The sequence below is a fragment of the Plectropomus leopardus genome, chromosome 9, assembly GCF_026936395.1.
Source record: "Plectropomus leopardus strain MGB_pleo_1.0 chromosome 9, ASM2693639v1, whole genome shotgun sequence".
NCBI classification, from domain to species: domain Eukaryota; kingdom Metazoa; phylum Chordata; class Actinopteri; order Perciformes; family Serranidae; genus Plectropomus; species Plectropomus leopardus.
In genome coordinates this window covers 13,411,373-13,643,959 of record NC_142184.1, presented here as the reverse complement: position 1 = coordinate 13,643,959, position 232,587 = coordinate 13,411,373, and the positions used below count along the sequence as shown (strand labels likewise).

The 232,587-nt window shown below is 40.5% G+C and overlaps 7 protein-coding genes and 1 long non-coding RNA gene across 12 annotated transcripts; 2 read left to right on the top strand and 6 right to left on the bottom strand.

Annotated features, from left to right (window-relative positions):
• Window positions 1–1,895: 1,895 nt before the first annotated feature.
• On the bottom strand, window positions 1,896–73,179 carry fgd (faciogenital dysplasia). 2 transcript variants are annotated; one of them, XM_042491545.2, is made up of 19 exons: window positions 72,847–73,179; window positions 28,221–28,391; window positions 25,983–26,184; window positions 24,876–25,482; window positions 21,418–21,507; window positions 17,452–17,588; window positions 15,758–15,914; window positions 15,014–15,152; window positions 12,275–12,333; window positions 11,590–11,736; window positions 11,393–11,485; window positions 11,207–11,286; window positions 10,629–10,659; window positions 9,699–9,803; window positions 9,170–9,223; window positions 7,853–7,954; window positions 7,559–7,687; window positions 6,475–6,615; window positions 1,896–3,457 (listed from the first exon to the last, which is right to left on the bottom strand). In XM_042491545.2, exons 1-19 carry the CDS (start codon window positions 72,866–72,868, stop codon window positions 3,212–3,214), a joined length of 2,712 nt encoding a protein of 903 aa, XP_042347479.1. In that variant the 5' UTR covers window positions 72,869–73,179; the 3' UTR covers window positions 1,896–3,211. The 2 variants fall into 2 exon arrangements, with proteins under 2 accessions (XP_042347479.1, XP_087938140.1); XM_088082014.1 differs by lacking the exon at window positions 72,847–73,179 and adding an exon at window positions 31,467–31,701.
• An 8,009-nt stretch (window positions 73,180–81,188) lies between these two features.
• On the bottom strand, window positions 81,189–130,869 carry LOC121946470 (protein bicaudal D homolog 2-like). 2 transcript variants are annotated; one of them, XM_042491035.2, is made up of 11 exons: window positions 130,317–130,869; window positions 109,690–109,902; window positions 98,771–98,923; window positions 97,642–97,856; window positions 97,307–97,553; window positions 94,900–95,157; window positions 94,569–94,772; window positions 93,930–94,478; window positions 93,292–93,443; window positions 86,626–86,857; window positions 81,189–83,441 (listed from the first exon to the last, which is right to left on the bottom strand). In XM_042491035.2, exons 1-11 carry the CDS (start codon window positions 130,554–130,556, stop codon window positions 83,439–83,441), a joined length of 2,466 nt encoding a protein of 821 aa, XP_042346969.1. In that variant the 5' UTR covers window positions 130,557–130,869; the 3' UTR covers window positions 81,189–83,438. The 2 variants fall into 2 exon arrangements, with proteins under 2 accessions (XP_042346969.1, XP_042346968.1); XM_042491034.2 differs by having other exon boundaries at window positions 81,189–86,857.
• A 3,970-nt stretch (window positions 130,870–134,839) lies between these two features.
• ptpdc1b (protein tyrosine phosphatase domain containing 1b) lies at window positions 134,840–141,292 on the top strand. Of its 2 annotated transcripts, XM_088082012.1 has the most exons (10): window positions 134,840–134,975; window positions 135,397–135,484; window positions 137,177–137,342; window positions 137,452–137,532; window positions 137,649–137,767; window positions 137,845–137,982; window positions 138,084–139,111; window positions 140,111–140,290; window positions 140,386–140,496; window positions 140,602–141,292. In XM_088082012.1, the coding sequence occupies exons 2-10, from the start codon at window positions 135,439–135,441 to the stop codon at window positions 140,740–140,742; spliced, it is 2,010 nt and encodes a 669-aa protein (XP_087938138.1). In that variant the 5' UTR covers window positions 134,840–134,975; window positions 135,397–135,438; the 3' UTR covers window positions 140,743–141,292. The 2 variants fall into 2 exon arrangements, with proteins under 2 accessions (XP_087938138.1, XP_087938139.1); XM_088082013.1 differs by lacking the exons at window positions 134,840–134,975; window positions 135,397–135,484 and having other exon boundaries at window positions 137,290–137,342; window positions 137,680–137,767.
• fbxw12 (F-box and WD repeat domain containing 12) lies at window positions 140,815–146,772 on the bottom strand. Its single transcript, XM_042492124.2, has 10 exons — window positions 146,550–146,772; window positions 146,412–146,449; window positions 144,954–145,120; window positions 144,751–144,875; window positions 143,526–143,732; window positions 143,277–143,441; window positions 142,889–143,099; window positions 141,820–141,998; window positions 141,564–141,694; window positions 140,815–141,445 (listed from the first exon to the last, which is right to left on the bottom strand). The coding sequence occupies exons 1-10, from the start codon at window positions 146,646–146,648 to the stop codon at window positions 141,346–141,348; spliced, it is 1,422 nt and encodes a 473-aa protein (XP_042348058.1). The 5' UTR covers window positions 146,649–146,772; the 3' UTR covers window positions 140,815–141,345.
• A 623-nt stretch (window positions 146,773–147,395) lies between these two features.
• On the top strand, window positions 147,396–156,408 carry wnt7ab (wingless-type MMTV integration site family, member 7Ab). The gene is made up of 4 exons (XM_042491566.2): window positions 147,396–147,775; window positions 148,432–148,658; window positions 151,295–151,566; window positions 154,752–156,408. Exons 1-4 carry the CDS (start codon window positions 147,705–147,707, stop codon window positions 155,232–155,234), a joined length of 1,053 nt encoding a protein of 350 aa, XP_042347500.1. The 5' UTR covers window positions 147,396–147,704; the 3' UTR covers window positions 155,235–156,408.
• Window positions 152,029–175,607, bottom strand: LOC148188700 (uncharacterized). The gene is made up of 3 exons (XR_015777461.1): window positions 174,747–175,607; window positions 169,444–169,554; window positions 152,029–153,457 (listed from the first exon to the last, which is right to left on the bottom strand). It is a non-coding gene; the product is annotated as an uncharacterized LOC148188700 (long non-coding RNA).
• A 4,116-nt stretch (window positions 175,608–179,723) lies between these two features.
• On the bottom strand, window positions 179,724–182,522 carry LOC148188699 (uncharacterized). Of its 2 annotated transcripts, XM_088081469.1 has the most exons (5): window positions 182,418–182,522; window positions 181,607–181,975; window positions 181,471–181,533; window positions 181,242–181,346; window positions 179,724–180,949 (listed from the first exon to the last, which is right to left on the bottom strand). In XM_088081469.1, exons 2-4 carry the CDS (start codon window positions 181,872–181,874, stop codon window positions 181,270–181,272), a joined length of 408 nt encoding a protein of 135 aa, XP_087937595.1. In that variant the 5' UTR covers window positions 181,875–181,975; window positions 182,418–182,522; the 3' UTR covers window positions 179,724–180,949; window positions 181,242–181,269. The 2 variants fall into 2 exon arrangements, with proteins under 2 accessions (XP_087937595.1, XP_087937594.1); XM_088081468.1 differs by having other exon boundaries at window positions 179,724–181,346.
• Window positions 182,523–190,837: 8,315 nt separating this feature from the next.
• On the bottom strand, window positions 190,838–223,867 carry LOC121947444 (fibulin-2-like). The gene is made up of 17 exons (XM_042492506.2): window positions 223,566–223,867; window positions 220,013–221,426; window positions 209,791–209,905; window positions 208,277–208,406; window positions 206,261–206,462; window positions 205,266–205,484; window positions 204,394–204,504; window positions 203,743–203,844; window positions 201,651–201,782; window positions 198,225–198,362; window positions 196,952–197,092; window positions 196,041–196,169; window positions 195,316–195,441; window positions 194,835–194,951; window positions 194,598–194,726; window positions 194,082–194,205; window positions 190,838–193,352 (listed from the first exon to the last, which is right to left on the bottom strand). The coding sequence occupies exons 2-17, from the start codon at window positions 221,322–221,324 to the stop codon at window positions 192,995–192,997; spliced, it is 3,585 nt and encodes a 1,194-aa protein (XP_042348440.2). The 5' UTR covers window positions 221,325–221,426; window positions 223,566–223,867; the 3' UTR covers window positions 190,838–192,994.
• Window positions 223,868–232,587: the final 8,720 nt, after the last annotated feature.

Below are 232,587 nucleotides of genomic sequence, written 5' to 3'. Positions count from 1 at the left end.
AGAGTTGAAATCAGCCTTAATTCAACTAGCCAACCCTGACAGTAAATCAGATTTTCCCATAATGCATATTTCTATTCTCTTTTTTTTGTCTTGGCTGCATAAATAAATTAATTTATACAAGTGTGAAGTATTAAAGCACTATGCACCCTGATATACAGACAAGCTTAGTTGATTCATATTGTTTTAAACAGCACATTTCTTACTATGAAACTAATCACAAGCAGCAGACATACAGCTGCACTGTAAAATCTGATAGTTTGATTTTACTTAAAAAAAACTAGGAAAACCATGACCTTGGAAATGTAAGTAAATATAGCCCACCTATTAGTCTTAATTTATATTGACTATAACTAATTGTGAGGTCTACTTAAATTCAGTTATATTTACTCAAATGTAGTCATGTTTACCTAATTTTGTGAAATCATTGCAACTTAAAAATGACAAGTTTAACTGAATCATTCTTTCTATTTTTTAGCAATTACAGTACAGCAAGTTTAGTGAGCTATTTATCTGTATTCTCATACTTTTATTTTATTATTAATTAGTATTTTTTTTAAAACATGTTAAGTAAACAAACCTTGTAGATCTCCTAACTTCATCATTGGAAAAGTCCACTTTGTGATGATCATGATAAGTCAGACTAACTTGGTTTACTGAAGTTGCAAACACTTAGATAGAACAGGGTTGTCATTTTTAAATTGCAGCAACTTCTCAAAGTAAGTAGGTCTATATGGAGCTAGATTTTAAGTAAAGCTAACAAGTAGATATAACGTAAACATCAATTAAGATGAATACTTAAACTTACTTTCTTTTTCAAGGCAATCCAAGATTCCAAGATTATTTTAAGTAAGATCAACATGTCAGATTTTACAGTGTGTTGTTCTCTGGAAACATTATCTTCTCATTCAGATTGAAACAATAATGAGATGACCATAAAGTGCTCTGCCTGCTTTGCTTTCCATGTTGAGAAGCTTGTTATGAGTCATCACAGTTCAGGGAGTTTCAGTGCAGCTCTCATGTTCTCATGGTGACAGCTCAGCTGCTGCACACAACAGGCAATGTGTTTTTAAGGGAAAAAGTTGCTGTGTTATCGACCTCATGTCTATGCAGACTTTTGTTCTCATGGTTGCTATAGATATTGTTTAGCAGTTTGAATCCATATCAAAGGACTCACAAAACACACACTCACACGCCAGCAAGAAAACTGAGCCAAAGCAACTGCAGCTGACAAGAGTTGAGCATGAAAAACAGTAAACAGGGAGGTGGAAAGGCCCAAATTTATACTGAAAAAACTATTTTTCATCCATTTTTCATTATTCATGCTCGCAGCATGGCTCTAGGGAAAGAATTGTCTGTCTGCTTGTTGGTCCACTACTTTGGTCCACACTGAAATATTTTAGGAACTATTGGATTAAGGCAATATATATCTATATTATATTGATATTGTGATCGGTGACTAGATATTGTTGTTTTTTTGGTATGGCCTTCTACTATTACAGAGCAAATTTCAAAGAGAGACTAATAGAATATACTTGATATGGAAGTGAATTGAAAAAGAGAAGTGAATGTGAACTAAAACTACAGTATGGTAACCCTAGATGACACGTACTGCTATACATGCGCACTGAAATTCATTTGCAGAAATACAGTAACGCCACATGGTCATTAATCCTCTTATATCCCATCAGCATATTTAGTCAAATATCTGCTGGCGTTATTTCATATGCTGTTTTGTGTGGGATATCAATACAAGATCAGTTGCTAGAGTGAATGAACATCAGTTCATGCCTGTCTGAGATTAATTTTCCCTCCCTGTTGAAGAAAGAACAGCTGCAGTGTGTGCGTTTCACAAAACAACAAACATATTTGAAGACAGAAACTCAACACACGCAAGATCTTGTTGGACAGCGTGGTACTGAATGAATCACAATGTCTGTTTATTGATGATATGCTCGACTGCTTTTCCACTGTGCACAATCCATGTTTAAAAACACTGCTGCTCACTTACAGTACGACAAGAATGAATTCTGGAGCATAAAAAGAGGGACAGGGGGCAAGATTTCAGAGCACGGTACATAAATATGAGTGAGTTTACATGCACAAAGAGATCCAATGACAAGTTTTTTTTTGCTACTTTTGCTTAAAGGCTGGTGGCTGATACAGGAGCAGGGTACGAGGGGCAAGGCAGAACAGTTTTACAGTACAGTACTTGGTTTCCATCACATCACCAAAGGGAGAGAAGCAGGCAGACGGTTGCTATGCAAGGAGAGAAGTATATGGAAATGATTTATTAGGTACAAGTAGAGATATTGAGGGACTGAACCTGCAGCACGACGTCAGAATCGAGGCCACTTGATCTCATTCTGGCTGTGTACTCGCATCTGCATGAGTCATAATCATGACAGAGTGGAAATGAGGTGGATAAGATTAGAGAGTCCAAAGACAATGACAGGAGGGAGCTGCTACCTTTATAGATGAGAAAAGTGTTAAAGAGAGGGTCTGTAAGATGGAAGCGGACAGTGGGAGCATCAGGTGGCCAGCCACAAGCGTACACATCTGTGTCTTAAGTTAAAATGTCTTATTTTTTTCTTTGTTTCCTTACATCGCACTATAGTATACATACTGTACAATACCCACTGAACTGCCACTGTGTCCCCACCAGGAGTGAAGAGAACAGAGAGGTGGTGCAGGTTTCTTACACTAACATTCAATACTTAAACACAGGAGGGAACTCGCACTCAAACACACACCCACACACACACACACACACACATACATACTTTCACACATATGGAAAGACAGACACATAAGATTTAATGCTTCACAACACAGCCGCGTAATGTACAAGAAACTTCATCTTTTAAAAAAACAGAAATCATACAGGAACCTTCAGCTATATTACAAATAAAACATCTCAGGCGTTTTGAAAACACTAAAATATCTGAACCACACACACATACAGTGGCGTTGGTGGCTTGATAGTATAATCCTCGTTTTTCTGTGAGACAGGAGGATACAGAGAGAAGGAGCTGTGTGGTCATGAGGAAAAGATTGAAGTGGCATAGGAAGGATTGAGTGGTCCTTTTAAAAGGGGAAAAAAACAAAACAAAAAAACAAAAAGTGCCAAGGTAAAGTGAATTCAAGTAATGTGTGCTCTATACACAGGAGAAGGAGGGAGGAGGGACTGAGTCCTGCGGCTCCGACATGACCACTACTGGCTCTTCCTGTGTTCAGTCAGGCTCGTCGATGCATCTGCGGGCATTTCTCCGCGGGCAGCTTTGGACAGGACGTCCACCCACTTGGCCTGAAGTTCTGCATCTTGGGCACTTAAGAGCAAAGTTTGCTGGTTGTGACTGAGCCGGAGCGAGTGTTTGATCTCCGACTTCTCGCCTCCTGACGGTGGTATGATGCTCACTTCAAACCCAGGGAGAGGCACCGCCCTCGCCCCCTTGGAGTCCTGCAGAAATCAGTGAAAAAATGAATAAATAAACGAATAAATGAATAAATAAATAAATAAAACAAGTCTGGTGACGTGTGTAACATTTTGGGTGGGGGTGGTAAGTTTCATTTTGGAGTGAGGATTTCAGATTGGAACTGGCTAAAACTTCTTGCAACTTGAATTCCTTCTGTGTTAATTGCTCAAAAGGTTTATCATTGGGAGCCAGATTATCTGCATAGGTCTCTTCCTCACCAAAACAAATGGACCAGGTGATTTAAACACCTAAAAACACAAAATAAAGCTGTTTAAAGTTACACATCAGTGTACATCTAACGCTGTTTGGCATGTCACTGCTGGTGGATCATCCATTAAATTGTAATATTTGTTCACCTTTTTTTCTGATTACTCAAGATCCAGATTTCCACTGGAAGCCAAAACAGCCAGAGTTCTCTTCCTCTCTATAACAAATGCACCCCGTGATTGAAACCACCAAAAACACTGAATAATGCATTTCTAGTGCTGTTTGGCATGTTGCTGCGAGCGGCCCATCCACCACATTGTGTGCTCACCCCTTTTTTCCTGATAAGTTATTGTGTGCTCACCTTTTGCTGATCCAGATGTTCAAGAGATTGTAATCAAGACCCGAATTATCCGTAGAGGTCTCTAAAATAAATTGACCCGGTGATTTAAACCGGTAAAAGCACTGAATAAAGTAGTTTCACTTTACAAATCAGTGTTTCTCAGACACTGTTTGGCATGTTGTTGTGGGCGGCTCGTCCAACACATGCTTATGTGCGGTCATTTATTTTCTCCGATAACTTAAGATCCAGGCATTGGGAAGGTTTTCATCAGAAACTGAATTATCTGCAGAGGTCTCTTCCTCTCCAAAACAAACTGACCCAGTGATTTAAACCGGTAAAGACACTCAATAAAGCAATTTCGTGTTACAAATCAGTGTAACTCTGGCGCTGCTCATTACAGATGGGCTTGTGTTTGGTTTGTCAGTGCTGGGCTACCATAGAAAGATGGCTGTGCAACATAGTGGACTCTGTGGACAAGGAACTGCTTCTTTATAGACATAAACAGCTCATTCTAAGGTAATGGAAACATGACAATTCCTCTTTTCAGGTGATTTAACACTAAAGAAAACATACATACATTACATTATATTCAATTTCTGCCAATATCTCGCCCTAAATTCTACACACTGGACCTTTAAAATTATGTTTCTGTTGAGTCAAGAGGAAAAAATACAGTAAGTCACAGCTTGTCTCTTCAGTTGCAGGAGAATATATTCCACCAGGCATATATAGTAAACCCTCTTCTTTCCCTTCCCCCTCTTTCTTTCTGTATAATCAGGAAACGCTCGTCCAACTCCCATTAATCCTAATCTTTGGAATGGCAGCTTTCTGCGGTGGGATTGGGATATTAGTCTTGGAAATGAAACCGGGGGAGGCTTTAACAGGCCGACTTCCCCTCTGGGTCATCCGCCATGAATGACAGAATGATAGTCTTTAGTGTAGTCCCAAACATGATTGCTTTGGCAATCTTTTCATTTAGAGCAGCCATGTAAACCACTTCTGAGATGCATCTCCTTGAGATGTCCAGAGAAGATTTACTGCTACGTACAGACAGAGCCAAGATTTCAAGGAACTACGTTAAATCCAAAGTGTTGCTACATCTGGTCAATGCAAACATGTCACAGTGGAGCAGCTTCACCGATAGCAGCAGCAGCTATACCTGAGGTCAGATTCAGGACAACCAAATCCTCCTGGCCCAAATCTACAGAGTACAGACAGTGTACAGACAACCTGGCACAGGCAGGATTGGATAGATCTGACTTACACATGCTCACTGATGTGCCCGAGTGCTACTCTGTACATATGTCCTGATTCACAAGGAGGAAGTAGGCAGGACGTATAGAGAGGCCAGACGGGTGCAGGAGGGTCAGAGGATATACAAGAGATGATGGAGGCACACTGTTTATGTGGCCATGTGGAGGAACCTGTATGCAGAGTTATTTTCAATAATAAAACTGTGACAAAACTGTCAACATTTCTCTGTGACTATGAGACACTGACAAGCTAAAATAGATCTTTTATTCAGAAAAAGGGCAAAATATGCATTTTGTTTTTGTTGAAGAGAGATGACTAAAAGGTTAGTAGTAGGCTATTAGACATTCAAATTGCATATAATTAACCTCCAATTATGAGTCTAGTTTGTCAAAATATAAAATTGTCATTAGTTGAATTGGTTGCGGGATGTGTGCAAATTTCCGCCATACACACGATGTCCAAACCAGACAGCAAGTTAATGACAACATTATAACCTCAAAGCAAAAAGGGTTTGATCAGAATAAAAGAAAGGAAAGGGACAAAAGAAAACACATGCACGGTAGTCACAGGAGAAACACTGTGACTACATGTTTGGTGTGAAGAGTATAACCAACCTTAAAAGATGCTTAAAGATGCACCACCTTGCTGTTTATGCCATGCTAAATTAGCTAACCGTAATGTAAACAATAATAATTTGCTAAGTCAATGTGACTGCCACCACTTGTCACCTTGATTCCAATTTCGAACAGTCTAACTGAATTAAAAAGAGAAAACATTTTGAAAATAAGTAATAACTAAAAGCTGATAAAATGTAATGAATTTCTCTTACGACTGAAATACTCTGAGTTGTCGTTGACTAAAACTGGAATAAAACCATAAATGATAAAGATGACTAAAACTAATACAAATTTTCATTTTAATACTAACCACATATCTAAAATACTTGCCCAAATTAAAACAGCTTGTGTGTAATATTTATTGTCCTTTATTTGTATAATGCTTTACCTAACAGAGGAACCACATGTAAATGATGACTATTGTGAAAAAATAAAGAAAAGGTAGGGTATAAATATTGAAAACATATAAATACTGAATCTGCTAAAAAGGTGGAATGTTTGATAACAGCTGGATCATTATCTGATCTCCAGATGTGTGTGTGTGTGTGTGTGTGTGTGTGTGTGTGTGTGTGTGAACTCGTACCTGTCCACTGCTCTGCAAGTACAGCACCAGCGGCTCAGCCTTGGTGACAGCCACCCACATTTTGGACCAGCTCTTCCCTTTCTCCTGCACCTGAAGGTGGCCACACAGTAGGCAGTTCTCCCCTGTTAAAGATGTCTGTCTCTGAAAAGATACAAAAATATATAAGAATACACAAAAAAAGACCACTCACTGTTATATAATGTATAAAATACCATGGAACCCTGTTTTGCAAGGTGCTACAGAATAAAGTTTATTATGATTATTACTGATATGAGTAAAGTTATAACTGAAATCCATCTGGATCATATTCTGGGGATTTGAGCTTGATGAGCAACTGACAGTGCAGATCTTTCGCTGTTCACCATTACATAATGACAATGTAGGGCACAGTGAGATTTGTACATGGACAGGTGTTCAAGCTCCTGCTGCCCCTTGTCTAATCCTTGTATGGCCTAGAGCTCCCCCATGTGGTGACTAATCATACTGCAAGAACTTTTTTTTGGCATTTTGTCACTGGGAAAACGGCCTCAATGACAATGTAAACAATATATGAATTGTTAGTATGCTTGTCAGCTTTTTTGTATAACCAGAGTCGACTATACCTCTGTCCACAACAACCCAGACAGACATACAGACACCCAAAGCATCCAGACTGTGGAGTCAGCGGAGACGACTGGTCCTTGTTAAGCTGAGATCTTATTATGATATTAGTCAGCAGAGAGGGATTAGTTGATCTTTCAGTGTGAATCATTCATAAATGCACATGTACTGCATGTGCACAATGTGTTTTATGTGTGTGTGTGCAGTGATTTCAGACAACACAGTGACTTCAGTGTTCAACAGAAAGTGTGCACTGGACTCAGTGAGTAAACGACTGTGCTTCTTTCTCTCTTTTTGTTGCCAGCAGTGCAGTCTGGCTGCTGAACCCTGGTTGACACTGACTGCTGGCATACTGGGAGACATGGATCTCACTGGACTGGCATGAATTGAGGCAGAAAAACAAATCATTATGCACATGCTGTTAAATGTTTCTGTGTGTGTGTGTGTGTCGTTATTTTTGTTAGTCTCCGAGTGTCTGTCTCACCTCGGGCGCAGCTTTCCTTTTCTGTTCACCAACACCTAGAGTCTCCAGGCTGAGGCTGGCTTCGAAACACTCTGGGCACACTCGGCTCGTTTTGTTGTCCAAGGTCTTTGAACACTTTGCACAGATGGCCTGCAGAAGGACAGAGAGAGAAAGAGAGATGGCGTTGAGAAGCCGCTCAGTTGTAAACAGTTAACTGTCCGAAAGAAATGTTTCACTTGTTCCCGACTTCTCTCTCTCCATCCTCTCATTTCTATCAAACAATGTCTACATTGCTCTTGTTCCATCTGTGCTCACCGCTCCACAGGACTTGCAGTGGTGTTTGCGCTTGGTGAAATTGAAGCTCTCGTTGCAGCCTTTACACGTTTGCTTCTCTTTCTCTTTTTTCCTGGAACTCTTCTGAAAAACATTAAAAAAAACAAAGGAGTCATGTGTCAAGGTCTTCGGTCTGTTCACTTTCAGCACAACTAAAGGAATGTCTGACAGCTCGTTCTGCTTCATTCTTTGTTTGTCTGCTGCATGTCTTCCATTTCTCCTTTCTATTAACAGAGACACAGACAGACTGACACCCACAGAGACACACTGTCCCTCCGTTAAAGACAATGGAGGCCAGATGGATGCAGTTTTGCCAGATTAGAAATGTTAAACTATCATACCAGGGGCTCAAAATTATTGTGTTTTGAGAAAAAATATTGTATACCAGTCACAATCACAAGAATGAATAGGTTAAATATATAACTTTGGTAAAAAAAAAAAAGTATTTAAATGACTTTTTGACACATTTACAAATCTATGCTAACCCACTGCCTTCGAGAGAAGCTATTGCTTAATCTACAAGTGGGAGAAATGGGGAGACAATAGGGGCCCATAGATAATTACTGGCCTGGAGTAACCTGCTCTGCTTAAGGGTACCAAATATTCCCAGACATAGTCCTTATAGAGATGTGTAATCTAATAACTAGTAATCTAGCGATGTAACAAAGTAATAATACATCATTACTGTACCTGAGTATTTTTTGAGAGAATCTGTACTTTCCTTTAGTTTTCATATTTCTGTCAACTTTTACTCCACTACATTTCCTTAAATGTATACTTTTACTCCACTACATTTCCCCTAAACATCTTAGTTTCTTACTACATAGTAGAGAAGGATGGAAAAAGGAAGGGATATATATAAGAATGAGGGAGTGGGAAGAAAGGAAGAACTGGATTTTGTTCTTTACACCCTGTAGGTTGTGAAAAAGACTTTTGTTTCTTCAAATGTAATGTACCCAAGGTAGTGTACATGTTACAAATAAATAAACTTCACAATTCTTAAAATTCTGACTGCTTGCTTTTATTAACAGCATTTACTTGTAGTTTTGCATTTACTTGTAATTTAATATCATGAAATTACTTTTAATATGTAAGCACAGTAAATAAGTGATATTAAGTGATATTCTCATAGGTTACTTTAGCTTCTACTGAATTCATTTAAGACCTCTTTACATTTACTCATTTACTTTACTTCATCCACTACTGGATAACCTCGCCATATCAATACTCCTTAAAGTGTCACCAGTATGCCAGGTGATGAAAATTGTTTAATATACTGTAAATATTATAGTGTCTTACCCTTTCATGCAGTCTTTCACTGTCTGAGTCAATGGATGTGTTGCACCAGGGACCCTGAGGAGAGGTAAAACACATGTTGAGCACCAGCAGCTCCTGTCTGAAGTCAGATATCTCTACCACTAGGTGTCAGTCTGATCCTTCTGGACTCCTCTGACTCGTGTCAAGTTACGTTTGGCCAGCGTCCAGCTCCAGCCGGCCCAAAGTGGGTCAAAGCAGATCCATAAGAGTTTTGTATACACTTTGACTTGGGCTTTCCCTATTAGGTCATGAGAGAGTTCTGCGAGACGAGACTCACAGACGCTACGTGTGCAACTGTCAGTGATGGAAAGAAAGAGCCTCTTTATGTATGTGTTTTGTGTGCATGATAGTAGCATGTCCATAGATGGGAGAGCTGCTCAGGCGGACAAAGACCAGACTATGACGAGCTTGTTTGGTGTACCGCAAGCCTCCCCTGATTCATTGCACAGGATGAGCCACTAATTGACTGATCAATGAGGTGATTGATTATGGGTGGGTGAGTGAGACTGACCGGTGACTCAGGAGGGTGGTCATCTTCTCGGGAGAAGGAGCTGTTGAAAGCTTTATTGAATGTTTCGCTGTTTTGTTTGTGCCGTTCAATCGTGGCCAGGATCACCTGAGAGTCAGAAGAGATTTAGGAAGAGGGAGAAAAAAAAAGAGAAGGATTACTGATGAGACACATCCCTATTTGAATGCATTTATCCTTTTTGTGCTTGTCCTGAGACAAGGGTCAAACTAAATATGCGAAACTGCACAATGACAGCATGATGAAATGGATTAGAGTGACTAAAGTGAAATAGGGAAGATGAAGGGAGACAGAAAGCCAACTTTCCTTTCCCTGCCTGATTGGGGAACAAAGACAGTGTGTGTGGCTTGCTGTCAGGCCTGACCACGCAACAAATGAATGACAACAGCATGACATCACAGCTCCAAAGCATCATGGTCCTACAGCTAAAGCCTAACAGACAGCAGAGTCCAGACAACTGCCTGGCTACCACTGCGTACATTTCTTCTCTCTCCAAAATCTTTCTAAGTGTCATTACACTACTATTTTCTGAATGCTCCGTCTGTTCATTTCACCCTCTCTTTCACACACACATACACACACACACACACACACTAAAAACACACGTTAAACCTCCCAAACCTCCTCTGTACTACGTCCGCCCCCCTCTTGTAGCCTGCAAAATGTTTTAATCAGCTTTACTCTGCTGTAATGGGCTAAATGAGCAATAATGAGCAGCTTTATTAGAGAATATAATTCCCAAACACACTGAATGAGTGCAGGGAGGATATGTTTGCTAATTCCATTCTCTAATAAAACAGAAAAGGCACGGGCCCCAAAATGTTACATGTGCTCATGAGAGACTGAGACGTGTGTGCATATGTGCGTGGGTGGTGTACGGCTGTATCTATGCGAGAGCATGTGTGTGATCCTTGCCTGAATCCAATCTTCTTTCTCCTCTGCTGTCCTGTAAAGCAAATAAAAATGATCATGAGATTATTTTTTCTCCACAAAAAATACAAATAATCACGTCGAAATGGCTTGGACTATTCAAACATTCACCCCAAACAGTGCTAGCATGACAAAGAAATAAAATAAAAATAAATAAGAGAAATAATTATAATCTGAACCAGCTGAGGTCGCTGGCTAGCAGTGTTGGGGAGTAACTAGTTACATGTAATGGAGTTAAGTAATTAAATTCTAAAATAAATGCATCTGTAATCTGTTACAGTTACTGAGAAAAAATATGTAATTAAATGAGATTTACTAATCAAAATGTCTGTGATTACAAATGGGTTACATATGAATATTATATTTTTGGTAAAAAGTTTATCTTTAGTTTAGGCTTCAGTTTTCATATTATATATGATATATGTATTTTTTATATTATTTATTTATGGAGTTGCTAAAGTGTTATTAAACACTTTAGGGGCTCCATAGGAATAAGTGCATTTTAAACAGTTAACAGCAAATCTTCTAACGTCACTTCAGTCTGTAGATTCAAGTGTCCGTACCTTGCTTGCAGCTCCAGTGAACGCTGCTTGCCGATGATGGCAAACGTGTGAGGAAGGTTCTGCTTCACATTCTCCTGCACCTGAGGCCAAGAAACAAAGGAAATTGAATTTGCAGCCACCAGAATAAATAAAAGGCCAGAGGAAGAAAAAAAATACATCTAACAGGATGAGAAGGCGGAACTGCACCTCCATGCCGGCGATATCAATCCTCTCTCTGACACTGAACTTCTGTCCCATCAGTCTGAGTTTAGGCACGCAGTATAGCACCATATTGTTAAACTAGATCAGAGACAGAGGATGTAGCTGATGAGTGAAATGAAAAATACAAAGCTCACAAAGAGTCTTCAGCAGTTTGATATTTCTCTAATTTTCAGTCCTCTCACCAAGTAGAGGTATCGGTCTTGTGCTGTTCCATTTTTGGCTGACATCTTTTTGATATGTCCTTCTTTGATGAGCTCATTGGCCGGGTTAACTATGTCCTCCTCTCCTCCAAGCCTCTCATAAACCTCCAGCAGTTTGTGCATCTTCTCCTGAAAACACAAGGCAACAGCAGGATGAGGACAGAGGGCACCTGAGAGTGGGACGACAGGTGGAGCTTTATACAAAACTCCACCAGAGGGGGTTATGTTGTTATGAGGTAAGCCTCTAATTCATTCATGTGTTTTCCAGCAAGGCAGGAAAGCAGGTATTACATTTCTTTATTGATTCACAAGTGCATTTGTCTGCTTGAGTTGTTTTAAAGGATGTGAGAAATACGAGTAAGAAGGCCAGACAGAGGAAAGAGATGTAGAGGATGAGTGTTAAAATGTCAGGCTTCCGCAAGCTGTGAAACTCAAGGCAGGAAACAGCAACTTCCTGTCTGTACCAATCCATCTTGCTCACTCCCTCAGACGAACACATGCAATGCTGCTGGCTGACAGAGCGGCATCAGCAACTCTTTGGTTGAGTAACACATAAGCTGCTTTTTATAAAGCTCAATGAGACAGTGAAAGAGTGTTGAAAAGAGTTTAGAAAGAGATGACGGCAAGAAGAAAGAGAGTGAAGAAGAGTGTCGAGGAAAAGTCTTACCATTTTCCTGATTGCTGCATTGGAATGGTTAGCTGCAGTCGAAATTAGCTCCAGTGCCTCTGTAACAAGAATTCACATATAAAATGTTAGAATTAAATCCAGAATTAACAACAATGAGATCAAAATAAGATCGAGTAAATCTGTATAAAACTCCAGATATTAATCAATATCTCTCTTTGTGTGTGCTGGTCACTGAAAAATAAGAACTGTCACAGATGTCAAACCATAGAATATAATGAATCAGGAAAAGAAGCTTAACACTGAACACACTACATGCATTAGACTGGCTTTTAGCCAGCAGAAAGCATTGTGAGCACCTGAGTCAGCCATCTTAATCATGGCCTACATAAACAGAAGAGACACACAGCCGGAGGAAATGAGGCCAAAACAACTGTGATTAACTGCTTTTCAACAGGAGTGGATGAGAGAAAAACTCCTCCACAGACTCCAAACACCACAGTGTGGTGAAGCTAATGCTAAGGTAAATGGAAACACGGATGTGGGTGGACACAAGATCACGTAAAATGGAATTTGGGGGATTTAAGATAGACGCAATAACGTAAAGTGTGTAATCTGTCTCTGTTATTCAGGAGATGAAACTACACACAGCATCACACTCTGCAGACGAGAGGTACTGGATGTTCTGGTATCATCTCCATGATAGATTAAATGATCTGGTTATCCTAATGAGGGCACTACTGAGGCTGACGTACTTCTCTCTCCACACAACACAAGATCTGTTTTAACTTAAAGAGGAATATGTTATTTTATCACAATTATTCTTGTTGGTGTGTAATGTTAAAGGAATCCCTCACTCCCCAAATGACCGTTTGTATATCAGTTACAGTTACAGTGTTATGTTTAATATCTCACAAGCCTCCAAGGTGCATGAAGAATCCCAAAACAGACAAATTCCTGATGAACTAAACTCTCAGGGGTCTGGGTTTGAGAACAGCAATACTATATCAAAACATCTGTTTACAAAGTCTCACACAACTCATGCAGGATAATCCAAGTCGGATTCATCCAGTCATATTTTCAGTACTTCCCAAACACTAAGTGTGGGAATCATCTAAGCCCCAAGATATGATATTAACGTGATACTTTGGTCACTATAAAATATTATTGTGATTTTCAACGTGTTGCGATATGCTGTATTGCGATAATATATATTGTGATATATTGCAATTCATCTTTCCGTATTTCTAACTGTATGTTATGTCCCCAAAGGAAAAAAATGTCAACATCTGTCCTATTTAATATGATAAAGTTTTAAATTCAAAGTTTCTTACTACAATCATTGTTACAGCAGCTAAATGTATCTAGTGGACTGAAAAAGTAATTGATTTTATTATTTTAGTAGGCTACCAAAATTAGAATTTGCATTTGCAATATTAATTATTCATACCAAGAAAGATACTTAGTGTTCCTGTATTGGTACAATATTGCAAATATCACGATACTATGCTGTATTGATTTTTCCCCTTACTCCTATCAAACACAATTATTTTAGTTTAAACCTTAACATTTAAAACACTTTACCATAAACAGCACAGGTACACTGCTTATCTGTGTCTGAGACTATTTAAATGTGATCCTCATGACTTCAAATTATCAAGAGTTTGTTAAGGGAGGCATGCACAAATTATTTTTTTCCTCCAAAGTCAATGTAATTAATTCTGAGAGCAAATGAATTTGAAAGGTCAGTTGAGCTGAATTTTCAGGCCCATCCAGATGAAAGAACCGTGACTCTGATGCATATTTTGTTTGTTGCAGTTCTAAGAAAGTTACTTTTAGAAATCTAATCTAATCTGTATCTCATCTAGAACATGCGATATATTAAATTTCACAGCTTAACAAAATGTGGTGATATGCATCAGTGAGAACTGAGGAAACAATGAATCATCACATAAAGTAGTCTAAATCTCATTAAATGGCTCCTTAACAAGGTTTGTGTAAAAGTGAAGCAGCAACAAGCGAAATCCACAGAGGGTTTGCATTCTCAAGCAAAATGTGATCAGATACATCAAGGTGAAGTGAAGCAAAAGTGGCTCTTGCAATGAAACAGCTCAGACAGTCTTTTAAAGCTGACTAGGAGCTTCAGTTTCACTTATTTTTCCTCGATACCTGCTACTTTCTGCTCCTCCTCTTGAGCCACGTAACTCAGGATGAACACAAATGTTCATTTGTGCATTATAAACGCGAGCGGACGTGCCTTTGCTTCACCTGCGCTTTCTGGAATGTGAATCTGCATCGGTGCGCCTCCTGTCAGGTCCTTTCATTGAGATTTTTGTGTTCATGCCACCTCTTATTACTGCATCCTTTTAAGCCGAATGGCAGTTCTCACATTTGCAATGGAAATCTAGTCCAATCAAGCCCAGAAATGTGCCCTTTATTTTAATGAGGACACTGTCATCTAGACATCTCTTATTCCTCTATTTAGTTTAAAATGGATAAAAATAATCTGCTTGTAAAGGGAGATTTACTCTTCATGTAATGATGTATGTTTATATTTACATTTTGCTTCAAAATCTTTTACAGAATCTATGCCAGAATTTATTTTCAGTCAAACTTTGTAAAAAAGAAAAAAAAAAAAGAATTGCATAAAACCATGAACTTTGTGGGCATTTGCACTGTAGGTGAAAGTTATACTTAAAAACAGGTTGACAGGAAGACTGAAACTTTAACTAAAAGATTTTTTTCTGTGTCGCAGTGAAAAAAGTGGGTCAAATGTCTCACTCTCTGCGTCTTTTCGGTCCAGAGCATCATCAGGCAGCTTCTTCAGGTAGTCTTTGAGCAACAGCTCGTAACGAGGAATCCTCTGGACCGGCTCCAGCATGTGGTGCTGCAACGTCAGGTTCCCACACACATCCTGTTTCTGTTGGTTTAAACACCAAAGACAGATTTCAACTGATTAAACATGAACAAATCTGATGCAATAAAATCCTATAAATTGAGTCATGTCATGTACAATATCATGTTGAATATCAAAGTCATAGTAATGTCATTAAATGTGGTGTAGATCATTCTGTCAGGTACAAATATCTATTAGAATAGACCATAACCTGTATAAATGTAGTTAAATTGGCAGTAGGTCATTCTGATAGGTGGTGCAGATCATTCATTCAGGGACAAATATTTATTACATTAGACCACAACCTGTATACATGTAGTTAAATGGGGAGAGTTTATTTATTATTTTTTTAAAGATTTTTTTTGGCATTTTTGCCTTCACTGGACAGGACAGAACGACAGCGCTAAAGGGGGAGAGAGAGGCGACGACACGCAGCAAAGGGCCACGAAGAGAGAAGAGAGTTTATTTTTAATAACCAATCATAAGATACGTATAACCAGATTTTTCCCATACATGCAGTTGTGCATGTAATACTGGTAAAAAAAAAAAATCTTTGGATTTGAAATATAATAAAAGTGGAGGAGATATCCAATTAAGAAACAACACATTCAGAGACACCTATAGCCCACCTGTATATTCTGGACCACACTCTTGAACTGTGAAGACCGCTGTGTCCAGGTGTTGACCAGGTCCATGGCTCGGTCAAAGTTCTTCACATATTCTCCGTACATCTTCATGAACGGAGCCAGTTTCTGGAGGATGTCTCCAATACGAGGGTTGGAGTCCCTGCAGTGAACACAACAAACAAACGGATTAATTGAAGGCTGAATTCAAAATTCGAAATCTTACAGTAGGTGCAGCTCTCTTCCACAGCTTCACAAGTTCATATTTTTCATACAGTCCTGTGGGTCTATTTGATGGACAGGGGAAAAAATGATTCTGTGGCTGGAGCTCAGTTTGTTTACTTACACTACACTTTTTGGCTTTAATCTGTGACTTCCTTAATAATCCAATATAACAACTTTTTCTTGTAAAATTACAACTTTATTCTTGTAATATCATGACTTTAGTCTCTTAACATTTAATTACATAACATTTAACACTTAATTCTTGTAATCTTCTTTTTGTTCCCCAATATAGCCTTAATCATCCTTTGTAGATCATATCATTGTGTATTTTTTTTTTGTAAAAAAAGAAAGAAAAAAATGAATAGCTGTTCCCTACTAACCCTGTGCATATGTGAAATGATTTTTGTATGGCACGGCTCGGGTTAAACCCTTTGTAAAACATGAACAAATACATAACACCATAGAACTTTCTTTTATGATCTAGTCTGACATTTTGCCAACTGCTTACATTAAACTTTTTACCGGGTATCAGTTATTTTATACCACTCTAAAACAGAAGTTGCCAGTGGCTGCACGGCGCAACTTGCTGTGTAAGCTGCTGTTTTAGAGCGATGAAGAACTGAAGCCCAGGAGAACTGCAGTTTTACCAGAGCGTGAAACTACTTCCAAATTTACCTAAAATTACATGGCATTGAATCTTTGTGTACACTAGTGTATTTGCTGATGAGATCCAGCATTTTTGGGAGTTTTGGAAGTATTTTTGAGACTGGTTTTGCTATAGAACAACTCTAATTAGGAGGAAAATCCTCAAAACCTGCTTCCAAATCAGTAAAGTTAGGTTGCTACTTGAATGTTTGTTTCAGCTGATTCAATCACATTTTTTTTCTTGACATTTCACACACAAAGTGGCCATCAAAAGTTATATTACCACAGATGCAATTCCAAGAAAATTATTGGGGAATTGCACAAATTAATCCTCCTTTATGACTTTCTTCCTAAGGTGCACTTTTCTGGCTGTGTGCATCCTTTTTAAGCCTTTCTGTCTGAGCCAATACATTTTAATGAGTTCCAGGAAATAATGTGAGGGGAATCATTATGTGACAGGTGATTTCCCTGAACACAACCCTCTGGAGGAGTCATTATCTACCAAGGGTGGCTGATGTTGGCACAATAATGCACACTGGGGGTAAATTTCCTGCTTACTGTGAAAAAAAGACAGAAAATGCATTCATTCTGCAGCTCTGACACACACAAAACGGGGGGTTTTGTGAGTGTCAGAGCTGCAGAAGTTGTAAAGGCTACAACTTAGCAACCTGACACCACTGAAAACCTGACAGTGACGCCCTCCACTGCCCAGCTGTCACAGTTTTACAGCCAACACCTACTGACCACAAACAGAGCCAAACCATCCCTAGAATGACGTCACACTGATGCAGATTGGAAATCTGTTGAACTGGCATGTTTTAATTCCTCACCATTCTCCAGTGATGCGGGTCTTGAGCTCAGGCAGCAGGAACTTATCGTGGAAGCAGTAGATGGAGGAGATGTTGGAGAAGATGCCTGTAATCACGTCCTGAGGGATTCCAGCCTCTGTGAGCTTAGTGCAAAATACCTGCAGGGTAAAAAAAAACACAACATGTGTATACAAACAGCCGTGCAACTGTTTCCAAAAACACCCAAATCTGGCTCCTACTCATGGAGCAGGCATGTAAACATTGACAGAGAAGTTTCCACGTCATTGTTGCTCATCCACATAAACATTTCCTCCAGCTTTGACTTCATGAGTGCAACCGGCAGCGAGATACTAAAACTTAACTGCCCATGTGGCATTATAGGGCGCTTATTCAAACTAGATAAACTATGCAATAAAAAAAAAAAGAAGTGAGACAGTAATTTGAAATCTTATTTTTAAATGTCATATACAGTATTTTGTTCCGAAGCTCATAAGAAAACAATAGTTTATTAAAATAAAATAAAACTGAAGTAGTAGCCTATCTTAATTTCTTTTTAGATTCTATTATTTTTTTACTTTCAGGTGGCTTTCACATGTCAACTAATTAAGTCACATAATGCTGCCTTCAGGCGCAAACCTCCAAAATTGCTATTTTTCAGGAATAAAAAAAAAGATGTGTTTTTAAAAGGATCCAATCGAGATAGGAAGTTTACACAAAAGCTTTTTAAAATACATTATTGGTTGACAAATGGTAAAACCCACTGACAGACGTAATTGGGGACAAAATAGAATAAATTTACCAAAAAAAAAAATGAAATTAGTGAAATGTGGAGATACCAGGTTTGCACCTGACAGTGACGATAAGTAATTATTTTAACAGTATTGCCACATGTACTGCCTGTTTCAGTACATTAAGGTACTTTTTTTACTTTACAAATGCAAATGCTTCAATCTCCAACTTAGGAGTAAAGGTGTCATGATACTTTTTTTTCTCTTCCCAATACCGATTTAAATTCCTAAAGTACCAAACAAACAAACAAAACACCTCAACAGCTGTATACTACTGACCTTGTGTCAATAAGTCAAAACCAAAAAAATGCTGTGCCACACTGTTTTGCAACAGTGACAGATCTTTTAATAAATGGCCTTGACGCCTACATGTTTAAACTAACTTCATCAGGACATAAAAACAAGTGGCAGCTCACAGATATACCAAAGCTGATGTCAGACAATCAGAGTCGCACTAGACAGGTGCAACCAGTTAAGTGAGTGTGCACACGCAATCCTATAGATTAAAGGCTTTTTAACTGAAGTTTGTACTGTGCTTATTTTTTTGTATTGCGTTGCTTTGCTATCATGTTTGATATACCAAATCTACCACCACAGAACTCAGAAGCGCATTGTTGTGAATGGGGACTGCAGCAAAATGTATTTTAGCCACATAATAATTTTAATATCAGTGTAAGTGTACCCAATATTTGAATATTTTCCTTTGTCTACCTCACACAACTCAGGCAGCAGTAGACTCAGTGTTCAGTGTTCTGCAAAGTAAAATTACTGTTTTTGGCAGTGGATTCTGGTCATTTTCAGTTTAAGGCTTCAGTTTCCAGTCAGAAAGGGCTGTCTGTCAGTAAGGTAAAGCGTTGAAAATTTTCTAAATATAGTGTACACTTAAACTGATATTGATTTTTTCAGGTGCCTAAAAACTAACCAACTGAGGCAATATTTGTTCAGTGCTGTTTCTTGCTGTTTTTATGTACATGACATAGGGTATTGTAAAAAAAAAAAACATTTTGATTTGGTCTATTGTGAGTTGTACAACTTTGTGGAAGTGCAATAACAACAGTGGAGAATTCATTTCAATGATTCATTGATTTGTTAATGATTATTTTTTTTGTCTTCTTGATTAATCATTTTAGCAGTATTTATAGCAGTATTTACAGCAGTTTAGTATTTAACAGCATAGAGTAAAATTAAATAAAATCTAATCTGACAGTCATATAATGTTCAGGTTCTGTTTTTGTAATCGCATAACTCCTGTTGTAAATCCCTCCAGCCTTCACTTCCATTACCCTTTTGCCTCCCTGCCAGTCAACGCAAAGGATTGACACTATAGTTTCCATGGAAACCGGTGCTGTGAGAAAGTACTGTGACAAAAACAGGAAGTTGACTGTGAGGGTTCTCTGCCCTTGGTAGCAAATAAACCATATCTGCTCTGTAATAGGGCAGCTGTGCATCTCTGTACCACATGAGCTGAACAAAGAGGAAGACGCCACAACCACGGCGAGTAAATTCTCATCACAAACACGAGGGAACACAAATAGATGCTGAAAATAGGCTGGAACAAATATACAATCACACATTTACAAAAACGAGAGATGGTCACACAACAGAGCCGAGTGCAGGAGGTCATGACTTAAAAAACATTTTGTTTAGTGTGACTACATTTAGTTTATAGAGTATTTGTAACATTTTAACAGCTTAATAGCTGATATTCAACCATTATGCTCTGTCTGTGGATGCATACAGATTATCTATTAAATATTTATGACAAATCATCAACATAACTACATATTCTCAACTGAACTTAAACAATTCACCCATTCATTCAACCAAGTTCAAATGAAATATTCAGAGAACATCTAAGTAGGTATGTTTATGAATCTTCACATATACTTGCAGAAAATCAAATAAACATTTGCGGAAATGACAAAAATTGTTGCACCTACTGAAATGTAAATAGATACTGCTTTTCTTTGTTTTCTATGAGAGTAATCTGAATACATTTGTTTTGTGCTGTTCATTGAATAAAAAAGGGAATTTGAATATTTTTTAAGCTGTGCTTTGGAAGATTATGTTCATTAATGACATATTTTTATAGACCAAATGGCAGATAGCTGATAATAGATCAACCAGGAAAGTAACCTTGTATGTCAGAGCCTTGAGAGGAGTTAAACTTGGTGCTAACAGGGCTGCAATTAATGATATTTCTCATTATTTATTAATCTGCCAATTATTTTCATGAAATCTTTTAGTCTATTAAATGTCAAAAAAATGCTCATCATAATTTCCAAGCACTGAAAGACAAAATTGCTCCTTTAGTCCATCCAGCAGTTCAAAACCCAGAGACTATCTTATATTAACTGCATTAACTGCACTAGAACCAACGAGTGTTTGACATTTTTGTTTGACTTATTGCCAGATTGACTTTTTGTTGCATCTGGATTCTGGTCATTTTGAGTTTAAGGCTCCAAAGAGTCACATCTTTTGACGGTAGCGATTGATTCAAAAGAGTCAACATGAAAAAACTAGATTAAGTGCTGCCTAAAACCTGTCCATGATGTTTGTGTATTGTTTATAGTATTATTTTTTTTAATGTATTGTGCAGGATTCTCTATCAATGACTCCATCGAAACAGCTACGTTTGGGCAGAATCACTGAGCCTTAACAGTTTTTTAAAGAGCTTTCTAATTATAAACCCAGTTAAAAGTAAGAAAACATCTTTTATCTACAGGATTATCATACAAGGAGAGAAAGAGGGGACTGTGTGGTCATGACACACACACCTATACCTACACCCACAACCACACACACACACACACACACACACACACACACACACACACACACACACACACAAAAATATGTGCTGCTTTATACAGTGGGCACACATTTTCTTGGTGTACATGCTCAGTTTTGTGATGACAAAGCGGTCTTTCTGCTGCACATGTATAAATATAAAACACACACACAACGAGTTTCTCACATGATGGTGCTTACTCTGCTCTGAGTAATCGTGTCAACAGAGGAAGGGCTTGTTGTCCAGTGGATCACAGTTGCTGGTTTTAATCCAGCTCAGCCCTGATCTCAATCACTAAGACCGCTGGCACACTTAAGAGATTGAAATTTGGACCAGAGGCATCCAAAACACACTGTCACACTCACAAACTCTCTGACGGGAAAACAGACACAGAGGAACTAACGTTACCTGGTCGAGGAGGTTGAGTCTTTTGACGTAGGCCTCTTCAGTGTGGAGAAGCTCTTTGGCGATGTTCAGGAGCTTCTGAGTCTCTGAGCACTGAGGGAAACAGACAGACACCAAGGATTACTTCTGAGGCAGGAAAACAAAAAAAATAACAACATGTGAACAGACACTCTGTCATATTACTGAGGAAACCTGCCAGTTCTTCACTAATTGAGACAAGTTCCCAGCATCCAGACTTCAAGGCAGACTTTAAAAATAGCCACAAATCATTCTTTGAAAAAAACAATAATAGCATATACACATTATAAGACACTGATAAAATAGGTTTATCTGACTAAAATTACAAAACTCTCTCTCTGACGTTTTGCCGTCTACACTGTTAAACAAGCTCCACAACAAGTATTATTCACCACAGTCAACCAACATATGCAGTACACTGCAAACTATCTAGCAAAGTCCTTTTAAAATAAAATTTATGAGCTCAATTTCAAAGTAATCACTGGCTATTTAGGGCAATTTTTCATCACTGAAAGTATTTTGTTTAGCTAGGCCTGTATACTGTTTTATTCAAAGCTGTTTGAAGGCAGTATTAAAAGCATTATATTCATTCACTTCACATTTGCTTTGTTTGCTTAACAATTACGTGGAAGGCTGCCCTCCACATTTCATTCAAAGGCTTGAGGACATAAAAAAGGGAATACAGAATACAGTGTCCTTTTTTTGAAAAGTGCAATAAAAATAAGGTTAATAATAAAGGATTAATGAGGTCATGATGAGTTTAGAGGTTGAGAAACTGAGGTCAACATTAAATGGATGACTTGAACACTGACATTTTGACCTCTGACTATTATAAACAACTTAAAAATTTATGATAAACTTTTGCTACTCTTTTTGTAGCTATTTATTTGTTTTGTGTGTTTGTCTTTAGTTATATCTGGTTCCTTGAATCCCTTTGCAGTACACTCCAACACCTACTTATCTTTTAATAGTATAATATATTATTATCATTATATATATATATATATATATATATATATATATATATATATATATATATATATATATATATATATATATATATATATATATATATATATATATATAGAATATCTTCATGTGATGTAAAAGGCCTGCTCCAATATGATGTCCTTATTTTCTCAACTTTAAGCATGGCAAGTCTGCAATTGTTTTTCTGTAACGTATATTTTCTTTTCTCTGTTCTATTAATACTGTTTTAACAGTTTAAACAAATAAATTAAGTGATTCATAGAAAGCAGTCACAATGAATGGAGAAGGTGCATAATGGAGTCAAACGACCAAACATGAGCTCACTTATTGAAATGCATAACCTCAACGTAACCTCATAAATAGCTCAGTTTCACTGTATTATTTTATTGTTTTAAGGGCTAATTTCCTGCTGGTTCCTGCTAATTTACAGCTGGGGACTGTAGCTTTTAGGAAACATCACTTAAGTCAGTTTTGTACTGTGGATTTGGTGCTATGGGATGGTATATGTAAGGGCATCTCAAACTACAGTGTTAAGGGCAAGGTATCAGTGCTCGATACCTTTAAGTTTTCTACCTTTAAGTATCAGTATCACTTTAAGGATACTGACAGCAGTACTGGAATTGCATTTCTTTTTAAACAATACCGAACCCTAACACTAGGAACATCGTGTAAGCCAGCGCAACAGTTTTCTGACAACTATATGACTGTATGGTATTGAGAAATAAGCTATTAGCAGGCTTTGATGACACTAGGATTAATTAATAAGTGGCTTTTCTTCTTTTCATTGGATATGTTGACAATAAAAAATATATATAAAATACCAGCAGACTTATCCTTCAGTGCTTTCGGCTGAGGCAACAGTCAGCAGCATCTGAAGCCAATCATTTTAAACTGACATTCACAAAGCTCTATTCGAGTCAGGGGTTTATTTCAGCCATGGTAACATCAAAGTGAATGTTATTAGCTAACGTGGTGAAAATGAAGACGTGTCTCTTTCTCTTGTTATGACTCACTGAAGATAGATGACATAGAAAAAGATGAATGATTAAACATAAGAAAAGATGTTTGCTGATACAGTTCATCTCAAGAATGACAGAACACACAGCGGGGTCACGAAAGCCTGTTGCGACAACATGGGTTTCACAACTACTGTCACCAACAAAAACACACGCACACTTGCATTATCATACACGCACATTCACACACACAGCACAGATGGGTGGGTGAAACTTTTACTACAGATCATGCACTGCATAAAATTTTAGAATTACCAGTTATTAGTATGCTAACAAAGTGAAACTCAAAATTTTCATCGTATGCAGAAAGAATTCAGTCTCTTAACCTCTTGCAATGCACATCACTGACAACCCACATCCTCTGTGACACCAGGTTGTTATTACATAGCCATCAACATGACAGCTGGAGTGCCACAAACACTCATGCAGACACACATGCACACATAACAACACACCCTTCCTGTCCCCAGCAGTGTTGGGATCAGGAAGCACTGGAGAGAAGAGATACCTTTCCCCAAAAGACCAAGGGTGTGGGCGGTCAGTGGAGGACGCGTTTGTGCATTCATGAAGCGTTAGTGTGAGCTTTGGGTGTGTTTTGCAGCATTAAAACAGCACTGAGAGAGATATCTTCTGCTAACACCCATGATAGCAAAGCTGTGTTAATCTGCATGACTGCTTCATTACTGAAAACTCTGCCCTGAGTTTCGTTGTTTTAACTATTTCTTCTCATTTGACATTGTTTCATCTTTCTGTCATCACCTCCAGAAATTAAGAAAATACAGTCCCAGAGAAAACCTACCAAATTTACCTTTTAAGACTTTGCCCTGACACTTTTATATCAGGACACATTCACAGCACATAAAGCCCACGAAGGAATAGTATGTGCACTGCTTGAGGTATCAGTGTTGTTTACAATCAATAGTCAAACTAAAGGACAAGAGAAAAGTGAAACTTTAGCTGAGCTGTGGGAAGATATCTGTCTCTGGACTCTTTTATCTAGCAGCCATCACAAGCTCTTGTTACAGCTTTTGGGCAGGTATTCATCCTTTTATGTAACGGCAGAGCTGCTTTTAGATACAAGTCAGTCACTTATGACCGGCAAACCGAGGCTGTAACAGTGTCTAATGTTTCACGCAGAAGTATTCTTTGAAACTGTTCACCCAGGCTGAGATAATAATAGGCACAAGCTACTTTTTCCACTACATGAAAGGCAGTCTGACTGTCTGAGATGAAGCTTTTCAACTTGCAGGATGTGCTTCATTTATAAATGCCGTGAAAATTCCTCAAAATCATGATGTAACATGAAATATAAATTAAAATGTGAACCGGTGGGAAGACACTAATGACCACCTCAGAGCGTTTATTCAGACTTTAAATTATGGTCGTTCAGGTTTATGGTTATGACTTTGATGATGCTTAAGCATGCGATGTACTCACTTTGTGCGCCTCTGAGTGTGCGTCTGTCAGATACCCAGTCTGTGCGTCTGTCAGAGAGTGTATTTCTCCACTGCTCCCCTCATCCAAGTCACTGTCCTCATCCTGCGTTGAGTCTCGCTTGTTGCCCAGGGTAACGCAGCAGGACACACTTTCTGTCTCAGTGACGCTGTCATAATGGTCCTCCTCATCGATGGCGTCCTCATTTGGGAACACCTCTCCTTCTGCGGTGCAGGATGGGCTGTCGATGCCACTGTCCCGGTTCGGGATCTTCCCGTTTTGCTCTGAGGAGTCCGGATTGTCCAGGAGCTCATGGGAGGAGCCCTCCTCCCGCTCCACGTCGTCAAGGCAACCAACGCTGTGTGTGATGTCACAGTCATCCAGCGGGGCATCATCTGAGCCATCGATGTGCATCGAAGCCAGACACGAAAGTTCGGAAACCTCCTGAGTCCGTTCGGAGGTGCCAAGTGCAAGTTTGTCCACGGGGGAGGAGTCTCCTGCGACCTTCGCCGTCGTGTCCTGGCCGCAGGGGGATGTGATGTCAGACGCAGTGTCCATTCTCAGACACAGGTGCAGCTGGGACCGTGGGAGCACCCCCAGGATGGGGACCCTGGGAAAACAAAAAACACTATCACGCCTGCTTTAACCCTTTAAAGTCCTCATTAAGAAAAAAAACTATGGAATTTCATGTCCTTGGGGCTATAATAACAAAAATCAATTTTATTTTTTTTTAAATATAAGCCTCTACCAAACAGTTGATATGGTTGTAATGGTACTCGGAAAACAAGAACAAAAAAATAAAAAATTACAAACCAAATGCCAATTTGTAACCAAGGACTTAGTAGTATTACTATCAATGATAGCCAAATAAGCAATTTAAATACTTTTATTACTGGGAAAATATTTGTTTTTTTTCAGGTTTTCTTAAATTTTACCCTTAAGTGAAAAAATAAAAACCACACCAAAGGAGAAGCAGGTTAAGGTAATGAAACTTCTCTTTAAACATTGACTCACAAATCAACACATTTCTGAACCACCACAGAGCAAAACATGAAAGTGACGAGCAAGACAAGCAAGATTTCTAATGAAATGTCCTGCTGACGTTCTTACCTTGAATTCTCGAACCTCTCGATGAGCAGTCCCACCTTCTGGGCCTCTTTCTGTGGCTGCGTTCCCAAGCCAGGAGGAGTTAGACTGGGCTTTGGTTTAGGCGGAGGAGGAGGAGCTGGCAGAGGCCTGGATGGCGGCGGTGGGATCCTCTTCGGTTTCTTGTCTTGCCCAAGGGCGAGCAGGTGAGAAGGTTTAGGGGGCACTACAGATGCAGAAATCCAGAATAGGCAAGAACAGCAGAGCGAGAGAGAAGCATGAGGCTGTAGACATTAACAAAAACACTCAGGTGACACGTATAAATCCAAGTGAGAAAACCTCCATGGCTGAGTCTACGTGTGAAGCCTGCTTAATTCCTCCTTTAAAAAAAACACAACCCTCAAAATAAACCTAAAGGGAACAAAATACAGTCCAAGATAGAAACAAACAGTAGCGGTGCAGAGCTAGACCAACACTGAGCTTCAGCTATCGGCCAACTTCCTTATTTCAGAACAGGATGCTGAGATGAGCGTGTGCATAAGTCATAGCGGTTCCAGTTAGGTTAAAAAAAAAGAAAAAGGCACAGAGATATGACAACGCTGTCTTTCTAATGCACACAGTGCTCATGCATGCCTGCACATTTTGAGCGCATGCTTTTACTGTCTAGCCATTTAATTTGCATAGATTTTGTTTTCAGAAAGCTAAATGTCTGAAACCCAGATATGTGATGATGTGTTACTATTGTTAATGTGAGCACTTCCTCTGTGTCTGTGTGTCAGTCATACTTTTTTTTTACAAACATGTGATGATAAGCTACGTTCAAATGATAGGACTGGTCCCATTTCTCCTGAGAATAAAAGTAAAGATCTGTTTGAACAGTTGCATGTTTTTTTCTGGAACCTCTGAGGGACTCAGGAACATGCATTACAGAACCTGCATTTTACAAGAGAAACTTTGATCCAATTTTAGTTCTCCCCCCTCCCAAAGAAAATCCTGCTCCATAGTTACTGTTCTCTCAGGATAAGCTACAAGTGAAATTAAAATGCCTTGGAGGGGAAGTTCTTATTCATGTATTAAAATGCCAGCAATTATTAGAATAGGGTCAAGTGGAAAGACACATAATGCCATTAATTTCCTTATCTCCAGGCACATCATTATCACTGGTAGTCCATTTTGATAAGAGGTATTTCCTTCTTGATATAATAGAATTAAAGTCTATATATATTACTGGTGGTTCAGTCTGACTTATTAAGAGATCTATTTTTTCAAGTGCATTTAGGCTCTTCTACTAACTTATCTTAAGAGAGCAGCTAAAATTGTACAAATATTGGCCAGGAATGATCTGGATGCAGTGCTACACTTGGCAATCACTGACTGTGGTTACATGTATATAAATAACTCGTTTATGAGGCTTATCTCGGTTATGATTATATTCGGGATACGGCGTTTACATGAGCACATAGAAATCAGGTTATTCACATTCCATGTATACACCCCAGTTTCTTTGAGAGTACTCCAGATAGCATATTGAGATTTCTCATAAACAGAATATGGTTTTTACATGCTCAAACACATAAAAAATACTCCAAAACCCCAGTCATGAACAGGTTAATCATGTCCATGTAAACATACTCATTGAAACTACACACAGGCTCAAATCAAAGGACAAGAACTTGAATCAGCAAGAGTAGAAACATAGTAAAAGCAGATGCTCCTATACGTCCCATTTTTATGGACATTTTTTCATAGCCTTTATGAAATAATTTTCTAAATCTAAATGTTCTAATGTTTTTGGGAGAAATCATACCAATTTGCTCTGGGTTCAAAGGTTTAAATACTCGTGAAAGGCATCTGAGAGCAGCATATAATCCTCCATCAAACTTTGAATTGTTGTGAGCCACTTAAATATTTGGGCCAAGTCTTTGGTGTAATGTCCTACAATAATTCTCTGTGAATCCCAAAACATAACACATGTTGTTCATATTTAGCATTCTTCAAATGACGCCCAAACATGACCACTCGGGAGCGGCTGGCCTGCTTTCCGGCAGCAGCTCTTTCAGAGGTGACCTACTGAGCTGCGTGAGTGACAGAGTGAGGTCGGACGGCTGACACGTACCGTGTTATAGAGGAGTGTTTGTCAGAGCTGAATAAATGACAGCTAAATAGCGGCGGTCTGATCTCGCTGCACCTTTCAATTACAATGACAGCCCCAATGTCAAATGTGGCCTTGAAAGGAGGCCACACTGTGTCGCCGTGTTTTACCTTGAGGTTTCTGTGCGGTTGGCGGTCTGGGTGAGGCGGAGGGCTGGGGCCGGGGTTTGATGGCAGGCCTGTCGTGACATGGTCTGGGGGTCGGACCTTTCTTTACCAGCCGTGGAGAACACAGGTAGTCCACTGATCCACACTGGTACTGCAGAGAGGAGGCAGAGAGGTCTGGAAAGAGACATGAGAAAAGACAATATCAGGTATTGATCGATATAATGAGATTCATCTAAATACAAATCCACAAGCTGGTGTAATCCTGCTACAGCGATGCAGTGGTGTGCAGTGACAGCAGCTCTGTAGGTGAACGACCTTGAGCCCAGTGTGTGTTTCAGGATGTCGCTCTCGGACAGAGAGCAGTGGGACCAGAGAGGAGAAACTCTGCAGCATCGATCCTGACACCAGGCCCGAGGCAGCAGACACTGAGCAGCATATTGGTTTCTCTCACACTCTCTGATAGGCCTGTGTCTGATTGACTACATCTAATCTGCTCTGGACACTGTCTGTAAATAGACTGTGTTCGTGAGAGAGACCGAGCGAGAAAAAGTTGCTTAATAATGTGTGTGAGCTGCAACAAAGGCAAATTTCTGTTGGAAAATTGTGTTTTCTTGACTCCTAATCTGTCCTTTTGAAACCAGATTTTGGTTTGATCATTCTGACCTTTACTGTCGTTGAATTAACCTGGGCTGTATTTCACTTCATTCATTTTTAAAGAATTTTCTTTTTTTTTAAGAGTATTTCATCTTGGGCTCTGATTGGCATTTTTCACCATAATTCTGACAGCTGATTTAATTAAAAGTAGATAAAGTAACATAATTCAATGAATTACTTTATTCAAAGTGAGGATTTTTTTTTTTTAATGTGAAATAAAAAGACATTTGGTACAGTGCTACAGTGTGGTTCAATCACTCATCTTATAGTTTTTGGACAGTGGAGTTACTGTATTAGAAAAGGTTGAATAAGCAAAATAAGCTGTAAGGTTTTAGCGACACTAGCTGTAAAAAGTCCACTTGTGCTGAGCAGAGCTCAGAAAACCCTCTTTAGAGGAAGTGATGAGAAGAAGGGTGACAAAAAAATATGAGGTGCCAATTATGCACCAAAATGCATCTACAGCAAGTAAGTTACAAGACAAGCAGCAGTCAAACCACAAATGCTCCATTCAAATAGCAGCAAGATATCTGTATTACATTTTCCATTGCAAAGGAACATCAGAAAATGTGCGAAACAGTAAACAATGCTAAATACTAAGATTTGTTTGGGGAAAAATACAAACTGAAAAAGATAAGCCCTGTAGTGTACAAAAACCAATTGATTCAATCGAAATTTTAGATCAGACAGAGAGATAAATGCAGGATAGCAGTTGTGTTATGAATGTGGCAGTAGCCTTACAGTGAGCTGTAGATACAAAAAAAATCTATATAAATCTTCAAAGTTCAGTAATGATGAAAGGAATCCAGCTTTTCCAACAATATCATGCTTTGTGTTTGTGCGTCTGTTCTTGTATTTGCTCTAGAAGCACACACTGTGACTGAGGCCCCCTGCATTTTTGGCAGTTTCAGCTGTTATCTGTTGTGTCTGTCCATTAGAACAAAGTGACGTTACTCAGTAGATTATGTTAATAACTATGCAAACTACAGCCACACATGTCTGTTCCTCCAGGCTCATGGATTCGTTCTAGTCACCTCAACTCTTTCTCAACTGGATTACACCCCCGAAATTGCATCGAGCCCCCACTGGAGCCCCGGCACATCTAATTTGGTGTTTTTCAGCTGTGCTGCAGGCTGTGGAAGGAGAGAAATCAGGCAGTAATGAGTCCTGCTACGCTGTCTGCCCCGTGTGGCACACTGCGGGCTTTCCCACCATCTCTGCACCACAGTGGAATAAGAGCAGGCAGGGGGAAAAGATGAGGCTTGCAAACGGCTCCTCAGCTCTACAGAGTAGAAAATGTTAATTTTCTCCACAGAGGATCACAAAACCTACAGTACCGAGGTTTTATATCCACTCCTTGAATTTGGTCCCTATAGCAACAGAAATATTGTGAGCCTCTTGCCGTGGACACTGACTCAACCCTCTCCGATTGAGGGATGGTATTAGCAGAGGAAACACTTGACCTATGATCAAGAGAACAGGCATGAAATGACTGACTGGTGAAGAACTCTGTGACCCAGGACTGGCTGGGGTCTCTCCTGGGAAAAACAAACAGCGGTAGAAGGAGGCATAGGGGCTGGTACCTATGGAAACCTTGGTGTAGCCATGGTTACCTGAGAGCAAAACCTGGCCCTCATATGAAATCGCCTAACACCAAATGGGAACTTGACGACACAGCAGAGAGAGGAGCTGACACAGTGTTTCTTAATTAAAATCTCACAGACCAAGGATAAAATGACACATCATCCTCCACCATAGCCGCGAAATACACAGCATTAAAAATGAACCGGTACATTAAATCTGTAACTTGTTATTTACATCATAATAATCTCTTAAAGGTATACAGGCAGATGGATGAGGTACCTTAAAGTCACACTTAGGTAGAAGTACAGATTTCTAACCAGAAAAGGATTCTGTTAGAAGTTAAAGTCACCTATTAAAATATTGCTTGTGTAAAAGTGTTCAGGCATCTGATATTTACAGTATTTAGAAATCAAAAGTAATTTTTATCATATTAAATGTTCTAAAGTATTAAAAGTAAAAGTGAATGTAAATGTTGGTACAAAAGGAAATGAACAGAATTGTGCATTTTAATTTCTTCTTAACGCCACCTTAAAAATATAATGCACATACACTTGGAGAAAAATGACGTCTCCTTTTACAACTTTAAAGAACAAAGTCCAGTTTTTCCTTCCTCCTATTTCTTCATTTGTCCTTCCATTCCTTTCCCCTTGCCCTTCCTATTTTGTAGTAATGAAGATGCTTATGGGAAATGTAGTGAAGTAAAAGTGAAAGAGAAATACGAAAAATCAAGTAAATACAGATACTCCCCCAAATACTGTATATTATGTATACATAAACCCATAGACGGAAATAAGTACCATGAAAAAGTATTATTACTTTGTGACATGACACCACTACCAAGGATAAAACAACATATTGGCATTTACCCAAGAAAAAAATGTACAGTTTCTAACTTCTAACGATTCCTAAACTGGTTCTAATGAAAGGCATCTAGGCATGAAAGCTTACAATTATTTACAAAAGAAAACAAATATAATTGTGTAGTATATTCTGAGAAAGGAGCTGGTTTATTACCTTGCCTCCAACCCTTCAGTTTTACATATCCAAAGTCCAAAGAACAAGCGAAGGGAAAAATCTCCCACACGACCCGGTCAATATGAAAACAAATCCTGTCCTCCCAGTCGGCCAAAGCGCGTGTGTGATCGAGACTAAACTCTGTGGAGAACAAAACACACACGCCCTCAAAAAGTACTTCAAAGTCCTGTATTACGCCCAAACACACGCACACACACATACACACTCACATATTCACCTATCCTTCACCAGGTGTGTTCGAGGAGCTGCGCCTGTCTGTTCACCTGTCAAACCTGAAGTACTTCCTCCTGGAGTCAAGGTGTGTGAGTCACTAGAGTTCCCAGCATACTCTTATGACTGGGCCAAATATGCCATATATGCATTTAGTTTTACCTAAAAACACAACCTGATTAGACTGCACTGCTCTTCCACTGACTATAACTAAAACAGTCATTCACCTAATTGATTTGGACTCTGAGGGATCCATGAGATGAGATTAATACTGAGAACACTGATCTGAGCTCATTAATTTCCTCTGCTCACTTCCAGTTACTGAGGGATGGATGAGGACAATTTATATTTAAATGTATTCTTTTATTCTCTCTCAATTATTTTTCTATTATTAGTACTATTATTTCTGTGTTTACTTGATAATATTCTTTGAATTGTATTTACTCTTATTGGTATGGGTTGTTGTTGTTGGTATTTTTGTTTTGTAATTGTCTTTAAATTTTGTCTGGCCCTAGCATTGCATTATTGTTTGGCTCTTATCCTTAGCATTGCATTATTGTTTGCATATTCAGACAATAATGTCAAAACACCTCTGTTTTTATTATTATTATTATTATTATTATTATCATCACCTCTGCACCCTGTAAGGCTACAGGTTACCATGACGATGTTTTCCTGCTGTAACCATTTCATCCACTATTAGCCACTTTAATCAGGTGAACCAGGGGACAGCTGACTTGTCCATCTCACCTGTTTGTGACTGGCTGTGATGTAACAGACTCATTCAGAGGAGAACAGAATGAAAAGAATGAACACAGCGAGCACGTGTAGTAAATATTTCAGGTCACAACCCGAAAGACTGCATTACAGCGTATGTCAAAAAGACATAGTGAAGGGCTGCTGTGTACCTTTCCCTCTGAAATATTCAGAGACTTTCAGGTACTTGACAGAGACATTTTGGGAATGTGAAGACACTCTCGCCTTCTCTCATTCTGTCTTAGTGAAAACCACATGACCATAACAAATCTCTGGTGACACTGTGATGCTGTCAAAAGAGAAAAACCTGAAGAATGTCCCTCTTATGTCATTAACATAACAGAAATGTGTATGAGTCTGCGTGTAAATTCAATTTAAATTCAACTAGCTGACTGGTCAAAAAGTAAGAAAACTGAAAAAGTCAAAATTGAGCACTATTTAAGGATAAATATTTAAAAACAATTTGCACATATTGTAAGAGCCATTTGAGACTGTAAATCTCATTTCCAATAACCCAGTTGTATTTTAAATGCCACTGAAATGTGTGGATCTTTGCACCATGCATTATGAACTTTGCACATTATTCTCTGAAGCATAGATTTTAGTTTATATTTATTTGAGCAGGACATCTGTTTCCACCACCTGTACAACACAACAGCACAAAGCAATATACACAAGCACAAGATGACAACTCACTAAATGAAAGCTAAAAAATAAAAACAATGCTCTTAGGGGAAATAAATCATGTAATGTGCCTAATTATTATAACAGCATTTTAACTAGGTAAACGCAATCATATAATATTTCACCGTCTTATATTTCTGGTGACTACTAACGAGAGTAGCAACATTACATCGACTAGTCAACTGATCATGCTCATCAGCATGCGAACATGCTTGTAAGAGCAAGCATGTTCGCATCTAGCCTAAAGCACCACTGGGCCTAAAGACAGCCTTACAAGATTACAAGCTCTAGACTCTCGGTTCTGCTCATTTAACCAAAGAAAGAAGACATGAATAAAGGTTATCTTTCAGTGCTTGACAGTTTGATATGAAATGACACAAATTTCTGGTTAATGTTCAAAACCCAACCATATTCAAACCAAGGTATCAGGAGGTTCCTCATTAAATGATAGCTTTTTTAACCCATAAATGAATATATGGCATTTTGTAGTTCTACATTTTTTTTAAATTAATTTTGGGGAAGACTGCTACCTAAAATAAATGAGGCAATATTTGGAGAAAAAAAATTACAAAATATAACCAATTTTCCTTCAGAAACAGTCTTTCTTGGAAATAGCTAATTTGACACACAATCTGTTATGTTTTTCTTTTTTTAAATTGGCAAATTCTTATTTTGGAAAAAACACTTCACTAGTCCTCTCTTCTTTTTTTTAATCATCCAAGAGATACAAAGATGACTCAAACACACATATTCAAAAAACTGCACAGACCTGGCTGACTGTCAGTCACCGTCAGCCCTGAGGCAGCCTCCTCAGACTCATTTATTACCCATCATCCCTTGAGTATGGTCCTCTCGCCCTGGTGATGTCTGGGAGACAGATCACTCAGACTCAGCAGAGTCTCCTCAGTCAGGCAGCCAGTCACTCAGGTCTCCCACCCGCAAACTAACCCCTGGTGAGGCTGAGCTGACAACCCTGCTCCCATCACTTCAGCCGCCCCTGATTCACCACCAAGACCTCGCTGAATCCCAATGATATTCTTCCTGACTGTGGCACCTCATTATTCCCATATCACCATCAAATCCCCCGCATTATACCTGCTCTGCTTCTCTCATTCTGTCTGTGTCCATGTTTCTCCATGTCTCTCTCAGCCATATTGATCTGGTTTCTCCAGTCTGTTACGCTGAAAGACTGAGTCAAAGAAAGGCAGTCGCTCATCTAATGGCTCTTCGATTTATAATTGCCATCGAGTCATAGAACTTAGAGGACAGTTTCACAGTCGACACTGAAACAGGTTTTTCTTGCTGTATCCATTTGCTCTGTTTACAGAACCCAAACAGTGAGGATTTTGTCTCCAATCACTCACACTGAAAGCACATTAGGAGAGGATCTTTTAATGGCCAGTATGAACAGGAGGACAACTGGAAAACACACACACACACACACACACACACACACACACAGCATGGCTCATTACTGGTTTTCTACAGGAAAAACAGGGCAGCAAAGTGTGAAGAGCAGAGAAAACAAACACAATACAACAGCAGGAGAAATGCCTCATTTCCACTGCATGGCTCTGCTCGATTCACTTTTGATACCAGGTACTTTTCTCTGTTTCGTTTTCCACTGCAGACAGTAACCTCTAAGTGTAGGCAGGTCTCTATGTGACATGTTCAACACGACACTCATTGGATCCTTTTATCGGCGGTCAATCACAAAAAAAACTCTGCACCATGGTAATTGTACATAGAGTTGTAGTCCTGCCTGCACCCGAACTACGCTCCATCACTTTGTTTTCTCCGGATGACAAAAAAAGAATAGTTGCAAAGTTGTCATATTGACATTTAAGGTGTGTTAATTAATTCATGTCATTAACTTATGCAGTGAATATCATGCTTAACATGATTCCACCAAATCATGCCACCTTATAACTTGCAAGTATCTGCCAGCCGTAGCCTTTGACAGTGATTTTTTTTTCTGTTTGAAGCTGCTAACTGTTATAGTAACTAGTAAAAATGTAAAAGCAGCAAAAAATTCCTTAATTTTATAGTTACAGTTAACTAATGTAACTAATGTATGTAAACTTGCCACCGCAGGATAAATGGCCACACAACCTTTCAAATGGGTCACAATTTAACTGTGCGCATGTTTGTCATAGGTGTGCTGCAGTATCTGATTATAAGGCATAATTCCTTAAGTGTAACATGTAGTTTTCTGGGCTGCCAGTTTTAAAAATCCGCGTTGAGTGAATTCAGAAAATTTGCAACTATTGACGGTATCTTGCCTGTCTAAAAATGGTTAGTTTGTGCAGGACGTCCTGCTTTGCGCATCGATGATTATAGTGAGACTTTTGTCTGACCAATCAGCGTACTGCAGTGTTTTAACTACACCCTCCAGTATCAGAAAATTTTGCTGGGAACCTAAATGGAAGTGGCACCAAAGAAATGCCAGGTTTTATCCACAACTTTGGCAAATTGAAAACCAAAAAGGAGTGAGTCACGTTGAGTCAAGTCTTGCCACACCGTCCAGTAGAAATGCTGCAAAAGATAATAGAGATAACAAAGAGGTTGATCATCATATTCTCCTGTTATACGTTCACTCCCTCTATTCTCTTGCCCCACCCTGTCCCTTCTCTCCCTGTGCAGCAGGAGACAGTAATGAGTGCTCTGACCTTGATCTAATTCTCAGTTATCACCCCAATGGTTAAACCACAAAAATCCACAGAGAAAAACAAATACTTGAAAAGGCATTTCTGAAGTATAATACATTTAAAAAAGTACATTAAATAGATTCCCTAATCACACAAAAGGCAACCTCTATAGAGTGCCAAAAACAAGCCATATGCCTGTACGAACACACCTTTCAAGCCCACAGGGAGTTGATACTTGATACTAAAAACGAGAGTTTGGGTGGAGCGTCGCTTTAAGAGGATCTGTCCAAATGCTCACACTGAAAGAGGAAATATTGGTGTCAATACGACAACAGCTGCTACAGGATCGACAGTGGCGCAGATCCTCAATCAGCAGATTCCCCTCACAGTAACGAGCCTCCAACTCCCACTTCATCACAGGATTTATAAACACACACACACACACACACACACACACACACACACACACACACACACACACACACACACACACACACACACAGAGAAGGCTCAACAGCTATCCGATCACGTACAGTAGCATCTGGCTCCAGATTACAGATCTATATTCATCTATTTCTTATCATGCTCTGTTATCATAACCAGTCAAACCCTCATTTAGAGCGGAGCTTTCTGTACAGACTATTTGTTGTGTTCTTTAAGAATTAGCACCGTCTTAAATTTCACTCGTATCATGGATTCCCAGGGGCTGGGGGCATGGGAGGGGGAGGTAAGTCATCTTGTTAGGTCTGTCCTCTTCCTCTAAATCAGGTCACTGGGCACAGCGGGCTCACTGACATGTCTCAACACTAAGTGGGAGGATTTCTGCAGCTCCCACAGATTAGGAGCTGTGATTTCGGGGGGATAAGACAGGGAGAGACTTCAAGCAGATGGCTAGAAAGTGTTGAAGAATGTCATAGCGTGCTCTCATGGACGCACAAAACAGATAGAGAATGCAAATGAGTTAAAAAATAGAGGGATACGAAGAAAAATGTAGTTGAGCGGTTTCATTAGAAAGTCTGTAGCCTGGTGGAGGCAGTGCAGTGATGAGTTGTGTTCGCAAACATACAGCAGTCGACACTCTAAATACAGTGGGGAGAAAATAAGCCCATCTGCTTTCAGTTCCTGTAATGATACACTGTAACTGCAGGGAAAGCTAAACATAAGCAAAGACTGACGAGTTAATATCAGAGTGGAATTGTCCTTGTGGAAACTAAATCAAGTCACTCTAAAAAGGATTCTCCCTCACTGCGCCCTGAGAAACCAAAGAAGAAGCTATTGCCATGGCAACAACGCTGATCTATATTGCTAATATAGTAGGTAGGTCATGGAGCACTATAAGGAACCACATTCACTGTCAGTAGAAACAGTTCTAACAAAAGCAAACTCAGGGCTGGGACACATGCTGCATCTTTCACCACCTGAAAAATATGAGGTCAGGCTCTGGGTGCAACCTTTGTGCCCACTGTGTGCCAACTTTCAAGAGCCTGGATGCAGGATGTGTCTGAAGTAGCTGTGTAAGAGTGCAAACTTGGGTTTATTATATTGCTGAATGCATTTGCACCATCTTCTTTACATATATTAAGTGATATTCACAATGATGTTTTGTCTGGTAGAGGTAAGTCCTCTGGTGGGCGCTGTTCAGGCAGCTGGTACTTCTTATGGTTGAAAAAGCAGAGAGGAGGAGAAAAGGAGAGTCGATCTTGCAGTGTTTGGGCAGGTTGTGTTGATTGGACTGAGCTTTAAAGTTACTCGAACTTCACTGTCATGAGGAAAACCCAGAAAGGTGTTCCTTCTCACGCACCTACATCTCTTACAAGAAGCAACCGAAACATAGCCTAACCAGGAATCCTGAGTTTGGAGCTGATGTTCTTCCAGGTGTTGCTTTTTTTAGTGTGTCGTAAAATATTATCCACAGTACAGATGTAATGCTATGGATAGCCCTACACTAAAATGATCTTTCCCATATTTATTATAGACTGATATTCACAAAAATTGGCATATATCTACTGGTTGTGATTGGTTGTGCTTCAACAAATAACATGCGGTGCACATTGCTGTGTTAAAAAAGTTGAAAGTTGTAGGGCGCAGCTGTCGTGCCCTGAAAAACAAGTGCAGGGGAACGCCTTCGTGCCATTATCACTTTTAAGTGCGCCCTCCGCACATTTACATTAAGTACAGTGAATTTGAGGGCACAAAAAAATGTGGCATGTGTACTGGCCCTTGGGGCAAGTGTCCACATAGCGAGCATCAGCGTCTCTTCATTGTTTCCGATGTTATGCTGCCAGAGTTTGTGACCGCTTAGAGAAAAAGCACCCAGCGTCATTTTTCAGAGCACTCCTGTTTTTGTATGCGGCTGTTTTGAGCGCTATGAGTTGAAAATCTCTACTTTTCATACACGCCATACAAGGTCTATAAATGTCTTCTTTTTTCAGTCCCAAACCCAAAGTTATTCAGTTAAATATAGTATAAAACAGAGAAAAGCAGAAAATCTCCATATTTATGTGTCTAAAAACAGCATTTTCTGCCATTTTTGCATTAAAAAATACTTGAATAATTCACCTTTCGAATCTTGAGTGATTTGGCTTGGTTTTTGTCAAAAACATGGAATGAAGGCATTGAGCAATGTAGAAGAAATGACCCAAAATTTGCCAAGCAAAAAGCACTAGCAAATTACCTTAAAAATACAAAAAAGGGAAAGTCAAAAACAAAAACAAACAAATACAGTTGTGGACAATTTCAACAAATTTTGGGAAAAAATCTGTTTTTTAAATCTACTAATTTCTTGCAATTTGTGTAACCCTTCTTGGAAAGTTGCTCATTTTTGTTTCCCCTGTGATTTTGAAAGTAATTGAACCAATATGCTCAGGGTCCATAGGTTTGAATACTAGTGAAAGGCATCTGAACACAGCACATAAAATATAGCAGAAAGGTGATGTCCATACAGGTCTTAAAGTGTTAATCCATTATCAAAAAAGTTGGTGATTATTTTTCTGTCAACTGAGTGTGCTCTTGTTGCAGCTCTAACACACATCCTTATAAATGTCTTGACAAATGAATAAATCAGGAAGCATCCTGGCTGTTGTCCTTTACATCTAAAATGAAACACCACCCAGCACTTAACCAGAGCCACTAAGTGTAACACACATGAATAAACTGTAGACACGCACATGACATGGGTCACAGAGCAGACTATACTCCCGGGAGAGAAGAAAAGCAGAGGGTGAGGTATGACTCAGTCACTGACCTGAGACCTTTTTCCTCGAGTATGACTCAGGGCCGTTTCATTCAGCTGTCAAACGCACAGTGTCAGTCACGGAAGAACACTCAGAAGTTACAGTCAGTAACACAATGATGTGAAAGCAGGACAAAGGGATGATTAAAATTTCATATTCATCATCATGAAACATGTGACTTATAGCACGGCTGCACAGTGGCCTCTCTAATTCACAGCCTCCCCCATGACCACAAATGCTTCGAGAAGGACTTTTATGAGGCGGAGTGCAGAGAAGTGAGCTTCTGTTTGTCTGGATGCAGTGCGGTGCAGTAGCCCAGAGCATTACTGTAAAGGAGGCAGCCACAGATTGGCAATTAGGGCAACACACACACACGGCAGAACAAGGGGGTTTACAAACCTGCCTGTGGAGATGACTGCCCAACTGTCCCAGAAACTACTGAAGCCTACTGTAGCCGCTCTCAATGGTCGCTTTCACTGTTTAAACCTAAATGGCCGTTTTGCACAACAATCAGGGCGAAGCTGAGCAGCAGCGTCCATCTTTTTCCCTCTTAGTTTACTAAACACTAACACACCTTCACTAGCAAGGGAATTTATAACTGCTGGTGCTGGAAAAAAATACTCCAGCTCTTTCCATTCCCACTGGGGGTGGGGGAGGTCTTCACAAACACAGGTCTGCTCCATGAGTCACTGGCACCCGAAGCCTGAAATAGCATTTTCAAAACAAATTTCAATCATTCCCTGTCCGAAGAAGGCCATATTGTAATGAGGATTATGCATTTTAATCTTCTGGGTCAAAGCTTGATCACTCTTCAAACTGACTAAGGCTCTCTGAAGTGTGAATGCATTGATTATTTTACCATATATTGATTTTGGGGATTAACCAATCATTGAGGTGGACAGGACCTGTTTAAAACCAGCCATGTGTTCGACTGCATGTTTGAGTAATTGCTGACTGATTGATGACTTAAACATTGAATGAGTACAGTGTCCGCAGCAGCGAACCACACACCATCCTCCACATGCATGCAGACACACCAACACATGTGCACACAAATAAACATACGCATGCATACATTGTTCTGCGGCTAAACCCGTTTGCCTAACTTTACAGAAACCCATCTGCAGTACAGACCACAAAATTACTCTGACACTTAACTTGTGTCAACGTCGTTACCATTACACTATGATCTGCTAACGTTTTACTACACGCTGCTAAGTGTTCCACTGCGAGTGCAGAAAAAACATTCAGCAGCAGCTACCAAAACACGGCCCACCAAATCACCTTTCCCAAATAAAAAGCTGCCCATACTGAGAGCACATTTTACAGCCAACCAAACCACAGCTCTCACAGCCACAGTTACAACGCTAGAAAAGCTAGAATCCCCAACAGAACAACACAAGGAAGTGGTATATGCAAAGCATGTCCACTGAATCCAGCTTTTCCAGTCTACATGTTTATGCACGTTTGCTATAAAAAGCGGAACTTTTGCTATGAGAGGAAAATCGAAACATTTGAGGGAGGAAAGGTTCCTTTTAATGTGTATATTTTTCTGTAGTTGTATGTAACTAGAGTGACAAATAATGATTATTTAATTTTTAAATAATTCATGGCTAATTTGTTTAAATAACTAATTCACTGTTTGAGGTAATTACAGTCCAACAGAAGGTACTTTTAATAATTAAAAAACAGAAAGAAAAAAATGTCCACAATGCTTTAACAAGAGCATGTTTTTCTTTTTTGCTTAATAAATGATAAAAGTTTGCATCAGTTACTTTTCTTTGCTGACACACAATGGACTCGTACCAACATACACAAGGAGAGAGGAGTATTATTTGGATACAAATATCTTTCTTTATGCCAATGATATTATTTTGCTGTAGGAAAATAAGGATTATTGCAATCAGTGTTGGCATGCGTTGGTGAGATGTGTAGAAGGTTAGCATCAATCAGAAAAAGGTTAGACAGCGGAAGAGGTACTTCAGAGATATGTGTTGGTGACAACTTGAGTTTACAGACAGCAAGGATACTGGTTTCTTTCTAGATTAAAGGGACCTTTTATGCTAATTTCCACATTCATACTTGTATTTTATGTTTCTACTATAACATGTTTACATGCTATAATGTTCAACAAAACACTTTATTTTCTTCATGTCTGTGCTGGAACAACTGTATTCACTCACTGCCTGAAACACTCCGTTGTAGCACCTGTCTCTATAAGCCCCACCCCACATCCCGAAAAAGCCGACCATCATTGCAGCCAAATGCATTACTGTAACGGAGAATGGCAGCATTTCCTATTGTAAAATATCACAGATAAAAGCTTCAAAACCAAATGTTCACAACTAGACATGTTCCAACAGGAATCTAATCCAAAATCGAGGAGAAATAATCAACATCGACAACCAAGATACGATGTTCCCTGATGTTAGCATAAAGCTACATGTAGCAGTGTACTTGCAGCTGGGGAATGACTGTAACAAGTGGCATTTTCTACCATAAAGCCTCAGAACACTACCAAACATGTTTCCACGGGGATACAATCCCAAATCAGTGAGAAATTAACAAGATCAGCAATGAAGTTTATTCGTTTTTCTCTGATTCTAGCATGTAGCTACATGTAGGCTACTGTAATGCTTTCAGCAGCAAATCTATCACAAACTGATGCCAGCTGGACTCAAAACCAGTTAGAAAAGAGTTAGAACAGTCTGAAGCCTGAGGTTATTGATCACAGGGATTACTTTTACATATGTTTATCTCCTTTTTTGAAACCACATTTAATATGAACATCCAGAATTGTATGGCAGTAAATGAGGATAAGAAAAACAGACCCCCTTTTGAATATTTTCTGAATTCCAGGTTTGATTTGAAGACAACAATCAACTCGGAGACTCATGACTATTTCAGCAGTATGTCCTTCCGCACCTTGCCACCACATGCATTCACTTTTTGCAAACTAATCCAAAATATACAACTAAAATATTTGTGTACTCTAACCCCCTACTAAGCCCCCTCTCACAGCTGGTCCTAGGTGAGGTGGAAGGATGCCCACTGCACCACCCTGCATCTGTTCCAGGCAGGATGGATATCAGCATGAGGATGGGGAGTGTCTACGAGCCTGCTGACAGTCAGTGTCCCAGAGCGGCACAGCCCAATCTAGTCCAGTTCAGTCCAGTCTGGCTGGTCTAATAACGGAGGGCTGGGCTGGTGAAATAAAAGGTTGAGGGTGAGGAACCGGGGGGAACTCAGAGCCTCCTCCCTTGTCACTGCTCCTCTGTGCTGATACACACTGGACTCCTACCAACATACACACAGAGACAAAAAGGTCACTGTGCACTCAACACCGACGCGTCTTCTTTGACGTCAGAATAATTTTCAAAATGTCACTTGGCTCCTGAATGGCAGCGTCAGCAATGGGAGCTCTCCAACAAGGAGCATCTGAGGCAAGCAGCTCCTGTCAGTCTGTCTAAACTTACGATCAAAGTGTCTGACACTCTGAACTTTCTTAGATGAGTCACTAAATTTTGAGAAATGAGAATACCTTTCAATGCCAGTGAACAACATTTTGTGTATGAAGATGAGCCTTGAATGGAAATCTAAAATCACTAAACCCTGTTCAAGATGAGCTTTGTGGAGGGCAGAATTACCAAAGACATGCAAGCAAGAAGCCAAGGCACACCAAGAGCATAAACACAAAATACTGTACAAGAAACGGCGTGTTATAGAAGCCAGGTGTACACGAGACAGACTAATAAAGGCTCCTATTTCCTCTCTAATGGCTCCAGTATTTCCCCTTACAGCACCGCACTGCAGCACTCTGAGCCATGTTAGTGTTAGTGTACCCACACAGGAGACAGCAGGACTGCCAGCCAGGACCAGTGTCTCATACACTTAGTCAAATATAGGAAGCTGGTCTCATTGCTCAAACCCAAAATAGAGATGCTGACCTGCTGCTGCAGAGAGACGGTGTCTGTACAAAAGAGGTAAAATCAAACAATTAAACATGATTATGCTATAATCCATCTGACCCTCTCAGTCTGCAGTGATTTACAGATCACAGATTTTCTGCTTTGGAAATAAAATCTGCATCATTACAATCCATTATATACTTTATAGCATGTAAGTCTTGCACATACGAGATCAGCAGATTGCCATGTTATATTTATGAATATTCAAATATAGTTTTAATTAGAAATGCAACTAACAGTAATTGTCCTTACTGATTAATGTTGTTATTATTATTAATACAGTAAAACATGCCACACTGTCAACCATTTTAGAGTACAGTGAACGTAAGGTTCAAAGAGGTAGGACATCAATAAATGATGCTATTTTGCAATTTTATTCTAAGGAACTTTTTAAGATTTAAGATAATTTTTTGGTTTTTCATGCCTTTATCATAGTGCAGTTACAGGGTGACAGGAAAAGGGTCGAGAGAACAGGGGTGACACGCAGCAAAGGGTCACAGGCCAGAATAAACCCGGGCCGCTGCAACGGACTCAGCCTACATGAGGTGGATGCTCGACTCACTGAGCTAGAGGCCACCCCAATTTCCGGGTTTTTGTCGGCACTGCTTTAGGTCTGGCACCTGATAGCTACATTTTTATAAAGTCCTGATCTCACCTGAGCGCTGTGGGGGTACACATCCATAAAAGTCCTGACCACAGCAAAAAGGGAATAAAATAAGAAAATCCAGGAAGAAGGCAGAGTCTCTGCAGATAAACACATCGCCACACACCTCTGCTGGGTCATAAGTGATGATTGAGAGGGATTACTTCCATTTAAGTCTATACATTGTTTTGTTTTTTTGATAGTATACTTTAAACACTGCTACTTTAAATGACATGGCTGTTGCTAACACAAAGTTAGCAAACTTAATGCATAAAACTTAACACAAAATCCTGACAAATTAATTCAACTAACCATTTTGTCACTGTAATAGCTAAAATAACCATCCAGACCTCAGAATTACAAATCTCAATGAGCTCCAAGTTATCTTTCCATATCGTCAAAACCGTTTCTCCATTATAACATAGGTTATATCTGATTACAGTCCTTTCAAAATAAGGGAATTCCGGATTTACAGGAAATAACAAACTGAAAGCCATCTAGCACACTATGCTTAAGAACTCAAATATTTGTCATAAAGTCAACAGGAGTCATTTGCATTTGTTCTCACATCTACCATCCTCATAACTGGCTGTCATATCATCTTTCACATGACCAATAGCTTAATTATAGCCTTTGTTGAATTTCTATAGAATGAGCTGCAGAGAACCGCCTGCAGCAGACGGCTCTGCCCACCTGTCATCTGTCACCTGTGTTACCTGCAACAGATTGTCTCTCACGGGGGTCTGAAGGTAGAGAAAAGGAATTATCGAAGAGGGCTCAATAAAAGCACTGCTGCTTCGATATGGTCGTCATCAAGGATCCACTGGGAATGAACAGAAACAGTGCAGGCAAAAGCTGGTTCTATACATCCCTGCTGTGTGAGACAATAATGCTGCATTTCCTGCACAATTTGTACATTTTTTTAGAGTACTGCTAATCCCCAATTGGCTCCAATATGTGAATGCTACACATATACTTCATATTTTTCCTTTCACCCCAACTTCCATGTTTCACCTTTTCCACATTTTTGCTGCCGAAAAAACATCAGTCAAGCTTTGTGAACTTCGAAACTGGGAGATCACTAAGAAGAGCTTACTGTCCTGAAATTTACCATTTATGGTTGTTCCCCAGTTACAGCAAGCAGCTCCATGTGTGTACAGGTACTGACTTTCCACTTTACGAGAAGACATTAAAGTTCTCCCCTGAAGTGAATATGGCAGGAAAGGATTATCCAGTCAAACATCCCAGAAGTAAAATGTATTTATAACAAAAACTGCCTGTTAGCTCACATGTACACATGAATGCAAACAAGCACGTAGACATAGAAACATGCACACGTGTACATACACTCACACAATGCCCTGCAGCCAAAATTCATTAAATATCTTGTTACTGGCCTCTGGAAACTATCCCTCATCCTCTCCACAGCAGCAGGACACAACTACAAAGACAGTTCCAGCTTTTACACTGAAACCTTGGAAGCTTTTGAAGTGAGCAGAGGTTTTGAAACAGGAGGTGACAATTAGAGCAAATGGCCTCTCCTCCAGAAGGAGGTCACATTTAAAGATGTCAGAGATATAACTCACTGATCAAATTTGCTGGGAGTGGGGTGTTGTTTGTGAACATTTTAGGGCTGACGTCTTGTTGTCGATTGATCAGTTTGTTGGTTAAAATGTTCTTGTTCATCTTTTACATTTGAACAGGTTCCCACACATTTTTCTAGACAAAATTTCAAACCTTTTTTTCATGGCTTTTTAAGGACCTACAATTCGATTCAAGTTCTGTTTTCTAAAAATGCCCTCAGCAAGCTGGCATTAATAAAGGGAGAGACAAAATGCAAGGAGAAAATGAAGAAACATATGTGATGGTAAACAAATTTCACACATCAACACATATTAGAGCTACATTACACTGAAAGCCACAGAAAACAAACTTGCTGTTATGTTAGATCACATGGGAGATTATCCACAGAAGATTAATGTAACAAGTTCATTACACACAACACAATTTCATGATTTCATTCACTGACGGGGCCTGCTGTCTCCAACGCCGATTCAACATGCTGTATTGGCCAAAAAACAAGGGCCAACAAAGGTCAACGGTATAGGACACACTGCAAAAACAGACGCTCACTGATGGTCCGACATTTACTAAAAGTCAACCATCGGCTTGGTCTGTCACGGCCCTTAACCATGAACAGTTTTCAATTTTTGTGAATTTGAAAAAAAAAAGAAAACAAATGTGCGATGCTTCATGCAGAATAGACACTTTGTGCTTCATCATATCTCTGGGATTTGTTCCAGAGATAACTTGCAGATGTTTTTTCCTCATTGACCAATCGATTGCTTGAACAGTATGTAGAATTTCAGTCAGCCAGGATTATCTTTGGATGACTGCGTCCCTACATCGTGTGTTTGCGTGTGATTTTTCTATTCCTTTCCTGTCTCTCAACAAAGACAACACGCATGCTTCACTGGAGACAAGAGAGCTCCTAACACTTTCCGACTGCCTGCCCCGAACAAATGGAGAAGAAAAAGACACACGCACACAGGCGTAAGGCACACAAAAAAACAAGGACGCACACGTTAAAACAAAACACTTGTGTCCTCCTCTTAATGTCCAACCTGAAGAATGTAAGTGAAAGTTCAGACTGAAAGTATATTTAGACGTCTGCAAGCTAAAACACTTATAACACACTCTCTCTTCAGGTTAAGGCAGATTCTTCTGATCTATTGTGACCTAATCACTTGTCATTTGTTTGTTTTTGCTGATTCCAATAAATATCATGCCAACACCACAGGAAATGCCCTCACCAGCTTTCTATGGAGGAAGACCCCAGGTGCCCGGGGTAAAGAGGAAGTTGTGGGTGTAATTACCAGTACACTAATCTGAGTGACTGGTAAACTTGGCATCTGCATGAGTGTGTGCTTTTTTGTTTGAATGTGGCTTGGTCTATTTCACCACAAATTCTCCAGCATCTTTGACCAATATGGAGCACTTCCTTCCTCTTGATTCAACTGAGGAATAAATGAAAACCACCAGTATTACTTTGAAATATTTAGGTTGACAAAATAACAGAAATACCATTAGAGAAAACACTTAACTAAAGGCTCCCACAGAATTTCTAGCCTCCCAGTTACAGACCCACCCCTGTATTAAATACTTGTGGACACTGTGGGTTAAAGACATCCTTTCCTTTGGCTTTCTCTAAAAGCAAACCTGTCCAGACGTAGGAAAAAGGGTGAAACATGACTCACTACTTTTTCCACTGCCCAGGGGTTCGAGGACTTTGCCTTTCACACGAGGTTACTATGAGAGTCTTTGTGCATTGGCCTTGAGTAAAGGCAGTTTCTACAAGGCAGCATTACCATAAATACCAGCTTATGGTGTTTATGGTTTGACTGACAGCTCATGATGAACTGTTTTTTGTTGAGACTGTGTCACAGAGCTGCTGATTCAGATCATTTTCACTTTTAATTTAGGACAACCATTATTATTTGCACATGTAGTTTTATGATTTGAGGCTACTCACCTTTAGCATATTAGAGAACTTTGCAGTTGTAGCAAAATGTTGGTAATTTGAGCACTGACAATAAGGCATTTAACAACTCGATAAAAGATTGATTGCATTATATTAGTAAAGTGAATGCACGCTGTTAAAGGTTTACTCTGCAGCTTTCTACACTGTTAAAACTGTGTATTGACTCATACAGCCCTCTTAATCATGTATGACCCACTACAAGTGTCTGCAGTGACTTTATCTGCAGAGACTCTACCCTCTGTCAGTATTTTCTTGTTTTGCAGTGTTCAGGACATTAATGGGCTGCAACCTTTGGGCAGAGGCGTGTAGCCTCCTGCATGCAACAGCGCACTGGCGAGGGTGGGACTTAATAAAAAGGTAGCAACCAGGTAGGAGCAGCACATATCCATGATGAAACTATAGAAAATCATGGACACAGCACTGAAAATGCAAGTATAGCAAAATGCCAAGTGGACAAAACCAAACCAACCGTTTCAAAAGGAGAGCGAATCTGGGTATGGCTTTCACTTTCGCTGGCAGGCGCTAAAGGAAAAGATGAAGAGCGATGCAGAGTTGGCCTGTTTTCTGTTGGACAGGTTGGTGCCCGCGGTTAGTTTAGTTAGTATTTTTTTTTCCACGTGTATAATAGCAAATTGAAAGAATTGCTCACCTGGCGCATATGCCAAAAAAGTTTCAAGCTTCTGGGTTTATTTCTGCTTATGTGGCCAACTGAATATGTGCATGAGTGTTTCTCTGGCTGGCTCCGCCTTTGAATTCCTGCTCAACTTATAAAGTGCCCAAGGGATGACATTTTTCTGTTGGCCAGTGTGGAAGTTAGCATCGCACTGATTCCCTCATCAAAAAGCCAATGAGATTTTATGAGATTTTGGATCATGGTGTAAAATAAGCTCTGTGGCAAACAAACAATTATGATACTTACACGTTTGGTTTTGCAAGATAATCTTCACAAATGAAACAAACAACAAACATCTTTTAAGATTTTTGAGACTTAAATTAAATCACAAGAAAAAAGATAATGTTGGGCTATAATTAAACTACACTACGGTCTCAGTCTTTTAGAGATCACATAAAAGCTTTAAATTTCACACCTGGGGTATCTACTTACATATTTTACATTGTAGAACAAACTAGACAGTCTCTTAAGCTTGTGTTAATCACAGACCTTATTTAAGGCTTCTAATCAAAAACCCATATAAGAAAAAAAACATTAACTTTGAGATGAGGTAACCGGAGCTGCTGAAATGCTAACTTATTTCCCGATTTTAGGGCTCATTCCTCTGTAGACTTTATAATTTCATGACATCACAGAAAGTTTTACAAATACAAACCCTTCATGGATCAAAAAATCATTATAGAAAGAGTTGTAATTACCTTGTTAGGTATAAAGACATCGCTTTTATAATGGTGGCCTAAAGGAAAAATGCATTTTGGGCTGCAGGGGATATTTTTGCAGCAATACCATGAGTGACCAATGGGACAAATTGGAGGCAAGTCTGAGCAGCTTTCTTCAGAGCTTGCTTTTCCATTACAACAAATTTGATGTTTCTACTGTACTATAAAAGCTTGCATTGAACATTCAAGCAATGGAGGGAGGAAGGGGAAAGGTTGAATGTTGTGTTTACATACAGTAACCGACAATTCCAGCATGGTACACCTTCAACAACAGATTATAATTTGACTGTGTAGCTTTGATCTTTCTTCTACTGTGGTTTTGTTCTGAATCCTTTTCACATGGTGTTTCCATGATTTTGTCCATGCTGTGTGTAAAATTACTCCACTACAAGAACAGCAAGATTAGGAATCGACTACCAGCTGAGACTTGGATATCCAGAGGTCACACTTTAATTACACTTAAAATAAATCCAATTTAATGGCCATGATTATGTTGATATCTGAGAAGCCTGTTTCTACACTAATACTCTCCAATCTAAGAGGATCAGACCGTTCTGTCGCCAGCGAAGCCTGTGACGATCCAGGAAATGTAAGCAGCTGTACAACACTGGCGTTGTACTAGTGTATATATGTCAGCCAGACCCTGTGGCTGCTTGGCTCAGCAGCACCGCATTGATCTGGGTCAAAAGGTCGTTGATTGGAGTCTCTAGGTAATGCCACAGTGTCTGCCACACACTCGGCCTCAGCTCAGCTCACACAGCTGCTGCCGGTCGTCATGGAAACACTCAGACTCCCCGCTCCTTAAGACAACTCCCTAGTCAGCTAAATTATAGTGTGCCAGAGAAAAATCCTAAGAGACTGAATACAAACACTGACATTCCTGCGCTGAATAACGGACAAAATGCAGAAGTAGTGGCAGCACAATTGGTGAGCTTTAAATCATCTTTGGAGTCATGCAGTGACATCACTGACTGTGCAATGCTGTCAATGTGTCACCTATAATCAATTTTACCTCTTTTAGTGCGCATGTTTCTACTCAAAGTTGTAAAATTGTCTGAGCAAAAGAGTCTGTTCTAAGAGTGCTGTTTTATCAGAGAGACAGCACAGGGGGCGATGAACTGAAAAAACATTGGCACTGCTCGCTGCTCACTACATTACTCACCACACATCACTTGTTCAAGGAGCCAGAGGGCTCAGCTCTCGCTCTTAATTACCCACTGTACTACAGATGAAAGACAAAACCAAACAAACTAGAACCGAAACACGCTGTCCCACTCAGAAATTCCCAGAAAAAACACTGCAGGGAATCCGAGAATCAAGGCAGCAGAAAATTGCCCCCAATGTACGTCCTCAATAAAACATGCAGCCTGACATGTATATTTCAGAGGGAAGCGAGAATTAGCCCACATTCTGCAGACAGCTGTAAGCCCACCCAAACATAACCCAGACAGAGGTTTGGTTTGGTCGAATGCATTTTGTAAAGCACCTGCTACAGACACAAAATAAATCAAAGATAAATCACATCTCTATGCAAGTGTGCACATTCATTCCCACATAATATGATTTGGAGACGATGGAGCGCCATTAGTAACTCACCAGCTGAAGTCAGTTTGCCATCTGCCTTCGATGTTTTCAATCTCAAATCTCTGTAGGTCCTTTCATCTCCTGCTGTGCGACACAAACACAAAAAGCAGATCTAGTCCAGCATGGAGCCACCAGCAGCCTGCCTGAGGAGCCTGGATGTTTTACTAGCGCTCTCAGGGAGACGGCATGAGTCTGCTACTGCTGCTACTACTCCTGCTCCCTCATCGACTCTCTCTAACCACCACGCTGCCTCTCTCTCTCGCTCTCTCTCCTCCCCTCCTCCTCCTCCTCTTCCTCCTCCCCCTCACCCTCTATAAACGCACTGTCCCTGCCCCAAAAAAAAGGGCTCCTCCTGTCCTGCGCTCTCCCCGTCCTGATCCCCGCACCATTCAGAGCAGCGCACTGAACAATGCCTCCGCCGCCGCTGCTCTGAAAGAAACCCAGGAGCAGTTCTCAGCCGGCAATAATGCTGCCCAACTGTCACCATGGAAACTAATGACGGCCGCTTGGAGGGAGGAGGGAGAGAAAAAGGGGGAGATGGAGAGGGAGGGAAGAGTTAAGTGAGAGAGAGAGGAGTGGAGGAGGGAGAGAGGAAAAGAAGTGGCTGAATGAAAGATGGGGGAAGTGTGTGGAAGTATCAGTGGGTGTGCCTGCGCAGTTGTTGCATGAGTGTGAGGATATGAGTGGACTGGAGAGGAGGGACGCTTTCAGAGGAAATTCTTTACGTATTCTGCGAAATGGTGGTGTACAATGAAGGTGAAGTGGTCTCTTCATGTCTGAAACTAATTATTTTCATTGTGTATTAAGTGTTTAGTCATAATCCAAAATTAGTAAATAATTCTTTGAATTGATTGTGTCCTCAATAAAAAAAATTGTCACAGATTTTTTTTTTTAACCAATCAATTAAACAAATAGTAGAAAAGTAGTTTTCTCATACTTTCCCGTAAATAATTTGGATTTCTCATGTGTAAATAATGATATAAAGAAGAAAAAAGCTATTCCAAACCAGCTTTTTTGCTTAGTTCAAACTAGGTCATCAGTCTCGGCTGACATAAGCTTTGAAATTAAATATCTGAATTGCCCAACATGCTGATTTCTCTAGATATCATAAACCAATATTTTTTTTATATTTTTAATTGACAGTGAACATGTCCAAAACATCAACCTTAAACTGAAGTATTTTTCTTATTTTGCGCAATAAATGAATTTTATATATACTGAAAAGCATTGCATTTTATGTCTCCATCTGCTGGTGGGCCATCGCTACAAGAGCATGCGTAATATGATGTTAATTCCACAACAGAAGACGGGAAAAAGGGGGATATATCGGAATTGGTTATCAGCCAAATTAATTGTTATATATCAGCATATCAAAAATCAGCAAAAAATACAATAACGTGCATCCTTAGTTCAAACTAGAGATGTCAATGGTTAAGCGTTAATTGGTTAATCGCAGAGAATATTTTTGACCAGTTATGCATGTCAGCCTATTGGTTGATTTTTTCACTCTTCAGTTTACTAAAATGCACCCCACTCAGGTCTGATGGGAGATTATTAGTGGTGCTGCTCATTTTGTAATTACTTCTTGTGCCGACCAATTTTGGATGCAGTTGGAATTTCTCATGACATCTTTTATCCTCAGCAGCAGTTTGAATGATTTGAGTCATGTGGTGGACAATTGATCTGTGGACCTGGTCAGACACTCTGTGAGTGAATTCAAACTTTTAAACCAAGTGTAATAAACGTTTCACTTTCACTACACGTCATTCTGCTGCTCCATCTGTGCCCAGAGTCTGCTCTGCACTGTGAGAGTGGGATACAATAAATAATTGTATAGTATGTATATATATATATATATATATATATATATATATATATATATATATATATTCCAGAGTGTGCTCCTGCAATCAGATTGAGTATTTCTGAACAATCCCCTGGAAAAAGCAAATATGCTTTCCAAACTAAAAGGAGAAAGGCCTCTTGTACTTTATGTCATTTGCATTTTTTTCATTTAAATTAACTGGTTAGTTACAGGTTAATGGGTGTTGGGCAATCGAACGCAATATAAACCAAAACTTAACATCCCTAGTTCAAACAGTTAACCGATTGTCAGAATTGTTGTAATATTTTTCTGTCAGTAGACTAATCCATTGATCATTTCACCATTAGTTCTTTCCTAAAAATAATTTGTTTTTCTGATGTGTAAATAATAAATGTTGTTACATCGCTTGGGGAGCCACTTTACCTCGAGTCTCTGGGGAGTACATCCGTATTTCTGTGCGACTTCCCCCCACAGACATGTGGATCACAAAAGCTGGATGACGCGCCCAAGCTGCTCCAGCCCTCTTCATATGCACATATAATTACAATGACCCCCCCCTCCTCTCCATATCTCGCTGTGTTTCCCCCCTTCCCACTCAATAGTTGGAGTGACATCGGTCTGAAAGACGGGGTGACATCGTCTGACACTGGCTCTGAACCCACAGACGAATGCCAGCGATAACCATGGAAACACTGCTGGAATATCCCCAGTTCCTAAACGATAACAGGGCTTTAAAGCTTGGTGTGAGGAGAGGAGCGGAAGAGAGGGAGAATGTAAAGGGAAGGGGGGATGGGTGTTCGATTTAGATTCAGGAAACGCAGGAGCTTTAAAATTGTAGGCGAGTTGAGAGTGCCTGAGAGTGGGTTAAAATGGGCCCCGATTGATCTCCTCGTCCTCATGCTGAAACTGCGACAACAAAAACATCCACCTCCAGCAGCTTATTGGAGGCCACCTCTTGCTGAACCGATTGAAATTCTCAACACAGTGAATTATGCACCGTACTGGACGGGGGGGAACAGGTGCCCCTCTCCATGGCTATAAAGCTGGCTGCTCAACCCAGAAAACCTGCAGAGGTGAAATTTTCTCACATGAGAGAGAGATGAGATAGAGAATCGGTGCTGCAGAAGCCCTGCAGGGCAATCCGAAAAAAGGGGGAAAAACCAATTTCAAATAAGAATAGGAGCCTCGCCTTTGTGGGTTATCTAATGAGGCATGGTGCTCGTGCCCCCTCTTTACACCAAAGAGAGGAATGTGAGCTGTGGGTCAGGGAGGAATGTTGAACCTCTCGCCATCTTGTTATCACGTTTTAGCTTGTGTAAGACACGGGTTGATGCTCAAAGTAGAATTCAGCTTTAAAAGGTGCAACTGGAAGACTTTGATTTCTATATTACAGCCCACGGAGATAGAGATGCATTCACTGACAGGAACTCGAGGGAACGTAGGGAGCTGGCACAGTTCTTCTGCCCTTCTGTCACCCTTTACCACTCTCACTAATTACAACAATGATCTCTTTCCATCTGTCCACAGAGAAGAAATGTGTGTGATTATTCTCGGTCTCTGTCACACACAAACACGTTGCAATATTGACGACAAACACTAGTCTAAATCTTCCTCGCTCCACTGACCTAAGGAGGGCATCTGTCACACATCTGCCCAGTGGGATCTCCAACCAACCACACACTCTCCATCCTGGCAGTTGCACAGAGATGGAAAATACCACACATTGCCCCATTTTTAACCTGGAAAAAAATATGTTTCTCTCCCCGTTTAATGCAAAAATCAAGGTCAGAAAATGAGACAGAGCTACGAAAAATGAGTGTCAGTGTTTACTCTTCAGTTTATGGATTATACTGAGTTTTAGGGGTGTGTCCGACTCAAAATTTTAAATTGAATTTGGCAGTCCAACATAAATATTTAATATACATTCCTTTTTTCCAATATTGACTATCAAGCAACACTATTAAACTGCCAGATTTCTGAACAAGGTTTGGCAAGACATTCAGGGCGTCAGCAACATTCACATACTATAACCAAGTTAGCCCTTTGAGGCTGTGTGTCAGTTATGCTAATGACTGATCAGAAATGTGCAACAGCAGTTTTCGCTGACAATAGATATCAAACAAATCTCGAGACTGCATCATATTACTTTACTGTGATCTGTAAATTTCCCACTTCTGAGCGGAAGACAAAATATATCATAATCTCAGAGCCTCTCTTCCTTTAAGGGCAGCTGCCCCTGACTCACTCAGACCCCTTTTACACTGTCTGCTCAAGGCGGGAATATCGGCGCTTTGCCAACTCACTGTTCTGTATAACAGGCACGATCACAGGATGTGTGGACAGAATTGTCTAGCCTTTAAAGTTGGCAGCATCTAGTAACATTGCCAAAATGGTGTCTGTGTAAAAGGCACAATTGGCAGTACAGGACCATGGGTGTGATGTTTTTAAAATGTGTCATGCGTGACAACCCACTGCAGGAGATTTAAAAAGCAGCTAGCAGCAGTTAAAGCAGCTAACTCAAAGAGGAAGAGCTGTGGCCGAAAATGTCCGCAAATTGGGAACTTCTTACCCTCAGAGCAGAGGACAAGATCAGCCGCAATATAACAGGAACGGAAATGATTGTTTTTACTGGGTTAATTATCATTGTTTAGAGAGCCGGTGTGTATATGTCACAGTAGAGGCCAGCGCTGTTGCGTTAAACGCATGCCCGCAACATCTCTTTTGCTTCTGTAAGACAGGTATACTATCTTATATCACACACTAGAGTTGTTCAACGAATTGGCTGCTACTTCTGGGAATCAAAATGTCCCCAGTAGTAGACTGCACGCAAATAACGACTGCACGACTAGAAGAATCTCAGTCGACTGAAGGGTCTCCGACTTCAATTCTTTGACATTTAGGGGGCAACCCTGCGGGATTTATACCCGAAATTGGAGCACACAACATCACAGTTTATCGCCCACCAAGCACCAAATACAGAAACAACAATGGCGTCAACAGTATGCAAAACTATGCATCAACGCTGTTTGAACACTTGCCAACGTTCTGTCAACCAGCTTTCAAAGGACTCTTGATCTAGTCCTGACTGACTGCAGGGACACGGAGGACTTAGCCCAGTTAGAGTCAGAGGGGACTTGGTACAGAAATCTGCATAAATAAACAAGTCTTGTTTTTTTGTGTGTGTTTTTTTTTTTAAATAACTCAGATCTATCAGTGTGGGCTGATGCCACGGCACACTTGGTTTGGCTGTCTCTGCACGCACCCCGAGGATGAAAGCCGGAAGCAGGACACTGTGCTGTTGTCATGGAGACAATTCACATTCCACAGCATGTTGACCCAACTCCAGGATTTTTCCAAAAAGGGTTCACGCAGAAAGACAACACAGGCATGCCATCGTGCATATGAATAATTCTACACACTCAGGCGCTCAGACTCACATATACACTCACACACACACACACACACACACAGGAGAGATACGCGCAGGCTTAAGCTGTGAAAATGAATAACTTTCACATTCACACGTTTCTGAATGTCCTCGAGTGCCTGCAAGACACAACATCCAGACAAACCTCGGCATAAGGCAGAGGTCGAGGAAGGACACAGCTGAAGTCTTGCACTGTTACTGACACACATTCATGTTGACTCACTAAGCTGGCGGATCGGCTTTCTCCGAGGGGAAAATTGCGCTCTCAAAGATTCAATAGAGGGATCAATTAGAGCTTTCAGGAGGAAATAAGGTTAGATTATAGTTATGAATGAAGACAGCTGATCTAATGTGTCAGATTTAATTGCCATGTCTCCGTTGTCCTTGAATAAAAGTATCTATAATGGGCATTGCAAAATATCTGCCTGTTCAAATATCGACCCCGACAGCCACCTTTACCATAACTCCTCACAAATTCAGCAGCTAAAAATCAAAGAGATGCTTCAAATTACTCTAACAAGCCATCCTGCCGTCCTCCCTCTCTTAGGAGTCAAAGCCGCACTTTAAAGAAGAAGTCATTAATATTTCACCCAGAGGAGAATCTTTTAATTCATTATTAATATTTAAACCTATCTGCTGGAGTAGAGAGGTCTTATCTGAATTACAAAGAGGCTGGAGCTTCGCATAATCCATGCATCTATGTTACCGCCCCGGCAGAGAAGTGGAGCACTAGAGCTGCCGTCCCACTCTGCAAGAGCAGCTGCTGGTGGCAGTGATATCTAGAAATTGTATTTCTACACTGGCCCCATGCTGTCTGAGGGTGCCTGACCCGGGGGCACGGTAGAGATGGTGGGTGCAGAGCAGAAATCAAAAGGAGGACAGATAAACTTTGGAGGGGGAGAAAATTAGATATTAGATAAGATGTCCCAAAAAAAAAGCTAAACAAAGTCAAGGAGCTACAGGAAGAGATCTTGAGAGGAAAATTCTACTTAAACTAAAACACAAATTGTTGCGACAAACAACCTTTCTTTTCTAAGATCAACAAACAAGAGGATATAGAAGAAGAAGAACTTTTGCACTTTCACATTGGCTTCATTTTTTCAGCCCTGAAGGTTGTTGCTTGTTTATAATTGATGATACTTCTGGGTCTATACATTGTTAAGCAAGAAAATCCTGCATAGTATGCATTAAATATCTCTATTTACAATATATTTACAATTTCAATAAGACAGAATATTGCCTTAAAAATATACACACTATAGACTATACATATAAATATGTATAAAAATAAACTTTATAATGTCATATAAAAGACTTGCATCTGATTATTTTATCTATAAACATCATCTCAATGTAATATAATCTCAATACAATATTGCAATTCAGAAATGAAATGGAAGATCCCATGAGAAAGGATTTTGCCTGACACAAACAGATACTTTGACCTTATTTAACTCTGTTACCATCCAGTCCAGCAGATCTCTCGCAAAAGCACTATGAAGATTATTAGAGTAATGTAGTCCAATGCTCCAATTAACATTACAACATTATTTATTGACAAACAGCTTTGATCCTGTGTGTGCTGCTGCTGTTGCTGTTTATTGTGCCATGAAGGTTACAACTTTGGTTTAATTCCTTGGCGCCTCGTAGGGAGTGGCTGATATGCTCCAACTGAAAACCTAAAACTCAGTGGAATAATTATAATATAATTACAAGGGTCTTTTTTGTATGATCTGTTTTTCACATTGCAGAATCTATTAAACCAGAGGGGAATATTTTAGATTTAACCAGCAGTCAGCATTTCAGTAATGATGCCCCTGAGCTGCTGTGCAGCCCCTCTGAGAAGATGAGCAGAGAATCCAGGAGACAGTAAAACAATATTAGATATTGAGAACAGCAGACAGTAAATACACCAAACATGTTACTTTAATTGGATCCCTGTCTGGGGGTCAGATTATGGTATTCTGTGCAAAGCAAAGACTGGCTGGATGATGCAAAATGATTTAGCTTTGTTGGTTTTAGGGAGTCTGTTACTATTTTTTACCCTGTAGTGCTCACTTGTGTTTAACCAGGTCACAGTGCAACATTCTGGATGTGAAACATCATTATGTGGTCTGTTTTCAATGCTTCACTGTTTATTTGCACTGTGTTACGATGTGGCTCGTTGGATGGTGTTTATGTCCTTGAGTTTGGTCTTGAAAGGTGTGATGAAAGTGAACATTCCCGCAATGGTTTGTAGCTATTAAAGGTGTGACTGTGAATACATGTATGTGTGAGTGCATGCACGTGAGTGTGTGTCCACCCACGACCGGTTTGGTCATCTGATGAGCTGCAGGCTCATCTCTCCCTACAGCGCCCAGATGGCCTGTGATTATGCACGGCTCAGTAGAGATTACTGTGCAGCACAGATAAAAAGAGAAACAGAGAGAGTAAAAAAAATTGTTCAAATGAGGAAAAGTTGGCACGAAATGATATAAAAGTATGGGGTATGTGAAGTCAGGAATACAGTGATTGTGATGATGCAGTATCAAAAGACAAAACGTGCACAAACACCTTCTTCTGCACAGAAACAAAACCTTGCAGCTACATATCAACACCTGCAACCTAAATCATGAGCTCAGGTTTCGTGTGTTGCATCATCTTTAAGAGGAAAAGGTGTGAAGAGGGCAGCAGGTGATGGATGGCAAAGACATTGCATACGTGTGTGTGTGTGTGTGTGTGTGTGTGTTTGCGTGTGTGTGTGTGTGTGTGTGTGTGTGTGGTGTGTCTGATGGGAATATGTCTTGCATGGGACACGCACACAGGGCATTTGTCACCAGCAGAGATGTGACATGATGGATCACACACTGGCAAGTAAAGCACACCCAAAAGAGCAGTGTGAAAAATGATCAACGCTTCACTGAACCAACATCATTTAACTCCTGATGTGTTTAGGGAGCTTCCTCTGGAGGGAAATCTATAGAATCTGTTTAACAATGAAATCTGTCTGAATGGTAGAGTTTAGTATGTACGCTTATCTGTGGCTGAAAGTGGTAATATTTAGCAGCGAGCATTGCAGACTGCAACCAGCTGAAACTTCTCCCAGTTAGAAATCCTTCAGTGTTCATTTTTAAGGAGGTTTTTACTGTGAGCAAATGAATCTGCAAAGGTCTCTTCTTCTCCAAGACAAACTTTCACAATGATTTAAAGTGGTAAAAACATTAAATAGAGTAGTTTCACATAACAAATCAGTGTTTCCTCTATGCTGTTCAGCATGTCGCAGATGGGCCGCCTAAATTGGTAAAATGACAGAATAATGCAGTTTTACCTGAAAAAAATCTGTGTTTTGGAGCTTGTTGCAGAGGGACCTCTAACAGTAGCTGATGCATTAACACAAAAATGCCAAAACATAAATTGCCCTGTCTGGAGCCAGTGTTTGGTTTGTCCATTCTGGGCTACTGTAGACACATGGCAGTGCAACATGGCAAACTCAGAGGATAGATATAAACAGCTCATTCTAAGGTAACAAAAACATGATGATTCCTATTTTCATGTGATTATACAGTAAAGAAAAGATTTTTTTATATTATATTCCATTGCTGCCACTTTAATGCTCTAAATCCTACATACTGTACCTTAAAGTGTAGTCTATTATTAATAACTTTTAAGCGACAGTTGCAGTGACATGCTTGTTATCTACATACTAGAAAAAACAGTGAGAGGCTCAACGGCAGAATGCAAAACATCCAAAGCTTCCAGTTGTGAAGAGTCCACCCGTTCATACTTCTGACAGCTTGGCTATCACAGACACTGAAACTGAGAGTAGCACTTTCATATTTCATCCACTAGATAAGAAACAATAATGATGCAATCCTTCGCTGAGTGTCATTTAGAGCAGCGAGCCCACAAGCTACTTATTGTAATAGGGCTGAAGCTTGTTGTGGTTATGAGCGCTTTACCTATAAGTGTATTGCTGGCACACTCTCCCAGCTGTCAAATAGATTAGAGAAAGGATGACGTGCGTCTGGATGTTTTTATTTTTCTTTATCACTTACTGAATACAAACAGACACAGCAGCGGAGTCATGCAGCAGAAAGCCAGCATGTGTGTTTGAGTGTGTGTGTCCCCTTGCTTAATGAGAGTCATCATTCAGCTTTGAACTGCTACAAAGTGATAGATGGCAGTTTAACAACCTACAATAGATGCATGCCATATTTCAAGGATGTTTTGGTCGAGCAATTTAGCTTTGGGCACGTAGAGCAGCAGACAGAAAGCATGCTTTTTGGGGAATCAGCCTATACACACGCATGCAAACACACACCCATGCATGCTCTGAAACACAGATGCCAAGCAGCCTGAGGCAGCGTGTTGTGTTATAATGTTTTGACCTGTCAGGATCGATGTAAATCTAATGAAGTTCTCATTAGTGAATTAGGACCTCGACAAGAAAAATAAAAATGCTGAAAGCCTGAAATAACTGTTTGAGGAAGATAATCCACAACGGGCCGCAGGAACAGGATCCATCTGTGTGGATGTAGCTCTCATCTCCTCATTAGGCGCAGGCTGTAATGACTGTCCTGTGATGAGAGCTGTGGCTGGTGCAAGGAATGCTGGGCAGGAGAGGGCGGCACGACATAGTGGCCAATGAAACTCACTAAGTAATCCCAGGGTGATGCTTTAAATCAAAAGGAGGATTTCGGTGTAGCACCTCAACATCAGTTGGTAGAAATTCTCAACTACAGTCAAAAACACAAGTCATAACCGCATTGTTTTTCCTGCAGCCATTAAAACGGTAAGTCTAGATCTCACTACCATGGAATGGTGCTATCTTGTTTCACAAAGTCGTTACAGAGGCAGAGCAGTACAGCATGATAAATTGCTGACGGGCAATGCAGACTATAATAGGAGAAAGGAGAGGAGACAGTGGAGAGTCAGCCTGCTGTTGCCAGGGTGACCTTCAGTGAGAAGCACCTCGATGTCACCCAGAATGAGAGCAGTTCGGCTGCTGAGCTCCGGATCCGAATGGAGCACAGAAAGGGTAATGATAACCTGAGCATAAAAAACTAAAAAATAAACATCTTTATTCTTCAGCAACAAAAGAACTTGGGTGTAAATAAAATACCAGTGGTTGCTGACATGTTTGGCTTGTGACCCCTTAAAACAAAGCACAGTCTACTTTACTCAATGAGCTTACCTGGCACAGTAACAGGGGCCCAAAGTGTCAGGGGCCACCCTGGCCTTTACATGCACAATGTCACTCAAATGAACACATACCAACCAAAGAGGAGACACAACAAGACCATTAAGAGATGAAAAGAAACTGTATAGATACAAAAAAATGACCAAAAGAAGACAAAACACAACCGCAAGAAACAAAATTACTACATAAGTGACCCAAAAAACACAAGAGGACACAAAACAACCACAAGGAGAAAACCACAACATCACTACACAGTGACACAATTACCTAAATAAGACACTAAATTATCTCAAAAAGAGATACAATATGATCACAAAGAGACACAGAATTACTGTAAGCAATACAAAATGACCAATAAAGAAAAAAATCAGCCCAAAGAAACCCAAAACAACCACTAAGAGTCACAGCATCAATAATTACCTAGACAAGACACAAACCGATCTCAATGAGACATAATATGACCTCAAACAACTACAAAAAGACAAAAAAAACATCCACAAGGAGACACAAAATCACTACAGAGTAAAAACAAAGGACCAAAAAAAGGCACAAAAAATTTCCAAAGAAACAAAAAATTACCTCAGTGAGACATAAAATTAGCCAAAGGACAAAAAAAAAGACACAAAACAGCCACAAGGAGACACAAAATTACCACAAAAAGATGCGCATTGACTAAAAAGACATGCAACACTAACACAAAGAGGTGGTGGGGCCCTCACTGTCTCTGATAAACCACCCATGCTTGCAACTTGTCATGACTGGTTGCATATCTCATTCAAATTTCGTATCTTGTATTGATCCCACAACCCCTCATGGGTATTTTGAAAACCCTTGTGACGGTCTGGACCCACAGATTAGGAACCACTGCTTTAAACTGCCCTCCAACTGTAAGAAATGTGTGATTGTTTGTTCAAATCCAAACCAAAGAGAAGACGTTAAGTCTCCTGTCTGTTATTTCAACTACTGGGTGGAATACAGAGCTTGTTAGGAATAACATAACAGTGCCATCTAGTGGTACATCAACTATTGCACACTCAGCAGAGCAGAAGTGTGGCACAAAGATGTTTTGTGAAATCATCGTCTGTGACTTCATAAAATCTTGTCTAAATAAAAAAAAAAGACTTCATAGACAGCATAGAACAAGGTGTTTCTTCCGCTTTCTATCACGAGTCAGCATTTTATGAGTGACCGTAAAAAGAGCAGAGACTTAGAAGGTTTAGTCAGGGAAGATAAATCTGCAGTTCATATAAATCATGACACAAAGCTTTTCCACTGACAGCAGCATCTCTCCTCATCAAATTACAGTATTAATACCATACGCCTACTCAGACAAAAACACAGTCAAAGCGGTGAGGGCTGTTGAAATGCATGTTCCCAGTACAGAATGGCTGCATACAACTTTCACTCTCTGGCTGTATAATGCACTAAATGAGAGCCCTGTTCAAACAGCAGTGCCATTTAAAAAGGAGCTAATCTGTGTCAGGCTAAGACTGGTGGCGAAGGAAAGAGAAGAGTACGACAGAGCAAGAAAGTTTCCTGCTGACCCCGAGTCTGCATGTGTAACCCACCATGAAGTGTGAAGCTTTACAAAAAGAATGCCAGAAATGTTAAGCAGGTCGTGTAAGTGTCGGGTTTCAGTAGCAAAATCTAGCACTCCTCTGTCCGATTCATGCTGTAACAATAATACGCAGGCTTAAAGGGAGGAAGAGGAAAGGGAGAGACAATGGTTAATGACAACAGAAGGGCAGAGCAGCGGGGTAGGAGGGCACCCGGGGGAGAGAGCGTAGAGAATTCAACACAGGCCGCCTTTGTTGGCTGCAATCAGCCAGACTACGAAGACATTTATAACATGGTTTATGGCTCCATCAGGTGAGTGAGTGTGAATGGTGGCGTGTGTGTGTGGCGATTAAGTGAGCAGGCTAAACTTAGCTGTAAGATATCCAGGATGAAAAGTCTAAAAGGGAAATACACCACACTGCAAATCAAGTGTAGTTCATATTACTGCTGACCATGTTTTATAGCACATCATATCCGTTTTGAGATTGATTTTCCACCTTCTAGGCAGCCACTGGTTTCATTTCACTGTGGTATAAAAATCAACTCCTAGATATTTGAGAACGGTCATCGATATCATTGTCAGTGTCATCAGTATGTGAAAATGCAGCTGCAAGTGGCCTGACATCGCCAGATCAAATGATCAGAACAAATGCAAATAAAACATGAGCTTGCAGATTTGGTTCCCGCAAGCTAGCAGGCAGGGAGTATTTTAATAAAATCATGCTCAAACATTTACAAAAATAGCTGACTGACAAACAGCAACCATGTAGTACAAAAAGACACCATCCTTATAACAATGTCAGTGTTGGCTTATGGTTGGTTTGTAATCAGCCGCCGTGTCTCAAATCCCAGACGAGTGTCCTTGAAGGCACTAGCAGAGCACAACAATTTGTAACAGTTCCTGCTCATAAACAGACTGACACATACAATAATGTGACCTTGACAAAAAATAATGAGCTGAGTTACTGGAAGATTTTAATACCACAGAGAAATAAAATCCAGAAAACCAATTTCTGCCTGGAAGACAATAAATAATAAGTCCAAAAACTCAATATATACTTAGGGAAATGGTCGGCACTAGAACCCGATCATTGCTGGATTTTGGTGGCTTGTAACAATATTTGACCACCCAATGAGGATCTTTTAAAGAATAAGTCTGGTGATATTCTACATTTTTTGTTAATAACAAGTCAAATAAAAAGAACCAAACCAACGATGCATCCATCTCTCAGTTATTTCTGACTCTCCCAGCCTGTCTTCAGCACTCGGCCCGAGCTAGTTTGGTCATACTGACATTTTAAATCTTTAAAGAAAAAACAAGTCATGGATATATGACCTGTAGTAGGGGTGTGCAATATGGCCAAAATCTTTCATCATGGTATACAGGGACAACACAAAAGAATCAAAACAGTGAAGGTAAAAAATGGAAGCTCAAAGTTCCTGAGAACAAAAAGTTCAAGTGTTTTAAGGTTTATTTATTTACAGCTTAACTCTTCAGTGTCCATGGGTCACTACTACTCTTGTAGTGACCCATGGACACAGATGGGTCACTACAAAACAACTGAATTTGGTGCCTAACAAGCAAATGGAAACACACTGACAAGTCACTACAAAATATGCACATTTGGGGCCTAAACAGCTGTTGGAAAACACAGATGGGTATCAACAAAAGTTTGGAGCCTAAAAAGCCAATGGAAACAAATCGATGAGTCGCTACAAAACTTCCACAATTGGAGCCTAAAAAAAGCAATTAAAACACATAGGTGGGTATCTACAAAACAACCATATCTGAAGCCTAAAAAAGCTGATGGAACATACCAAAGGGTCGAGACAAAAAAACAGACTGGTTGCTAAAACACATGCAAATTTAGAGCCTAAAACGCAGCAGGAATACAACAAAGGCTCGCCTGGTGGGTTTTTCGCCCAGGTGTCACAGAATCCATCATCCCCTCCACCCGCTGATGTCAAAGTCAGCTTACATGCTACATCCCTTTAGAAATGTTGATACATGTATGAAATGTGCAAATGTAACATATTCATGGTTTGCAGAAATGTACAACATTTTCTTTTGGCGTCAGTGTATGCAGTGTATGTGGAACTGACTCACAATAAACTGCAGTGCAAATGTTAATCATAATGAAAGAACATGTCACCCCATACAACTGTGTGTCACACTGATGCTTTTTGATAGCTTTTGGACAACAATGGAGGTCTATGGCACAGATAAAAAAGATAAATAAGGCTTTGTATACACAGACAGCACTTACAAGGATAAATTCATTGTTTTTTTTCCATGGGATTTGTTGACAAGAAGACAAAAAGAAAAAATCACCACACTTGGGATTCGGTGTCACCATTAAATCTGTCGACCAGAATAAAGATGCTTACCTCCTAACCGAGAGATGACCTCCACCTGGCTCTATTTCTCTTTCTCCCTCTCCTCCTCATTTTCCTCCCTGCCTCCCTCCCTTCCAGATCGCCCTGCCTCACCCCAGTGTGTACAGGAAGCCCTGAATCCAGAGAGCCTGCTCTTCTGATGATCAGAGAGGAAAAACACAATGCCTTCAGTGTACTAGAAAGAAGCTCAACTCATAAAATGTGCGCGCGCGCACACACACACACACACACACACACACACACACACACACACACACACAAAGGGAGAGAAATAGAATGGAACATGCTTTTACTATTAAGGCTCCGTTTTTTTTTCTTTCCATATGACTTTCCCAGGAAAATCCCCCTCATCAGGGTAGGTCCAATCCAGACAGACAGACAGCAGACTGGAGAAGAGACACAGATACAGACGAACACAGAGGGCCATGGAGAAACTGACCCTCCACGTCCTGTGACAGAGTCACAAACAAAGACTTTCAGGCTGTGAACTGGGACACTTTCTCTGGCCGCTATCAGATTTCAGACCAAAAAATGCTGATTTCAGATTTGTTTTTTTCCATTTTTAGAGTGGAGTCAGTCAATGATCCTCACTGAGCACTCCCACTTACACAAGCTTAAAAGTTCTCCAGCCTGGCATCTGGCTCACACACAACTGGCTCTATCGGGACAACCGGGATGAGATTAATTCAGTCTCTGGGGTAAATGCTCAACATCTAACATGTCGGTCCTTTATTGGGTGACAACGAGTAAATTCTGTCCATTTCTAGAAGGCCTCAACAGTTGGTACCATTTAGGAAAACTAGGTCACTTCCGCCTTCTGTGTGTGTATATGTGTGTGTATGTGTGTGTGTGTGTGTGTGTGTCAGCCAGACCCTACTATAAGCCAAGAGACCTCCAGTATAAACATATTGTGCAGGAAGGACTGCTACTCCTGAACAGAAACATCCTAATATCAAACAGTATTCAACTCCACTAGTGCTACCCTCTCGTTCACTCTTAAAGGAATACTTCACCCACAAAATGATGATTTTTATATAAATTACTCACCCTGTGTTATGTTGAATTTATGCAGTTTTCTTGCATACCTCCACAGTTCAAAAACAAAGAAAATTATGATTAACTGGAGAAGATGGACGCATTTAACAAGAACAAAAACATCAGTTTCCTAACTCTCACACAACTCATGCAGTATAATTCAAGTCATTTATCCAGCTGCATGACACATGCATTTTTCCTAAAACTTTACTATTCAAAAGACCTCAGGATAAATAGGCGCACTCCTCCATGTGTGAGACTGTTTATGTGTCAGTGTTTTAAATAGTAGGGTTTTAGCAAACATGCATGTGTTTGGGGACTACTGAGAATATGACTGGATAAATGACACCTGGATTACGCTGCACGAGTTGTGTGAGTTTGTAAATGGACGTTTTGATCTAGTTTTGATGTTGTTTAATGCGGACCCCTATGATTTTGATTCAGTAAGATTCTTCTTGGATTCTTTGTTCACCATGGAGGTAAATGATATACAAGTAATCAATTGGGGGTGAGGTATTCCTTTAAATCTGAAAAAACACTGAGCAATAGAGTGTTGGTGTGATCTTCTGATGGGGCTTCTAATACATAAATTCATAGCACTCCCTTGTTACATATTTCTGCACAGCTCAATTATTTTGTCAAAGCGCCAAGAAAGACTTCTTTTGAGAGACGAGTTGTTTAAAACAACAACTTGTTGGATCACAGGTCTGCTACAATACAGTCGAACAACTGTGACTTAAACAAATTATGTTTTTGAGAACTGTGTTCACTCATTTGTATTTTGTAGGGAAAAAAATGATTGCAGTGGCTCCAAACCTAGAGGTCAGGGAACTAAAGGCAATAAGGAGGTCCCTAAACAAATATAAGGGACCCTGAGATAATTAAAGGTAGAACAAAAAGAAGAAGATTTCTGTTACCAAAATTGCACTAATTTTTTTTAATAGGTTAACCTCCTGGGGCTTTTAAAGTTTTAAAAATTAAACAATCTCTCTTTGGTTGAGCTAAAGTTATAACCTGTGATTAGGGGTCAGAAGTAGACACAACTTCACATTTAGGGATTTAGGTTTAGGTTATAAGCCAGTGGTTCCCAACTGGTTAGGCCACAGGGTCCACATTTTTGCTTAGTCATCAGTTCAAGGTTCACACATCAGATAAATTACCAGATATTAAATTTGATCTAACAAAATGTAAATACATGTATTTTGGCTTAGAACACAAAGAAATGAAACATACTGCAAGAATTAACAGAAATGGCACTTAAAAAATCTCTGTGCTGGAAATTCACTACTTCATAATCAAGTGTGTTTGTTTTTACAAAGTTGACACGTTCACGATAAAATTAGCGTTGACAGAGTTCACGAGTCACTTGCAGTCCATTCAGAATGGGCCTGTGACCCACTTTTGGACCACAACCCACCAGTTGGAAACCACTTTTATAGGCTAATTCCAACTTGCATTATCATGATACTGGAATTTCTAACTTCAGTACAATACCTTAAAAAATATTGATATTCATTTGCATTTTTTATTACCACAGGGAAAAATTGACATTGAGGCATAACATTTAAAAGTTTTTTTAAATGATAAATATAAAAAAGGCTATAACGTGGAAATAATGACTTTGACCAGCAGAATGACAATCGCAAACATTAACTATACAAGAGAGCAGGAATACGCAGCTGGTGCTGCTGCACTGACATGTGGGAAATGAGTATCGAAACCATTTCAAATATTTAGGGTCAATACGTATCGGTAACTTCTTTGACAACACTGTTTCCAACTAAAGAGATAGGTGTGGTGAAATATGCAGTCAGTGTGACGATATTCTTTTTCTATTACTAATAGGCCTGTTGCACAATGACAATGGCTATACAGTTGCATGTTAATGTCATAACATCTCTGCAGCACAATTCAAAACACACCTCTGACAGCAGCGTGCCTTAAAATGACTCAGGAACCTGTTGAACAGGAGTGTCAATATAACACGCTGTGGTTATAGGAAGTAGGATCTACATCAAAACAAACCAGTTCCCTTGTAACGTCATTACACATGTCTTTCAGGGCCCCACCAATCTAACGTTAAACCAGCAAACCTTATGAAGTGCTATCTTATCTAGTGCAAAGATAGACTTGTAGTCATTGGACACAAACAATAACGACTTGACATTAGAACAGACATCTACAGTCAATCCTCAGCTCAGGCGAAGACTTTAAGATTAAACTCCTTTGGGACACGCAATGCAGAAAAATAAAAACTTCTGAAAATGGCCTGTCAGAAAAGGGGTCAATCACTTCAGATGCCTCTTTTCTACACATGCACACACACAAACTGCAGTGCCATCTTCGCCAAAGCCTTTGCAACAGCGGGACTCGCACATGACCACCATTAGGAAAATCAATGTGACACTCAGGCAGGCCGGGAGAGAGCCTGAAGCTTCTGAATGGGCCTGGATCTGAGTCATGCTGTCTCACACAATCACACATTAACACAATGAGACACAGAGAGATATGTAGGGGAAGTTAGGAAATTGGTGCTTAAAGGAATACACCAAGTTGTCGGGTGACTGGTCTGTTGGTCACCTTGAGAACTTAATTTAGAAACACTTATGACATTGTGAACGCCATGACTCTGCTGTCTGCAACGCTGATGGAGCAGAACAGAATGGTTCAGCATATAATGAAACACGATTTTTTGTCAAGAAAAGGTATGAAAAGATCGATGTCAATCTCATAAGTATGCATTCACTATGGAGCTGGAGTCAAGACGTGTTTAGCCTATCTCATAAAGACTGGAGGCAGGGGAAAACTCTAACCTGGCTCTGTCCAGAGTTTTAAAATTCACCTATAAATACCTCAGCTGTCTAATTAATGCATTGCATCTCATGTTAAACTCATATTACTAATATAAAAAATGATTTCAGGAGGAGGTATTTGTTGGAGCTATTTCTTGGCCAACAACAGTTTTACCATCTGCTCAGTGCGTCTGTGCAGCATCTCTGGCTGTAGTGAGCACAGGTTACTTCTCAGTACAGGTGATGGGACTTCAACATGCTGCACTGCTTCTGGCTGCTGTTTCCCAAAGAAAAAGTTCAAAAAGTTTAAAGATATACTATGCAGGATTTTCCTAAATAAAATTATAGGCTCATACAGATATAATCCCTCAAAATCATCACTTATGACCCACTGGAAGTGTATGGCTGAATATTTATCTACCTGTATTTTCTTATTTTTATCTTATTTTGCAGTGTTTGGGATGTTCTTGGGCACAGCGCTCAGATGAGGACAGGACTTATCAAAAGATAGCATTCAGATTGAAGACCATAAGCAACATGCATCAAAGGAAGCTACAAAACTTGGAAGCACAGTGCAGAAATAAAGCAAATATAGCAGGCCGAAAAGCCCAGCGGGCAAAGCCGAGGTTGGCTTTCACTTTTGCTGACAATGCTGTTTACAAAGAGTTGTCGACAATTCCCTCATAGTATACCTGTGAAGCTGAGACACAGACCCTTCGCTGAATTACTGAGATCCCTAGCTAATGTCTGAAAATAGACTAAATAGATTCAAACAGTAGAAAAGATGTGTGTTCCACCATTACCACCAAATGTATTTGTTATATGGAGAAGGAAACTACCATTAGTAGTTCAAAACATTTAATCATTACTTTCATGCTATTGTGTATTGTGTCTTAAGTTTATAGATACAACAAAAAATCCTCACTTTTCACTGCAGAGTTCTACAAACAGAACTTAGATAATTCAAACCGTTTCAATCAAAACTCCTGATTTGAGTTCAACTTTCTTCAGACAATGTACTACCTGGATGACTGAGATTGACCTCAAGACATACATCACTGATCACCTCATCATTGCCAAATGTTATAGTTCACCCTCAAATCATGCACACTTCTGTGTGGGGATTACAGTTGGCAGGTGTAATTCGGTTTAAAAAAAAAAAAAAATTTTTACATGAAATCTCCAACACTCTGCAAATCACATCAAAATAATCTAAACTGATAAATAGCACTACAGGTAAGAGGAAAAACATGCATTTTAATATGGGGCAAACTGTCCCTTCAACATAAAGCAGCATGGGCCTGCATTTCTGTCCTTTACAAGTAAACTAACCACTGGGCCGATCTTGAAAAGACTTCTAGCAGTCAAGCAAAGTTCATAAATGTGCGGGGGAGCAACACCAGAGTCATCTGAGCTAAAAAGAAGAAGTGGGAACAAGAGGAGCCGGGCAAGATAATATTCTCGCCATCCTCCTCTAACTCCTGTGCTCTGTGTTTATCTTACATGGAGGGGAGATGTTTACATTGGCTTGGTTAAACACAGACAGGCCCAATAGCTTTTGTTAATAATAAATAACCGAAACAGTCGGCCATGCCGGAGCATCTAGCTGCCACACGTGGACCACCAATTGTCCTGCATCTGCGGAGGGAAGACAGCTCGCATACAGAAGACTGAGAGTGAAGTCTGTCAGAAAATTTTCCGGAGTTGGAAAAAAGTTTAAGGACTGAGGTGAAATTCAAACAGGGTGGCATGCTATCTATCCCACCACAGTTTGTTTGTGATGGGGTTTATTTTAATAGATTCTCCGATGATTTGATGCGAGCCTACGACCCTTTTTGACCCTCCCATCATAAACACCAAAATAAGCATTAGAGAGTGCACAGGCTGGTTGAGTTCCCATGTGGAAGGAATAGAGTTGAGGGAACTTCAGAAAAGAGAAAAAAGTTGGATATATTTCATCTGACAGCGGCTGCAGTGAGGAGTCGAGCCATGTGTTTGTTGGGGAGAGGGTTTGAGGCAGGCAGAGAGATTGATTGGGGACAGTGTGGGAGAGAAAGAGGGAACTGCAAAAAAAAAAAGAGAGCAAGGCCTTGGGAATGAGTGTGTGTGTGGGAGAGAAACGATGCTGGACTGCCGGAAAAAGAAAGTCAGCCAGAAGGACGGCAGATCGATTCCTCCCCTGAGCCTCACAACAAACACACTCTGTTTTTTTCTCTCTGCACAGCTCACCTCTGCTGCAGCCTGATATCGTCCCATCAGCACTTCATCTCTATCACTACTACCCTCCCCCTTCTTTGTCTGCATGCTCGCACATTACTCCGAGGCCTCTGCTCTGTGAAAGATTTTAAAGGTCCAGTGTGTAGGATTTAAAGGGACATATTGGCAGAAATGGAGTATAATATATTAAGTATTTTATCAGCTGAAAATAAGAACCATTATGTTTTTGTAACCTTAGAATTAGCCGTTTACATCTACATAAGGAGCAGGTCCTTGGAGACTGCCATGTTGCACTGCAATATTTCTACAGTAGCACAGAATGGACAAACTAAGCTTGAAATAGGGCTAGCTGCATTTTCGCATTGGCCACCATAGTTAGAGGCCTCTCTGTGTCAACCAACTTTAGAAAAACATTGGGTTTTTTTTCAGTTTTAAACTGCTTTATTAGGGTTTCCAATGTATTCATCAGTTATGGTCATAATGGAAACATCTGCCACATGTTGATTTTACATTTTTGAGCTGGTGCAAGGAAACTTGACCATTCATTGCGCTGGATCCAAAGGTTTGCTTTCACTCACGGCAGCTGCTCCTCTCATTCATCAATCTGATCAGCTCTGACCGGACTGACATATTACAGCCGATCGTCCTGGATTCTACTAACTTAATGATTAATACAACAATAAACAGGACAGGAGACGGTGGAAGAGTTCCAACAGAACCTGATGCCCCTCTATTCTCTTGACCAAAAACTCCAACTGTGGACGTGCCCAAAAACCTTTCTCTGCCCATATAAAAACAGTCTGGTACAATATCAGTTATCCATACCACGACTGAAACTCCTCAAACAGCCACGGAGGAAAAAAGGACCTCATGAATTTAACCTGCGCTGCGTGCACAGATTTGCAAAAGCATCCGAAAAACGTCAGCTACCATCTACCATCAGTCATTCTAATTCTGTGGGAGATTCAGTGTATTGTATTGTTTGGTTTGTTTTGGTTTTCTTCAGGTCGATTTGTTTTAGAGGAGACGTTTGCAGATAATTTGGCTCAATATCTGTTCAGAGAGGCGTAAGTTATCTGAGTAAAAAGTGAGCAAATTTGGGCAGGTGCCAGTTTTAATCACCTGGTTCATTATATTTGAGAGGATGAGACTTCTGCAGATAATTTAGTTCCAGTAAAAGCTCCTGATGAATGAACACTGAAGAAATTCTTGACCAAATATGTTTCAGCTGGTTAAACTGCAATCCTTACCAACAGATGACACTAAATCCCCTCTCTATCTGTTCCTTTCAGATTTCACCAAATTTTCTACGAAGTTTGGTTCTCACACCAACTCATTGTAATTAGTTGTTAGGAATATAAAGCCAATCGCCCCAGATCTGTCATCTCAATGCCATGCAAAACACAACACGCTACACTTGAACAATGATCTGGACATGGACATAATGCACAGACAGAAAGAAAAACCAAAAGAAGCACCCCTCCTCTGTGGTTGTGGTGGTGCAGAAGTGCGACTGAAAGATGCATCTCATGATTAAAAATATCTGCAAGTAATGCGGCAAGGAAACCACACAATGACACACACTGAGTCTTCCTCAAACACAGATGGACAGACAGCGTGGCAGACACTTTCAACACATCTCTAATCTCATGAGCTCTGCATCATCAAACACACTCTCTCCTCCAGATAAGTCCCATTCCACACATGGGACAATGTAGCTGTTTATGGAACACACACACACACACACACACACACACACACACTCCACGGTAGGAAGGAGGATGAATGACTTCTTTTTTAATCGTCATTATCAAATCTAACATCCTCATTGTTTGATTTCCGGTCAAATGTTTACTACACAAATAACTCTGTGTGTGTGTGTGTGTGTGTGTGTGTGTGTGTGTGTGTGTTGGACGGGGTGGGGGGGGGCTCCGTCAGTTTGGGGCACTTGTGAGGTCCTTCTCTCAGAGTTTGGCACTAGTTTGCTCCTAATCTTTGCCATGTCAGCTCCAGCTCTCCAACAGACCATAAATACTCCTCTCAGCGTGTCTGTGAAGCAGTCTGACGAGCAAAACAACTCTTTACGTTGTTTGGGAGTTGATGCAGGCCCTGCAGCTGCCCCGTTGACAGCTGGCAAAAGCATTTTGGAATTCAAATCCTGTGCGCAATGCAAACCGTAGCCATTTGGAAACAACTGTAGAAAACCGAAAAAAAAGAAGACGCAGAGGAACAGATACCCCTTGAATTATAAGTAGAGACAGATTGACTCACCAGTAGCTGAAACCCCCTGCATCTTGCACAAAGTTCCTCTCCGGTCTTTCTCTGCTGAATCCGTCCTTTTCTCGGAGAAACTGGCAACAGCAGCGTCTCCAGCGTACGGGGAGACTAAACTCGGAGGAGCGCCTCCACTTCAGAGCCCCCTTTTCCTGTTCGCCGATTGAAAAAAACACACGCGCACACACTAAGGACACTTCATGGTTTCCTAACGGACGTGAGAGACTTTACCCGGGTCATTTTTGGTGTGCAGAATTAGAGCACTGTAGTCCTCCATGTAGTCCTTTCTCCTCCCTCTCCAGAAACAGAACTCTCTCCTCTGTGCCGCTGGAAAAAAGAAAATGCGCGCTCCCGCTGCGACGCGCGAGCACGGCAACCTCATTCATTGACTGTGCATGCTGAAACGAAAGATTGGAAAAAAACAATAAGTTAATTTCAATAATTTTACTCACTGTTTGACTTTAAAACAGCCGAAATATTTCACTTTATTTCTTTGATCCACAGTTTCCGCGTCGACTTTAACTGTCTCTATCTTTCAGTGATAGGCTGTTTAATTCTCAGTCATGAAATGCCCATCGGCGGTCACAGAGGCATGGCATGGGTTGTCACGTGAAGTCATGAAAAGGATGAGGCCTATTTCATGAGATAGCTCTGCTTTGAAAACTCCACAGCTGCCTATTAGTGTGCAGAAAAGAAAAAAAGGAGCCTGGCACACGAATCCTAACTGGGAATGAGTTTCCATGTCACTGCTCAGGCTTCTCTCCGGATCTTTTTAATCGATTATCTTGAGTTTTGCAGCCAGCTGAATGGATGCTGTCAGCTGCCCCCGTGAATCATTGTACAGAGTAATAAGAAAGGAAAAAATAAATCTTGAATTTACAGATCGTGATAGTCATAAAATGGAGTTTCTGTTGTTTGTGTAATGTCTTCTTCAAAGTCTGTTATTAGATTGTACTGTTTAAACTGTTTAAAAGCAGTGGAGTTCTCCACTTAAAAGTTACAAAAGTTCAGCTGAATGGCATTACAGCTGTTGGCTGTTTTATTTTTATTATTTTCCATTTTTGCATGGGTGGATGATGAGATAACTGGCCCCTGGGACACAGACATGCAAAAGGCCCCACAACATCTTCTACATAGGAGCAGAGCACTTGTTTGTTTTTTTGCAGTTCCTTTTAATCTTTGGTGGTCAGTACCAAAGTCAAGTGGCTGTTGGCTTACGTCTCCCTGGTCGGCACATCTTAATTTGAGTGACATGGTGTAGGTAAAGGCGAGGGGGGGCCCTGACTCTCTGGGCCCCTGGGCCTGTGCCCAGCAGGATGTTTCAGTCATCCAGCCATGCTTTTATGCTTTTTTATATTTCTTCTCCACTACATTTTAGATAACAAGTATTGTAATCTTTTTACTCCACTACATTCGTCATACAGCTATAGTTCCTTTCAGGTTAACATTTTACATTAAAAGCACAATGATAAGCTTATGAAACACAATGCACTGTAAAAGATCAAATCAGCCGTTCCCAACCTTTTTGGCTTGTGATACTCCAAAACAGTTCAATCTATTGGGGGCTTCTTGTCATGTTACAGATGTCAGAACTGTTTGCATTTCAGCCAAAAAGTGATTTCTCCAAATTTCTTAGATGATTCTATTAACATAGCATTTTAAAGCTATAAGAGATCAACTTAACTGCCACTATTTCTCCAAAAACACAAAGATTTGAGAAAGGTCTGAAACACAAATAGACATTTGTGCAGCAGTTTTTTGTTGTTCCTTCTCTCCAGCTCTCATTAATCATCTGACACTTCAGATTTATCCTGAGGCCCTTTTGGGGGCCTAATTCCTAATTTGGAAATGACTGGGCTTAACAGCTCCATCTCACTGAACAATAAAAGGCTGCTTATGCACTCATGCATTGTCAGTTGTTTTAAATAGTGATGTTTTAGCCAAAATGCATGTCTTTTGGAAGTACTGACCATACTACTGGATAAATTAGCCTTAGATTATACTACACAAGTTGTATGAGAGTCTGTAAAGTAATGTTTTGATGTACTTTTGTCGTTGGTTTTTGTGGACACCTTTTATTCAAATTCAAGTTTTCTTCGCAAATTCAACAAAACACAGGGTGAGTAATTGAGTGGGTGAAGTATTCCTTAAATTGCATGTTTTGCTGATAATACTGCTACGTAAAAAAAGGTTTGAATGCAGAACTTTTACTTGCAATGGAGTCGTATGTTGGTACTTTCAAGTAAAGTAACATTGCTTGCTTTAATGTCAGCAGATTTCCTCCATGATGTGACTATTTTAATCAATTTTTCAGGAGTACGACTGTGTGGCCACCAACTCTCCTCACCCCGCACTGTGTCTGTCTATCTGTGCAGCCCCCCATCTTTTTTGAAAACGCGTGTCGACTCAGCTATGCATCATTAACCCCTTTTGTGCATGGTGCTGTTGCTGCACGCTCTTCATCTGCCTGAGATCGACACAGACAATAGCAGGGTCCCTAATGATAATGCCTCCCCGTCTGGCTGCTTGCCCGGCTGTGGGCCACTTCATTGACCTGTACTCCTCCGTAATAAGCTGCATCCATATATCACCTCTCCCCTTCAGTTATACAGGCCCACTGACTGCACACTAATCTGCAAAACGTGACTTTCATTTTGCAGACACAGGCAAATGCAAGAATAGAAGAAAACACATTCACTCCTTTTAGCTTTAGAGAATAATTCTGAACATGTCATTGCTGAGTCTGAAAGGCCGAGTGTTTTGTGGATGACTGAACTCGTGTTTTAAATAGACCAGTGGCCCCTGTTAGTGCCTCTGAGTGCATGGAGCTGCCTGTCAGCCCGTCTGGGGCATGCTGGTCCACAGAAAGCAGAACACCAAACAGCCCCCTGGGATACATCCTCTCCTCCACTTCCCTGGGGCTCCTCTACTCACAGCCACAGAGAAACAACAGCATTGACAGAGTGGGAAGAAAGAGGAAGGGAATTAAAGAGAGAGGGAAGAAGGGTGAGAGACGGAGTGAGATATATGGGAAAAAAAGACAATTAGGGATTAACAGAGAATGGAGGTTGAGAGACAGATGCTGAATGATAGGTGTGAACGTTGACACAGATAAGTGTGAGATGAGCTATGTCGTGCTTTTACACTTATCTGAAAGCCTTTTGGTGTAAATGCCCTAATCATAATCACATTCTAGTCTGGGGTGCCAGTCTGTATTCATTCACTCCTTTTCAGGTGCAAATTAAAGCCTCATACTGATTCAATCAACACCTCATCTGTTAGATATGACACAGACGTTGCTGCAGCAACCTGCCACTCTGAAACCACACCAAAAGTTTGGTGGAGATTAAGCATGAGTCACACTCACAGTTTGGAGGACACTCACACCCTGCGTCCAGTGTCAGGACGAAGGAATGTTTCAATACATCATGAGGCCTGAGCTCACACTCCACAGGTCATAAATTTGTGAACATCCTCTGGTATTATTTCTGCTCTGGTGGAGCTCTTCAGAAATGTGTGTGCTTGAAGCAAGGCACGCGTGGTGGTGACTGGCTGCAGATCAGCTGATCATGGCTCTCTGTTGCTTTAGGCTCCACATGGATTCATCACATGACAGAGCCGGCTGATACACATAAAGAAGACTCTTTGTAAGAAACACACACTCTCAATACACTGCCTTCTCTTTATTTTAAAGATAAGGACCCCAGCTGCTCATGAGGATGTCAACATCTGTATTATGGGGACCCCAAGTGGTGAAACTTAATAGTGCACCAGCTGAGATGTGAAACAGCTGCTCTGCTCTATGAATCCCCCTCCTCCATCCACAGTATAATAACAGCACCTGCATATTAATAGAGCAGGACTGAAGCCATGGAATGAATCCCACTGACCCATATTTCCAGTCGCGCTCCGGGTGGGGAGGATATAAGAGGAGACTGGCACCAACAAAGGCTCCACTGTTGCTACGGTGATGTCATCATCAATGACTTGACCTCTTCCCTCTGGCTTTCATTAATACGCTGCCATTCAAATTCAATCAGCAAGGCATATGGTGAACGGTAACTGGTTTAACTGTGCTGAATCACAGCACTGTGTGTCATGATAATTAATGTAATTAATTTCAGGTTATATTATTTCTGAGAAGAGCTGTTAATATTGTAGCCGTATTGTATGAGAAGAGGTAGAAAGTTGAGGAGTAAAGTTTTCTCAAAACAGTAATTGTAATTCAAAGGGAACTACATATATTTGAGTTATGAAGTTCAGTTTACTCAACATGAGGATGACTAATCATTTGTTTTTTAATCCTTTGAAACCTGAGCAAAAATATTTAATTTCTTTAAAAAAAATGGGAAGAGGGCAATGAGCGACAAAAAAAGAAATTACCCAAAAATGAGCAAGAACTTCTCAAAAAGTACAAGGAAATGAAAGTTTTAAAAAAACAAGGGCAATACCTGAAAAGTACTAATCAGAAATATTTAATTATAATCATATAGTTTTCTGTCTCCTTTTTTCTTTTTTCCCCAGACATTTTACCTTGATTTTTCAAGATAATTTTCTAAATCTACTAATTTCATGCAATTTATGGAATATTTCTTACAAAGTTGTTTGTTGGCTTTTTTTATCATGTTTTTGAAAAAAATTGGACCATTTTGCTCAGGGTACAAAGGGTTAAACACTTGTACTAGGAGTCTGAAAGCAGCACAAGAAAAGGTTTCAAAGGCTTAAACATTATTTTTGTTGTTTTCGCCTTTATTTGATAGAACAGATTAAGCATTAAAGGGGGAGAAAGGGAATAACGTGCAGCAAAGGGCTGCAGGTTACAGGCAAACCTGCAGCCTTTTGTACACAGGCCACCTGCTCTACCAGGTAAGCTATTAAATATCATTTATTGACTAAGTTTAAAAGTCTTTTCTGTTATTTTCTACCCCTTGTGTGTATTTATTCCAGCGACTTTTTTTTTTTTTTTAATTGAACGTTCTGTCATTTATGTTGTAATGTCAGGGTCTGCAAAATTCTATTTATTGTTTTTTTTTCCTAATTTTGTTTTTTTCTCTGCCGTTTTATTCTAGCTCTGTGATGCATTTAGGGATGTATTATTGTATAAAAAGGTGCTATATTAAAAAAGCTGACTTGACCTCTACTGTAGTCAGCCTGTGTCTTCTGTGGCTCTGGAGGAAGCTTTGAAAACTTGAATAAAAAATTGTGTTTTGAGAAACTTGACCTACACTATAGGGACTAGAAGTTAGGATATCTCCAGCTCTGCTGCTTCAGCTTGGAACAATTAACAGGACTATCAAACAAACCAAACTACACCAACCAAAATCTACTGAAAAAAGACTGGTGGGCCAGCCAAATAACAACAACAAAAAACCCCCAAACCAAAACAAAACAAATAAAAAAAGACAAAATATAACAGCCTGGAAGCTAAATCAACTAAGTCACCATGCGCCTGCTGCTGCCAGGCTGGAGAATGAGAGGGAGTGAGCAGATGTCCCTGCCCCCCCTGTAAAGGTTTCCCTCAATCAGTGTAAGCAGCTCCACCTGAGAGGGGAAACACACACACATAAGCCAGTCATATATGCAATGCACAACATAAGGGCAGCATCTCAAAATGTCCCTCTGTCTTTATGAAGGCACGATATTAAATTGCAGGAGGAACCAATCAATAAAATGTTTTGTTGTACAACATCTGGTAAGGTCCATTTGTGCCAGAATCACTGCAGAACCTTACCACCCTGAGCACCACCACATCAAACTTCGTCCCCCCTGGTAGGCGTAACAGAACACTGTGGGCCCAAAGAACCATCACCCAAAAATTGTTTTGTTTTTTTCGTTTTGTTTTCCATAGTTACTCTGATGAAGGTTAAACCAGTCATTGATTGTCAATAATAGCATGTCAGGTTAAACAAAAAGGATCTTACTCTTTTAACAAAATGGTCTTCCACTTTACGGATCCTTTAGAACAACAGTCTGAGCCTGTCAGCAGCAAAAACAGGCACTTTCGGCATAAGTAAAGTGATGGTGTGCATATGCCCGTAGTGATTACATTGCAGCCTGTTGTGCGGCTGCAGTGTAATCGCTCTTACTCAATTCTAGACCAATTTCAAGAATTTGTGTTCTCATTAGTCACAAAAAAATGGTAACCATGCAGTCCAGGTTGAAAAATATCAAAATTACCATTTTAGATATCTACCAGTGTGATGTGATGTGCTCAAAAATGCCCAGAAATAAATAAAAATTGGATCAAGCACCCATGCTACACAGATAGGCTAAATGAGTCTAGTAGTAGGTAAAAAGCTCATCACCAGCCTGCCTGGTCTTGAATGGGAGTGATCTGTATCTGTGGCCTGAAGATAAGAGACTGTACAGGTTTTGTAGTGAATGTGTGGTATTTGTAGTCCTTTTACTTTAGTCCACCTGCCACTGCGATTCTCGGACCGCTCTAATGATGCTGTTGCTCATTCTAAGGATTTTATTGACAGGATTGAAGTGGATGATGCTTAAAGCACCAAATCAGTTTTTTTAAGTTGAAGGTGATGATGGATGCAGTGAAGCATCTCATAGCTATCAGCTAAAATGGGCCGACAACACAAGTGACAGCTCTAACTAGTCAGTCAGTCAGAACACCTGACAAGCTGCGACTGAATGTGCGAGAAAACCAGTTAGCAGAGAATTCAAAGTAGATTGCAAAAGTTAACAAATATATCAAAATATGCAACAGTACATGCACATGGAATATTTTAATATTTCCATCCTTTGAAATAGAAGGCCTTTGCTTCTCATATAGAGAGCCACAAGTTTAAACTGACCATGATAGAAAAGTCCAGACAGAATTTATCCAACATTTATAAGTTACGTTATTTATTTTAGCTCATGTATGCCACTATGAGTTACTTTTGGAATTTTAGAGCCAACACTGCTTTACATGTATGCTTCTTTTTATTCAGGTTTGGGTTGGGTTGTTTTTTTAAATGGCCCAACAGCATTACTCCTCCATTTCAAGCAACTGCACAAAAACTTACTGCAGCATTAATTGGGCAGAGCTCCAGCCTCCAGAGCCTGGACAGGAAGTGCAGGGTGCACCATAGGTCATAAGAAACTGGCTCTGATCAGTGTGTGGGTGTATATCTCCAGAGGGCAGGGAGAGGGGAGGGGGGCGAAAAAGAAATGGGAAATGGAGAAAGGCTGAGGAGGGAGGAGCGAGGTTTAAGCGAGACAGCAGAGGAAGGCGAGAGAGAAGGGTTGGAGTTGGGGGGGTTGAGAGTAGGTGGTGGAAGTGTTTTTGTGCATTGTGTGAAATGTGATCATGTCCTGGAGCCGCACAGACAGCTGGGAAGTTCCCCTGCCCCTGGCTTCCAGCTGGGATCACTCTGTGGAGACACCAGGGCTGCAGACCATATACTTTCCTGGTTAACCCTTCAACTGCTGCTACTGTGGAAGAGGAGCTACATATACATTTTCATGATCAAATGTTTACTGTGCTTTTAAGCACAACATATGCAAAATATATTAATGACCAAGCAAGCCAAAGAGAGGCAGCTGAGGTTAAAGCATTAAAGTTTACAAATAATCAAGAGCTGCTGTGATATCCATCCGTGCCCTTATTGTCCGAGGGCGCGCTCTATTCATCTTGGCTTTTGTAAATTCCAAGTTTGCTATTTTATGAAAGGCCAGAATCCAATGTGACCCCCAAGAGAGACTTTCAGTGCACCACATTTGTAAAATTGTTATTTTTTTTTTAGATCATAGCTCAGCTGTCAAATTTGATAAAGAATCATTAACAAGTTTCCAGAAAGTAGCAATAAGAGTGCTATAAATTAATATATTATATTAAAATATAAATTTTGTCATGATTAATATATGAATTTTGGAGTTACAACATGTTTTGTGAGGTCATAGTGACCTTTGACCAAATCAGTTCATCCTTGAGTTAGTTACAGGACATATCTAGATGCATTTTACACATTTATGAAGTTTTAAAAGACTGTAAGACGATCAGTGTGCTACATTTTTAGAAATGTATGATAGATTAGATCATATTGTATTTCAATCTGATCGACAAGCACAAATCATAAGCTCTCTGCTCAAGGTCTTCGTTACAGCAGCACATCAGTAGTAAATCATTATAAAATCTTGAAACCAAAGCATGAGAATTTGCAAATATATTCAAAAATTGAAATAAAGGCTGATATTTCAGGGAAGACTATTGCACACCATGTGTCCTGAGAGATAATCTTGTAAATATAGTAAATACAAGGACCCTGGAACATTAAATTTAGGTGCAATTCCTGAAACAATAACAATAATATCAGAGAAGCTATAAAAAAACAACACACAACTTGGAACTTAAGTCACATTTATTGATTTTAGCCAGTATGACTACCTTTACACAGACATCTCACCTCTCTACTGGAAAACAAACAAAATACTTTCATAGGATTAGTTCAGCAGTAATACATCAGACTCAACTTGTCTTTTCATTTTTTTTCTCCACATTTTTTTAACACCCTGACAAAAGTTTACATGTTTGTTTTCAATTCTGTGTAAAGGTCCCATGACTGAGAAACATGCATATGACATTTAGCTGTAATCAATATGCCACTAATCATAATGCACATTATTGATAAGAATACAGTACTGCATGACAATTCAAATAAATACCAACATACAGGTGAAGTCGTTATTTCATATAAAGATATCAAACTCTCATTATGGATCAATACTGAAACACAATATGACAATATAAAGTTTGCACAGCTAATTTTATTATCACAATGCTATCGCTTCCAGCAAACAGAAAACTTTTCTCTTTTGTAAATGTAAAACATAATCTGAATTGCACTTTTAATTCCTAGCTTCTCGTCCATATTGGTAACTTTAACGCCTCAACAAACAAGCATTGGCTATAATGGCACTATTCAAGCTTGTTGATGCTAATTTTGTTTTCTGTTTCCTGAAAACATAATGCTCATAAGATGATGTAAAAAAAGATTCAATAATAATAATAATAATAAAAAAAACAACAAACGAAAACTCAAATTGGACAAAAAGAAAGAGAAAATGCGCTCTCTGCACATTTTTTCAACAATACTATTGATATCACATTACCTTCACCAAACAAAGCTAGAGATGCGTAGATGTTTCCAATAGTACACCAATCTACCCAAACACATTACAGATGCTTGGAGCATTTTGTTCAATAACAGGAGGCCAAAAGGGATTTCATTTGGTTCCCAAAGTTTGATAAAAAACAACCTTTTCTTAATACCCCTGAATTTATTGAGTGGGATCACTGACCTGCAGAATTCAATACAATTTCAGTTTTATTGAGCTAATTTTAAAACTATCATCTCACTCATGCAGACGGGGGAAAATTCCCTTTGCACTTATTGCTGCTCACAGTCATTTTGAACCCAAAGTCCTCACCTATAAAAAAGTAAACATAAAATACTAGCCTAAGATTCTCCCTTGAAACAATGAAAGGCACTACTGGTCAGAAACGAAGAACTAAACAAACCAAAAACAAAACCCCGGCGCTCGGACGGAGAGCCATGGCCCCAACTACGTCTTCCTCGGTGACGGTTTGTCTTCTTTCAGAGTCTTGATTCTTTTCAAACCTAAACAGTGTACCAAGATTTGGCACGATAAACGAAGAGAGAATGAAACAATTCCAATTTGGAATTTAATCGTCGCACTTGCAGAGAATTCTGAAAGCCAGTGATCCCGTTTCAGTGGAACGCCCTCGGTAAGAAGTTAGGAAAAGCATCATACCACTCTAATTTTTCCCAAAACACAACTTACCTATTTGAGTCAGAGCGTTGTCAAGTTTCATCGTGTTATTTTGAACTATTCCTAGGAATAATAAATACATGAAAAAACCCCAGAATTTGATCACCCTGGATTTTTTTGTATAGAACATGGCAGTAGAACAAACACAAAAGAACAGCATAACATATGATGTAACAAAATGATTTTTAAAATGATTATTTGATGGATAAAATCTTGAGGATAATAGTAGGTCTGTGGTTTGTGGAGCCTTTGCTTGAGTAAATAGTTTAAGTTCAAATGATTCAGGAGGATGTATAATCCTATTGTGTTATTACTTACACTGTATAACTCACAAACCATAGTACTACCACAGTTTCCTATAGGTTAATAATAGTCTGTTATAATCCAATATAATGAAAGTGCACAGATTAAAAAAAATAGTCAATAAACTAAAACAAAACAAAAAAAAGATGAAACCAGACCAAACAGCTTGTTGATTTACATTGAGAATACAACCATCTCCCCTGGCTTCTCATTGGAGGGTTAGATCTGCCAGTCACACACAGACTCTGGTCAGTTCATTGGACCTGTCAGAAATTGGCTTCCAGCAGCAGCAGCAGCAGCACGCATTTTAAGAGCCATCACATTTTAAAAGCAATAAGGACAGTTTACTCGACTGGAAATCAGTGTTTTCATTTTCGTTTTTTTGTATGTCTTTGAGTCCAAATGGTCTATTAATGCTAACTCTTTTCGGCGAACTCAATCAGCAGTGAGAATGGACCTTGTGTTGGTACTTCGTCATCCGCGCGGAACTACTGTAATTACTGCAAAATGGAGAAACAAACAAAATGATCAGCGTTAGCATTATTTGTCAATTTAGAGCGACTGTTAACAGCAGCTGGGCCCACATGACAAAGCAGGCGGCGGCTGGAGTTAGTCAAAGCAACGGAAGCCATGTTAGGAGCCCGATGTTATGTCAGGAGGTTTTTAACATCGTCGACATGTTGGTGAGGAGCTGAACACATTCGCCACATATTCTCCTGCGGGTGCAATTAGGAAGCCAATGACTCACAAGTACCAAGAGGAAAGAGTTGAAACCATATCCCACCAACGCCAAGTCAAAGGAGATGGATTTTTCTCATATGCCATGCAAGTTAATGAAAAAATGAGTTATGTTGTTGACATGCAGGCTTACTATAAATCAGAGACTGGATGCATCATGTGGTAAAACTCAAAGGTGACATGGGAGGAGCCTGCAAGCCGAGGTAGGAGGAGCTTTTTAGGTGGCATGCTGTCATGACACCAGATAAGCCAGACATTGATTCCAAACTAGACGGAGCGAATTCACCTATATAAAGGAGCCGGGGTTCTAGTCACAATCACATCCTGGGGTCTATCTACTGCTCAGCGAGCCTATGCAAGGGGACGGGTTACAAGCTCAACTAATTTGAATCAATGTCCTCTGGTCGATTGAGCAACCAGTCTTAAGTTTCTTTATATTTCCTCCAAAATCACCAAGAGTTTCTCCCTTAGGAAACCCCTGGACTCATTTCTCCACAGTTTGAGAGTCAGCTTTCAGCCAGACATCTGGCTTTCTTCACCAGCATGTTTGGCTTTCTTATCTCCTCTCTCAGGAGCTGGTTTACAACATGAGTAGTTCTCCCTCCTCTACTCCCCCGAACCTTTTCTCTGTCAGCGCAAACTGATAGAAACAATATATATCACACTTGTAAGTTAAGAGAATCTCAAACGTAAGAGTGATTGACCTCGAAGGAGGTGTGTGTACGATAGCCTTGTCTCCATGCTGTGCGCTGTGGCTTACGGATGCAAGCAGGGTTGACCGCTTTTCCATTTTCAGAGGAATAATCAAGCTCTCTCTCTTTGTATCTGAGAGAAAGAAATACTGTAGTACCATCCTGCAAGATTATAACCTGAACATGATCATATTAAGAATATAGATTTTCTTTTATAGCATAGTGGTAGTAGAAAACGCATAATTTGATCAACCTTGCAGGGTTTCCTCACATCAACCCTGCTTTTAGCATCATAAAGCTAATGTGTCTATGATCCACAAGCAGTACATGGATTTATTAAACACAAGCCCCACTTATATTTTTTTTTCTATTTGCGTAATGCTAGCTTGCAAGGGGTTAAAGCTATTGTGGATACAAAAACAGTACGCCACTCTGTCCTCACACACCACAAAACAAAGAATGAGCAACCCTCCATTTGCAAAAAGTTAAAAACATAATACACACATGAGGGTCCTTAACGTAAATGCTGATGTACACACAGGCAAATATCGGGAACACATCGTATGTGAGGACGTTACCTGACAATAATATTCTTTCCCCACTATTCTTCATTCTAGTTAAAGGGTGAGTGGTGACGCTGGGGGAGCAAGCTGCTGACAATCTAAAAGGAGAGAAGGTCGTTATGGCGACCAAGCGACAAGACACAGATTAGAGACATGAGGAAAGGTTTTCAGCCACGTAAACCACACAGAAATTATTCGAGAGCTCTGAGCAATCAGGGAGACAGAGGGTGGGGGGAGAGGAGGAAAAGAACAGCATTTCGCTCAAGTTGAGACACGAGGACAGGGCTTTACATCAACAGATTGGGTCGACAGGCACTTTTTGCCGAGTGGTCGGTTAGTTTGCAGATTTATTGTGCACATGTGGGTGCCTTTTTTGATTTGTGCTCTTCTAGGATTTACTCCATAATTAAAAAATCATCTTTGATCAAAACTATATTGTATCTCTGTTCACAGTAATAATTATATCCGTTTTAACAGAAGCAGGAACCTGAGGCACCTATGCTGAAGTGCACTTAATTTGGGTGTGGAGATCGATTTGTCAAACGTTTCTTTCTCTCTTATAATGATATGGCTCTGAAAGAATCCATCGCAACAAAATGGGTCACATGGAATAGCCCTCCTGTATTTCACCAGACACCGAATAACTCCTCTCTTTACAATGTAGAGCCCTGTAGTACATGACGTAGTCTTGTACCACACACCTGACAACAGAAAAACAGTTAAAAAGCTCATAAGCGTTTTCAGCTGCAAAGCCATGCGATTCTACAGACCCTATTGTATTGGTGTGCTAGCATCACAGCTTTAAAAAGATCCTGAAATAAACACCTGTGGCCACAGGTGCTCCTTTTCTGCCCACACAGTTCCATCATAAAACCAGTAACCAACCCACTTGTGACTTTGTTAATATTTGTATAGGATCATAGTGTGCTCCCCTAGCATGTAAGCGGGGGGAGATTGCATATTTTAGTTGCTTTGTCTTCAAAGTTCCTTGTTATTCGAGAGTGACTTGATTAGACAGTGGGCTGCTGGACACAGGTCAGTCCTGGGGGGCCAGGACGGAGAGGCAAGGGAAGAGAAGGGGGCTTTTTTCAAAGGAGCACCAATGCCGTCAGACACAAGACCATCAGATCGACGTCTTCTTTACAAGTCCTCACCCCCACAATGTGTGACTGTTACCAGGCAATACACTCAGGGGGCCAGAACAAACAAGCACAAAAGCTGCCACCTTTTACATCATACGTACGGCACCGTGACAGCGGAAAGAATAGACACTCCATTAGACCCACAAAACCCCCAATATAACCGGGGCCCTATAATCCACATGCCATATATGTCTACTACAGTCCAAACGTCTAGTGCACACTGTACATACATCTGCATTCCCCTAAGCGTTTACACTAGCACACACGAGCAGCCAGGTTAGTAACACAGCAGTCCCTAGAGGAGCGCAGGCTGGCCAGGGAGCTAAGCGAGCGAGTGGGGCTCTTTAACACTAAGGCAGGGAGGGTTCAGCCCGCAGGCCCCCTCCCCTCTGTACACAGCAGTCCCTTGCGGACTTCTCAGCCGCCTCAGTCACAGTAGATCTTGTACTTCTCGCTGCAAAAGACCGGCGGGCCTCCCAGAATGCCATTGGGCATGGCATTGTTGAGCTCTGGTCGGCCGGAGCCAGAGCAGGTGAGACTCTGACTTACGTGTGGGTTGTTGGAGGTGCCGCTGGCGGCCTTGCTGCGGGCCTTTGCCCGGCCGGTGTTGCCTCCCCGGCGGGTCTGCTCGTGGTCGAACTCCAGGTCTTCCAGACGCTGAGTCAGGGCCAGTTTCTGCTGAATAGCCATCCGCAGCAGGGAGTTGAGGGTCTTCTTCTCATCCTCTGCTGCAGCCAGCTGCCTCTGCATCTCATCCAGCTGAGTGACGTATTCGTCACAACTGCAACACAGACACACAGAGAGACAACTGTGAGGTCAGGTATGTGTTTTATCCGCTTTTAACTGAAACTAAAAAATAGCAGCATGTTAATATCTTATCAAACCATTAATATCTTCCTGTGTCACACCATAAGGGGGCACTGGCAGTTCTTATAATATCAAACAGCTTTTGCCTCAGTGGAGCAAAGTATTAGTTTTCTTTGTGTTATGTTTGCATTACAGCTATAACAAAACTGCGCATGAAATTCAACCCTGAGCTGAATGCTGGAGGTACTGACACATGGTCATTAAGACTAAAACAACTGAAACTGAAGCACTTTGACCTTTCCCCTGGTTACAGCATTTATTGCCACCACCAGGTGGAGCCATTGCTTTACACAGTGCAGACCTGACCAGCAGAGCTGCTGCATTATTAACTGTGCTTTCATCACCCATTTCTGTCCCCTCCGCAAAACTTCTCAAACTAGAAGGTTCTCATTGCTTTTGGAGCAATTTCAGCAGATATGTTACAAGATAAACAATCTCTGCCACCTGCCATTATTTGGTGATGCATGTCATAGGTGAACACAGCAACCAGCAAGCGAACTTTATCCTGCCCTCCCTGAAAAATGACTCCGTATTTCAAGAGCAGCTTCAGCACAAGATTCACTTTATACCTTAAAACGTTCCTATAGTTCCTTCTATATTTACTATATATATATATATATATATATATATATATATGAAGAAAGGCATGCACACTGCACTTCCTCAGACTGAATAAGAGCATTAGCTCTAAATGTCATTTGTGGATGTGCTAATAAACTGCATATTAGGGAGATGAGCTACAATATACAGACCTTTCTTCATGTTTTATTGCTCTCTTTAATTATCCAGCACCTGCCTTAAATGTTTTTTGGATGCACATGACTTCAATGCTTTTTGTCCCCCCAAAGAAAAAAAAATTACACCAGATGCATTTTTTCTGGGTTGGTATGACTTCTGCTAAAGGCTATAATTAAAATTCATGAATGGGGAGACATCTGAGCGTAGCATACAGCTTCTCTGTCTAGTATGTGTGAGTGTAGGTGGAAGTTAAGAATAGATCATAAACACAAAGGATGAAAGCATTAACCCAGGGGTCACTGAGAAGATCCTTTGTACGTCACCTGAGGAACAGGCTCAGGGGAATCAGACAGAGGATGAAAAATGAAGAGAGAAATATGGTTCATTGCTCTGAGCTTGAGCTATTCACACCTGATCTCCACTTTTTCTATTGAACTGAGACCTCAATCCATCTCTTTTACCTCATATCTCTGTGCAAAATAGCACAAGAAATGGCAACTGTCCCCTTACCAACTGCTGCACTGCGACATTATCACCTGTCTCCCTGTCTGTGTGTGTGTGTGTGTGTGTGTGTGTGTGTGTGTGTGTGTGTGTGTGTGTGTGTGTGTGTGTGTAAGGCTGGGCAGGTATAGAAAGTGGGTCACCCAAAGGGCTTTCGAGTTGGGGGAATCATATCTGCACTCTCCATCTGCTGCTTTTCTCCTTCGCCAAACCTTTTCCCTCTTTTCATTACGTTGCTCTCTCATTCATCTCTCCCTCGATCACCTTCTCTCTGCTGGGTCTTATCGCGCCTCTCACGCCTTTTATTTGCTCCGTCGCTTCCTTGCTGCTGTCTCCGTCTGTCTGCCTGCGTCAATCACTTTCTCTCCCTCCCCATCATCCCTACTTTCTGTGTTGCTGACAAAGCAATCTGAGTGACATTCTTCAGTAATGACTGACACACCTCTATGAAGGGAGGGGTTGTTATGTTAGCAGCGCCTTCTCCCAAAACGATGCCACAATAAAACCGTACTGAATAATGAAACTGGTAGGTAGCCTCACCCTATTCCCCTTTCTTTCTCTGGCATTAAAGTATTTATTTGGAAACACCCAAACCTGTGGGGACACTTCACAAACAAGAACGCAGAAATAATACTTATGTAATGCTGTTCATCTTTTGTTTTCTGATGTCTGCAAGCCGTAACTGTCGCTTTCTCAGTAGGCATGTGAGATTTAATGTTATTGTTTGGTTAGTGGTTACTGACTGCTTAAACTGCTCCTCTGAAAAAATAACTCCAACTTAGGTATCATGTTATTGTTGAATCATAAATTATTTTTTGAAAACGAGCAGAAAATCCCCCAGAAGGATGAGATTCTTGACCCGTTTCCAACCAAAATAAAGTTATTTTGAATATTTTCCAGTTTCACGTGTGATTTATTTACAGTTTGTGATTTCTGAAAGCGGTACTGAGTTGAAATGTTGAAACTCTCCTAAAGATTTTTTTTTTAAGAAAAATAACTCTTTAAGTCAAAATCTGAGTGCAACCACAGATGTTTTTGCTGTGTGTGGTGCTGCACGTGGTTGTGCGCCACGTGAACTCTGGCCCTGCCAGACCAACATCCAAACATGAACCATACCCTCCCCTCTTGTGTATGCAGTTTGATTCCCAGTGGGACACACACTCAGACAATGGGGATCAGTGCTGCTTCATTAAACCCAGTATGAGATGGGGGGTACGACCCAGGAGGGAGGGTTAGAGGGTTGGGGGGCTGGTGCGCCTTCAGACGGCTCAGCCGCTCCTGCATGGGGGGTGAGAGGGCGTGCGTTTTTCCCGGGAAAAAACACAGAGGAGTCTATTCTAGTGACTGGAAGGATACAATAGGAGCCTTTTTTGCCTGCTGATAGGGTGTGGTGGCACAATGGCTGAGGGGGGTCGGGAGACGGATGAACAGTTATATTCACACCATTAAAAAAAACACTTAATCTAAGTTTTGCTGTGATTATTTACAGTAGCCAATGGCACTCATGGCTGCATAAGGAAGCAACTATTGCAACATTCATGCAGACGTGAATGACAATCAATATCAATCAATAACAAACAGAAACACACAACCTCCTCAGCTGTTGTCTGGAGCTTGATTGGTCACGGTGGGATGGATTTCACAGAGAGCAGGGAGGAGGAGGAGGCGAGAACAAAATGAAAGAAAGAACGATGGAGAGGGAATACAGCAAAACAGGGCAGCAGGATGATCGAGGGTGCACGTTTGAGGAGAAAATGGTGGCTAATGGTTTGACTGTTACTCAGTGTGAGCTGGAGCTGGGAGCATGTTGAGGCATGTCTTAGGAATGTGAGAGGCAGGAGCTTTCTGTAAACATGACACCAGAGACTGCAGCTGGAAAGGCATACAGAAACAGAGAGAGAAGCACGTACGGATACTTGAAAAATATTGAGACACTGCCTTGCTCATGAAATTCTCACAGAACAAAATACACTTTAAAAATCCCAAGTAACTCTTATCTATGAGGCACAACATGAATTTGCACAAAGGTCCCTCAAAAACCTACACATTCTTTCAATTCCACTCCACCTCTCTTCCCCTTTGTCGAAGACCACACAGATATATCTGAGAGTTTTCTCAGAAAACAACCTTTACAGACTTTGTCGGAGTGGTGATTACCATGAAAAAAAAAAAGACTGTCAAATTAAACTCCTGGAGTGGGCTTTAACTGAAGGCCTGCCTCCTTCCTCTCTTTCTTTTCCAGATGACTAGAGAACCGGGTGTTTGGCGGTGAGGAAGGACGGAAAGGAGAAAGGGGATACAAAAGGAAGGGGGAGTGTGGGAAACCTTGCTCAGGCGAGTCCCTCAGCCTCTCAATGAGTCCCCTGACCCAGCTCTGCGCCGTATAGGACAGAATTTACATACCAATACTTGAATCCCATAAACAGACAGAGTGTAATTCATGCGTAGACAGCAGAACGGTGACAGAAAATTGAGGATGGAGTCTCAAAAGCATCACCATCAGTGGAGGTGCTTTGTGTACGAGGAGGAAAACACTCAGCATGTTTACATAAAGTTAGAAAAAAGTCAAATTACTGTGTCAGTAAAATCAAAACTAGACTTTTAAAATACATGTAAACATGTTAGTCCTACTGAAACTGTACTAAGTTGAACTTCTTGAAATTGGACCAAACCATCTAGATAATGTGGTTAGGGGTTGATTCCCTGTCACGTATACACCTCAATCGGCCCTGAACTGGCCTAGGCGTTCTGTGCATGCTACATCGTCTCCATGCGGGCTTTGAAGTCAAACAGAATAAATTTGTAGAATAAGGCAGAGAAAAACAAAAGAAGAAGAGGAGGAGAAGAAGCAAAACAAGACATAGGTATCAACATTGTGAGTGCTAGAGCAAGAACCACACAATTTTGGACAGCACCACAAAGTTATCCATATCGTCACCGTTCAACATGCATCCCATTTGCCACTTGCTAACTTGTTTGGTATGTGACGTAATATTTCAACTTAGACGAAGGTCCAATAACAATTAGCCGAAATGGGGCATATTGCCATCAACCGTGGCAGAATCGGACATACTTGCGTCAATAATTTGATTCTCCCCCAGTGCTTGTATACTGGGACAAGAGCCGTAGTCCAATTAAATGGCCTAATCGAGTGCATGTAAATGTCCTGACTGATGAAGGTGGTAAACAGCTAGCTGTGATGTGTTGTCATTATCTGAAGACCCTCCAGCAGAGGAAGCTTCAAGACATGGACACTGGCTCTACTTCTTCACAGCGAATATGCTCTCACACCTTCCCCACGCTAACAATGACAAGTGATACAACTCCTTAGAGGGTAAAAGTTATGTCATTAACAGAAGCAAGATCTGGTTCCCTCTTTGCCCTGGTTGCCTTTGGTCCAAATGGTTTAGCATTACACCTACGTCCTCCAACAATCTGGCTCTGCAGTGCGCCAAAAACCCATGACAACACACACTCTCATATTTGCAGACGGAGGAGCTTTCCTCCTGTTACTAATTGATTAGGGGGCTGCAGGTGTATGGAGTTACTTCAGCAAGCACACTTCAGGGATGGGTACTGATGTGCTGTATGGGTAATATGAGGGCTGCTGAGCTGACCACACATTCCCTTTATAATGCCGTCCATCCCTCCTCCTCCACCTCTCCTCCCTCTGCACAGCTTGAGCTTTGCTGTGGATTGAGGGGGAGACTTAAATGCAGGAGGAAAGACTGTCTCAGCATCTCAGCAAAGCCATCTGGAGCTGATATTTACGGGACAAGAGGGCATCAACACCTTAAAAAGATTCACGGAGAGGAAAAGCAACTCAGAGGGGAGTTGTGCATCCACTGTGGAATCACTATAATCATATCTATAAATACATACAAGCACCCACACAAGTCCACTAGAAATTATTTCTTACCTTTCCAAATATGCATACACACAAACACACAAACAAGCAGTATATGAGCACTTAGTCTACTACGTGTTGAGTGGTGAATGTGTAATCCAGACCAAGATGAGGTGGGATTATGCGCAGAACCTTTGACCGGCTTCTCTTTGGAATCAGAAAAGATTAGTGAGTGTGTTCACCCACACACACATACACATACGCGTGCTAAGTCACTGGTCAAAAACACTGCTTAAGTGACATATTTAAATGATACCCAGGATTAGATACCTTCTGTGCTCTATATTAGTCAGTATCAATGCCAGTATTTCTTCCTGACTGTGATTCTCAAAAACAATAGAAACATGTCACTATAATACCACAGAGACAAAGCCAACATATGGTAAACAAGGGTTACATTATGATGATAATCTTTCTTTAGTTTACCTGGTTATGTTGTGAATGGTCTTAGTATGGCACATTTGTTACAGTTATAAGAATAGCATTTAGTCTGATGTGTTACTGCTACCCCTTAAAAATAATCTACAATAGCAACGGATACCCGCACAGTTTTGGATTCATGCAAAACCATGTAAGTAAACAACACTTACTGGCTATGTGACAATATCATAAGCAGACTTTAAAATAATAGACACAGCCACCATGATGTCATCAATTTGTACACCTGTTTCGAAGCCTCGAGTTTGGTGTTTTGACTGCTGCCATCTTAGACTTTTGGAGTCAGAAGTGACCCGAGCTGGAGAAGAGGAAGGAGCTTACCTGTTGGTTAGCACAGTGCAATTTAAACTATGGTGAACTGTGATAACGCCATTTTCCCCAGATACTCTCAAAGCCATCAAAATGACCAAATGGCCATCAAAAACATTTGACCTGAAGAGGGTCTTTTTATAACCAAACGCTGAACAAAACTTTTTTATGTGATCAAAACTCTATAACCTATATCATGAACTGAAAAAATAGTGAATTTCAAAAAAAAAATGACAGCTGGGGCTCAACATTAGGGTCTGTAGGGATTGACATGCTCCTGAACTCAGCCTCAAGTGGCCACTGGAGGAACTGCAGTTTTTTGGTACCTCCGCGTTGGCTTCTGAGGCTGCCGCTTGGACAATATAGAATGGTATGTCAGATGAATGCTTTTGTCTTGTACGAGTCATGGACAATGGCAAGAGTAAAACATTTTTCAGTGTTGGCACGTTTCTTACCGTGTGGCAAACATCGCTCTGAGAGATGAAAAGGTGGCAGCATCCTCCTTCAGGGCTTTGAGCTCGTTCCTCAATTTCATCATGGTCTCCGTTACCATGGCCTTTTCATTCTCATACTTGCTCTTCAGATTGGCCAGAGCGACTTCAGCCGTCTGTGGGTGGCAGAGAAAAAAGGGGTTACAGCAGCTGGACGGTTTCTGTCTCAAGAAGTTAATATGGACCATATTAGCTTCTTTTTTTCCAAGTCATTAAGGCCCAGTAGTCTGTAGTTGTTATTGTTAGCTGCTGGTTTCAAACCCATAGGTGTTTGGTTAATGAGGGCATGTCTGTGCTTTATTGACCACAGCGCAACCACACACATACTTTAAAGGGCTACCAGAGCAACTGCAAACACACCGTGTGTCTGGGTTATGGTTATCCTAACCACACAGTTACAGTGGACAGCTGACATCATTGCTGCTGTCTCCAGAGTTTGTTATAGATCTTGTCTGCAACACATTTGCTGTAACAGCTGAATAGACCTAAAATAGCTGACACCCTCTTCTTCTGCTTCTGTCTTTCAATGACAACTGACAAATGTTTGGGAGTGATACCCGCTGCGTTTAATAGACATTCACCTAAAAGAAAATACAACTGACCTGCTTGTTGGCCTTGAGGACTGTCCTCAGTGTTGCGATCTGTTCCCTCTTGGTGCTGAGCAGGGACTTGAGTTTGAGGATCTCCTCCATGCAGGCTTCCTTGTCCTTGTCAGCCACGGTGCCGAGCTCCAGAGAGGCCACCCTCTGGCGCGACAGCTCTGTGGTGCGGTCCACAGCCAGCTGCAGGTGCTTGATCTGGTCTCTGATGATGGCCACTAGATTGTAGATGTTCATGGGCTCGCGGCGGTGGTCAGACACGGGAGAAGGCAGTGAGGAGACTGGCGAAGGGGCTCCGTCGCTCAGGTCACTCTTATTGGGCTCGGGGAAGAGGCCTTTGGTGAGCAAAATGGGAGAGCGGCGACCACGGCCCTCTGGGCTGCTCCGACCGCCCTTGCCCTCCTTGTAGAAATCGAGCATGACGCGGTTGGGTGTTTCGTTGTTGCACATGCAGACGTGGTTGTAGAGGGTGGCCAGTTCTTCACTGAAGGTGACCAGCTCGTCCTGTGCCACACTAAGGCTACCCTGCGACTCTCCTGCCATGTCACTCAGCTAAAAAACAGAGAGAAAGGTGTCAGCTTATTAAGTTCCATTTAAAGTGTAGAAAAATAGCAAAAGTCAATATAAAAATCAAAATCTCACCTTGCGCAGCTCCTTCTCTAGCTTAGCCTTCTCCTCCCTCTCTGACTGGCTGGTCTTCTCCAGAGTTGCCAGCTTCCCTCCCAGCGTTGTGACATCGCTCTCCAGACGGGCGCGCTCCTCTTCGTAACGTGACTGACAGGCCTGGTACTCTGTCTTCAGGGTCTTCAGTTCCTCCTTCAGCTCTCCTGCTTCAGACACAGCAACCTACAGAATAGAGAATATATTAAAATCTGAGTATGACAAAAAAAGATGATATCTGACTTTTTCTTACTTAATTTAACAAAATGTAGCTGAATTGATTTTAAATTTAATCTGACATTTTGTCTCGTACCTTGTACTTGCACTCCAGAATCTCAGGTCCGTTGATGTCTACCTCGTAGTAGTCTCCGTCCTCATGGCTATCACGTTCCTTCTCGTTGTCCAAAGCAGACTGGCGTTCCTTGCTGGCCTGGAGCTTGCGGATGGCGTTGAGGTTCTCCGTGAGGCGGTTGACCTTCTCCTGATGCTCTGACAGAGCGCCATTAGCCTGCTCTAGCTGTTTTTGGGAGTCCTGCAGAGTGGACAGCAGGTTGACCTTCTCACGCTCCATCTGAGAAGAGAGGCAGCGGCACAGAGAGTGATAAGACGTGAGGTTATCATACTGTATTCTCAGAGTCCAGTGCTCTCTGCTTGGCTTTTCGCACACATGTAATTTCACATTTGAATTTCTCAGTAACTTGAAGATGTGAAAGATTCCTTTAAAGGTAGATCACATTAAATCAGTGGATTATCTGTCATGTGGTAACCTGACCTACTATCAGGCTTGCGGTGCCAAGGTATGTGAGGCTTATTGCCCAGTAGCCCAGCATCAGAGTCGGGGTGACCTTGACAATTTGCTGGACTGGGTTCAGCTCAGCGGTGGCAGAGACACTGGGTGGGTCGTCTTACACACATGCACACAGTTGTGCTGATGTAAGCCCTGAGCTATTTCAGAAACTGATCTGTAATTATCATGAACATGCTGATCTGCATACATTATTTATGAGTGCAGAATATATTTCAAAAAGAGATGGAAAATTTGATTAAGACAGCTTGTCATGTTGAAGAGCTCTCTACTTAACACTCCTTTATGTCACATTAAAATACATAGAAAAGCATGAAATTGTACAATGCACAATTAATTTTGCACGTCACATTTAACAGTTAAAAATGTCAATGCTGACACTGATGCTCTCACATTACTAAGAGCTTTGGGAGAAAGTTTGTGGGCAGCTAATACACATTATTTCCCTTCTTACTCCTGCAAAATCCATTTTAAATGTTGTTATGCATTGTCACATTAACAGGGTGATATCCAAGGAGCGGAAGTCTGGGATCGATCATTTGAGTGCCTAATCAATAAAATAAGATGAGGTAGTGAAGAGTTTGGCTAAATGAGTGGAGGAAGCCTTTTGTTTGCTCTGCTCTGATTCCTGCCTGGAATCTGTGGAATGACCTGGCAGGAGGCTTCAGCGGGCAGTGCGAGATGCTGCTGAGTCATATCAAACACGGGGCTTTGTCACAGCCCGCCAGATTTAACCCAGTGACCAGGTTGAGAACCAGAACGGTGCCAATAGCAGGGCAGCATTGAGGTAACTTCAAATTTACACATTAATCCAGCAACTGTGTTTATGTTTGATGAAAGGAGGCAAAATCCTTAATCCCTTAGACCTCAAAACAATCATTTTACCCACAGGTTCCCCATACTTTCTGGTAACCATGGTGCCCAATCAGGCGTGGCCTTGGACTCATGGGGTGATGATCAAGCAGATGGCAGGTCCACTGGTGCCACCACCCGCTGCCTCGCAGCCCGGCAGAGCCTGAAGTGTGTGTGTGTGTCTCCCTGGATTAACTTCGCTGGGGGGGATTTAGATCCCTGCAGCTGACTGGGTCAGGATGTAGCCAAAACACACTGACTCACTCACTTCTCAGACACACCTCTGACCTACTCAAATACACATCCTGCTGTCTTCAGCTATTTGTAGCAGCTACTGTAAATTTAGTTTGTTTTATAGTACTATTATGATAAATCATATAATCAGCGATGACATCTCCCACATCAGCAGTATCTATAGGAATAGTCAGGTGCTTTATTTCTTTCTATTCTCATTAGCTTGGTATTGATTCTCTCTTCACCAAAAAGTGAACTCAAATACTGCTGAAACCAGTCATTTACATCACAAGCTGTAAGATTAAAATAGATTTATCGATTGTTACCTGTCTGTATAGTGGATGCATATTGTTAGCTTAAAGTGGATCGAAGAGGTCAGCAATGTTTTTTTACTGTTAAAAGACAAACAATAGCCCTTTTTGCACAAAGATTCCTCATTAATCCCAAAAACGAAGACCCTTAATTACACTGCCTTTGCCTTTTTACCCAGAACCAAACAATGCCAGCATAATGTCGCCCAAATGTGTGATTTTAGATAACATGCCGCGTGTAACAGTGTGACATGTAACATATGCATCTAGCAGCACTTTACAAAAAATATCATTGTCAAAACATGGCAATAACAACCATTTATCGCCCCTATTATATGACGGTTGATCTGGCCCTCTGCTTGGAGGAAAAGAAGATCCCAGACCTCACAATTTGTGTACATTTTACACTCCTTATTGAGTTCGCTGCTAACTGCTGCTGGCTGGGTTTTTTTTTAAATCTCCTGGCAGGTCCCACACATACTCTATCGTCATATTTTCTGTGGTGGTAAAAAACAAACCTGCATCAGCTGCTGTTTGAGCTTCTGGATCTCTGAGATGTTGAGTTCGCTCAGCAGGTCGTCCACGAGGCTGGGCGCAGGATGGAACAGCTCTTCCTTCGTAGGTGTGGAGATGCGGTTGTCGTAGTTAATGGCATTGGCCAGTTTGGTGAAGCCATTCTCGTATCCGTGGAGAGCCTCGTCGTTGTTGGGCTCGGTTGCGGCATCGTCGCTGAACTTGAGACCATCCAGAGAAATGCTGAGAGGGCTGAGGGGAAAAGGTGGAAAGTGTTTCATGTAGTGTTCTTTACGGTGTATCCTGAGGCATGTCAGCACCTTGCTTGTCTGCTTTGTACCTGTGACACAGAGTGTCTCCGATGTTCATGTAGTGGGAGAGCTCTTTCCTCAGGGACGCTTTCAGCTCACGCTCTGTCTTGATGGTCTCCAGGGCCTCACCGAGCTGACGCTCAGCGATCTCTTTCAGTCGGATGGCATCCTCCAGCTGGCTGTTCAGGAACTGAGTATCCTCCTCAAGACGACGGATCTCATGTTTCAAACCCTCAAACTCCACCTGTGCAAAGGAGGAGAGGGAATGAGGTTTGGATTCACAGAGAATAAACACAACTACATGCACCTAGAATGAAAACAAGCTGCCAGGCTGGTTCATGTGTGGCAAACCAGCAGGATAAAAAAAAATGGCATCTTTCAAGATAATGTTAATGGAGAACATATCCATTTAATTTCCTTTTCTAATTAGTTTTAACTTAATTGGATTTGGGAATCCTCTTTATATTGGATGTCTAAAAAGTCGGAGCCGCTTTTGTTTGGTTTCATGCCCTCTTTGATGAATATACTGAGCATAATCCAGGATGACAAGGGCATATGGGAAGAATTAACAGCTCGAGCATAAAAGCTAACATCAAATGGAAATATCGCACTTGGAAATTCAGCTCTGTGTTATGTTTGCAGATGTGTGAAGGGGACTTTTTTATTTCCACTCATTTGACTAAACCCGGGAAGTGTGTTTGCCATCACAGAGTGTCAGAATCTCTGTCAGAAGAATGAGAGCTGTTAAAATGTCTGTTAAACACTTACACAACCAGACAGCAGCTCCGAGCATTTGAAAAAACAACGGCAGCTGTTTATCACTTCACTGTATGAATGGATATTTTTATTATGGTGATTAAATCTGAATATTAAAGCGCTCACACTTCTTTTGGCAGTCTAATCAGTACAAGTAGACAGACTGACATCTGATGAGTGGGAGGTGGACGGCTGGTGTCGCTACTAACATGGTATGAGATAGTATACAGTATATGTGTATTTAAAAGAAAAGTACTTAGACAAGATGCCTGAAACTATGAATTCAATTACACCTAACTAAAAAGACTGCATGATGATAACCTGCAGTGAGGACAATTTACTAAAAAGGGCAGGTCCTGCTGCATGATTTAAACTTTGTGCACCTCAAGTGGCAGTCCTCACCTGGCTCTGTTTGAGCACGGAGACCTGCTTCTGTAGGGAGATGTTCTCCTCCTCCAGCTCGGTGTAGTCCTGCAGCAGACGAGCCTCCCGGAACTTGTACTCCTTGATGTCGTCACGCAGCTGATTCCTCTGGAGCTCCACCATCTGGCTGTTCTGTAAAGCCAAAGAGGTGAACAGGGGGAGAAGAGGAAGAGCTGTCAGAGAACACTACTTCAATCTTACATGACTGAGTGCGGGAGAGACGGCAATTGATTGGATATTGTTGCTTTAGTGTAACTGCTTGTGTCACATTGGCTCTTTGACGCTCTAAATCTCGCTGGATAAGAAAGGGCTCCCATCTGGCCAAACCCCTCGTGGCGTGAGTTTTTTGTGTGTGTGTCTGGTGTGAGTGCCTGTTCATGTTTGAGAGGGAGGTGCCAGGTGGCTCTCCGGGCAATGGGCCACAAGTGTGCCTGCCTGCCAGCTCTGATAGCACCAAAGAGACTGAAGCCTACTTATCCTTCTCATGGTGACAGGCATTCAGTGGCCGGGAAGAACTGAAATGGTCTAATTTTCTATAGAGGAGTTAGATAAGGCTCTCTGTGCAGTAATCAGTGCAAAATGAGGAAATATGAGTTGTAAAAATGTTTTTCTGAATTTCTATTGGAATTAAAAATCTGGACATTTTTCTGACGATATGTGCTAATATCTTGAGCAGGGAAGGGATGAAAAGAAAATTTCATGTCATGTTTATCTTGCCTAAAATAAAAGTGTAACTCACAATATTATCCCATCAAAATATGCTTAAACCTCTAAAAATGACACTGAAACATAGTGGAATCATTTTACCTAACAACTTGTTCAAAAAACAAATATTTTCATTGCACAACAGATAGGATGCACATCTTATTTTTAGTGAACAGGAAAAACATGCCCTTCCCCCACTCGTAGATTTTGACACAAACCGAACCATCCGATCAGCCGTGCTGAGCCACCCGTGTCCTTACTACCTTGCCCTGTTTAACCCTCAGTCCTCTTCTTTCAAGGTTTGCGGCTGCCCTCCCACCCCTTCTGACTGTCTCATCCCAAAACATAAAAGGCCCACAGGACATCTGGGTGGAGGAAATCTTAGCCAGTGGCTGTTGGAGAAATAGCAGATAAAAGCTCTAAAGTAAGGGGATACTCGCTGAAGGAGAGTGGGCCTCACCTTTTTTGAACTGAATACATGAACATGTGTGTGTGCGTAATGCGAGAAAGGGGGCAAAGCATGTGAAATAGATCTGTGTGTTCAGCACTGTCTTTATTGACCTTGAACGTCTATAGGCGCAGGGGAGCTTGCAACTTTTAGAGTGTGTGTGCAGGTGGATGCAGTGATAAATGTCTGCATGGAGAGAGATTGTTATCTCCTGATCAGGTCCAGAATTTGTTTTCACGTGTGTGAGACAGTGAGAGAAGAACGCCAGTCTGTGTGTCCATGGCTTGGTTACGATTTGCATGTGTGTGTTTTGTGGCTGTGTATGTGTGTGATGTGTGTCTTTCTCTCAGGGGAGTTGGCAGAGATAACCTAATACCAGTGGGACAATTAGCCTCCCAATCCCTTGCCAGGTGGCCCCTTCCTGTCACGCTGTCACCATGTGGCCGCATCACAATCCCTGCTCTCGGATTATTTCAACGACCACAGGAAGTCAATCCTGAAGAGCTTTCACTTTGCGGAGTCTCATGTCACCAGTGACTTGTGACTGAATACACACCATAATTATTACTTACTGAAATAGTCTGGATAATAAGCTGGTGGTGACAGGTATCCTAATGGTTAGAAACACCCTTTAATAGGAAGGCTCATTGGTTTTCATGAACTGTGATGTTTTAAAAACCCATTAAAGACAATTGCGAGTGTATTGTTACATGGTAATGCAGCTTTATTAATAGCAAACATTCATTTCCACTCTATATCTAACTAATGTTACTCAGGAGACACTCACACAACAAAACACAATTTGTTTCTGTTACTCGCTCTGTAATTTGAATTTACTTATTTGGCTAACTGAGAGAGGAAATTCACTGACAAACATTATGTTTCCGAATCCCCACTGATGAAGAGTACACGCTGCTCGTTTGCTCTGCGTAATAATTAATCACGATGTGCAGAGCTGAGCGGCGGCTGACGTTTGAAGGTGCATTAATATTCATCGGGGTTTTGCGCATGTCTAATGAGCGTGGGTGTTTGCTGTGCGAACGCCCTGATGTTAGTGCATTACTGAATAATGCATGAGCTTACAATAAAGATCAGTCCTTCCACTAAGCCTCAGTGCAGCGGTCCTGACTTCTAAGAGAGGACTGAATTACAGCAAAAATGGAAGAAAGAGCTGGAATCAGTCAAATCATCAATGGATACAGTTACTCCAGTTGTCAGCTTTGGGGTATCAAATGAGAAAAACACTGTTATTTTCCTTATCTTCAGGATAATCACCACACTGCTGGAGTAATCTCTTGTTTTTAACTCAACAAAGCTGTGCCAGCTGGTTGCTCAGGTCTTTTCCTGGTCGGGGTTATGAGCCTCAGCTGGAGGGTCAGTGCTGTTTGGTCCCGATGAATACAGGCCACCTCTGAACCTGATTACGATCCTCCTCCAGTCTGATTACAATGCATACTGAGGCTTTGACCTTTGACCTCGCTTCCACATCCTCTGCAGCTCTGACTCCCTCAGAGACATGGGGGCGGGGTTTACACCACCCTGCTGTTAGACAGAAGTCAATTTGAGTGTCATCAGGATTGGTCATGTGCATCCCTGATATAAAATGTGAATAACATTTAATCATGAGGAGCACACGCCTCTCCTGGGAATGTTTGTACTGGGGTGTGATATTTTGGAGGCCAATTGAAGGTCCACCAATAGGGAGCTCAGTGGGAGGCCTCTCCTGAGCAGGGCTCTATGTGTGTGGTTAGTGATGATCCCCTGCCTGCTGTCACTACAGGTGACGTCTGGACAGCTGCTTGTGTACTCCCACGCACCACACACACAGACACAAATGTGTCATTTTGGTGCAAAGTGGGTGGCATAAAAAGACTAAGTTGTAAAGGCATACAATAAACTAGTAGAACAGGCAAGATATCTATTATGCTTGAAAACTAGGGTTGTTATCTTCCGGTCATTTGGTTTGCTGGTCGTAGACTCTTGTTTAGTTTAGTTTCTGTTGACCATGATTTTGAATACAGCCCTATTAAACACACTGAGGACTAGTGCGTGCATGTGTATATGCATGAAAAAGCACAGACCTTTTTTGCTCTGATGAACCCTCACTAGGTCACACAACGCTGCAAAATGTCACGAGAGCGCACGTTTCTGTGGGTCAGAGCTTCTTTACAGTGTGAACTCTCACTCTCAACTCTAAAGCTTTCTTTTCACCATTAAACTGCTTTTGACAGCACAGTGGGGCTGAGCCTGCTTAAATCTCACTAAAGCTCTGAGTAATTTCTCAATGTGTATGAGCTGCTATTACCTCTACTTCTATGGCCACGGTGGCAAAATTTTAGGCTTACCACAAGTGTAGATTAAGAATGTTTTAATGCTTTGTTAAAGGCTCTGGCCCACTCTTAATAACTGCAGAGAATTTTGTAAATATGCATTTGTGTAAATCCATTTTACCCCCTGGTTTGGTTCCCTTGAAAGTGCTGCCCAGACTCCCAGATGGCACAAGACTGTATTATTGATATAATGGCACAGACAGGCTCGATATAAATATATATTTTTCATCTTCTTTCTGACTCTCTCTCTGCACTCTCACTGTGCTGACCTCTATTTCACTCTACAGCCCACTTTGCACTTCCGTAAAATGCACATGCACTGGATTTTCCCCACTCACTATTCCCACAAAGTGCAGAGGCGTTCCCTGATGGTACGACACCAAGTGCAGGTCAATACTGCTTTTTTTAAAAACTCCCTTTCGCAGCTTCTCTTTCAAATACAACTGACCTCCATTTCAGCATTTCATCAACACTACTGCTCTCATTCTTGCAACTCCCACCTCCCCTCTCTCCTCACGTGTATCCGTGTGCTTTTAGAGGCCATGTACCTGTCACAGCCAAATTCCTTCCTCCTACTTGAGATTTAGTTCACATCTGTCTATCAGATAAAAAAAGAAGTTGACAGAGACAGCCATATTCACTTCTACTTGGAATTATCTGGTGATATTGTGCTTCAGCGAGCACTTTTGGACTTCACTGAGCTAATGAGAAAAAAACTTTATATGTCCTGTAGGCTCTGCAGCACGTCAAGGTCACGTCAGCCCGAGTTAAATCTAACTCTACCAAGCTGAGCACATCCCAGGATTACCTTCAGGAGGGACGAGAAATGAATCACAGATGCGCTACAGCTCAGCCCCTCCAGTATAGGTTTAGACAGAGCAAAGGAATAATGAAGCTCAGGGGCCTATTGCTACTGTCAGAGTTGAGAATGTGGGTGAAAGCAGATCTTCTTTTATCCTCCTCTTCGCTGCAAGCAATTGTCATTCTATTCAGCCTACCCAGACTCCATTATAGAGAAAAAAAACAGTCAAGCTCCCACTTTTCATTGAGACAATTAAAACCTTAAAAAGTGAAAGGAACCCTGTGAGTGCGTGGCTGATGGTAGATCGCCCAGTGTGTGACGGTGGAAAAGCCCACGGGGGGAAAGTGTGCCTCCATGCACTTAACAGTGAATTAGTGATTTTGAGGTCATTTGGATGAAAGTGGAGAAATGTGCACGGAAGCATGTTAACACCCATTAGCTGAAGTGAATGTGTAAGCGTGTTTGTGTGTGATTTATTCGGATGTATTGATCCAGTATTGGAAACCCTTTTTGGTGCTGTGAGCCAGCAGCTTTAATCAAGAACGAAAGCTTAAAGAGCTTCTTTAAGCCGATACCAAAAGACAAATATTATTATTGATCAATGGCAAATTCTCTAAGTGTATTTTAGAGAAGCACCCCTCTTAAGGGCTAAAAGTAGCCGTCAATCTGTGAGACGTGCCAATCATGAGGCAGCCAGCTGAAGTGGGTGTAAGATTAGGTGATGTCAGGTGCCGTTGCCAGATAACCTACATAACATCTGGAGGCTTTAGAGACAGTTGTAGGTCACTTGTGACAGCATGGCTGGTGCAAAAATGGAAACTGTAGCGGGATGTGTCTGATTTTTCACACCTCTCCTTGTTATATTCTTCTGCTGTCTCAGTCTCATAAGGCCCTGACACACCAAGCAGGCCACCGGTCATTGTTGTGCCATTGGTAAGTCTCTGTCGCCCTTCTTGCTGCTGTGAGTCTGGTACCGTTGGCCCTTGTTGGCCCTTGTTGGCCCGTGTTGGCTTTTATCGGTGAATGAAATCACTCTGATTGGCAGTTCAGCTCAATGCATGAAAAGAGAAATGGAGGTGAAGAAAGTAACCAAAGAGCTTAGGTCAAAAGGGAGTGAGACTGAAACAAACTTGTTACATGAGGTAAGACTGTTCGCCTTAGCCACTGAGCTCTTAGTCAGAAATATTTCCTGGTGTTTTTTGTTTTTGTTCCCTGGTGCACATTAAGTATGCTTTGCTTTTTCAACAATGGATTGTGTTGTTAATGTGTTAACTGGCTAACTAGCGTCAAGACGGTCTTCCAGTTTCCCTTTTTCACTGATGATTACAGAGGACCACTATCTACTGGTATGGAGAGTCATTTCCTCGCAGGCGCAGAACGTACGTGCTGGCTGGCTGTCGGTTGAAGTCGTTGCAGTCTTTTTGGCTGAGACACAAACGACACAAGTCGACACAACAGTCAGCTTCATAGCTGCTAGTTCTTTGATGTCGGTTCGGTGTCTGGGCCTTTAGAGACCAATTTTTTTTTATCCTTTTATCTGTTAGTCTTTCTGTACTACCTCCTCCCCCAACAAGCACAGAACAGGAGGTGATCTGTCTTGGCATTAATGTCAAGTTATAATAGGCAGTCAACATCAACACCCCCGAGCCCTCACTGGGTCCTATTACATTAGCCTCACGTCAGATGATAATAACAGCGAACAAAGAGCAACCTTCCTTGGCTCCCTTTACCACTCAACTCTGACCTTTCAATAATCAATGTAAAGCCTCAGGGCTGCCATGACAACTGGTATCCTGCTCTCATGTCCATCTGCTCTGCTGAAAACCTGCAGCCTTGCACTCTCATTTCTTCTGATTGCAACAACAACAATGACCTTCATCTCATTGAGCTTTACACTTCTGCCCTCTTCAGACCTTTTAAACTCGTCCCATCAATGCAGCTACCTTCATCTCTCATTCCCCCGCGTCTCTGTCAGGTGTTTAATCCAGCTAATGAAACAGCACTTAAATTAAGGGGACAGCGTGATGTCTGACAGCTCCATCGACTGCGCCAATGAGGTGGAAAAACCATGTTAAACATTAGAACAGCTTCCACCTGATGGTGATTGACAACAAGCACAACGCTGTAATTTATGTCTCTGTGAGGGAAAAATGGTCCACCCAAGTATATCATTTCAGGATGACAGCTGTTCTTAAATGGAAGGAAGGCAACAGTTAATGTGTCAGCGAGCATCCTGGCTGATGCAGATACAGAGAGGAAGCACTGCAAACAGTCACGTGGTGGTGCTGAGGTGGAAACACATTAATTTTGTGTGCCTCAAGTGTACAGATAGAACTATAAGGATAACACTTCTCAGCATTTTTATCTTCGGCTTTGCTTGATAATTTCCTGAGGATGAAGGAATTGGGGATCCTCATTTTGTGAGGATAATGGCAGCCATCACTGTAGGCACATTCCTCTCAAGACATGAGATTGAATTTAATGAAGTCATGCCTATTACAGTGCGCCTCCTTACAATGTTACTGGCTCTTTGTGGAGGTTTAATCCTGTAGACTGCAGCGTAACAGCGAAATATGTCTTATCGGTGCTCGGGGCGAACATTCGAGTCTTTGGCATGGGAGTCTGCCTGGGAGGTTTGGATGTGATGTCAGTATCCAGCTGAAATGGTGTAACTAAATGGTTGTGAATGAACTGGCCTGTGCAGAGACAAAAGCCATTTTACACAGAGGGAAGCTTCCAGATCTGTAGAATGGTGGAATAATGACATTATCTAGTGCTTGAATTGTGAACAACACACAGTCAAATCACATTTTGGAAGCCTTTTGGAAGCCTTCTTTCAGCTGCACTGATGTCACAAAAGCTCTCACCATAAATATATCTTAACCAGGGGCTACAGGTATTAGACACTTACATTTAATGTTGAGGGAATCTCTTGTGCTTCAACCTCTCCACAGGCAGAGGTCGGTACTCACAGAATGGACCAATTACAGCAAAATATTCAATGGGCCACTTCACAAGGACTGCACCGAAAGAAAATACTGGAGCACATGATTCACTTAAATGTTGAATGAAGTGCAACACATCTGCTGTTTCCATGTGCACTGCATCTTTGTCAGAGTCAAAAATCTGTGATAAAGATCCAGTACACATCAAAACGTTAGTAGTTTTGCACCTTATTAAATATTTAATGTATTTTCTTTGGTTGTAGTCCTTGTAAGGTGGCCCACTAAATTATTAAAAACAACAACAACTTTAAGACGTGTTTTTGGATAATTATCATTTTCTTATTCAAGCAAGTATAAAGATATATGTAGTGCTCTGCACAATTTTATGAAGGAATAGGATTGTTTGAGTGACATAATATACATTTTGCTAACAGGCTGTTATGTCCGGTGGGAGGTTCAAAGATTTGTATCATCAAAAATGTGGATCTTCATGCAGAAAAGCTTGACTTAATTTGACAAAAAAATTTAAAAAAGATAAATTATATTAGATGAAATATTCATGGCAATTAAGATCTCAGGAAATTCACATTTGGGACTATATAATTACTTTTAAGGCCTGATATTAATGAAAAAATATTTATATAAACTCCTTTTTAGACCATGCAGACACCACAAGCTTAATTTTACAAACCTTGTTAACAGTACATATGAAAGAGCAAAAAAAAATCATGTTGTCAGTTGCATTCCAGGATAAAATTGAATCATTCAATCCACCTCTTGACTCAATATGATTAGCAATGCTGCCCCAGAAAACAGCACAGCACACCACTGGTGCTGAATTTACTCTCATTAAGCCTTTCTCCTTCTCTTAACGGATTTCAGGCCTCCTTCTGTTTCTTTCGTACCATTCTCATCGTCTCCTAGTGCCCTCACCCCTTCTCTCCCAGCCTGAGCTTTTGGGCTAATTTGAAACCCAGGAGACAAAGGCCTCTTTCAGTCCCGTCAGTCCGGTCACAATGCCAGCGTCAGTGCCCAGGCTCCCTCCATTTGCCTGCCACACACACTCCTCCCAGCACCCACAGAAGTACTATTAGAAGGGTGTCATTATCTCCCATACATGCACCAATTTACACTCCAGCCCCTTTTATCCAGCCAATTATCGCTGGCCGGGGCCCATGGTGCTGCATCGGGGTGTTTATAATGGGAATGGCACCTGCAGAAAGGCCATCATGCAGACCACCAGTGCAACACCAGTTTAGAGCCATAGATCACAAATGCACCAATCACTACATTGCCTTTTTCTCTCAAATGTTACATTGAAGACAGACCAAGTAAATGACCTCAGGTGGAAGATTTACGAGGTATAATGTTTATAGAAAAAAAATAATGTACAAGTTGACTCTTGAATGACTGCAAGCAGTAAAGTTTTATGAAGGGGAAGTCACGTTTTGTTTCAAAAACATGTCTTGTGAGGCACATCTGGCTTCTATTATGCCCAACTTATACCAACTTAGAAGCAAAGCTGAGCAGCAGCTGACCTAATTATAGTGGAATTTAGAGCTTTCTGGAACATAAGTCGTTTTGAGCGACATGCCGTTTTTAAGTCTTTTCCCACTAATCTAGTAAGAAATGCTGCTGACATCTTTCTCAAGCAGTGACTCAGAAACAGCAGTGATTCCTGCAGCTGCCTGCCAAAGACTTTAGACTCACTCTGGAGGGGAGCCCATTTTAACTCACCCCCCTCCCCTCCCAATTACACTGGAATTACTGACCTGACCTGCAAAACAGAGGACTCGGCTAAAATCTGCTGTGCACAAACACAGGAAGATTTGGAATACTGGTGGGTTTAACTACCACACAACAGCATTATACAGAGAGAAGGGGAAAAAGGAGTGCCAAATGTCAAATGTGAAGCCCAGAAACACATTTTTGATTCTTTAAACAAAACAATAAATGGGTGGTGAGTTATGCATGGAATTGGGAAGCAACCACTGATGATTTAGCACCTAAACACAGTTGGTAAAATGTTGTTGGGACCAAAGAATCCCTGCGCAAAATACTGATATGATGCAAAAACTGAGAAGATACAGAAAACACAGCTTCTTGATGGTGCAGTTTGTGATGTATGATGCACCTACCTGGAGCTGTGATTTAAATGTAGCATTTGCAGTCTGCCCCTTCTCTTCTTATGTAGCCAAACTCCACAAACAGGCTGCTACTTCAAACACCTTTATTTATTATGCTGTACTTTTACTTAGCTGTCAAGGGAGCATGGACCAAAGGAACTGTTCTAAAGGTGAGAGGCTCCCTCTGCCCTCCTGTCAGACTCTGTTTATCTCTTTTCGTCCTTTTATGTCTCCCTATCTTTGTGTCAAACAGGCTTCCTAAAAGCCCCTCTTATTCAGTAATCAGTGTAGTTTCAGCCTGTACTGCTCTCCTGTTTATTTAATCTCCTCATCACCAGCTCCAGCACACAAAATCACACGTCTGGCCACTGGCAAACAACCCACGCTCTGCACTGCACCACACTCATGTCTTTCTAATGAGGTCAATTAGCAGTGAGTATATGTAAATGGCAGAAATGAAGAGGTCAGACATTGTCCAAAGTGGGGCGCAGACAATAAAGGTTAGCATTTTGATAGTCAGGGAAGCTTAGGAGAGTGGAATATGAAAATGCCTGCAGGAATGTGAAAAGGCTATGCTCTGATTTAGAGACATAGCTTTAGCAAAACAGTTTTCGGTTAACAGCAGGCTGATGAAGGGCTTGTCTGAGGTGGAGTTTTCATAATGAGGCATGTCACTGATATCACAGTTGGGTTGACAAGTTCCGCACTATTGTCATGGAACAGTTCACACAAATGTAAGATATTGTTTGATTAATTATGCATGTACAATCATGCCATCTCTTGCAATAGTGCATGTTTCCCATGGCCTCAGCATTTTCCTAATTATCTGTAATTACAACTCCACCCTGCATCACAATAATTGAAGACATCACATTCTGCTTGAAGGCAAGGTGTTGCTTCAGTCAGCCTGTTCTAGAGTCATAACGGTGTGATTAGTCTTGTCTTAACATGTCAGAAATACACCACATCGTACCCTGAATAACAGCAACTTAAACAGCAATATTGACTCATCAGAGGTGAAAGAGTGCAGGTGCAGTGATTATGCAGCACTCAATCTTGTGCTACAGACAACTCTTTTGCCCCTTTACTTTACTAGTTTTTTCACCCAATGAAAGCTAGAAGCCGTATGCCCCGGTTTCCTCCTGGGCGTAACTACACAGGGCTTGAGATGGATCTGTGGTCTGTTATGTTTCTACATCTTCTCACAGAAAAAAAAATATATCATGAACAAACACACTTGTTCTCAATAGCTGCAGGAAAGCAGAAGCAGACACGATACTCCGCTTGAACTCATAGGTGAGTTTATTTCAAGTATTGACCTAGGAAAAAGATAACCACGATACCCTGTCTTCCAATGAACACTAATTCTATGAAGTGACTTTACAAAGTCCTCTTGTGTTGACGTTTCATCATATGAACAATGTGCATTAGTAGCGTCCTGTGATCCATATCCAGCTGACTGGACAGATTAAACTGTTACCCCCTTTTTTAAAATCCTGAATAATTCTGTTTTAATTCTGGTTGTGCCTTCCCGACTCTTACCTCTCTCATCTCCTGGGAGATGGTCATCAGGCGTTCGTTCTCAGACTGAGTATTGGTGAGGATGTTGCGTGCCTGGCGGAGCTCGGTCTGCAGCTCCAGGACCCTCTGCTCGTAGTACGCCTCCTTACAGGCTGACTCCTGGATGAGTGACTCCTCACGGCTCTCCCCATCTGCTGCCACCTTCCTGTGGTTGGAGTAGGCTTGTCCAAAGGCCTGGAGACACAGTAAAGAAGAAAAAGAACTGTTGTTTAGAAGCTGTAGTGTTAAAAAATATATGGGAGGAATTTGTTGTTAATACTATTTAGTGGCCAAACTACAGATGTATGTAAATCAGGGGATAAAGTATTAACTGTTATTAAAATTTTGAATAAAAGGATTGTCAATGACAAAAGTTTGCCATTTTAAAGTGACACTAATCTCTACTTCTGCAGTTCAACCAGGGACTGGGGCTCAAAAACCTCCCAAAATACTGCTGTCGCCCCGTAGAGATAATCAGTTAGGCTCCATCTGGGCCTCATCATCCCGTCTTCCCCCGGCTCCCCCGTCTCTCCCTCCCCTACCCGCAGGACGCTGGCCTCCCCTGCACGTGCTCTGAAGTGACTCCACAGATGGGAAAACCAAACAGGCAAAGTAGAGCAAATGGACGAGTGTCTGGGCGATCATGAGAGGTCTATTTTCTAATGCTCTTAATACCTTAAGAGATCATAGCAGAGTACAGGAACGTCAGCAGATATGATTTGATTTTTACGGATTGTCTGAAGAGGATGAAATTCATGAAGATTAAATAACTATGAAAGACATATAGGCTGAGGATTTTGCCTTCTGTAGGGGATATCCTCAGCTGAAAGGAGCTCAGTCAGTAGTTTTACTGCAATATAAAAGAGTTTCACTACAAATAGCTCCCTTAATTTTGACCTTAATTTGTTAATGGCCTGCAAGGCAGCAACATATGAACACAGAGACAAACCGAGACAGACAGAGAGGGAGAGACGGAGCGAGACCTTAACTGCAGCAGAATCTAGGTTAGGCTACTCTCCGCCTTCTCAAAATAATCATCCCCCTGATTACAGATTTCATTTCCAATCCCGTTGCCACCAGTGATCCGATGGAAATTCTGATTCTCATCTCGCCTCACAGCTCGAGTGCTGGCAGTAATCTGAAATCACCTGAGGCACCGAATCTGACCTTGTTAGCAGCTGCAGCGCACTCTCGCTTCTCTGTGACCTGCTACCCTCAGACTGCTGCACGTGACTGGCTGCTGCGGGATTTTCTCTGTTTGACTGCGTATCACATTAATCCCAGTAATTCCTTTAGAGGAAGGAAAATCTGGAAATTTGCATTAGTCGAACTGGCCTACTTGTGGGACTTAGACGAATATGTGTAAAACTATTTCAGTAGGTTACAGAAGTGCGTGACATCATGTCTCGTGCAGGATGGCTGCAGTATCGCTCACATTCCAGGAAAGATGACAACCCACAGGCAGATAGCGAGGATGAACAGATAAACCCTCATACTGAGACGCAGTTTGCTTTATTTAGACGTAATAGCAGTCTGAAATGCTGCTAAATGTGTCAGTCGCATGAGGAACCTCATCTGTGGCAAACTACATTTTAGCACATACCTGATGGTGCTAATTTATTAAAGAATGTCACAAGACAATTTATAATTTTTGATATAAACTGATGACCCACATTTTCAAACAGTTGCAGCTGATCAAATACTGAGTGGGCCGACACACAAGAGCTGAAACATGTTAATGTTAATCGATTAGTTGAGTGACAGAAACAAAAAATCACATGACTGATTAAAATTTGATGTTATTTTTCAAGCTGAAATGACGATAACTGCAAAGTTTCAGCTTCTCAGCTGTGAAGGCGCGCTGCCATTCTTTGCCTTAGGTGATTTTAAACTTAACATCTTTGGGTTTTGTAATCTTGAAATTAAGCAATTCAAAGACATCATGTTGGGTTTAAGGAAACTGAAATAGATATTTTTCACAATTTTGTGTTTTTTGGGTTTTCAGACCGAAGGATCTTTTTCATGCTTTTTGTTCTGAGAACTAGAAACAGTCTTACAAGTGTACAATGACTGGTTGAACACATGAGCCAGCGCAGCACCGGCAATCACTAAATACAGCAATGTAATGAAGAAAATGAAAGAAAAGTAAGGCAAATGGATAAGACTATGAAATCAAAATTTTAGTGAGTACATATATGACAGGGAAAATAACGTTTCATAAGTATATTGATAGCAAAAGTGTCTGTCAATAAACAACTAATGTCAGTAACTCTAGATAAGAGTATCTGTTAAATAACTCTCCTAATACCTTTCACTACACCTCCCCCATCTCCAAAAATCACACCATCAATCAGTAGGAGATGGCATTTGATTAGAAAGTCACTATAGGAGACAGGATTAACCCAATGAGAGAGGGGGAATCCCATCATTATAATCTTGGTATATGGTAAATATCAAAAGGACTCCAATCACTCAAATCTAAGAAGCATGTCCTTCACACAGAAAGTAGAGCCCCTAGCCAAAAACCCTCTGACCCAATGCCTTTAATCTCAACCCCCCAAGCATGGGTTTATGCTACTTTTAGGGGAGGGTGAATTGGGGACGCACGCGACCAAGCCTGTAATCCTGCAGTGAGCTGTCCACCCAATTTATAATTCATCTTTAGCTTGCCATATGTTGTGGTTTTATACACTGAACATGTGAGTGTGGATTATTAATCTCTTGGAAAGCTAATCAAAGGCAGGTATTTAGTCATTAGCACACTGTCTGGACTGGATTTCCATGCGGAGGGCTATAGCTCACATTATGATGCAACATAAGGAAAAGTCAATAATTCAAGGGATTTATCCGTTGACAGAGCAGGAAGTCTGATTTCAGATGAGTACATACATGATGGACTGAGGTTACACACCCTGCTGGGCACCTCTCATGTGGAGATCAAAGTACATAATCACTGATCAAACGCATCATGTGATTGAGGATGACTGATAAAATGAGACATATCATCTCTCATCTTAGTTCTTTTTCTCTCAGCCGTCAGAACTATTTTTGTTACTTCCCCCATGTAATGCTCACACCAGAATGGAGGATCTGACGGTCATAAGATTAACACACGTCCAAAGGTTTAAATAAAGACTCGGGCATGGGTGAATGAATGCAGACTGCAATAAGGAGGGATGTTGTTGCTATGCCTGCATTTGAAGTTTTAGGTATATCAGAACACTGGTTTCTCTGGTAATGAGTTTTATTTTAGACCCAGGGTGTTAAATTCAATCTGCTATCAGTACGTTTATCTTTAAGCAAAACAAATGTTGCTACAACAGTGTGACTTCTCATATGTTAATGTTCAAAGCATGTTGGAACAAGCTGTAATCCTTGCATTGTCCTCTAATCTGACCAAAGACACGGCCTGCAGAGGCAAAGTCCACTGATAACAAGGTGAGACAAATCAGGACTCAACGGTCAATCACACGTTATTGCTATGTGATCCCTGTCCAGTAATAAGGGGGAAGAGTTAAGCACTGGGTTCTGAGGGCTACAGCCCTGCTGCTAAGGTTCAATACCTTACAGTGTAGGAAGCCGAATCAGGGAGAATAAAGGTGACAGAGTTCACCGTTGTTGCCCCTGCTCAAAACCCTCTTGCGCATGTTTCTCTGATCCTTTCAGTCGAGCACACGAGGGAGATGGGCTTTAGGTCTCTGACAAGTAAGATCGATACTGCAGGTCTCAGAGCCCCTGTGGAGCTCAAGCAACCAAATATAAAATTCTTGTTTCAGTTTCTGTACTGCTGGCAGAAAACATTGTTCTCTATCATGAAGTGGGAATAGGAAGTGAGTAGGGATGTATCCATAGATACGGTTAGACCCTGGAGAATAAAACCACTGAGTGCATTCAGCACACATACACATGATCTGTACACAGGCCTGGACTTCAGCAAGAGGGCAGGATGATTTCAATCAATACCAGTGAGGTATCTTGAAAACCCTTGCCTTAAGACCAAAACCCAATTAGGAAACTCTGGATTTGGATCTGATTCATCTTTCTCTGGTCCAGCGATAATCATCTCATTGTTAAAGTTTCCATTTAACCCCCCGTGGTCTCACAGCCTGGATTTAAAAAGAAAGTAAAGCTTGCTGCAGGAGGACAGGCAGACGAAAATTGAGAAATGGAGACAGGATAAGACACAGAGAAAAGCCAGATAGCTTCTTTGTTGCTGAGCCAGATTGAACGAAGCTAACCTTAACTATAGAAGTTAACCATACCCTTTGCTTAGCTGTACATCAGTGGCTATGGTATTTTCTACTGGTTGATACATCTTCAAAATAAGATAGACATGAAATAAAAGACATGCACAAACAGAAACCTGGGGACAAACACTGACAAGACCTAGGGGAGAGTAAAAGCAGAAGACATGTAGACATGTCAGTAAAAAGCAAAAGAAAATAAGAATAGGGGAAAAAAATGAAACAAAAAAAGTCTCATATAATGAGAATATCTTTTGGTGTAGCCACAGAAAAGTAAACCATGTTTCAAAAATATGTGGGGGAAAGCCCTCACTGGACCAATTAAAAAAGACAGTGAGATCCTCTGATTGAGGCATAATGCTGACATGATCATCTCCCTTGATAATGACAGATAGGTCGCAGCAGGGCACGCCTACTCTTCAGCACCAGACGACACAACCCCGATATGCTGAAATGTGATCTGCGAATGCATTTGGCAAAAACTGCAGTCTGGAGTGGGCTGATGTTGAGCTGAGATTTTCCATCTCTTCAGCAGCATTCTTGTGCAATGACAAAGACGTCCTGTGACGAACGTTGAACAATACGCTATGTCATTTAGTTGAATTTAGTTAGTCATACAGACGGTCCAAGTACTGGGGTTGACCCTGATGCCAACCAGCAACAGTGAAGGCTGGTCAGTGTTTGAGCTGTCATCGTAGGCGATTGCGGAGGAGGAGAAGAGGAGCAGGAAGAGGAAAAAACAACACTAAATGGATACTGGTGCCTCGTGAGTCACAGCTCACGTGGAGTTGCAGTTAGTAATGATAAACAGAGACGTGCCCTTTTTTGCCCTCTTTCTGTTTGTCTGTTTCTCTTTATTTACAGGCCACTGTGCAGCCAGCGACTTTGAAGGGGCACATTGCTTCGAGGTGTGTGTTGATTCTATATTTAGCCGTCCATTATCAACTGCTCATAATAAAGTTCTCTTGGGGAATGTGGTTAAAAGGCTTCTGGCAAACCACTGATGTCCTACAACACATATGTATGACCTAGACGGCAATTTGACCCACTACTGTACATAACCGGCATCACTGCACTTAATTTATTTCTTTAAGACATAATAGCTCAGTGTTCTGTATAACATGGTTCTCTTGGGAATTCAAACCATGTCACGTGTACGCTCGTTGTAGTTAACTCAATTTACCGACAGCTCTGTTGCTGAATAGTGCATGCTATTCCAAAGCCAACGACACTTGCTATAATGAGTAACAGAGAAGCTAATTATTTACTTCAGACTTTACTCCTCAGTGGGATGGAAATTGAAAAGACAGACATTCTCTTTCATCCCTAAACAAATCCGTGGAGGTTATGATTAACTCTCCGCTGGTTTGAATTCTCCCCTTCTGGCTTTCCTGACAGTTTCTCACCATATCAGCAGCGTGAAAATTTGGACCTTTCAAGCAAGGATTTATTATGGCAAAATTACAAGAGGAGTAGTTTTGGAAGAAACTGTCATATTTAACAGTTCGATATGTGCGAGGCCTTATTTGTGCCAAGCAGAAGTAGAAAGGCGAAAGGAGAGGCTGAGAGAAATGCGAACGAGGGAAGCAGAGATATTAGTTGTTGCCTGGCGCAGAGCCACATTGATTCACTGCATAGCACAGAGCTGTTGGGCTATTATTCTCTCTCTCTCTCTCCAACACACACACACACACACACACACACACACACACACACACACACACACACACACAGACACAAACAGGCCTGGGCAATTTCACATGCACACACACACAGAGCCCATTTCCAATTTTCCCAGCGTGCCCTGCGGTCAGCCGAACTGCAGCACCTGGTGTTGCTGTGTTGAGGCTTGCTCTCCCCTCTGGAGATAAAGGAAGAAGAGGCGAGTGTTTTCATGCCTCACAGGGGTTCCACCATCACTGTATGCAACTAACATTGTCATCTCGTACACAGACGCACAGAATGCCGACGGGAAGGAAAACACTACAGAGAATATACAAAAGCAGAGGTTAGAGAAATATATTTACTTCTTAAAAAAAAGAAATGATTTAGCCTCAAGTGGATTGGCTGAATGTTATATTCTTATTTTGAGACTGTAACGGTGTGAACCTCCTAAAAAAAACACAAAGCTTTGCAAGATTTTTGGATCTTCTGAGTTGCAGGGGAAGGACAGAGAAGGAGAAAACGCCAGAGGGGATGGAGCCATTGGGAGAAGGTACATGCAATTAAAGCAAACACACGTACACTCACTCACTCACAGGTCTCTGCGTACCAGCAATGTACTAATCAGACTCATGAGGCCCTTTACACGCCTCACTGAAGAAGTCGTCCTCAACCACCAGAAATATCAGAATTCCCTAATTGGGCTGCAGAAGCTCAGTGATACAAATTCTCTACATACATTTTCCCAGCTTACATCAGGCTGCAATGATTAAGCGCTCGTTACTACTTTCATCAGACCTGGCTGGGGAAAACTACACCTCATATTTTATTCCGACTTCTCACAGGCCACTAATCTGAAGTCCGCATTAGAGACTCTGTGTGAAGTCAATCCCTTGGTCAGATCAGACCTTGAGATCAAAACAGCTGCATCTAAATTCATCATACGTCTACAAAGACTGGAGCTTTGAGAAAATACATCTTCTTTAGACGCTGAAACACCTGCAAAGAGATCAATCAAGCCTCCTACTGCCATTACGGTGTCTGTGTCAGCCTGGAGGTGTGTTCATGGACTGGCTCCTGGGTTATTACAGCGTAAAAACAGTCATTATGCCTCTGGCAGTGAGCTTAAGAACCCACATCGGAGCACAGTTTATTTAGCCTTCCATGTATATGGTATATAAGACTAGAGCTCTTCCCATACCAGTGTCAGAAAACCCTCCCATAACTAAAATGTTGAATTTCCTATCGGCGACTACGCAAGTCTATGTACCAATTTGATACCCAATAACTTATTTATGAACTATGAAGTCGTTTTTTTACCCGAATAAAACAGCAGTTTTACCCCACAGGAGTGGGGTAAAAAAAATCAATACATGAAAATATTGCGATATTTTGAATGGCAATATGTATCGATACATGGACACCAAGTGTCAGTTGTTTTTTTTCATTATATAAATTACTGGAAATACAAACTAAATTTTTGGTGGCCTACTAGTATAACAAAATCAACTGCTTTTTCAGTCCACAAGATACAATTTGCTATGAAAATTATTTAAGTGAGATAAACAGATTTAATTTTTTTTTTTTAAATTATAGATAAAACAGATGCTGGCAGGAGAAAATGGTAACAACTCTATATAAGACGAAGGCAGCTTCTACATGCTACAGAATAGGTAGTATAATGAGGAAAAAGTTGTTTTCATATCACTAATGAGTGAAATATAACCTCGGCCTAAAAACAAACTATGTTCCACTGTCAACGTTTACAGAGGAAACAGCTTTTGGTGGGGCTAAGTGTTTCCTGAGAAGGTTTTTCTTGACTTGAATTACTGTTTTTGTTTCTTTTACGACACCATGAAAAATCATGTTCTGTCTTGTGCAACCGGGTAGATGAACCACAAGGTTTTAAATTCTACTTCTGTCTTCAGTATTTAATCGTGGCAGTCAATTAACCATGAGGAAGCATCTGTTTATCCCGGGCTGTTTATTGGGTCGATTGTTCAACAGCTAAATCTTGCAGAATGGAGGAAAAAGCCAGTGTCTCAAGGGAGAGCAGGGATTCAATAGGTCTGGTATATTGCACCACCATATCGGCGTCTGAGCTGGAGTTCTTTATCATCGTTCACATCGAGCCAATGTTCCATACCAGCTCCGGCTCTGGGCTTTCACAACCTCAATCATTTGCAATGCAAAGACAGCCTTATCTGCGCCTGGCTATAGTCAGCCTGTCGGTTCCCCTTTCTGCCTGACGCTCTGTGGCTGGATGAAATCTCCCAGGTCCACGCGCCCGCACCCCAGGGGAACAGCCGTCGTTATGGTTACTATGCCAATTACAGTGACAGAGCGAGAGGCGTTCAGTAGAGGCAGGGCACTGACACAGATGGCAGTTTCAGAGCTCAGCCTTGCACAGCTTGCTCTCCTCCCTCTTTCTCTGGCAACACTCCTCACCCGTGCGTCTCCAATTTGAGTTGTGTTTCCACAAAGCGCTTGCTGGTCTTCATGCTTTTGAACTATTTGTGTTTTTGCTCTTTGCTCTGGCCAAGCCTACATCATAGTAAACAAGGAGCGATACAGACTGAGTCTCTATTTAGTGTGTATTTCAGCATTTTTCCCACAAGAAACTGCTCCCTGTGGAGGCTTTACGTATGACTCCCACAGCCCCTCGCTGTTACTGACATAAATGACAGAGGAGGGGAGCAGCTGGGGCCACAGCTGGGGCCACATATAAACACACACATACATTTGTAACTGAGACACACCCTCCCACACATGACATGTGATTAAATTCTCCTCCGAAGTCCAAGGTCAGGTTGCAGGAAGGAGGTCGAAAGTGAAGTAGATTGAATCTATTTGTTTGTATATGTGATCGCTACAGTATTTTTAATCAAACCCGTGCTTGCTGCCATTTCACCTTAACAATAATCATTTATGAGATGAATGCTGCATATGAGACCCTAATGCATTTCTCCCTTAACCTCCTAGGCACATCCATTATTACCAAGACATGTCTAGTCAATCAGGCTGAAGCACTGACAGGACGGGGGAGAGACTGCAGAAAATCAATTCGCTTTCTTCCTGAGGTTTTCCATCTAAGGTGCTTCATATGTTGCCACATAGATGCATCTATTCATCACTTCTGATGTGCTCTGTCAAATTTTCCACCACTCCGCTCATAAAAAAAAAGTTCCAATCTCATCCCTGTGCTGCTACTCAACACCGTCCTACTTCTTCATTCACCCTCCGAAACCCAGAAGATGGTCTCTTGGGCAGGACCTGCCGTTGTTCCCAGTCAGACAGAGACTAATGACCTCCCCTCCCCATTTGCAGTAATTAAATCCTGAATGTGACTGCGTGTGCACGCTCTCTCTACCAGTGGGGTAAAAGCTTGAGGCCACGACAGTTTGTAAAGAATGAGGTGGAGGCTCAGTCGCCTCACAACCGTTGTGCACATAATAGATCATATTAGTGTGCTGGGCTGCTTGATAATGACAAAAATAATAATTGCAATTATTTGTGTCAAGTTCAAGATTAGGATTATTTAACAAAATGACTTAATGACTTTGGAAACATCGTGCATTTTTTTCAACTTAGAAAAAAAAGTATTTTTCACAGTAGATTTTCTTGAACTTTAAAATAATTCAGCTGCAAAAAAGTGAAAAACTAGATTATTTAAAGATATATAAAAGATAAAAACGGTGCAGGAGGAGGAATCCCAAGCTGCTGGTAAAAGAGCTGTGGACTGTGATTACTTCGAGCAGCATTTATGTGAATGAATCCCGACATGTATTCTTCTTGATCGTCTAAATAAGTTGCTAAATGCGTCACTGGTCCCTTTTAGAAATAAAGTCACTGAGAGGGTCTGAAAAGATGCTACATCTACAGAGAAAGCCACCAACACAGACCACCATGATAAAACGAGAGAAACATTGCTCAATGAAATGCAGCACAATAATTGTTTTATCTCCATTATCTTGTTTTCATAAGCGCTGTAAGCCAAAACCATAACTGAAAACATTAAATTAATCATTCAGCCCTATTAGTTTGCAAAAAGTATTAAAGGTTAAATAGAAAATAGTATATGCAAACAGCAGAAACATTATGGCTTGTATTACCTAACAAGTTCTTTCACTCCCTGTTCAAAAAATACTTTGTAAACTCCATAATACCTTTCTCCACCATCTAACAACAGAGCATTCAAGTGAAAATAATAAAACAAGATGAAAGATAAGCCTAACCCCAACACAACGCCCTGAAGTCTTGAACAAACACTGGGAAACATCCTACTGCTAAGCTGTTGTACAGAAAAAACAAGAGATTGCTGGTTATTCTCCATTTAAAGTCCCAGCACTTTAAACCCATCAAGCCAGCTGATGGAGGAACCCCTATTCTTCTCCCATTTAAAAAGGGAGTGAACTGGTTCCCACAGGAAACTCTGGCATTGCCCAGTGCCCCTCCCATCCAAACCTCTCTCCCTTTCTGTCTGCTCTCCACATTTCTCAAGGACCCCTGAGAGACTGGCACACATCCAATTAAAACCCCTCCTCTTCTCGCTCTCTGTGAGCCCAAACTCTAATGTTGTTATTGCTGTACAGGCAGCCCCCTGCCTCACTATACAACTCCGTCTTCTTATCTCTCCTCCTTCTCACCCCTCCTCTATTCCCAATTCCTCCCTCTCTTTCTCCCCTGTTCAATCATGCCTGAGGGTTTCAAAGCGTGGGCTCCCTCCATGAGACTCGGGTGCGACACACTGCGACAGGGGGACCCAGACCCACTAGCCTATTTATAATAGGAGCCCGGGAAGGAGGAGGAAGGTGGCGGGGAGTGGTTATGGAGTGTGGAGAGATTGCAGACATACTGCTGTTCTGATTTAACTGTGGTGTTGTAGTTGAAAGGACCCCCAGGGCGAAGGGACAACCCTTTGAAATTGGGTTTGCTAATGTTTGAATAGGCTATTAAAATGAGGAGATGATTCCAGAATCTGCCCTCTGGTTGAATTAATTTAGGTGAGATGGAAGGTACGACTCTGCCAGTCAGGAGATAACTGAGATGAGTGGACTGTGTAGAATTTCACAGGAACTAAAGAGGGGTGTGCCCCTGAGTAAACTCACGTAAACAAAGAAACTATCTGTCTACATCTCATCCGCAATCGCTTCATCCACTGAACCAAACCACTGAACGCCACGAGACAAATTGAGGAGGAAACAGCGATAAAACTCCTCTTTAGATGATGGGTGGGGCAAGTCATACACAATAGATGTGTGTGCATGTGCGTGTATATCTATGGGTGTGAGCGGTGCATATACCATCTGTCCACTTATAGCTACCACAAGTGTGTTCCTGCTTTTAGCATATGCTAATCAGCACATCATCTAAAATCTTTTGATTCTCTTGGGACATAACATCAATAGGATAAAAACATTCCCATGTGAAAACCACAATAATTTGTGTCTCAAGTAAACATCCCACAATATGGGAAATGTGGACTTCTAATTTCACGAGGACATTAAAAGGACATCAACATCTGTATGTCTCTGATTACTTCCAGCTTTGTATCACAACCATGTGGGTAGTATGTTTAAATATACTGTGGTAAACTTCCCTCCATTTAATCAGCATCCAGATGTCCCAGCTTATTTATTAGCTGAAATGGGCTGTTGCTGGGGCTACAAATTGTACATCTGCATTTTCATATGCCCACAAAAAATATAGAAGCAGATCAAGAGAGAGACCCATGTCTCTCTCTCTTCACACTCAGACAAAACTCAAATATAAATACCTGATTCTGTTACTTACTGCCTATATTTTGCCTAAAATGTCTTCAGTCAGAAACATATTTAAGTGCCCTGTTTGACTGTAATATGAGAATTTGTGACCAAGAAGTAACTACCATATTGTTTCTTATATCCTAAAAATAGAGGCTGAAATGGTACAATTAAGCAGTGCTTTACTGGTAAAAAATACTCCCAATATAACAAACACCCAAAATGAATGATCTTTTTTTTATGTGGGCATTTCCTTGCTTAGTGCTCTGTTTTCTCTGATCATGTAGCACCAATTTAAAAGTATGCATGTCTTTCTACTGCATAGACAGTCATAGTTTTATGTAACTACCATATTTCCACAAGTGAAGTACTTTAAGATTTAGATTGTAGGTGGAAACTTACAAAACCACCTAACCAATGTATGACTAAGCAAGCTGCATTTGATTCAGCACATACTTTGAACACCCACTGTCATAAAAAACTACTGACAAAAGCTTTTGAAGCACAAAACATTTAGTGCAGTCTAAAGCTGGGCGACTCTACGTGGCTATTGAATGTCGGTTCCTGTCTCTGTTGCCGTGGAAATGGCCAGAACATTGAACGGAAATGCAGCATAATGAGTGTTTATGTTAACACAGATGGGAAGGCAAGCACATTCCTCTCATTAACAAAACTGTATTGTAGAAACGTATTCCCTGCAAATCAGAGGTGACACAAGTAACTTGCCTGATGAACCTCATGTGGTCATGTCCTCTGATCCACTAAAAAGATATCCGGACTGATACAGAGCCATAATTCATGCACTTCCCATCTGCTATAATAAGCCAGACTCCTCAGGAGTAAACAGGATGCAGAGCAGGGGGGCTGGGGATGCCAGTTCTGAATTCATCTCAATAGAAGGAAGAAGATTTGATGGAGCAGAGATTTGCACAGACTCAATAAGAGTCTTTATGCTTGCAGGAAACCCATAGAAAAACATAGTCATTTACAAGTTTTATGTGAGTGTGTCGTTGCGTGTTAATCATGTTGCTGATTCTGTGGCTCAAGCGATAAGGAAGGTATATGGGCAATCTAATGAAGCCCACAGACTTCAGCTAAAGGTATGATGCAGGCGGGGTTCAAAACAAACACTCACAAAATACACGTTACATACCGTTACTGTGATATGAGACCACATACCGTCTGAGATTTCGGATATCGTCATATCATGATATGAAACAAGTGTTGTCTTTTCCTGATTTTAAAGGCTGCAGTACAGTAACGTGATGTAATTTTCTTAACTTACCAGACTGTTCTACTTGTTCTAATACTTCACCCACTTAGGTCATTAAATCCACACGACTGCTGATAATCAAAAATCTCATTGTGTTAAGATTTTGTCCAAGTACAAATACTCATCCCTAAAATATTGTCACAGTATCAATATCTACGTATTTCGTAATATCGTGACATCTGATTTTGTTGCCCAGTCCAGCATTTATGAAGCTTTCGAGGAGATTTATTGAAATATTGTGATATATACCATGTACCGTGATATAGCTGAAAAATATTGTGATATTATTTCACGGTCATACTGCCCAGCCCTATAACAAATACAACCATACATTGAACTGATAAACTAGACTTAATAGCAGCTTGCAGGCCTAGAACTAACTGGACCACAGCTTTCAATGAGAAAATAGAGTATCTATCTCACATTATGTAACATGGTAGCTTGAGTTACCAAAAGCGTATACAGCAAGGTAGTATTACTGTGGGGTAAACTTACCTAACACACAGGCTTGTGTCTTTTTACAACACAGACAGTGGCCATTATATAAGCCCACAAATAATAATTTTAATCAATACAAAAATAAAATATCCAAAATAAGCTCATCGTAAATAAAAAGTCATAAAAGTAAGTCAAACGATTGGTTTAGATTTACCCAGTTGGTGATACTTAAAACGGGAAGCAAGAGACAATGAAACTACACAATACAGACAGCTGGACATGTAGGAGAGAAGGCATAAGTAGCCATTGTATTTCTTACACACACACACATACACACACACACACACATCTAGCTTAGTCACGTGCATGCACACTGGCTTCTTTGTTGACAGATTTATAACAGTTTAAAGTTGATATGCAGAGAAGGAGAAGGGAAACTGGAGACCGACCTATTGCCAGATTGAACCATGTTGTATTGTCAGAAGCACGCAGCTATTACTATGACCTCATCCTCTGCTTTTAGCCTGGACTACTGCCTGATCTGGCCCTGGTCTTCAGTAATTGGATTACACTCGTAGATTCATGACCCTGCTAGGCTGCCATAACGCTGGTCTACGTGCACTTTTGACTTCTGTGAATGTTTTAAAGAAATCTTTTTACTAGGGTGTTCCAAACTTTGTAAATGTAAATATTTTTTAATTTTAAGGCTTTGCAATATGGGGGAAAGGGAGGGTCAAGCACAGTAAATGCTTAACATAAAGCTACTTAATTGCTGCTTGTCAGGGTTAAATTTAATAATCATACTTTAGATTACCTAATAACTGAATCCATATTTACTGCAGCCAGGAGACAGTGTCTGAGTGTGACCTGATGACGCACACAAACATTTTGCACTCTCCCCTTGGGCAGTCACAATGCTCTGCTCTTCTATCAGGAAACAACAACTTCTTGCAAGTTTCATTAAAGACCATCGGTCATGTAAGAGGCCAACACATTGCTAAATACCAAGAGTACTGTGTTCCTTCCACACCGCACATTGGTAAGCAGGACGTCACAAATGCACGATTCTTTTCATTTAAACACATTGCACAAACACCCTCTTTATACACGAAACCAGAAACATTCCAAGCAAACAATTCACCCTGTGAGACCTGCACTACTCAAACAGCTCTACACTAACGCTCCAGAATAAATGTGGCCTCTACTTGAACTGTGGACGGGTGCTGATGGTATTTTTGTTTATCGGTGTTAAGGACAAAAGCGCTTAAAATCATTACGGATTAACAGCGGGCCATTTTACCTAAAACTGGCCTGAATGATTCCTTCATTACTTTGCAATACCATATGGTCGCCCTTCTGTGACACAGAAGGCAACATGAGCCTATGTGAGTGGATCTTGTGGATGTCTATGCGGCCTGTCTGGACACTTAGTTAAACATTTTGAAGTAGAAATGTCTTCACAAAGTTGTGTGGTTAGTCTTTGCAATAATTTGTTCACCTTTACTGAGGCTAAGATTCATATATATGCTACGCCTGACAGCACTCAGAACAGACTGTTGGGCTTGGCAGCCTGTGGAGTAGGCTACTGGGCCAGGAGAGGGAGAACAGGGCAGTTTCCCAAGAGCGTCTGTCCAGCTTTACCCCAAAATGGGCCTACCTGTCCCTGGCTATGGAGGCTGCTGAATGTGCCTGGGCCTGGCAGACTCCCAGGCCGCCGTAAGCCCTGCGCATAGCGGCTGGGATTCATCCTCTTAGGCCCAGAGGGAAGGGGATTTAGGACTTTATTTAGTGCCATTTAGAAACGATTACCCCTTAACTGCAGACTTGCCATCCAGTAAAAGACATTATAGATAAAAGAATACCCCAAACAATGCTATAAGATCAAAAACAGAGGTAAAAACATAAATGAACAAAGCTGAAAGCGGGCAGAAATAAGGCAATTTTTGGGTAATGAATAAGCTGTTAGGATGAGCTGGAAGTTTGTGATAAAATACAAGAATGGCAGAAGTTAGAAAGAAAATAGAAAAAAAACATTAAAAGAAGTAAGAGATGAGCAGCTGTTGATGAAATATAGCTCGGTGTGGCAATCCTATAACATGAGACTGACTTTATTTATGACTCTTCATATAAGAGACCAGATGGGTTTTGTGTCCTCGTATTTTCTGACATCCAATCAGCATCCAACCCATTTAACACCACAGAGTGGGCTTAGAGTCACACCAGATATCTTTGTTTAAGGACATTGGGATATATCCTTTAGTGATCTGCCATTTCAAAAGAGACAAAAGTGCCCAATCCTTTCAAATGTAACCACAATGGGACGCCTCTCTCACTCTCCTTTGTCATTCACTGTGTTCTGCTGGCATTTAACCCTCTCTTCATCTGTGACACCCAAGACCCGTTAACCCCAGTTGGCTTGAAAACACAAAGGGCCAGCGAGCCGAGCACAGGCAACCCAGGTTTTACTGAGCTTAACAATATTTAGGGTTCTGATTGTCTGGTTGAATTCCACAACGTGCTACACAGCTGCTGTTATGGCGATAGGAGGGTTTTAGGGGAGGAACAGGGTCTGTGTGTGACTGAACGACTTCTGTGCAGACACTCCCCGCAGTGCAATTAGGGCCCAGAGGAGCTCCAGGCCTTTGTTTAAAGTGCCTCAGTCTATAAAGAAACACTACCACAAAAAATAAATAAAAACTGAAGCCTGTGGGGAGCTCTATGGATCTGCTGTCTTTGGATAGAAGATGACGTATTTGTGGCCACTGTGTTCTATCTCATTACATTCACACAGACCTCAGACAGGCCAAAAGGCTAAACATCGAGCTCTCTGTCGCTTCTGAAGCCTCTCCGGTTCTTCATACAGGCAGGAGCTGAACTGCATTAACTGCTGGAGGTGTGGCACATGATGTCACCTGTGAGTGGCTTAACTTAAGAATATCAACAACAGCTGAGGGAACACCACCTTCCGCTCGTCCACTGAGTATACTATAATGTCATTAGCTCCTACACCTTGGCTGTACTCTGCAATCTGCATAATAACTGGGGAAAAGTCCACACAGCTTTCTCATATCTTCACTAGCAGCCTATTAGCATGCAAGGGTGCCTTTATCACTGTATCGTGTACAAATCAGCTGTTGACTTAAGATACTGTGTGTCCAATAAGAGCTGCATAATCACAAAGAAATGCATGGTCAGGCAAGTGGACATATAAAGTCTTAGCAGTAGAGTGCACAGGGGATGACTTTTTTCTGTAGGCCGACGCAGACGTTAGCATCATCCTGGTTCTCTCGTCAAATAACCAATAGGTCTTTTTCTATTGGTTTTTGGACTACTATATGAATGAATATTTTTATTTTGAACATGTAAACATAACACAACAAAAAAAAAAGATATACACTTACAAGCAGACAAAAAAACTACAGAAAATAAGATCTGTGGCAAACAAATGTTTATGCACACGTTTAACAGCAAGATAATCTTAATAAAAGAACACCACTAATGATTTTTTTTAAGCCTAAACACAAACGAGAATACCCCCGTAGTGAGCCCTAAAGCACTGAAATGACTTAGCATGTAGTATCTCAGGTTCCCTTGTCTCATAGTCTTTTTTGAATGGGCTTTTGGTTAGATGCTTGAAATAAGGTCTTTGGTTAACAAGAGCGTAAGAGAACTTTCACTTTTTGATTTTTAGAAAATGTCTGATTCTGTTTTTACAGTGTCCAATTTATTTATATGTGTAGCTGCAACAGAGAGAGTCATTTCTTGTTTTATTTTAGTGGTGACATTGTCATTTCCTGTGGTGTTTAACAGTCTAAGTGCTCAAGGCAAAGTGCTGCACAAAGAAGACAAAGACTTTGTTGATTTTGTAGTTTTTTTTTTTAAGAAAGATATTAAAAAGTGCAAGAAGATGGTTACTATCACAATCAACTTAGTGCGTACCTCCACTTTTCAGTGGAGTGAGAGAGGAAGAGCACGGTTAAGGATAGGAAGACATCAACATATAGAAAGCAGTCAGTTCCTAGTGACAAACACCAGTGCACAAGTAAATGGGTGGAGAATCATTTTGTGGTTGGAGGGCTTTGAAATGAATAAGAATGAGTAAATGCAAGGAGGCCAACACTGTCCCAGCTGCAGATGTAAGCCAATGACTGTAAGATATATTTTGCATACAAATATAAAAGAACAAAGAGAACAGGCTATGAATATCATTAACCAATACATGGTTACTGCCAGTCAATTACAATGTGTGTATACTACTCTAGCTAGCTGGGAGATGATCCTTAAGCAGTCACCGACCAACACACTCTGGAAGCAGCACCTGCTGAGGATGAGGCACAGCTGCTAAAATTAAGGCGCAGAGCTGTGCCGTTACTAAGCAACGGTACTGCAGAGAATTCCTCCATCTTCCTGCCTCGAGAGTAGCGTGTGTGTGGGGGTGTTTCAGCGTGAATATAACTGCCCTGCCGAAGGGTAGGTGAGAGGGTGAGGGTTGAAGTTTGCTTAATGTCATCATGATTTCGTATTGGCTGTTTGCATGAGACAAAAGAGTGGTATCTTGGCATTTAAGTTGCTATGAATATACATAAATCTGCGCTTTTTTCTTATATATTGTGTTTGTGCATACCAGTAAGTGAGAGGAGAGGTTTGGAGTCACACCGAGTCTGCTCCGTTTCATCTGTATCTACAAGCTTTCAGGAAACATGCACAAATACAGACAAAATGAATTCAGAGTATTGTCAGAAGGCTCTCTCTGTCTGCGTATGTAACGTTTAGCATAAATTATGTGCGTGGCTTCAAAAATCCTGAAAGTGGTGTTTCTTTTTAAAGAATATTTGGCTGAACAAAACATTCAAGCATCATAAACATTTGTTTACCTGAGAGCATATTTTCTGCAATAATCCAAAATCAAATGGAAAAACCCCTTAGGCTTTTTGATGCTGCAACCAGGGTTAACTTTTGAGTTTGCCTACAGAAAAATGTCATCCTTGAGCCACTCTATTGCCAGAGGTAAAATGCTAAAATTAGGCTATGATGAACTATGGTTACATGACTTTCAGAAAACGTGCACAAATACAGACAAAATGAATTCAGAGTATTGACAGAAGGCAAAGTCTGTCTGCGTATGTAACGTTTAGCATAAATTATGTGTTTCTCTACCAGCTGCACACAAAGCCACAGTGGTCAGTTTGACCTTCCTACTTCAAAATGTCCCACAAATCAGAGCAACAAAAGACTGTGAGGGTGCTGAATATGACATTTGTCTTTTTAAAACAACAACCATATCTCAAATTACAAGTTTGGATTTTGAGAGGAAACAGAGCACTGGGATAAGCTTTAATTTTAGCCCCTGTTGACAGTGACAGTCGCTTATCTCGTGTTTGCTCCGAGCTATCTACTGTTTTTCTGCAGACAATACAGAGGAAGTGGAGACGGATGTCAGAAGAATGTGTTTGTATTACTCTTGTGATAGCATCACTCCTGCCCTTCATACAGAGGCAGGGTTTGGGGGGGTTGGGTAGGGTGATAAAGGAACATAGCTATGGTCCTTCAAAGGTGAACATCTGATCAGTGATCTACAGCCGGTATAACTCAACTCTGAGGCAGAAGAAAGAAGCCCTGCCATAGCTCGGAGCAAACAATTGGGTTTGTTGCCCACACTGATGGATGTTTGTGTTCCATTATGAGGCGGAAAGAAAGATCCAGCAGAGTCTAGGAGTCCGACCAGACTCACAATGAGGACTTCTATTTAAACAAGACTTCAACTGGTTTATTTTGAAAAACAAATCTTCTAAAATGTCCCTGATTCTTTTTATTTGCTTTAGTTTGCTGCCATGGTTACTCTTTTAGACCCTTTCCAGTCTGTTTCTTCTATTCAGATCTTGTTGCTGTCATTCCTCTGTGGCAGAGGGAGGCCTTCCTGCCAAAGACAAAAACAACGACTACAGAGAGGGGTCACTGGAAGACACACAGAGAGGAGGGAGAGGCAGAGAGCTGAAAACCTTTCTGTATGGGTCCCTCTTCTGAAACACACAAAAACCCAAGGGGGTGATGACCAGATTTCTGGCAAGGCAATAAGGGGTTTACCATGAACTCAGCTTCCTCAGCTATTGCTTGTCTGGCCTTGTGGGAGGACACAAGAAGAAACCAGATCTCAAAAGGAGGATGTGAGCAACCATGAACGAAGCGGGAATCTGACTTTTTTTCCATGACTACTTGTGGGCACAGACAGAGGCTGTAGCCGTTTGCCTAACGTCACTCTAAAGCCAACTTCTCTCCCTCTAAATCACATGACAGTGACAAACTGCTGCTCCAGTGAAGAAAAGTGGACTCAACAGCAGGGGAATAAGTCCGGCCACTGTCCAGAAAAACAGACACAACCTTTATCCGCCTGCTTGAACCGTCTCTCCACATTCTTTCCAATCCCACAGGGTCATAACTCGTCTGACTTCCTCTGCACGTTACTCATCCCCCTCTCTCTCTTCTGAGCGGGAAGGTTTAAAATTCAAACCTACTCCCGCCCCTCTCAACTAAACTAGAAATTCTCGTTCCCATCTGAGCTGAGAAACACTTTGACAAGATATCTAATGCCAATCAAAAGTGTTTCCTTTTCTTTCATGTGGTCTCACTCACAAAAATGTAGAAAATGCATGCAGAACCAAACACATTTTATGTCCTACATCAAGCATGCACAACGAAGCATAACTCAAGTATTGATCCAGCAATAATTGTCATATCTGCACAATCTGTATATCAACTCATTGATTAAAGGCACTGCAGGAGTGGGGGTGGAAACACACCAGGCCTGGACTAGTTGTGAGTGAGACAGGAATGTCTTCAAGAAGGAGCAAGAGCTGTATAAATAAATAAAGGTGTCAGTGCACTGGGGGACACCCTGAGTAAAGAGGGGGTGGGGTGTGGAGCAGCCTACAGAGGGAGCATCCCCTCCTCATCTTGCAGTTTTGACCTTGTAGGATGGAAGACAGATGGCTATTTTATGGCTGATGCCTGTGTAAATGTCAAAGCAAACCAAGTCCCTATATGGGATATTAAAGCGATGTGGTCATACACATTAAAATAAAAATTAAAAGGTCGCTTGCTGTTTTTTGGTAAAAGAAATGGGTATACGTCCAGAAATATAGGCTGTAGTAGGTTCAGGGTTTTAGGGTTGACACATAGGGCCTATAAATGCAAGATTTTATCATTTCTCTGTGATTTTCAAATGCAGCCTACCTCCTTCAGCTGGTCAACCTCCTGCCTGACGGCCTCGTACTCGATCTCCAGGTCGTCGTACTGCTGTTTGAGCTGCTGCTTCTCCTCCAGCACCGCCAGCCCGTACTCCGCCGCCTGGATCTTCTCGTTCGTGGTCTCACTCAGCTCCCGGGAGAGACGCTCGATCTCGGCCCGCATCCACTCCGGCGCGGCCTCAAGCAACAGCATCGCGTCGGGGTAGCCCTGCTCTTCCACGGACATGGTCGGTACCGGTAACGACCAACCAACGTACGCCAGCTGATCTGCGACAAGAGGGGGGGATGCTGGGGCGTCTTCAAGCGGTGTAACCTTGAAGAAGCGGTTGCTTAAATTCGTCTGTATTTAAATTGCATGATTGTTACGCTTGCGTTTCTCGTTGCCGGTCTTGTTTCTTTGGTCATGTAGATGACTCGGTTCAATTATCTCCGACGGGGGAGCTCGTTGTTACGTCCTAAAAATGCTCCATCGCTGAGATACTGCAATTCCTTCACCTCTCCCCCGGCTTGTTGGAGCATTTGCGCCGGAGCCAGGAGCACCACCAACTGACAACACCAGAAAAGAGGATGTGCAACTTCTGGTTCTTACTTTCAAAATAAAACTCTTGTCAGTCAAAATATGCTTCAGACCAGTGGTGGAACAGTAGCAATAATAATAACAATAATAATAACAACAACAACAACAACAACAACAACAACAATAATAATAATAATAATAATAATAATAATAATAATAATAATAATAATAGGCTCCAAGTATGCTATAAAATGTAATGATAATAAGTTTAAAATGTAACACCATCAACTAATAATGTTAAGGGTAGGCTTTCCTACAAAATTGAGTTTTTAGGAGCCCCTTATAAGCTTCAGTGGAGTACTCAAAGTACTCAGTCAATTACTAGGGTCAAAGTATAAATACTCCTGGCCAAATATTACTCCAATACAAGTGAAAGTTGCTGAGTCAAAATATTATTTGTGTTAAAGTACTGGAATACTTGCTTTTTAAAATCCTCAAGTACTCAAAGTAGCTTTTTTCCCCCTTTTTACAATAAAATACTTATTGAATATGCTGCAGACCTATAGAAATGACGATAAAAACACTATTTGATTAAAGGAACACCTTTTTTTAAACTGCAGTTCTTGTTTGTCTCTGTTTAAAATAACTGCTCACTCAAAACAAAAGTCTTGTCATCCTTTGGCCAGTGCCTTGTTTGGTAAACAGTGGAATTGCTGTAGATGCAGCTTCTTTGAAAAATAATATATAAAAATAACATAATAAGATAAACAAACTACCTCAACATTTAAGTGGGAACGTAACGTGTAAAATTACAGCAAAAATAAGTGTCAGAGGACTTCTATTTTATTTTGAAGGCACAACCCATCAACATCCGGTAACTTCAGTGTCTTGTTGAAATGAGACGCACCTACGCAACCAGCTGGGACAGCGCTTACACGGCGGCAGTGCTTGTCGGGAAGTGTAGTTTTTACAGGAAGTAAAGCCAACGAAAGGGGTCTGCCCACGCCAGGAACTGAACTCATTTCCCAATAGGCTTTGCTAACTTGCTTATGTGGAGCACGGAAATCTCAACCCGAGCCGTTTGTGGTTTGTTGTCATAGAAATGGAGTGAGCTGAGAGGCTAATAGCCACTCTGTTGACGGTGGCCAAATGTATATCTGCTGCCATCTGTCGGAAAAAATAATGCATTAATATTGTATTCACACGTTTTGTCCCCAGGGCCACACACGAAAGGGCCTTATTTACATTAAAACTCGCTTGTTGCACCAGTCGTTTCCCATTATATTTCTATTGCTTCACTGTAAATTAGTTAACCCAAGATTGTTCACAGTCATGTATACATTTATGCTTTTAGGAATTGTATTATATATGTGGAAACTCGCTGAGGCTACCTGGTTGTCCATGATCTTTTTTTCATGGCAGGACAAGCTTGACTTAGGTGTGATTAATACAATAATAATGGCTCATGTTTGCTCACTGGGACACCTCATGGCACAGAGAAATCATTAATGTTGTCAGTCACACCTGTGCTTTTCCTGCTATGACCACTGAAAACACCTGCTGTAAAAGGGGTCTTTGTGGAGTTCTGAGAGTAACTTGCACAGCTCACTAATTGCAGTCTACTTCACTTTAAACTTTTTTTTGACATTGGAAATACTACTATTTAGAAGCTGCTTTATATTTTAACTTAATTATATCTTAGATGACAGTATTGTAGCCAACTTTTTACTTCATTGCATTTCATTCACAACTACAATCAAATTCCTAAACAAACCTATAAATGAACTTATAAAATATGCAGTGTAGCCTACTGTTAAAGATTAAACTACCTTACAGTAGGCCATATAGTAGCATGCATTAATGTACGTATCAACAGTCCAGTAGGATATAAATACCTTTGATATTTCAAGTACATTTTGCCAATAATTCCTCTTCACTTTCAGTCGAGTAATATTTTGAATGCAAAATATTTACTTGTAAGGGAGTATTTTATAGTATAACATTGCTGTTTTAACTTAAATTGCAGACTTGAGTATTTCATACATGAAAGCTTTTATGCTGTGACAAGTTGTTTTGCAGCAGTATTGCTGTAAACGGAAGCAAAGTAATGAATCTTGCCTGTCAGGCTACATCTGTGAGGCAGAGCGGGTTTATAATAGATGTCTGGCTGAAGCAGACTCCAGTGAGTGAGTTTTAGGAATATGGACATACACCTTAAAGATTTTGTCTATAGTTACAGATAAGAGTTTACTCACCCTACAGATTAAATCTAAAGCACGACCTGAAGCAGCTGTCTGTTTACAGCACATAATCTTTTCCATATGATGTCACCCCGGTGAAAACACAGCATTTCAGAAAACAAAATGAGACAACAGAAAACACAACAACATTTCACTGAATGGAAAAGAGGGGGAAAAGTATTTTTCATATTTTTAATCGTAACACCAAAACCTCATTAGAATTGAGCTGGATGCCAACATGTTGTGAATGTTTGTTCTGTTTTCTTCATTTGTTCAATGAAATGATAGTGTGTTTTCCATTGTCTTTATTTATTTTTCTGGTTTACCTTTACTGTTGTTCAGAATCATATGGCTATGCTATGGTTGGTTCTTAACTGAACTCTGCTGTATTTGTCACAGTAAGACTGGTATGCCTGAAAATCACAGTCATGCCTTTGATTAACTCTGGGCCTTATATCATTCTATAGCCAACATGTACTGTAGTACATGTCATGTGTTTAGCTAGTAGTAGTTTAGTTTAGTAGTTTTGTGTTGACAGAAAGTTTCGATTGTGTTTCTCTCTGTTACTGTTGGTGCTTTCGGATAACAAACTTTAAGCAAAAGTAATGGACAAATTGTTGAAATATATTTGAAAATTTTTCTGAAACCATGCAGACCAACTGAAAAACCTTTGGAGATGTGAGTATTTATCTATATTACTCAGAAATTGTAAACTGTAAAAATCAAGATGTTGTAATTTTATTTTAATAATTTTATTCACTCATATAAGATAATATAATTTAAGATATATGATTTAGTGGAAATACACAGTACATACGGTATATGGAGACTGCTCATACTATGTTGGTCAGTTATGAATTATTAAAACCAGTATTGGTAAGGATAAAAATAAAAAATCCAAAAATTTAGGTGGCATTGTACAACATGAAAAAAGCTGAAATCTCTCCAACAAATACATGTACTGAAACAGGAATTCAGGTTTGGATATTAAAAAGTCAGTTTTTACTACAGGGCAGCACATGATAGCACTGGGATTATTGACTTTAAAGTCTCTCCAAATGCTGTACATCATAGACTGGTCTCTCCCTGCTGACCTGAACCTAACCAGCTTTAGCATGGTGTAAGGTAAGCCAATCTACTTGTTATGTCTCTTAAAACTGACTATTTGTCGCAGTGGGGTATGAGAGTTAAGCTGTTATGAAGTATGTGGATATCAGAAATCCTCTGAACTCTCTTTTGAGAAAAATCCCCAATGTATTTGTACTCATTCACAAAAACAGACATGCAATTCATCAATCAAGTATTGTGGGCATATTGAGAATCTGATCATGTCTTTACTAATGATAATTTATGCATTAACAGACAGAATATATGGATTACTGTAACTCATAACAGTCCAGCAAGGAGCAATAGGGATGGGACTACAGCATGAGTTTCTGTTGAGGAGTGGGTGCTCTATTTTATACTTGTGCAGTAATAAGATTAGTCTAATCCAACAGGAGTCAGGAATAGCCTGACACTCCCTCCGCCCCCCACCAGAGTCCGGACAGGAGGAACCTGTTTATTACAAGGGACACAATCTCAGTTACTTTTCAACACATTCTTGAGGTTAATTCATCTACATGCTTGATCTGTCATCCTGATGAGAAAGATGACTTTCTGCAAAGGAGTACACAGGATCCTGTGGGTTTCTTGTGTCACCCCACCCTGCTACACAGGGATAATCTGAGACGAATCAAATCAACCGAGGCCAAAGGATTGACTTCCTACAGAGCTAGAGACAACGTCAGAGTGGTGGAGTTTGATGCAAGACGGGTTGGTGGCTGCAGCTGTGAACTATTTGTGTCCGTAGATGGTGGTTACAAGCATCTCGACTCAGTAACTACAGGTAAATCTTTTTTTTTTTTTAATGTTATGTTTTATACTGTATTTTATCATTGGATAATTGGTATTTCCTTGTTAGCTCATTCAAATTTGATTCTTTTCCCCTTGGTCTTGAAGAACAATAATTGTAAGGAATTGGATTAGGTCTACTTTACATATGATTTATGATGTTGATATTTGAGCAAAATGTGTATTTGTAATTGGTTTGCCCTAACTTGTCTTGTCATGTATAAAAACATATAGATCACTGAGACATTTACACTTCAAAAGTAATAAAATCCAGATTTGATGACTTCTCAAAACTTTTGATAGCACTGTATTTGTATTTTTTATTTATGTTAAGACTCTATAGCACAATTTGTTCACAGAATGCACATGACAAAGTGTATAATATAGTGTAACCAAGCAGATATATGTGTGTCCAGGCTCTGCTATGACTGTGGATGTGAGCCTAAGTGACTGTTCATATGGCACTCCATGCAAAGACAAGTGGTGGAGCTCTGATGGAATTCAGTAAGTAAGGATGGTAGTTTGTTAACAATAAAATGTATCTGTTGGTGACTACAGAAAGACTACATAAACGTGCATTTCAAATGTGCCAGTGGCTATTTTTATTCTAATGCCCTGAAGACACAGTTTCAATGCCAGACAAGGATTAGACACCTGGGTGAGCAGTCACCACTGATGATCTTAACCATGTAGATGTCACAGAATAACCTACATTTGGTGGAGTCTCTGTGCTGCACTACAGTATATAAGGATATGGAAACTTCTCATAGGATTTTCATAGTATTTTGAATGTTTACTGTGCGTAGAAACCACTAACCCAATAGCTTCTTGTTACATGTTCAGATTGAGAGCAAATTCAATACAATACAGGTCACTTACATTGAACAAAAATTTAAATGCAACACTTTTGTTTTTGCTTTTGAAACAAAAGACCTAATACCTTTTATATGCACAATAAAGACTCTCAATTTTGTTCACAAATTTTTAAAAATCCATGTTTGTGAGCTTTTTGCCAACTGCCATGGAAAACAATTCAATATTAAAGTATTTGAATGTCATGTATAACAGTAACTGCATTAATGTATGAGTCATCCATGGTGATGGTTTAGGTAGTTTTGGAGAACTCGTCCTTAACTGTTTGCATGTAGGCATGTAAGGAGGTGCCAAGCTTTATAAAGGTTAAGATACTGCAAGATCAAGACTTGTAGATGTTGTTGACTTGTAGATGTAGATGTGAGACCAAAACCTTTAAGATGTTTAGATTCCAGTCTTAGATACAGCTGTATGATGTGTGAATTATGCTTTATAAGAGTGAATCGCTGTCCTGTGTCTTTAAGTTGATGGTGTGGCTTTGTCCATGTTCAGCTTCTTGGATCCATATGGCTATGGTTCATCGAGCTTATTTATTATTCATCAAAATTAAGATTTTCCAAGATTTTTTCCACATCATCAACATGATACATCTACCTGACGAGTGTGGTATATCAAGATGATGATTTAACACCATGGTGTTAAATCATCATCAGTTGTTGCCTGTAAAATGAATGTTCATTTTATTTCCATAAACCAACTCCAATGTCTTTTTTGAGAATTTTGTAGAACACCCAACCGGCCTCACAACTGCTGACCATGTGTAAGCACACTAGCACAAGACTTCCACATCTGGCATCTTGACCTGCAAGATCATCTGAGGTCAGCCACCCAGACAGCTGATGCAGTTGTTTGTGTGGCTGTGTGTTAATATAAAGGTCCCTAGCTTTCTCACAATACTGGTTGGATGTACCACCAAATTCTTGGAGAGGACACTGGAAACAGCTTGAGGTAGTAAAATGAACATTCAGTTCACAGGCCACAGCTCTGCTGTGGCCTGTGAACTGTCAAAACTTCTGACATCTGTAGCATTGTTTTGTGATAAATCAAGGCACACGTGCAATAATCATGCTGTTTAATCTGCATCTTGATACACCACCCCTGTCTGGCATATGGGTTCTGGATTATGATAGCAAAGTGCTCACTAACACAGGTTTAAGCAAAAAAAAAGTACTGGAGTCTTCATTTCAACACATGAAAAATTGGAGCAAAAACAAAGGTGTTACGTTTATATTTTTATTCAGTGCATATTACTTACAATTTTAAAGTAAAATTTTGAGTAATATCAGATTTGTCTTCTTTTCTTTCCCCCTATAATAACTCCAGTCAGAGCTCCCAGGGCCAGATACACAATATTAGGAGAAGCTATTCGTTACATCGTCCCTGGACATATGCAATGCTCAATCGGCTGTGGAGGTCAATCCTGCAAGTATGACAACCCAAGTTACTGGAGCGATAACCAACAGGCCATAAAAGGCCTCTACTCATCCTGGTACACATGCTTGTTCTACTTGGGTAGTTATGGTACAAAATAACAGCAGTTTTCCAAATGATTCATTTCAGCACCTATATACACCACTAACTTCTTTCTATTGCTTTAGGGTTACTGATCATCTTCTTGCCATGTCCCGACCCTCAACTGAAATCATTGAGAAGTATAACATCATCGATCAGTTCAGAAGGTACACACAACTTTGTTTCAGGGTCTGTCAGCAGCTTCCTGGCTAAAGAACACCCAGCACCTGAGGAGATGACAATAATGAATTGTTCATGTCTCTGTCTGTGTGTCTGTGTCAAGGAATGGTATTAAAACAGTGATCAACCTACAGATACCTGGTGAACATGCCAGTTGCGGAAACCCTCTGGAGCCAGAGAGCGGCTTCTCATACCATCCAGAGGTCTTCATGGAAAACAACAGTAAATGCTGTACACAGTAATCATTGATATATCTGTATTGCTGCTTGGGATTAACTGAAAATGTCTTACCATTTCAGTTTATTTTTACAACTTTGGCTGGAGCGACTATGGGGTGGCCAACCTCACTGCTGTGCTGGACATGGTAAAGGTCATGGCCTTTGCACTGCAGGAAGGGAAAATAGCAGTCCACTGCCATGCTGGCCTGGGCAGAACAGGTAGATTTGTAAGAAATGATGCATGACATGTTTTGACATTTCAGAACAGTCTAATATTAAATCTGACGTACAATGAAGGGTCTCTTCTTTCTTCCCTGCAGGTGTGCTGTTGGCATGTTTCTTGGCCTATGCTACCAGGATGACTGCTAACCAGGCTATTTTATTTGTACGTGCTAAACGGCCAAATTCCATCCAGACCCGAGGTCAGCTGAACTGTGTCAGGCAGTTTGTCCAGTTCCTTGCCCCTCTAAGGAGTGTGTTTTCCTGTGCCGAGCCTCGATTCAACCCAGTGACCCTGTCCCAGTACCTGAACCGCCAGAGACACATACTGCATGGCTCTGAGAGGAAGGAGCTGAGGCACCTCCCAAAGATTGTCCAGCTAGTGTCTCGGCTGCTGATAGACATAGCAGAGAACCGACAAGTGATTGAGGAAGACATTTTGGAGGCTCCTGATATTCATGACTTAGAGATGACTCTCAGCATAATTGAGGAGATGGGCCCTGAGATGTTTTCAAAGCAGCCCCGCTTACCAGGCACGCCCACTTTACCCAGACATTTCAACGAGCCACCCATCTTCTACCATCGCAAAAGTCTGAGCTACAGTGAGTCCGACTTGAGACGACTGGGCTCACAGCTCAACCTCCTCACACAACCTCTCAGCACCGTGACACAGAGTAATGCAGAATTGTCCATTACCCCAACTAAGGCTGCTGTCACTGGAACCCAGAGTCAAAGCTTTCATAGCAATGTGTCTGACGTTTCTCAAGGTTCATTAGGCTCACTCTGGCAAGTCAAGAATGTAGAAATCCAAAAAGATGTATCCATTCTGCTAAAGAAAGTGAAGCAGAAAACCATCAAACGGAGTGAGTCCGTTGGAAACCGTGAACCTACCAAACAAGGTAGCATGCTGTCCAGATGGAAGGCAGAGCAGAGGGAAGAGTTAGTCATGAATGGGATGAAGCCTCAAGTTAGAGAGGAAGAGCAATCAGAGAAGTCAGAGGTGCCCTTTATTACGCTGCAGTCAGAGTTGTCTCTGGAGGCCAGGAGGTTGCTGGTGGCACAGTCCCTAGCGGTGGACCTTTTTCTTGATGGGGAAGAGGAGCACAAGAGCAAAGTCTTGTCCTGGCAGGTAACTGACCAGTAATGTGGTAGTATTTCAGGCATATTGTCAAAATAAATTGTTGGCATATATTTCTGCACACCAACGTGGGTGTTTTGTCACAGTTTGCGACATTTCCTACCATGTTTTCAGTGATTAAACTGGTATTTTATGCCAAAACATGATGTTTTTCCTACCTTAAGCAAGTGCTTTTTGTGCGTAAACCTGAATATATGTTTACCACAACATTGTCACAGCATAAATTGAAACAACAATTGAAACAGACAGACTCCAGTTCACAGCCATAAAAAGGTATTATTTCATGCACACTAGTCCAAAAGTTGCAATCCTTCCCCTGACATGAATGTTATTTTGATTTGGCAATTCCTTTTTTTCCCACACAATACATGACATACAAATATTAGTTATGATATTAGTTTTATGCTCTAATTTTAGTGACTCCTGTACACAGAGTAAAAAAAGACCCCCTATGTCTAAAATAATTTCACTGCAGGAGATTTAAAAAACAGCTAACAGCAGTTAGTGGCTAAATCAAAGAAGAAGAATAGCAGCAGAAAATGTCTGCAAGTTGGGGAGTTAATGAAGTCAGGGAGCTCCTTATCCTCAAGCAAGATCAGCCAATAAATGATTATAAATGCAATGTTACAATATTGTTTGTAAAGCGCTGACTATGCCAACATTATCTGTCACATATGAGGCCCTTGTCGCTGTATTAAAGGTCAGGACCATCACACCTCTTTTGCTTCTGGGATGTTGGCATACTGTCTAAATAACACACTAGAGCGACATAATTCTGGCATTGTGTGGTTCTGTGTAAAAATACAAAGGAAGTATAAAAAAAGGACTTTGTAGTGGCCTATAGCACAATTTCTATGTAAATAGGGCTAAAGATGCTATTAATTACATAAAAACTCTTCACACCGCTGCTATGACAGAAGATGTCTAAATAAGTTGCTTCAGTAGTGCACAGGCAGACAGAGTCTAACATGACTCCCCGAATGTGTGCAGGCAGAACTGAACCTAGGCGGTGGCTGGGAGCGGCTGTGTATGGAGCGGGATCCCTTCATCCTCACTGGGCTCATGTGGGCATGGCTGGAGCAGCTCAAAGAGCCGGTCATCTCCATCCAGGAAGCCAAAGCTCTGAACCCCAACACTGATGCTCAAACTGTCCTCAACACGCTTGACCAGGTCAGTTTATACTCTGGCTTAAAACAGCAATACTACTAAACCATGAAGTTCTCAAATTAAAATATACATATTTTTTTGTTTTCATCTCTTTCCAGGCCTCCAAACAAACATTGACGTGTATACTAGATTGTATGGCTCATATGCTGATGATACCACAAGAGGTTGAAAATGCTTTCCTTAATCGCACTATCAAAGCTTTCACCTGGGTAAGAAGATAATTACACTTCATTCTTTAGGATTCATTTCAACAATTTAATTACCTCATCACTGATGTTGTGTCAACAACTTGAGTCCTGTTTGCCTTTGAACAGATGAAAAATGACTCTGAGGATGGCAGCAAAGTGTACGAGTCGATGACTGCAGTCCTACAAGGTGTTCTTGAGGATATGAGAAATGAGGTCCTCATAAAAGACGAGACACCAACGTCTCCGTCTTCCTTCACTTTAACATAGGGACTATCATTCATCTATATGTGGTGCACTGACTGTATCTTCCATGTGGAGGTGTGAGAGAGGAAAGGATGGTTTTGTGCCTTGTGACAAACTTATTTAATATGTATAGACTTTTTCAAGATTTTGTCCATTTGTTTGAACATTAAATATGTGTATTAACATTCATGGTATGTAGATTGTCACTAATACATAACTAATACGCCTCAGTATTTTCTTACCTCGGTAGTGAGTGGTGGTAACATATTGAAGAACAGGTGACCAAAATAAGTATTTTTTAAAAGTTATGCCTTAAAACTGGTCATATTCAACAGCAAATACCTCAAATGTAGCCCAAGAACAATATCCAATTATATCCAAACAACATTATAGACATCTCATTCTTCACAAATATGTTGATCACACAGTGTATCAATGCCTTTCTTTTCCATAACCTAGCATTTCTCATCTGTAATAATTGTTACGTTGTTTTCTGTAACCATAGACTTTTCAAAGAACATTCTGATGTCAGTATATATGATGAACAATTAAGATAAAAGCAAAAGTTCCTCCTTTCAGTGTGTTGTGCAAACTGTTTGTAGGCACCTTTTTGTGGAGCACCAGTGCTCAGGAGGTGAAAGAATACGCTTTTAAGACATCCTTGCCATCTTTCCCTTCTGTTGAGGCCACGATGCCCGAGTAGTCACAGGCAACATGAGTGAACCCTCTAGAAAACAGGACACAAAACATAAAGAAACACAATTAGGAAATTACACCAAATACAGAGAAAATACCTGCATTTAGACTGTTGCCGACACTTCAGACCAATACAAAGTACACAATACCTGGACATTGTGTGAGAGCCACCCAGTAAATGATATCGACTCTCCAGGGTCAATCCACGGTCTCTGTCATTTCTCCAAGTCAGCACTCGTAACGAGAGGTCCTGGGACGCTGTGACCACACGGAAGCTATCCTGTAAATGTGAAGACACCTTTATTTGTCTCTTTTCACACAGAGGCTACATTTTACTGTATAAAATAAATAATTTCAATGGGGGAAGGGATATTTCTTTGAATACCAAATGAGAAAACAGCCTACCACACATATAGAAGAGATGGGCATAATATGCTCTTTAAAGCTTGCAAGCAGGGCTCCTTTCAGAGAGTAGACCCACAGCTCCTGGCCAGATGCCAACACTAAGCAGTTACTGTCCTTGGCCTCTAGGAGGATGTTTGAGGACCAATTCAGTGTCAGTGGGAAGGACTCCACCTGCTGGACTAAAATGGGACTCAAAATCAAAACAGCACAAGCCAATAATAATTAGAAAAAAAAACAACTTTTAAACCTCTGAACTTCAGGATTAATTATGAGATGTAGTGTTGTACTGAAAATTTTGGGGTACATACTTTCACACAACCTGTAGTAATTGCATCTATTATGATTAGTATTTACCTGCATTCCCATAAAGACATTTTTATAACATTAAAGGGACACTGTCATTGTGTATTTTGCTTATTTCCATTAATGACTGGCAACACTTCAAGACATTTCTAATACAGCCACAGTGGAATTCAAAGGGAAAGTTCACCCCTAAATCAAAAGTACTTTTATTTTTCATGCATGCCTCCTTCTGCGTGACGATACAACTGTGGGTTGTAGTTTGCTAGACAGAAAATAGTTCCCACATTAAACTGCTCACAACAAGGTCTGTGGATTATCTTGAGTGACCAGGTCATGATTTCTGGAAAGAGACATTGCTGTTGAGTTTTTAAAATGTATTTTTTTTTGGCGCTTTGAGCACCAAAATATGAATTCCATTATCTTGGAGAGAAGACAGACATCTCTATAACCAATATCTTCAGCATTCACCAACTCACACCAAAAAATATGTAGACAGATAAATAGAACTGTCCCTTTAAATTCCAATGTGGCTATATTAGAAATGTCTTAAAGCTTTACCAGTCATCCATGGGGAACAAGCAAAATACACAATGAAAGGTGTATCTTATTTAGCAGTATCCATACTGCCAGACAGAAAACGCCTGAGGTTTATAGTGGATGTTCCCAGAATGATTCAAAAACTGACTGCAGTTTTCTGATGTAATATAATAACCTTTACCACATGTATAGCATATCAAAGTCAGTCTGCACATATCTCAGTCCTCACCCTGGATCTCTGTCTTGTACTTCGTCTTTTTAATGCTGACATCGAAGACAGTGAGGGCTTTGTTGTTTGGGTGCTCGTTGTGGTGGATGATGGCCAGTCTGGCAGGCTGGGTGGGTATGAAGACAGCAGCCTGGCACCCAGTGACTGGCACAGACTGGCACAGAGGATCTTCGTCCTCAGATGGCGAGGTCAAACTTTCAGTGTAAATCACCTGCCAACAAACCAACCAACAGATATCTAGAAAAATGTGTATGTAATGTTTCACTGTTCTCATTTGCAAACACCTATTTTCCCCCAATGTGTCGTTCACACTGAGGTAATGTGGAAACACAGACCAGAGCAGGAAACACAAATAAAAAGTCAGGCTGTCAAAGACAACAAGAAATACCTTTGGACTTAAATCATCATTGTCCTTGGTTCCAGCAGTGATCCATTTCTTGTCAGGTGAAACTAGGAGTGTGTTGACTTTAAAAGAGTCACACACCATTACACTGGACTTTTTAGTCAAAGCTGAATCTGCGAGTGTGCACACAGATCCCTGACTGGTTCCAACCTGGGAGAGAAAGAATAATGCTTACTTTGCCAAAAATAAAAATCTACAATATTTTCAGATTTACAAACCCAGAAGGTTACTTACAGTCAGAAACCAATTCTTGTCTATATTGTACTGTAGTAATGTGCAGTGTGGAGATCCAGCAGAGAAAGAGGCCACCTCCTGCCCAGTCTGACCCTGCCAGGTCTTGATGAGGCCTGTGGAGTCCGCTGTGACCACAATTTCATGCTGTTCATCACAAACAATCCCCGTTAAAGGACTCTGTGCAGGACTGCACCACAGGAGTTCACCCTGAGAGAAAAAAAAGGCACAACATCAGGTGGATGTCTGGACGAGGGTATTTATTCCAGAAGCTCAGGGCTTTCAACCAAGCCCAGAGAACTATTGCTGAAAATCAGTTTTAGTAGTGTTTAGCTGGAATGAAACCAGTATACACACGGCCTGCAGTGGCACATGGCTGCAGTACATATCTCTTATAGCTTAGTGTAGATTAAAACAATAAATAAATAATAAAAGCAGTATAATGCCAGCATTCAACAAATGTTACTTTCACCTCTGGGGTTACTTTGTTTTTGTTTTTTTTATCAGTTACTTATCTTAAGTTACAATGAATTTGTAAAGGAAACGTTTTTCTTGCATGCCTCCACAGTGAACGAAGAATCCAAAAAAACAGAAAGTTCTTGATGAACTGAAGTGAAAGGTTAAGCAACATTGAGCTACAGCCAAACTATATCAAGGTATACAAACTCTCACACAACTCATGCAGTAATCCAATTATCATTTATCCATTTGTATGCTCAATACTTTTCAAACTCACACACGATTACCCAGGCACATTACCTGTCCGTGCACGAAATTGTTTCATCTGATGTGTTTTAAATAGTAACATTTTAGTGTAGATATATGTGTTCAGAAACTGGATAAAGGAGACTTTGATTATATTGCACGAGTTTGCAAACAGATTTTTCTCTTGCTATAGTTTTTGCTGTTGTTAAACATCGTCCTCTTTACTTCAATTCATAAAGGATTTTCTCTGTTTTTAGATTCTTTGTTTACTGTGGAAACAAATCCACGGGTTCTCCACAAATTCCAGGTAACACGTGATGTGTAACTGATATACAAATGATTATTTTGTGGGTGTATTCTTTTAATAGTGAGTTTTACATGTTTCTAATGTCTGTAAATACTGTATGAAGGTAAGACAATAAATTCATGACTGACTGAAATTCTGTGCCTCCAAACAAGCCAACATTTTGCATGATATGATATACTAAAATGCAGAATGACATGCTGAGGGTGTTGCACTGACATTTTGGACATCCCATGCTCGGACTGTACCATCAGTCGAGGCGCTGCACACTGTGGCACTGCATCTCCAGATGTTAGGAAGTTGAGCTGAATTCCTCTGCAGGTACACCAACCCCACCACCCTGCCTGGTGTGAGACACAACAATGAGACATGAGAGACATTATGAAGTCCTGCAAAGGAGATTCCAGAGAGAGACAGCATACCTGTGTGTCCTCTGAGGCTTTTGCAGGTGTAACCTCCTGACCTGCCTTCAGTCATCTTCGCCTCTAAGTGGCAACGACGCAGGAAGTATCTCTTCCATGAGTGATTGACATATTCACTCCCCAAGACAGCGAGGTTACAGAAACTCCAGCGCTGCAGACACATTCTCCTGACAAGAACACAGAATCTGATGTTCACAACTTTTTTTAAAACAAGTAAACAAATGCACACAATTGACATTAAGCACTAAATACCATAACATAAAATACATTTCAAGAAATACAAAACAAAAGGCAGGGGACCGATATTTAGAACTTCAGTCCAAAACTGTCAGTGAACAGCAATAAACAAGAGACTGCCCCTCATGGGTCAAGGGTGAAAAAAAACAACAACAAACATACAAAACAAAAAAACAAAGGAAAAGGAAAACACTTATGGGTGGCAGACTGCCAGAATATCTATCAGTATACACAGGATGTCTACAGGTATGAGACACTTACATTTAATGCTTTTGAGATCCTTTCAGAATGATTTCAAACAAAAAGACTTATTTTTGGACAAATCATCTTTTTCTTATTCAAGCATTACAGTTTAGTATTAAGGTAAGCCGTGTGCATGTAGTCCAAGACTGACTGTAAGAATATTTTTTATTAGAGTGAGTTAGGTTAATATACAATTCGCCAACAATTCGTGCATGCACCTATAAAGTGAAAAAGCAGTATCAGGTGCAAAGTTTTGTAACTTAGAAATGTGGACCTTCACACAGAAGAGCTACACTCATTTTGAGGAAAAAATAATTAACAAGATGAAGAAATTAAATGAGATCAAGTGTTTGTGGCAATGAAGACCTCACAATTCCTAATTTAAGGCTAGTTACTTTTTAAATTGTGTGGAATTTTTGTGTTTGGCCTAAATTCAACAGTCTTACTGCAACAAAGAGCCACATCTATTATTGATAAGACTGATGACTATGATCACACTGACGCACTGTTTTTCAAATCCCAAACTGATAACATCAAACAAATAAAATTTAATGATTTAGTAAGTTATAAAATAATGCAAATAATGCTAAAAAGGGATTTAAAGGAGATGTATTTCTACTGCAAATGTTGAACAATGTTAACATAAATTTTAAAATGTGCAATTCATTTTTTTTTTAATTTTTTTTTTAAAGGTTAACAGCACTTTTTATTAGGTTTAAAGGATAAACTGTTGATTTTGTTTATTGGTCTGCAGTTTGTTTTGGTTATACATATTGTATAGTGAGTGATGGCTGAATGAAAACAATACTAAATAACTTTAATACCCTTACCCTAATAATAACCTTTTTAAGGACCTACAAACACCCTGATACAATGTTTAGAAATTATTTGATTTGAAATGTTTTTCACAGGTGCATCACTTTACATCGTGACGTTGTAAAACAAACAAAACAAAATGAAAATACAGACAATGCTCACCTCCATAGCCAAGGAGTCTCTGCAGCTTCATTCCAATCCTAAAAACATAATATTGTTGTCAGACACTGACAAACTTTTGGGATGTACAATAATAATTTCGCTATTATTCGTTACTTCCGCAAATTGGACACTCCTTACCTTACACACACTGGAGACGCTGATTAAATCCTCCTCGGTCAGGAAAGTAAAAATATGAATGAGACAGTCACTGATCAAGTGCGGCTGATGAAGATCCATACTGACATCAATAACTTTGCACCCTCTTACTAACTACGTTTCTACTGTAGCCAAAAGCCACAGCAGTGAAATGTTTGGGCAAGCTACGGAAGGAATACAGGGACAAGGAGGTGTGGTTTGTTTAGCTTTTAGCCTGCAATATCCTGACTGCGCCACCAGATGTCGCCATTATAAAAGGTAGTTGGTCCGGGACAGAGGCGCACGACAGGTAGCGCGCACCGGATGGTTTATAAAACCAAGAAATTTATGAAAATTACTTTAAAAATAAACAAAAAAATCCAACTTGAAATGATACTAATGCGTGTATTTAGATAAGATAAATGTGTGATTTTACTACCTGCTCTTAGATGGAGAAAATATTAATTCTATTACTGGGATAATACTAATAATTTTTTAAAAAGTCAGTGCTTCTTACTTCTCTCTGTCTTTCTTTAAAAAAATATTGTTTATCTGCAGCTTTTTATGTTTTGTTGTTTTTTTTTGTCAAGTGTGTAAAAACCATATAAAATTAAATGAGGCAAAACTGCCTTAAAATAAGGTTTTGGTGAGCCCTGACCCCTTAATAACCAAATAAAAAGCCACTCCAATCAGTCAAGGTGAATTCACAGCAGAGCGGTGTGTGTCTGAGTGTGTATGACAGTGTGTGTGTGTGTATGTGTGTTGAGATTCAGCCCTGGCGGGATTCTTAAGCAGGGCCCCATGTCTCCTGTGAACACGCCCCAGATAGATGAGCCAGATATATAGCCAAGACCTGCGGGTAGCAGAGGAACTGTGAGAAACAGATAATCGCACTTGCTCACCCCAAGGGTTACCTGTGACACCCTCGCAATGACAAGAGGGCCTAGCGCAAAGGGGGCTACGTAAAAGGAGTTTGGATGATATCCTAACCGGCAATTTGTAGAGAAAAAGTTTCCCGAGCGTGTGATTTTCATTTTTTTGTGTGCTTTTGGAGTTCCTGTGGAGTTACCTGGGCTGTGATCGATCGGAGAATAAGCGACGCGAGTTACTCATCAGCTCCACAGATCGTTGCATGAAACTGAGAGCAGCGGGGCCGCAATGAGTCGGAGAACAAGACGCTGGATTTTAAGAGTTTTACTTTGTCTGGGGATTGTTTATTTGAAAATTGGGTGAGCTGCGCTTATTTGACTTCACACATATTATTGTAGGTTATTCTTAAAGACTAAATACTTTAATAATTGACGAATGAAAAGGAGACTTTTACCTGTTGTTGGTCCTTTGTGACTTTTATAAAGGATATATTTGCTTAAAATAGGCATGGTGATTTTATAAACGATATGTAAACAAAGGAAAGATGATAAACTTTTTTTTGACTCGTGGCATTTCCCGGTTTATGATTATCACCATTAATGACATTTCCTTAATTTTACGTTTAAAGGCTGTTGAAATTCATACTAGCATAATGATTAAAAGTATCTTAAACTTTAATGTAGCCTTTAATTTACAGAATGCACCTTAGCCCAGGCATGTTGTAGAATCTCTGTAAAATGGAACATGTTTTCTGTGTTAATTTTTACTGTTAAAATGCATGAATCCCAGTAAAACTTTATTTTCCATGTTGATATACTAAATATTTGAGTTAGAACCATCAGCTGCTATTTAATAAACCAAATAGCAGAAATTCATTTGATTTTAAAGGTTATGATTTAAAATGTATTTAAAAAAAAAAAAGAAAAAAAGAAACCACCAAAAACAGCCTGTTTAAAATGAAAAGAGATAAATGGTTGATGGCGCTTTCTCAGTCATATCCATCTTCCATTCACAGTGGCTTCTCGTCGGTGGTGGCCCTAGGTGCGAGCATAATCTGTAACAAGATCCCCGGTTTGGCCCCTAGACAACGGATTATCTGCCAGAGTCGCCCCGATGCCATTATCGTCATCGGAGAGGGAGCCCAAATGGGCATCAACGAGTGTCAGTTTCAGTTCAAAAACGGGCGCTGGAACTGCTCTGCGCTTGGAGAGAGGACAGTCTTCGGAAAAGAGTTGAAAGTGGGTATGTTGCTGTCTGTTAACGTTTGTTCACAATATGACATTTTGTATTTGTTTCAGCAGTAAACACAATTTAGAAATCGCATTTCCACGCGTATTTATGCGTAAAATGCGCACAGTCCTTACCTCTGGCTTTTTAAAAATTTTCCTCAAAATGGTTAATATTTACAAAAAACAACAACAACAACGCGTAACTGAATTCCAAAACTAAGGCCCATCAGGAGATTACATTATGATCTGATGCATTGGAAAAAAGAGGGAAAAAAGACATTAAGGTGCATCCTTTTCCATATCTCATATACAGCCCAATCTAATAGCTGGCGCTCTTGATCTCAAGTCAAAACCTGCACAGACAAACTTATTCATGCATATTAAAGAGCATCTGCCCAGCATCATCTATAGCATCCCATAAGGAGCCAGTGTCATTTACATCAGGCCTAGTTTTTTCTCCAGACTTTTCATTGAACTAGGCTTTTTTCTACAAAAGGCATCTGAAGCCAGCACTGTAACAAAGCTCTTGTGAATGTTGGCAGCCTTTCTTTTCAGCCCGGCAGAGTCTCTGGAGACACATTTTCACTGGTCTTTATCCTGACTAGTGATGGGTGCTGTGGCTCTCACTGTAAGGACGTCGATCTTACCACGGGTATAAGTTACAGCGGGGCAAAGCCAAGAGGGAAGCAAGAGCTGAAAGTACTAAATTAGAGAAACAAATTAGTTAAAATCTGAGACAAAAGTCTGTTCTAAAGAGGGGATGGACTGCAGGGGATGCTGAAATGATGGCTGGAGTTTTGTGGCTTGTTTGTTGGCTACTGTGAGCTGATAAGGTGGATTAAAGACTGCTAGATGTTGAGGATACCAGGAAGACTGAACAAGGTTCAATGAAGTAAAATGATATTTTATATAATGATGCCTTTATGGTGAAGGAGTTTGATAACCACAGAGGATGCGTTGTAAAACCATTTTGATAAAAACCATAAAACCATTTTATACATTTTCATTCTGGCAGAAGAATTGATGAAAAACAAAGAATAAAATTCCCTTTTACACAATGGTCAGTAGCTTGGACCAGCTGTTTGAGGCCATCTCGCCTGCTGCTGTTGGAAAGAAAGGATTATCTCTTCATGCTGTTGAAATGAAAACAGTGGTGTTTGACAATCTGTTCCTTTATGAATGAGTGGTTTTAGCCCATCAAGAGTCTTGGTTTGTGTTTCCAAGACAGGAGTTTAAGTCTATGGCTTGGACAGCCATACCAAATAGATTGGTTTCACTGATCAGATTAGCGTAGAAGGCCAATGGTTGCAAATGAATGCCATTGTTGATGCACAGGCAGAGTGGAGCTGCGGCACTCGCAATTGTTCTTAAAGCGAAGGAGGAATGACCCGTGAACTGACATAATCCTTACGGCGTAATGCAAGGTGCATCAGATTTGAGCCATTTTCGGCCCCAACTGTGTTTGCACTTGAACTGTGTAGCAACACTAAGCTGTGTGAGATGAGGTCCATATAAAGAGGTGCGTGAGATGAAAGAGAAACACACATGGCAGAAGAACAGTGATCTGGCACCTCCAGTTCAGCTTTTGATTTTTTGGTCCACTCTCTCTTTAATATCTTCCACCTCTCATTACAAGGTTAGAAAGAATTCATGCCATCTCTCGCTGTGAACTCATGCACTCAGAACTGCAGGGGAAAAATTAACAACGGTGCAGTCAGAACTGACTGACACACCTTCTTTTTTGGCTCGGAGCCCATCGAGTCTATAAAAACGTCCACATAATTGATGCCTCAATATGAGTTTTTGTTATTTTTTTCAATGGCAAAGGCACACATCCAAGATGTTTATGAAAAACATGGTGGCTTTACATCATGAAGCGGGTGGCAGGAGGAAGGATGGAGAAGGTATGATGTTTGTTTTGAACAAACAGAGACAAGAGGAGTTTGTTTACACACAGATATGATGAATGTTATAATCAGGAGGTTCCTGTTTGTGTGATAATGAATCATTGATCTGAAAGTGAGAACATGCTACTTGTTGATCGTGGATATAAATGCAACATTATGGGCAGTTTTCACATTGTATTAGCAGGGGAAAGTATTGTTTTATTTGCATTACAAAAGGCTCTGAATAAGAGAAATCAGACTTTCCCTTATTGTTTCTTCCTCTACTGGAGAGCTTTGCTTCAGGATGCGTCTGTATGAGTCCTGTCAGATTAACCTTCAGTTATTTGTCGATATTTCCGTGTGTGTGTAAATGATTTGTTAGCTGGACTTTGGCGAGATAACGACAGGATGAAGATTCTGATGTCAGTGCCTTATAAGTTTACACAGAATGTGACAGTTTCTGAGCGAATCAATAGCCCTTCCTTGACGACAACCCTCTTATTCATACTGCTTTGTTGACTATACGACCAGTGGCCATTTTGGTTCACGGGCAGGACAGTTTCCAGGTCAGGTTTCAAAACACTGCAGCCCTTTAGTGACATGTCAGCAGGCTGTGATGTAAGCACACATATGGCTAATAATTTATCTAAAACCTATGTATTTGATTTCCCATCAACTGGAGGAGAAACACCATGACATACTTTATTAAAAAAATCTCAACCTGCAACATTTTATTCATTCCCTTTTTTCTGCACCACTACAGGGAGTAAAGAGGCTGCGTTCACCTACGCCATCATCGCAGCAGGGGTGGCCCATGCCATCACAGCCGCCTGTACGCAGGGTAACCTGAGTGACTGTAGCTGTGACAAGGAGAAGCAGGGTTTCTACAGTAAAGACCAGGGCTGGAAGTGGGGAGGCTGCTCAGCAGACATCAGCTACGGCCTGGGCTTCTCCAAAGTATTTATCGACGCTCGGGAAGTCAAACAGAACGCAAGGACACTCATGAACCTCCATAATAACGAGGTGGGACGCAAGGTAAGTAATTAGCAATAGGATTATGTCTCTTTAATCAGCACATTGGCTTTAAAGATCATTTGCTTTGCCCAGGGGCCACTTTAGCAAAATGACAGGCGGTCCGGTTAGTATTTATCAGTATATATAATAAATGAACCTTCAGCCTTTTTGACATTTGGGGTTTAGCCTTGACCTCTGTCAGGCGTTCTGGGGGATCCTCCCTCTTGTTTTACAAACAGACTTAAAAACGTACTTTATTTAAATGGTCGGTGGGACACCGACCATGTAAATAAAGTACGTTTATGACCATAAATAGAACATCATTGTTGCTGCGTTCACACTACATTCAATGATGCATGTGACCAGCTACATTATCACAGACACGCCGATAAAGTGCTGCTCAAGCACTTTATCGGTGTTATCATTGGTTTGTGTGTGTCTGCTAACAAGCAAATTGACTCATCAAAAAACTTATAGACAGACTCAGACAGATGGATAGACGTTTATTGTCATTTCAGAAACATAATGACATTGGGTGACTATACTTGCTGGTGCAAAGACCAAAAAAGACCATGATTATAAAATAAGATAAACTATGAAAATAAGTCAGGACTTATGAAATAAAAGATTGCACATTTTCCCACATTTATTAGAAAAAAAAAATCTCATTTTAACATCACATTTCGCCACCCCATTGTATCCCTGTATGCACCACAATGCACATAAAGCTAGTCAGCTAACTGCGCAAAATAACAGCACCACAGCTAGAAACAAAAATGTGACTTGGAGCGCTGAAACAAGTTAAGGTCAGGTCAGTTTTTATTTGTCGCGCATAAGTGACAATTGTCGGGCATCAGTTTGTAGCTTCATGTCACTGGCTTCCATTGAAAATGCCTGTTTGCTGTGTCACTCGTAGTGTGAACACAGCATTATAATCTCCAAACTTAAATTCTTTCGAGTCATAAAGAGTATAAGTGACTAAATTTGATGGTGAGCCTGTGGTTAACTTGTCTACTGCTGGCCTCAGTAACAGTCAACAGTCTGTGCCATGATGTTGTGTGGGTGAGCTGTGCCAAAGATCTGGGCAGCAGGGCCAAGACTGAACAAGCAGTGGAATAAAAGGCTGCTTTTAAGGGAAGAGCTGTCTAAGTGGCAGGGTTTGATTACAACCCAGATCTCTGCGCTGAAAACAGATTGACACTGTACAAAAAGGCATTAGCCCACTCCCCCCCATGCTTTGCACCATTGGGACAGTGTACAGTTACCTTTATGACAATCTCCACCTACAATTTCTCTCATATGATGAACCCACATCAGGTGCAATGTGCTTGTACATGCACCAAAGGGGTGTTTACTGTTTGGTTACTATCGTCATTGAGTAGTATGTGTCTCTGTTGCTGTATAGAAGAGTGTTGATATACACGCCACCTGCATACTAATCCAAATACACAGTTTGATTCAATCATTAGATAAAAGGTACAAATTGGATCTTCATAAATTAAAAGTCAATTTTAACCCTTTGAAACCTGAACAAATTGGCTTAATTTCTCCTTCATCTTAAAAGAAAATGATCAAAATAACTAGAAATAAGTAAAAAGTTACAGGAAAATAACCTGAAAATTGGTATTAAAAAAGAAAATAAATAAGAAAAATGAAGTAAGTTAAAGAAATCAAACCAATTCACTCAAGTTTCCAAGGTTTCAGTGCTTGTTAAAGGTGCAAGAAATCTGATGTTGATCATGTTCCAGTTGTTAAGATGCATTCAGCCATGCTTACTGTCAGACCCTAACGCAAAAGTTACAAACATCATCAAATCGTGATTGACGACAATAAAACAATGAGGAAAGGATGGTTTTCATGATGTGTTGAGCTGCTCATTTGATGGCTTCTCTGCATGCATGGCTGCAGAACCCTGCAGAGTGACAAAGAGACTCCAGTAAGTCTCGAGGTTAGAGATTGAGTGGAACAATGTGCCAAACAGCTAAAGTGAGGCCGGAGTTAGTGAAGAATAAAATAAAGCAGCTTTGCCCAAGTTAACTCATATCCTCTCTCTCTTTCTGTCTCTCTGTGCCAAATCGCCTGATTCACACAACCGACACGTCCATCCCCTCACTGCCTGAAAAGCCTCCCCACACACAATCGTGCCCAGTAGATCATTTTGTACGTGCGTTTCAGGATTCAAATTGGCTTATCTGGACAGCTAAATTGCCTCCCAGGAAAAAAGACTGTACTTGTGGATTCAAACTTTGCTACTTTCTCTTCTTTCTGCTAATAAATGGCCTCTCTGTTTTGATAGTCACTCCCCCTCCTCCTTTATTTATGCTAATCAAAAGCGGTGACACTGAGTAGGAGTGCCGTTCACAGCTCGAAGACGTCCACACAAAGGCTGTCACAAGTGTTGGTCACAGAACAACTGATGGATTAAGGGAGTTGAAGCCAAGGGTTTTATGAAGTGGTTCGCTCAGGGAAAAGTTGTTTTTTTTTTTTTGGTTCTTGTTCACATGTCTGTGTTTGGGTTTTATTGTTAGCGTTTACTTGCCAAGAACTCTGAGGCATAAATATCTCGTCAATGGCTTTAGGAGACCAGCTCACATGCCAAGCTCGTAGCATTTTAGCAAAAAGGAAATTGCAATTGACCTTGGTGCTAAAGAAAATTCCAGTTTCAGTCAATGGCACTTCTCATTGTCATCAGTTAGGGGTTTAGCAGTAATCCTAGTCACTCGGCGCCTTGTACAGTCACTCTTGACATTTGTGTGTTGTGTGTGGTAACTACACACACAGAGCCTGAAATCTGATACATTATTTTGGCTCCTGTGTATATGGTATCACACAGCTATGTGGTGGGGTTGTATTTAATCCCCAACCATGGTGTATTTGTCAGTCACATTGTTATTAAGTTGCACGTTTGTCATTTGCCTTGAAGTGCAAGAGCTGAAATGTGAATTGAGACAGTTTAAAGCACACCAGGGATTTAGAATATGTAGACATTACATGAAAATTAAAAAAAAAACCCAAAAAAACATAACGCAGTCTTATTTCTTATGCAGATGAAAATCATTATTAGAGCAAACTGCATTGTAATTAGTTTTAATAATCTAGCATCGCTATTATTAACCTATCAACAGAGTGTATTTATCACTCATCACTGGTGTGTTTTTACAGTTGCTGGTTGTTACTATGTTACTAAGTTGTTTTTGTGTGTCTAGGTCCTGGAGAAGAACATGCGACTGGAATGCAAGTGTCATGGCGTCTCGGGCTCCTGCACCACCAAAACCTGCTGGACTACACTTCCCAAGTTCCGCGAGCTCGGCTACATTCTCAAGGAGAAGTATGCCCACGCGGTGCACGTTGAGCCAATCAAAGCCAGCCGCCACAAGCGTCCTAAATTCCTCAAGATCAAGAAGCCTTACTCGTACCGGAAGCCCATGGATACAGACCTGGTGTACATAGACAAGTCACCAAACTATTGCGAGGCGGACCTCGTGACTGGGAGCTTGGGGACGCAGGGCAGGGTGTGTAACAAGACTATGATGCAGCATATCAGCGGCTGTGACTTGATGTGCTGCGGCCGGGGATACAACACACACCAGTACTCACGCGTCTGGCAGTGCAACTGCAAGTTCCTGTGGTGCTGCTATGTTAAATGCAACACGTGCAGTGAGAGGACAGAGGTGTACACATGCAAATGAGAATATTTATTGGATGGTGTGTGTGTGTGTGTGAGTGAGTGAGTGAGTGTGTGTTAATGAGCATGCTGGTTCTTGTCTTTGTATTTTCATGGACAAACTGGAACTTTACAAGAAGGCTGTTGTTGCAGTCATTTCATACATTATGAGGAACTACTGTGTATACAGTAAGCTGAAGATGGGGCGTCATGATTCTTTTGCACACACAGCTCTTTACCCCTCTTCTTGGACTGTTTGTCGGGGTGCAATGTTAAAAAAGTGTGACTAAACACTGTTAAGGGAAAACTGAGCCCTGGCATGTGGGACCGGGTGCCCACAGTGTGAGCCAGTGAGGCAAAAATGTCAAGACTTTTAAGCTATATGGACATTTAGGCAACAGACTTTGCCAATGCAAATGAATTATGGTGGATGTGATTGCTGGGCAGGACACACTGCTGTAGTTCTCACTCTGTGCGCGGATGAAATGACACAGCCATTTGGAATATTTAACATACTGTATTTAGAGAATGAAAATAATTAATATTAATTTATTCTATAAGTAAAAAAAACTACTGATTTTGTCCATTATGGATCAAAAATAACTAAATGTTGGGTTTTAGTTTATTAAAGCAAATCTTGTCCACACTTGTTAACACACTGGATTTAAATCTGCCTGGAATAATGTGTTTTGGAATAATCCAGATGAAACTGCTGTAGGCTACTTACACTGACCTTCTGACCCTCTCATGAGTTTGTCTTCCCTCTGTTTGCTGCTAGTCTAGAGAATCCGACTTGTTGAGGTCGAAGGCTGTACGCTCTACTGACTGTCTTCAATGGCATTGCTTACTTCAAGCTGGTTGAGCTTAACAGGACTTATTCACTGATCAAAAACACGGGCACATTCTCCACTTTTGGTAAATATTGGTTCATAGAGTATATTTTGTAAAAGCCTATTTTTATATGAATGTCTTATTTATATCTTTTTGCATATTCAATGTCAAGTTTGGACTCTGGCACCTGTTTTTAAATCCCTGTGGAAAACAAAGCTGATATATGTAAGTTGGCCCCTGCTGTCACTGCCATAGTTGTATATTGTAAGTGATAGAAACTGTTGATATGTGTCTGTGTTCAAACGTCTTTGTTTACTGCGTTTCATGACTACTACTGATGGAATACAGGAACAGAATAACACTAACAAGACATCATTTCCATTATTGCTTCCTCTTTTCTCATCATGACAAAAAAATTCCCAAAATCAAATGGGAATGATATGCTATAAAGAAACAAATCTAAGGAGAGTGCTTAGTTTTGCAAAGACAAAACATACTTTGGCTGGGTAACAGTAAAAGGTAGTGTATAAGCTAAATGACTGAAAACTGACAAAAAGAAATTTTAAACTTAAAGGTACAGTTCTCCCCAAAATTAAAATGACATATTCTTCCTCTTACCTGTAGTGCTGTTTATCAGTCTTGATTTGGTGTGAGTTCTCGAGTGTTGGAGATATCAACCATAGAGATTTCTGGCTTCTCTCCAATATAATGGAACTAGCTGGCACTCGGCTTGTGGTGTCAAACAATTTCCTAGGGCTGCTCGATTAAGGCAAAAATCATAATTACAATTGTTTTGCACAATATTGAAGTCATGATTATTTACCATGATTACTCATTGACTTTGTGAACATGTTGCATTTACTGAAAACTTCTATAAAACAGTTGAACTTTAATTTCCCTCAATACTTTTCCCATTGAGCTCCTTTTAATACCTTAATTTATTACTATTACTATTGAGTTGCTTTTGTGTCCTTAAATATGTCCTTAAATGATGACTGTGTTGCGGTGGACGTCAATGGGGTTCTCCTTTTGTTTTTTTTATTATTTGGTCATAGGCCACTTTGTGATCAAACTTAAGATGATTAAAAAGATTTGAATCATTGCCATGTGGTGCAGACACCACCATTTAGCAAATCTTGCATTTTATTCTTTTTTTTGCTCCAGATGCCTGTCAGATGCCTCGTATCCAAAGCGTTCCCACACAACGGAATTTGTTCTGGCTAATTTGCTCACCAAATGCTGTTGCTCTTCTTCCATCATCTGGTAGTATCCACTGCAAGTGCTGAGCTTGAGGATGAGGGAAGGAGGGACCAAAATGTGCATGCACGTGGCATTCAGAGCACAAGACAAAATAAGGGTACACTTGCAAAACGGAATGTGGAAAAGTAATTGTTTTTTCTCAATTACATTGTTTTTGTAATTATTGGGAACCGAAATTGAAATTGAAATTTTTATTAATTGCAAAGCCCTACAATTTCCCTTTCACCAAACTACACCCGCCAATGCCATTAAAATTTACATTTTGCACTGTCATGAGCACGAGCCTCTTGTCCATGAGTAGATACTTGCTTTTTTTCTTATTTGCACTTTAAGTACCACAAGGCTCACGTAGCTCCACTGAGCTAGCTAAGGTTACAGCTCAGCCGAGGAGGACGCTTCTAATGTACACGAGCCTCTCATCCATGAGTAAATGTAGGCTACACTTGCTTCTGCCAATGATAAGGTTTGCAGGTGTAGTTCAAAAAAAAGAAAACAGGTCCTCCATGAAACTACTCACTACAAGGTCTGTGGATGATCTTGAGTAACCAGGTTCTAATTTCTGGAAATAGACATGCTGTTGAGTTTTTCAAATGTACGTTTTTTTTGGCACTTTGAGAACCACAACCCGAGTGCCATCTAGTTCCATTATATTAGAGAGAAGGCAGACATCTCTACTGCCGATATCGCAACACTTGGCAACCCACACTAAAACAAAGGTTGAGGTGAACTGCCTCTTTAACATTTTCTTGCCATTAATCAGCAGTGGAGTTGTTGAACTTTAACGATATAAATTACCTTAACTGCTTGTTAATAGGAATCATTTAACCATTAGAGTCAGTACTTATATTTTCAATTGAGCATAAATGTAAATCTTTATTAATGGAAGCAAATCAATGGTTTGCATCACCATCGAGTAATTGTAAAAAGCATAAAATAGTGATAAATATTCTCAGATATCATGTTACCATGGAGATAAATCAGTTCTCAAAGTGCTTATCTTACAAGTACAATGTGTGCGATACTGGTCCGCAGAAAGAGAGACGTCCTTTGAGAGGCGAAAGTTATTCAGTCTTAATTGAGGGCCCATCTTGCAGACTGGGAAGCAGTTGAATGTGTCAGAGGAGAAAAGTGTTTGCACTCTAATGGTAGGGTACCAGAGTAATTGATGAGACTGGTTGGGCAGACTGTCACGGAGATGACTTGCTCAGTCGGGGGAGTGGGAGCTGTCAGGTGATAGATGACTCGCACATCTGCTTCATTCACTCCTGGGCCACTAGTTGCTACAACAACTCCAGCGCAGCAGAGAAAATGCAGGGCAGTCTCCAAGAGAGGCCGGCCGACGTGTCAGGGAAATGTTAACGATGCTAAAGCCCACAGTCGTTACAGATTCCACTCTCATCGGCCTGGAAGTGGAGTGGTGAGACGGGCCCGAGGTGCTGACGGAAAACCTGCTCCCAATAATCTCCTGGGATTGACAAATGTGGCCTGTAAAGTTTCCACCTGTGCTGTCTTTTAGGACATTCCCACATGGGCATTTTCCTCTAAAAACTTTTTTTTTCTCTTTCCATAGAGAAAGCGAAGACGCATGAGATTTCAGGTTTAATTTACAATAGATTAGCTGTATCATGTGTCAGTGGCAGTGATAATCTGCCCAGAATAAAGGGAAAAGGGCGTGAAGGGGATAATAACAGAGGCTTGTCTCTGTCTGACAAAAGCTTTCAGCTTTCATAATATTGATACAAAAGACTCTCGCATAAGAAAAAGCAGCTGCTAAAAAAACTCTGGTTAAACCTCAACTAGGGTTTTGTTTGTAAGACGTTCATCACATTATGTCATGAACAAAACACTTAACATCTCTGAGTCCTTTAAATGTGTCACTTATTTACTTTCACTTGCAGTAATCTAACATTTAGTGTTCGAGATGCTACTTTTGCAACATTTATTTTACATTGGAAAAAAGTTGAAATACAATAAAGCTACTCCAGGGAAAAATACAGTTTGGTTAACAAAAGCTGCTTTAAAAAAAATAGTTCAAACTTCTATTTAAAAAATGTTTTTTTTAAAAAAGAAAAAATTGATAATCTACATGGGATTTTATGACAAAAAAAGTCAAATGCTAGCTTTGTTTTTGTACACAATGTCCATTAGCCAGACGCCTTCCTTCCAGAGACAGAAAAAAGTCCAGATGGTGGCACATAGCAGGATTACTCAGTAAGACAGGTAACTTCTGAAGTAGCATCCAACAACTTCTCAGAACATTTGGTAATAAATAGTGATAATCAATACTTATGACATATTGTGTTGGCAAAGGGGGTTCAATTACAATTAAGAAGAAATAGTAAAATAAAAATACTTGAAATACTTCTTTAACTACTCCCAAACACTGCTAACACTTGAATGACAATGGCAAAACCTCAGGTTGGTGTGGATTCTTTGAATGTGGTACTCTACGGTTACAATTTGCCGTCAGGTTACACTAATGCTGATTAATCATGTGGATTTACATCATCAAACCTTTGATGCTCTTATTTACAGCACGTCTTTAAAAAAAAACACAAACAAAAAATGTAATTTAGCTACTGTTTCAGGTAATCCACCTGCAGTGTTTCCCAGTCAGGTGCAGAAATACCACCACACAGAGGCCACAGTCACCTCATCTCCATTGAGTCACAAGCACAAAACACCACCTTCTTTGATACTGCAGCCTAAGTCAGACACCCTGCAGGATCACTCAGATGCTAATTATACTCTTAGCTGTGTTTCTCCATAAACAGGACCGGGCCCATGCCAAGATGTTCAGGGGTGTAATATCCATGTCGCTCTGAAGTGGGGTTGCGATACCCTTTGGAGTTTTGTTTATAAGAACACACACACACACACAGACACACGAAAACACGCATGCTCACCCGTCACCTGCAGTAGTTGGAAATTGGTGGTAGCAGCAGATTTATGGTTGGTAGTCTGGCTCACTCCCTGTGTTATTACTGGAGGCCTGCCACGGCTTCCCTATCTGCTCCCATGACCCGTTACATCAGGGCGGCCCGGCAGTGCGCTCCAGCCAGCAATTAGCGTCAAAGCCAACAATGAGTCTTTTAACACATATTTAAGCAAGATCCATCCTGCTTTCCGTTTTATCATTAGATCGGCCTCGACTGCACCAGTGATCAGATTTACGGCTTGTTGAAACCAATGATAGAATTCAGGATTTTTTTTTTTTTTCCATTTGTATCGTGAAACTAAACATAATCACAGTGGAAAAGCAATTGGATTTCATTGTGCACCATCTTAGCAGATCTGTTGCTTTTTTGTGTCTGCATGACATCTACTCACACAATAAAAGTTACACTCGACTCACAGAAAGAATCCTGTGTTTACTTTTCCAAAGACGACTGAAAATATGCCACCAATGAAGAAGGAAATGACTCATAATTTCACAGTAAAAGAGTTGTTAAATCATACATTTTAAAGGGCCTTCATTAACACAAGGTGCTGTCTGTGTGTGAACTTTTCTGTTTCAACCGCTTCCAACGTTTCACTCAAACAAGTGGACAGCACTAAAGACAATAATTTGAAGGAGGAGGAGGAGGAGCGAGAAAATGTGCTCTCCAGTTTTTTCTCTCCCCTTCGCTCTCTCTGACCATAAATCTTCTGACACATGATTATGTCAGTCATACTTTTGTTTTTCCTCTGGTTGAGACATGCACAAGCACCTGAGCGCTGCACAGTAAATTGCAGAGCACAAGGTTGTCTTTATGTGATTCCAGAGATACTGCACGGGGCGCAGAGCTCATTCATGCACTCTCTTAACGGCGTGCTGTTTGAGACTCTGCGATGGAAGCCAGAGATAGCAAGACAATATCCACTCCCCACAAGAGAGATCCACAACTGTTTGGCCCTCACAGGGGGGGCTGTCTATCTGACTTCCCATGGTCTATCTGATTTTACAGGTAAACACAGTAGGTCAAATAGCTTTAAGGTATTGTTAGCTGCATTAAGGTAAGGCTGGATCAGCTCTTTGGGGAGATTTTGAAGGAGCCATTCGAGTGAACATAACAACCCGCTTACCCTGCCTTTGAATGCTTTCTGAAATATGTAATCATGGAACAGTAATGCTTTTGAGAAATGGGCTAATGAGAACTTTCAGTAAGTGTGTTAAAAGCTTTGCCTTTGATGGTGTGTAGAGTTGTATCTTCAAATGATCTGAGCACCCCATATGATACTTTTCCTTGTTTTTGGAGTGGTTTGGAACAGGGCTATGGAGGGCCCTCATACCTGCTCCCTCCTCCCCCTCCTACTGAAGACGTCACCTGAGCTAAGCTTACAGTAATCCTCCGACGTCTCGGGCGTCCTGACACGGGATGTTTTGAACAAAAACACCAAACTCACTACAACCCCATAAGACTCAGAGACGCTTAGGAAATATCACTGATCTTCATCCAGTGTCATGACAGTCAGCCAGCCAGATTCTAAGCTCAACAGCCGTTACCTGCCCTTACAGAGCTTGCATCTTCTCTTCTTGATTTGATTGTTTCTTGTTGGTTTAACAAGACAGCATGTTAATTAAAAACTACGATCTCGTGCTCACTCATGAGCAGCAACGTCCAGTAAAAGTTGGACTGATTACCCAACATCAGCATCAAGTGCGACATATAACATACATGTCTGCAGAATTTTTTAAACAATAGTAATGGCATAACATTGCAATAACAATCTATTACCATCTCTGTTATATTGCCGCTGATCTCGTCCTCTGCTCAGAGGGTAAGGAGCTCCTCGACGTCATTGTTTTCCTAATTTACAGACATTTATGGCTCATGTGTTGTTCATCACTGTTCATCTTCGAGTTAGCTGCGAACTGCTATCGGCTGCTTTTTAAATCTCCAACACTGGGTTGTATGCACTACATGCCGTCAAACGTCACACCTGTCCCACCATTAATCCTGTTCTGCTTGCTGTTCCTTTTACATAGACACCCCTGTTACTACCATTTACTGGCTCAAAGTTGAGACAGCTATTTTTCCCATCCTGTAATTGTACCCGTTATCCTGACTGCCTCGGCAGCTTTACAGCATGATATACCCGCCTTGAACAGGGAGTGTAAAAGTAGTTAGACACTGCTAATGCTGCTGGAGCACGAGCGTACATATCTTTCCCCAAAGGAGAAGGAAAATCAGATTTTCAAAAAGAAGAAGGGAAAGAAAGCAAACTGACAAAAAATAAATAAAAAATTAAAGGGTGAGAGAGACATGGATCAAGAGAGGAAGAGCCAGGGGCCCACAGTGACTACTTATGCACATGACCCAATATTTAGTGTTACGCCTCTGCTCGTGAAGCTTCCTTCTTCAACTTACAGAGACGCAACCTTTAAACAAGAATCAAGGCAATACTAAAATGAAACTGGAAACATAGCCAAGTATATTAGCCAATAAATTAATAAAGAAAAGGTGCACAAACAAGTAAACATTCTCCGTGCATTTCCCTGATGGTGTCATAGCCTCCAAGGCTCCCGTCTCTTGGCTGAACAGTTCAGAGGCAATGAATTCTCTCCTCTAGCATCTTGTAACCTGTCCGGACACGCTCCTAAATGTATCATTGCAGAAAGCTATGAAACAATTTGAGCTGATGCTGCCAGTTTAAATAACTAAACCATGTGGTCAGAGCTATTATATCATTAATCTTCTCCCTTTCTCCACTCATGCTTTGCCAAGAGATGGAAACACCCTCACCTTCAACCCTGAAAGAGGTAAAGAGATACCTGAAAGTACTTCTTTTGATATGTATCCCACCATGCTGGTGACAAAAGTGTTTTTGAAGTGAGTGCCACAGAGCTTCTCGATCATGTTATTTTTATTCCCCATAGATAAGACTTTGCACACATTTTGCTGTAAAAACACAAAAAATATGATCTGCACAGTTACAGTTTATGTGCATGGGTCACAAAGTGGTTAATTGTGTACACAGATGCCTTGAACTCTAATAACCACTTGTATGAAGTTTGGCTCCCTGTAAATAATAGCCAGTGTTGGCTGTAAACAAGGTAAAGGCCTCTGTGGATATGTCTGACAGGTGGTATCTCAGGTCATTCTGTTCGTTCCTCTAAACATACTTTTCCATTCGTCACTTACACCCTTACAATACATGCACAATGATACCTTAGGAAAAAAAATGAATTGAAACGAGTAGGTAATGTGCACCGAATGACCTCGGAGTCATGGAGGTCATTCGGTGACAGTGCTAGATGAGGCTGTGACAGTGCTAGATGATCCTACAGTTCAGCACGGGGTCACTGGTTTGTCTGTAGGGCAGGGGAACACAGCTGGATACTCTGCTCTGAGGTCAGCTTCAGTGATGGTAATGAGACAAAGAATGGGACAAAAGGGAAATGGGATAAAGAGAGCGATGGAGGGGAGAGAATCCCACTTTCACTCGCCTTTTAATGATTTTACACAGGCTTTATACCTACAGTATGTTGATTTATGGTTATTGTGACGTTCTATTGCTGTTGTTGTCTTTACAATTCTGAGCACAGGCAACAATTTTTTTTTCCTTTGGCTGGCAATCCATTAGTGAGTGTCTCCTCTTGGCCTAGTTAAATCCAGAATGAAAGCCTGATGGGTTGTGACTCCTGATACTGTGCCAGACAGTGACAAACACCCTAAAGGCTTTCTGGCAGGAAGTCTTTAGATTCTTTGCTCTTTTGCAGCCAGAGAAATGACCCTGCCTGCCATGCACTGACAGAGAAACAGAAGTGTACTTGCCTACTGTTGCCACAATGAGAATTGAAGTATAAATATGATCCGAACAATGAGCTGATGTCACCTTCGACTCCTAAAGAAGGAACAAAAGCAGTCCAAGCATTGTCATTTGGCACCGATACTGGAGCGATCACTTCCATCATAAATCACCAGTGTTCAAAAGGATAGGTGTACGGTGACAGGACAAGTTGGACGAACAAAGTCGTGTCTACTGTGACAGAAACTCATATGAAGTGGAAGCGGTTCCTCGTAATACGGAGCTGATGGTTTCTGCTGAGAGGACGCCCGCAGAGCAGAGTGAGAGAATGAGGATGCATTACAATTAAAGGGCCTTCTTTGAAAACTGTGTCAAATGAGTTTTTCTCATCTCAAGGCAGAAAAGGAAATGTACACAATGGTAACTATTGGAAATTATTATTTTCACTTTTTTTGTAATCTTAAAGGGACAGCTCAAAATGAAACAAACATGTTTTTCTACTTACCTGTAAAGCGACTTGTCAATCTAGGTTGCTTTGTTGTAAGTTGCTGAGTGCTGGAGGTATTGGCTGTAGAGATGTCTGCCTTCTCTCAATATAATGGAACTAAAAGGCAGTCGGCTTGTGGTGCTGAAAGTGCCAATAAAAAAATACATTCTGTGCAGCGATGCTTTGAGCAACACACAAACTGAGTGCCATCTATTATATCAGAGAGAAGGCAGACATTTCTACGGCTGATACCTCCAATGCTCTACACCAAAACAATTTTGATTTTTAAATAGCACAGCAAGTAAGAGGAAAATATGTGTTTTTGTTTTTTGGGATGAACTGTCCCTTTAAGATAAGTCTCTCATATATGTATTATGTTGCTTATCAGCAATAAATTATTAATGTGTGATGATCATTTAGACCACCAGTTTTATTATTTTAGGATGTAGGCCTATAATGATACATGACTGTTGATCCTAATTGCAGGATTGCCAAATGCATCTAACAAAGGGACTTATTATATTGTAAGAGGATTTTCATTTTTCCCAAATAATTAATTTTATCTTAAACTTGACTAGAAACTTGACTAGAAAGTTTTATTGGCAACCTGGGGCACACATATGGTCACCTTATATGTTTATAAATGGCAAACTGGAAGCAAACAACTTAATTTTTAAACTTCCAGCAGATATGGAGCAACATTTATTTGGAGTCCTGTTTCTGGCCACCGTGTGAATGTAATTCTAATGTTTCACTCCTTTTAGCTTTGTTTTGTATCCACCAACACCTGATGGAAATATCTAGCTATTTAGCTATTTATTTCCTGACTTTGTCTGCTGTTTGGTGCCGAGCAGGTAGTGTACTGTGGATTTTTACTGAGGCTGTAAAAACAAAACACTAAGCTGAAAGATGCTTAAAGCTCTGCAGAGTTGAGCCAAGGGTAACTGCAGAATTGGCGACAATCTTCTGTGAGTTTATCATTTATGAGCTTATCATCTATGAGCAATGCCTTTAACATACAATTAGTCATGTGTTCCATTGATAATTGGCTGTAAAAAATATTGATTATAGACTAAACAAAGGACTACTGATGTCCATGCTGACAACAACCTAATTGGCAATTCATATGAGATGAAGCTTAAAATGAGATAGTGGGAACGTCCTGTAACAGGTGGAAGCTTGCTGCAGGTGGCAGGCCTTCAAAGGCAGCACTGAGAGACATGTTAAGACATCAAACAACTGTGCTGCAGCATAAAGAGAAAGCTACATTCAGTCATTGTAAAATCATGAGCACCTACAGGGTCAGTGAGGTGTGGGAGATGAGCAGTATCATCATTATCGTGTCTCAGTTTTAAATAGAAAAAAAGTAACATCAAGGAGAATTATAACTTTTAAAGCTTATGAGCAACCTGGGGGCACAAACAACTCTGACTCATTTATTTAACAAGGTACCAAAGGAAAAGAAGAATGGTCTAATGTATTATGAGAGATAATGCAAAGTAACAGTCGCCCCCTACAGCCTGGGACCAGTATCAAAAAGAGTCTCTGCTGTTCCTGATGAGCGTAACATTGGATCACAACATTCTGTTTTCTCATCAAGTTCGGCACTACATCTCTGAGAAGAAATAAAAAGGAAAACAGAGTGAGAATGTGACAGGTTTGTCAGTGCTCTAATGACAGGTTTATCTTGAGGAGAGACAGAGACAAACATTACCTCAGAGCTGCCTCCTCCAGTTGCTGCTGCAGACTTGCTGCACAGCCCAAAGACAGCGTCAGTTCACCGAGTCTGTTCTGATCTGTCCTGGGGGAAATTCCTTTCTACTACTGTCCCTCTCCGCAGCAGACTGTAGTTGTCAGTGTTGGGTCATATGATGATATATTTGTGTGTTTCGACAATGGAAAAATTCCACCATCGTGAACACATGCATGAGCAGCAAGGCTGAAAGCTCCAACTGGAGACATGTGCGGGATGAAGATGGGCAGAACACAAAGCTCAGGTGAAATCTACTTGGTGGACTAATAAACCCAAATTGTCATTCAAATTTAAAAAAGGACTGTGCCAAAAGGTTCTGGATTCACTCTCTCTTTTGCACCATAACACATTTAAAAGGACTGATAACACCTTAAAGATGTAGTAGGTCATTTTTATTAAAAAATAACTGTTGTCATCTTTGCTGAAACTGTCACTATATACACACAGCACTAAACAGACAAAGAAAAAACATATTCCCCTGTATACTCTGTTCTTGCAGTGCTCCTAATGGCCTTACCACATATAAACCAGCCAAGGACTCTCTAATGCACCTGTCAATCACGTCAATAAAAACTCACAAACTGCGGTCAAACTATTAAACTTAGCAGCGCTGAACCAACATGCTCTCAATTCCAACTTGTCAAAAACTTGAAACGCTTGATCAGTGGCCTGTATGACGTGCTATGTATCCCTCCTGTGTCAGCTTTGGACATTAAGAATGGCGAGTCAATGTACACTTGTTATGTGCAACGTGTTGTTTCAAAATAAACTGTTTTCACAAGAAATGCACAACTTCTGCTTGTTCACTTCCCTTGGTTTAGGCAAAAAAAAGAAAGTGTGGTTTAGACACTAACATCACGATTTGGCTTAAAAAAGTACACTTAAAAGCACACTAACAAACACATCGCTACATCTGCCAGTTTGACTGGACCTGCTTCCAAGCTGTTTTGTTTGTGACTTTAAACCACAGATGCTGAGGTGGTGCTAAAATTCTGGGTGCAGCAGGAGCCAAGCCTCAATTTGTTGTTGAAGAGGTGCAGCAATACTAAGTTAAAATGTAACATAAACAAGTCATCATGCCTGATGAGATTAAATAATTATTTCACAAATTTTCTGTTATACACGTCCACATGGATAAAAAGTAACCACTTTTGAAAAATCTGCGTCTTACGGGATGTTTTAACAAATCTCAACTCGCTTAGAACTCAGTTTACGTGTGGACGAGATGCAAAAAGTAAAGGAAAATATCTGTTTACAAAAAACCCTATACCTATAGACATATATAAGAAAACAGTATCAGATCATTTATATTGCCAGAACACATTTCACATTTGCTGTTCAACCAGCCATTTTACTGCGACACGCCTAATGCACAACAACTCTTAGATGTGCCCGACAAAGTTGGACCAAAGTGAAACAAACGAAATAACCTTTTGCTAGTAACTGGTTAGATGTACTGTACAATGTAAGAGAGACACGGTTCCTCCTTTCACAAGCTGCCTCAAAGCCAGTCAGGCAGGTTTTCTGTAATTACATGAAAAATGGATTTGGTCCCTCCGGGGTTTTGGCCACATCAGAGACAGAAGAAGTGTCTTTGCATGCTTATATACTGTGTGTGTGTGTGTGTGTGTGTGTGTGTGTGTGTGTGTGTGTACATACAGAAGAAACAGTCAGGGGGTGGTATGTATGAGGGGGCCTTCTCTCATTTCGTTACCTGTCTGTTTGATACCAACACTGTGAAGCTCTTAACAAGTTAAATCTGACATAGCAATCAAACTGACTGTCAGCCTTCCTTTGATATAAAGTACACAAAAGAGTCAGTAAAGTTTACAAACCATCATCAGTCAAATCTCAATTAACAGATCTGTCAACATCCCGAATAAGACCAGTTGAATGGATGCAGTCTGTCTCAAAACAGTGTAAAACTCCAAATGCCACTGGCAACAAGCATCCCTGTGGTTTATTCTCAAAGTCTTTCATGATTTGTGTTAAATTGTGCGAGATTCCTCCCTAAATCCTGGTGATCAATCAAAACCTTTCGAAAGCAAGCCTTGGGCAACATATTCAGGAAAAACCCTGCAGTTTCAGAGCTGTGGAGGAGATGATGAAGAAGGTGAGTATTCACCCTCCTCTCCAGTGGGGGATTTATGATTTATCTGAGTTGTGTCAACAAAAATCAGTATTTTGTTCTGCACAAGAAACAAGCTAATTGCAATTCACAATATCAGCTAACTAGGCTACAGCCCAAACAGATGCTGTCTGTGGTTTGATAGATTTGGGTGAGAGCAGAATCTGTCTGGAGCTGCAAGGCCTGCCAGATGCTCCTGTATCAACACCTCTTTTATCACCTGAAGAGAGTCATCATGCCTACTATGACAGTAATTCCATCTGAGAGGGCCACACTGACAGAGGCACTGTATCATCCCAGCATGGATGAGTGGGATTGACTGAGTGCGCACATTTACATTTGGTAACATGCTTTCTGAGAATTCTCCCGGGTAGTGAGCACTGTCGGCCAATGTTTGGACTTCCTGAATTTATGCATTCAATAAAAAGAAGAGCAGCACATTCCACCAGAGTTCTGTGCCAACCTGCATAACTGTATTTGCACATTGAAGCTTCTTTTCATGTGTTGGAGAACAGTAATAAAGGGGCTGCCACGATGGCAGGTTAATCCTCCTACATTAACACCCAAGAACACAATGGTTTAACATCAAAACTCATTGCATGCTGCTGCTAAAAGCAAAGGAAACAGTCAACACGCTGCCTGATGACTTTTCGGCTTAGGTAAACACAGCGACTGACGGTAGGAAAAACTCATGTTGTTTTACACTTCTCTGATTGTACAAACAGTCCCGAAATTTGTCTCATGATATAATTAACTGATCAAGTGGCAACAGTCAACTGGCATATAGTGTGGGGAACGTGCCAAAATGCAGCCATGTGCTTTAAATAACCCCAGGTGTTTAGGTAAGCTGACTTGTACTCTTTTTTATGGGAAGGATAAATGCTCCTGCACACTGTGGGAGACTAAAGACGGATTTGGCAGCTACTCATGACATTTAAAACTGCTAATTAAAATGTAGTAAACACGTTTGTTTGTTTATCAATGTCTATCGTCTTCTCACTCTCATGAAAACAGCAGATTTTGCAAGTTTGTTTAAGGCATACCTGTTGTCACGTCATAACGTTACCGCATGTAGTGGTTCCTGCCTGTTCTTGTGTGCTGGAACATCTTGATTTTGAAAGGGTCCATGGTTTGAATAAAGAAATGCTTCAAGCCTAGAAAAAGGACAGGCATATTTGCAGTGAGTTAAAGTATAGCTAAGTTTAGTAAATTAAACAGAAAACACCTTGCCACGCTTGGCTAATCAAATTAAAAATTTGTCCTAAGCAATCATGCTACAAAACAACAGGCTAACTGGATTCCACCACCTTTATTTTATTTTAGGAATTCCAAGGCTAAATGTAACATTTTTTTAAATTTTTTTAAATTTTTTAAATTTTTTTTATTTAAAGAGTATGAACAATAGCCATTGGAACTGACAATTTTCATCCAGGTGCAGATTTTTATGCAAGGCCCCAAGCTAGTAAATATCTTTGCTTAAATCAGGTTTTTCTCATGCACTGCTCATACCAATGAAAGGTAATGCAACCACAGTTCACAAAAATCATCATGAACCAGTAATTTGTCCATGTAATTGGGAAGGCTGTGATCACTTGATCAAAGTGCCGAAGGAAGAACAGACAGAAGTAGTATTAAGACCAAAAGTTTGTCGAACAGGACAGGTTGGGGTAGTGGATGGGTCAAACAACACAGGTCTTTCTCAAAGTAACAGGTGTTCATGCCCCATGTGAAACTTTGAGTTTTTTTATTATACATTGTAACCATGTTTCTTTTCTGAGACCAAACATAAATAACTTTACTGTCTTAAACCCAACCTACATAACTTGCCTAAACTGAACCTACAGGACTTCAAAAAGCCCAACCATGTTTCCTTTCCAAGAACCTAACCTATGTAACTTTATTTCTCTAAACCTGGCCAGCCCCTTCTCTGTCTGAAGCCATCAAACACCGCTGCTTTTGCAGTGCTTTCATTGTAAGATCCTGACATCAAAAGCGACTTTGCCCGTCTGTATGATACACTGTGGGACAGCATTAGCTTCGAACCGTTTGTGGTATTATTATGCGCCACTGGACAACCAGATGGCACCTTTCACTGCAGCAAGATATATGGACAGTACGTGTAAGTTGATAACACAGCATCAGGTTGAAATACTGCCAGTAAAGACATATTATAAGGAGCATGAAGGCCCCCTCCCACTCCTATGGCTGGATGGTGGATGGGTCGAGCAAACCCTGGACTTTCATGTGGGAGTCTGGTGTTCCCTTCCTGTAAGAATGAGATGGCTTTTTTTACACCTCACCGTTTGCCTCTTTTGCCTAAACATAACGTTGCTATGCCCTTGTTGCCTAATCCTAACCATCCCTGCAGCATGTGCTTTTGTTGTCATCCGGGCATTTGGTTGACATGTGCTTTTGTTGCGTAAACATAACCACATGCAGCATAATCCCACCATGTGTTTGTGATGACATCACAGTAGGCATCTCAGAGCAGCAGCTACAGGGGGAAATCTAAAGCATAATATGTATACATAGAAGTCCAGTTTAAAGCAGCAATATCTTACAACTTAGGAGAATGTGTTATAACATTACAACACCCAGCCATGTTTCCTTTTCAACTTACTTAATTTACTTAACCTAAGAAAATGTACATTATGTAACGTCATTCATGGGGCTCTGTTTCATTAGATATCATACAAACTGTTGTATGAGGACATGTTGCTGAGATATGTGGATCTTATCTCTCAAATCACATTATGTTCCAACTTCATATCCAAGCATACTATTTTTGGATTCTGGGTGTGTTTTTTGATAGACTGACTGTATTTTTGGGAATGCCAATAACAAATCCCTCTCCACGTTTTCTTTTGAGTCCAACATGCCACAGCACAGTCCACAACTGTATGACGATTGCACCCTGAAGAGGAAAAATGCCTTTTGGAATAACAAACACTTGAAGCCAGCTCATTACTTGGGTGACATTGTTTCTTCCAAGGCAAGCCTCAACTCTTCATCATTATACAACTCTGCCCATTGCTCACCCACCGAAAATTTATTACCCTCACTCAAATCCACTTAGAGTAGACAGCATGCATTCCGTAGCTGGATGGCTGTGAGCGCCGAGCAGTTTGTGAGGAATGCCTTACACCAGCTGATGAGATGTCAGGTATGAAGCCACACCTCCAACAGTTTTGACCACAAATAGATAACTGCAGATTAATTAGTGCATTCAAGGACACAAAACAAGGCATGTTTATGTGAAGCATACTGCGAATGAGATTGGAGTCGACAGCTAGGCTTGCAAATTTGTCTGTAGGGACTTGGACGTAGCAGTGCTTTGACCTAAATGCTAACATCATGCAAAAGTGCTCACAATGACAATAGGTGGGTTTCCTTTAACCCTCAAACTGCGGAAATTGAAATTGTGAATATTAAATAAGCCTTAGGGAAACATGCCAATAAAAAAATAAACACCCACTTATCACAAAAAAAACGTTTTTAAGCTCACATGAGGTGGTATTTCAGGCAATTTGAAAAGAAAAAAACTGCAATGGAAACACTTTTTTCATTTTTATAAGTCACATGATGCCATGGCTATGCGCTTGTCAGTAGGAACTGGCTCCCTTGGGCATGATGCAGCAGGCGCTTCAAGAGCATCACATAACTTCAAAAGTTGAGCGTATCCTCACATACAATAGGTTCACCTCTCTATTATCACTCACATAACACACCTACAATGTCTTTGATTGGAAATAATGATGGTTTATGCAGTGGCTGCAATAGAAATAAACCTGCTAATGTTTGTGGTTCATACTTGTATTTTGGGTTTCTTATAGAACATGTTTCCATGCTTTAATAGTAAAAAAACAAAAAAACCCACTAAATTTTCCTCATGCTGACTGTGCTGGAACACCTGTGTTCACCCTCTATTTGAAACACTTCATTTTAGCACCTGTCTCTTTAAGCCCCCCTGCAGAAAATGCCCAGTGTGCTCTGAGAGGTCACCGTAACAGAGTCTTCCAAATCTCTGATCTCTGCACTGTCATTGCAGCTGTGGAATGACTGTTAATAGTTAATAATAATAGTTAAGAATAGTGACACTTTCTACCATGAAAATGAGCTTCTAAACTGAATCAAAACTGTGAAGAAATTGACAATATCAGCAATCAAGATTACATATTTCTCTGATATTAACATGTAGCAATGTGCATCAGTGCATTTTACAAATGACTGTGTGAAGCGTCACCTTCTCCTGTTAAAAATATCTAAAATATCTATCAAACAGTTGTCAAGACGTTTCCCCACAAATGTCAACAACATTGGGGCACAAAAGGGAAACTCAGGGGATCACCAAAATTGTAAGTGCTTCATCCTCTGGGGACCGTTTCTTGATGGACAAAATCTAATGAAAATTCATCCAGTTGAAATTTTTCAGTGTGAACCAGAGTAGTGGGCAGTATGACAGAACAGCCATGACTTAAAACAACAATATCTACAACAACATATTTTAACATTGTAACCTTTAGAGCCATTGCCATTTCTGCTCTAGAATCACTCTTATTTCAATTTCCATACTAATCCAGTTGTCTTCAGGAGCTTTCATTGTTTGCATAACTGATCTGATGTGGAGGGAACGTGACTGGGTGTGGACTGGGGAACACACTTGCCTCAGGACCCCGGGGCATCTAATCTACACAAAGTACAGAAGAGAGAGAAACACAGCTGCCTTGCCGTTTTCTGTAGACCTCTGTGTTCTGTGTTTGCTACATTTAACTGTCTTTGAAGTTTTGATTGGGGTCTGTAGGATAAATCACAACAAATCCAGTTGTTTCAGACCACAAAGATCTGCATTCTCATTGTGCATCTTTGAAATCATTTTGAGTCATCAGCTCCTGTGGGAACAAGTCTGAAGATAACCCATTCAGGAAGCCCATATTAGAGTCAATGAGGCAGAGGAGAGCGAAAACACTGAAAACACAGCCCTGCAGGTAAAAATACTCGTGTAAGGAGGAAGCTCGAAACTGGTTGAATAGACTGCCGTGCAAAAAGGGAAAAGGCCACGTCATTAAATGTAAACAGAACAGGAAGAAAATGCACACGCATGATTTTTTGAATATTGCACCTGGAAGACAACTTAGTCACCAGGTTAAAAGGTTTAAGATGATTTCCTCATCCAGATCAAACAGAACCTCCAGTGTCAGGGATGATACAGCCCGCTAAACTGAATTCATCTCACACACAACAAAGTCACCTAATTTGAATAGAGAGGACTAACATAACATGATAAACAAAATGTGAGCTGAGCTGCAACTTCAAAGCCTGACAAAGATTAACAAACAGTAGATAGTCACAGTTGTGTTCAGGTTGTGACTCTCAGGAACCTTTCTGGGCCACCCAACTGTTGTGATTCATGAAAAGAAATGTCATCAAGGTAGATAAGCAGCCAGCCAAAGTAAATAAGACTGCATCATTTCATTTTCTAGGCTTTTTATGTTAAAAAAACAAACAAACAAACAAAAAAAACTACACATGGATCTGGGCTGTAACTCACTCACAAACTCACGATGCCTTTCTTTCACATTGAGGAGGCTGCTGATTCTATACTTTGTCCCCATCCAAAAGCAAAGACATTTAAAATTATTTTTTTTTCTGTCTTGCTGAGAGTTAGATGAGAAGATTGTAAGAAGCCACTTTAATGTTTGAATAATGAATATGAAGCTACAGCCAGCAGCCAGTTAACTTAGCTTCGCACAAAAACTGTAAACAGGGGGAAACAGGTAGCCTGGCACCAAAAGTAACAAAATCTACCCAAGGGCACATCTAAAGTTCACCAATTAACATGTTTTATCTTATTTGTTTAATTAATTAATACAAAAACATGTACAAATGACATGCTGTGGTTTAACAGAGGGGCTTTGAACTGTAGTATTTCTTGGCAGGCACAGTTATTTCCAGTCAATCTTCAATGGTTGATTATCAGTCCATAATACCTGTCCACATGATGCCTCATTTCCACACTTCCGATTCATTCGTTGTCATAAAGGGACATGCAATGCATTCTGCTGATGCTGCATTGCATTTTGGGAAACAGGGTGTTACTTTGGCTACTCCTCATTTGCAAGTTGAAGTTGCAAATGAAGACATATTCGGGAACTTCATAGTTTATTCCTCGCTTCAAATGTTCTAAAAAACACATTTTGTTTAACTGTTTTTGTAGCAAGCCTCCAAACAAGTCACCATGTAGGTCTGGTTTGAAATCCTGTAGCAGAAAATCCACAAATGTCAGACATCCATTGCTGGGAAGGGGCATTAACCCTTATGTCCAAAAAATGTTTCTGTGAACACTTACCATACAAGACTCCGTGAAGTGATTACTTCAGGTCATGTCAAGGGCAAGAAGAGCAGCTCCCAGGTTTGGACCCATATGCAGACAACAAAAAAGCAGCCGGATGAATTTAACGATTTTTTTAAAAAAGCTCACAGTCCCAAAGGCGGGTAGGTGAAAGCAGACAGGCAAAGGAAAGCAAGTAACAGAACTGAAAATTGGGCAAATGGAGACGCTAATTAAGGGAGTGGGAACAGGAGAGTAGACTGCAGGGCTAGTGAAGGTCAGGTGAAACTAATCAGGGCGGGGCAGACAATTAAAACTGGTGGGAAAATAGAAGGGCAGGAAGTGAAGTGATCTGAAACAAGAGATGTGACATACAAATAAAACAGGAAACACAAAATATGACTGAATCATAGAATTAAACAATGGAAAAAACATGACTTCAGGAAGAGATCAGGGCAGATCATGACAGGCCAAGAAATATTTCATCTACCTCTCAACGCAGAGAACGCATCTTCCAAAATGTTGCACTATTCCTTCAATTGCCGTTCAAATATGCACCACATGCATGAAATGAGTGTTCCAACAGCATTTTTTTTTAACTTTTTGCCACCACCTTACTTTAATTTTTAATTATTATTATTATTGTGTTTTTTGCCTTTATTAGGAAAGCTTCAAAGTAAAAGAATGACATGCAGCAAAGGGCAGCAGATTGGAAAGGTTGTGGCAAGGACATAGTCTTTGTATGTGGGATACCTACCTGGTGAACTGGGCACCCCCTTCACCACCTAACTTTTAATTTAGAAAAACAAAACCTGGTGAAGACTGAAGACTACAGCAAAACGGTGCATAGTGTTTTGAGATTGGACGTCCCCCTGGAGGTGTTGCACATTGGTGCATCTGCGGGAGTAAATTGCTGCTGCTATTGTTTTCCCTATCTATTGTCACCTAGTTTAGAGCAGAAGTGAAGGTCAAGGACTGTAGGTCTGACACTGTTGTTCCAAGAATGTAATTCAATGATATTGTGTACTTTTTTAAAGGACTTTTCATTTGAAAAACAAAATGATTGCACAAACTCACTCTATAAAAACTAGAATATATCAATATATAATAGAGAAACATAGCAGTGAGTTCAGGGATTGCCAAGGAGCTTGAAAATGCAAATCATACATACTTCTGGGCTTTGTCAACATGTAGCTGTACCCTCATAATATACTTAATGTGCACACAGTTGCATTATAAAACACATAATATGTATCTTATTTCACAGGATTTTGAATATGACTCAAGGCTTGAGCATATAAAAGCATTCCTGTGTGTTTTTGCTTGTGCAGTCCATCTGTTGTCTGGTCAATTACAATGTTCAGCATTTGAATCAGAGTACAATCAGGTGTTTTCAGGGTTCTGAGTAGATATGCATCTGCAGGCTCTGGCCACGGTGCAGGGCTTTCTTTTTCACTGAATTGTTGGCTCAGAGCTGCCCTCTGTGTGCATACCTGCGCTTGTGCATGAGTCTCAGCATGTGTGTGCGGTTCTTTGTGTTTGTTGCTTGCACCTTGCCTGATACATAGTTCAAACAGGGCAGCAGAAGAAGATATGTACATTTGGTGCCAGGATGTTGTGTATCACTGCATGTTCTGGAACATGCAAATGTGTCATGTATGAAATACAAAACATAGCTTAATATACCGCCGAAGGAATGTTCTAGACTGAGCTAGTTCTTGAACTACATTTACAATCAGCTCTTATCTTCCATCTTTCAACACATACTTCTATCAGACTTTCCCTTAAGCATCTGAAACTTCAAGAAATCAGCATTCGAGGTAAATTTCCAGAGTGGTCACATGACATCTACCTTTTTATAATCATGATTTCGATGAAAGAATGCCTCCTGCTCATCTCTGATCAACTAAGTGCATAAAAAAAGATGAGACTTCTCTTTTAAATCAGGCATGAAGGAATGCACATTTACTCTCAGCTCGCCTTGGGGCCTTAGCCTGCACCAAACATGTTTTCGGAGTACAGAAGAAGAAGACTAATGGCACCTACTGGGGGCTCCCACATGCATACAACTGTATCATAAACTGCTTTTATGGCACACCTCCAAGTTCTCCCATAAGAATTAATTTATATTTTTATGGCATCATATACAAATGATTAACAAATTGCAAACAGTTATGTCTGAGATGAGCTAATAAAAGGATAGACTGAGCAAAATGTACTGTAATCAGATTGTCCTTGTTTATTTTTTGACTATTTTGTCTTGTATCTGTAAATAGGTCGAAAATTAGGTTTAGAGGACAATACACTATTTTCATTTACTTTGCAATGCTGTAATGTTGTTATCATAAATTACCCCATAATTAGTTATTCTCTGTGAAGATTTGATACTAATCTTACAAAATGCCGATTCTTTTTTTCCAGAGCTGACTTTATAATCCTATAATGAATCTGTCCTTTAATTTTAAAGTCAAAAGAACTACTGTCATTCCCTTGTTGTGTGCGCATGTGTGTGTGTGTGTGTGTGTGTGTGTGTGTGTGTGTGTGTGAGAACACATGCATGCAAGTGGAGGCATGAGAGTGTCTGTACACTTTCACCAACTTTTCTGACACGTCCGCTTGCTGCTGGCTGTTGTTCTGTGCAATTTCCTTTCTGTGTTTCCTGCAAAATTCTGACCCACACAAAAGATGATGCCCACAATTTGATATCACCATACTATAGGTGTAGATTTCAGGGGCCACATCCCTGTTTTATTGATTGGTGCAAAAAGAAACAAAAAACCAAACTCCCAAAAACAGAAAGTGTAAAACATAAGTGGATTTTTAGATACAACCATGGTGAACGCAGGATAGTTATCGAAAGACATACAAAGAAAAACAAGTTGACATGCCAAATTTAACAAATGTATAGAACATGACAAACAACATGGAAGAGAGAGAGAGAAAGATAAAGGTAAAAATGATAGTCCAAACAATACTAATATCTTGGAAAAGCAGTTAAATTTGGGAAATTTGGGAATTGGTCAAATATGGTACCCATGTTTATGTGTTTCATTGCATGTTTGTGCAAGGGCAAAAAAAACCCAATGAAAAAATAAAGAATAACATGATGATAATGTTAATAATAACAATAAACTAATAAATATATATATATATATATATATATATATATATATATATACACATATATTTTAAAATAGAACATGTACAAAAACCGTAGCATAGGACTTTTACTTTTGATTAAATTAAAGACATTTCCACCATAAATTGATGCAGAAAAACAACAAATTGCTCACCAAAATGCAGGAAATTAAGTGTTGCTCAAAATTTCCTGAGGGAGAACCCCCCCATTTAATACGTGTTTCCCCAGTGTTGAAGAAAAAAACCCACACCCTTGAATATCAGAGATACTTCACACAGCCCTTTGTGGTGAACTCAGCTTTAACCAAAACATTCACAGTTCATTAGAGCCCCTTGCAAAAGCTATAAGTGAGACAGAGGAGGCACGTAGCCTTCCCGGCACTGTCACAGCTTTAATGAACCTTCGCACCTTAAGCCCCCCAGGGAGAAGAAAAAACTAATGAAAGACTACCTTAATGAAACAATGACTAAGGTTTTCAAATTGGGAATACCCGCTCTCATTAAAGACTCATAACTAAGATCCATTTCCCAAGCCATCTGATTCATCAGCGACTAAACTATGCCAAAACAAAGGGGGGATTCACAGCATCACACACACAGTCAATTAAGAGACACTGTGTTCATGGGAATAATTGGAATATTGAAAATAACAGGTTTGTGTTTTCTTGTGTTCTTAGACTCGGATCAATGATGCTACCTCTAAATGAGCAAAAGCCCTGATGACAAACGTTGAAAGGCTTCTTCAGCTTATAGCCTTAACCTTAATAGTGGCACTGTGGGGACACAACATAGAATTAAATGTAATTATGAAAAAATGTTTCCAACCCAAGAGGTGCCTGTGAGAGGGAAACCAGAGGAGCTGTATTCATTTCACACAGCCCCCGGCTGCTCAGAGGATATGGCAGTCCTTTTCATATTGGCAGCTGTTTGATCAGACTAACAGCGCTCCTTAGTCGTACCGTAGCTGCAGGTCTGATCTAAACTCCTCATCACATTCAAAGGAGACGCCGCGTCTCCAATGCACTCCAGGCTCTTTCCATAAACACAGCTGAATTATTCCTTTGAGTACTCCTTGTTTGATACTGGCCTCCACTTTTCTTTAGAAAACAAAAGGAGTCCTAACAAAACTCGCAGTGGTAGATGTGGAGTAATGTTGCCCGCAGTGTGTTTTCACAGTGCCACTGTTATATATCTGCCAGCAAGGGTGTGAAATTTTACCGCGAGGGCATCTGATAGCTTGTAGATCAATTGCAGCTGATAGTGTTCTCTGTGAATTGTGGGAAATAACAGGGAAAGTAGCGGGCAGCAAAAGAAAGACAGAAAGAATTCACCACAGACTCTGACAGTGAATGGAGGTGTTGCGAGCATGGCTGTGTGTTGATCATGGTTATCAGAGCCATAGTAGATGTCTGATAACTGAGGTGTGGTGTTGTGTAAGTGTGTGTGTGTGTGTGTGTGTGTGTGTGTGTGTGTGTGTGTGTGTGTGTGTGTGTGTGTGTACCTGTGCGATCTGAATGACTGCACAACAAAGAGTCTGAATGGATTTAGTCAAAGCTCAAACTCTGATGCAGCTGCATTCCGGGAGGTTTATGATGTGAAACACCAAAGGAAAGGAAACAATGATCACATTCATGAGATGTCATTTTCTTCCACTTTTATCTCAGGAATTTGAGTTTTTTTCCCCTCCGTTTTTCATAACGTAATGTGTCTACCTTAGCCAGTCTTTGTTTGAAGGCTTTGTCAGAAAAAGCTTGACCTCATTCTCACTAATGAGGTGCAGGTTTGTTACCTCTACTGTAGCATCCATCCTTACATATACCTGTACTGTAGATATAAACATAGTCCTACAGTGTTTCATATACATGGTGTTGAGTGTGGCCAGCTAATCTGTATAAAAGGTATTATTTTGAAATGGGAGAACAGAGTTTTCTTGCCTTAATAACTGCAGCAGAGGTGGTAACAGCGCCAAATCAGCATCCATGTAAATGGGACAGGCGACAGTTTTTACATTATGTGCGCAACCAACCGCCAGGAGATCTAAAAAGTAGCTAGCAGCAGGTAGCTGTTAAATCAAAGAATAAAAATAGCAACTGAAATGTTTGCAAATGGGGTAGAAGATAAGGTCTGGGACCTTCTTATCCTTCGTGCACGAGATAAGATCAACCAGCCTGTTCTCGTTCTGAAGTCGTCAAATTTGTCAGTGATCTCTGTGCAAGATATTGACTCTAAAAAGCCACCTTTCATGGCAGTATGATGCGCTGCCGGGTGGCGCCAGTTTGTAACCTGGCCAGACAGAACCTTTTGTATTGTTATATGTTGCCCGTCGGCCGGATGGCACCTGGTGCCGCTGTATGATATGCGGATGGACGGCATCAGTTGATAATGAGGCCATACGGAACCTGACGCAGCTGTATGATATGCTGCTGGATGGCATCAGGTTGAAATGCAGCTAGTAACAATGTAATATAAGGAGTGCAAGGGTGCCTATAAGGTGGGCAGGAGGGCTGGTGGATGGGTCTAACAAACCTGGAGGCTGGTGTTCCTGTATGAATATGGAGCCAAACCATTTTGTCCTAATCTTAACAATGCACTTTGGTTGACATTCAGCAACGTCAACAGCAAACCCAGAAGGATACCTATAGTGTAATATGTAGATACAGAAGTCCATTGACAAAGCGGTGATATGTGAGGACTTGGGATGAGAGTGTTTTGGATCTGCATTATGTCTGCCTGCCTGGTCTGAAGCCTGGTGTTTCTGCTCACAGGGATAACTTTGGTATACATTTACCTCATTATTTCAAAATTTGGCCTTGTTTGATAAAAATTTTAAAAAATATTAAAAGGCGACAAGAAAAATACCTGAATTTGTTTTTTAAAGGTAGATTAAAAATAAACAAGAAAAATGTCCAGAAAACTTTCTGCTACAGTAAAAAAACTCACTTTGGCTGTGCGCACACTTTGCTGCTATATTAATGCTCTGAATGTCATATAAAGTAGCTTTAACCATTACCTTCCTGCTGTTTCTTCAGTTCCTCCACTTGGCCTTCACTGGCTGTCAGTCTTTGCTGCAAAGTGCTGAGCTTCTGCTGAATGAATAAAAGCACAGTAGCTTGAACTTAAGAGTCAGAAAATGTGAGAAAAAATCAATAACAACCTGTGAAGGGTTACATGCGAGAGGTAAACACAAAAAATACCTCGGTAAGTTTGAGTACAATGTCAAAACATGGCCCACGCACAAAACACATAAACAGAGAGGCGAAAATGATTAACCTCAGTTTATATTTTTAGGTTCCTGCACTGGTAGTGAAATCACAACACACATTGATAACCACACAATCCATCACACAAATCATAAAGCTTTAACCTTTACTGTACCCTCCTGCTGTATCTTCAGTTCCTCCACTCAGCCTTCACTGACTGTCAGTCTTTGCAGCAGATCACTGTGCTTCTGCTGAGCAGCTGCAAGCTCTGTAGCTTGAACTAAAGTGACAAAAAATGTGACAAAAATATGTCATATTGTAACATATTTTAAAAATTCACAAGTTAACACAAAAAAAAACAGTCAAGGTTGGCTATAATGTCAACAGATGGCCACAGTGTTTACCATCATTTTCCATCTGCAGTTCCTCTGCCCAGCTCTCAGCTGCGGTCATCCTGACCTCCATGACTGTAACAAGAGTGCTCATCTTAGCTCATCTATATCCATGTTGTCATGAAGTGAGTCCTTTATCACAGTGTACCTTTATTCTCCTTCTCCAAGGCCTCCACCAGGCTCTCAGCGGCTGTTACTCTGGCCGTCAGGTGCCTCAGCTCTACTCTCTGCTTCACCACCATGTCTCTCGGGATCCTCAGCTCAGCATCAGTCCCAGGCCTCTCCATCTGAGTCTTTTTATGCCAACTTTCAGCATGAGGAGCTGGCAGCAAGATATCATTGTCACTGCTGTGTTTCTGAGCTCTGCCAAAATAGCAGAGAACCACTACCACTAAGAAGACCAAGGAAGTCTTCATCTTTGTTGGAAATGATCTTTGTGCTGTCTGTGGCACAGTTGTGCACTGCGTCTGCTGTTCATCAGTGTATTCAAGGTCAGATGTAACAGGTGGATGGTGATCTGCCAAAGTTGTGAGAAAGCACACCTGTAACTTTGACTTATGTGGCAGGTGGTGGAGATAAAAGGAGGGTAAGGACACAAACAGAGAGAGCTGTAACAGTGACTCAGTGGTGGAGCTGTATCTTGGAGTCCTGCCATCTTTCCAATGGTTGATCTAAATTTATTATTTTGTCTGTCTGCTTCTCTCACGTGTTTAATTATTTATTTTAATGTAGTGCACTCCAGATCAACACTTAAATACAACCTCAATAATCAACATATATTTAAATTAACACCTCTTTCAGAGTGTCAGCAATAAACCAAATTTAGTAGTATTTATCCATACAGATAGTGTTTGGCCAAGGTTTTGAGATATCAGTCAGTAGGTTTTCTGTTGCTTTCCCAGTACAGTGGAAGTGAAGTTTGTCTGTGGTACTTAAAGCTGCTACAAGGAGTTACTTACAGGTTATGAAACAATCTCTCTACGTACATGGACAAGACCATTGGTGAGAAGATCGCCATTTTCCATACAGTTATTTTTAATGCCTGTCCCGGGTTGGATTCCCTGCAAAATCGGAAAAAAAGCTTTACTACAGGCAGACCAGAAGAGACTTTGTTAACATTTTCCTTGGAAAGCTTTGCAGAGGATAGTACAACAGGAAGAAGTGGGAGATATTTGGCTGGTACTGGTACAGAGAAAAAAGAAACTAGAGACTTTCTGGTGATGCCGATCTGTGACTTAAAACAATTGTTGGCCTTCCAAGTAAATTGGGCCATTGGCCCCTTCATTACTTCCAGTCCCCCATATTTCTGGCTACCTTGTTTGAACCACACCCATCTTCAAAGTCAGCCTTCATTGTGATCTCAGCTATACAACTGTAAAGCTTTGCGACTGCATATTGGAGACTATCGCACTCTCCACAGACAGACAGACACATGAACACATAATGACGTACTCAAAACTGCTTCTGTGCTAGTTCCCCTCCAAACGTTGTCTCCAGGACCACATTGTGCCATGATGGCACAAACACACACTATAACAGCCCTGCCGTCGCTGCTGGTTAACAACTGATTAAAGAACAGCAACAAAAAAGCTAAAAGAGACAGTGACAGATCTGACAGGACTCATTCTCTGTCATACCTGTGCAGTGACAATGGTTCAACATAATGAGGCTTTCCACTGCTGCTCTTTTTTGTTTTTGCTGTCAGCCAGAAAAATTACTATATGTCAGGTTAAGTCTTTTTCCAGAATGGATCTTGAAATGTCTCACCTTGAATGCAAACGGGCATCCTAACAGTTCCCTAGGCTACCCGCAAGTTATTGTGAAGACTTGGGGAAATTTCCCACTGCAACAGGACCATTATCTGGGCGTGTTGCTTCTGAGTCATAAGCGTGTGCATCAGTGACAAGTTAGACAATTAGACAGAAATAACAACAAATCAAACTGTCGTTAAAAAAAATATTTCTTGAAGCGTATAAAGTGCAGTGAATGACATGATTTATGCTGATTGCTGCTTGTGTTTATGAATAAGAATATTGAGCAGCTGTCACTCAGAACGAAGCTGCTTGCTGCCACATACAACAGGATTTACACCAGATAAACACAAAGGCGTCAATCTTTCTAACAAAACACTGCCAGCGCTCAGGCGATGGGCAGGAGGATACAACTGAGTGAGAGTGTTGTCTTTAGCAGCAAAATACTGTGCAGTTTCATATTTAATCATTCAAGAATAGACAAAATTGTCTGAACACAATCTTTATAATCCTGTTTTTGCTTTGCTTTCTCTTTGGACAGACCTGTCATGAAAAGACTTTGCTGTAGGGGTAAACACAAACAAATGTACATGTCCCACAGAAGTTTTAAAGAAGCGTTTTTCTGGAAAGAGAACACAGGATTTTCTACCCTGGTGCCGGAGGGGGCAGAGATAAAGAGAGTAATAGTTAGACTGCGGTCACATTGGTATGCAGACAGTCATGAAAGCAGTGCTGTACCTGTTGCATCTTGCAAATTCATTTGCTGAATATTGTGAAATTTCACCGCTTAAATTGGGGAGGCCCTTTTTTTTAATATCACAACTCAAGGGATTGGTTTTACGGTTAGATAAACACACAAATGGTTTGGATTACAGAGTATCTACTGATATGCACCAGTCTACTGCTGCATCATCACCCTCATTAACATCATCATCAAGGAGACAAAATGAAAGTTTAATTATGATGTGTAGATGCGGAGGATTGTAAACTGGCACCAATGATTTCGTGAAATCTGGTAAATATCAGTTTGAACTAAATTGTATGCCCTGTATAAACTCGACAATACTTATTCACTTTCTGTTCTTATCAATACACTACTGTTATACTTCAGTCAACATACATTTTACCCTGGTCCCAATCTGCAAATTAACAACTGTTTGTTTAGGAGTTCTCCCACATTAAATACAAGACTAAGAGTCTACAGCCACACTAGCATCTCATGAAAACGTACCTGCCGACCTCCATGACCTCAAGAATAGGGTGGAAAAATATGAGTGTCAGAGATTTTGTTTCCTGCATTCTGGTGACTTTTAAAGAAAGAAAATAACAAAATAATAAGTAGACAACATCAGCATTATGTTCAATACATTTGATTTGGTTTAGTTTTTGGTTCATGACCCTGTTGTTTCAGCAGAGTACCAGGAAGAGAAGGAGAAGGAGGGAGGCAGGACAGAGTGCTAATGGGTAGGAAACAATACACTTTCAGAGTTGTATACTAAAAGGAGGTAACAAGTGTCACAAGTGATGAGGCCAGTGTTCTCAGCGCGGTCGTTGAGTCATTGACACTTCAAGCAGTGAAATTAGGCCTCTGGTGAGGCATCTAGTGATGCTGCCCGATTCGCGTTCAGAGTTCTTTATGACTTATAGAAACATTGTATGCAATAGTCCACGCCCTTCCCTCCCTCTCTCTATTGGTTAAATAAAACTGAAATTGAAATTAAATTTAAATTACTATTTGTACAGCCCCTGGTGTGCTTTGTGTCTAGCCTACAATAAACCTTTACTTGACTAATCTGTGTGTGTGTGTGTGTGTGTGTGTGTGTGTGTGTGTATATATATATATATACACACACGCACACATATATATATATATATATATAACTTTTAACAAACAAAATTTTTTTAAAAATAGTTTTATATTTGTCTTGTAATTTATTTTCAGGTCTTTTTCTTAATCAACTTTTACTCATTTCCTGCAACTTGTGCCAAGCTTTTTCCTCATGTTTTTTTTTTTTGTTTGTTTGTTTTGAAGATATCAATATATATTCTGCATAAAAACACAAATTTATCAACATTGCTACACAAACCAAAAGCAAAAAACTTTTTGTCCTGTACTTTTGGCCAACTGACCCTCTACACATTTCATACTATACAGTCAAACAAATGCAACCTTGATTTTGAGAACGTCAATACAGTACATCCAGAAAGTGAAAAACATGGTTTGTGGTGTCAAAAGTCATACATGCCAAAGATGTCTGGCATTACATTCTGTCAAAATGGCAGTTAACAAGGCAACGCATCATCTGCGGCTCCTCTTCTATTGGTCAGAGAACCCGTTTCCAAGGTGTCGACCTGTGATTAAGACTCCAGTAAATCTTCCCACCCAGGGAGCCTTGGAGACGAGTCTCCCCTCAGGTCAATTCACTCCTGCAGGGATGAGCCTCTCTTTCCTCTGTCTCTGCCCTCAGGGATAAATCTCTAACCCAGATCTCTTCCTCCTGGCCTTCTCATAGGTCAGACTTGAGGCAAAATGTCAGTTTTAAGGGCTTTGTTAAAATTTCTGTGCTTGCAGTTTGATCAAGTCTTCCCAAAAAGGCGGAATATAAGGGATGTGGTGCAATATCTGCTCAAGTGTGATAAGATGACACCAAGGCAGAGCTATCAGGCGCCTCAAAGTGACAGGCAACCTTACATACCTTCCTTCATTTACCTCTCAGGCAAATTCCTCGCTCACTGTCTTTCCTTCTGCATTTCTCAACCGTTCGTCTTTCTTTTTTGCTCTATTTTTCCACTTTTTAAGACAAACATGATATCTTGCTCTTGCTCTTTTTTTTTATTTTTTGAGGTTTAACTGATATTTCTCTGCGCTCGCCCAGTCTCCAGGCCAGATAAATGTGACCATCCATAAATCATATTTGCTGCAATAAACTGTAAGCTGTTGGGCTTCTCATAGATTGACCATGTCTATTGTCTCCTAATGTAATTAAGCTGCTTGGTCAATGAGCAGTCATCACACCCTTTTGTCAATATACTAGCTTATAATAGAAATACTGACACATAATCAACAGTAATAACTCTATCTGTGTTGCAGGCAATCACTCCACACACTGACCAATCACACTGCTGTGCTCCAAGACCCACATCTGACCCAGCCAATCATACGGAGCAGTGGGAGGCCGTAGGTTGAGTCTGCTAGCTACTGTATGAAGTGGGCTTGACTGCAGGTAGTTAGCCCCAACCTAATCTAATGATGCATACTTCCCCCTGTTTATGGCAGCCAGCGAAGAGGGAGCGCTAGCCTGTGCTTGTCTGCTGCTGAGAATGCCCATTAACGCTCTGTTCCCCCTCAGGTGATGACCACCTGAGCTATCAAAGACAAGCGTGTCTGTAACCCCCCCCCCCCCCCCCCACTCACATCGCACTCCATCCCCACCCCGCCTCTGCTCCGACCTCCACCCACATGCTGTACAGTTACCTGCACGGGAGATTGCAGTTTTTTCCTTCCAAAAGTGGTATTTTAAGTATATCACCATCGTCATCATCATCATCATCATCATCATCATCATCATCATCATCATCATCATCATCACCACCATCATCATCATTTTTATAAAAGTTTTATATCCAGTGCAGATTGACTGCAATCACAATACAATTCAGTTTCACTGCTCTGTCTTCTGTTTCAAAGTGCTTTTGAATTTATGTCAATGTTCTCTGCGTGTTAAAGAGGTAGTTCATTCAAATTACAAAAATATAAAATATTTGGTATATATTCAGATATTTTATATTCTTATGCAGAAATCATTTCCTCATGAGCTATGCATGTAGTTTTGGTTTAATTTACCAGGTATTTGTCAGTCTTTTACATTTCTGCCACCACTTCAATACATTGGAGGTGACCAAGACTTTGTTTGTAGTGTTTAAAGGTCCAATACTGTGCTCATTTTCAGATTCCTAATTGATTTGGGTCTCTAATGGAACATATTGGCATTCTTTTATTTTCAAAAAACACTTTTTTTTTTATCATACTGTCTTTGCTTGATCACCTGTATTCACTCTCTGTCTGAAACGTCTCTCTGTCTCTTAAAGCCCGCTTCTCGAATAGGCCCACTCCGCTCTGATTGGTCAGTCATTGTTTCCGGTTCTTCCAAATTTGTGCTCTTGGCTTGTCTGCATTATAATTGCAGCCCCGGCAACTGCATTGTAGTGGCACTTTATACCTTTATAGACTGTTTCGTTAGAAGTGAAACACCTTAGGTCCCTATATACTTCGTATTAGAATATGTCAATCACAAAAAATACAAAATATTCCAACATGGATTAAAAATGGACCCATTTAGAATATTTATGTTTCAAGCTTGAAATGGTATACAGTATATTTGTGACATCACAACTTCATGCAACAGTTGTCCCAGGAAAACAAGGAAAAAAGATAGGGAAAAAGGAGAGGGAGATGGGGAACGACATCAAAGGTCAACAGTCAGGCTCCAACTGGTGATCGACGCCGTAACCTTTAGGAACATGGGCCACCAGTACAGGATTGTTGGATTAAAATTGACCCAGTTTGGGTCTGGCACAGTGGGTTAATTTTATTCAGTACCAACAAGTTAGTTCGACTCAGTTTTAGAGTTATTTTTTAATATCAACTAAAATATGGAAAACCTAACTGAGTTAGACACAACAAGCAAAAGTACCTTGAAGGAATACTTTACCTAAAAAATGGCCATTTGTAAGTGAATTAATTATGTGGTGTTACCTTGAATTTGTGAGGAAAACGTATTTATTAAGATTAACTGGGGACCAAGTTTAACAATAGCAAAACTATATCATTTATAACTAACTCTTACACAACTCGTGCAGTGTAATCTAAGTCTCATTTATCCAGTCTTATGCTCAGTAATTCCCAAACTGCATGAACTGTTTAAGTTGTCTTGTTGCCAAGTTTTCTACATGTTTTGATGTAGCAACATACCATGTTTGATGTAGTTTTGCTGTTGTTAAATGTTGTCCCTAATTAATCTCAATCAATAATCAATATGTTTGCCATTTTCTGGAGGCATGCAGGAAAGTTTTCATCACCAATGAAAACTTATATTGTTATTTGCAGAAAACTACATACGTGAGTCCAGCAGTAACAATTAATAAGACAAACTATGTGGTGGATGAAAAAGTTCATCCACCACATAGTCCTGTGTGGTTTCTATGGATACTGGTTGAAATTAACCCTTGTTGTATTGATGCCATATTGACTCAAATTGGGTCAGTTTTGATCCACTTATTTTCAATGTGTACAATCTTGTGTTTGCACCTTTTAAAAAAAAGCACACCCATTTGAGCACTGCAGATCAAGTGCCTTGCTTAAGGGCATGTCATCATTTAGCAGTGACTGAAGGGAGAGCATTCCCCATTCATTTTCCTAACCCAGATTTCCCCACAGCGTCCCTTACATCCCCTGCAACCAAAGACGAATGAATCTAACTCTCTTACAGCTCCTCTTCCTTTGTCCAGGACATTTCAAAACTTCCTGTCAGTGTCCCTAAACCCATAATAGATGTGTGTATCTTCCCCTGTCTGGGATGCGTGATTCACTGTCCCTGAAACACAGCACCACCTAATCTTGAAGAGCAGATAAAGCTAATTAGGGGAAAGAGACATCAATCACAGCTCGAGGGCTCGTTATGTTCTGTGCATACCAACAGTGGCATCTCAGTCACTGGGTGTGTTTGAGAGCCAGTCATACACACGTAGCTATTATTATGAGTTATGTCAGGAGGAACGTCTTCAACTCGAAGTATGAGTATTGAATGTTTCCTCGACTCTTTTTGGGAGGAACCGGCTGTTATCATTTTCACCGAGCAAGGAGTGAGAGACTAAAATTAGTGCAGAAATCAACAGAAATCAGTCTCTTTTGTTGAAATGACCTTCGGCAGTATAACTCATCTTAACTGGCGAGCAGCTCTGTTTGGATGTGCAGCATGCATTAATACAGCTGTCAGAGAGAAACACACACCCTTTCCGATGATTACAGCAGGTCCGGGAGGTTCAGTGAACTCTGAGAAGGGGGCAGAAGATTATCTTATAACTTAAAGTAGAGCTTAATAAAAAGAAGGTCATCTTAACTCTGTTGTTAATAACATTTTTATGCTGAAATTGGCTTTGATTTTTTGTTTCAATGCATGTGAATTCAGTGCACCTTCCTTCATTTTTTAAGACTGCTCTGTTGGCATGAAAAGGAAGCCAAAACAGAGTGTAGGACAGCATTCATCCTGTAGGTGGGAGTGTCACTCTTTCTATGTTACAACCTGCAGTAGCTGGAGTTTATCAGTTTAGAGCCAACAATGCATTACACATACATATAAAAAGACTATAATTATTTTATTTCAGATATCAAACATGATCATCGCTTTTATTAGGCCTCATAAAATGTGCATGCGTCAAACAGGTGTGATGAATGACGTGCGTGTTCACCTGCAAGGTGTGAAAAGGTATGTAAATAGGCATGGATATTTACTGTGTGGCATGCCCCAACAAGAGAGGATTATATACTATAACAACTTCACTGAGGATTAATGTTCACTACTGAATATAAGCAAGAACTGGTGCCTAATCAAACACGTTTGTCAAGTGAAAATTATGAATGAAGAACTGGTTAAAGTAGTGATTCACAACATTTTCCTTAAGACTCCTTTTCTATCATTGAGTAAACTGACAACCCCTGAGTAAGTGGCATGATTTATGGATATCTCATATTATGTTCAATGCATAACAAAAACTGGACTGAACGTGAACGTTTTATTGCAGGGGGTCTGTGTAAAATGAGTGATCTGCATGAATTTTGAGCAGATTATTTTCTGTGAATATTGCATAAGCGATGAGTTTTCATGATAGCTTTTGGGAATGCTTTATACGATTCTCTTACCCTATTATGTATTTTTAAATTTTTTTAATTTAAAGGTTTCTTTTTTTTAACAATCCAGTGTTTTCTTCCCCTGCTTGTCCATTGTTCTATTAGCTCTTTATGTTTTTTTGTAAAGCAGACTTCTCTAAAGCAAGATGAAGCTTTTTAGCAGAGAATGAAAATTAACAATTTCTTTTAGTTTTCTATCATTTTTTGTCTTTTTAAAATATTTCTCACACCTTTTTAAATTAAGAAGGCCTTGCAATCCCTGTTAAACTTTAGCGACACAAAGTAGGAGTCAAGACCCCAAGGTGGAGAAACACTGACTTAAAAGATAACAACTTCATTAACTCTAAATGGAAGGATCTTGTAAATGACATATATCGAATGTAAAAAATAACCATGAGAATTAGAAATCAATTACATAAATCTGAAGAAAGATACTTGCACTAGGTGAAGTATACAACATGCAATATTACCAGTGACTCTCCTGTCATGATGTGACAGACAACTTAATATGATATTAAGGGCACTGATGTCTATCTTTTTGTACACGCTTACACAAGACTACGTGTTGGTTGTATATTTTTTTTAATATTATTTAATCAGTCTATTTTTTCTATTTCTTTATTATTTTTATCTTCCTATTCTGTCATATTAATTCTTAATACGCACAATGAAAAAAAAAGAATAATATTCCTACTTATAGTAAACAAAACTGGTCACCAAACCACATTGGTGTTTTTTAATGTTTTACTAAAATACTTTACAACTTAGAAATCTAGCATTAAAAATATGATACATCCATTCATAATATGTTTGATTACAGGGGTACAAAAATACAGCATACAGAGTGATATAACATTATATAATATAAAATACTTTGAAGAATTTAAAAAAAAAAAAAAGAAAAACAGCAGCGCAGGGTGAAAGAAAAGAGGCATAGTCGTTTAGGGATGTTATGGAAACTCTTACAAAACATTTTCTTCTGCTTTCACCACAAGGTTATCAAACTACACACTGTCATCTGATAACAGGATGATATGAGCAGAGAAATGGTGATACAAGTCTCTCAGCATGAAAAGAAGAGCTGGGGCTGAAGCTGGAAGCTAGTTATCACTTTAATACTTTTCTCACATCTGGTTGCAATAATCAAAACAAAAGCAAATTGTCTAATTCTGCGGGTAAAATAAATATATTTGTGCTATTATTTTAGATTTAGATTTTAATGGCTTTTTGAAAATGTGGAATATTTTGTGTCGGTCTGCTGAACGCTAGAAATTAATGACATGTACAATAACAACTCAAGTGAGAAATGAAAAAAAAAAAGATAATTTGATATTTTTCATGTAGGCGTAATAGCAGTGAAAACTGACAGTGACACAAAGCAAAGTTTTTTTCTGAATATAAAACTACTTTAACAGCAATGTTTCAAAAGAACAATTTGACCCCAAATCAAAAATACATATTTCTGTTCTCTTACCTGTAGTGTTATTTATCAGATGTCTGCCTTCTCTCAAATATACGTAATGGAACTAGACAGCACTCAGCTTGTGGTGCTCAAAGCACCAAAAAACTACAAGCAATGTCTCTTTCCAGAAATCATGATCCAGTAACTCAAGACAGCCCACAGACCTTGTTGTGAGCAGTTTAAGTAGGAACTATTTTTATTGTGGCTTCTAAATAAGCTCGAAATAGCCACCCACAGATGCCAGGGTAGATATGACCAGCTGACTGTATTTGGTTGTACTCACTGTGGTTTGATGATGCAGGGTGCTCTGGGTGTCAGTTGATGTGCAGGATTTGTGCAGAGTTGCTTGGTGAGGCTAAACTGATTTGTCTGACCGTTGCGTTAAAATGAAATCAAAAAAACCCAAATTAACATTCCTCCAAGATAAACAGGCCCTTGCAAAAACAAAGTTCAGATCAATGAAGCGAATAACAAATTCATCAAACAATAAAACTAAGATTAACCAAACACATGACGATCGAAGACTGTGTCCCCTTTGTGTCTTCCCTGCTTGACTAATTTAGCACACCTGCTTTGAATGAGATGATCCTGACATGCCAGGTCAGCATGAAAACTACATGAAACTGCTTTCAAAAAGGTCTGTGGTTGATCTTGAGTAACCAGGTCATAATTTTTGGAAAGAGACATTGCTGTTGAGTTTTTGAACTATATTTTTTGGTGCTTTGAGCGCCACAATCTGATTGCCATGCAGTTCTGTAACAGTCAAGAGACATCTCTATGGCCGGTATCTCCAACACTTTGAAACACACCAAAACAATCTAGACTGATTAATAGCACTACAGCTTAACCCTTTAACACCTGGAATCACATTTGTTTTTTTGTGATGAATTTAGACCCCTTTACAAGCATTTGACCCTCTGAAACCTGAGAAAATGGTTTGTTTTGAACACATGGGGAGAAATGCAAAGAGCAACTTGGCAAGAAAAGTCTCAACAATTGCACAAAAAAAGTTACAAGAAAATGACCCATTAAAAAACAGGCATTAAAAAACTGATTTTTTGGCACTTTCTAAAGGTAATTTCTTTGCTTATTTTAAGGATTTTTAGGTAATTTTATTGTAACGTTTTACTAATCTCTTGCAATGTTTATGCCCATTTCTTTTTAGGTGCTCATTGCCTCCTTCCCATGTTTTTGAAAGAAGTCAAGCCAATTTGCTCAGGGTTCAAAGGGTTAAGAGGATAAATGTGTATCTTTGATTTTGGGATGAACTGTCCCTTTAAAATGAACTTCAACTGAACTGGACATAAACAAGATTAACTACTCAAACCAATCATGACACACAGTGGTATACTTTATGACATTGTTAAATAGTGATAATGAAAAGGGTCCATTGCAGCCACAGCACATCTCTCACTGTTAGAGTAAGTTGCCTGTGATGAAGACAAAGATCTTGGCCTGGAAAGTGGTAAACGTCCCCTGTCTCCAAAGCTTCATCTCAACAGTAATCGCAAAATCCCTTGGACCCTCAACCTGTCGATTTAAGTACACAGCGCCCGTGTAGGCATTCAGCTTCCGTGTGCCGAAGTAGTTTTCCTCATTTCCCTGTGTGATGCTGACGATGACATTGTCTCCTGAGTAAGCAGGAGAGGGTCCGATGCGGAAGATCTGAGCAGGGATGACGATGTTGGACTGGAAGCTGAGGTAGTAATAGGTGATTCTCAGAGGAGAGTTTTGACAATCCAGGTAGTTGGGACAGCTGATCCGCTCACAGCGCCTACAAGGGACACAGGGAAGGCAACTTTAGTTGTAGAGCACTTCAACAACAAAGCGATTTATGATTATTTTGGGGGCTTTTTGCCTTCATTGGATTTAAGCGTGAAAGGGGGACAGAGAGGGAATGACATGCAGCAAAGTGCCGCAGGTTAGAGTCAAACTCATGGCCGCTGCGGCAAGAATAAGGTCTGTGCATGAGACACCTGCTCTCCCATTACTCTAGATTAATCAACATGTACTTCACTAAATTTAACACATACAACGATAACTTATGATGCATGGACTTTTATAGTGTACTATGAGTCCTTACTACAGCTGATTGCTGAGGTGTGTACAGGTAACTGCAAGCAGTTGTAATATTTTATAAACACCATCAGTCGAAATCTAACGAATAAGAACATACTTAAGACACTTAAACCTGTAATTTATTATAACTTACATCTATAATGTTCCATTGCTGTAGAAAGAAAGCATTATGTGTGTTTATGAGTGAAGTCATAAACATTATGATGCATTGTAGTTCACCATGAATAATAGTGCACTATAAATGTGGTCTTTATAGAGAGTGTTACAGATTTTTCTTGTCCTTTTATTCACTTTTCTTGCTTTCAAAGAAAAACTCTTTTATAGAATAATCCAGCCTCATGCCAATCACAAAAACATAACAGAAAGGTCAATGAGGCATCACACTGAACACTGGAATGGGTTTTAAACTGATTTAATCACTTACGTGTCGGACACTTTGCGGTAGTTTGGTGGACAGTTGAGAGAAAGGCAACGATATCCTCCCTGGATGTTGTAGCAGGTCTCAGCTAGAGAGCAGTTATGGGCCCCTGTGGCACACTCATCAATATCTAAAACACACAGTTAATGCACAAGGGCTGGTTTACTGCCTGCAGATGAGGAAATGCATTAGTCACAGCACAATTGAACTTTGAAGAAAAACCCTGATTGCGGAAACATGTAAAATGAAAAGCTGCTCAAGTAAAAAATTCAAATTAGCGAGACAAGATTTTTAGGCCAATAAAGTTTTACAGCCTGTGTAATTACTGAGCCACTGTGAAAGTACCAATTATATTTATCTGAGCATAACCATTACTATACACTCTATGTACAGTTAAACGGGTGCAGAGTCATTTTTAAAATCTATTTTAGAGCAGGACTCAGTGAGGTGCACTTGTATTAAAGCAGACAGTACAATGAGTGTGTGCATTTTGTTAGTTTTGTTTTATAGAGGGATATTCACCTCTGCAAGAGCGACCATTTGGAGACATGGTGTATCCATATTCAGGACAAGCACACTGGTAACTGCCGGGAACGTTCACACACTTGTAGGTACACAGATGGCCGATACTCTGGGAGCACTCGTCGATGTCTGGACGACAAAGAGGAAGTAAATCATGTGAGATTGATTCATAAACTTGTCCAAACATATGTTTGGTATAAACGTGGTATTTGTGATGTGTAATGGAGTGTGCCCCACCTTCGCAGGTGTGCCCGTCCTCCCTGAGGTAGTAGCCCTGTCTGCAGTAGCACTGGTAGGATCCGTAGATGTTGGCACACTCCTGACTGCATGGGCTGGCCAAACACTCATTCACATCTGGAGATTAGAGGTTAGAGCTCATTACTGTCACAATCCACCTGATCAAAGGATTTTCAATGTTTTTATCCTAACATATAAACACAATGTTGTTATTACACCAATTATGTTTTTACTGGTTTGCGCTTTAAGGCATGGCATGATATACAGTGTAACATTGACACCCCTTGCTTCCATCGCTCTTCAGTCATATGCTGCACAGTGGCCAGCTTTAATATCAGCTCAGTCTAGGAATCTGCTCACACACAAGCCTGGCACACCAACAAACACACACACACATACACAGAGGCATATTTTCACGCGCGGATTCACAAAAACATACAACCACAAGCACCGACATGTACACATGGATGCACACACACACCTTCACAGTTCTTGCCATCGCCGGATAAGCGGAAGCCAGAGGTACACGAGCATTCATAGGAGCCTGGGGTGTTCTCGCAGGTCTGGGCACAGAGGCGGCCGGGGTAGCGCCAGCACTCATTTACATCTGAGAGAAAGAAGCAGTGTCATCATACCACTGTAAATGTGTATTGCATTTGTGTTTGCACCCATGTGTGCAACTGAGCATGAGCAGGTTCGTTGCCCTGCACGACCGCGTATACGTGTGCATGCCTGTGCGTGTCTGAGTGCATGTCAACGAGAGTGTGATGTGAGGGGACCAGCTGCCTGCTGATAGTCTAAACACTTGAGTAGAGTCCATTATTATGAGAGTCACAACACAGTGAATCACAAATAGAGGGAGCAGCAGCAGCGGTGGCAGGAGCAGAACGGAGTCCTCTGCAGCAGGAGACGTGATCGGCCCAATGGCTACTGCAGGAGCCAGCAGCAGAGGCTGGCAAACAGCAGCAGCTCTCCCACCGCAGAATAATAAACAGGAGCAGCAGAGTAGGCAGACAAAGAAGAGGGGTGGCTGCACAGAAGTGTGAAAGTGATAAAGGGTGAAAGGAAGCAAAGGAGAGTAAAGAATGAGCATGAGAGACAGGGGAGTAAAGGCAATCTCCACTTTTCTTGCTTTTAAAACTTCTATGTGTAGAATAAGGCATGTGTTCTGGCTCTTCATGACAATGTGAATAATGTGCAACATACCTACACACATCCTCCTGAATGAGTCATACTGATAGCCTGTCTGGCATTCACAACGATAGGAGCCGGGCAGATTGTGGCACAGCTGGCCCTCTCCACATCGATGTAGACTGCTCTGACACTCATCCACATCTACAAGTCACACATAAATAGTAAAGAGATGGAAAAATCAATAAAATGACAATGATGACATTCAGCTACCATGAATGAATTAATGCAATTTCTTGTTAGTCTTTTGACCGTCTTCTTAGTTTGCGAAATAATATCTATTCTGTGCTACATTAGAATGACAATTATTTAATTAAAGATGTTTTAAACCAGTGTTTTTCTGATGCTGTTCAGCTCATTGCAAAGGGGCTGCTAAAAATGGTGGCCAACACAAAAATTTAAATGGCTCTATTTAGAGTTGGTGTTTGGTTTGCGCGTTCTGGGCTACTGTTGAAACATGGTAGTGCAACATGCAGGACTGCATGCATGAGGACCTGCTCCCTATGTACATATAAACATCTTATTCTATTGTAACAATCACACTACAATGTCTAATTTCAGGTTATTATACACTAAAGAATTATATATATATATATATATATATATATATATATAGATAGATAGATAGATAGATAGATAGATAGATATATAGATAGATAGATAGATAGCTATAGATATATATATATAGATATAGATAGATAGATAGATATAGATATTTTATTTATTTATTTATTTATAAATAATATTCAACTTCTGCCAAATTATATTATCCTAAACCCTATGAACTGGACCTTTAACCTTACTTCTTGAATGAATTGCTTCTATGTCCATAGGAATGTCCATAAAATCATCAGATAACACATTCATCATGCATGAATGTGTTATCTGATGACACATTCATCATGCATGACAATTACAAATCTTACCAATACATTTGGAGCCATCTGGGCTGGCATGATAGCCACGGCTACATATTATCTTCCTCTGGCACACGTAGGATCCTACTGTGTTGATGCAGTTAAATGCCCGGCCACATGGCTGGGCCGAAGTGCCACACTCATCAATGTCTGGAACAGAAAGAGAGACAGAGAAAGATAAGAATGAAGAAAGACAGAAGAACAAGGAAGACCCAAAGGCACAAAAGCAGGGCACGAGAGACCAGAGGGCAGCTCTTTAGCCACACCGCAATATCAAAGCAAACACACATCACACAGTTGCATTCCCTCGGATAACTTTGTAGTGTGTGTCTGACATTTTCACAATTTTCTCATTTCTAAGAGCATTTCTTTTACACTCCTCTCACAGGGGCGTCGGCTGCCTCGACATGCCCCAGTTCCTGCCCCTGGGGGCTAATTCCACAACATCAGTTTGTACTGGAGGAGGACAGAGGATTGGCTTTTATCCACCCCTCTGCAGCCCCTAACAGCAACCTGTCTGATCTCCTGTCTGTGTGGCATTTAACCCCTCTGTCGCCGCAGACGTGCTGATTCACCTGCATGGCGTACAACCATGGACTGTGATTCACCTGTGGGGAAATTTTGTGCACTCACTTGTGCTTTGGAACGAGACAAAGGATCTCTAAAATAAAACACAATGATGACTGTTTTGGAAAAGATTTTGGAAAAGATTTAACCATCATGCCACAACATGTACTTATTCATTCACTTATATTTAAACCTTTGAATCCTGAACAAATTGGTGCAATTTATGTTAAAAACATGGGGAAAAGGCAATGAGCAACTTGGTAATAAATAGTTTGCAAACTGCAAGAAATTACTAGATTGAGATTTTTTTTAAAAAAGCAAGGAAAAAATGTCTAGGGAGAAAAGAAAAAAAGCAAGGGAAAACTAGTATATAATATATAATTATCAATTAACTACATATTTTTTAAAAATCTTTGAAGGTATTATTATTATTATTATTATTATTATTATCATTATATCATTTTTTTTTCTTTTTTTCTTTTTTTTTAGGACATTTTTTTTCTCAAATTGTTCATGGCCTTCCTGCTATGTTTTCAAAAGAAATCAAGCATATTTGCTCAGGTTTCAAATGGTTAAAATCACAAAAAACAATGTTTAATTGAATGAAAACCTACATATATTTTGCCCTTAATCAATTTAGAACAGTTGCAAACCTTGCTGATACTGGACAAATGCAATTGTATGATCATCTCAGTGAGAAAGTGATTTCTCTTACCAATACAGTTGCCCTGTGCGTCCTGGTTAAAGCCAACAGGACATCGAGGTTTGGGGTTGCACCTGAACGAGCCCTCTGTATTCACACACTCGAAGCCAAGCCCACAATTATGGCTCTGCTGCACACACTCGTTGATATCTGAGGATGGAGATCAATAAATGAGCTAATGAGGACTGAATACTTGATTAATTGCAAATAAAGCACAAATCAAACATTATTAGTCTTGGTCTAATAATCCACTTCATGTGTTAACTACAGTACATTGCGGGCTACAAGACACAAGCATGTAACCTCATATTTGACCACTGGATGGCACTGTGGTTAAGTGGCAGATTGTTCAAGTGCTCATCCATCATGACGTGTTCCCTGTCAATATTCTAGAAGTTAATCAAGAGCAAAATAATTGTATTACAACTCAGAAATCTTATCTATGCTAATTGCAACTAAAATGGCTTCAATGACAGTTTATCATTCCAGCGAGATGAATGCATTTAATGAGTCAAACCAGCCGAAGTCACATGCAGTGGCCCTCATGTGCAGTGAGTGAATGAGCACTGCAGTAGAGTCCTCTAGAGTGCTCTAACACCTGTCTACTGGGGGATTCACCTCCTGTCAATCAGCCTTCCACATCTGCTGCCGAAGTATGAACCAAAGCTGGAGGGAAATCACAATCTCACAGGAACAAAAAATGTGGTGCATGTGTGTGTGTGTTAGTGTATGTGTGTGTGTATGTATGTGTGTGTGCATAATGCATGAGTGTCTTATATTTTCAAGCAGGCCTGCATGATTTTACCCCTGTAATTGCTGTAAAGAGGCCTCAAACAGCTCTGGCAAGCAGCCCTGCTGATATAGGGTAGGTCTCTAAACAGCAGATCGTGATTGAGCATCTTGCTGCTGTCACAAGCCTGGCAGAGCCAGCAGTAGCTGAGTGAGCCCGACACCGACGGAGACAGAGAGAGAAAAGCCAGGAAGCAGGATAAATGTGTAAGAGATTGGCCGTGACCTCCTGAAAATTTAACCATTGCCTGTATTTTTCCACTGTTTTTGCTCCCTTTGTGGCACAGTCACTGCATGTGTTAGCAAGACATGTGATATAGTGCTATTACTAGAATAAGTTTGGCTGGAATGCCATTAATATACTATGCATGTGCAAGGACACTTTATATAAATACAAAACATTTGTGCAATTTTACTTGTTTGGGTTTTTAGCCAGGCTCTGTGCAGGGCAATAGCAATCTGTTATTTGTTCACGTGGTTCAACACTTCAATCCAAATTAAAATATCTCAACAACTATGGATGAATTGCTATAAATTGGGATTTGTGATTTCCAGACAATAAATCCTAATGACATTGGCAATACCCTAAATTTTCCTGTAGCACCACCACAAGGTTGAGATATAATTCTGTTTATGAATAAACACCATCAAGACATTCCCATCAGCCTTTGCTGTAGGCTTACTTGTCTTTAGTGCAGATCACCAAACAGTAACATGCTAAAAATCTGAACCAAGATGGTGAGCATTATATATGCTAAATACCAGCTCTGTCATGTTGGTGTTAGCTGAGTGTATCAATGTTTCCGGGGTTTTCTGCATGTAGCTTTCATGATAGTGGCCGAGCCAGCTAGCACCCAACTATGTCAACAGCGTAAACAGTGCCAACAATGGCAACAGTAATGACAAAGCTAACAGTGTTAACCAGGTGGGCTACCGGAGGTGCTGCGCTTTCTCACTGCTGTCATTCTGAGGCACAACATACTGCACAGTGGTGCTGATTAGGTAACCATTAGGAAACTCACACAAGACTCACATGCATGTGCACCCGGCTCTCAGATTACAATACACACAGAGTTAGCCTGAGTTCATTCTCTGCTCAGGATGCCATTAGTCCATATCTTTATATAGCAAATGTTTGCTGCTATATTAATGCTCTGAATATTGCATAGACCTCTTTTAAGTTCAGCCTGACAGAGCTGCTCTTGTGGCTGTAGACGCTTGGTCGTTGTTTCCTCTATTTCAAAAGGTTTTTTTTCAATACTTGCATGTGAATAAAAATGTTTGTATAGGAATGAAATATAAATACATAGATTAGAACACTGGTGATACAGAAATATACAGTAGCTTAACAACCACAATGACAGCATAATCTCTCTTTGCAGTTAAAACAATGATTGTGTAGAACATAAAAAGCATATTTACACAGATCTATGATTATTTTGTTTCGACCTAATCCTTCCCCACCATGCATTGGATAATGTGAACAAGAAGTGTAATGTTGCCATGAATTACTAAGTTAGTTGTAAGCTTCACCTAAGACCACTTTTTCACCTGAAACTAAGTACATGTTGGCAAATCTGCACTATAGGAATTTATGCTGTATCAGCTACTGGCAATTCCTACTTGATAGCAAAAAAAGTCTAAATTTGACCTTAAATGAGACACTGCTCCAACTGGAAAGAGTAAAGTGCATTGATTTAGGTATTATGTATTGGACATCTCCTGTGACACTAAAAAAGGAGATGATTTGTTGCACAAAATGTGTTGATCTGGTGTTTTAATTGAATGCGCTGAGTAAGGAAGACAGTAGATATTGATACACGATTGCACAATTAATTCACTGTCTTAATTGTTTAGAGTAGGGAGGGGAAGACAATTCCGTTTCTCCCTGTGTGGGGACTTTGTCGCAAGGGGCGAAAGGAGTGTTTCATTACAGTCTCTTAGTGAGCCATGAATTGGGACTAGGTAATGCAGCACGAAGACTATATTTTCCCCATTGAATGTCGGCAGCATGAAGTGGCAGCTGTTTGGAGGATTACCCTTAAATATAAATTCTTGCTAGATGCTCATTTTGCATGATTGAACATCTTTAAGTTCACAAGGAGCTGCAGATTAGCTGAGTCTCCTTGAGCCCAATGAAAGTCATCTGCAGCGGCAAACAGCACTTCCAGCACATCTAAAACTTATCTTAGGGGTCCCTCTTCCTGAACACTGCTGCTGCTTTATGAATGAGACCTCAGCACAGGCTCAATTTATGGTGCATGGAAATAATGAGACGTATTGGGAGGTTTACTATTGCATCTCAAAGTTGGGCGCCACCCACGAAGACAAGCCAGGCAGCTCTTCATGCTCAGAGTTAGCACTATGAAAATAGTATGAAAACAGCCCTCTGGAGTAACGTTTCATATTATTCCCTCTTGTCTGTGTGCTCATATGTGAAATTGAATAATCACTGGATGTGAGAGATTTAAAAAAAATTCTAATTTTAATACTTACTTTCAAGGGTGGTGAAAGTGATTGTTTGCCTGAACAATGTGCTTTCCTTACATTGTGAACTTGAAGTAATACACATGCTCTCCTGCTGGTATTTACAACATATTTCACTGCAGGTGGAAGTGAATACTTTGATGCTGATAAGATGTACAGTACCTTCACAAATGTCATTGTTGATCTGGTATCCCGGGGGACAGGTGATCAGTCTCTGACAGATATAACTTCCAGCAGTGTTCAGGCAACGTTCGTTCAACTGGCAGGCTCGCATGGACAAACATTCATTTATATCTAGATGTTTTTAAAAAAAGACAAAAGTGCCAGTGTGAAGAAAGAGAATAAATAATGAAAAGTGCACAGTAGAAGATGCTGGATAAAGACATGTACAACTACAATTTCCGCCTCCTGACTGTATGCCTCTGCACACTGTGCAGTCAAGTTGCACTTACAGTTTACATTCATGCCACACACACACACACACACACACACACACACACACACACACACACACACACACACACACACACACACACACACACACACACACCCACCCACCCACCCACACCCACCCACACACACACACTGCATTTTTTGTTCCATATCAGCTTCACATGCATCTTTCCCGCAACAGCACATTCTCTCCCTCTGTTCCTGGATTATGGTGTTACATAATGGCCTGAGAAGTTATTTTGCAGATTATTATGATGCCACAGTCAAGTTGACCTTTGACCTTTTGGATATTTTATCCTGTTCGACAACTATGTGAAAATTTTTCGTAATTAGTGTATGAATTTTTGAGCTATGGACAAAAAATGTTTTGTGAGGTCACAGAGAGCTGGACCTTGGACCAACAAAATCTAATGGGTTCATCTTTGAGTCCAAGTGAGCGTTTGTGCCAAATTTGAAGAGATTCTTTTGAGGTGTTTGTGAGATATCACATTCACAGATGCAAGGTCACATCGACCCTGAAATTTGTACAGCAAAATCTAATCAGTTTACCGTTGACTCCAGGTGGACGTTTGTGCCAAATTTGAAAAGACTCCCTCAAGGTGTTCTTAATCCTTTGAAACCTGGATCAACATCAGTTTTCTGATGGCAATAAATGTCCCAAATATTGCAAGAAATCTTACCTAAAAAATGTTTTAAAAAGGAAGAGAGGATTATTAGAAAATAATCCAAAAATAGGGATAAATGTCCAGAAAACTATATATATAATTGTAATAATTTTGTATTTGAAATAAATTATGATAAATGATATGAAAAAAAGAACATAATACAAATATTAATTCAATACATTTTTAAGGCATGTTTTACTTTTTTTGCTGCTTATTTTGAGGTAATTTTCTTGTACATTTTAATTTGGTTGACGCGAGGTCAGAGTGATCTTTATCTTTGACCACCAAAATCTTCTTGAGTCCAAGTGGACGTTTGGGCCAAATTTAAAAGAATTCCCAAAAGGTGTTCTTGAGATATCGCGATCATGAGAATGGAGTGGACAGTGGCAATCCAAAGACATAATGACTCCAGGCACAGCTATCAGCGGCACAGAGGCATAAACATGCTGAGCAGTGGTCTGAGTGTAGCACTCTGCAGTCAGAAGGAGATTAAAGAGACAGGTTGGACCCTCCTCAGGGAGAGAGATTAGGGGTGAGGCCACTGGGTATAACCTCCACACAATGAGAAATTTGTCACCACACTGAGCTACTCTCTGTGTCACTGCCACAGTTTGTGGCTGTCAAACAGGAGAGAGGTTATGGCTTAATTTAAAGATATATCCCCAGAGAGACAGCTTAGAGCTGATCAGCCTCATGATAAAACACACACTACTCTTAGTGCAAATAAAGCGTACATATGGGATGCAGTTCAGATATATGGTAAAAAATGCATGGATAGTTGGGATGATTCCTCTGGTATAGAGGTTCAGTTCAGGAACAAGATGAAAAGAATGTCTCCCATTTATATATTTTATTTGCCAGCACCACAGTGTGTTGTGGAGAGTGAAGGGGATTAGGGCTGTATCTCTTCTGCACATCTAGAGGCGCTGATTAGAGAAAAAGACAAATCAGCGGCGGACAGTCGTGCCAAGAAACTCTCCATAACTGGAACCCCTCTGGCTGAGACAGACGACAGAAATGAGGGCTGAAATTGCAGGCCATTTTTCACCTCTGTGATTGCACGAAATTTCCACATGCTGCCCTGCTGTGAGGTGAGAAAATGTTTTCAGCATTATAACTAAGTTTTGGTCCCTTACCCTCGCAGGAGTGTCCATCAGATGTAAGAGAGAATCCTGGGAAACAGGAGCATTGTGGCCTTCCACCCACTGAGGTGCAGTGTTGCTCACATGGGCCGTTTCCTGAAAATAATCCATATAGTGAGGTCAAATCAAACATACTGTACTAAAACTCCACACAACACAATTTAGGGTGAAACAGAGGAGTGCTTTGTGGCTCTGGGTGGGAGACAGAACATTATTTACTGTATTGCCGTTTGCTCATTTCCTTTTTCCAGGTTGATCCCTGACCTGGTCATATTGTATTTCCTACTTTTGGCCCACAGTGTGGTAGACCTCCACCCTGGTGTTATGACAACCAAACACGACAAACAAAATGTGAACCTTCGCACATTATGATATGGAGAAATCGTTGCTGAAAACAAACTAACCTTTGATAGCATCTCACCCCTTGACATTTACAACACAACTACATTTCTCGGAAAGCATGAATCCGACATAATAACATGTCAATCTATAGCAGCCCATGCCGCCTTCTCCTCTAAACATATTCCACTGCATCGAGATGGATGCTCCAGTTTCCCATTAAGACGCAAGGATGAATGAAAGTGCTCGTCGTGGGTTGTCATTCCTGCAGCTCCCTCTCCCCTCATTAAGCTGTGTGTTTCTAACCTTCACAGGGGTTGAGTGGGACAACTGGCTGGGTGGGGGGCGGAAGCGGTGAAGTGGGCTCGGCTGCTACTCTGTCATCCTCCTTCAGTCTGTTCTCCTCGTCCACCGTCTCTGCAGAAACATGAATAATCCCATCACAAGGGGGGCGATGAATTACACTGTAATCAAGGCTTCCACCTCTCCATCTACTGCGGTCTTAGTTAGAGGCTTAAACCTTGTGCAATTCCTACATCTTCATCTGACGATGTGAGGCTGGCAGCTACAGATGAAAGTTGTAATCGCAGTGAAGGTGAGACAGGAAAAAACATTGCCTGCAGACAAACATTTGGTTTTATTAGTGAGCCCCATCCCTCACTGTAATTTGCTGAGAGCTCTGGCATTAGTATCCTGTTGAGACAGGCTTGTGTTGGTGAAAGCTAGTGTTGATTAAAGTCTGAAACACTGCAGACAACTTCACCTGAAAATACTTCCAAACTGTACATCTGAGCGCACCTGAGCTTGTGCAAAGAATGATTTATATTTTTATGATAGTGAAAATGCTGCTTTTTTTCTTCAGCTAAAAAGCTTTTTTTTGTAGATTAGTTGAGCAGTGCTGTCAGTCCAGGAAAGGGATGTTAGTGTGTGATTAAAATAACTATTATTAGGCTAGTATCAGAGCTTGCAGACAGGAAGGAACTCAAAGAGACCAGGAAAATAATACACTGTGTATGTGTAGACAAATTACGACAAATGGGGTCTTCCTGACAGGAACGCTGACTGTAAATCATATTTTCAAAGAGCAAATGGCACCGCTTTCCTGTGTACTGGCATCACTGGAAATGTCTGCTACATAGAACAGTGTGACAAAAGAAGATTGGTGGTTTTCGCTTTACCTTGCGCACATGTGAGAGCATCCTCTTGCAGTACGTATCCAGGGAAGCACTCACAGCGGAAAGAGCCTGGTGTGTTGACACATCTGTGGTGGCAGATGTTGCCCTCATACATCAGGCACTCATCCATGTCCTCCACCTCAACAGGACCCTCCACTGCATTCTCCCCATCCCGCTCCTCGCTAATGGAGAAAGCTTCTTTAGGGTACGGGCTGTCGGACACTGCAGGAGAGAGTGGCTGTTATTCTCACTGTATGATAGATAACTGCATAAAATGTTCATAAAAGAAAACATCTTTTAATGATAATAATTACAGGAAAGAAATAATGGCTACAACACTTATGAGGATTTCTCTCATGTTCATTTTTTAGTGTAAGGTTTGATTCTGCAGTGATAAATACACATTACCACATTATCTATATTATCTATATCTATAACCAGTTTGCAACGGTCTTCCTTAGATTCGTATATGTAAATTTCAGGGGTCGTGCAGGGAACACATCCCACTCAATATTTAGAATATGTGTTCATATTACAGCAGAGGACTTTTGCTTTGATCAAAATAAAGACATTTACAGCATAAATTTATGCAGAAAAAAAACACAAATTGGTGTATAAAGATATACTAGAATACAGGAAATTAGTGTCACCAATTCGGTATCTGACTAAATGTCAGACTAAATGACTACCAACAGCATAGTGGTTCACTGAAAAAAGGATTTAATGCAGGCAGGCAGACAAGGTCTGTTAGAACTGGGCTGCTATACTTTGTTCTGGGAGGCCAATGAGGCATGACATTTTTTCAGCAGGGTTGGGGAATCTTACTGCAATGCTTCCTTTTCACAAAAATCTATTGTCTTTGGTTTAAAACAGTACTTTTCCCTAGCAGTGCTCTGGTGTCCCCACCCAGCAACACCTCCTTTCTTGGCATAAAGCATACAGTGCATTCACATTTTGGGGTGTGTGTGTATTTGGGCATGCAAATAATTGTACAGTACCTTTTTTTGGTGGTGGACTGGCGTTGAGAGCGGGCCTTTCTCTGACTCTCTGCCAGTCGTCTTGATTCCCAGCTCTGCTCTGCTCCCCCTTGCAGCAGGTTAAAAAGACGTGTCTACAGTGGAAGCCCAGGACGCGGTGGGCTTCACAGCGATGCCCCTCACGGCGGAACTGCAGCCCCAGAGAGCAGCAGTCACAGCACTCCTGCAGGTCACACACTCAGTTTTTACACATGGCGTTATGGATTATGAAGCTTTTTGGATCAGCTGCTGTACATTTTATGAAAAAGATTAAACTCAGTGGTTCATACTGTCTGCAAGGTTCGTCTTCAGCTACACCATTGACATAGCTTTCAGGGATGGTTAACCCCCAAATGAAAAATACATATTTTGTCCTCTGAGCTGTAGTGCTATTAATCAAACTAGAATATTTTGGTGTAAGGCGCTGAGTGCTGGAGATATTTGCCATAGAGATGTCTGCCTTCTCTCAGATGCAATGAAACCACACAGCACTCGACTTGTGGTGTTTAAAGCATTAAAAAACACAGTTGAAAAACTCAACAGCATGTCTCTTTCCAGAAATCATGACCCAGTTACTCAAGACAATCCACAGACCTTGTTGTAAGCAGTTTTATGTTGAAACTATTTTCTTTATCCCAAACTACACGTGCCAACAGTATCACTGTGCAGAAGGACGTGTGCATCTACTCATGGATGAGAGGCTTGTGCTTGTGACAGTGTGAGATATGAACATTGATGGTGTTCTCCTCGGCTGAACTATAGCATTAGCTCACTGATGCTCAGTGAGCTAGCAGTAGATGCACGCTTCCCCCTGCACAGTGATCTTTTATATTGATGGCCTACAAGGCATATGCTTTTTGGGCTGCACGGTACTTTTTCGATTCAATACTGCAAGTGACCACTGGAAAAAAAACTTGGAAGCAAGACTTAGTAGTGTTCCTGGGGGCCTGGTTATTGCCACAGCCACTGTTAGCTCATTTAATTAAACTTTTTTTTTTTTTTGCCAATTATGTAAAAATTCAGTTCAAATTTGCGCTAAATTTGGATTAAAAAACAAGATTTGTGAGCATGTTCCCATGCTGATGTTAGCATATACCTCAAAGCACCACCGTGTCTAAGGTAGCTATAGATTCTTAATCTTGTTGAAATTAACTTTAACAGTAACAAACTAGAATTTGGGGTCAACTCTCCACTTGCTCATGGTCTCTCACTGTGTTGGCTGTAGCTCTCAGCAAGATCACCACTTAAGAGCTCACAGAGGCAAAGAAAACATGAAAGTGAAGTAATGACCGCTGTGATGTACTGTGGTTGTAGATGGCATAATATTACTAAATCTACAGGGGTCCTACAGAAAGGTGGTGAAAGCCAATATCCAACAGCAATAATGACCCCATGCTGCTCAAGGGCCTCTGAGCAGGTGAGTAAGTAGCCTATCCTTTAACACACAGGTCAGATGGCATATTAGTGGCTTTGGGAATCTGGGCGAGCACGATCGAGTTATACAGTCACCGTGACATGACCCTCACTCACCGCCATAACAGCCTCGTGTCTACCACTGCTACTGTTTTACCACACCAATTATCAGTCCGTGTTTCCACAATTTCAGAGAGGCCAAACAATTGACATCTGACATTTCAAATTTGCTGAGGTCTGCTTTGAAGGGAGGAAACCTTAAAGACTGTGGGAACCTTTGGTTGTAATTGGCCCTAAATCATATTGTGTAAATTAAATAAGGTAATTGAATAACAGGGAATTGGCACCACAGCAGTAATACTCGGAGGGGATATCAAGAGTAAAGTTGCTCCAAAACTACAGAGACAGACTCTCGCTGGCATCAGATGACACGTGTTTACAATTCTATGGCAGCTAATGCTTTCATCAATTGCTAATTCAGACTGTATTAGGCTTAATTTGAAATTTAAAAAGTCATTAAGTCTGACTGTGAACCCAATGAACTGTGCTTGCCCTTTGCGAGGCTATCTGGTCACAGATACTTGCCTTGTAGGAATCGATCCCACATTTGTCGCTGGCGTCGTCTTGACACGTATTTTCTGCTCTGGCTGCATTCATTCCAGCCAAACACCGACTTTCTCTCAGGGAGCCGTGGCAGCACTGTTGTTGGGCAGTCCTGGCAGAGGAAAGCACAAAGGAGAAAGCACTGCTGAAGTGTTGGAACTGCAACAGCAACAATGAGTGGGCTGGCTGCTCTCCCCAAGAGTGCTGCTACAGAGCTGGCGGTGTTTTCAAGTTTCTGTAAATGTTATTATAAGAAAACATGGAAATCTGAATAATTCACTACAAGTCAAAGCTCAGAAGACCATGAACTGTTTCCAAAGACAGATTATCTTAATTGTGATTGATCTTGCAAGAAAACATCCACATGCACATTTTAACAATGTCACTTTATTACTCTATGTTTAAGTTACTTTAGTAACCCTTTAAATTACTCATAAAAAAGAGGGATTGATTTTTTTTCTAATTTAGACCTCTGCCAAATAGTTGAGATGGCTGTTCATGGTAATGGCAAAAAAAAGAAAGACATTTTTAAAACTTGTGACAATGGAATTAGTAGTATCATCAGTGCTAGTGTTATTTCTATGCATGTATTCTAGATTTTTACCATTATAGTACTTTTAAAACATCTCAAAAATGTTAAACAAACTGACTCATACTGATAGAATTTATTTTATCAATTATATGATGGAATAACAGTTAATATATGGTAGTTAAAACAGTGAATATTCAACCCTTTTTATAATTTAAAAAGTTTAATTTTCAGCATCGCTACTTTTCCGCTCAAAGGCCTATACTGGACCATTTGGTAAAGTATGGCTTCAGACATAAAAAAAAATCATACTTACAATTTTATTTCACTACATATATAATGGATAAAATTATATGCGTCATTTCACAATAATGATCAGATGATTCCTTTTTTAATTTCTTAGCAAATGGTCAATTTTAATTTCAATTGCTTAGCATCACTACCCTTAGCCTACTATAAAAGGCCAAATCAAAGGCATGTTTTTGAAAAATATTTGACCCTTGTTAGATTTTTATTTTTGTATAAAGTTATTAATCTGCTCAGTAAGACCTCTGAAACTACAACATGTCGAAAAAAAATGTCTTCCTTTGAAAATCCCACCCATAAATCCCTCATGTCTGGTTTGATTTTTCTTGTTATTCTTTCTGTGGGAGACGAACTGAAAACATATACTATTTAAAGACACAGCAACGTCTAAGAGATTTTTTTTTTTTGGCATAACACACCTAAACCAAATGGTAGACATGGCTCAACCAGGTTGTGTTAAGTTCAACACATTTTCATCATTTATAGGCTAGTGACTCAAAATGTGCTCAGCCAAACGGTTTAGCAGGACGTTGAGTCAAATGAAGCAGCTAAACAGTCAACTACCTTTTCACAGAAGACAATTTCAGATGATTTACAGTGTTGTAGTTAATTATAAGAATTAAGCTAAATGATGTGAGCGGGCGTTTAATAATGGCCTTACCAGCAGATGGAGTGCCGATCGTTTGTGGGCGGCTCCATGTTTTTGCAGTGACCATTAGCTGAAGCCCATTTCTCCCCTGTCTCACAGCAGGTCTTCACCAGCTCCTTGGCAGACACTGTAATGAAACACAAACACCCAGTTCCAGATTTATCCCACTCAGTGCAGCCAGTGTTTGGGAACACATGAAATAATGGTTACCATGTGAATTCAGCTGGAAGAGGATGGTTAACATTTACGATCATAGAATCAGTGAGACGCTGTAAAATCTTGTTGCAGGATTTCACTTTTGGTGGAACACTTGTCTCAGAAATAGACTTGAAGTGTAGACTACACACTGAGAATAGCAAGTACAATCTGTGTTTTTCTTTTCAGACTCCTCGACTCCGCTCTTACTTTCATTGGCAAGGAGAAGTATGTAACCCAAAACTCTTTAAAATTACTTTCAGAGTAAAATTGTCCTTTTTTGTTACATCCTGGCTAATCTGAGCTGGAGCAGAGTGAAAGAGTAACACATTAGCACTTCATTTCAAACTGGCTCAGGGAAGACACAGAGCAAAAACACATTATCCTGTTTAACAGAAAAATGTATGTACGTGTTCTTTCAATAACAGGGAAGCACATTCCAGCTTTGATTTGTGGCTCTTGCACTGTTAAAGACTTATGACATGCATGTCTTAACAGTCAGTCACAGGACAAAATATTTGTTTTCTGGATACATATCAAACACATTTTTTTTTTTTTGCAGAGCGTTGAGTGTTTACCAGCTGTGACAACATTTCGACGGCTGGTATTTGTTTTTAGTTTGTGAGTTTGTTTTAATCAAAGCAAAATGTGGCTCTGGTGGCACTACTGTGGCAGGAACTACCACAGAAGCTGTTTTGAGTAGTTTGCCAGGTGTTTATATATACAGTATGTCTGCCCATCTGTCTGTGGACTGATTGTGTTAACTGATGGCTCAAACAATGGCGTCACAGCTGTTCGAGATGCAGTCACAAAACTTTACAGATGTGTTTTGGAGATCAAAATGTATTCCAAATTCAAAGATGGGTGTACTCTAAGCCAGGGGACTGGAAGTAGTGCTGTAAGAATTGGGGAAGGGGCCAATGCCCCTCCACTTTACGCCCCTGGCCCACATTAATATTTAGCTGCAAATCACTGTGATGGCTGGAGTGATCCAATTGCATAATGGCTTCTATTTATGTTTGTTGTGTAATTTTGAGATTAAAATCAGTCTAAAGCCAAAAGAAAGGTGCAGGAAGCTTTGTGAAGCTGTACTAAGGAACACCAGTGCTTTGAGCTAAATGACATAAATAAAACATGACATGTTATTATGTCATAAAACATGACATAAATAACATGTATCATATTTTAATAATTCTACTTATATTTAATGTGCTTCTGGAAGAATGCACACGCATTTTTCCTTAGATGATGTGAGGGTTTAAGGGCAGAGGGATGTCATATGCTTTAAAGCCCTCTGAGGCAAACTGTGTTTTGTGATAATGGACTTTATAAATAAAATTGACTTGACATGACAATATGGCAACAATGACAATCTGGCAGCTGAATGGGGAAAAAGACTGGGCTTTCAATACACAAAGGCTGATTACTAACCACACACAGGTTAGTGAAACAAGATACGGGTGAAACATATGAGGTAATCAACAAAGTTGGGAAAACTCAGGAAGTACAAGTAGCACTGAGTACATTGAGAACACATTTCAGAATTAAACAGTAACCTGACACAAAGACACGAAGATAGACTTGACAGAATATCACAGTGTATCAAATTTACCGGCAATCCATCCAATTTCACTAAAACCAAAATGTGAATGTACTGTCAACACCCAAGAAAAGGTCAGAGGATTACCAAAGTAAGTAGGCTCCATGGAGACCAGGAATATCTGTTCAAAATTTCATGAAAATCCATCATAAATTTGCTGAAATATTTCAGTCTGGACAAAAATGGTGGACTTACTGTTCAACAGACAAGGACAGACTGACATTGCCATCCCTGGAGCCACACTATGATAGTTAAAAATGATGTGAACAACCTTCTAAAAGCTTTAATTGGTCTCTCATAGCATGGTCTAACATAAGCCTTAAATGAGGGTGTAGGTCACGCAGAGGAGAGACCAAGCAAAAACCTTATTGTAATTCTAAATAGTATGAAGCCCAGCGCAGACATCTGAGAGTGCCCAAGGTCATTTTAGCATTTCAACTTCCACTTTCACTTTATTTTTGTTGAAATACCTCTCCTCGACTTACCTATACAAAATAAGACCAAAGCAATTACTCAGAATTGAACAAGCGGCTGCTACAGTGTGCATAATTTAAAGGTTTAGAAAGGAGCGAATCTAAACCTTGAGAGGCACAATGACTCTTTGATACATAACTACAGTAGGCTATCTGCACCAGCAGTGCAGTTAAACAAGTCCCTTTGAACCTGGCTGAATGTATATCAAAAGACAGCATGCATAATTGTTCATCCTCCTTCCTTTGCTTCCTATTCATTTTCTCCAGGAGGAACTGGTTCAGCCGTCATGAACATGGCACAAATTTGCTCCATGTGTCCATCCAGAGTGTGGAATGTATACAGATTTAAAATACATACAGTTCATGTTTACACAGGATTTAGTGGATGAAGGGACTTTGGAGGGAGGCTGTGTTTCACCAAGAATAACTACTGGGGATGAAAACAATGGTGAACTATTTTAGCCAAGCTATATATGAGTCTAACCAGGTCTCCTCCTCTCTTTGACAGACCTTCTAATTAAGACCGTATCACCACTTGTTCCATTCAGCGGTGCAATAATTAACTACGTTGATTTATCATGCTTTCACAATGGAGATCTAAAATGCACACTTGAAAGGTGGCTGGGAAGCATCTCTCTGTTCCAGGCTTGTCATTATCTATTTCCAATAAACTAGCATTAACACCAGATGCTTTGCTCTTGTCCAAATCCAAAAGCGGTGACATAACACCCTTTGAAAATATGAAGCCAGAATAACAACCAAAAAGGGCAACTCTCGACATGTCTGGAGGTGTCACGAGGCAGTGCACCGCCACTAATCAAGGCTCATATGTCTTTTCTTTTGTGGACTTGCCAATGATTTACAATACAGGTGGGCTGGAGAGAACATGATGAACAACGTCAGTAACTACATGCCAAAGGTACAGGACATACAAACGCATGTGGTTGAACATGTCAGATGATTGATGCTGAAAGCTTAAAAGCATGTCTGCGTTTGTGTGTGCACGTATGTGTGCGTGCAGGCTTGTGTTCAACTTCGGAGGGAGTGACACAAGTGTTCTTCTCACCTTCAACACAAACACTCACAGAGATATCGTGTCTGTTGAAACTCATAATCACTGTCCAAAAACAGCTGGATGTGACATAACAGGGAGGGCTCTCTGGCTGTCACCATGACTTCATTTCAAAAACGATCTATTCAGGATTCAATTATTGACAACTTATGTCCTAATCTCCCTGAGATTGTGAGCCAACATTCATGTGATTCATGTTTTTGTAGTCTTAATCGGGGTTAAGGTTAGTTGATGCGAGCCCTGAGGGCTTGCCTCAGTCTTTGATGGTTTCACACAGTAACCTCCAATCCAATTACACCTCCCTGTGGTTAGATAACATGAATGAAACATGCACACTGCTTTGGATTTATCACTAATGGTACACTGAATTACTGCGACTTAAAGCTTGTGTTTCCCAAAGATGCCACATGTGTCCTTGACATACCCACGCATGCATGGGCCCATAATGTTTTGTAAAGTCCCTGCTAGGCAACACCAGCTTTAGAGATTCTTTTTGCATATTAAATTGGCTAAGTGTATTCGACCACACGGCCCTGACCACATACTCTCCACAGTGTTCCACACTAATCTGACCCTGTTTCCTATTGCCTTATTATGCCTTATATATTCCAAGGTGTGTTCACAAAGCAGAACACAGGAAATGTGCTCATTTCTTGCCAGAGGAAATCCATCCAAATCCCGATTTTGGGCCTGATGGACAAAAATAAGAAGAAGTAATAATATTACCTAATTTGCTGTTTTTCACAAGTCCCATTAGGGACTGTTCGTTCCTTATGAGGAGAAGAGGGTGGTGTGGCTGGGAAGCATGTTTAATAATTTTTTAAGCACTGGGGAAGCACTGTTTTTTTTTCTATTTTGGCGTAAGGTAGAAACATACAACTATAATTGATTGTATTTTGTATTCATCTTAAATACCCTCTGAACTCTAAACCCCCGCTATATTTGAAAGGCTATGTTATCACTAGAAATCATAAAAAATTACAGCATCTATCATAATCAGAAATTATTATTGGATTTTCGAATTGCCAATGGTTCTTGAACTCATCATGCATGATGAACACTCAAAAGAAAAAAAAAAACAAAAAAAAGGTAATCCAAACTCAAAATAATGATATTTCATTGAAATCTTTATGGCTCATTTAAAATTTAGCAAAGAAAAAAGTTTGGACTGACCAGATCTTCTGAAAAAAAAAACAACAACCCTAAATTTTCCTTTTGATTTTAACTTTTAATTTTTAAAAATCAAAGTGTATGTTTCAAAAAGCTACTAATGTCTGTCATGCTAAGCTACTTGTCTGGCCACTGCTGCCACTGATGTGTGCAATTTATTTGGGAAAACGGTTATTAGGCCTATATGCACATGTTGCTAATACAGGCTGTGTGATGTGTGACTGAAATTTTTGTTGGTATTGTGTGGTAGGACCACAAACTGCCGGCCTATGATAGAGATTGACGACATAACAGCTCCAAAAAAAGTGAAGCCAAAACAGCTTAATTGCCCCCTGGTGGCTGACTGCAGTATAGTTCATAAACTCCACTCCCTCTGTTAGCAGATGGGAAATAAGCCAAACTAAAGTATAAGTTTAGATAAATAAAAACTGAATAAATTTCTACCAAGAATGGTTTTGGTAATTCTTTGTCCCCTGATTGTTTATTTGTTCAAGACTTTGTTTTTTTATGTTTTGCTTTAATTAGTTATTTAATGCTTTGTTATTTGTGCCAATTGGTGTGCTCACTATCAACAACGTTGCTCATGATTGGTTGTTCGGGTGTATGGGCAGGAACTCCACACTGCGGAGGTTGCTACTGCACAGACTCTGGCTCTAAATGATGTCATCAGTGCAAGATGGCAGCAGCCATATCTGCGATTTTGGCTTTGTTTTTGTAAAGTGGGAAAATGTAGAGATACATTGCCCATCTTTATATAGTATGACCAATGTCAAAATATCATGTTTTGCTAAAGTGCACACACAGCATGTGTGATAATGCAATCTGCAAGCAGGACTTGCATTTTGCTGAAAAAAACAAACCAAAAAAAAAACCAACCAAACAAACAAACAAAAAAAAAACAGCCGTTTGTTTTGACAAACATGTCTACTCCCATTCTGCTTGCTCATTACACTGACTCCAAATTCTATCCTTGGTGCATTATAAAGATATATGGTTATTTATGGTGGAAGAGTCATGTATTTTCTTCCAATCACTCAGGGAGACTCAAAAAAAAATTGAGTTCAAGATTTAAAAAAACAAAAAAACAAAGTCCCACCCAAGCCATCCCCTCATCCGATAAATAAAGAACAGTCCCTTAGAGGTAACTTTGTTTTTGCATTAGAAATCATTATATCAGTGAAGCATGTTTATGAATGTATGATTTAATGTTCATTAATGTAAATTTAAAAAGTTCACTTTTTTCATATTCAGTGGAGAAAACTTGATTGTATTGTGAGTCTGAAAGTATGCACTGCACTTTGCCTGTATGCCAATGACAGACAGAGGCGGATGTGTTTTTGTGTTACAATTTATCACCAATCACTCTCTACTTATACAGTGGGTCTCTTTTATGAGAGGTTTCCTGCATTCAGAGCAGATGTTTTTGTTATTTATAAGCACGGGTGACATGTGGATCGGGTGGTTTTTCAGTAAGGACATGCTGTGGACAGGAGATATGCCAAAATTCCTGGAAATGACCTGGAAGGCACCCTAGATTAACCAGTGAACTATCTTCTTCAAACTGATCTCCACACTAGTGGTACAGTAGGAATGAACTCTCACATGACCAGCTGTGGAATTCGCCCTCTTTTTTCATCCTAAGGAAAATTACACATCTGCTCAGCCCACTCCCATATGCAGCATGTTGTGACAGTGCTGTTGATAAAAACAAGCACTTCTTCGGTTATTCCACTTCACCTCAGATTTGTCTAATATTCTTGTCGTTGAGTTCACTGTGGTTGGTGCTTGGTAAAGTGGGAAGTTACTGAGAGGAGAATGTGTGGAGGTGTGCTTCAGATGAGGCGATTACTGGGAAGATTGGGAAACCAGCAGTCTCATGGGAGACGGGTAATCACACCAGCTCATGAGGGAGCAGTGAGTAGCGTCTGGCAATCAAGCCACAACAGTGGTCTCATTCATCACATGGGTATTATGCCGCTCACAGGTACAACCCCCTCAAGAAATCCTATACCAGGTCCAGCCCAGCATCAGAAAGCCTGAACAAACCCCATCCCCCTTCTGAGCACACACTGTGTCTGGTTGGAAAGAGAGACGGCAAATGAGCTGGAGTTATTGACTGGAAGAAAAAAAAAAAAACATTTATCTTGGGCCATGTTCCTCTGCAAAGACAGACCATTTATGTTTGAAGAAAAATGGTTGTGTTAGTTGTTATTCATGCTTTGTCCTGTACTCTCCAAATAACTTTGGCATCCTCTGCTAATGGCATTGATAACGACGATTAGTCAGGCCCTTATCAGGTGTTTTTCTCCCTGTCTGTGTTTTAACATGTCATCACACTGGAAATCTTCCCTTAGTCGCATAACCCTAACCAGTGAACCTGCACTGTGTCATTCAATCCTACAAACCGAGCAGCCAGACCAGTTCAAGCTCCTGATCCCAGGACAAAAACACATCTCGCTTTGACTTTCAACTCAGACTCTCGTCCATGAAGGCATAATTCATGATTGAAAAGCTGGACTTTATCCTAATGCACTTATGGACGTTGTGGAAAATCTGTCAAAGCAAATATCTGTTTTCTCCCTGAAAAAATAAAAAGAGTTTCTATTTTGGCTCACAGACACTTCACACACAGTTTCACATTTTACCCAGACTTGACCCGAGTCTGTAGCCCTCCTTAACAACAATTTCTAACCTGTATTCTTCAACTTTATACATGAACATGACAGGTAAACCTCTGGCGTTCACTCCCACAGAAGCACAGCACAGATGCATTCAGCATGTACTACACATACCTATGGAGGCCAGGTGCTGAAAGGAAAGAAAAGTCCTGACAGGTCTCAACAAAAATCATAGTGCTGTAAAGTAGGTTACCTACACACCTACAGATCACAGTTTGCTGGACAAAACATCAATAATACCAAAAAGTTCTCAGAATCCTCAACCAGTTTCTTAGTTATTCAGTCACTGGAGTGGGGGGTGAAATGACTTATAAATTTCAGTCCTTAATAATTTAGTTCACTCACTTCATAGGGAAATCTTATAATATGCTGAGACGACCATGTGCCATAAAGCCATGAAGTATGGGGAATTATGATGTAATTAGGTTTTCCTTGGCAGGAAGTTTATTAATCGTTAACACATATGGAACTGCATAAAAGCTGATTCAATAAAGGAGCTCTATGAGACTTTAAGAGCATAATATATGATTCAGAGTCTGGAGCTGGATAATCTGCATACAGTTTTCAGCATGGAGATAGCTGAGTCGGCAGCCAATAGCTAATGGTGCTTACTTAATAAACAGCACAAACAATGGCAATGGTGTTGACAGAGCTAACACTGTTACCTGGGGGGAACCAGAGGGCCTTTTTTTAACTTGGGATGGCAAAGGCATGACCTACTCCACTCTGCCTTAAGGCTTGTAAACACCTTTACGTACTAAGATAGATATGTTCATTTTAAACATTGTGACCATCACTGCCGACATATTTCCCAACACGTTCTCACTCCTAACTCTCCTCATGGTGATGGTCAGTCAGTGACCTTCTACGTCAGTCTATGATGTTTTAGGTTTCCTTGCCACATCAACCTATGATGTTCTGGGATGCCACGACAGATATGTCAACAAATGCACATGGTGGGATGATGCAGCCTGTTGCCGTGATGTCAGCAAATGCACGTGTAGTGGGATGAAGCGGCACAGTCCCTATGTGCCGGACGAGGACTGTCATGATGGTTGGAATAGGGCACCAAAGACACGGATGGTTAGGTTTAGGCAAAGGAGGCACATAGTAAGGTGTAGAAAAAACACACACACACCCACATGGGTCGCAAACTCTGGACTCCCGCACAAAAGTCACTTGTTTATGGGACCCATCCACCTCCCCACTCACCCGCCCTGTAAGCGCATTTGTGCTCCTTATAATATGTGGTTACCAAACCTGTTCTCACTCGGAACTCAGAACGTTATAGGTTGACACAGCAAGGACACCTATAACATCACAGGTTGCCATAGAAGGTCACTAACCAACCATCACCATGTCATCACAGTTAAAAGTTTCTGACAACAACAAACAAGGTGACAGTGGAAGTGGTCATATTAATGTACCTTTCAATGGAGGCAAAGTTATAGACAGGAGGGTCTGTGAGGCCATTAAATACATTGCGACATGTGGACAGAGAATTCTTTTCACTTTATTATTACCTATTTTTGCTGCTCCATTTTCTCTGTATCTGTAAGAACATGTGCACAAATGCAGACAAAATAAACGCAGAGCACAAGCAGAGTACTCTGTCCGTATCTGTGTATGTATCAAACATTGAGCTTAAATGAGCCATTACTCTGCCTCTGACTGATTTACCCTGATAATCCTGCCATCACCTTAACCATTCTCCCCCCTCATGCCTAAACCTAACTAATCCAACCAAGGAAGGTAACGTGTACTAGCCAATCAAAAAGAGAGTAGGGTGGATCATGCCTTTTCCAACCTAGGAAAAAAATGGCATTGCGATATCAGCAGTAATTATTGTATAAGCACAGCACAGAGATATGGAAATTATGGCTAGCCAGTAGGATACACATACAGGGACTCACATGCACTAACATGCACGTGCAGCCAGCACAGCTACCACAATAAAGAACAGAGAAGCTCGGATAACAAGTCATACAAAGGGAGCATGACTTAATTCTCTGCTAAGGATGCTATTACTCCACTATAACTTTACATAGAAAATAGTGATTTGCAGGTATGTTATTTGATTTTTCTGTTCAGAAACAGAAATGAAAAAGGCAAAATACTTATTTGATTAATTTCAAAATCCAAAAATGACAAATGACTTCTACTCACTCATACAACAAATGCACAAATATTTCAGTAGATAGACCTTATTTTGAAAAAATGATGTCAGAATATGGCTCCAAAGTCATTACAGAGCAAGCTCAGTCTTCACTCTTCACTTCACTCGCTAACTATTTTGGCCCAAAACCTTTAAAAGCTACTCAAATTTTAAACATTTAACATTTTTTTTAAATGTTTTTCATTGCTCATCCTCTAGGAATCCTTGTTATCACTTCATCATCTGCTTTCCCTCCTGATGCCTGCAGTAGATTGGCCTATATGACCTGAAGGGGTCTGATGTGTTTGAGAACATGCTGATCATCACATGAAGGATACAGGCAGGATGCACAAACCCCCGAGCTCTCACCAGAGCAAGGCAGAGAGAGAAATTGCAATTCCGACTGCTCTTAAAGGATTTATCAGATAAATTGGAAACATAACCATGTAAATACAGCGCCACATGTAGTATTACTTGCTACTTACAAACCTCAAGAGAAATAAATATAGTATTCTCTCAACTTGAATGCATGAAAATGAGCATATGCTAAGTATAGTGCTTTTCTCCACTGAGTCAGGTAGATAAATGCTATCCAGGGAAAACAGACTCTCCATGAACAATTGTTTTTCCTGGACCGCTGCCAGCTTGAATGGAGTGATTGTGAATTCCTCCTCAAAAGACAGGATGCAAGAGAAGGAAAAGGGAGATGTCTTTTGAGATAGAGTGGCTTAACATTGTCATTACTCGGCGATAAATAATCTCGATGTGATGTGTTTTGATGTAGGCATTGGATGACGCAAAAGAATGTTTCATAATTCTTTTCATTTCAACTGCTTTTTTCAACAAGAAGAGTAAAGACTGATCATAAAACTTGAAAATATATTAACGTACCTCCAGTGTCCTCCACATCCTGGTAGTTGTGGAGAGTTTGGGATTGTCTTTGCTCTCCATCCTCCCTCATCCTGACTGGAGGTCTGCTTGTGGGACTGAACTGTATTGTGGGAGATGAGGTCTGCTCCTCTTCACCAAGCAGCTGCCTGTTCTCCACTGACACCTTTTCTTGCTCCTTTGGGCCGCCATGACTTCCCATGCGACTTCCTTGACTCTCTTTGTGATGGTTAGAGTGCCTCCCCCCCTTGTTTGCACGGGCGGCGTCCTTTGAAGTGTCCTGTGCCACTCTGTCTCTGCCATTGTTGCGTCTAATGGTCCTTTCACTAACTTCCTGTTGTGGCCTGTGGTTCTCTGTGGTCACTCCTTGTGTGGTTGTTGTTAGCGATGTTGGAGTTTCGCTCTGAGTGGTTGGATCTGTGTTCTGTGTGACCTCAGCCTCACTGCTCCTCTCTGAATCCGAGCTTTTCTGTGTTTCCCTCAGTTCATGTCTCCTGTCATCATGGGCACTGAAGGAAATGGAGCTTGACTCAGGGTAAGCTGGTGGTACTGTAGTAGATTCCAGCGGTTGGGCCAGATCTTGGATAGTGGAAGACGTCGGCCCTGCCAGTGTGTAGTCATAATCCCCGGTGCCAAAACTGGGTGGGTCTGGCTTATACAGTGGTAGAGTGTTCCCCAGTGCCAGCTTGGAAAATGGCTCCACAGGACTCGTTTGTCGGCTGTCATAACGGCTGCTAATGTCTCTCAAAGGGTTGTTGTTCTCAGTGGTGGTAACCCACATGGGTTTAGTGGAACTGCGAAGGTCACAACCAGGGATAGGTGAGCACATTAACTTTCCACCATCATTTGGACAGTGACAAACCTGACACCCGTCCATCTGAAAGGAGTGTCCCGCCTCATACTTTTTATTGCCATGGGTGCACCCAATTCGCCGACACTGAAGGCATCCATCTGCAGGCTGTGAAATGTCAATACAGTTGGGGGAAATATCAGGACACGGTATAAAATGACAGCTTATCTTGCCTCCTCCCTGGGGACAGGAGCATTCAGTGCTTCCAAAATCCACAAAGTAAGATTCCTCCTCTGGGACTTTCCCTTTCCGGAAGCCTGCTTGGACACAGTCGTAATACTGGTAACCCTCACAGGTGCAGCCCCTTTGTGCACAGGTGGGACAGCAGGCGCCTTTCTTTAAAACTGTCTCGATGCAGCCCTCCAGAATGGGACAGTCCACACCAGTACAGTCTTTCTGGCTCAGACAGATGTCCAAACACAGAATTATCCAACTTAAAAACAACGTCACTTTCTGGATGTTCATTTTGTATTTTAAAACAAGCACAAAAATGGAATATTTTAAGTCTGAAGCGTCTCCTCAGGCTAGACTTTATTCCAGATGAGAAAGACTCCTGTGTCCTTAAGCCTGTGAGAGTAAACAGTGGTTAATGATATGTTTAAATCGTCTGGCATTCAGCTTGATAACAATCAGTATCCCATTATTGTCAGTTTGTTTTCACAGTTTGGTACAAAAACACATGTTCTAACGTAATAACCTGTCTGCTTTAATTTGGACAGCTGCCAAATGTACATTTTTTCCATGCCTACTCTTTTGGCACCACAGGGGATGAAAGCTGTGGTTTATATTTGATTGAATGTGGAAATTTGGCCAAAGGTAAGTTTGGCTCAGGGAAATATGAACAAAAATAAACTCCCAAAAATACTGCTGAAATAACAAAACCTCCCTTCTATGACAATGGTATAGTTTACTATGCAAAATCGGGGTGCTGATTGTGTTGCTTATCTGAGTTATCAATTTCAGCATTGTCTCATAAAATGTTTTGCTTCCTGGGAATATGTTGGAGATGCTATGCAAATATTTTACAATCATTTGACTCCATTGTTAATTTCTGCTTAAAATATCTGGTGGAGCATCAACTGATCCAGGGAAACCACATCACTGATCCAGTGTAAACTGAAGTACTGTAATAAAATAATATAAAGTCATAAAGTAGCATAAAAATGAATGGATTTGATGTGATTCCTGGAGTTTTTCCTCCTGCATCATACTGTATGGAGACAGAGTGGCAGCACAAAGTCACAGTGTCACAGGCTTGATCCTGTGAGCAAGTGATGTGACTTCAAATCAGTGAACACATTGAGAACCAGGTGTTTTCTATTTCACTTTTCCTGTTTTTCTCACTGCTTGCTTTTGCGCCAAGAGACTTATGTGACATTTTATGCTTAAAAAAAAGGTCTGGTTTAAAATTAGAGATTAACTTGAAATCGCTCTGCATGACAAACTTGTCTCAGGACATTTCCTGCTGAAACGTTTCTAACCAATTTCAGCAGAGCTTTTAAGGTTTCCACAGCCTGTGTTGTTATCACGTTTCCCAAACTGCATGTCCTTGGGAGAGATTCCCACCAACAGAGGTGCAATAAGCAAAGGATAGAAGATTTTCACACATTACTTTTCTTTCACAGAAACAACCAATGCAACATACATAGGCACAACTTATGTTTCCTGATCTTTTTAGAAAATGAGACAACATGCAGAAATATAGTTACTAAAAGTGTATCTGCCTGCCTGTGCACTGAATCCAGGTGTACTGAGCAAAACATAAGGTGTATCTACATGATAATACAAAATAAAATCTAGAGGCCTTCACAATGATCTGGGTGTCATAATAAACATCTGTAGCTCTGTCTTCCCTCATAACTCAGGCAAAACCACAGTACAACACAAAGTGCACTGCAGCTCTGTTTAATCAATGATGTCTTTGTATGCTGTGGGTACAAAATTATTTTACATATGGCCAACTGCCATGGTGGGTTGAATTCACTCCGAAAAGCACCCTTATAGAGTGAGAGGGACATTTTACCGCTTGGTAATGAGGAATTATGTGGGATTGAGAGTAAAACCCCTCTGATTGTACCTTCAAAGAACTTACAGGGCTGTTTGTTGTCTGTTGGGTTGTTTGTTCAGCTATCAGTTCTGAAAATGTCCCACAAAGCATTTCAAACAGTGAATGTGTGCCTTGCTATCCCAGTAGTAGCCAAAAAACTGACCTTTATCCTTTTTGTTCAGCGCACACGCGCGTACGCACGTGCAAACACTTTCCCCCAGCATCTACTAACTACCAAACTCAGTAAACGTCAGCACGTTAACAGGCAATTCATCAATGAAAGAATGACTGGTGAGAGATTATTTAAAAGTGCACTGTCGCTGTCTAATTAAGGACTTCAGCAGCATGTGTGGTGAGCAAACCTCTCAGCGCGTTGAAGCAATATATTGAACCAGAAGCGACTTTAAATTTGGACTTCACAGTCGTATAAGCACGTATTAAAAAGCAAAAGATAAATAAAGCTTTATTTAATTTGTCTTGTGATGATAAAAGCAGCAAAAGTGCGCCACAAGAAATTACCCTTCAAACAAGATTAATGATCCCAGAGCGTAAAATCTTAATATTTGTCCCTATTGGTTCACATGTTAACCAGTGGAGAATGTGTATCAATTCATGCACTGACATCGATTGTTTTTATCCATAAGAATCATGGTGCCTACCTTGCGTCTCTGCAGCGCTGCTGTTCTCCTGAAGGAAACTTGTGCGTAAAGTTTATGCCCTGACTCCGACTTGGGAGGCTGGGAGCGCCCTCGCTCCCTTCTTTTTTTGAGAGGGGGAGGGACAAACATCCATAGAATCGTTTCCAAGTCTTTCGAAATGATTTCTGTTCCCTTTTCTGCATTTTAATCATCCAAAAATACGAGAAATTACTTAACACGGAGCGACGTCAGTGGAAAATGTGTCGTCAGGAGTCTACTGACAAAAAAAAGTGAAGATCCAAAAGTTAATGAGGATATAGTGTAACGGAATAGAATGATCACTCCGAGGAAATAATAGTGCATCTGGACATATAATATTATAAGAATGTGAAAATCAACACGATTTCCCACTTTTTGTAGTTTGTATGGTAAAGTCAGGTGGGACTTTTTTAGCAGATTGCTAAAAAAAAAAAAAAAAAAGAAATCTGAAGACTACCTTAAGTGTTGTATTTCTGTAAAGAAAATATATCACAAAGTGAAATACTTTGGACCTCCATACAAGAATCAAGAATCCCAACCTCAAATCACACCCTCAGATAAAATGGGACATCTGCTAAGGTCAAATAGGACAGTCATGTTTGTTTGTTTTTAAATGGTTCAATCCATTTATCAATTCAGCCATTAATTTATTAAATCATTACTATAACCCAGCTATTCATTAAAAAAGGTTCCCAAACTTTTCTGCCATGCTTCTTTTGCTGTCTATTTCCTTGGTGCCATATTGTCTGCAATGGACATGTGTGTGCTTGCATGCACTGTTGTGGCTGACATGGACTCACTGCATCATCTTAAAATGTTTTAAGTGCCAAAAATACTAGAAATAATTTCACTTCAGAAAAGTGTCCAATTTTAGCTTTTTTTTTTTGGTCCCATTTTACCAAAATGCATTAAGTACTCCCTCAAAACACGTTCTCCTAAAAAATAGTCTATTGTGAACATATTTTAATTATAAGCCAATTAGCCTAATAAAATACAACATCCTACACCCATTGTTTTGACATTATCCTTATTGTTTTAGCAACAGTACTATTAATGTCAAAAACAGAATTTTAGCATGCCACATGGCTTCTTTGGTAAGTTCCTGGACCAGTGTTTTTTTTTACTCTCTGCTCTGCCCACCCAGTTAGCTCAAACCAATCAAAATGACATTTGTAGAAACAATACAATAATATGTTTGGTGACTGGCTGCTAATACTTGAAGCGCCCACGATGTAAAACCTTACTTGTGCCATTTTTCCCTGAGTTAACCTTATCTGTACATTTGCGCATGTTCACAGTTATTACTGCATTATCTAAGTATATTTAGAGCTACATAGCTTCCAATTAGATGCCAAGTTATTGACTAACATTCTCTCTTTGCTCCCAGAGATGCCAACAAGTCACACTGATAAATCAAGCTCATACAGCCAAGCTTCATTAGACATCACATGATGTTTGTGATCTTTGTCTGCAGAACATTTGGATGGCATAATTGTATTATGGCTGTAATTGCTAAAAATTTGATGTTCTGGTCGGCCCTAAATAGACTGCAGTGAATTTTACCATTTCAGTATCTCTCCAGTTTTCTCTTAGTTTGATCTTTGGGATAATTGAGGCAAGAATAAATGCCTCAGCAGATGAATAGAGCAATCAGACTGGCAGCCGGGACACTGGGGCCATTGATCACTTTGTTTCAGGGGTCTCCCTTGACTAATCAATGACAGAGATGAGTCAGTGGCCCCATTATTAGTTTTCTCTATTCATTATAATCAAATGCATGAGCAGCTGCACCACTCACACACGATGAAGACCCCCCAGATGCTTGTGAATGTCTTTTCCAAATGAATAAAATGTTCATCTCTCATTTAATTCACAGTGACTCAGTTTTGCATATTTGCAACTTGTGAGCAGTTGTGAATGGATCAAACAGTCATACTGTACATAATGTCTCTCTAAATCCTTGTTATTAGCTATCTGTTAAACATGTTTACATTTATGAATGTGACTTGCATAACTTCATACTAATAACAGCTTCAGTATATTGATTTTTTTCTGGCACAGTTTTAACTGTTATCTCGACCTGTGCTTGGTAGTCAAGCCACCCCAAGAGACACACGTATAACACAGGACGATTGAACGCAAGTTCAACTCACCACTGACCCACTCATGTGATCACTAATAACCTGGACACGTGAGCTAAGTGGCCCTGGAGTTGGCTAATGCCCAGTGGGAGCTGTTGTCACTCTTTTGTGTAGCCCTGCCCTCCTGTGGAGCCTAAAACACGACCAGGCGGCACTGATAAGCTGCTGACCCTCGGAATGGCAGCCAAGTAAAAACATCATCACATTTTAATTCCTTTCGCAGATGTTGTACAAATGGCAAAGATTACATAACACCAATGACCACCTGCAGTGACAGTCTGTCGCAATACACTTTGCTGTTTTGCCAATTACCACTTCAGAAGTAAATTATCCCGTGTGGCATTTTAACTACTACAAATGCTGCTCTTAGCTGAAGTGTACACTTTCAACAGTCTCTGCATGAAAATAAATCATCTCTGTAATAAAAAATCAGTTAAACAGAAATGACTCCCTAAATGCTCCATGCCTTGAACATATGAGGCCCTCTGGACTCCAGAGAGATGTCCTCATATCACAGGCAGGGACAAAATGACCTGTTCTCCCCACAGTAGTTGACCCCTCCTTCCTCTTCTGGGGCCAGAACGCCTCAGTTCAGTTAATGGCTCTCAGCCTGCGAGATAATGTCATCTGACACGCTCTGATTTGGGAGAGGTAATTGCACCCCACACTGTTGTAATTTCTCATTCATGCATGTTTGAATGGTGACTTATGCCACTACTAATTGCCCAACCCTACTGACTGTGACCCTGCCTCGTAATAATGTACCTAATGGGCACTTTCACTGTTTCACACTCAGAATATTGAATTTAAAGTTTAATACACTGTGTTTATTATTTGTTCTCTGAGCAGAGTGAAGTCATTATTGCCTCAGTTCCTTTGATAGAATAGCCTTAATATTCTTCAGGGTTTTCATTAAAACTGATGCCAGTGATGGTGACTTCACTGTCTGCTCGGGCCCCCTGATGCAGCAGGCGTTAACGCTATCTGTTCATTGTGTGATGCATTGTCCTGAACTTCTGCTCTTGTTTAAACAGGTGGGCAGACCCTCGTTGTGTTTGCTGTAACCTTTGTCAGTCTACAGAGGTAGTGTGTGGGGTGGTCCCAATTGATATATTGCATGCCTCAGTCCATTATCCATTCATTTAGGGGGGGGATTTTGCAAGAGCTTGAATGTGGATTTAGTCTTACACATCATCCCATTACAGAATTAGGTTAGATTTATGCAAGAATACCAGCAACAAGTAAATACAAAGTGCCAGATGATTACTCTTAATCTTGTAATAATAGTTTTGGCATATGTGGTTAATGACCAATAAAGGCAGACTCTCAAAAGCTTTTTTCTTTACTTGTGGACTCAAATATGTTCTCTTACAACACACTGCTGCAGGTCTGTAAGCTGAAGTGAAGAGAGGAAGTCTTTAAAGTAAACCAGCAAAGACATGGCACTGTGGCTCTGCGGGGGGCTACAGCAGGGGAAATTAGGACCCAAATGTAATATGGCAAAAGTGACTCCCCACCTGGGTCTTGTAAAGACTTTCCAGGGTGTAGTTAAACGACATGTCAGCTCTGCTGTGGGGCTACAGCTTTTGGCTTGCAACAGCAAAATGTTTAGCTCCACTTCACCTCTGCACTTTAATACTTTACACAGTCGAATGCTATATCTAACGTGGTCAAGAGGTAGTCTAATGTCACAAACTACACTCAGATTGGCTATTATTAGTCTAGTTTTACTTTTTGTGAATTCGAATGAGAAATAAATCTATTCAATCTGGGAATAAAGAGTTTGTATACATTAAATGTGAAGGCGCATGGAAGCATTTTGCTGAGATTACACCTCCATTGTCCGTGATCATGAATGCATAGAGCAGCAAATGCAAACCCACTCAGCTCTATCCACCTAATAATGTCTACACCATGGAAATGGCGAGGGAATTTACAGCACGTAGTTAAGGCTGTGTAAAGGGATTTGACCCTTAAAGCACAGCTCTGCAGACCTGCCCTGTTTGACTTGCTGGAGATCAAGCTGATCTGAAAGGGAAAAGAAATGTGACTTCTCAAAGGAAATTTTATTATTCTAGGAAAATATTTTTTTTCTATAATTCTTTTGGGTGAAAAAATATCAGTCAACATGAGGTTTAGCAGAAGGCAAGGAAAGGAAAACTTCAGAGTCAAGACCCTCTGGCCATCTCTTGTCTTATCACACACAGAGTTGAACCAAAGTCCCACCTCCTTGTTCTTTTTTTTTACGTTTCTTATAGCTCCCCGAGGCAAAGGCTGATTCCACTGGATAGTAACACCTTTTATTATGCCTACCTACAGCAGGTTTTTACTGTGCCTCACACCTAGGGGACCTTTAAGCTGCGTTCTTCCAAAACTATTTGAAGCAGTGACCCTTATAAAGCCTATTACATTTCTGGTGAAAGCTGAGCCACCAGCTGAGAGCACTGCCATTGAGTAACAGTTTAAGTAAGTGCCCCAGCCTTCCGCACCCACTTGTTTGGACCGAGCCAAGCATGGTGGCCAAGGAAGGTTCCCGACTCCACACCAGGAAGGATGTGACTGCTTATGCATGCCAGATGAGTCGACACTAGATGGAATTTAAAAGCAGCTGCAGCCATTTGCGACACAGGAAAATATTTTATGTGCAACATATGGGTGTCGCCACATTGTGGCCTAATAGCAGAGGTGAAAGGATTTGATGTATTCAGAAGTGGTATATAATGCAACACCACTGTGCGATATAAAAGTAGGTGGATATTTAACCCCTTGGAACTAAAAAAAAAAATCCCCCTTTAAAGGGACAGTCCAAAATGTTTATTTTTCCTCTAACCTGTAGTTCTATTGATTAATCTATATTAGTAAGGTGTGAGTTGCTCAGTGTTGAGGATATTGGCTATAGAGATGTCTGTCTTCTCACAAATGCAATGGCACAAAATGGCACTCAGCTTGTTGTGTTTAAAGTGCCAAAAAATACATTTTAAGAACTCAACAGCAATGTCTCTTTCCAGAAATCATGACCTGGTTAATCAAGATAATCCAAAGACCCTGTCGTGAGCAGTTTCATGTAGGAACTATTTTCTTTCTACCGAACTACACCTGCCAACTGTATCACCGTGCATAAGGAAGCGTGCATCTGTAGCGGTCCTTGTCCTCCTCTTGCGTTGTGTATTTAGTGACAGGGCAGACTTTTTCACCGTTGGCACGCTCGCCGTTTATTTCTCATCTGGACTAACCTGGCATGGAGATTTAACACACAGTCAGTCCAGTTCGCTGTTTATACATACACATACACGACTGCAAGAAGTAAAATGAAAAGAAAGTGCAAGTTAGCTAACATGTGTAACTTTAGCCATTTGTAAACAGAAATAAAAGACAAATATCGTCAACTTTTTTTAAAAAAAAAAGGTTCGACCGTACGGGAGCTTTATGATTCAAAATACAACTTAAACCACTCCTTAATATTAAAATGAAAATAATTAATATAAAACAAAGACAGAGCTCATACTCATGCACCTACCCCGGAGGCAGCGAGGTCCGACTGTTGTTACCCCCCGGGTTGCACGACCCTAAACCACGGGGGTGCTGCCTTTACTTACAATAGGAGACCCCAGTTCCCGTGTTTTGTAGTGTGTTTTATATGGCAAGTGGGATCACATTATCTCTTAACTCCGTTACACATCTACTGCAAGGTCATCTAGCACCACAGAACTAGATAATGTTATAACTCTATAGCACTTATGTTTACATGTCATGCTGTCACAAGCACAAGCCTCCTAATCAATGAGTAGATGTGCACTTCCTTCTGCAAAGTGAGATGGTTGGCAGGTGTAGTTGAAGTAGTTGATTAAGTGTTGTGCAATCAGCAACTGTTAATGGTTATGACTGTTTAACTTCCCAAAAATACAGTCACAACGTCAGACAATTTTAATAAAAAAAAAACATATTTCCAACTATATGAGAATTTCCTTTTTAAAATGAATATAATGGTTGCTGAGCTTCAAGTCTGCCAGATTTGGACTGAGGAAATCACATAGATCTATCAAAGAGCTATCCAAGGCCCAAAAACAACTCTGCATTACAAGAGCTTTTCCCTTTCAATGAGTTCAGTCTGGTGCTGCACTTTGTGTCGTCTAGACACAAGCCTCCATGTGAAGTGCTAGAGACACAGAGCGTGACATTCAGGTATTGTTTTCCATGTTCTCAGACATTACATCATGCACTCCTGACATCAATTGTACATGCACTGCCCATGGAGAGGGTACAAAGATGAAACTAAAAGTAGGGCCGGAGCCTACTTGGAGCAGCTTTGCCAAAAATAAATTAAAGTTGCTGTCTTCTCAGGTTTCATTTCAACTGACATCATTGTACTGAAGAAAGATGTGTCATCTTATTGCAGCCCAAAATAGCTTGAAAAAGTTAAACCAAGTTAGAACAGCTGTCGCTTTAGATCATATTACTTTTGTAGTGTGAATGTACTGTATAGGTGAAGATTGCTGCAGTTGCAACTATATGGTTGTTATTAAAACCAGCCTATTGGAACACAGCAGCAGTCAGTGATGGGCTTTCACTGCTAATGCATTCTGACTCAAACAATATGTCACCTTTGGCACAGCGCTGCATTATGTAAAACACTTCAAAACCACAGTGTATTCGCTAATCAAGCTGTGCATCTCTCTGTGTCTGGAAAACAAGAGGCGCAGACCAGGAGGGGCATTGCTTTAATAACTTCAAAGCGGATGAGAGGTTTGGATCAGAAATAATGCAGCCAGTTGAACTCAGAATGTATAATTAACATTCTGTTAACAATTCATGTTGTATCGCAGGACCAATTTTAATGCCAGAAAATGATCTCACACACAAACAAACCAAGGGGAGATTAGATATTAGATGTTATTAGAATTTGGCGCTTGGTTTTTCACAACATTACACTGTCAAACATGTTGGAATTTTCAGCAATAGTCTTTTCAACCACTGTTATTTTGTTAAATATTACAATGTTTGAAAAGCACTGATGGCATTTCCTTTTTAAAAAAAGAAAACATATCTAATTTGCTGAACTCGTCCCCCAGTCATTACTGTCATCTGTGCCTGAGTTAGAATAATACACTATATATATATTTATATATATATATATATATATGTAGCTGTCAGTGACACCTAGGGGTGAAAAGCTGTACACTACATGTTCTTGACTGAATGCTGAAGACCCAGACAGCTGAAAGATGCAATGAAAGAATGACTGGCAGTCAAGCATTCATGATGGTCTGCCTTGTCTGGTTATTCAAATGAATTTGTAGTTTAAAATAAAACAATACAAAATCAATTGTTCTACACAAAAAATATCAAGTTACTTGTGTCAGCCAACATCTAAATGGCCTGCACTTTATATCAATTAACCATGAAGAGCAGCCTTTTTCTGTGGAGGGCAGACTAATGATTGATACATGTCCTAATGGCTTTCATTTATCTCACATGGCCAGAGTCCACAGAGAGGTAAATCTATTGGATGGGTGTCAAGGAGCAGCCAAACAACTTATCACTTGTGCAAGAATATACAAAGTTGTGGGATCAAGTAATGAATCTTGTCTTCGTGAATAAACAAAAACTGTGTTTTGACACCATGTCAGTGAAGTGTCACTTCAACTTTAGGTCTTTTCTGTAGTCATCGTAAATGATAGTGTTGTATTTGACTGCATTATGGTGTGTAAAGTTTTGTCCACTATGACATACAGTACATGACAGGGACGAAATATTAGAGATAACTCTAAATACACATGACACAAGTAATACAACCCAACACAAAGAGCTTACAAGAGCTTTAAAATCTACACTAGAGATGTTGCTAAAATCTGCACATAAGCTTTAGATAGATCGATAAATTTAAGGGTTTGGGTGCTGTATAAGATTGTATATATGTACCTACAGCACGAAGTGGTATCTCAGTGGTATCTATAGGAGCCTTGAAATCTACACCACAAATGGTGCAAAAACTGTACATAAGCTTGAGATAGATGGGGGAAATTTAGGGGCTTTTCTGTTGGATTAGATTGTATGTGTATATACCAACATAGGCCTATAAAGTGGTTTGTCAGTGGTATCCACAGGACTTAAAGTGACACTCAAAGTTGAACTATAGGCATGCCAAAAGGGGATACAGATGCTGCTTGACAACATCTGGGGATTTAACTGAATTCAGTTGTATTTATATAGCCCAATATCACAAATTTACAATCTACATCAGAGGTCTTCACAACATAAGACACCATCTGTCCTTGGGCCCTCACAGAGGATAAGGGGAAAATAAATTGATAAATAATGGGGGAAATGGAAGAAACCTCAGGAAGACCAACTGAGAGATCCCTCTCCAAGGATGGGCAAACATGCAATGGAGGACATGTGTACAGAACAGGCCAACATAATAAAATTACAGTATAGACCAGTGGTTCTATACTGGTGGATCGTGGTCCAAAAGTAGGTCATGTTTCAAGTCTGCATGGACCACAAGTGACTTGTGAACATGTCAAGTTTGTAAAAATACATTGTACTATAACGTACAGGCCTGCTGACTTTGTTGAGGGCCTAATTGATCACGCCAACTTGTTTTTGTTTACTAACATGCTGTGTCTTTGCAGCAATTTTATGTCAACAGTCTTAAAGCAATAACATGTACTTTTCTGTTTCTGGTTGCAGTACTATTAATTTACTTCATTTGAGTTATTGCACTTCAGTCTTGCAGTGAGCTATGTTTTATTTCACTGGTAATGGTGGTAATTTATCTTATGTGTGGACCTTGAATAAAATGACTAAGGAGAGATCTGGACACTGTGGCTGGACCTGTTAGGAACCACTAGTATAGATTTAGG

Bases quoted from the DNA above. Each gene is read 5' to 3' on its own strand.
- ptpdc1b (XM_088082012.1), top strand. From the start codon at position 135,439: ATGGCACTCCATGCAAAGACAAGTGGTGGAGCTCTGATGGAATTCA. The intron at 137,768-137,844 runs GTAAATGCTGTA...TTACCATTTCAG, and splicing joins GGTCTTCATGGAAAACAACA to TTTATTTTTACAACTTTGGC. The intron at 137,983-138,083 runs GTAGATTTGTAA...TCTTCCCTGCAG, and splicing joins TGCTGGCCTGGGCAGAACAG to GTGTGCTGTTGGCATGTTTC.
- LOC148188699 (XM_088081468.1), bottom strand. From the start codon at position 181,874: ATGAAGACTTCCTTGGTCTTCTTAGTGGTAGTGGTTCTCTGCTATTTT. The intron at 181,534-181,606 runs GTACACTGTGAT...CTCTTGTTACAG, and splicing joins CTTGGAGAAGGAGAATAAAG to TCATGGAGGTCAGGATGACC. The intron at 181,347-181,470 runs GTAAACACTGTG...TTGTCACTTTAG, and splicing joins ACTGCAGATGGAAAATGATG to TTCAAGCTACAGAGCTTGCA.
- fgd (XM_088082014.1), bottom strand. From the start codon at position 31,686: ATGTGTGTGTGCGTGTGTTTGGGCGTAATACAGGACTTTGAAGTACTT. The intron at 15,915-17,451 runs GTGAGGAATTAA...TGTTCACTGCAG, and splicing joins ACCCGCATCACTGGAGAATG to GGACTCCAACCCTCGTATTG. The intron at 15,153-15,757 runs GTGGGCTATAGG...TTAAACCAACAG, and splicing joins GTGTGGTCCAGAATATACAG to AAACAGGATGTGTGTGGGAA.
- LOC121946470 (XM_042491034.2), bottom strand. From the start codon at position 130,556: ATGTCCGTGGAAGAGCAGGGCTACCCCGACGCGATGCTGTTGCTTGAG. The intron at 95,158-97,306 runs GTTTGTTTTTTA...CTCTCTTCTCAG, and splicing joins TCAAACAGCAGCTGATGCAG to ATGGAGCGTGAGAAGGTCAA. The intron at 94,773-94,899 runs GTACGAGACAAA...TCTATTCTGTAG, and splicing joins TTCTGGAGTGCAAGTACAAG to GTTGCTGTGTCTGAAGCAGG.
- wnt7ab (XM_042491566.2), top strand. From the start codon at position 147,705: ATGAGTCGGAGAACAAGACGCTGGATTTTAAGAGTTTTACTTTGTCTG. The intron at 147,776-148,431 runs GTGAGCTGCGCT...TTCCATTCACAG, and splicing joins ATTGTTTATTTGAAAATTGG to TGGCTTCTCGTCGGTGGTGG. The intron at 148,659-151,294 runs GTATGTTGCTGT...GCACCACTACAG, and splicing joins CGGAAAAGAGTTGAAAGTGG to GGAGTAAAGAGGCTGCGTTC.
- fbxw12 (XM_042492124.2), bottom strand. From the start codon at position 146,648: ATGGATCTTCATCAGCCGCACTTGATCAGTGACTGTCTCATTCATATT. The intron at 146,450-146,549 runs GTAAGGAGTGTC...TTATGTTTTTAG, and splicing joins GCGTCTCCAGTGTGTGTAAG to GATTGGAATGAAGCTGCAGA. The intron at 141,446-141,563 runs GTATTGTGTACT...CCTGTTTTCTAG, and splicing joins GGCTCTCACACAATGTCCAG to AGGGTTCACTCATGTTGCCT.
- LOC121947444 (XM_042492506.2), bottom strand. From the start codon at position 221,324: ATGAACATCCAGAAAGTGACGTTGTTTTTAAGTTGGATAATTCTGTGT. The intron at 208,407-209,790 runs GTAAGGCCATTA...TTCCTCTGCCAG, and splicing joins GATCGGCACTCCATCTGCTG to GACTGCCCAACAACAGTGCT. The intron at 204,505-205,265 runs GTAAAGCGAAAA...ATGTTTCTGCAG, and splicing joins TGCTCTCACATGTGCGCAAG to AGACGGTGGACGAGGAGAAC.